The sequence below is a fragment of the Culex pipiens genome, chromosome 1 (assembly GCF_016801865.2).
Source record: "Culex pipiens pallens isolate TS chromosome 1, TS_CPP_V2, whole genome shotgun sequence".
In the NCBI taxonomy this organism is placed as follows: domain Eukaryota; kingdom Metazoa; phylum Arthropoda; class Insecta; order Diptera; family Culicidae; genus Culex; species Culex pipiens.
Window position 1 is genome coordinate 135,708,084 of NC_068937.1, and position 211,488 is coordinate 135,919,571.

Sequence of the window (211,488 nt, forward strand, 5' to 3'; positions counted from 1 at the left end):
CAATTTGACCAAAATCACCAAAATGTTCAAAGTTACCGAAATTACCAAAATGACAAAAATGATCAAAATGACCTTAATTATCAAAATTACCAAAAAAAAAAATACCCGTATCAAAAATAATCATTTGTTAATTTTTGATCATTTTTTTTAATGTAATGCAAAAAAAATGATTTTAAATTCAATTTTAAACCATTTGTGGTCATGGCAAAGGACCATTGTGCTTAGAAAAATAAGCCTAATCGGTGTGAACAATAATATCACAAATTTAAGCAAAATTTTAGGACCCAATTTAAGCTTAAATATGAGAAACAATTGAAATGATTGAAATTGACCCAAACCGACCCAAACATATCGTACTTATTCCTGTTCGGTTTTCATGAAATTGACTGCAGTTTGAATGTGCTTAGAGAAAAGGATAATTGGGTACTAAAGCCCTATGTCAATTTTTATGTACAACGGTAAAAAACACGATAAAAAACCATTTCTGATCACTTTTTTATTTCATTTTAATGCAAAAAAAAAATTTGCAAGACAACATTTTTTCGATGGATCAACTATGGTCCCCTTGGAACGAGCTGTCAAGTAGGAGCTTTTCTGTCAAGAAGAACCGCGAGGTTAATTTTTCAAAATTGATTTAAAAATCCATTTTAAACTCTTTGTGGTCGTACAAAGGGTCATTGTACTCAGAAAAATAAGCTTTATCGCTGTAAACAATAATATCAGCAATCTAAGCTTCATTTTAGGACCCAATTATAGCTCAATTTCACTAATTTTTATTGAGCGTGTTCAATTCGACTTGCTGAGCTGATGCTGCCCACTGTCGGTAAAGCAGAACGCCATATCTCAAGCCTCACGCTGTGTCCTGTCCCCCGTCCAACTCCGACAGCTTCGTTAGACACTTCGCTTTCAGAGAGTCGCACAAGAACAAAACATTCAACCGCGGTGGAACGATTTTCGGCGTCTTTTCCAAGCTTTCAATTAAATTCCGTTCAAAGTCGGAAAAATCAGTGTTTTAAAGCTTGCTTTCTGGTGAAAATAAAGAAAAGTCTTCTTTAAATTTCATACACTCCAATTAAACTCATCAATCGTCAAAAATGTAAGTATTTTCACGACTTTCAATCGTACCATTCCTAACCCCACTTTCTCCCACCGCGCAAAACAAAAGGGCCCTCGCGAAACCAAAATCGGAACTGACCCCGGAGGAGCTGGCCCGCCAGGAGGAGGAGGAGTTCAACACGGGCCCGCTGTCCGTGCTGACGCAATCGGTGAAGAACAACACCCAGGTGCTGATCAACTGCCGCAACAACAAGAAGCTGCTGGGCCGCGTCAAGGCCTTCGACCGGCACTGCAACATGGTCCTGGAGAACGTGAAGGAGATGTGGACGGAGGTTCCGCGAGCCGGCAAGGGCAAGAAGAAGGTGAAGCCGGTCAACAAGGATCGGTTCATCTCGAAGATGTTCCTGCGGGGCGATTCGGTCATTTTGGTTCTGCGAAATCCGCAGGCCACAGCCGCCGGCAAGTGAAAAAGGTCGCGCTTTTGACGATGTGTGTGTGTAGCTTGTAAGATTTATTTTATAAATGATTTTTCCCAACTCACGAGACAAAGAAGAATTAAATAAACTTGAATTCACGAAACAAGTCCTCTTTTTTAATCCTTTTCGGCGATCGCAGTCAGATGGACCTCAATTTCTTCCTCCGTCAGCGTCCGGAACTCGGGCTTCTCCTTCGTGACCACACCGATTTCGATCTCCGACGGTCTAAAGTCCACGGCCAGCACCGTCGAGAGACAGGTGATGGCCAGCTGGATGGCTTCCTCCTCGTTGTAGTCGGCCTTCTTCTTGAGCTTCTTCTCCAGATAGCTGTTCGCTTCGGTTTGCTTGACGCCGACGGAGATGGCCCGGTAGCCGCAGTAGTAACCGGCCGGGTCGGTCTTGTACACGCACGGTCCGTTTTCGTCGTCGTACGCGATCAACATCATGCCTAACGCGCGGGAAGAGATGGTTAATTAACCGTTTTTTGGAATCAATCAAATGTCCCGCAAAACACTCACTACATCCGAGCGGCCGCATCTCGGCGTTCTGCGTGTAAACCTGGGAAATGTCCGCCATCCGTCGGCACAGCACGTCCACCGGCATTTCGTAGCCGTACTTGTAGCGCCAGTTGGCCGCCTCGTAACGGGCTCGCTGCACCTGCGACTTGGAATCGGCAATCCGGCCCGTCATCACGCAGCCGATGTTCCGGGTTAGCCGGTACAGGTGCGTCACCGTCGACGGGTCAATCAGCTTGTCCGGAATCTTCTTCTGGGTGGCCACCACGGCCACATCCTTGCCCTTCATCGCAATCGAGGTCAGGCCCTCCTGGTTGATGGCTTTGAAGGCATACTCTGGAAAGCGGACCGCAAAACCCAATTAAATTCCTCCACCAAATTAGACAAAAAAGAAGGAAAAACTCACCAACTTGGTAGAGGCGACCTTCCGGCGAGAAAATCGTAATGTGGCGATCGAATCCGGCGCTGCTTCCACGGGACATCGTTGCGGCAGTGTTGCTTCACGGGGTGGGACACAAATGCGAACGGATTTCGGAAGATTTTCCCCTAAAAATCACAAAAACTCTTGCTGGCAAATTTCTTCGAGGCAAGATGACTATCCAGAAAACAAAACTTGAACGAGTGAGGTTAGAAATCGCGTCAATGATTTGTTGATTTTTGGGACTCTGCCGGAGTTGTCGGAGTTCGCGATGACAGACGAGTCGGTAAGGCAGATTGCAAGATTACGGGAGCAAAGAGCTGGTATGGTGAAGGTGAGCCAGTTTTTGTTACAGCAAAAACATAAATTTTTATTTTTTTAATTTGTAATTTGCTGTTTTATTGGTTACGATAGCCTGTGCATTTGACTTCAAATTTGAACTTTAGACTTTTAATCAAAGACACTATTAAAAAAGAACTATTAAAAAATCATCAATCACAGCTTGATTTACATTTACAAAAAATGTTTATAATAACTAAAACATAAGTTGTTTATTTGTATGAATCCAAAAATAGTCAAAATTTAGCTATTTCTCTAATCGATGTGACAAATGGATAGTCTGGAGCAACATTTGAAAAGGGCGCAAATTACGAGACAACAAGTAAACATTTTTCGTATCCGGAAGTGTTAAAAGGTAGCTGGGTAGGCCAGGTTTATTTTCGCACTTTCGAACACTAGCTTGTTACTAAATACAAATTGAAAAATATGATTAAAAAATATTTTTTGAAACTTTATGCTTTCCAAAGGTAGAATAAATGTAAAACATTTTGAAACACGACATGTAATAAGACTTATTAAGAAATTATTAAAATTTACTTGAGCCACCATGCGCCTCCTCCCATGGTATTTTATATGGGAAAACACCGAGGGGCGTGACAAAGGCCTTAATATATTAATTTTTGCTATTTAATACATTAAGGAATTAAATTCCTCATGTCATTTGACATTTGACAGCGCCACACCTGCTTTGAAAACATTGGTTTGCTTCGTGTCTCTTTCGCGCGCTCGGCTGTCAAGTTTGTTTTGGTTTCGCGCTTGGTCGCGGTGGATAAAAAAAGAAGCGGAGGAAATTCTGGAGCAGGACGATGCAAAAGTGCCATAGGCGGAGAAGTTGCAGCCGGCGGATTTTGATTACATTGGCCAGTAGCAAATCAAAAAGCTGGGAAAGTGCGGTTTCATCGATGACGAGATCCTGGGACGCGCCTTGCGTCGGACACTAGCAAGATTTCTTTGCAGCTGGTGGTGGCTTGTGACAGCGATGCCTTCAACAAGTCGACACCGGATGAAATGAAATTCTGTTGTCCACTCACGCTCGGATGCTGGAGTGATTAATCCGGCAAATGGTTCGACTAGCTGGCCACTTTAACGCTCGCTGGTTCAGGATCAGGGGTCAAGGAAGAGCAACCAGGAGGGAGTGGACCATTATAATTATGAGACCATCAGGGTTGGTTACTCGAAATGGCCTTCAGTTCCGTTAGGTGGTGACTTTTTTGTAGATTTTATTGAATATAGACAAATAAAATAACTCAACTCTGTTGTTTCATTTATTTGAAAAAGAATCGCATCAATTGTGGAACCGACGACGGTCGTGTTCCCGGGAAGTGTAGGGTTTTCGTCCTTCAAAATAATGTAAACAATATAAATATATTGACCGGGTAATAATAACCCGAAACAGACTATCCCTTACTGAAGCGTGTACTTGGTTTTTGACAGCGCATGAAAAGAGGCGCGTGTTTATGTTTACGCTGTGGACAGTGGAGAGTGAACGATTGGCGCGGAAGTGGGAGTGTTATTGAATTGTGCTGGAACCGGTTGGCGGAATCCGGAGCAGGACACGACGGAAGCGGACATGAGGTCAGTGGGTGGTTGGGAGGTTAATGATCGGCAGCGATGGTGCTGCGTCCGGAACGTCGTGTCTCAAGGAGTCCCGGTTGCGACTCTACATCTGGCGACGAGGAGAAAAGGACCGTTTTTTTATCAGAGGGAGAAGAAGGGGACAACGGACCAGGTTCCGGGTGTCGTCAAATTATAAACGAGCGATTGTGTGGTAATTGTAAAATTGATAATTTGATTCTGGTAGTGAAGTGGTGAAGCGAGTGTGGTTTCTCGCAAGATTGTTTATGAGAAGAAAATAGTAGAAATTATTGAAAGTGGAAGCGAAAGCGAAAGTCAAAGTAAAATGGTTGATTGTTTTCCCGGAGGGCTTGTCGTTGTTTATGATTTGATTCTTGACAGTTTGGCTAGAGGGCCTTACTGCAGTAGAAGATGTGCTGAGCTGGAAGGGTCATGGATCGAATATTTGGCTAGGGACCAAATGTTCTAAAATGATCGGGCTCTGGAGATGAATAGCAAAAGCTAGGGGGCTCAAAATTGAATTTGACTAGGGAGCCAAATGATAAAATGTTTGCAAGAGCTAGGGGGCTCTGGAGTTGAATGATTTGGCTAGGGGGCCAAATGATTTAAAGTTTGCAAGAGCTAGGGGGCTCTGGAGTTGAATGATTTGGCTAGGGGGCCAAATGATTTAAAGTTTGCAAGAGCTAGGGGGCTCTGGAGTTGAATGATTTGGCTAGGGGGCCAAATGATTTAAAGTTTGCAAGAGCTAGGGGGCTCTGGAGTTCAATGATTCGGCTAGGGGGCCAAATGATTTAAAGTTTGCAAGAGCTAGGGGGCTCTGGAGTCGAATGATATGGCTAGAGGGGCCAAATGATCAATAGTTTGCAAGAGCTAGGGGGCTCTGGATTTGAGTGATTTGGTTAGGGGCCAAATTATATAAAGTTTGCTAGAGCTAGGGGACTCTGGAGTAGAATGATGTGCTAGGGGGGCAAATGATCATAAGTTTGCAAGAGCTAGGGGGCTCTGGATTTGAGTGATTTGGCTAGGGCCAAACGATTGAAAGTTTGCATGAGCTAGAGGGCTCTGGAGTTCAATGATGTGACTCTTAAATTACTCAATTTTGGCTAGCGGTTTCAATCTTTAAAGATTTGCTAGATCCTGGGAGATCTAAATATCAGTGATTTGGCTTGGGGGCTAAATTTTGATATCGTGGAGAAACTAGAAGCCCTACAGTAATATAACTATTGCAGAGATGTCATATGTCTTTTGATTGTCCGAGTTAAGAGGCACCTTAATTTATTTAAAAGAGCTAAATGTTTGACAAGAATCAAAGGAATTGAATTTGTACGAATTGATTCCGAGTACGTTGTTGTATTTAAAAGATGTTTCCTAGTCAAATCTGAAGTATTCAAAAGTAAAAGTGATTTCTCGATAGGTGTATAATCGAGGCAAAATCTTGACGGAGTTTGAGGACAAAATGTAACTGAAAGATTTCCGAGTCAAATTCATTGACAGTGTTCCATATATTTGGCAGAAAAGGTTTGTTTTTGGTTTGAGAGCCAAACGATGATCAAATTTTAATGTGCAAAGACTTGAAGACTAAACATTTGAGACTAGTGGTCGAATGTGGTTGGAAATGTGACAAGAACAAAACGCATGCTGCAGTTTAAATCACTTTACTGCAATATTGATTAGACAATATTTGTTAAAAGGAGTTTGAATTTGAAAAAGGCTTTAATGAAAATGATTCAACTCTTCCATGTTTGGATATGTAAAATATTTTGACAAAGATCATTATGGTTAAAATTCCCACCAGGAAATATTTGTGAACCATTCAAAACATAATTGTTTCAAGTTTTCAAAGTGCCTTTTGTTTTGTTTGGTGTTTAAAACAATAGTAAGGTCTTTCTTCTTATCATTGTGGCGCAGCATATGAAAGCAAGCCAGATGAAAGAAAAGGAAAGAGATGAGAGGTTGGCAAGTGTTGGACGAACAGTCCAAAGGTAAACCGAAGGTGATCCACAGGTTGATGGGTTCGAAGTGCATAACAGATTTGAGTTAGAGGTTTGCAGCAGAGACCACCGAAGGTTGTAATGCAGATGATTTGCAGATGAATGTTTTGTGCCTACTGATCTAAATGTTTTATTAATGATGACTTAATATAGCTAGGAATCAAAGTATCAAAATGTATTCCAGAAACAGAATTGCTAAAATGGTAGGTAACGATGGATCACGCGATGGATTGTAATTTTTCAATTGAAGTTGTTAAATGTTTGTCTGAACGAGTCGATGAAAAATAAATGTTCGGTGTAAAAAAAGAGAACTTTGAATGAATGATGTTTTCAATATTTAATTATTCAAGTGGTTTGTGTTACTTGTTGGTTTTATATTATTTCTGTGATATGTGAAAGCATAGTGTATTAGTACACTAAATTATGTTTTGAGAAACGTAGAATTATGACAGTTGAAAATTGTATGGATCTAAGAGTTTTCATTTTTTAAACATTTTTTAAGTTGATGGCCAAATCCCTTTAAAGAGTAAATATGCTCACTGGGGATACTGACCGGTAGGGGATGGGTTTCGACTAGCGGCGTGCTGGGTTTCCAATCCAGAGGTCGTGAGTTCGATTCTCGTACCGAGATGATGAACTTTAAATGTAAACGTAATTGGAAAAAAGTATTGTGTTGTTTTATTGATACTTATTAAACATTATAAAAATGATAATGTTTATAGACATGACTAGTATACAGAAAGGCTGCATAAGGTTCGAAAACATTGATTGTGTTCTTGAATAAGTAAAATACTACATGTAAAATATACAAGATTGAGAACAGTTGAAATACGAGAGTACTGATGCATTTATTTTGAATGGCTAAAGTAACGTGTTTATAAAGATCGAACTTATTCAGGTTCAGATCGAAAGTCGAGATGAGAGGTCTTGTATAGTAGTAAATAAATTAAAGTGTTATTTATTCTTTGATGTAATTGAAGGATTGGTGAACTTCAATAACCGTTCAAAAGTTAGTTATCATCTCAGTTTTATAAAATAATTGTTAAAGGGCTAATCACTCCTGATATTATGATGATTATGAAATCTCTTTCGATATGCAGCAAATATTTTAGCGAATATGATATAACCAAAGTAATAACCCCTTCTATTGCCTTTTAGCTCGGAACAGTAAAGTTCTCTTCTTCGGTACGGAATAAGTTTTCGACTAAATTTTCAATCCAATGGTCGTAAGTTTATGAGTGATAACAAAAGTGATCTAGCTAGTTATTGAACTGAAAATAATCAAACTGTATGAATATGTACAATTTTGAAATTTATTCAGATAATAAATGTTGAGATTCATAACAAAGTGATTGACCAGAATTTCAAAATAGAGAAAAGATGAAAACATGGCCCAAATGAGATATACATAAATATGAGTTGTTGAATTCAATGTAGTTATGAAATGATAAAGAATAAAAGAATAGTCTAACTACTAATGCAATTTTTGGTAAATGCACTAGTAAAATTTTAAAAATGGTTTTCAGGGTTTGTTGTGTTGATAATAAATTAATGATTTATTATTTTTTTTTGTAAAATTTTTGGATTAACTCCGGGATCGATAAAAAAATAGATATTTTATTTTAAAGCAATTCAAATAAAGTAGGATGTTTAGCACATTCCATTGGTATGTTATATATGTAATATCATGACTTAAATCCATTGCAGCTTAAATAGATAAATCTGTGTGTCTTGTGTGACATCTTATATTGGGTTCAAAATTCTCAGAATTATTCTCATGAAGAAATTGGAGCATTGACTTAAAAAAAAAAATAAAAAAATTATAATCGGGATAGAACGTGATTTAATGTTTTGATAGCTTGAAGTGTAGAGAAATCGTGAGAATGTATTTATTAATATTGCATATTGGTCATACAAATGTTTTGAAGTTCATTGAAGTATACTAACTGTTTTCAAAATTATTCAAAAGGTGAAGTGGGAGAGCGGATGAAGAACATAGCTGGTGAACTAATGAACATCACTGTTTCAAATGTGTTGAAGGAGATTGAGTGTTACTTAAAAAAATATGTTAATTTTCACTTGTGTAGGAAATAACTGAAGACGATTTGAATTCTAATTTGTTTTGAAAATAAATAGTTGCATTTCGGCAAGTAATTGTGGCAGTTGATAAGGACGTTGATTTGTTTTGCTTTGAATGTTGAATTATCAAACTTGTTTACTAAGCAGTAAATAAGCTTGGGATCGCTAGATAACTGGTTGAAACTGATGTGTATTTTGCTGTGGTTTGTTCAGTTTAACTAAGGATAAATTATTGAAGCAAGTGATGAAGAGATTGAATATTTGAAATTGTCAATGAGAGTGAATTCAAATCCAACAAATGTTTTATTTAAAGGAAGATGGGGATGTAGGGTTTTCGTCCTTCAAAATAATGTAAACAATATAAATATATTGACCGGGTAATAATAACCCAAAACAGACTATCCCTTACTGAAGCGTGTATACTTGGTTTTTGACAGCGCATGAAAAGAGGCGCGTGTTTATGTTTACGCTGTGGACAGTGGAGAGTGAACGATTGGCGCGGAAGTGGGAGTGTTATTGAATTGTGCTGGAACCGGTTGGCGGAATCCGGAGCAGGACACGACGGAAGCGGACATGAGGTCAGTGGGTGGTTGGGAGGTTAATGATCGGCAGCGATGGTGCTGCGTCCGGAACGTCGTGTCTCAAGGAGTCCCGGTTGCGACTCTACAGGAAGAGTCCTCATCACCGTCAACCGGCGATTGAATTTCCACCGGGCTCATGGTAGTACCGGTGATAGAGGTCGTCACGGTACTAACGGAGGTCAAAGACTCATCGGTGATGATGGTGGCAACGGTAGGGACAACATCGGGGGAAACCACTTCTGATGGGTCTCGTTGAACATGTCCAGCTGTTTGGCGGGAGTGGCGACGAAGAAACCAGACCAAATAAATAGGCAAAATAGGACCATTTTTGCCGAAATATGTGGCCCGTGGGAAGAATTGGAGTCGAGGATACGTTTCAGCAAACGCAGCATCCAGGTGTGTCTCAATGCGCCGCTTCCGGCTGGGCCAGCTTCGATATCGTCCCTAGTACGTCCTGGTCACTGCCCTGGATGGCGCTGCGCAACTTTTCCGGTTTGCCCGTGCCGCGCTGGCACTTATCTGCTCGACCTGCTTTTCGAGGACGCAAATTTTTGCGCCAAACACAACAACAAACACGCGCGGTGTCAAACTGTCAAATCAATGTAGTGTAAGGAGAGGTGGCGTTGTTTTGACCGTAAACAATCGTTAATGTATTTAATTCCTGCCGTTAATTAATTAAATAAATTAATTTCTTACTATTGTCGCGCCCCTCGGAAAACACATTATGTCTGAAAACACACAATTTTCTCCGATAGAGTATTTTGAATCGAACATTTTCTTAATCAGGAAGGTGAAACAAAACTTTCGATTTATAATATTTTGTTTCCTCCATTCCGTGAAGTGTGACTTTAATTTAGTAATGCACTGTCACTTTTTGTAAAAAATCAAATTTCTCATAAGACTTTCTAGGCCCAGTGTAAAAAATATAATTAGACTCAAAAATAACGAACTTCTTCGTCACAGTGTCCTTTTGCAAAGAATGATCGAGCTCGAGCTGTCACAGTCCCTGCGAAATATGTTGGCTAACACAACGGGAGGTCAGTAAAAAAACAGCTAGAAGTCGCATGACAAAAAAAAACTTTACCTAGAAAGAGATAGCAGATCTGATGCAAACAAACCCACAGCTGCCATGTAAACATACTTTAAATCTGTTGGTGAATTTCTGACTAGAAAGCCTCGTAGAAAGCCCTATTCGAAGTTTTGTTTACATTGAGGATTCTTGTTTTTATTTATTTAAGGTCAAACATTAAAACAAGTTTTTCGTTTTTTTTATTCTTGTCCCCTATCTTAACCTATCCAGATCTTTAAGCAAAGATGGCGTTACGAATGGTGAACGCCCGAAATGTCAAAATCGCGCAGTTATACCAACATTAGAAAAAAAAGTGTGGCTGTCATGCCATGGGAAACTTTTTTTGTAATGTTGGTACCACTGCGTGATTTTGACATTTCGGGCGTTCACCATTCGTAACGCCATCTTCGCTTAAAAACCTGGATACCCTAACTGGCTCAATCGGCCTTGCCATCACGGAGCCGTGCGTCTATTTATAGATCCGAGATCTATTGTTCTTCGTCTTGATGGATGTTGATGATCAGGGCTGCGGAGTCGGGTCATATTTCAAACGACTCCGACTCCGACTCCGGCTTTCTCAGACTAGCCGACTCCGCTCCGACTCCGGCTCCGGCTTTCAACAAATGGTTGGCTCCGACTCCGACTCCGACTCCGGCCTACCAACTCTAGCCGACTCCGACTCCGACTCCGACTCCAGCTTTCAACAAATGGTTGGCTCCGACTCCGACTCCGACTCCACATATTTTTAAATGTTTCAAAAGTTAGTCAACTATTATTAGTTAATTATTTTTAAAATATTGATAAATAAGATTATTTAAATACTCTCTAAGCGTCATGTTTTTCTCAAGAAAAATAAGTTCGAATCACAAAACGAAAAAAAAGTTTCTAGGTTACAAGTTTTATACGTTATGGAAACAGAAATCGAAAAATATCTTCAGTTTTAGAGGCATTTTGAGAAGAACAGTTTTGTAAATAAATTTGGAATTATTTGCTTAACCTCAAATTTGCAAATAATGTATTCAAAGCTAATAAATTAAAATATTAAATTTTTATTTTTGAATGAATAATTAAAAGAAACCTGGCCTCAATGATCTATTGAACATTAAAATTCAATTTGCTCTTTTTCAGGCTGACATTTATAAGAAGCACAGTGACAGGCACCTTGTTTTTTAGATAACAATTTTAAACGAAACATTTTTTTTTGTTTTTTTTAAAGACGTACATGGACATCACGCCATGGCGGAAGGAGATTTTTATTGCAAATCAATGCAATGTATCTGAACAATTTCTTCGTGGAAAGGACGCTTAAGAGGTCCTTTTCAAATATCAGTGACATAGAAAATATTTTTTTTTTAATTTATTTTAATTTTAAAAATTAATATACATTAAAAAGGAGGCGCACGATGCTTCGTGAATGATCTTGCGCCTCCATCAAAATATATGAAAAAACTTAAAATATAATAAAAACCTAAGGGTTAAGCACTTCGAGTATACCGCATACTGTGTATGGCAGCGTACCATACGCGCGTACCATACGCGCATAATACTGGCATGGTATGGTCAACTTTTTGATACGATTTATATCAGTGTAGTTGTCAAAATCGGTCAAAATAATAAACAGAATAGATTGCATACACAACACATGTTTATTCGGCAACATAAGACAAATAAATTTCGATATTTTGAGTTCTAGACCAGGTTCTGGAAAAGAATGTGTTAGATCTGTTAGAAATTCATCCATGTTACAGCCGGACGAGAATTTGGAAATGCTGCCTGTGTTTTTCTGTGGCATGATGGCAACGGTTGTTTTGGGGTGGTACTGTTTTAATACCTTTCGGACAAGACCTTCTTTTGCTACTCGTTGATTCTGTTGGATTTATTAGTTCCGAGTGCGTGTCAGGGAGTTCTCCAGCCCCCCTCCCCCCCCACGCACACAGGCGCGCGCGCGCACACACACACAACGCGCGGGTAACGTGTCCGGGGTGTCTCCGAGCCGGATGCCGAAGCGTGCCACCTCCCTCCGGTGGGCGACCCTTATGTCCACCGGCTTCGTTGAGGTTTCTTCGCCCTATTCCGGCAGGGGTCACCCAGCGTGTGGCCCGGCCTCTACTACCATCCTCCAGGGGCACGGAAGTTCAGAAAACAGCCCAGGGCTAACGGCTCCCGTTCCCTGGCTTCGCCCAGGATCCACCGAAGTAACATCCCCCCTGCCATCTCGTTCAGAAATCTTCACCAACTGTTGCTTGTACCGCGTCGTTCCGACAATGTCCTACAGGTACTCCAACAACCCGCAATCGGTCTCCGCGAGCGCCTTTGGTTTTGTTATCAAAATCGACTCAATCTCGCCCTGCAGAATCAGGAACCGATTGTGGTCCAAATCATTCCGTGCTGTTTAAGAAACACCTCCTCGAAATTGACCTTCCGGTTGTTGGGAACCCACTCAGAACCGAGGGGGATGTCACTTCCGCGCTAACCGAGCGATAAAGCTTCCTTTTCAATCCTTTGCAGCGTTCACTTTCATCTTTCCGCTTTATATTGCTTTAACTCGCGTTAACCGCGATAACTCGCCTTTTGGCTTACCTTTTGTTGCGTTCGCGCATCAGACTGCTCGATTTTTTTGACAGCGAGAACTGTCAAAAGCAAATGACAGTTCTCGTTGTCAAATGATTCGAGCAGTTTGTTTGCTTTTTTTTAAAGAAAGGTCTCAGGGGGAGATCATCCGTCGGAACCGTTCTGTGCGTTCCTGTGCCTGCTTGGGTCTCGTTCCACTAGTTTGAGACGGTTCCACCACTGGTTCTTGAGCCATTCGTCAGTCTCCCGGTGGAGAAAGCCTTCTCAGGTTGAGAAAATTGCATGAAATGAAGGCGCGAACCGGCCCCGAAGGGCACGATTGAAACCGATTTTCCAAAGCGCCGATTTCCTGACCTGAAGCCATCGGAACGACGGATGTAAGTTAAACAAATCTTTGTTACTTGTAACTTGTCTTTAACAATCATTCATTTTCCAGCAGAGGAAACTTTCGAAACATACTTCGACGAATCTGGTGGGTTTGGAGCTGGGCTAAGCAACACTACACAGAGGTTGCCGAGCAGGACGATTCTGTGAAAAGGTATGAAAATACCGCCGGCATGAAGGAGCTGCTACCAGTACCTCAAGGAGGTTCCAGTGAATCCAGATAATATTCCGACTGCGACTGAACAACTATGCTAGCCAGTACGGTGCAAGTGCTAGCAGCGACTACCAGAACCGCTTCCCGGACTGCCAGCGCAAGGCGTAGTGATGCATGAAGCAGTGCCCCTCCTATCTCGTGAAGGTGAATGCAACCCAAGTCTGTGCCAGGGCTGGGGAATCTTCATATAGGGCCGCCCCGTCAAGGTGATCATTCATTGAGCAGCTCAAGGTTGTCGGCAAAAAGTTGAGGTTCTCTTATTCTCAAACAAACAAATCTGTAATCATGTATTCAATAAATTTTGATAAATTGTAGTGTGATGCGTTTGCTTTTAGAAATAAATCTTCCGTTGACGAAAACCAAACCGTTTAAAAAAATCATTTTCATTATTTTATTGAATTTTTGTCCATCTGAGAACACAGCGGGCCAGGTTGTGACCGAGGTGGTTCAGACGCAGCGGGACCGGGAGACCGTTCTCGATGCGCTTCGGCTGGTGCACACTGGGCTTCTTGTCTAGCAGGAAACCCTCGTCCAGGAACGATTCCTTCAAGCAACCGCCGGCATCGACGACCAGCTTCCTTGGCAAAGTACTCCTTATGCTGGGACAGAATCTTCGAGCTGAGCGTCGTCCGGGCAATGTTCATCAAATCCTCCCGGAACTTTTCCGCATCCTTCAAGTTGTCCTGAGCCGCGGCAATCAGCACCGAACGTGCCGCCTGCGTGGCCGCTCTTCACCCGGCGATGATAGTCTGCGGGTGAAACTTTTGCTCGATCAGCTTTTCCACCACGCGCAGCAACTCCGACGCCAGAAGTCACGGAAGTCGTTTCATCGCCAACCTCATCGTCCTGCACTCGACTCATGTCCAAGAGGATCTTCGCCGTCGGATTTTCTACGCCGATCGCCTTCAAAATCGTCGCCTCGTCGTTGGTCTCCTCAACCTGGCCAGCGCTGCGGCCTTGCGCCACCAGAATCTTGTCCATTCTCTTCGGGCCGAGTGTGCTCTTGACCAGGACGCCGATCGCGATGGCCCCACAAACGAAGACAGCCGGGCGATTTTGCCCTTCTCCTCCTCGGCAAACATTTCGGCGATTCGCTGGGGGAAGTTCACAATCAGGGCAAAAGCTGGTGATAAATTGCCCTTGATATAAGCAGCGTGGTGGAGCGCCGACACTGGAATGGCCCAAGTCTAGGCTTATCTACACCCAAGCGCGTCGATTATCTGCCTACAAAATTAATAAAAATCAAAACCAAAATCTCTTAATCGCACTACTAAAAAAAACATTACCCAAAAACTTTGCTCCTCCTTGAGTTTGCGCTAGGATTTCCGCCAAAGTCCGTTTTAAGCACTTGATGTTAGAGCCGCCGATCACACCAACACACCGGGAGTAAAGTTAACTTTTCCGGTCGTCAAAACGTGCGCCGAGGACGGTAGAGCCGGCGAACACACCGGAGCAAACTTTTCCGGCCGTTGAGAAAAATCGCAATTTTTGCTTTGTTTTTTTCTTTCTGTCAAAACTGCTTGAAAAAACCAAAACAAATACCGAGTTGCCAAACATGACCAAAAACTGCTCGACGGCAAGGTTGCAAGATAGATTTCTCTGGTTCAAAAGTCGAGCAGACGCTGGTCGCTTTAACTCGCTTTAACGCGCGTTAACATGCGATAACTTGCTTTAAGGTGGCGTTATGTGAAAACTCGGCACGATGAGTAGCGTTGATGCTTTTCGAGCTCGTTTTTGTGCGTTTTAATGTGTTATCGCGGAGTGACGTTCCCCTCGCTCAGAACCGCTTCCCCGATCAAGAATCTGCCCCAACTGTACAGCTCTATGCGTGTGGAAGCTCCGACGAATTTTGCAACAACATCTTACAGCTCGCTAATGAATTCCCTCAGCCAACAAGTGGGGGCAAGCCGCGGGGTAAGCTCTTTCTCGTCAAAGATCGAGGAAAAATTCCTTCCTCTAGCTTCATTTCCACATCCAGCCAACTGAATCCAGCTAACAGCAAAAGCAGCACAAAAGTTTGACGTTGAGAAATGTCAAAAGTTTCAACACTGAAATAAATCTTCATTGATAATGGTCAATACTGGGTCGCGTATCATACGAACGATATCTAGTATGATACTCGCTACATACACACTCCATACACACCTCAGTATCAGAAGTGATCTGCCCTTAGATAAAAACAAATATCCACAAGTAAAATATTTTCTAGGTCACAAGTTATTCATTTTTTTTTTTTTTTTTTTTTTTTTTTTTTTTTTTTTTTTTTTTTTTTTTTTTTTTTTTTTTTTTTTTTTTTTTTTTTTTTTTTTAAGGTGGCAAATGGGCAGTATTCATGATTGCTGAGAGTCGCAGGACTCTCGCCCTTTGCTATTAGTAAGTATCCAGCAAAGCAAAGTGTATAGCATGCATTTGATACTGTCAACTCCCATTCGGCTGTGTTCTCGTCGCTGTCATGTTGTAAACTGGAGCCGAGGGGGGTCCTGTTGTGAATTCTAGTTGGAGGTGGTCCGAAGATCATTGAAGAAGGTAGAATTCGCCATCACCCAAGACACGAAGGCACGAAGGATAGACCATGTCTTGGGGGGTGAAAGGATGATAGGATTTAGTGATAATACCACAATTTAATATTTGTCTTTCTCTCTTATTTCAGACAAAATGTCTGGTCCGAATCCAAGGTGTTGCAGAAATCTTCCACTATACAGAAGGGGTCTTCCTTCTATCATTTCCTGTATTTTGAAAAAGGGTGGTGCCCCGAATGTGGACATATAGCTTATCACATTTACTCCATACGGTGTGAACGTGACATGCTGTATGTTTGCAATTGGTGCATTGGCTATTTTCAAAACAAGATAGATGTTTACTATTCTTTTAGGATACAATTTAGTAAAATCTAAAATCTATCCATCTATTTATTTTGCTATTGCTATAACTTGTCCCTTACCTCACAAACTTTAACTACTCTATTCTTCAAACTTGGAATCGCAATACATTATTGTAGAAATGTAACTGCTGAAAAAAATTGGTAAGAGATTTGGGCATAACTGTTATTAATAGGATTAAAGGTACGTTCAATCTGTTTTATTATATATATTAACTATTCTAGTTTGCTTGTCTTGTCCCATATTTCACAACTTCAGTTGTTTTCTTGTAAACTTCTCGTTACAAGTTGGTATTTCTGTCTAGTTGCAAAATAAGGTTTCTTTATTCTTTCTTTATGTGTTAGTCTGTTCCAATGTTCGATTTTATTTTACATTGTACTTATCCCATTTTTTCTCTTTTTCTCTTTCATGTACCTTGCGAGCATACGATGACCGAAAAAGTCATTGTATCAGCCAACACACGTGTATTTTTCACAAAGCCGCGAAACAGAACAAGTATTTTTATAAGTGCGTGAATAACAATCGGTCGTTGAAGCTCAAAAAATGTGAGAACAATATCGCGCCGTGGTTCAGTGATAATAAGGCGAAGAAATTAGACGAAGATTCCGCATGAAGAATATAGCGGAAATTATGTGTTAATTGCACAATGAGTGAAGGTTTGAAGTTGACACTATCAAAAGGGAATGGTAAGATGCAATAGTAATATTGCTAGGTTTGATAGTGTCAAAAGGTAAGATTAAGGAATAAGGATTATATGAAACTATATTGTCATAATTATTGTATTCACTGAAATATCTATCCGCTTTCTACCCCCAATGTGTCCTGCACTGGGGGTGCCTGGGGTAACTTCGAGTTGACCTGGGCCGCCCGAGGAATTATGTCGTAGGTGGTTCGTGTACTTCTCACTCACCTCTCCTCGCGGCAAGGTTTTCCGTAGGTCTACACTCGAACATGCAACATGGGACAGCATGAATCTTCAGCTGAAGCCGGACGAATGTATTCCGAAATTACAGAATTACAGAATTACAAGTTATTCATTTTTTTAAGGTACATTGATTTCCAATGATAATCACCTTCCGTCATATTGGCGTGGGACATACAGTATGAGAAAATTCTTACGGGTTGATAATATTTTGATTTCGTGTTTTTAATAATATTTGAAAAATAATTTAAAATCCTACATTTTCTTCTATACATTTTTTTATTAGTTCATTTTTGTACTGAAGTCTTGAGATTTGTTCAACGATAATTTGCAACGATATCAAAATAGTTTACCTAAAATCAACATCAACATCAACATTCAATGATTATTTCAAAATTAGTTACAACTTCTTTTGATATTTTTTGTTAGTTTCAATTATTTTAAATGCAACACTTTGATTTTCTTGTACTCAGTTATAAACAAAATGCGCATGTTGAGTTCTAAGTAAGAGATTGTTATTATCGTTGATTATTTGTTACAAAAGTTAAACTGTCAGTGACTCTTTTTCGATTTCCAAAAACAGTAATTACTATTTGTAATCTTTTTATGTACCTCGTAATTTTTTTCCTAAAAAATGATTTAACTTAAAACCTCCAAGACATTCGCTATCGGGGTAAAAGATGACTGTGTGTGTTCTTTTTTCAGAAAGAACTGGATGAAATTTGGTCAAATTTGAATTGGAAGGGCACATAAATATAGGCAAAAGGAAGCAGTCAAGAATCAATTAGATATGTCTGACTACATAACCAATATTTTTTTATATATTTTTTAAATTATGATACTACATATTTGGGTAAGAGGTTATCATTTAGTGATTATAGTGAAATAACACAATTAGAGCTTTCCAATAACAATAAAAAGCTTCAAAAACATAATGGCATCTGATAAATCTCTTAAAAAAATGAAAAAATGGCGACGCATTGCATGCGACGTAAAAAATAATTAAAAACATAAGAAGTTTTGTAAATCAAGCTGTTGTATAGTAAATACTGAACAATAAAAAAAACATATTTTTTGACTCCACAGCCCTGTTGATGATTTCCTGGGGGTCTTGTTGGAAAAGTCTTCCCGAGTCTTCCTTCCTTCCTTCAAGGGGTGCGGTGTGGTTGGTTGGTCATCTTCCCGTCCATTCCTCACTCACCCACCGTTAGTTGTTGCAGTGGAGCGGCATGTGTGTGTGTGTGTGTGTGTGTGTGTGTGTGTGTGTGTGTGTGTGTGTGTGGTAATTAATTACCATGTATCTGATGCTCCCAGAGGAAGCAGGGGGTTCAAGTTGCCACCGAAAAATCGATGGCGAGGTGACCAGGTGGGATTCGATCCCTGACCGTCTGCTTGAAAGGCAGATCGCTTAGCCATTCGGCTAAGTACCCGACAAGTTTTATCTTGGAACGTCAAAAAGCACAGACGTAAGCAAGACAGAGTTTTTGCTTTAACTTCGGCTTTGGCCCAATCACATTATTTTGCTTGATTGAGAAATGAACTGAATTCCGTTTGGGTAAAAACTACTCGATTTCAACTCCCCCTCAGCACCTTGTAAATTTTGTGTAATTCTGGCAACACTGTCTTGACCTGACATTTCTGCACGGAATGACACTTGGCTGCAAATGAAAACAAACGTGCGCACATTTTTCTGATAAAACTTTAAAATTTATTTGAATAATTTATTTCTCTATCTTTGAAACAAAGTTGACGAAGTGATTAATGAAAGTGATCGCGTGTGAAACAGTCTGTGTTAATTTATTTGTATAATAAAATTTCGCGGTTCCGCGAGAACTAAATTTAAGGATAGCTTTAAAAACAAGTGAAAGTGAAAAAAGTGAACGAAAAATGTATCGAATGAAACTGAACGATTCTGGGCTCGAGCTGATCCGGGACCTGGTGAGTACTCCCACGTTAGCTCTTTCTCTGGAACCTATCCCAAAATTGAGAGTGGCCTCAGTTGCCGAAACGCTGCTGGAATCCCCTCTTGTAGAACGGCAGCTCGTCCAGCTGCTTGATCTTGGTCTTGCTTGGAACCAGGTGGCAATTTGACCGCCTGTAAGAAAACGGGAGATTTGAGGGAAAGTTTTCAAAATGTTAGACTGTTCAATGACAATACTTATGAATGGGTTTAGCAGTTTCACTCCACGGCCAGGACCGTTCCAGCTTGCTGACCCGCTCCATCTTCTCCAGCCGGAGCCGTTCCTCTTCGCCGATTTCCGGTTCCTCGTCACTGCCAAATCCGTCGTCAGTTGGTTCCTCCTCGTAGCGATCGCCCGCCTCGTCAAACAGGCGTTCAAAGAATCCGGCCAAATTTTCCTCATCTTCCGGATCGTCCTCTTCCCCTTCGCCTTCCGGTTGTTCCGCCCGCTCCTCACCATCCGCATCCCCATCGGAATCCTCCAGGTCCTCGCACTCCTCAATTATGGTTTCGTCCCGGACGCAACTTCCGCCGCGCATTGAAGCCGGCATTTCGCGTTGCATTTCCGGCGGAACAAACTTCGAGATGGTCTTCGTGAGGTAGCTCAGCGTGGCTTGGATTTGCATCGGAATTAGCTGGATGTCGTTGAGTTGCTTTTGCATCTGGCGCAGTTGCTCCTCGACGACGGCGGCATTAGCGAAGGAATCACACGACTCGCACGAGTGGGAGCGCGTGCAACGGTCCGGACTGCGCGGGGTCATCGAGCGGGACAGGGACGATGACGGCGGTCTCGGGGTCACTGGAATCATGGATTTTGGGGTAAAGACTTTGTTTTTTTTTTTTTTTTGTTTTTGCTGTGATCTGTTCATGTAAATTCAAAATACTACGGATATTTCACTTTTAGAGAATATGATAGAATTCTAGAAACAAAAAATCTAAATTCTAAAATTTCTATACTTCAAAAATCCTACGATTTTTTTTAATTCTTCAATTCTTTAATTCAATAACTCAAAAAATCATAAAATTTAAAAATTCTGAAACTCTATAATTTTTATATTTAAAAATTCAAAAATTAGGGAAAATTTTAAAATTATATAATTCTTAAATGCTAAAATTGTAAAATTTTAAAGTTCCGAAATTCTGAAATTCTAAAATATTTAAATTTTAAAATTATAATATTCTACAGTTTCTTTTAAAAAGTCCTTCCTAAAAATTCCTAAAATTTTATATTTTTTAAGTTCTAAAATTTCATATTTTTAGAACATTTGTAATGTTTGATATTCTAAAACTCTTTTATTCTTATATAACTCTTATAGCTTAAGCTATAAAATTTTGAAATTCTAAGATTCCAAAAATAAAAATTCAAAAATTCTTAATTCCTTTAAAATAATTATATTCTATAATTAAAAAAATTCTATATTTTAACATTCTATAATTCTTAAATTTGAAAATTAAAATTCTAAAAATTAAAATCTTAAAATCTAATATTCTGGAATTCTAATATCCTAAAATTGTATATTTATTCAAACCTATTGAATCTTAAACTTTAAAATTCCAAAATTCATCAAACATTAAATCCTACAATTATTTTTGCATTCTGAACAACATTAAATCTCTTAAAATTTTACATTTTAAAGCTGTTAACATTTTTTTAGAACAATTCAAATTTCCAAATTTTTTTTATTTGAATTCTAAAATTTTAAAATTCTGGAATTTCAAAATTCAGCAATTTCAAAAAAACTATTCACTTTTAAAGCTATTCAAAAAATCTGGTATCTAAAGTTATAAAATTCTTAAATTCTATCATTCTAAAAAGTCAACATTCTAAAATTCGTAAAATTGAATTTGTGAAATTCTTTTATTTCTTACATCAAAAAATTGTTAACTCCTCAAATTCTTACATTAAATAACTTTAAAATTTATAAATTTCACATTCTAAAATTCTAAAATCCTTGAGTTTTATATTTATAAAATCCTTAATATTAAAAGTCTTCAATTCCTAAATTATAAAATTTTCAAATTCTGAAATTCCAAACATTTCAAAATTCAAAAAATTCGTCAATTCTGAAATTCATAAATTCAAAGTTTTTTTTAATTTCATAGTTATGAAATTCCGAAACTCTTAAAATCTTTTAAAAAATATTTTAAATTTCAAGTATTATGAAACTTTAAGATTCAAAATTTCAAATATTGTTCGTACTCGATTATCCTAAGTCCATGTTAAGAATCGGATGATCAATTCACGAAATTTTTTGTTTTTTAAATCAAAATTTTGGTCTCTGATCTAAAATTTTACTCCAAAAATACACCAAGGTGATCTGTTTTTGTACTGTGTAAGATTTTGGAATTTCTTTAATTATTTATTTTTGAAGTCATTTTATTTTTTTAACGGTTGTGCAAAACGGGCCACACACACGCTTAAACAGAACTATCATCTTTTTTTAGGGGAGTCACGAATCAGAACTTTTTTTTTTAATAATTATTTTATTTTAATCAGGTCACCTAACAAAATATATAAGTAAAGGATATTTCAATTAACACAAACACGTTTTTGTTTGTCTTTTTGTTAAACAACCACATTTTATTACTCAATAATAGGGATTCTGGTAGAAGTTAAGTACATTTCGCTAAACAATTGTTATGCTGCGAAGCAACGATACAGTTTTATATTTGGTAACAATAGCTTGATAAACCCTGTTCACAGCAAAATAGAAATAATAACAACAGAGATGTGAGTCGGCATTTCTAGGACCTGTATTTCTTCCTTTTTTTTCTCCCATCCGGTTAAATAAAACAATAGAACACTTTAATCAAGAAGGGTTCCACAGTTAGCTTCTCTCTCATCAAACCTGTTCCGTGCTGAATAAATAAAGTGATTAAATAATAAAATATTTGTTTACATGTTTTTTTTGGTTTGTTTGTTTTTTCGAACTTTCTTCCCTATCGAGAAATTAAAAGTGCAACATGGAGTTAAACTATTTGTCAAGCTGCTGTGAAGTTTTCCATGACAGCTGCAAAAGTTTCACTCCATGTTACCGGCTCACATCTCTCTTTTTAATTTCTCGATTGTTCTCTCCTTCCGTGTCGTGCCTTTTGTATAAGTAATATGTACGTGTTGGTGTCAGTGCGCGTTTTGTGTTAGTGTGATGTTTTGTTTCTTTGTGAGTGTTTGTGTGTGCGTTTAATTATTTTAACATAACCTAGCTAATGATTTCGCGTCAATGTATTTGGGTTAGTGTTGATGTATGTTTTTTTTGGGTGATGTTTCCGGGTGGGCCACAGATCTCCTCCCTCTAGGGTTCCTCGAGAATCGTTTTGGATCTGGTGGCCGACACGGAGATTTTGTGGGAGATTGAATCGTCCGAAGTTTCACTTTCGGTGCGCTTTCGGCCCTTGCCGTTCTTCTTGGAGCGCTTCTTCTTCTTCGGCTTCGGAACCGGTTTCGGCTCTTCCTCTTCGTCGTCGTCGCTCTTTGGCCGCGGTCCCGACGGCAGGGACAGCATCATGTGCTCGATGTGCTTCTGGCGCTCTTCCGGCTTGGCCTTGGTTTCGACCAGCAGTCGGCGGATGTTCTTGATCAGCCGCTGGTGGGGCGCGTCCTTGCCGTACACATCCGGTGGAATCGGTGGCGGCGGCTGCTGCCACACGATCGGATGCCACACCTTGCGCTCCGGCGGCTGAATCCAGTGCTCTGGGGTTGGTTCGGGGACGGAACAGGCCAGAGCGAAGCGGACCAGGAGTAAGAGTGAGAGAGAGAGAGAAAAACAGAAGGAAACAGTGTTAGTGTACAGAGGATTAGCCATTGCGAAAGTCGCAGACAAATGTAGTTCTAAAATGCACCACCAGATGGGGTTGATTCGACTCGATTTGTCAATTTGTCTGTGACTTTGCGGGTATTATTTTACGTACCACGTTCGGCGTCGTCGGAGGGCTTGTGCTTGGGGGCGTGGGGATTGTTAGTGACATCGGAGCCGTCGTTCGGGTCGTTACCTGCGAACGTGATCTCGCGGGTCTCCTTCGGCTTCTGCTCGGCGTCGGCCGCCGGTGAGTGGGGGTCCTTGGTTTCCTCTTCGTCCCTGGGTTAAATAAATGAATGAAATTGGGTTATCATTCTGTTTACTTTTTTCCGATCATTTTATTTTTTTTCGGATCATAAAAATATTAAATACACTTTTAAAACTCAATCACATGTTACATCAGAGTGTTATAAAAAAATTTTTTTTTCCAACACAGCAATTTTTCGGTTCCTTTGGGATCCTAAACAATTCCCAAAAATTGGGAATGATTGGTTTAGCGATTTGTATGGGAAAACATTTTTATATATTTAAAAATTCCACTGCCTCTATTTATACCGGATTCATATTTGGTTGCTGTAAAGTGCTCTATAACATTCCTGAAGGGAGTATCTAAACAACCAGAAGCCCTATCAACAATGTCACAAAAGGAAAAATGTAGGAAATTTTTCCCAGCCTTTCGACGATTTTTTTTTGCGGGAATGCTTTTTCTTCGAGAAGTTTTTTTATTAAATGAACTTTTTTGACAAAAAAAAACTTTTATTTCAAAAAGATTTATCAAAATATATTGTAATGTCATTTTCAATTGGGTATTTAATTTTGTATCTAAAAATGATTCTGAAAGTGTTGTTTGACAATATTTTACTTTTTTTTTTCACGAATCGATTTAAAAAAATGTATTTTCGGTACCAGAAGCCTTTTTTAGTCACCTGAAATATATTCCAAAATATTTATAAAAAAATACCGTTTTTTTTTCGTGTACCTAGTTTTATTTCTGAAAAGTTTTAAAATCGATCATGAAGTCCCTTCTCAAGATACAGTAACTGTACACGCAGAAAAATGTTTTGTAGAATCAGCCTGTACGAGGTTTGAATCAACAAAATTTTTGTTGAAAATAATCAACAACAAAATTGCGTTGAAACAAACCTTGATTTTCTCAATTCTAAAAAAATCTATTGTTGTTTTGAAAAAGCTGCTTTGACGTTTAGCGTTGATTCAACAAAAATCAAGATTTTCAAATCAACAAAACGTTTTGTTGATTCAAATATGCCTTATTTTTCTGCGTGTAGGGACAAAATCATTACTTGGAAAAATGCGAATTTTTAGAGTTTCGCTAAGGCCTTTGCAAATATTTCTCGAATTTTGTATAATTTTATATATAGCCCAAATTATTTAGAATTTTATAATCCAAGATAGTGGCCAAAATGGCGGGAATAACACATTGAAAAATGCTTTTTTTTTGTTTTGTAAAATTTTTAAACTTATAAAACCTGTAAGTTTAAAAATTTTACTGGTTCTGAGAACCTAAATACGACCTAATTAGGTTTTTATGGCCTACTTGATACCTAAAATGTTACGAGGGATACAAACCTTCGAATAATCGAACTTCGGATAATCGAGGCTTCGGATAATCGAGTCTAGACTGTACTGCCCATGTTCGCATAAATGTCCCATATGCAAAAACAGCAAGCTGAGAAAAACGCATTTGAAGTTTGTCCCATACATAAGGCTACGTGTTAAGTTTCCGCGAAAAAACTGGATTTCCTCCTGATTTCTAGAACAAATTACTGGATGTTATAGGCTCTTTTAAAAGAGCACACAATTTTGAACCAAACTGCATCAGTAACTCAAAAACGATGAAAATGCATATGGGACATTTATGCGATCATGGGCAGTGTACCAATTTAAAGTTTAATCCATTTAAGGTGAAGCCGTTGATCATTTTCGAAGAAAATTGATCATCACTATAAAATATTCTGTATTAAATTCAATTTAACGAATTTCAGCACCAAAAAGAATCAGCATGTGCCGGTTGTTGCCTTCTTGAAGCCACTGAAAGAATTTTTGATCTAAATCAAATGTGCTTCAAAATCTATATAATTTTGTGGCACAGTCATTGACGTCCTAGTTGGCAATCATTGATTAATGACGATTTCCATAACTTTACAAGGAATGGGATAATCGTTACCAAAAGGAATCAGCATGTGTAGGGCACTATTCTTAACAACTTGTTGAAGGAATTTTGTCAAAATATTGAAAGCGACGCAAAATTTATATCTTTGGACGAAAAATCATGACAATGATGGAAGTCTTCACGTTAAAGGCAAAAAAATTCTGCAAATCGGAATTTTCAATCTGATTTTGAATGCCCCAATTTTTTTCGTAACTCTAAAAAAACTTAATTCACCAATACATTTAGCAATGGGTGGACTACTAGTCACAACTTCTACAAACGAAGACTTGATATTGAAAATATCAGAAATTTTACGAGCGTATCATGTCCCACATCAAAAATCAGACCAATGACTGCTGAAGTAAAATTTAATTCAAAATAAAACGCAATTGTGGTCACAGTCAAAATACCTCAATTCCAGCTCAAATCAGGAATTTTTCTGGTACTTTTGTACCCGACCCTCTCCGATTTCAATGAAACTTTTTTGACATGTTATCCTAGGCCACGGCGTGTTTTCTAGAACAACCTTATCAGGAAAAAATAGTCATCGCTACTCTCAAATGTGTCTTATAGGAAATTTTCTCAGCTTTCCAATGCTTCTAAGAGCGAAATGTTTCATCGGGAAATTCCTGAGATATCTCTATTTTATTGTTTTTGGTTTTAAATTCCTTTATTATTTATTGGAAACTTTTAAATAACAGTCCAGGAAACTTGTCAAATGATGTGTTTCATGCGTCTTTCACTCATCAAAATGTGCAGAATAAGACAAAAAAAAACTTTGGAGAAGGTTGCAAACCGCTAAACATTTTGCAAATCATGTTTTGTATAAGTTTTTGAATATATGGGATTTATTCAGAAATTAAAATCATAAAACAGTGTAAAAATATATTTTGTACAATAATTATTTGATAATTACATATTTTTTGTGTACAAATAACACGTGTCTACTCTGATTTTGCTTGTTCAACCGAAACTATGGCAGGTTTGTGATTGTTAATGGTATTATTGAATTTTAATGAATAAATTTGATATTTTCTTAAGCAAACATTAACCTGGAACATAAATACAAATATGATTTGAAATCGAAAATATACTACATATTACTGTAGCAAGCTTCAAAAGTCATATTTTCATCAGTATAAAATAAAAATTAAATTTTATAAAATGTTTTCTGTTGAAAAGGCACTTAAAAGTAGCACTTAAACTCGAGTCTTCCAATTCAGAATGTTGAAAACACCGTCACTAACATTTTTTTTTGTTTGAACAAAAATTAAATAATATTTTAACAAAAAAAAAAAAAAAAACAAACAAAAACTTTCTTATCAAACTATTTGAAAAAAAATCAAGAAATATATATATATTTTTCATAGATGAGATTGAAGATGAGAGTCTTATAAACTTCTAAAATATTGCTAATCGTTGAATACAAAAAAACTAAAACAAATATTTCATACTAATGAAAAGTATTTCTCCTAAAGCTCGCAACAGTAATTTGCAGTTTAATTTCTAGTATTAAACATGTTTTGTATCCATGCAACTGTTTAGTGTTTGATTAAGGAAATATTATATTTATTCATAAAAATCTTGTAATACCCTATCAATCTCAAACCTGTAGAAATTTCGGTTGTATCAGCTAATTCCAAGCTGGATCAGAGCAGACCGGTGTTATTTGTACACATCAATTATGTAATAATCTATTTGTTCTTTTAAAAATAATATTTCAATACGATTTTATTATTTTAATATTTGAATAAATCCCACATATCCAAAAATTCGGTTAAAACTTAATTTTCAAAATGTTTAGCGGTTTGCAACCTTCTACAAAGTTGTTTCTTGTCTTATTCTGCACATTTTGATGAGTAAAAGACACATGAAACACATAATTTGACAAGTTTCCAGGACTGTTATTTAAAAGTGTTTAATTAATAATCAAGGATTTTTAAAGAAAAAACTTAAAATAGAGATATCTCAGAAATTTCCCGATGAAACATTTCGCTCTTAGAAGCATTGGAAAGCTGAGAAAATTTCCTATAAGACACATTTGAAAGTAGTGATGACTATTTTTTCTCCTTAAGGTTGCCCAGAAAACACGCCGTGAGGCCTATATAAGCCATTTTTGTGTATATGGAGCCAATTGTACTCAAAAATTTCATTTGAGAAGGTACGCCCTTTTTTAAATATTTTTTGTATTTTATATAATTTTTTTTTCAAAAAGTGGTCAAACACAAACTTGTAGGAAACTGGATAGGGCTTTCGGAAAAATATACACTGAAAAAAATACACGCCACTTTTATGAGATTTTTCAATTTTAAGTTTAAAAGTTAAATTATAAGGTGATGTCACGATTTTTTTTCGTTCAAAATGTTTGTGTAAATAGCCTAAAATGTGACAAAAAGACCCACGAAAAATGCAGGATGGTATGTCTCTCCTAAAAAAATACAAAAATCATTTTCCAAAACTGTTTTTTTTTTTATAGTGGGCTGAACGTCAAAATTTTCAAAAACCAATAGTGGGAATCGATTCCCCAGACAATGTTACATAAGAGTCTCCATATTAACCATTGTCCTATGTCCAATCCTTGTGAAGATACAGCGGTTTTAAAAATAAAAATGTTCAAAAAATAGATTTTTAGTGGTTTTTGGCAGTTTCTATATGACAGACTTGATTTTTCAGTCTCGTAAATATATTTACCAGAAAGCTCGTCCAATTTCCCATAAGTTTGTCTTTGGAATTAAACTACGAAATATTGTGTTTCTCAGTTAATTTTAACGACTACAACTTTGTCGAAGACACTAAATCAATGAGGAAATCTATAACCTTAATTATGTTTTACAAGCAAATTGCTTCCAGAATTTACAAAACTATGCTTCAGACTCTAGATGACAATAATTTACGCCACTTTAATTGTTTTTGCGGAAATGCTCTTTACCAAATTTGAGCTAAATCTGAGAATTTTGATGATACATGTTTACAACAAAACACAGTCCAAGGTCAACAACAAAAAATGCAATGTTAATTATCTAGAACCAAATCTTTCAGCTGTTCACAGGTGCCCATTTTTTTTTTTTTTTTCATAAAATTATTTTTATTAGGTCCTTTTCGGTACTGGGACCTGGTTAGGACCGAGTCGGCTTTTGTAATTACATTTGACTTAATAATTACAGAGGATCTTGTGTGTAAATGTTAGTGGGAGGGGAGCCGAACACACGTGCCCATCTGTCCACCAAAAATGGGTGAAAATTTTCCCGAAACGCAATAAGTCCACCTCAGAGTCGATTCGGTTGGTAATAAAATAAACCACCCACCATCGAAAATCCTGTATAAATATTTACATCTGGTCGGTCACAAACAAGACAAACAGATACAGACAGACACAGCACGTTGACTCTAGTTGTTCTCTGTGAACCTGTGAACTCTTCTTCTTTATTTTTTTTACGAACTTGCATTTATTTTTTGTTCGCCGGCCGTTTCGTATTTCTTCTAGAGAGGACGACGACCAACCAACCAAAATGAATTGCGAAACGATCGTCGGCGGTTTGAAAATAGCAATCCCATTTGTGCTTCCCGTGGACGATCGTTTTTCCACTGTGTTTTTCTTTTTTCGAGATGCTTTTCGAGTCGGTTGTCGCTCGTCAAAAATGTGATAAATTTGACTTTTTTGATATTTTTCATCGAAGCACGTAATATAATCTTTAAAGATTGTATTGATATATTTTGACAAACTTTTAGAAAATATGAATGGGTTCCCCGAACAGCTGATCCAGTTTTTGAAGACAACCGTCTAAATTGTCACCATGTCACGTAATTTAACGGACAGGTGTGCTTGTCTACTTCATTTTCTAAGCGCCAAGCTGTCTGGCTTTGCTTTTCCTGTTCACCTGTTGCACGTGACGCCAAGATGTGCTCTACAGGTGGGGGATTCCACGCAGATCTATCTTCTTTCCTCTCCCTCCTTTTCACCTGTTTATCGGCATTTTTCTAAACAACATATACACCTGTTTGTGGAAAGTGCCTACCAGGCGCACAGAAACATTCGGAAAACTTATTTTACCCTCCTCTCGCTTTCTTTCCAGGTCAACGATATTCTCATGCTGGAAGGGGTAAGTGCTGCGATTGAAGTTGTTGTTAGGGGGATGGCGTTAAAGCTGCTTCCACCCTCGAAAGTGGAACTTTTGGGTGATGGGAAGAAACGGTGGAGTCTGTCTTTGACAAAATAAAATCAGAATCGGAATTTCGAGTGTAATTTTTATATTTCCCAAGAGTTCAAAAATTCACAAGGCTAATACAAATTTAGTTTAAAGTTTTTGTCTCTGGGGTCAAAGCCGAAACACATATGTTCGTCAAAGATTATGTTCTCATACACGAATGTAAAACTTTTCAAAACAAATATACAAGTAGATTCTTACTTAGCAGGTTAATTCTATAGAAACCATTTTTTCAAAATCTTGTCAGAATGTGAAATTTATCAGTTTTAGTATTTTTAAAAGAGTTTTTGCAAATAGGAAGGGTCAAGCAAAACAATGTAATGTGCCAATGTGGAAATGTAAACAAAGGGCGTATCCTGCTCACGTCAGTAGATGTTTACATTTGGAGCAGGATAGACTTTTTGTTTACACATCGACAATGACCCTATTTCAGCTAGAACTTCCCAACTTTGTGAAATTTGTTTTCTTTTCTAGAAAGTTTTCCTTAAAAACAGTTTTTAACGTAGCAATTCACGGGTCTAGTAATCTCCTTAGCACTTTTAAGGAGTTATTATACTATGACAAACAAACTCGCACTTTTTCGTGTTTGAGAGTTTGCCAAATTCGCAAACTTGTTTGCGGCAAAATCGTGAACAAACAAATTTTTTGCAAGTGAACTGTCAAATAGTGCGAATTAGCTTGTTTGTTTGTCATAGTCTGATACCTCCTTTAGTGCTCGGAAAAACAACCAACATCGTTCTTGAATAATTTACTTTGCACTCATTGTTCAAATGTTGAAGCCATCTTGAAGTAAAAAAGATGCAATTTTAAAATCTCGAAAAAGTGCAACTCAAATTGAATGCACCAGGTTGTGTTCGAAAGGAGAGTTCTAGCACTACAGACGCTGAAAAATCGCAGGGATATTTTTCTTTTACCTCAAGGTACTCTTCTTTTAAAGAAATCTCATTTTTAAGGGCAAAATGTATGGGATCACCCTATCGCAATTCTGAAATTGTGCAATATTTCATGTAACTTTGCAAATAGAGATATCCACGCGCGAGAGTGTGTTAGTTTGGAGTTTAGTTACACGCAGACATAGGCAAATCGAGTAGAATGATTCGTCTGTCAAAATCAGCTGTGTCCTTTGTTATACCACGACCACGAGCACGTGGTAAACAGCTGGTTTTTACAGGCGATCGATCTACTAGATTTGCCTATGTATGTGTAAAAATAGTATAAACAAAATCAGCTGCTTGGAATTCAACCAATCACAATCGATCAAAACCAAAACAATACTTTGAATACGAATACTAACATAGAATCATGATGTGCGTGAGAGAAAACGTGGAGATCTCTATTGAATCTAAATCTGCTCTCAGAATTGACAGGGTGAACTCGTGAAAAAGAGAGAACTCGACTGGCAAACCGGCAAAATTTTATTTAAGTTGATTCATAAATTCATTTTTATTTTTCTAAGCAAAAGTGATATTCTAGCTAAATAATTTTGAAAAAATTAGCTTAGCCTACAAAAACATGCCTGGACTCAAGCTTTTTGACTAAATTGGATTGACTTTTCAATGATTTTTGAGTAAACAATGTCCAATTTATTTAATTTTTTTTCGATTTGAGTATTTTTTTAAACATAAAACGGTCTGACATATTTGGTTTTGACGATATTTATAAAATAGTTTTCTGCGGTTTGATACATTTAAAAACGTGTAATGATTTGAAATATAAAAAAAAAATATTTTATTCACTTTCACATCCAATTTTCACCATAACTTCTGACATATTTTAAAAAATGAACGTAAAAAGGAATAAAACAAAACAAAATGGTTCAAAAAATATTTCAGGATGCTGCAAATATTAAAAAATATGGCTAACTATGGCGACAAAAACTTTTAAAAATATTTGCAACGGCCTTACATTGATGGGGTCAATAAAACAATTCTAGAGAATTGTTTTAATTATATCAACCGAGATAAAATTGCATGACTCTTACCTAAACAATTGTTAATTAATAAACTGAATAAATAAATTTGACTTTTTTAATTTATTTTAAAATCTGTCAGCCATTTGTATTTCCACTAATTATTTACATTTTTCTCTGATTAAAACAGCGATTATCAACCTTTTCCTAGGCTGGTACCCCCTGCCATGTAAATCAAGTAGGCCCGGTACCCCCGTTGAGAATCGCTGGATTAAAACAAAACAAAGTTAATTGATTTGGAATAAATTAAGGACGTAGCTAAAGCTTTTTAGAAGTTGGGGTTCCGGATCCTAAACCATTCAAAATCGTTTTTTTTTACAACTGGTTTCATACATAATATCAAAATGTGATTGAAAAGTTTTTTTTTAAACATTTACTCGCTATTTTCTAAAAGTACTTACTACTTTATCTTCAACGTGCAATACGTCAAATTATGATAAACAATTTCTAAACTTTCAACATCAATCGGTATGTACCCTCTTGTGTTCTTCTTTTATCACGCCCAGGGTCACAGCAAAGTTGTTCCTCAATCATCCGTCGTAATCAGGCCAACGGGCACCAAATTGCGAAACATCCACCCATACATTCACGTTCACTTTTTTTCTGTTCGTGCTTGCAATTGTCGCTCTGTCCTATCACAATCAGAGCGCTTCAGAGGAAAATAAGTTGATATAAAAATTTCGCTTTTTAAAAATAACCTCTTGAACCACATTTTTCTTCATTTTCACGCTCACAATAAATTCACACAAACACACACACTTACACATTTGATTCAAGTGTTCTAAACTGTTTTAAGGTTTAAATTGCGGTCGGTACTCCAGGAAACAATGCTTACTTGGTCACCACGAGTTGCAGCTGGTCGGCGGCCTGCTTGATGACGGATTCGGCCGTGGCCAGGCGCATCGCCGACGCGTCCGCCCCGTTGATCGTGACGATCTGATCGCCCAGCTTGAGGCCCGCCTTGGCCGCCGCGCTGCCCTCCTTGACCTGGTCCGGAATGAGAAAGCGTTCACGGATGACCCGCACGGACAGATCTTCGGTGCCGAACGGAATGATGTTCCGCTTGAACTTGGGCCGCTTGTAGTAGTCGGGAGCATCGTCGCGCTTTCCGTGGACTCCGGTTTCGGTCGTCGTTACGTCATCCCCGGGTGTTCCCTCCTGCGGCTCTCCATCGGCCAACTTCGGTTCCTCGAGGGCCATCTCAAGTTTAGCGCTCAGCCAAACAGTAGGCTATCAAATTCTGTCACCCGCTAGTATTACTTCTCGAAAAGGACTAAAATCCGGAACGATCTCGGATTCGGCGGAACGAGGATCAAGATGTGTTCAGCTGAACAATAGACGCGAGACTGACCCGAGATCCCGGGACCCATCGTCGTCGTCGTCGTCACCCCACCACCAAGAGTTTGCTTCAAGAGCGGCGCGGATGGATGGGTTTTCATATTTAAAAAAAAAAGATCGTCTCTCGAAATTTGTTCAAGTAAAATTACCAACACACACTGCCAACCAGCGTGGTCTGTTTAAGTCTGAGAAATATTTTATATCGCCGTGACGTCAGAGGGGAGATTGAAGATCAGTACCGGCTAAATCACTTCAAGTCGGCGTCAAAATTAGTTTTGCATTTCTTTGCGTAACGCTTAATTTCCCGAATATTTTAAAAGCAAATATTATGACACAACTCCTCGGAAGAACAGCTGGTCTGCTACTTTGGGTGTCTAAATTTAAATATCATAAACATCATCAGTGTCACGTTCGATCAGTGTGTTCAGACCGGCGTGTGCTCCCGCGTTGTCCGGCTGGTTGGTCAGTGCGTTGGTTATACGGCGCTAGTGTCGGCGGCCGGAGTGGTTGACATAATGGTGACGGAACGTCGCGAGACAGTTTCCGCACACTTATTGTCGTTATTGCTTTCTTTTATTTTAAAAATGCAAAGCAATACTTCAAAATTGAAAAAAAACATATTTTTTAAATTATTTTTGGCAACGTGAATTGTGTAGTACTCTTTCGACTTTGCTGATTGGCAACATTTGTCTAGTTTGAGCAATAAAGGGTTTGAGGTTTGAGATGCCAGGCATTAAAAGTTGGCCTTTCGTCTATTTTTTCGAAAAATAAAATATTTGTCATTCTGGTCATGCCAATGACATAACCTCCTGCACCTTTTTAAATTGAAAAGCTGTTTTCCTGAAAAATATACTAAAGGAGGTATTAGACTATGCCAAACAAACTCGCACTTTTTGACAGTTTGTCTGCTTTATTTGTTTGCCTGCATTTGTTGTCAGAAACGTCAGCCTACAAACACGAAAAAGTGCCATTTCTCAGCAACCAATGATTAGATCAATAAAGTCTTAAAAAGAATATAAAAAAATATCTCAGCTTTTTAAATGTTTAACATATTTTTCAGAGATGAATAAAAATGAACAATATTTTCAAAAAACAAAAAAAAACTGAAAATTATGATTATTTTTGGAAGCTTTTTCCCGTAAAAGTCCAATACTTTCAAAAATCTTTTTTCAACCAATTGGTGAATAACCTAATGTCGGTCATATCATATTGCTCTAAAGATGTAATTTTTTGTCTAAAAAAAGACATAAAAAAACGAAGAAGTTGTTTAAAATCTCAATTTCTCCAAAATTGGCTGTACAGTAAAAAAAATCATGGTAATATTACATCTGGGAAGTGGTAAATCTTTTATGTCCGAAAAATGTGTAATGTTACCACTGAAAATGTGTAATTTTACCACTTTTCTGGTGTAATGCCACTTTTTCAGTCTAAATTGATGTAAATTTACAACATTAAAGAGGTAATGTTAAACCTTTCAAAATTAAACCATGCAAATTTAATTTTTTTTTTATGTGTGAAGACACCAAATCGATCACAAATTCTCTTCTCAAGATACGCTTTTTTATATATTTACATAAACTTTTCTCTGAACAGCCCTCTAATTTTTATGGAGAAACCAATGATGTTTCATCCAAATTAAAAAAAAAAAAACAAAAAAAAAACAAACAATAGTGCTATATGTTGAGCTGCGATGGATTTTTTTCTATTTTCGATCAAGCTATAAATTTTTGTTTGAAAGTAATTTTTGGGAAAATTTTGAAACTTTTGCATTTGGAAAATACCTCTGTGAAATTTAGATTTTTTTTTTTGGTTAAATATTTTTAAAACGTTTCTTTTTAAATTTTTCTTAAAAAGTGTCCATTCTTGTCCACCCTTCAAAAATTTAATTAAAATGGCTGAGAAATTTCTTTGATTTCCTTTTTTTAATCGTTGGTTCGACCTTTGGTTAACGATTCTTGGTTTACCGTAACGCAACAATGTTCTTAAGCAATAAAAAAACTTTAATGATTTTTTTTAACTACAGTACTGTTCTGTGTACTAACAACTGATGTATTATGCATTTTAAACCCTTTTTGCTTCTTTGATGATGGAGAAAATACTTAAAAATTTACAACAAAATCAAGCAAATTAATGTATTTGAGCCAATGTATTTTTGTAAACAAGCGGTCTATCCTTAAAGAGTCTTCAAACTTGAAAATATAAACAAATGTTCCAATTTACCAAAACCAATCAGCACACTACCAACCACCTTGCATTGATCTCGTAAACATCAAACCTACGCTCTTACGGTAGGTCAGGAACTTCCGCAATCACAGATCCCCGTTCCAATCACCCTCTTTCCCATCTTCTCGTACGAACGAACGAAGCGCCGCTGACTCTGCGCCAACTTGCACGCAATCTTGCATGCAAAGCCGTACCCTACACCACTGTACATTGTTGCATCCTAGGTTATGTCACTGCCCACTGTGCGTGCGTGCGTGCGTTCAAACGCACCGGTGACGTCGACGTTCTATTTTAAAACACTCCACGATTCCTCTGGGATTAAAGCCGGGATCGACGACGACGACGACGACCGAAAACAGATGTTTGCGCGACGATGCTCCCCGCTACTCGCGATCTCGCGATCTTCTCACCTGAAACACCGTTATGGGCATTTCAAAGTCGGCCCCGCCGGTGATCCGAAAGCCGAGCGAATTTTCGCCCGTCGATCCTCCCGATGGGCCATCGTTGGACGCGATCGTCAGCACTGGAATATTGCGCTTTTCAATGACAAACTCCGGCATGGTTGGGGGTTTTCGAGATGATTCGGTGATCTCGATGAACTCGGTTACGTATTCGTCCCACTTGTCGATCGAAAAGATTGAGCGAATTGATGATGGTTTAACGGTTCACGCACTTTTGTTTGATTATGATCGATGATCGATGCTCGATCGAGATTTCACACAAAGTTCACTGACCTCTGCGAGGTGTGCACACCTTCTTGAAAGGTGGAATCGTACGATCGCGCGCGCTCGCGTTCTAACTATGCAGGTCCTAACGGTTCCGAGTGCAAAACCCGTCTGAGTTGCAGTTTGCGATGTCTGGTGGTTGGAAAGTGCAGTGCTCGGTCGTGATCGTGATTCTCGGTTGTCGTCTTCGATCGATTTTGATAAATTTAGACTTGCTCTGTTCTACTGCGTCTGTCTCTCACGAATGGATCTTTGGTAGATAAGATGGAGGAAGGAGTCATGGGAAGGGATCGGATATAATCAGGACAAGACGTATTGGGTATACAAATTGCTTTATTGCTTGGTAAATAAATTATGGATAAATACTTACAAATGTAGATCACTTAGCCTAGACGCAAACCGTTTACAAAATTTTACTCTGCATCCGGATCTCCGGCTTCTTCCGTGTCTCCGGCCTCTTCCGGAAGATCGGTACTGACCTCAGCCTCCACCTGCAGATCATCCTGCTGCTGCATCAACTCCTCGATGTACTCATCGGCTTCCTGCTCGACCTTGGCCGCTCGCTGTTCCTCCTGAAGTCGCTCCTCGATCTTGGCGAAGAACGCTTCCTCCTCGATCCGTCGCTGTTCCTCGGCGATCCGGGCCTCCTCCTGGCGCTGTTCCTCGGCCAACCGTTCCGCTTCAGCTTTCTCCGCAGCCAAATGCTTCTGGTACTCGGCCTCCGTAACTCGCAGTGCCAACTCGCGATCGCGCTTCTCCTCGGCCGTGCTCGGAACCATGTAGCAGTTGGATTCCCTGGAAGCAGAGAGATCGATTAGTATCGGTGCCTACAAGTATGCAGCCGTGCTTTGTCGAGTCAACATTGTAGCGATCACGTTACTAATATTAGTTGTTTGGGTTATGCAGGCAGCGATCGCTGCCAACTTGTTCAAGTTCCGCATCGTTCAGCTATTCCTGGCCGTCTGCCCGGCGTCAACAGGACGCGTCACTCAATACTCACTTGTAGACCACTTTGCGGCGATCGTTCCATGGCCACAGTCCGTTCCACTTGCCCGGCTGGAAAGAAAAGATCCCCCATCAGTACCTAAACTCGATTGACGTAGATAACCGAACTTACGTTGCGATTAGCCCGCATCCGAGCTTCCCAGTCCAGCATGGCACGATCGGCGTCAGCCACTGTAGTAAAGAAACCATCTACCGGTCAACGGGAGTGTGTAAAGGTCTGTTCCAGGACGTGGACAAACACATAGGGATGGGATAGGACGTAGACGGGATGAGGCGATTGTCGCTCGAAGGGTCGGATGAGAGAGAGAGAGAGATACAGACAGATAGAACAGATATTGCGTCGAACAGGTCATGATCGCACTGCGGTCCCAATGAAGAAGCGTCGATGATCTTTACGACACGGTAAACCGAGCGATCGCTGGATGATCCAGGGTACTTACATGGTTTGAACCAGAAATCTACCGTCATTTCATCTTCGCTGTCCTCCTCAACCTCGCCCCTCACGAAGATCTTCACCGTCCGGCCGGACTCGGCGATCAGCTCCTGGGCTTCGGCCAGGGTCAGCTTGTCCGCGTACGTTTCGTTGATCTTGGTGATCACATCGTTCACCCGGATTCCCGCTCTTCTGGCCAGTCCCTCTCGCTTCACCTGGATCACTGTCAACGGCTCGTACTGATCAACTCCGCCGGTGACCTCGAAACCCCACAGGTTGTCCACAAACGACATGACGCGCTTGTCCAGCGCCGTCGTTCCGCTGATCCGCACATGGTAGTCGCAGTTCTTGAACGACTCGATCGGTGGAAGTGCCGCTTCCTGGGCATCCACTTTAACATCCATCACGATCGACATACTGACCCACTCAAAATCTCAAATGATCACGATTGATCGCACCCAGTTCTAGCTTGGCACGCGCTGCTGTACACCTCCACCGGTTGCCTGTTGATCGTGGATTAAATTTTAGCAAACAAATAAAATTCGCTTTAAAATACCTATTACTCAATGTCACACGATCGCGGCGAAGCAGACGAGCCATCTTCGGTACATCCGGCCGGATGCCGATCAGGACACGAGATCACACTCGATCGCGAGAAAAGTAAAACGCCGTCATGATCATTATCTAATCGCGATCGGGGCGAATTGGCGTGCAAAAGTGATTGATTTCCGTCGTTGGACGTCGGTCACTGACGCGACAGGGCTCGGAACCGTCAATTTGTGACTCTCTTTTCTATAGTGAATTTTTGAAACGAAACTAAAAACATAAGCTAATGCGGTACGGTATGTCCACGCATCCTTTCTCTCCTGTTGATTCTGAGAAATGTGATCCGTTTCCGGTTCCTCTCTGCAGTAAACGCAACGCAGTTGGGCTGGCCGCTGTGATTTTTGTATTACATTTTCGGGTGCACTTAAAGACATTCTAGCATGCTTTCATCGGACTAGCTGCGGCAGTGTTAGATATGATTAGATTAGACTAAACTAAGGAAGTAAGCTTAACTAAAGAAGAAGTAATCAATAACAAAGAAAATATAAAATATCGCATACAGAAATCCTTCCTATATCATTGACGCTAGGCAGGCACATCGGTATAAAAACATCGGTTTGTTCAGTAGTAACTACAGGCAGTGATAAAAAAAGACCGATTTTTTTCAAATCTTGAAAAGTTTTTGAACTGTCAATACTAAAATATGTTCAGTAAAAGTAAAGTAACCGTTTTTGGTCGATGTGCCTTCCGATCGGCAATGATATAGAAAGGACTTTGGTAAGCATAGCTCTATTTCTTCTTGCAAACTCTTGGATTTTCCAATCGGCTCAACACTCTAATACTTTCTACTAAGTTGATTACTTCCTTTCTTCCTTCCTTCCTTATGACATGATTGATTTCACTACTACAAGTGTTGACCAAATGCTGTCGCTGTATTGGTTGCCCATTGCTCATGGTGTTAAAAATAAACAAAACATGATTTATACAATTGTCACTCTCAAACGATCATTCCGCGGCTAATTTTAACCCCCGTATCAATCGTTCGATCATTCTCGTCTACGCCAGGTAACGGAGAGACGGCAGCAGTAGTTTGGATGTCCTTCTTCCGGTCATCAACCAAACCAACTTGTTTCACAGTCGTATCTTTGGTGTGTCCAAACGCCTAACGGTATGCAACCGGGTCGGAAAAGTCCTCAATTTTGTTTGACACGACGACGACGCGACAGGGCAAACGAAAGTTCGAGGCTAGCCTTAGCGCCGCTGAGATGACTCTTTCTCTTGTGTTGGGATTAAAAATAGCGCCATTTTCATAAAAAGGCAGATTTTTGTTCCGTCCTGCTATGTCTCGATGAGAGCAAAGGTTGGTTTTCTTAGCTAGCGTTGAATGTCTTTTTTGGCGATGGCGGAAGGTTGCTTCAGCCCTCTGAGAAATGTAACGCCCCGATCAGTCTGATGGTTGTATTAAACAGGGCTGACGTAAGGCCGATCAGGGCGTTAAATTTCTCAGTGGGAGGGAAAGCACATGTGTTAAGCAGTGACATGGGCTTTGATTTGTCTGGCAGGACAATTTATCACTGCCTCACTAAATTAGGATTCAATTCAATTTCAATCAATTAAAGCCCTTCGTACAATGGTAAGACACACGGAAAACAGATCTATCACCAAATCAGTAGATGGCATTTTAATGCTTTCTTCTAGTGCCTATTTTTACTAATTTGAACCCTCAAAAACTTATAATTTAACTGGTTAAATTTCGCTATTGATAAAAATTGTCTAAAAACGACGAAAAACTTACATTTTTTTATCGTTCGAGGTTAAAATATAAACACAGTCCAGACTGGATTATCCAAAGGTTTGAAAGAAATTTCGGATGATCGAACCATGGAAAAAATATGTTTGCAATTCCGTTGTGAAACTACATACTTTTCGTTTTCCAAGTGACGACACGGCCTACTTCTATCACTGAAATTAACAGTACTAAAAATTACTTTTTGTCATTTCGCAGTGGGACGAAACTGGCCACTTTTCTCTATAAAAAAACAGGATCGAATATTTGTCGATACAAGGGCTGAAATGTTCTACTCTTCAGTACTGAAAAGTTGAACATTTCAGTACTTGTAACAAAATGTTTTACTTTTCAATATAGTTTACAGTTATAGTTTTTTTTGTACGACTCGCGCTTACAAAATCTTCTTTGTGTACAGTAACAAACTTGAATACTTTCAAATTTTGAAGAATAAATAATTGAAAATTGCTAAAAACATGATGACAAATACATTTTTAACGAGTAAATCTACATTTTCAACAAGCCTTAAGGTGTTCTTTTTCATGAAAAAATAGGTTAAAAATTAATTAAATTAATATAAAATACTAGAATACCAAGCAATGATTTTTTTTTAAAATAAATTTGAAGGAGTGAAATATGCCTAAGAGCCTGATAAATTCAGTTAACCTGTCATTATTTGTGTACAAGAGACTATTTTCAAAACAAAAAAAATAATAGCCTGTGATTCAATGATTTATTGCCTTTGTCAAACATAAATCAAAACTGGAGTTTTTTTTTAAAGAACAAATAAATAAAATTAGGGAGCCGTGGCCTTGGCTGACTGGTTACGGTGTTCGCTTTGTAAGCGAATGGTTCTGGGTTCGATTCTCATCTGCTCCCAACGAGAAAGTATAGGAAATATAAATCTTGAAACTCTGAACATGAATGAAAAATCAAAGTCGCTCGAGTCGGGGTTCGATCCCCCGTCCTATGGATTGGTAAGCAAAAATGCTAACCACTAGGCCATCGCGACTTGGTGGGCTATGACTGGAATTAGGAATACTGTTAATATTAACTATATACGCCTTGTCCATAGGGGGATGGCGTCGCTATTTTTAGACCACGTTTTCCACTTTTTCTCCATCGAAACTGACTATTTTATCGACTTCATTTTGCTGGGCGAGATCTATTTTTAGACGATGACTCAGCACTTTTCCACTCTTGCTCTTAAAAAAAACCCAGATGGCAGCACGATGTAACGCCACGTCCCTATTTGGCAAGGGTTCGGAAGATCTAAATAACTTTTGAATCCGATTGATGCATACGTTCTTCAGGGCGGGGCTTGTCGATAAAAGCTGAGGTACCTCGCGCTCGGCTAGCCAGCATAGAAATGAGTCACTGAAGCTAGCCAGAGCTAACACCTTCCAAATGCCTATGCGAGTTATTTGCATGTATAGAATGTAGATCTCAAAAATACATGGAAACAACTCAATTTGTAAGAAGCGGCCGCGTGGTTCCGTTTGGTTGGTTATATAAAAAAAATAAAGTTATTATTATTTTTTAAACCGTCAGAGGTATTCAAAAACACCAAAAGAAAAATAAACAAAAAAGTGTTTATTGGACATTAAAAAAAAAACACCACAAAATCTCTTGATAAATAAAGTGGCCCAAAGTTGGCCATAACCAGAACATATTTTTTTTCGGTTTTCAAAAAAAAAAGTTTATTTCGAAGAATTATAACACATCGTCGTTTGAACCGATTTGAACTGAACTGAACTGAATAGGACTAAAAAAACAAATAATATGACCGTTTGCAAACTAACCTCAGATATTAACATGATATTATAAAGAATTGAAAGTTATAAAGCTTTCACAAGATTGTTTTTAAGTTGCTGTTGTTTGTTTTCAGACAAAATTTAAACTATAAATAATATCATAATTATAGGTTGTTTTTGAAGCATGATGTATTCAGCATATTTTGCTGGAAATGTCTCCATCACAACTCTCAAAGAAATTCTAAATCCTGCGAAAGACGTTTCAGATAATTTTTTTGTTTTTGCTTTGAATCGCCTTCAGACTTGATGGAAAAACTTTAAAATAAAAATAAATAATTGCGTTATGTTATTTGAGGGATTTTTTCGGATAAATGAAGCCACATTGTAGATTTGTTTTTTAAACATGTTTTTATTTTATTTACCATCTAAACTTGTCGTAAGTGTACGGGTATAATGCGTCATTCAACACCAGTATGAGAAAAACAAACTACACGCGCGGTTAACTATTAACTTTGTATCTAAATTCTAAAGTATTACAGCGAGTCTTTGTTCACTCTTTTTTTACCTGCTGTCGTTTGCTTTTATTGAACTAAATCTAGGTATGATGCGGGATCTAAATTCGACTCAAATGACGTGAACTTGTTTTCTTCAGAGGTTGCATATGACTTTCCACAAAATTAGAACAAAGTACTCGACCTAAAGTGCTAGAATGAAAGTATGTGAAGAAGCTTAGAAACTATTTGAATCCTTACAAATCTAAAGAAACACCTGACTCAATCTCGTCTCTCAACAGGAGAGAAGACGACTCTATTAATAGGACCTTTTTTTATCGTTGATTGTTTTCATTTTGGCAAAGTTTATCAAAACATCTGGGGAAAAGGAAGAGGAGGTGTGGACGTACAATATGTACAAACTAGAAGGCTAACCCTTTCAACACGGCGATGCACACTGTTTTGTTGACCGTTGGTGGTGTTATTTCCGGACATCGGACGATTCAGCGGGCACGTGCATCAGGAGAGGGAAAGTATGCCAATCACGAGGAAGTTGGTCGGGACGTCGACGATCGATGAGTAAGATGAAACGAGTGAAATGAGGCATTTTTGTTGAGTAAATGGGGTTTGAGGGATGTTTTTTTTAAGGAAGGGAAAAGGACTTCAATTTTGGTACAAAAAGGCCTTGTCCTTGCGGGGTTGGAAAATGGTTTCGTCGTGCATTACCTTTCGGACGTCCTCCTCGGCGATCACCAGCTCAGGACGCAGCTCGATGCCACATTTGGGTGCGTCCTGGTCGTGGATCAATTTGTACACGTCGCTGTTCTTGATGAAGCTGAGGTCCTTTTCCGGCTTTTGGTACTTGAGGAAGTTGACCCTGGAGGGAGGGGAAATTTAGAGCGTTAGAGATTTGTACTAAATCTTGTACTAAAAACAATAAAATAAACGCAGATTCTGAAGAGTGTTTTGAGGTGGATTGATTGACGACAGGACATTCACAGCCACGAATCCTACCTTATTTGAAGAGCACTTGTTCGAACTTTTCCTTGAGCACGTCGCAGTTGGAGAAGTTTGTTGAGGTTGTTCTTTTTCGGGAAAATAATAATGAATTAACATGACAATATGTGGCGTTTACACAGAAGACATACCGGTAGACCGCGGGTTTGTTCTCCCTGTCCTCGGAAAAGCGGTAGTTCCAGAATTTCACCTAAAACACAAAACCGACTGGTTAGAAGACTGATGATCGATGAGCGTTTTTAGTACGGTGGTGCAAAGAAGCGATTGTGTCATGATGTCTACTTTCTATCATGACAAATTTATTAATTTTTTAGAATTTACTTATTCAGCTAAAAAAAGGTATCATTTCCATTATTATTTTTCTAACCTTATTCAAATGAAATGAAAAATATTCAAAATATACAGAAACAATATTTCTCAACAAATCAAGAATTACAATACTGCTCTTTTGATTGTTTCCAATTTAAAAAAATAGAAATTTGAACTTGTGTTTGATAGTTAGTTTACTGTTTTTGAGAACTGTACAAAAGTCTAATAATTTTGTCTTTTATCAAAAACCAATGTTTAAGAAAAAATAGTTTGTAAAAAACTACAATTTAAATTTACCCGATTATTAGTGTTGATGAAATAGTTGAAAGAGAGGCTAATCCTACTAGTATTTTTTTGACATTCGGAAATTACATTTGAAAGTTAAATTTTAAAATTTAGGAATTTAAATTTTTTTGAATCTTAGAATTTTACAATTTTAGAATTTTAGAATTTTAGAATTTTAGAATTTTAGAATTTTAGAATTTTAGAATTTTAGAATTTTAGAATTTTAGAATTTTAGAATTTTAGAATTTTAGAATTTTAGAATTTTAGAATTTTAGAATTTTAGAATTTTAGAATTTTAGAATTTTAGAATTTTAGAATTTTAGAATTTTAGAATTTTAGAATTTTAGAATTTTAGAATTTTAGAATTTTAGAATTTTTTGAATTTCAGAATTCTCGATTAAATTTTCAAAAGGCCCTATCTGCATAGGAAACCCATGAGGGATAGGTTGTTTTGAAAATTGAATCTAGAATTTTAGAATTTTAGAATTTTAGAATTTTAGAATTATAGAATTTTAGAATTTTAGAATTTTAGAATTTTAGAATTTTAGAATTTTAGAATTTTAGAATTTTAGAATTTTAGAATTTTAGAATTTTAGAATTTTAGAATTTTAGAATTTTAGAATTTTAGAATTTTAGAATTTTAGAATTTTAGAATTTTAGAATTTTAGAATTTTAGAATTTTAGAATTTTAGAATTTTAGAATTTTAGAATTTTAGAATTTTAGAATTTTAGAATTTTAGAATTTTAGAATTTTAGAATTTTAGAATTTTAGAATTTTAGAATTTTAGAATTTTAGAATTTTAGAATTTTAGAATTTTAGAATTTTAGAATTTTAGAATTTTAGAATTTTAGAATTTTAGAATTTTAGAATTTTAGAATTTTAGAATTTTAGAATTTTAGAATTTTAGAATTTTAGAATTTTAGAATTTTAGAATTTTAGAATTTTAGAATTTTAGAATTTTAGAATTTTAGAATTTTAGAATTTTAGAATTTTAGAATTTTAGAATTTTAGAATTTTAGAATTTTAGAATTTTAGAATTTTAGAATTGTAGAATTTTAGAATTTTAGAATTTTAGAATTTTAAAGTTTTAGAATTTTTGAATTTTAGAATTTTAGGGTTTTAGAATTTTTGAATTTTCAAGATAAATTTTCCTATTCTAAATAAAAGTAGACACCACGACTTACGATATGTTCAGCATAAAAGAGTGCGTGTTTCAGTGATGTGGAGTGGAGTGCGTCAAAGTCAGTCACAAAATATGAAAGGGTTAGTACAAAGACACAAGAAAAAAGGGCTCAAAATAGATTCAAACAAAGAATTTCGAATTTGGATCAACAACACACAATTACGAAAGATGGACTATGCGCGAAATCGATCAACAACTTTACCTCTCGTCATAGCCCAGATGCGGACTTTCGTAGTAGTTCCTGTGCAACGGGAAGAAATGATCACATGAGTGGTGGTGGTGGTTGTGGCGATGACCTTGATGACCTGAAAGCAAATCTACCAAAAACAAAAGCGAAAACACTTCTCTTACCCCAGCGTGGTGCCCTGAATCAGTTCCGCCTGCGAGCTGATCACCTCGGCGATAAACTGCTCGTTGAAGGCGTCCTTGGCGTTGCGCCACTTGCGACCCCCGGGCAGGTAGATGGGCCGCTCGGCCGGCACCAGCGGCCCAAACGCGCTGACCGCCTTCTTCTTCTTCTTGACGACCTGCAGCTTGAGCTCGTTCTGGACCGCCGTCCGGGTGTCGCCCGACTGTTGGACACTGCAGGTTCCACCAGCTTGGGACGACTCTTCCGAAGTCTGCGTTGCGCAACGCGGGGTTAGTTGGAGGAAAGGATCATTAGAAGATTGCGGAGGGATCGCCGAATACGGGGTTAGTCGCGACTACAAGCCACCCTTTAGAGACAACGAGGATCGCGCCGGTTTGCAAGAAGAGGGGTGTTGACAGGAAAGTTAAACTCCGGTTTATTTTTTTGTTGGTGATCCCAAGTGTTTCTGTATTGTGGATTTAATTGGTATTGATACATAGTTGGGTCATCTCTACACGGGGAAGAAGCCCGGCGGAGCCGGAACTTGTGGTAGTTGTGACTGTTGTTGTAGCTGTTGTTGCTCTTGTTCTGTTGGTGCTGGTTCAGGGACGATCTCCTCGGAGATCTTCAGTGGCAGTGTAATGTATTCGATCTGTTCCAGGTCGTTGACCACCAGGTAGAAGCGTCGTGCCGTGATCGCCCAATCAACGGTTTGGTATCTAGGCTTCTTGTTTTGCGTGTCATGTTGTAGTTGTCGTTGTTGCGTGTGTGTTGAGTTGGTTGTTGCAGAACATGAAATCGTACATTGAATTATTCCCGCAGGACTTGATCACCCACCACAACAAGGTCACTCCACAAGACGCTTTACTAACCTTATCGTTACGATCGGTCCACTCGATGTCGTGCTCCTTCATTCTTTGTTGTAGCTTCTCGAGCTGTTCCTCGGTGTACTCAATGTGTTCTCCTTCGTCGGAGCTGCCGGTCGACTGTTCGCCCGCTCCCTGCTCGTCTTCCGTTTTTGTAAACGCACTGACCTCGAACGTTTCCGCCACTTCCGGCACGATCTCGGTCACTTCGGCTGCGGAAACTTCTGCGTGAAGAAATGTCGTGTCAATCGTAACGATCGCGATCACTCTCTCTCACACACTCGGTCATCAACTGTTCAAACCCAAGACACGAAGTGCGTCTTGTTCGGAACTTCCTGAATACACTCACTCATTCATACACACACGTTTTGGGGGATGTGATCATGGCTCTTACGGATGAAACAAAAGGCGCATTAAAATGAGATCGGTTATTCGAATACCTGCAGGTCGTGGGGTAACACTCTTGGACTTTCGTTTGGGCTGAGCCAGCGCGGCCAGCTGTTCGGTGAGGGCCGCGATCGTCAGCTGGATCGTGTTCGGCAGGCTGGACAGCGCCTCCAGCTGCTTCTGGACGTTCTGCAGCTGCTCGCGGAACTCCTCGGACGTTTCATCCTCGGAGGACTCCGCCGCCGGACTACCTGCGATCGTGGTGGCGGGACTTGAGTAAGCCATCGAACTCACGGCGGGACTGGCGGAATCGGGATTGCTGGAGGGATCTTGGAAGGGATCATCGGGGTCGTTACCTTCATTACCTGTGGCAGCAGCTGCTGGATCTACCATGACCGGTTCCGCCTCCAGCGTCTTGATCGTCTCAACCTCGGCCTCCGTCCTTTCGTTCAAGTACTCGTCGTAGAACGGCACTGGCTCCGGCTCCGGTTCCGGCTCCTAAGATCAAACACGATCAACGATCACTTCGCGACTACACCGACCAACCAACCAACGGGTTGACCTTCACCGCAAGACTGACAAACGGACACGAACCAACGAACGAACGAACGATCGAGACACTTACCGGTGACTTGGGTGGCTTGTAGTCGGGCGCGACCTTCGGTTTCGGCTGTTTTACGATCCGTACCTGGTAGCGTTCCGACGCCGGACACGTCTCGCGTTCCTTCTCCTCGCGCGTCTTCGGCGGTGGTCGCGACGGCTTCTGCATGAACGTCGTCCACTTCTTGTCCCCCTCCTCGTCCTCCGTTTGCACGAGCTCGCTGTTCAGCGTCTTGAACACCTCGCTCTGCTTGAACACCCCGGCCGTCGGGATCATCTTGTTGAAGTTGACGCTGTCAGCGGATCAAATCCACGTATTAGCGCTGATTCATCCCCCACAAAACGTGAACTACTCACCCAATGATGTTGTGCTGCTTGAGGACTTCGGCTTCGCCGGACATGATCTCGGCGATCTGCTCGTCCGTGATCGGAACGTCCGGGATCTTTTCCTCGATTTCGCGCTCTTCGGTGGTGGTGGTGGTGGTCGGTTGATCCGACAAATAGTTGGTGTTGGCGGAGGAGGACGGAGTCCAGAAGGGTTTTGGCGTGCGGTTGATGTACTCGACTTCGCCGACGGTGCCCGGGGTGCGTTCCTTGACGACGGCACGCTGCTGCGGAGGGATCTCGCGGGCTCTGTGGAAATGTTTATATTTTTAGTTGTTTTTTCTTCATTGACGTGAAGAAAGCTGATTCGAGTTCAATTTAAATCAAATTCTCAATTTTCGAACTGCCAATAACAAAATCTTCAAAAAATACCTATTTATACAAAGATTTTTAAAATTTCCATTACTTTTTTGAAACACAATATGAGTGCGATTTTTTTTATTTTCAAAAAAATATGGTATTTTGTTAATATATTAGATTTGAACACAAAAAACCCATATATTGCAAAAATCCATTCAAAAATTTGCGTCGTCTGATACACATATTTCAAATTGTAACAAAAAGGGTACTTCGTGAATATTTTAGTATTCTACGTACCCCGTTTTATACTAATCATACAGATTAAGGAACAATGAGTATTAAAAAAAATTTGTACCGTAATCTGGGGTGAATCCAGACTGTAGTCCGAATAGGGACAGCAGTTTTTAGACCACTTAAAGCTTTTAAATTTGGAAATGGATGTACACATTTTGTTGGTCTGAGTCTGTTCTAACCGAAACCAACCAGAAAAATCACAATATTGTGCTCCAACATGGTTAATACTGCTGTCCCAATTCGCCCCATGTGTCCCGATTGACCCCAGTTTACGGTACCGTGATTTTTAGTTTACACCGAAAACTTAATATTGCGTAATTTTTTTCTAAATGCTTTTATGTTGCGAATGTACCTTTACAAAATGTTGGGTCTGCGAAAATTTGAGCATTCCCAGAAAGGTTTTTTGCGAATTACTCAGAATCATTTCAAAATTTGTTAAGTACATTTATTTTTTTCCAATGTTCATGTTAAAATGTGAATTAAAAAAAATGATTATTTTATTTAGAGCATACCTATTTTTATCCAAATTTCCACCTAATTATTCAGAAACTTCCGTTTTCAAGATTCATATGTAGAAACTTTTTTTTTTGGATTGACAATAGGGTGGTCCAAATTCGGGTACCCCCCGGTGCGATCAAAGATCAAAAATTCACTAGTCTAAATTACAAATTTGAGTTCATTCTGACCACGGGAACCCATCCCTGTAGGCCCTTGAAGTTTGGATGGGAAAATTGGCAAAATGTATGGAGTAAAGAAACTGTTTTTATTTTTATTTTTTCATCAGAGGGCGCAATAGTTGACCGATCCTAACCCTTCTAGGAAGTATGATATTCATTAAATTTGGAACAACTTTTTCATATTTGCAATTTAGGCTAGTGACGGGTCAATCTTTGACTTCAGAGGGTAGCACCGGAGGGTAGCTGGATTTGGACCACCCTAAAGGCCAGCTGTCAAATTTTATGGAAACTTGTATGGAGGGACCAATGAAGAAACATGGTTTCTTTGGTCATGTAGAAGGCCTTTGAGAATATAAATTGAGAATATATCTTTTATACATTTGTGTTGAATTTTACCTATTTCATCGTCGTTTTTGACTTTGGAAATGTAAAAAAAAAATGGAAAAAATAAATCTCATCAGCTTTTGCGATTTTTGATATTTCAATAACTTTACAAAGGTTTGTGAACGTTTTTACAATTGAAAATTGTTAGTAATTTTTTGAGACAAATTGAAAGAAAGAGACACAAACTCATTTGTCAAATATGAATCGATCTCAAAAGTTTTTATTTTAATTTATTGCAAAATTTATGTTTTGAGAACAAGTTATACTTGTGCTTTTTTGTTTTTGGAGGAAAAAAATTAAGGCGAAAAGAAATATTTTATGAAGGCCTTACAAAGAAGACATTTTTAATACATTTAATGTATAAAATGAAGAATCTACCGTACTAGACATGATTTAAAAAGTTAACGGTCGTTTCGAAACATTTAAGAAATACAGCACTTGATCGGTAACTAGGTTGTTAAAGTAACCCAATTAACGAATACTGCTCCCTAACTGGGCTGATCGAAAAATTACGAGGGGAACATCGATGCATTATATTTTCTCAACAAATAATTGAAATACAGAGAAACCTCTTTTTACGCGGTGGCGTTACGCTTTTTATTTCGTCGATTTCTCTAAAACCATACAATTATAACCAACCAATTAGAAAAACGTAACGCATCGCGTAAAAAGAGGTTTCTCTGTAATAGTAACTCAAAAATATTTCCAGACAAGGGAATCGATGAAACACCTTATAATGTTCATTCATTCATTCATTCATTTTTATTAGGTTGCTTAAACAATAAAATTGGTGCAGTTGTTATCCTGAGCTGATATATGGACTACCTTTCAACAGCTGATTTGTTCGAAATGGGGAGAGAGTTTACTGGTACTAAGTAGAACGAATTGGACAGAGAAGGAAAAAAATTGCAAAAATAACCTTCGAAATAGCTAACACCTTATAATGTGGCTCTCTTAAACCTTGCAGTTTCATCAACGGATCCACAGGTGTGTATCGTTCGACAAGACTCTGCCTCTCGGGTCTCCTAAGTGGGAAGGAATGGAATGGAAGCTAGAATTTTTGTAAGCCAGTGCTTCTCCATATTTTTTTTTTCGCAAAAAATAATACATTTAAAATATCGACAATTCACGAAACCAAAAAACTAACCTCAAAATTCCGAGCACGAACCGGTTCCCGGCGCAGGCCAACAGCTGGTGGGCATCGTAGTACGACAGGTTGCTCGTGGGGATGTCATTGATGCGAACCACGACGTCACCGATCGACATGCCAACCTCCTCGGCGATACTTCCGGGTAGAATCTGCGAGCGAGAAGACAAAAGAAAGTGTGTGCGTGCGTTTTAATTGAGATTGTGGGGTTATTTTTAAAACACTTGTTCGATCTCGACTACGTGACACGATCGCGAATCAATATGTCAATCACTTTGCACACTTTGAGGTTAGGTTGGGATTCTTTGACAGTAGCAGCAGCAGCTGATCGCGAAAAATTCAAGATGGCGACCCGTTTTCGGTTTGCAAAATTTCAATAAGAAATCCTTAGATTGATAGATTGTTGCATCGCATCGAAGGCCAAACTATTTCCGAGGTGTGTCCTCGAAGTTCGGTGGCGTCCTAGCGTCATGGGAAACACCTTGATGATGGCATCAATGGCGTGAAAGCGAAGGCATGGCCTTTTTCCTTCGGTTGAAGATCGCGATCGCGTTATGTAACCTTGGCAAATTTTCCTCTCGTTGAACCTTTTCGAGCTTTAAGTTTTTGTTTTTTAGGATTTCTACACGATCTTCAGCATTTCAAGACTTTTAAACATTACATAATCACCAAGTTTTCACCGATTTCTTAGAAACTCACTCTCACGACCTGCAACGGAACGTCAAAATCCGCTCCACCGACCATTTTGAACCCAAACGGGGTCGTATTGTCGTATCGGGCTAGTGCGATATCCAGAACCATGTTGACGGCTTAGTGGTCCACCTTTTCAACAGCACTTTTCCAAACTTTTCTCAAATTAAAACGACTTTCGAAAAGATTTCCAACCAACTGTCCAACTTTGAACCACCTTTCTCGATCAACGGGCTGCGACTTAATGACGACTAGCCGAATGGCCAACTTTTAGGCCGTTTCGAGATCGGTCGAGGGTCAGCTCAGGATCAACCAACCGAATGACGATCAACGAGTCGATTGATCTTCGTTGGGTGGGAAATTCATCCGATGAACCTCCCCTCGAATCACGTGGCTTTTGTTTAGTAAACACTTTGAGTTTTAGCGTGGTTTGAGGGGGTTCTTGTTGTAGATCATCGCGTCAACAGGTAGCTTTGGCTGAGTCACAGTCGAGATCGAGCGACGCGATCGACGGATTTAGTTGTGGCTTTCACTTTCTAGACGGGCCGTTTAAATTTAGGATCTTGTTGATTAGAAATGGTTTGTGAGTACAGCAGAAGGGCATTTGTGTTCTGTGGGTGATTTATTTTGATCAAATTTGATGCGCAATATAAGACATTGTAGCAATTAGTTCTAAGCTTTTATTGGTGAACATTAATAGAACATTTCAATTTCAATTTCAATTTCAAAAAAAAAAAAAAAAACAAAAAAAAAAACAAAAAAAAAACAAACTATTTTATTTCAAACTAATTAATAATGTTAGATTTGGGCTCCCTTAACACGCTCCAATCGACAGAACTAAATTTAGGTGAATTCCCTGCCAATAAATAAAATTATAAATTTCGGGTAAAGATGCTATAATCTCATCTGAAGTAACCATCCTTTAAAAAGCCGACTCGGTCCTAACCAGGTCCCAGTACCGAAAAGGACATAATAAAAATAATTTTATGAAAAAAAAAACCATCCTTAAAGCATTAACTTCAAACACTTAAAATACCTTAACTACTTCAAACATTAAAAATACCTAAACTACCTCAAACACTTATAATAACTAAAATACAAAAAAAAGCTAAAAATACTTGTAATGTGTGAAATACTTTAAATGATTTAATAACTTGGAATACATGGAATTGTTGAATTCCTTTAATTACTTGAATACTATTTCTGAAACATCATATAATTAAGTCATCAAAATACTTAAAACACTTTGAATATAAAAAAATCCTACAGATTTCAAGAACAAAGTACTAGATATTTTTGTCTTTTTTTCTGAAAGAGCACACGAGTTCAACCAAATTGTGTCATTAATTACTTTAAATACTTGAAAAATACAATTAATAAATTACAATAATGTCATACAGTTCTTGAAAATATTTTAAATGCATAAAATACTTAAAATATCAAAATGCTTTGAAGCACATACTCATTGCCTTAAAAAATTATAATAATAATTCTAAAGTAAAAATAATAATAAAAACATTTTGAACATAAAAATAAAAACCTTTAAAAAACATTTGCTTTGCTGTGTTCTTTTTTAAATGTTTTCAAAATTATTTTCTTTCCAGTTTTAGTTTTTTCAGCTGTTTGATTACGTTAAAATTGGCATTAAAACAAACAATTACTTTAGCATTTCTAACATTCCTTGTCACTCCTGCGAGATCTTCAGTCTGACATGGTGGGCGTCTCTGATGACTAGGTTTACCGAGTTGAGAACATCTTTAGATTCTTTAACCGCCGACAGAGTAACTGCAAATGGGTTGAAAATTGAACTTTTAGAGTGATATTTATTTAGTATCCACATTTTTATGCGAAGATGGCGTTCGAATTGTGAACGCCCGAAACGTCAATGTCACGCGGTGGTACCAACATTAAGAAAAAAGTGTGCCATGGCATGACAGCCCCATTTTTTTCTAATGTTGGTGCTACTGAGCGATTTTGACATTTGGGACGTTCACAATTCAAACGCCATCTTCGCTTAAAAACCTGGATACATTCTAATTTGCTTATATAAAATGGCGTAGGACTACGCATACATGTTGCAGAGTATTTTTTCAGAGATTTTGATTAAGATTTGTTTTTTTTTTTGTAAAAGAGAATCCTCTATTTTTAATCTAAAATTAACTTTAAATTATTAAACGGTGTTGCTTCATGTAAGGGGCCAGACACTAATTGAATTACTGTACCAAAGGTTCAAACCGCTTAATCTGAGTTCAATCTTGTTAAATATATCACCCGAAAATCTAGCCCATTGCGCAAAATTTCCATCCCCTTTCATCATTTGCGTTGAACCAGTAGCTTCCGGATCACCCTGTGCTTCGACAAAAACTTCAATTTTGTTTGAAAGACTGTACCCGGTCCAGCACCAGTACTACCATGCCCGGTTCCGCACACACAGTCGCAAACCATGTGGCTATACATGAAAACTCATAATCAAAATAAAGAACCCCGGTTTTGTATACAAACAAATGCGAACTCTTTTTTTTTTTTTTTTTGTTTCTGTCATACGACTGCTGAGACCATAGTTGGTCCATCTCGCAAATGCGAACTCTTGGAGAGTGTCTGGATGTCGTCGTCGGTGACTGTACTCTCTCATTCACTTGGGCGCACTCGGAGCACGTTCAGTGTCGTTTTCCCTCGCAAAATCCGGTTTCTTACGTGTCGATTCCCGTTGCACACCCTGTGCAATCCGATATAGTGCCGATTTGGGGCCGTTTTCGTTAGTGCTGTGCTTTTGAATGTGTATTTCGTGTCGATTTTGGTCCAGATTGCGCCCAAAATCTGAACGGCGGCCGCCATTTTGAAACGTCGACTTTCATTGTCCCGGCAAAATTAATGTCAAAGAACTTTGACAGCGCGCACGTCAAATCCGCGAGGGGTGTCACACGGTGCGATTTTGGGCGGTAATCAGTTTTGGTGAGGTGTTGCGTAAGTGGATCTTATTGGGGATTAATTTGGTGGATCCCAGTTGGAAACCGGAGCAAGAATTGACCGCAGATTGGCGCTGACCAGTTGGAAATTTTCCGGTCAGCTCGAGAACGAACAGGAAACCCAACTTGTGTACGGTGAATGAGTGCTCGAGGGGGAAGACACTCACACGCACACAGCTACAAACTGGTTCGCGCGGGAACCAATCAGCGACGAGGAAGGCATTGAAGTTCGTTACGCGGCACACCAATACAGCCAGATCGCAGTAGGCGCGTGTGTGAGTGCGTACGGGGCAACGTTCTAGTAGGGACTGCCGGGATGTTGGTGTTTCCCTCCGTTCCTAAACTTTAGTCGAGTACGAGAGCCGGTTCGTATGAAGTGTGTGCAGAGCGCGCGCGAACGACCACGACCAGAACCCCAGAAACGACGACGACGGTGGCGACGAACTGCGGCAGAGAGGCGAAACTAGGCCCCTCAGACAAGGATAATCCCGCGTGATCTAGTAGGCCTCCCCTTCACGTTTGTTGTGTGTTGTGTGTGTTTGTACGTCTCTGCAAGAAGAAGAGTGCATGTAACTAGGCAACCATCACCATAACTACCTCGTCTCGGTACCTTCATCCCCTGTTCATCAACGTTCTGGAAGATCGTTCTTTCCGGGAAGTGCGCGCCTATGTGAATTGGTTTTTGTTTTGTTCCCCATCGTGCCCATTGGAAATAAATAACAAAAAATAAAATTAAAGAGCGAAGAAGATAAGCCGAAACCCGAAGTGAGCGCGCTAATGAGCAAAAGGAGGGGAAAACGTGAAAAAAATCCTGCTGGCGGAAATATAATCCCAAAAGTCAATTAATTCTTACGGGAATACAACAACCTTTTCTACGACAACAAAGTGTATGTGATCTGTGTTTTTTAAGGCGCCCAAAATGTTTGAACTAGAGGAGATGAGTAGTGGATTCCACGACGTGTTACTCAACAAATACAATGTAAGTATTGAAAACCCTGATTTTTTGTGGTGTTAAAGATTTGATAAGTATTACTTAAGTCAACTTTTGTAAGAGTTTTGAATGTGTTCTACAAGATTCCACCAACATATAAAATATATAAAGTAGTTGGATAAAGTTTCAAACTATTATAACTTTAAAGGAGCGTAAAGCTCCCAAAAAGAAGACCATTAACCTCCCGCTCGTCCTATTTACCTCGTGGGAACAATTCCGGCACAATCCCGCCGACCAAACTCCATCAAACGTCCAAATGAAGTTCAAGGCCAGAAAGCCGGTCGTTCGTATTTTTATGTCTAGTTTTGCCTACTCCACGAATCCCGAATCGCGCTCTGTTGCTCTTTCTCGCTTGCGCTCGCGAGGTCGTCGTGAGCAGCACAACCCCAACAAATCATCAAAGTAGTCGTCGTGCCGGCTCTTCTAATGTTGCGAAAAAGCACGTGCTTTTTCGTCTACTTGCCTCCTGTTCGCTGGTTGTCAACCAAACAAAGTTATTACGTCAAAGTTGAGTTTGGACAACCAGAATATAGGTATAAAAAATTCTCAAATATCATTTCTTTACTTTAAAAATGATTAGAATCGCCTCCAATTTAGAAAATAATCAAATATCTGATTTTTTCAGATTTTCACCTGTTAACGTAGGACTACGTTTTTCTATGAAAACAATCTTTTTTCTTAAATGCATAAAATCGTAGAAAAAAAAACTAAATCTGATAGAAATTTGAGGAGGAATATATATATTTTAAATTTTGAATTAAAATTTCATGAATAAATAATGTTGGTAAATGGATGGTCCCTTAGCAATTTTCTACATTTTTGCAAATCTTTAATTCAAACAAATTTGGAGGCTGTCCGTACAAAAATGCTGTGATATGTAATATAAAAATTTTAAACAGAAAACGAATTTCGCGAGATTTTGTTAAAATGCACCGTTTTTGATAATATTCTTTGTTATGCTAAAATAAACAAATATTTAAAAATAGTGTTCATCAACGATCACATCGATGATACTTAAAGTCTAAAAATAGGTCAAGGTCTGGTTCTTGACCTCGGAATTTGGCATGCATCAAAAAGTCATTCTTTGTTGACGTAGGACTACATTTTACGATCCTATTTTTTAAAATATTCAACAATATACTTTTTTTGAATATTTTTAACTTGATTTTAACAAAACAGACCTGATTTCACAATTCCCTACTAAATAAGTCTAACGGACCGGCATCGTCGTCACTCAAAATATTGACACAAATATTCGTCACCTCGGCTCTTTTTCTACATAAAAAGCCGCTCTTATTTACCAAACACGTGTTCACAATATGTGCGACTCGGACTACGTAGAAAGCATAATAAACAACAACAAAAAGAGGTTTCGCACATATTCAGGCTAAATCCTCTGAATCTGGACCGCTCTCGCCATCAGTTCAATACCCCCCACCGACAAAGGCGAACCAACTTTTGGCGCCAAAAGTGACTTGAGCGCAAATTGAGTGTAAATCACTTAACGCCTTTCAGGTAGGACAACTTTTACAGGCCCCCATAATGTGTCGCTTTCGAGGGGGGCGTTTCACCAAACCTTGGAGCTTAGAAAGTGCCATTTAATGGCTTTATTGAACACTCTACAAATCTTTTCGAACTGTTTATTAGCTGCAGGATGTCCCCGAGTGGTTCGCACCCCTGGAGGTATGCAACCCGGGACAAATTGCAGACGACATTCCTAAGCTCGGGTATTCCACGTGGAGAGAGAGATTTGTTCGCGCAGAAAAGGGATCCTCCTCGAGAAATTTATTACCCTCAACCCTGTGAGCTGTGACGAGAATTAAAAGGCCTTGCCACATAAAGCTGGCACGAAGGTTCAGGGGTAAAAGTTTAAATTGCCACAGCACCAGGAGGAAATGTTGTAAAACTGTTTTTCTGCTAAACTGGGTTTTTCAACTCCTCTTCCTGGCCCTTTTTTAGATTTTGCTACCCCAGATTGTCAAACATTTAAATGCAAGAAGACAAGAAAGAAAAGGGACCACAATCGGGCAGGCAGGCAGGCAGTTGCTGGGAAAACTGACCTAAACCAACAAGCAAACGATCGGGGATCGTAAAATAGCTCGCATCGTACAAAGCGCTCGTCGGGAATTCACGCACCGTGAAGTGATCTATTAGCCGAAATGGCTCTTTGGGTTTCCTCCTTTTTGTGTTGTTGTTGTTGAACCCGCAAAAAAGGTTACCTGGGTTCAGCGTTTCAACTTTTGATGAGATTTGATGAGAATTGTGATTCTTATGTTTTTATTTTTCAACACCATGTTTAAAAAAAGTTTCCCGAAGTGGAATACCACCTTAACAAGCCTCAAAAAGGTGGAATGACTTTTTGTAATTACACATTATATTTCAAACAAAAATTAGAATCATGCAATCGTTTGTTATCAAACGGTAATCCAGTAGTACTTCTATAGCAAATCTAAGCAAATTCAAGAAATAATATATGAAAATAATCTAAAATCCATGTTTTGCCTTTTTTAAGCAGTTGATGGTAGTCCTACGTCAAATATGTTCATAGTTTTTCAAGCAAAGCAATGTCAAAGGGAGATAGAGGAATTGTTAACAAACAGTTATCCTTCCCATGTTAGTGAATGATGACACTGTTTATTTACAATAACATTACGGCCCTTTTACATTGTTTTGCTTGAAAGAATATAAACAGAGTTGACGAAGGACTACAACTGCAACTAAAAGATGTAAAACTTTGCTTTTAAATGTTGTGTAAAAATTGTTCCTTATTTTACTTTATTTAACGGAGAAGTTTCACACAAATGACCTAGGACTACAACATGTTTTGGAAATTTTAATTTAAATTCCTTCAAAAAAATCAAATTTGATTTTTTTGTTTTTTTTAACAAAACTTAAATTATGAAGCGAAAACCTATTTTTTTTCTGCAGTCTTTAATTTCTTAATTTAGCAATATTGCAATTAATTCAAATGACAATCGGAAACATCAATTCAGATTGCTTTCCAGCAATTTACGATCACAAAATTAAACACAATTTTTCGTTACCTGCCTATATCTTCCCCAAATTAAGCTTTCCACCCGAAATCCCAACTCCCTTAAATTCTGCTGCCCTGGTGCTCCAAAAAGCTCACCAGACAACCCTTCCAAAAAGCGCTACCCAAAATGTCTACGCTGGAGCAACTCCCACGCAGGCTGGGAGTTCCCCCCTCCATCACACAAATAAAACACGCAAACTCGTCGAAAGCTCGGCTCGTCCTGGCGAAACCCAGCAACGAAAAAAAAGGACCTTGACGAAAATTGCATGCGTGGTACCAGTTTCGTCCCCTTTGGGGCCAAATTTATCGTGAGGAGCAATCACGACTTTTCATGGAAATGGCACAGTTGAAAATTTTGGCAAATTTTAAATATTCATATAAAAAAAACTAAAAACTTCTGATCAAAACTTTTTAACCGTGTATCAAAGTTGGCCACGACGCCGGTTGGCGGCCCGAACAGAAAATCATGGGCACCTAGATCGTCGCACGGGTTGCGCTCAGTGGAATGGGGCAGATGGACCATCATCATCAGCATTATCGACATATCTCTCTCTTGGCCAGCGAAACGGGTTGTTGTGTGATGAGAAAAATTGAGATCAAGGTTGGCCCAGCCGGAGAACCTTCGGAAAAAAGAGGCGGGAGATTTTTTAATTGGGTGGCAAAGATGGCCATGGATTTTTAAAAACTAAAATTTGTTTTTAATTTCAGACAATAAACAATTTTTTGGTTTTTTTTTTTGTTGAATGTAATCGTCAATTTTTTTAATTGATAGAACCTTTGTTTACAAATTGGCAAAGTTTTGACAGTTTCTGTGACTGTGTTTGGTGTTTGGAATAGATCCTCTGCGGCAAACTATCCCAAAGTTTCCCGCAGTGTATTACCACATTAAGATTGACAAAATATATCTATTTTCAACTTGAACTTGACTTGAAGTCTGAATGGATCATTGGAAATGGGTATTATGAAATTGCACGCTTGCCTTTTTAATTATTTTTTCATGATGACGTAGGACTACGCATATATGTTATAATTTTAAGTTTCAATTTTCTCTGTTTTTTTTCGAGTCTATCTCAAGAAATAGACATGCCATAAATAAAATCGTCTGTTCTAATTTTACGCCTCAAATTTCCCCCTTTATTTCAACCTTTTTTTTCTCCAACCTAAAACAATCACTTTTACTGCGCTTTTCCGAAAGCAATAAATTTTCCCTTCCGATACACATTCACACACACACTCGTAGAATGAAACTCCACTAAATCACTTCATTCATGGTTGGGCTGCCATGGTCGGCTGGTAATAGAGAGAAAAAAAGAAACAAGACAACTTGTAACACTTCGTTTTTTACTCTGATTCTTGTTCTACAGAGAGGGGACCCCGGTCGTCATTAAGAATCTCGTGATCGTAAACTCCACCACCGACTTAGTGCGAGCACTGGAGCGATCATGTGCATCGACCAGGCTTAAGCTCACGATTTTCGAGGTGGAAGCAGACGTTTAAGTGATTCCGGGCTCATTTTCGATGTGGGAACCGATTTGGAGGTGTGATTGTTTCCCACGGAGTTTCGTAATTTATCAATTTATGGCGTGCTTTCAGAAAATTTCCAAAATTAGGTCGAAATATCAACATAAGTAATGCTAACGCTTCATGAATGCTATGCCGTGCTATGATTATCATCGAATGCCCTGTAAGACTTTTTTTTATCGAAGTAGTCCCAAACGTCACCTCACAACAAAAAAACGCAAACCGACAACTTCTTCGTTCCATGGCCTGCTATTCAGAGTTTCAGACACAAGAACCACACCGCACAATGGTCTTCTTCTGCCTTGATAGACACCACTCTGATCAACGCTAGTAGATTACCAGACCAGACGAAACTCATTATCGTGGTACTCCCATCAGATTTAACTCTTGTTACTTCTCCACTTGTTCTGAGTAGTTGGTACCGGCAGGTTCATGGCCCTCTGTTGGTCGGTCTGTTTTTCCTCACCAGAGAGATACCCCGAGTCCTTTGTCCGACACTTTCAAGTGTTGCCGCGCTCTGGTTGTTCTCCAAACTATGTTTTATTTTTTTTTTCGCCCAGTTCAACCGGGATTCGGTTCAACTCCCGCGTGAAATATGCGGGCTGCGAGCGCGAAATTTGCATCACATTACCGATTCGCAACTTCTGTGCCCGATTCATCCCATCCGGTCTCGGCACCGTTCATGAATATTCCAATTGGAGCAACAGCGCGGATGAACGAAATTCGCCTGCCCGAATCCTTGGCCTACTTGGATGTCTGCAGGGTTTTATGTTTTTTCACGTTGCAAAACTTTCACGAGCGGAAGCTGTCAATTGCAGACGTCCTCGTCGCAGTAGTCGTTGCCTTGTGCGCTCACCCGACGATCTCCATGGAGAAAAGACGCAGATAATGACAACTATGGTGAGCTTACGTAACTCCGGGACCGGTGCTTCTGTTGCAGTGTTCTCCTTCGGATCAGCCGCCACTGGCAACTGGAAAAACGTGTGTTGACAACACGTGACCGGATGTTGTGGATTGGTTGGATCTGCGGCGGATGATAAAAAAAAATCAAAAATGCAATTTAATTATGTAAGCAGTAGTCCTACGTCAAATTATTTGCAGGACAAATGCTGAAATCTGAACTATTTTAACTCAAAAGAATACACTAAATTGTCAAACTGTCATTCAAAAAAATAGTTTTTTCAAAATTATATTTTTTTTTGAATTCTAAACTTTTTAACTACAAAAGTTGTATATTTGAATACAGAAAAATTGTAGTTCAAAAAAAAATCGAAATAATATTAAAATTTTCAGAATCTAAATTTCTAAAATTCTTAGGCTATAAAATTCCAGATTTGTAAAATTTTAGAATTCTGAAATACTAAAACCTTAAACATTCTAAAATTCAAGAATTCTTCAATTGTAAAGTTCTTAAATTCTAAAATTTTAAAATTTGAAGATTCTCAAATTTCCAAATTCTGGAATTATTAAGTTTTTAAATTAAAATAAAATCAAATTCGGAAATTTTATAATTCTCAGGCTTTTGAATTGTTCAATTGTTAAATTCTCATATTTTCAAATTCCAAGATTCTCTAATTATAAAATTCTGAAATGTTAAAATCCTAAAAAAGAAAATTGTGAAGTTCTTAAATTCATAAATAAATAATTCGAAGATTTTCTTATTTTTAAATTCTGAAATACTCGAATTGAACATTTCTGAACTCCAAAATCTTTAAAAATTTTAAAGTCACTAAATTTCTAAAATTCTTAGATTCTTAAAATAACTAAAATTCTGAAACTCAAAAACTCTCTCTCTTCTTCTTCTTCTCAGTTCAGATCAGTTTAGCTATGGCTTTTTTTAAATTTTATTTGACATTTGTCGCGCAGAACGTGACTAAAATCACGGTAAGAAAATACTGGCTCGCGACATTATTGGCGTAGAACTACGCCACCTTTAAGCAATTTTGCGGTGACATATCAAAACAAACGATAACAATCGACTTTTTTCGACTCAGATTAGCAAAGTCATCCCCATTCAGAACCAAAGTTAATCTTTCATCGTATTTACGATATGCATTCCAAAATTTTGCAAATTCTGACAAGTCACGCGGAGCTACTCTCCAGAAAGAATTAACCTTTCTTTTGTGAGCTTTTCTTTATTTTCGTGCTAATCCTATTTTCTTAGGCGTTTCCAAAAAGTGCAGCATTCTCTGCAAGAAAGGGGTTCTTTGACTAAAGCCGGCAATTAACGTCGGAAAGAAGGTCGATAGAATAATAGGGGTTTTGGAGGAAGATGTGTCATAAATCAATAAACAGCCAGGCAGGCAAAATTGGGTTTTCTTTCCTCGTCAAGGGGATTGTGCTAATGGGTTGTGGAATTCACACTTGAATTGTGGTGCTGTGGGTGGTGAGCTTTGAAATTTAGTGTTGTACAGAAAATTTGAAAATGTATAGGTAAGTTGTAATAAATCGCTTCGCTTGAAGATGGTGATTTACACGGATTGCAGACTGGACTTCGTCATGTTGATTTGTTGTTTTTTTTTATTGTGTAGGACCTATTTCCTTGCTCTGGTTGACTACAAATTGATAATTGAGAATAATATCGATTCCACCAGATTTACAACACTATGACAGCCGTCAATTAGGTTATGAAAAGTATTTGGAAAATGAGAATTATGGATACTTCTCTTTTAAAAGGGGATAAGGGAAATTTTCCACGGGTTTTCTAAACAAGCTTCGGTTTAATTTTGGCAGTTTTTGACGAAGTGAAATGTTTTGTGATACGCCTTTATTTTATTTTAATATTTTAATTATAATCTTGAAGAAATCATATTTTGCGTGAAAAAAGTTTCAACTAATTTGAGAAAAATCATTTAAAATTCTTTCACCCATAACTCGCTAAGAAATCTAATTTGGACAGCTTTCCGCCCCCCAAAAACGAAAAGCTCAAATCCAAAAGTCAAAACCCCAATTTTCCCACCCAATCGGAGCAGAACGAAACCTTCTCACCAGTCCAAGATTTTCGAACCACACATCTTTTCTTCGGCAGACAACAATTCAGAGAGCTAAAAAATGGAGGGAAAAGAACTCGCAAGAGGTGTGTGTTCACAACATTGAGCAGAAACCGGTTTTTGGGCTCGCTCGCAGTTCTTGAATCCCATTCCGTCCAAGTTCCTTTTATGTTTGCGGGTATAAAAATAAAAATTCTGTTCTTGTTCCTCTCCGCTCAGTGGAAGGGAAGGGAATAGAGGAAGATTGCAGAGGGGGAATCGAAAATGGGAGAAAAAGTTTCTCAGCTTGAGAAGGTTTCGAAAAACAGCCTACTATTTCATTGTTCTCCATGGTAGATGTTTCTTGACCCTACTCTTGGGCTAGCTGTCAAGAATCAAGATGATGTAAACTAGGTGATAACATTGATAAGATCGTGAAAACAATTTTACAGTGTAGAAATTTTTTTAACACGCTTAAAAGAAATAACACAAAATTCGACTTCTAATTGTTCACCTTAATGTTCAATCATCTTGTTCTGTTCTGGACAATGGTCCCAACAAGAAAGAACGCAGAGACCTTCAGCGAATTCCACAAAAGAGCCTCCGGGCGGGCCCCATTCGGACCAGAGTCGCAGAACTCCGCAGTCAGGCCAGATTCTTGCTAGAGCCTTTCTAAGTTCAGTTCGCATGGAATCCGCGTTTACGTGGTTATGTTTTCGTGGCTTATCGCGCGCGCTCGTCAAGGAAAGGGAAGGAGATTTCTTTTTTGTAAGAATTTTGCCCCTTCAGAAACGTGCTTTCCGGGAAGGATGAAGTTTAAATCTGGTTTTTATTTTTATTTTATTTTTTCGCTTCTGTTTTCATTTGTTTTCACAACAGTAGGAAAAAAACGCACAACTACATTTGAAGGATGTTTTTGTTTTCATCATTCGCTAATTTGGGGTTGTTTTCCTCCGTTTCTTATTGGTGGAGAGAGGTGAAGCTATTATTAGACCTATGAGCCCCTGGGATTCTTTGGGGTCGTTTCAAATGCAACAGGACACTTCACTCAAAATTGCTGGATTGTTTTGGTCTAGAAAAATCTGTTTTTAATCTCCACTCTAAAAACTGGATTTTTCCGGCTCGTCCCAATGAAAACTCCATAATCGTTTATTGGAAAATAACTGCCTTCCACTAGAAAACGCATTAGCAAAAACCTTAAACGATCGTAGTAGGCACACGGCGGCGTATATTAATTCCTCACGGGGAGGCCAAAACACTTTCTAAATATATCAAGGCTTACTTTGACGTAGACTTTATTTCGTAGGCCAAGTGGATGGGTGGGTATTTAAAAACCGATTTCAAATCGGAACCAGATTAAGGGGAGAGGTGGTCAGGTGTAGCAGAAGGGGGAAATCCTCATGGAAACCTGCCTTCTTTTTCCTCACGCTGATTAATCTGATTTTCCACATTTTCATTTCCCCTTCCCGAGTGAAGAGAGTATATTTTCATGATTTATTTTCTTGTTGGAGGGCACGTTGATGGTTTCGAGAAGGAAATATTATTATTATGCACTGAAAAAACGAATTTGGTTGGTTTAGTTAATTTTTTTCTTGATTTTTTTTGTTGAATATAATTTAAATACCTTAAATAATTAAGGAATATGGTTCAATTTGACCCACCAATTCTAGAAAACCAAAACTCCAAAAGCCATGAATTCTAAATTCTGTAATATTCTAAAATCTTAAATCTTAATATTCTATAATTACATAAATATTATAATTCTAAAAGTTCTTAAATATATTTTTTTAAATCCTTAAAATTCTTAAAATTTTGAGTTTGTTTTAAATTCTTAACATTCTTAAAATTCTTAAATTCTTAAAATTGTTAAAATTCTTAAGATTCTAAAAATTCTTGAAATTCTTAAGATTCTAAAAATTCTAAAAATTCTTAAAATTCTTAAAATTCTTAAAATTCTTAAAATTCTTAAAATTCTTAAGATTCTTAAAATTCTTAAAATTCTTAAAATTCTTAAAATTTTTAAAATACTTAAAATTCTTTAAATTATAAAAATTCTTTAAATTCTTAAAATTCTTTAAATTCTTTAAATTCTTAAAATTCTTAAAATTCTTAAAATTCTTTAAATTCTTAAAATTCTTTAAATTCTTTAAATTCTTTAAATTCTTTAAATTCTTTAAATTCTTTAAATTCTTTAAATTCTTTAAATTCTTTAAATTCTTTAAATTCTTTAAATTCTTTAAATTCTTTAAATTCTTTAAATTCTATAAATTCTTTAAATTCTTTAAATTCTTTAAATTCTCTAAATTCTTTAAATTTTTAATTTTTTTAATTTTTTTAAATTATTTAAATTCTTTAAATTTTTTAATTTTTTAAATTCTTCAAATTCTTTAAATTCTTTAATTTTTTTAAATTTTTTAAATTTTTTAAATTCTTTATATTCTTCAATTCTTTATATTCTTCAAATTCCTTAAATTTTTTAAATTCTTTAAATTCTTTAAATTCTTAAAATTCTTTAAATTCTTTAAATTCTTTAAATTCTTTAAATTCTTTAAATTCTTTAAATTCTTTAAATTCTTTAAATTCTTTAAATTCTTTAAATTCTTTAAATTCTTTAAATTCTTTCAATTCTTTCCATTCTTTGAATTCTTTCAATTCTTTCAATTCTGTAAATTCTTTAAATTCTTTAAATTCTTTAAATTCTTAAAATTCTTTAATTTTTTTAAATTATTTAAATTCTTTATTTTTTTTAAATTCTTTAAGTTCTTTAATTTTTTTAAATTCTTTATTTTTTTAAATTCTTTAAATTTTTTATATCCTTCAATTCTTTATATTCTTCAATTCTTTATATTCTTCAAATTCTTTATTTTTTTTTTAATTCTTTAAATTCTTTTAATTCTTTAAATTCATTAATTCTTCAAATTCTTTAAATTCTTTAAATTCTTTAAATTCTTTAAATTCTTTAAATTCTTTAAATTCTTTAAATTCTTTAAATTCTTTAAATTCTTTAAATTCTTTAAATTCTTTAAATTCTTTAAATTCTTTAAATTCTTTAAATTCTTTAAATTCTTTAAATTCTTTAAATTCTTTAAATTCTTTAAATTCTTTAAATTATTTAAATTCTTGAAATTCTTTAAATTCTTTAAATTCTTCAAATTCTTAAAATTCTTTAAATTCTTTAAATTCTTTAAATTCTTTAAATTCTTTAAATTCTTTAAATTCTTTAAATTCTTTAAATTCTTTAAATTCTTTAAATTCTTTAAATTCATTAAATTCTTTAAATTCTTTAAATTCTTTAAATTCTTTAAATTCTTTAAGTTCTTTAAATTCTTTAAGTTCTTTAAATTCTTTAAATTCTTTAAATTCTTTAAATTCTTTAAATTCTTTAAATTCTTTAAATTCTTTAAATTCTTTAATTTTTTAAATTCTTTAAATTCTTTAAATTCTTAAAGTTCTTAAAATTCTTAAAATTTTTTAAACTTTTAAAATTCTTTAAATTCTTTAAATTCTTTAAATTCTTTAAATTCTTAAAATTCTTAAAATTCTTAAAATTTTTGAAATTTCTAGAATTCTTTAAATTCTTAATTTTTTAAGAATTTTCAAAACTCTTAAAATTTTTTAACATTAAACAAATTTCTTTACTCTCAAAACTCTTAGATTTTAAAAAATCTTAAAATTCTTAAAAATCTTTTTAAAAATTCTCTGGATTTGGTTTTGTACTGCACATTTTATTGTTTATTTTGCTGTCACAGCTCAAGTGTGTGGTATCATTTTTCCCTCTTTTTTAAATGCCTTCTGTTCTGTTGCTCACTTTCAAATTGGAAATCAAAATGCTCAAAATTTCCAACAAGAAAATTTCGCTCGCTCCTTTTTTGCAACTCCACAAAATAACAATCGCCCCCAAAGGTCACATCCGCCACTCAAGGAGAGGGCATTGACGTCGTCGTCGTCGTTTTTTTTTTTCTACCAAAAAAAAAGTAAAAGTTCTTGCCAATGTCTACAAAATCGGCACCCTCTTCCTCGGTCAAAGACTCTTGTGCCGCGAATTTGTGACCCTCGCCAGTGCGCATGTCCGATTTTTTTACTAAATCCTCAGAGTCCTGGATTTTCACTTTCACACAAAGAGAGAGGGGTGACTGCTTTCGGTGTATTAGTGCGAGTCGGGAAAAATTTCCACCTCCGACGAATGGAAACGGAAAAGCACATTTTTCTTTTTGGCGCGCCGGCATTCCATTCCGGTCCCAGGCGCGCTCCTTTTGCTGGAGGAGGACTAGACAGACTTAGAGGGACTGCAGGGCGCAAGCGCGCGCCCGCAAGGTAGGCAACCCCACCGACACGCGAGCTCTGTGGCGGAATTGACGGCAGTTTGGGGGGCCACTGAACTGTCTGGCGAATGAATCAGAGTGTTTTCCCGGGTTTTGGGGTGGCGACTTTAGAGGATTTGTTTAAATTCTCACTTTATTTTGTTTTATGTAATTGTTTCGTTAATTTTTATCACTTACTTCGCCGAAATCGATTTTTTTTTTCTCAATTATTTCCAGGCAAGACAGTGAGCAAGAGAGCTACTCTCGTTTCTCTCTTTTCTCTCATGACAGTGAGCAAGAGCGCAACGCTCTAGAATTTTGAGAGTTGCTCTCTTGCTCACTGTCACGATCCACGAGAGACACGAGAGTTACTATCTTGCTCACTGTCTTGCCAGGAAATAATTGAGAAAAAAATGTCATTTTCAATTTAAAATCAAAGAAAACAATCAAAAAAATTATAATTTGAGTCGACACCCTCTCCCTTGATCCCAGTCAATCGTCTAGTGTGAGGTGAAAGTCCTTTTTATCGCAACTGTACTTCAGAGCGAGAGACATCACGTGGTCGGTCGTCGTCTAGGCATCGTTCTAAACGCTTGAAAATCTCCGTTTTGGGGCGCAAAATTTTAAACTTCCTGCCGCGTGGCCCTACCAGGGGAACCAACCTGGCACTGGCCCGGGTGAGAGTGAAAGTTAGTTTTAGGGTGGAAAATGGGAAAAATCGATTTTTTTCGGAAGGTGCAATTTTTTCGCAATTCCCGGAAGAACTTTGCACATTTTGGCCGGAAGAAGAACTTTCAAGCGGAAGTTTCGTGACTTTTGTCTGGGGGTCCCTCGGAAAGGTCGAACCGGCAAGACCCGTTTTCCGTACTTCCGGATTGGGCCAGGCTCGCAGACTTCCGGGGATGCTTTGTTGGCTGGTTTTTTCGCTATTTATTGTGGTTCTTCCGCGTTGTGCGTGTGACGACCGTACGAAACCATTTGACAGCAGGGCAGCAGCGGGCTCGAGAGGATGAGTTTTTGCCTCGGTTGGATGAATTTTTCCGTTCCCGGTTCTAATCGTTGATCGTTGATGTGGCACGTGTTTGCTAAGCGAGAACGTATTTTGGTGGTTGGCCAGGTGCTAAAAGAGGGAAATTAGTCATGACTCATGAGGTGTTACATCGATACGAAACCAAATTAAAAAATAATTGACGTGTAATTTGTCACAAACCCAAATTCTAGACAAAAAAAACGTTGAAACCCCATTTTGGTAAAAGTAATTAGACTCGAACCCAAACATCTGCGTTGTTTCCGTTAAAGGTGTATAACGTCAGCTGTCAATCTTGTACACGCTCGTTGAATGTTAAGCAAATTGTCAAAAAACGCGACAAAGCCATCTTAATACAATTATACAAGAAAACACATATCGAGGTATTAGAAATGGGAAGTGAGCAATTTTCCTAAGAATGAGCACTAAAAACAAAACACACTAAAAAAATACTCATTTCAATAATTTTACTTTTTACACAAAAAGGAATTGCGCAAATTAACCATTTTTGAAATTCTCGTTTTGGATTTGTTTAGTCTAGTTTGCAAACTAAGATTCCCGTAATGAGCAATTCCAGCCCAAAACAGTAATATTTTTGGTACTTTTTTCTCGACCCTCTCCGATTTCAATGAAACTTTGTAGTCATGTTATCCTAGGCATATATAAGCCATTTTTGTGTAAATGGAGCCAGTTACACTCTATAATGACATTTGAGAAGGGCATAAGTGTTTTCAATATTTTTGTAATTCGTAATTTAAATATTGCTATATATCGAAGCCGTTGCATCGTATCAAAAAGTGGTCAAAGACTTACTTGTAGGAAATTTGACGGGCTTTCTGAAAAAAATACACAGAAAGAAAAAAACACTCCTCTTTTATGAGATTTTTTGATTTTAAAGTTTAAAAGTTAAATTTGAAGGTGAGCTCACGTTTTTTTTTCGTTCAAAATTTTTGTGAAAATAGCCTAAGATGTTACAAAAAGACTCACGAAAAATGCAGGATGGAGCAACTCCCCTAAAAAAATACAAAAATCATTTACTAAAACTGTTTTTTTGAAAAGTGCTCTAAACGTCAAAATTTTCAAAATCCGAGTACTCTTTCCTCTTTCACTATCCACCTTGAAGAGATGAATGCACAATGGTGTAAAGTCTCTATAATAATAAAAAAAATTAAAAAAAATCCGAGTACAGGAATCGATTCTCCAGACAATTTTACATAAAAGTCTCCATATTGACCATTGTCCTTAGTCCAATCCTTGTGAAGTTACAACGGTTTTAAAAATAAAAATGTTGAAAAAATAGGTTTTTTGATGGTTTTTGGAAATTTCTATATGACAGAGTTGATTTTTCAGTCTCGAAAATATTTTTCCCGGAAAGCTCGTTCAATTTCCCATAAGTTTGTCTTTGACCACATTTCAATTGGATGTATGGGCTTACAGATATAAGCTAATTTACTATCCAGGTTACTATACTACACTGAAAAAATATTATGTTTTCAGTTATGAGCAATGTTATAAGCTTATATCTGTAAGCCCATACATCCAATTGAAATGTGGTCAAAGACAAACATACGGAAAATTGGACGAGCTTTCCGGTAAAAATATTTACAAGACTGAAAAATCAAGTCTGTCATATAGAAATTGCCAAAAACCATCAAAAAAACTATTTTTTCAACATTTTTATTTTTAAAACCGCTGTAACTTCACAAGGATTGGACTAAGGACAATGGTCAATATGGAGACTTTTATGTAAAATTGTCTGGAGAATCGATTCCTGTACTCGGATTTTGAAAATTTTGACGTTTAGAGCACTTTTCAAAAAAACAGTTTCAGTAAATGATTTTTGTATTTTTTTAGGGGAGTTGCTCCATCCTGCATTTTTCGTGAGTCTTTTTGTAACATCTTAGACTATTTTCACAAAAATTTTGAACAAAAAAAATCGTGGGCTCACCTTCAAATTTGACTTTTAAACTTTAAAATCAAAAAATCTCATAAAAGTGGAGTGTTTTTTTCTTTCAGTGTATTTTTTTCAGAAAGCCCGTCAAATTTCCTACAAGTAAGTCTTTGATCACTTTTTGATACGATGCAACGGCTTCGATATATAGCAATATTTAAATTACGAAATACAAAAATATTGAAAACACTTATGCCCATCTCAAATGTCATTATCGAGTGTAACTGGCTCCATTTACACAAAAATGGCTTATATATGCCTAGGATAACATGTCTACAAAGTTTCATTGAAATCGGAGAGGGTCGGGTACAACCGATTCCCTATTTGACATGGAATTGCTCTAATGGAATACCATCTTATGTGTTTCTCGGAAATTGTAACAAAATTTCCATACAAATTACAAAAAAATAACGAAGCGTAATATAGCCCACGGTCCTCTTCCACTAAGAGCGTAACGTTATAAAAGAACGCTTAAGAAGATTCAAAGGTTAATCTCAGTTTTCGTTACAATCGAACCTACCCAAAAATGAATAAATGGGGCTTAGGTCAGAGCTGTGTAAAATTCACTCAATTTTTGAAGAATTCCGAGTGAAATTCACTCAAATCTCAAATTTCTTTAAAATCGAACCTACTCAAAAATGAGTAAATGAGGCTTAGGTCAGAACTGAGTAAATTTCACTAAATTTTTGTAGAAACCTGAGTGAAATTCACTAAAATCTCAGTGAACCTACTCAAAAATTAGAAAATGGGGCCTAGGTCAGAGCTGAGTGAATATTACTCAATTTTCGTAAAGTTTGAGTGAATTTCATTCAAATCTCAGTTTTTATTGAAATTTTTCCTGCTCAAAAATGAGAAATCAAAGTTAAGTGAATTTGACTAAGTTTTCATTGAAGTCTGAGTGAAATTCACTCAAATCTCAGTTTTAGTCAAAATCAAACCCACTCAAAAAGGAGTAAATGGGGCTTAGGTGAGAGCTGAGTAAATTTCACTCAATTATTGTTGAAGTCTGAGTGAAATTCAATAAAATCTAAGTTTTCTTTAAAATCAAACCTAGGTACTTAAAAAATTAGTAAATCAGGCTTAGGTCAGAACTGAGTAAAATTCACTGAATTTTTGCAGAAACCTGAGTGAAATTCACTAAAATCTCAGTGAACTTACTAAAAAAAATAGAAAATGAGGCCTAGGTCAGAGCTGAGTAATTTCTACTTAATGTTCGTAAAGTTTTAGTGAATTTCGCTCAAATCTCAGTTTTTATTAAAATTTTGCCAACTCAAAAATGAGTAAATAGGGCTGTGAATTTTACCAAGTTTTCGTTGAAGTTTGAGTGAAATTCACTCCACAGCTTAAGTCACAATCAAACCCACTCAAAAATGAATATATTGGGTTTTGGTCAGAGCTATAGCGAATTTCACTCAATTTTTGTCGAAGTCTGTCAATCAACTCTCAATTTTCGTCGTAATCGAACCTACTCAAAAATGAGTAAACTGGGTGAATTTCACTCAATTTCACTCAACAAGCGTGAACAAGACGTAGAAGATTGACAGCTGACGTTGTACACTCTTAACGGAAGCTACGTAATGTTTGTTACTAATTGGAGTTTTTTTGTTTTTGTTATTTTCTATTTCTTTTTTCACCACAATGTCACTCAAATCTTTTCTCCAAACCTAACCTTCATCAACCTCCTCGACCCGAGTTGTGGTCGGCAACCCATCACTCACAAAATAATAAAGTTCCAATCTTCTCCCCGAGTCCCGTATCAATAAACCGCCAAGTCACGTCCCCAACTCAACTGCGATCAGGACGTTAATTTGGGTTCGAAATTTTGGCGAGCTCCGCTGTTTTTGTGTTCCAACATTTGGCCCCAAAGTGGAACGAGTTTTTTTGGCGCGAAATTTTCCGTTTTTTTTTTCCTTTGACTCTCTACTTTCTTCTTACGCCGAAACACACACGCTCAGACTCCGTTTTAGCATCTCAGTTCGGAGAGAGTGGAAGAAAGGAGTACTTCAAGCTGATAAGGTTGTATATTTCGCGGAATTTGTTTTGTCGGCCTACATCCGTCGAATTTCGCATTATTTCTCAATCATCAAAAAATTGTTTCAATTTGCACAAAAAAAGTCTTGTCTCTCGGAAGTTATAAAGTCTGCTAAAAAAAAACCTAATTGATTAAACACAAATGAGCGTGTAGATATCCATTTGACGTTTACAACGTAAACAAAACAAATTAGTTAAGTGTACACGGATATTCTGGGATACTCAAAACTTTTTATGTTTTAGATTCAATTGCTGTTGTTTCAAATTTATCTAATTACGCGATTTGGAATAAAGTCCCTTTCCCGCCAATTTCGATTCCTCCTCCTCGCGACAGTCGATTCAAGTTCGCGCCTAAATTCAGACACGGCTGCGCCAAGTCGAGACAACGGACGTCATCATTTGTTTATTTACCCGGGTCGACCCACACCGAGAGAGAGAGCGTGGAGATGGGTTGCACTTTTTATTTTCTGCAACTCGTTGCACGACATCTGGAAATCATTTGTAATTATTTGATTGGTAGGACGAAATTTTGTGAAATTGTTTGACATTCAACGTTCGAACTATCAACGCTACACGCTTAGTAAAATTAGCCTTAATTTTAAGTTTATTTTTCGCTTTTTGCTGCATGGGTAATCTCAAACTATTTCAATCCGATTCTATCAAAACCAGGGCCCCGGCGATGGCCTGGTATGAGCTACCGAACAACATTGGCAAAATGGCGTCGTTTGTTTACAAACATGAGATTGTTTGTGGACGAACCGAAAAATTTACTTTTTTGTAAAAAATTCTATATCCATTGTGCAATAACATTAAGTCTTACAAAACAGACAAAGTTTCGTTAAATTCTAGACCAAAATTTATTTTATTATTATTTTTCAATTTAAACCTATTTTTTCGCGATTCTGATCAAGATTGCACATCAAATCATCGTGGCTTTAGTGTATCTTTGGTTTTCTCAACAATTCACTGTAGATTCGTGTTTAAATTTTGAAATTTAGCATACATTTAAATAAGTTGCAAAATTCCCAACTTCAGCCATGTGCAACAATTTCCACATCACCCATGCGGAAAACCGATAATGGGGTAATTCATGCGTTCCAAACTGTCAAAATTCCAAAACGTCATTGCCAATCTTCGGTTCGCTGCTTTTGTTCGTGTTTGAAGTTTCGGGCCGAGACTCTGATCAAAACATTCTCGATTGGAGGCAAAAACCTCATAAACAGTCGAGAGACCACATCAGCGACTCGGGTCCAAACCGGCTTCTGGACGAATCAACCAGAAGGCCATGCGAATACTCGCTGTGCTATGTGCTACTCAACATCGAAGGAGGCGCTGCATAGTCCTTGGCGAGTAACAAAATAGTAGTCGACGGGGTTCGCGCCTTTTTCTCCATCAAAAAATTGCTCACACAGCCTACTCGGATCGGCGAGCATTCCGCCCAGGACGACCCGGTGTTGGGTTGGCCAGAAGAAGACGCTAAAAAGAGTCCACCAGTGTTCAGCGCATGCAGACCAACTTTTGGCGGGACTGTACCACTTCGTTGTTCCCTCCGTTTTTCACGTTCATTTTTTTCCTTTCCTTTCCTTTCCTCCTCTCTTTATTCCTTTTGGATATTATGTTTACCTAACCTAACATATTCCCCCTTGCTAGCTGTCAGTTCGCTCGCCCTCTCTCTCACTCGTATGCTTCCACGTGCTTGCCACGTGAGAGAGTGTGCGTGCGTGCGTCTCGCTGTCTCGCTTTCTCCAGCGAGCGAGGGTGACGGCACAGGCGGTGACTGTACTTTTCTCCTTATGCTGCCTGGAGCACCCTCGTGGTTTCGTTTACCAACAAACCCCTTCCCGATACACACATGCGTCACTGTTATTTGTTGATGTTGCGTTGTGTTGGTAACCGGCAAAAGGGGCAGTGTCAGTGTGCGTTGGGTTGGGTTCTCACCGAGTCACCCGTTCCTTTTTCTTTGTTTGCGCACCAACACACGCGAAACGTCAACGTTACAGGGTGGTTCGGCACTCTCCCTCTCAGTCTGTCTTGTTTTTACCGGCAGTGGAGAAAAGGGGGATGAGAAAATCGATAAAAGTGAGCGACCTGAGTGCGGTTTGAGAGAAATTTTTAGGTTAGGGTGCCTTATGTTGTCATTTCTCTGTTCGCTGACGGACTACTAGATGTTAAAATTATGACCAAAATATTAAAAAATTTGTTTTGGATGCAAAATAGAATTCTTATTCACCCTTCCCTAAATAAGTCAAAAACAGGTCCCTTCACCCTTACCCTTTTTTCGTTCTTCCAGCCGGCTTTTCAAGTGGGACTTTAAAACAACTACCCTCAACTCTGCTCTGCTCTGCTCTTATCAGCTTCGGTGTAACGTAGTTACCCCTGTCTGGGTAATATACTTTCGCTAGCTAGTCAAAACTCATTTGGTCGAAATGAGAGGGTTTTACGCAAAACAAAAGAGACAGCTGCGTAACCCTGATAGAGGTCGTTAAAGAGCAGCACCTGCCATGCTGGGACCGGATCGCCTGCAACTCTGGTATTGTTTCGGTTCTTTTGGCGCGAAGTCAGTAATCAAAGAAAACATTACTCAATTTTTAATTTATTTTTTAACATTGAGAAAATTTTTAACGTGTATCTGTCAAATTAAGTTTTTAAGCATTTTCATTTTAAATGTTTTAAGCGTGTACCTGTCAAATTAAAATTTTAAGCAAAAGATTGAAGAAATTTCAAAAAAAATCTCAAAAATTGTAAATAAAACCAAATAACTAAACACACCACCGAGGAGGTTTGCGAAAATGCAGCTGAAGGAACGACCTGCCTACACTTTTTGTTGTTTACCCTCGTTTGCCAGCTGCTACTTTTTTCAATTCGATCAACAACAACCATCGACATCGACTTGAATGTTTCAGCCTGAAGCGAGTTTGTTTTGAACGAGCATATGCAAAAATAAACAATGTTGCGTAGTCGGGTTTTGAGTGTCATTCAAGCAGTGTGTAAAATTGACACTTGATTACACGCTTATTTATGTTTAGTCATCTACTGTTAGGGTTTGAGAATGATTTTTTTTTTCTTTTTATAATTACTGGTCACAGCAAAACTATTAAACAATTCGGTCCACTGAATTCAATAAACCACGAAGCAAATGGATTATAACAACACCATAAATACTGATGGATGACCCCCTCGGTCCTATTTCGGCCTTGCCCGGTTCTGTTCTGTTCCGAAAGAGGGGTGAAGTGCACATCAGTGTCAATAGAGCGCGACTCGAGTGCAGCGAGTGCAAGGGGGAGGACAAATTGAGCAATAAAACGCAGATAAAATGTGACTTTAATGGGCTTTTATAGGCTTGTCCAGTGTGCAGTTTATGGTGACACTTTTATTGCCCAACTCATAACGAAATGATGGCAATTTCGCTTCAGAGTGTAGTTTGACGTTGTTGGTGCGTTGCAACTTGCAGCGACTGCGCTCGGCAGTGTTGTCAGTTTGATTAAATTCGAGTTTCTTTTCTCATTTTTTTGCAGGACACAACCCCCATCATGGACCTGTACGTGTCAGACTCGATGCAGGACATGCTGGACATCGACATCAAGTCGGAGGTGGCGACCGTGGTCGGTGGCGTGAACGAGTTCAGCTCGCTGATGAACTTTGACCTGCCCTCGCTGGAGCTGGACTCGAACTCGACGGACGCCGAAGCGAACGGGTGGTGCGGCGGTGGCCCGACCAAGTGGTCCTCGGGGGACATTTACGCGGACGTCGGTGCCTGCGTGAACCCGAACTCGGTCATGCCGGTGATGGTTTCGGCGCAGTCTTCGCTGCTGAAGAGTCCCAAGCAGAACGTGAACCTGAACGCGACCGTTGCGCCGATCAACGACCCGACGCTGCCCAGTCCGAAGGAGCGCAAGAGTCATCTGACGTTCTCGCCGAACACGATCAAGGTGCCGATGGTGATTCAGCACCAGAAGCCAACGATCGTGACCGGGTTGACGCAGATTCAGCGGATAAATGGGTTGGACACGGTGAAGAAGGATCTGTCCACCCACATGCTCAAGGAGGACGGCGGTAACAAGATCATCGTACGGAATCATCAGGTTCCGGTCAACGGGGGTGGTTCCAGCCCGGGATCCGGGCTAGGAGTTGGTCTTGGCAAAGGCAACACCATCAAGCTGGCCGCCGGAATCGGTGGACTCACGTTCGCCAACGGAATGCAGTTCAAGAATCTGAAGAACGTCCAGAAGATCACCGCGATCAACGGGATCAGCGGTGGCATCAAGCGGGACTCCAGCCCGGCCCGGACCACCCTCCAAGGTCAAACGCAACTGATCAGCGTCAACGGCGGTTCCCCGAAGGTGCTCAACCGAAGTCTCATCCAACTGTCCAACGGACAAAACGGCAAACCGTCCATGGTGCAACTGGCCAACGGAAATCTGGTCGCGGTTCCGAAAAACGCCAAACCCAAACCCATCGACAGTGGCTTCCCGAAGCCGGCCTACTCGTACTCCTGCCTGATCGCGATGGCCCTCAAAAACTCCCGCTCCGGATCGCTCCCCGTTTCGGAAATCTACAGCTTCATGTGCGAGCACTTTCCGTACTTCAAAACCGCCCCCAACGGCTGGAAGAACTCGGTCCGGCACAATCTCTCACTCAACAAGTGCTTCGAAAAGATCGAAAAACCCGTCACGAACGGTGGCCAGCGGAAGGGTTGCCTGTGGGCGATGAATCCGTCCAAGATTACCAAGATGGACGACGAGGTGCAAAAGTGGTCCCGCAAGGATCCGATGGCGATCCGGAAGGCGATGGTCCACCCGGAACATCTGGACGCGCTCGAGCGGGGTGAGATGAAGCACGGCAGCAGCGGGGACAGCGACGAGGGCGAACCGGACGACGAGATTTCCGACTCGGATGAGGTCGAGGAGGGGGAAGAGGTTGAGGACGCCGAGGAGGAGATCGAGATCGAACAGGAGGCGGACAGTTTTATCATCAACACGCCCGAGTCGATGGAGGATCCCGAGGGCGAGGAGGTCAGCGTGGATTTTGATATGGAGGTAGGTTCTGAACTTGATGAAAAACGATTAGTACTGGTGGTTAACTTTGGGCGGTAGGTCTGGCCAGTGAAAAGTTTTGATGTTTGCATTTATCGATCCACCATGCTCCAAGGTTGGTTCTAATGATTTTCTGCGCTAGGGTTTTAATTTTTAATGTTGGGTCGGTCATTCTAAATCCTCTTTCTTTCAATACAGAAAATAAATTGAAAATTTGGCAACCCTGCATTATATGATAAGGACTTGCGTAAAATTTGCTTAAGTATAAAAAAACTGGAAACTTTAAAATTTAAAAAAAAATCAAATTCTAAAAAAAATCGATAATTTTAAAAATTTACAGTTTTAAGGTATAATTTTTTTAAAATTTTATGTTCTTAATTTTAGATTTCTAGAATTTTTTAAAATCTTAAATCCTCTAATTCCAAAAAATCCAAAACTTCAGAAATTTTAAATAATTCTAGAATAATTTTAATTCATTCCTTACATTCTAAAATTTCTGATTTTTTTTCAAATTCTCACCATTCCTGAAATTTAAAAATGTAAAAAAATATCAAAAAATACAAAAATTCCAAGAACTTAAAAAGTTTTAAACTTTTGAAATCTCTAAAATTTTAAAAATCCAAAAAAAAAGTCCAAAAATTTCAAAAATACAAAATTTACAAAATTTACAAAATTTACAATAATTACAACATTTACAAAAATTACAAAATTTACAAAATTTACAAAATTTACCAAATTTACAAAATTTACAAAATTTACAAAATTTACAAAAATACACCACAAACCAACCCAAAAACCCAAACCCAAAACCCCACAACCCCACAACACCCACAAACCACCCAAACCCCCCAAACCCCAAACACCCAAAACAAACCCCCCAAAACCCCAAACCCCACTAACCCCAAATCACCCAAACCACCAACCCCAAACCACCCAAACCCCCCAAACCCCCAAACCCCCAAACCCACAACCCCACAAACCCCACCAACCCCACAACACCCACCAAACCCCCCATACCCACACAAACCCCAATCCCCAAAAACCCCCATAACCACCAAACCCACCAAACCCCCAAACCCCACAAACCACCCATACCAACCAAAATACCAAACCCACCCAAACCACCCAACCCCAAAACACCACCCAAACCCCCCAAACCCCACAACCCCCAAATACCCCAAACAAACAAAAACCCAACATACCACCAATACCCCAAATACCCACACAAACCACCCAAACACACAAACCCCACAAACCACCAAAATCCCCCAAACCCCACAAACAATTAAAAAATTTACAAAATTTACAAAATTTACAAAAATTACAAAATTTACAAAATTTACAAAATTTACAAAATTTACAAAATTTACAAAATTTACAAAATTTACAAAATTTACAAAATTTACAAAATTTACAAAATTTACAAAATTTACAAAATTTACAAAATTTACAAAATTTACAAAATGATACAAAATTTACAAAATTTACAAAATTTACAAAATTTACAAATTCGCAATTCGCAATTTACTAAATTTACTAAATTTACTAAATTTACTAAATTTACTAAATTTACTAAATTTACTAAATTTACTAAATTTACTAAATTTACTAAATTTACAAAATTTACAAAATTTACAAAATTTACAAAATTTACAAAATTTACAAAATTTACAAAATTTACAAAATTTACAAAATTTACAAAATTTACAAAATTCACAAAATTTACAAAAATTACGAAATTTAAAAAATTTACAATATTTACAAAATTTACAAAATTTGCAAAATTTACAAAATTTACAAAATTTACAAAATTTACAAAATTTACAAAATTTACAAAATTTACAAAATTTACAAAATTTACAAAATGATACAAAATTTACAAAGTTTACAAAATTTACAAAATTTGCAAAATTTACAAAATTTACAAAATTTACAAAATTTACAAAATTTACAAAATTTACAAAATTTACAAAATTTACAAAATTTACAAAATTTACAAAATTTACAAAATTTACAAAATTTACAAAATTTACAAAATTTACAAAATTTACAAAATTTACAAAATTTACAAAATTTACAAAATTTACAAAATTTACAATAATTACAAAATTTACAAATGTTACAAAATTTACAAATTTTACAAAATTTACAAAGTTTACAAAATTTACAAATGTTACAAATTTTACAAAATTTACAAAATTTACAAAATTTACAAAATTTACAAAATTTACAAAATTTACAAAATTTACAAAATTTACAAAATTTACAAAATTTACAAAATTTACAAAATTTACAAAATTTACAAAATTTACAAAATTTACAAAATTTACAGCATTTACAAAATTTACAAAATTTACAAAATTTACAAAATTTACAAAATTTACAAAATTTACAAAATTTACAAAATTTACAAAATTATACAAAATGATACAAAATTTACAAAATTTAAAAAATTTAAAAAATTTACAAAGTTTACAAAATTTACAAAATTTACAAAATTTACAAAATTTACAAAATTTACAAAATTCACAAAAATTACGAAATTTAAAAAATTTACAAAATTTACAAAATTACAATAAGTACAATAATTACTACAAAAAGATAAAAAATTACAAAAATTCCAAGAATTAAAAAAATCCCAAAAGTTAAAAAAAATAAGTTTCAAACAAATTTTAAATTTGAAAATTTCTAAAATTTCTAAATTCTTGAAGTCAAAAATACCAAATTCAAGAATTCAGGTATGTAAACAATGAAAAAATCTAAAATATCAAATATTTTAAAAATAAACAATCTATATTGCAAAATTTAAAATTCGCTTCATTAAAAATGTTAAAGGTTTATAAAAATGTCATTATGTTTTAAATGTGAATTTAAAGGTTATTTTAGATTTATGATTTTTTAGTTTCAGATTTTCAAGGTTTTTGAAATTTTTACTTTCCAGATTGCTGAATTCTTGATTTTTAAAGCTATACAAAACTTTGAAAAATATTTTTAAAAAAGTTTCAAAGCACCAACCGATTTTTTTTGGAATATCAATTTATTTTGAAATGTATTGATTCAATGATAATTATTTCTAAAAATGATAGAAAATTTTAATAAAGCTATAAATTAAAAAATATATATATATTAAGAAATCTCAAACTTTTGAACTCAAAAACACAAATTTTATATTTCGAAAATCTGAAAAATTGGATAGATATTTGAATTTAACAAATTATCCTCCTTTTCCAGGTCCCCGACTTTTACGACGACATCAACGTCGACTCGAAGGAGGGCTTCACGCTCGAGTTTGTCCAAAAGGCCGACCTGCTCACGTCCACCACGACCACCCTCGAGGACGAGGACGAATCGGTGTACATCACTTCGTCCGGAACGACGACGACGACGACGACGAACCACCCCATCCAGACCGTCATCCCCGCCGCCCAGCATCAAATCACCTACCACCAGCAGCAGCAACAGCAGCATCACGTGCAACCGATGGCCAAACGGGCCCGGCTCGACGTCAACTACGCGATCGCTCCGGCGGCCGTCAACGGCGGAATCGCCGCGACGACCACGACTTCGTCCCCGACGACCTTCAGCCACCAGATCAGTCTGGGCGGTGGTCAGCAGTACGCGTTCACGACGACCGCGACTTCGAACGGGCAGCAGCAACAGTTTCAGCAGATTCACCAGCAGCAGCAGCAGCAGCAACATCACAACCGACGGAAGACTCCGCTCGTCACGAGGATAGCCTAAGAAGAAGGGTTGTGCGGTCCACTTTGATCTATTTTTTTTCTTTTTTGCTGTTTTTCTCGTTGTTTTTCATTTTTCATCCCCCTCCACCCCCGTTTCTATTTAGTTACAATAATTTAGAACAATCCACAGAACGATCTCTCCCCTTATTTTTTCCTTTTTTTTATTGTTTGTTGGTGGAATGCAACAAAACACTTAACACATTTTGCAAAATCTTTAGAAGTTTAAAAAAAATCGCGAGAGAGAATGTTTTTTGTATTATCTTTCGAAACAGCAATGTGATACAACACACACACACTCACACTCACAAACCTGATTGTGGTAGAGTTTTAGGACGCTCTATAACTATTAATTATTATTAGTTTTTAGGAATCACCTTATTTGTACAATTTCTAGTTGATTAGGTTACAGTCTCTCTCTTCCATCAAAATAAAAAAAAAATAAAAAGGCAAGAATCTGAAGCAACAGGCGGGAAAAAAACAGAACAACTGAAACAATTTGAGTTTCGTGAAAAAAAATTGCACCCCGGCAAAGTTTAGCTGCACAAATCAACACTGCCAGAAGGTGAGAGAAGATCCTGCGATGCACTACAGGAGAGGGTCTTGAAGGAGGTTCCGGAAAGGTGAACTTTGTCCGGGTTCAATTTTGTGATAAATTCAAGACAAACATTTGTTATTTTTCCTTACTTTTCTTGGCGCGCGAATTTGGTTTGTTTCACTTAACTGGGTAATTTTTTTCACTCTCTTCAAAATAAATTTAAAAAAAAAATACCAAACTGTTTGTTACGATTGACAATCATTTAGAAACTTTTTTTTTAATTTTATGGATTTTTTTAAGTTCTAGAATTTTAACTGGTTTATTAAAAAAAAACTCTGGAACTATGAACTCTAAAATACCTATTTTTAGCTTATAATTTTTGAAATTTTGGTTTTAAATTTTTTTGAAATTTTAGGTTTTTTTTTAATTTCGGATTTTTTTGCTTTTGATGAAAAAAAGCTGCAATTTTCAATATTGTGGAAGTTACATTTTTGTAATAAAAAAAATGATTGTTTTTTGTGACTTTGATTTTTTATTTTGAATCATAATTGTGCAACATTTTTGAACTTTTTTTTAAATCAACATTGTTTTTCGTAAAAATTGAAACATTCAATGTAGAATTTATATATTCTAAATATATAAATAATATGTTAATATTTCACTTTTAAAGATGCTCTTTTGTATTTTTTAAATTTGAAATATTTACAAAATTTTGAAGTTAAAAAAAATATTTTAAAAAAATCCAGAAGAATTTTTAAAAATTTTGTTTTGCTAAATTTTCAAATTAAATATTTTAGAAATTTTATAATTCCTGAACTTAGAATTTAAGAAATGTGGTGGTGGATTAATTGATGTTAAAATTTCAGATTTCTGTAATTTTAGGATTTGATTTTTTTTTTAAATTTTAGAATTTCACAGTGTTTCGAGTTTTAGAATTAAAAAAATGAATTTCAGAATTCAGAAAATTGAAGAATTTTAGAATTTCAGAATCTTAGAACTTCAGAATTTTAGTATTTTTTAAATTGTAGAATTTTTGGAATTTTAGAATTTTAAAATTATAGAATTTTAGAATCTTAGAATTTTAGAATGTTAAAATTTTAGAATGTTAAAATTTTAGAATTTTAGAATTTTAGAATTTTAGAATTTTAGAATTTCAGAATTTTAGAATTTTAGAATTTTAAAATTTTAGAATTTTAGAATTTTAGAATTTTAGAATTTTAGAATTTTAGAATTTTAGAATTTTAGAATTTTAGAATTTGAGAATTTTAGAATTTTAGAATTTTAGAATTTTAGAATTTTAGAATTTTAGAATTTTAGAATTTTAGAATTTTAGAATTTTAGAATTTTAAAATTTTAGAATTTTAGAATTTTAGAATTATAGAATTTTAGAATTTTAGAATTTTAGATTTTTAGAATTTTAGAATTTTAGAATTTTAGAATTTTAGAATTTTTAGAATTTTAGAATTTTAGAATTTTAGAATTTGAGAATTTTAGAATTTTAGAATTTTAGAATTTTAGAATTTTAGAATTTTAGAATTTTAGAATTTTAGAATTTTAGAATTTTAGAATTTTAGAATTTTAGAATTTTAGAATTTTAGAATTTTAGAATTTTAGAATTTTAGAATTTTAGAATTTTAGAATTTTAGAATTTTAGAATTTTAGAATTTTAGAATTTTAGAATTTTAGAATTTTAGAATTTCAGAATTTTAGAATTTTAGAATTTTAGAATTTTAGAATTTTAGAATTTTAGAATTTTAGAATTTTAGAATTTTAGAATTTTAGAATTTTAGAATTTTAGAATTTTAGAATTTTAGAATTTTAGAATTTTAGAATTTTAGAATTTTAGAATTTTAGAATTTTAGAATTTTAGAATTTTAGAATTTTAGAATTTTAGAATTTTAGAATTTTAGAATTTTAGAATTTTAGAATTTTAAAATTTTAGAATTTTAGAATTATAGAATTTTAGAATTTTAGAATTTTAGATTTTTAGAATTTTAGAATTTTAGAATTTTAGAATTTTAGAATTTTAGAATTTTAGAATTTTAAAATTTTAGAATTTTAGAATTTTAGAATTTTAGAATTTTAGAATTTTAGAATTTTAGAATTTTAGAATTTTAGAATTTTAGAATTTTAGAATTTTAGAATTTTAGAATTTTAGAATTTTAGAATTTTAGAATTTTAGAATTTTAAAATTTTAGAATTTTAGAATTATAGAATTTTAGAATTTTAGAATTTTAGATTTTTAGAATTTTAGAATTTTAGAATTTTAGAATTTTAGAATTTTAGAATTTTAAAATTTTAGAATTTTAGAATTTTAGAATTTTAGAATTTTAGAATTTTAGAATTTTAGAATTTTAGAATTTTAGAATTTTAGAATTTTAAATTTTAGAATTTTAGAATTTTAGAATTTTAGAATTTTAGAATTTTAAAATTTTAAAATTTTAGAATTTTAGAATTATAGAATTTTAGAATTTTAGAATTTTAGAATTTTAGAATTTTAGAATTTTAGAATTTTAGAATTTTAGAATTTAAGAATTTTTGAATTTTTGAATTTTTGAATTTTTGAATTTTTGAATTTTAGAATTTTAGAATTTTAGAATTTTAGAATTTTAGAATTTTATAAAACTTTAAAATTTTAGATTTTGAGAATGTTTGAATTTTAGAATTTTATAAAACTTTAAAATTTTAGATTTTGCTAACATCTCTTTTTAGAATTTTAGAATTTTAGAATTTTAGAATTTTAGAATTTTAGAATTTTAGAATTTTAGAATTTTAGAATTTTAGAATTTTAAAATTTTTGAATTTTTGAATTTTAGAATTTTAGAATTTTAAAATTTTAGAATTTTACTTTACAAATTTAAATGAATGGAATTTCAGAATTTTAGAATTTAAAATTCAAAAATTTGTATTGCTATAAAAGTTTAAAATGATTTAAAATGTCACAAAAAATCAGGACGGAATCCCGAATTTAATTTGAGATTGAATGTTGATTAATTTCAGCTTTCAATTTTTTTTCAGGTCGAAGTGCTTTATAATGATATCAACTTTTCGCAATTTTAAGCAGAAATAACAGACAATTTCTGTTTAAAATTGAGAAGCAAGAACTCAAGACTAGAGTCAAGTTGTAGCAGTTATTCTCGAAGAATACATTTTGTCTTTTATCTCGGAAATTAATCATCTTTCAACAATTCTGTTTGATCTGCATCGGAAGTAGAATTCCTTATCTGCTTCCAATGCAAATTTAACGATTTTTTTTCAGGAAATATTTTCAGTTAGATTGAATTAGATTCAAAATTTCAAACAACTTTTACAAACTCATTTCAAACTGATGAGTTTGTGAAACTTTTTTGAAAATCCCCCTCAAATTTACCCACTTGGTGAAATGAACCAATCGCGCCGCTCCGACTCGAGAAATTGTTATTTTATCACATAATTGTACCGTTTTCGTTGTAAATAATCATAAACAAAACATCATCCAACATAATCATCCCACTTTTTTTGTACAAAGTGCATTTTCTGTACCTAAACAATTAGCTGCGCTCAACAGAGCGCTGCTTTCGTTTTTAGTTAGTTATTGCGTAATAATCTCTTTGTAATTTTAGTGTAGTTATATCTCTCTGTATAGTTTGACTAAGTGAAACCCCCCTCCCCTATTTTTGGATTAAGCTAGGAGTCTACTAAAAGAAAAAAATAGAACAACAACAAAAAGTTGACAATTGAAAACGCGAATATCAACCAGTGCAGTATTTTAGAGAAAAAGAAAGTGCACGCGCGCGCCCAAAAGTGTCGCCGCACTGTCCTAGTTTTTTTTTTTTTTTGTCTTTTGTAAGTTTAATTTGTGTAAATTTTTGGGAAAGCAGCAGTACAAAGCAGCGGTTTACGTGTCTGTTTCAAGTAACACTAACTTGTATACTTCCAAACCCCAAACGCTCCGCGAGTTGGCAGAAATTACTTATTTTAGTTGAAAGGTTCTGTTGAACGCAAATTTTAAGCAAAGAAACACATAAACAGCTCCCCTTCCCATTTCTGTAAAATTTTAAGCAAGACGAGCACATAAATATTGCTACACAACCGTAAATCGAAACAGAAAGGAACATTTTTTGTATCAAAAATATGTATTAATATTAAAAGAAGAAAAAACACAAAAAAAAACAAATAAAATGAAATGAAAAGTGAATATCGTGTGTGTTTATTCATTATGTCTCTCTGTAAATAAATGATTCGTAAACATTTATCCTCTCAACAATCCCATAACCACACACGACCGGATTGCGCAGGGCGTAAATCGATCGCTTTTCCCCCTTTGGCGTCTCGCCCAGCAGCAGCTTCTGTCCTTCGACGGCTTCTTCCGGCGTAAGCGAAACGAACGAGTGACATTGTAGCCACTGTTCCGGCTGAAAGGTTGGCACGTACCCCGCCAGTTCCTGCCCGGCCTGTCGTGGCTCCACCCGCATCGGACGATCCATCGTAACGGACACAAAGGCGGACCGTTTGCCGAGCGCGACGCCGTCGCCGTTAAGGGTCAGTTCCGTGAGGCGCGGTTCCACGCGTCCCTTGAGCTCGCTGGTACACGCGACCCACGCCAGGATGTCCGCTTCCAGATCTTCGGCGGAGTAGTTGGCCGGGATGATTTCGTCGGCGTTCGTAAGCAGATGGTTGTCCCAGATGGCGCCCGGGATGGGACAGTTGAGCTCGAAATATTCTCGATGCCGGAGGGGCGTTTCCGGGTCGGCCAGGGCTTCGACGGTTCTTCTGAGGTTCGAGACTAGCAGGTTTTGGGGTTCCGGAATGAGTTTGCCGTTTTCGTCCAGGCGTTCGCTGGCCACCGACATGACGAAGGTTGTTTGGCCGATCGTGACGTTCCCGACGGCGCTGATAATTCGATTAATCGGCTCCGGAACAAAGATTACGATGGTAGACGTAAGGTTCGGGTTGGTACGGACGAAGCTCGATCGATAGGCTTCGCTGGGCTTGATTCTGGTGCATAACCAGTTGGGCTTCAACTTGATTTCAAACAGCCCAAGAAATGCTCGATATGTGGCGTAGAGGTTCGGTTCCCCCAGCTGGAACTTTCCTCCGTTAAACCGGAAGAACCTGCTTAAATGAAACCCAATCCCGCGAGTCGTAACGGACAGAGTGAGGCAAACAGATTCGCAGCAACGGCTTTTATCGACGAATCTGGACAAGTTGTAAGCACTAACACATCTATCCCGTATTGCGTGCAGTGCTGACTTGTGATCATCGTTGTTGGGTACCTCTCCAAACATCAAATCCAACCCTTTTTTTGTCTGGTCATCGGTCAGCTTCGCGAAACTGGTAAAATCACTAATGAAATAGTCCACCATATTGCCAACGTGGTAATCTAGAAGGCTTTGTTCGGCTTTCCTAGGTGACAACTTGATGTCCCTCATATTGTTGATGTTGACTAAAGCGGAAATGTTTCCCCTGGTATCATCGTTCAACTTTCCTTGCAACGATACCGCTAAACGCCAAAAGGCACCTAGATATTCATGCTCAATGCTGTGATTGTCTGGGATGATTTCGTCGGCGTTCGTAAGCAGATGGTTGTCCCAAATGGCACCTGGAATCGGACAGTTCGCCTCGAAGTCGATCCGGTACTGTTCCGGCGTTTCCGGGTCAGCCAACGCCACGACTGCCCTTCTCAAGTTGGAGTACACCAAACTCTGCGGCAACGGAACCAGTCTCCTGTTGGCGTCGAAAACTTCTTCAGTGACCACCGGAACAAATGTGAGGTCCCCGTACTGGACAATTCCCAACGCGTTCACAAGTTCCGTAATGTGCTTCGGATAATCACATCTATTCATAGCGCCGTAATCGACACACCGGACATCATAACCGCGGAATCGTAACCCACTGGAAAACTGGAACCGTGCTAGCTTCGTCTCGAAGACGGCCAAAAACAGTCGATAAACCTGGTACAAGTTGGGCGTAACTGCTTCGATGATGTAACTATCCGGAAGTTCATCGTCATCTGAGGATGATCCATTGTGGTACATAGCAAATCTAAAATCCCTCATGAACTGGCCAACTGCCCGGCCAACGGCGCGAGTTGAAATGGGCAGGGGGAGCGCGTAGTTATGCAGATGTTTTTGCTGCTGTTGCTGTAGCTCCGCTACCGGTTCCTGGTTCTTGTTGCGTTGGGACAAACCACCGCCACGTCGCCTGTTTCGTCCCCGGGTTGCTGGTGCTTCTCGCTGCATGTTAAAGCTGGTAGAATCCCTAAAGTTTGACACAAATGAAGATTAATCTTCATAAATAAGGATCATCAGTAATTAATTCTGGAACTCTTTGACGTGCACTACATGACACCAACTATATACCCAATGACAAAATTAGTAAAGAGAGGGTGACTTAAACTTACAAAAACTCGAATCGCCGCTCAATATCACCAAACGCTTGTTTATACGGCTTTGTTTGACCAGTAGAACTGCAACGTCCTGTAGAACCTGTAGAACGCACAACGTCAGATTGCAGAAGAGATTGGAGAAAATACACATCAGTCAGTGGGGGGCGAGTGGAGCACAACGGAAATGTAGTGTGCACACAAACAGCGCGCCACGCTCCCTTTCGCACATGAGAAGGAAAGAGCAGGATGGATACGATACGACGTCGCGAAATCGGAAGCTCGAAATGCCTAACTAAAGGCGCTTTCTACTTGCCAAGTTTGTTTTGACGTAGGACTACGTTCTACTCGAAGGTACCGCCCAGTCAACTCAATCGGTGGTTCCGTGCACGTACCGGCTTCAGGATTTCGTTTGTGTTTAATGGGTTTGGGTTTTTTTGAAAGATCCTATAAAATTTAATTTGTTTTTGGGATGCTTTTGAATACTCCTTGCTCTAGGTGGTTTCAAAAACACATAAAAAGTAAAAATGAAATGTTTGTTTTTAGGACCTCTTAAAAAAAAACTTTGGATTTGTAACATTTCAAACGCTTATATTCGCTTATACCTATCTTCTCTCAAACAAATCGAAATGGAACGATTTTTGATGCGAAATTAATTCATCAATGTTGGCAAAATAGTTTTACAAAATGTTTTGAAAATGCTGAGAATTTGCCAGCAAAATGAGCGCATCCTAAAGGCTAGTATGGAGATCGGAAGGAAAGGGATCAAGAAACAGCTTTACGAACAGCAGAACAATGGAGAGGGAGCGTTTTCTTGGGGCTTTTCTTCACCATCTCTGGCTTGCTTTCGCTGCCGTTGCTGCCCATTTGAAATTTTTCTTGACCGATTCCTTCCGAAGTGCATACACCGCTTAAACAAGGACGGGAATGTCAAGTGCCAAATTTGAGGGGAAAATCACTCAAGCATCGTGACCGATGTCAGTCGCAAATCGCATTACTCGGGAAATTTCACATAACAAATGAAAAAAAAACTAAAACCTGAAAAAAAATTGAGATTTTCAAAGCGTCACGCACGAAAACCGATAAATCGTCGCCATCGTACTAACTTGTCGTACGTGCATTTTGGGCCAAATTGAGTTAAGAACGCCATTTTTTGCAACTCACAATGCCACATCTTTTGACCTTCACAGATCCCCAAAATTCGATTTCAATCCTAAGATATTCAATGAAAATCAAAAAAGCTCCGACAATTTTTGTCACTTTTCATATGAAAGTAGTTTCAATCTTGTCGTGCTATCTTGTCACTCCCAGAAAATTGATGTAAGTGCGACAAATGGCCAAAGGGATTTCAGGTCAGGATGCGTTTGACGCACGTAAAAGCTAAACTACCGTAAATATTTCTAATTATAACTCAGAATGGTCAGCCAAACAAAACGTGTTTGTTATTGTTTACATTGCATGCTTTCGTTTTTTGTTTATTCAAGGTCAACCATTAAAACACGTTTTTCTCGGAACGTCAAAATGGCGGGTGCGACAAGATAGCACGACGACGTCGAAATAACGAAATCGAGAAAATACAACTTTTTCAATGAAACTTTAATATTTAATCGATGACCTATACTATTTTTATGATGCCAGAAAATGCGAAAATTTTCAAATTCTCAAATGTTACGAATAATTTTTGAGACTCAAAACTATTTTTTCTTGAAAGGCCAACTTATCACCTTCCATAAGCGTCCAAGACAGCTAAAATCTCGGCTAAAATCGGTTAAAATGGATTGGCGTGGCGATGAAATTCCGGGTCTGTGTTCCGTGTTCGAACCGGTTGTTGCGTTTGAAATGGAATCTAATTAGAATCTAACTAAAATGTCATGACTAATGTCAAATATTTAGTTCAGATAATTTATCAAGGAGTTTCTTTCAATGTACAACAACAATCCTGCCAAAACTGCCTTAGAACATGAAAATCATTGTTTTATTTTTCCACATTCACTGTACAAAAGACACTTTCCAAACAGAACAACAATTTCTCAACTTCAACTCACGACTTGACCACCTGGCAGGCCACGTAGCTGAAGGGCGCCGCCGTCGGCTCCTCCGGCGGATGCACCACAACCCGGGCAAACGTGCCCTCCCCGCTGTCGTAGTCCGTCAGGTGGCCCGGATTTACGCACACGCACCCGTTGACGTCCCGCACGTACGGTTTTAGGTCGCCGGGGCAGATCATCACGTTGGGAACGCGCGGCAGCGTGCCAAAGTGGTGCAGCAGGTCCACGTCCAGGGGGACACTCTCCGGCGGCGGGTTGAGCGGGTAGAACGAGCGGTGGTGGAACATGTAGTTGAAGGCACGCTTGATTTTGTCCCCGGACGGGGCGACGCTCAGCTCCGCTTCGGAGAGGTCCCGGACGACGTCGACGGTGGTGATGGCGACGTGCATTCCGTTGATGGAGACGACGCACGGGTCCGGGAGGAAGTGCAGGTTCTTGTAGAATTTGGAGATTTTGTACGGGAAGGAAGGGTAGACGAAGGAGGATTGCAGGTCGTCGTGGTTGGAGACGATCAGGATTTCGGTGGTTGGGGGAACGGAGGTTACGATGTTGGCCATGATCTTTTCAAAGTATTCTTCGAAGGACTCGGCGATCGTGAGGAAGAGGGTGTCGTTGCTGGTACTGCCGAAGGGTCCGGTTAGGATGAGGACATCCGGGTTGTTCTCGGCGCAATAGGCGAGCAGGTCGGACAGTTTGTCGTACTGAAGGTTGTCCTTGTCGGTGAAGGGCGCCGCTCCGATGACCATGTGCAGTGGCTTGCCGAGTGTGGTGGGAGCTGGTGGTGGGGCAAGTGGCACTTCGTAGTGAACCTTGCGCACCTCGAACAGGTTTCCCCTAGGGTTGACCCCTTCCAGTACAACCGTTTCTCCGGGGAACACGGACCAGGACTTGAGCTTGCTGAAATCCAGCTTCGTGTAGCGCAGCGTCATCTCGTCGTAGTCCACGATGGCCAACCGACCACCTTCCTGCCGTTCCGGATGCACGGCGATCCGTCCCAGCACCGTAATCACGTCCGTGCTCGGGTAGTCCACGTGATGAATCGCAACCTGTTCCAGCAGCGTCGCCTCCCGATCATCCTCCGGAATGACCTCCTCTTCTGCTGAAGCCCCACTCTCTCTCTCCCGCTGCTGCTTTCTCGCTTCGGCCAACCGCTGGCAGATCTCGCGACCTCCCTCGTAGATCCGATCGCCCAAGATGAGCACCCGGTCGTAGTTCGAGTCGTACATGTACTTGCACGCATCGCCCATGCACTTGGGCAGGTCGTCGGACGCTACGGCGGCCTTTGCCGATCGCTGATGCATCTGGGCCAGAATCGATAGCGCGGGACGGGCGCCTGCGGTCGCCGACGAGCTCCAGCTGGTCTGCTTGAGCAGGAACGCGTTGCCGAAGGTGTACACGACATTGCCGGAATTGCTGGGTTGTTCCTCGTCGGCGGACTTCTTCGAGGGGGCACTGTTAAGAGGGAGTTGAGGTTAGTTCTTGGCGTGGCGCGGGATCTTACGGGACACTTACATCGGAGAGTAACTGGCCGGAGCGAATTGAGCCTTGTTGGGTTTGTCCGGGGTTTGGGCCAGCAGTCGGGACACGGGCCGTTTCTTGGTCTGTGGATGAAACAAATTGAAAGTTGTAAAAACTTCCACTTCTCAAGTTTAATCGACATATAAGAAAATACTTCGATTTTTGAAATATTAAAAAGCATCATGTCTACGGTAAACACAGCATAGTAGGCCTGGCCAAGTATTCATATTGGGTTGCCTGAGTTGAAGGCCTGTGAAGTAAACAAACCTGAAAAGCCACGTGAACTGTCAAATCTGAGGGTTCCTTCCTATTTTGGCCAGGCCTACCACGATTGCGATTAACACAGACAAAAATAACTGAAATGAACTCAAATCAGCATCAGCAGAAAATTATTAAGTTTTAGACAATTTAGAATTTATTTCGAATAATTGCAGCAACTTGACCCCCGTCTCTTTTTCTCCCTTCAGCAAATCTGACCTGCGACCCGATCGCTTCGTCACGTTTCTTGGCGCGCTGATTGATTTTTCAGAGAAACGACAACGTAACGAAACGTCGTCGTCAGCTCGATGCACCGTCATCCCACCAACAACCAGCAGCGTCGATTTCCTGACTCTGTACGTTCCCAGACGCGACCAATTATTTCCCAACTATGCAATTACTATCTCCTGGCCCCATCCCTTCCCCTTCTCTCTTCTAGTCCACAGAGCCGCAGTTCAGCAAAACTCATCATCATCACCATAATTTTTCCCCTCTCGCAAGACCTGGATAGAATCGCAAAATTGGCGCAATTTTCCCAAGCCCCAAAGTGGCCAATTTCGCACTGTCTTTGCGTGTCAAAAGGCGACCCCCCTTCTGCTCATTCTAGTACTACACCACACTTTGCACTTCTTCATACCTTTATACCTTTCGACGTTGATTTTTCTGCAAACACTTTTTTTTCTTCTTCTCCTCATTTTGGCTGGTTGGTTCGGTCCCAACTTCATAGACGAGCATGTAATCTAGTCACGAAGCTATATTGCAACTGAAAACCGTGCACCAGATACATGCACGCCGACGAAAATTGAGTTCAATTGCCGTTGCCGCTGCCGCCGCCGGGTACTGTGTGGATGCTGGACGTTTCAATGGTTCTTTGTGTAATGTGTTTTTTTCTTCTTCGTTTCTTCGCCATCTTCACGACTTTTAACTTGGACGCTTTTGCCGGAGGGCACCTAAATGCACTTATTTTTCATTTTCCTTGGTTTTGAGCGGGGTGCGCTGTATTTGAACTTTGCTTCCTTTTTTTTTAGTTTTTGTTTTAAATAGCTCCAATAGATTAAGAAGAGAGAAGTCCTCCACACTCTTCGAAGATCTTTTTTGAGATTTACAAATAATGGATGAATGGAAACTTGCTCTGTTTACAAAACTAGTTTACAAAAAATCATTCAAGCATTACGATTTTAAAGTTGGATTCAGAAAATATTTCAAACTCTCAGAGATGTTCTAGTACTGCACTTATCTTCTATTTTGGTTGTCATAATTGTCACTTTTCGAAATCATTCACGATTTGAACATTTCTAAAGTTTTATATATTTTTTTTGTAACATCTAAAAACATTAGCATCAGCATTAGCATTTGGAGGACGCCCCACCACCGGAAGGCTCCACAACGCTTATCCCACTGTTTTGTGTGGTTGTGTTAGACCCTCATCCGGAATAATAATCCAACACGGGAGATACCATGTCTTCATCTTTTGATGAGTGTGTAATACATCCCAGGGCATAAGGGGGTCCACGCCGGGTCCAAGCTATCCTCGGGGAAATTAAGGAATGTTAGTAAACACCTATCTAAAGTGCGCAGGGACCCCTACGTCACCTTAGTGGTATAGATTTGTAACATCTAAAAACATCTTAAAAATTTATCTAAACTTACCACAGCAAAAAAAATCGTGGGAATTTTTGTCTTTTCTGCTAAAATGTATGAAAAATGCAAGGGCAAATCTAGTACTGCAACAATCATATTATTTTTTTGGTGCTACAGTGGACTTTCTCGTTATCGATATTGAAGGGACCGTCGAGAGAGGGAGTTATCAAATTATAGAACGGAAAATCAAAGCAATCTTCTTGAAGGGACTGACAATTTTATTGACAGCTGGAGCAATATTGATATCGAGAAGATCGACAGCCAGAGAGTCCACTGTATTTAAATAAATAATGTTTTCATCTAAATATTTTAATCGTACTCTGATAACGTCAGTCAAAAGTCTTTAGGAGTTATTCGTTGTTCTCACAGCATAAAAAAAAAACAATCATTTCATACCTGGGAATATCGGCAGACTTTACATGAAAAAATGTGATAGTTTACATCAAAACTGGTGAAATTTTCAGCAGTTTTTGTTGAATTTAACTTTTTTTACAAATTAATATAGGTAAAATTATACAAAAATTGAGCCATAAAATTTTCAACCTTCCAAAATTCAATTTTTTTTAATGAGTATGATGCTGTTTGAGTCAGATTTACTCACACTCACAGTTTACTAAATAACAACTCAAGTTAGTTGTTATTGAGTAATATTTTCAGAAATTCGATCTAAATTAATTCAATATAATAAAACAAAAGAGAAAGAGAAACTCCTTTCAAAACATTTCTATTTAATCCTATTTAAAGAAATATTTAGAGAAAATGTTAATTGTTCTATCAAAACACCAAAATTTGGTAAGGATGCACAGCAACCAAGGAAGTTGTTGTCTTCTTATTCCAAAAATAGCAAACTTACGGACCCAATCCTGCACAAATCTGATTGTAAAAATAAGCAAATTTTGTTGTGTATCGCTTAGTGGACAGTACTTTAGGGGATGAATAAAAAAATATATCGATTGTTTCCGTAGTTTCGAAAATACTAAAATATCTGTAATTAAAATCGTGGTGCAAAAGCTCTGGTTGATGTGCACCGTTAAAACAAACACTTATGTGGTATTGTATGTATTGTGATGTATTGTAATACCTTCTCCACTCAAGGGGGAATGTAACCAAACCTTTTAAGTTATTATTTATTAGCAAAAATGTTGTCTTGTATATGTATTAGGATGTAACAAAAATGACTTTTTGGCGGGCATTCAAGGGTTTGTTCCGGTGGGCATACTAAGCCCAAATCCAAAATATGAGCTTGATTGGACGTAACAGGAGCTGGCGCTTTGCATTTGAATTTTAAATGGGATTTAACCCGTAAAAAAAGATTTTTTCAAAAATGTCACTTGTTGAGGCATTTTGGCCACTGAAGCGATTATTTTCAACATCATTGGCATATATAACATTGAAATTTTGAGCACCTTGGAGCTCGGTGCAGACCTTCAAAGTTTGTAATTTTTTCGAAAAATTGACCCCAGCAAAATCAAATGGCGTCTAGGGCGTCGCGACGCATATCTTTTTTGCCGGGTCAATTTTTCGAAAAAATGACAAACTTTGAAGGTCTGCACCGATCTCCAAGGTGCTCCAAATTTCAATGTTATATATGCCAATGATGTTGAAAATAAACGCTTCAGTGGCCAAAATGCCTCAACAAGCGACATTTTTGAAAAAATCTTTTTTTACGGGATAAGTCCCATTTAAAATTCAAATGCAAAGCGCCAGCTCCTGTTACGTCCAATCAAGCTCATATTTTGGATTTGAACTTAGTATGCCCATCGGAACAAACCCTTGAATGCCCGCCAAAAAGTCATTTTTGTTACACTCTAATACGTATACTTTAAGAAGTACTTGAGCTAAATTTCAGTAGAAAAATGTTTTTTTTTTTGTGACAATAAAAACTATTAAAAGAGTTATTCTAATAATATTGCATTGATTAAGATCGAATTTCTGAAAATGTAACTCAATAACAACTAACTTAAATCTGACTAAAACAGCATCATACTCAGTAAAAAAAAAGTTCAATTTTAGAAGGTTGAAAATTGTATGCCTAAATATTACCTCAATTTATGTATAATTTTACTTAAATTAATTTGTAAAAAAAAAGGTTAAATTCAACTAAAACTGATGAAAATTTCACCATTTTTGATGTAAAATAATGTCTGTCAATATTCCGGAATATAAAATTACTGTTTTTTTTTTTGCTGTGAGAACAACGAAAAACTCCTAAAACGTTTATTTTTGACTGAATTACAAATAAAGTAACTGTAAATATGAAGTGTAGTACTACACAGAAAAAAAGTTTAATTTTGGAATGTTGAAAATTTGGTAGGTTGAATATTACCTCTTTCTTTGAGTAATATTACACAAAAAATGGGTAAAAATGTGAACCTGATGAATATTCATCAAAAACTGATGAAAATTCATCATTTTCTGGGGTAAAATTAATCATTTTTTTGCCACAAAATCTGTCACCATTTCCTGATGAATATTACCATCTTTTTTTTCTGTGTAGAATAGTACCGCAAAACTGTAGAAAAATGGTTTATTATTTATAATTTGTTCATTTCTGAAAAAATCGACTAGAAATGAAGTACTAGATTACGCTCACCACACGAAATCGAACAATCCTCCCAACTTTTACAAAAGCCAATAAAGAGGTCAACGCTCTCCCCCTCACGATTCACCACATAATTTAAAGATATTTCGAAACAATCACACACAATCGACCATTTATCGACCGCCAGCGCTGTGTACAAATCCTCCAAACAAACGACCGTTTGTTGTTGTTGGTTGAATTCTTATCTGTACCGCTTTATCCAACGATTGAGCGTGTTCACGGAAGCGGGTTTCTTCGTTAGCTTTCCTTCCTCTCTCGATGAACGGAAGCAAAACTGGTCCACTTCACAATCCAATTCCGTCGTCAGCGACGACTTTTGCCATTCAATTCAAATTCAAGATGGAGAAAAGATACACACACACAGGCCTACAGGCGCGTGTTGCATTCTTGCAACATTTTCTTCACTCGCCACTCGAGTCACTATTAGAAACTGAGGAAACTCGTGCTCTTTCAACGAAGGATGATTGTTTTGACATCGACCTTAATTGATGATGTATCGAATGAGGAGCGTGGCGGCCCCTATGGCGGAGCCAGAAATTGCCTACAACTTTTTTTTTTTTAAATTACCGAGTTTCGAGATTCTAAAACTGTGATAATCGTTTTCCGTCAACGAATGTTATTAGCACCTCACCCTAATACTACTTTTTGAAGTTGATCTCACTCTGGATAGATGGGCTGTTGTTTATGAATCATATTATCGAATTTGTGATGGGATTTATGGCGGTAGATGACGTTGTCTTGATTAGAAAAGAGTGGAAACTCTTAGTCTTAGATAGTTTGAGTAGGTGCTGTACTAGATTATTATTATTTTTTTATTTTAAAGCTTCAAACTACTCTAGTAGTGCTAAACCTTAAAAGGCAAAATGCAGTACTAGAACAGTATGAGCTTTTTGACATTCTTTTTTGATATCTGATGTAAGAAGTACTAGAACGGAATTGAACTGGCATAATGTCAAACATCTGTCTAGCGTGAAATACAGTGAGTGGAAATCAACTCTCCATAAGCAAGTACTTTATTTTCGGAATATTTCACACAAACCGGCACTCGACATTTGTAGCCTCTTCCGCAACAATAACATACCGGAGAAAAGAAAACAGTAACAACATTTCAATAGAAACCAGCAACAAGTGGAAATATTTAAATTCCCCCCATATACGAATGCTGATAAATCCAAAACCCCCTCCACTTCATTCAAGTCAAGTGCACCACCAACCACGAAGAGAGAATGCAAATGAGGGCGTCTTAAGATTGTGAACCGAAGCAGAACAGCTGCCAACCGATCTTTTTCCCCCTGTTTTCCTTTCCTTTCCGTTGCAACGATGATGGTGATACTTCCGAGCACTCTTGTTAATGAGTGTGGATCTAGTCACAGTTTGGCAAAGCTCATGTGAACCACTAGATTCACACCCATCGACAATAGTGGGAAGCGCGGCAGGGGACTGGAACAACACTGGGTACAGTGTGGTACTAGAATAGCTATAAAAGGGGAGATTTCACTTAGAACACTACACGGGTTTGCACTTGATCACTACGGCATCATAATTAACACTTATTTACTCAAGATTACCAATTAAACCAAAACCACTGTAGTACTAGAATATAACAATTTGAAGAACAAGAGTTTAATTATTTTCTTCCTTTTCTAACGTTATCAGTATTTGATTCATTACATATTATCATTGCCCCCTTTGGTCGAAGCCATAGGAGCAGTTCTCTCAGATTTCGGTAATACGATTTTTTTTTTGTATTTTTTAATCCGACTGAAACTTTTTTGGTACCTTCGCTATGCCCAAACATGCCATTTTGCATCATTAGATTCTCCATATAATTTTCCATACAAATTTGGCAGATGTCCATACAAAAATGATATGTGAAAATTCAAAAATCTGTATCTTTTGAAGGAATTTTTTGATCGATTTGGTGTCTTCGGCAAAGTTGTAGGTCTGGATATGGACTACACTGAAAAAAAATGATTCACGGTAAATTTTTTGATATGTTTTAGAAAAATTTCACTAAAGTACTTTTTAATTGCAAATTTGATTTTACATCGAAAAATGAAGTTGAAAAATTTTTACGACCAATATTTCGATTTTTTGAAAAAATCAGTATTGATTAAAAAATTCATAACTCGGTCAAAGATTTTTTGCACAACCTGGAAATTTCTGAAAAGTTGGCATTTGATGTCCTCTAAAACATATATAAAAAAAAATAAAAATAGTGTTTTTTTGCAAATCAAGTTTTAGTGACAAAAAGTTAAATAAAAAATCACCAAATTTTTTTTACCGTTTATAATTTTTTCAGTGTAGTCCTTATCCATACCTACAACTTTGCCGAAGACACCAAATCGATCAAAAAATTCCTTTAAAAGATACAGATTTTTGAATTTTCAAACATCATTTTTGTATGGACAGCTGCCAAATTTGTATGGAAAATAATATAGACAAACTAATGATGCAAAATGGCTTCTTTGGGCATATTGAAGGCACCAAAAAAGTTTCAGTCGGATTAAAAAATACAAAAATTAAAATTCTAAAAAAAAGACCGATTTCGTGGAGAATTGCTCATAGTGAAAGTGTAGTACTAGAATGAATTTATTTTCATTAGTTTTTTTTTCTTTTCTTTTTGTCAAGGCAATGTTTTTTTTTTCAAATTTTGCCTGCATTTTTTATTGCATGATGAGTCTATTACACGGCCTAGCGCATAAAACATATTTATTTTCACCCGGATTTTGTTTTCTAATTTCTTAACCCTCTACAACCCAACCCCGCCTTTAGACGGGCTTCGATTTAAAAAATCGTTAAAAAAACAATTTTTCAAGCGATTTTTGATCTTTAAAAAGCATTTGAAAAAAGAACTCTTAAAATTTTAGAAAATTTATGGGTTGGAAGTTTTACTTGTTTTATGTGACTTTGGCAATGTTTTTCAAAATGTTTTTTTTTGGAGGTCAACTTTGGCAGTGTTTTGTTCTAACATATATTTTCTTATATTTTAAGTAAAAAGAAGTATGCAGTAATTTTTCTAGTGCCCCAGACTATGCCTCTGCGCATTTATCTAAAATTTAAATGATAATGGTGCCATTTTATTGCAGAATATGTGAAAAACATGCAAAAAATTGAAAAAGTTACTGTAAAATCATGAAAAAATTAGATAGGCAAAATGTTATGAAAGGAGGTAGTAGAGTAGGCCAAATACTACCACAAACAAACATAAACTAAACAAGATAAATGCAAATAAAAATAATAAAAATGAAACAACAAAAACGTAAAACAAGAGAAGTAAAGTTTTTCGTAGAACAAAAGTTGCTCAAAATGACCTTCTGAACACGAGAAAAATAAAAAAATCGAAAAAAAATTGGGCTGTAGAGAGTTAAAGAAATACTTCTAGAAGTGTTCTTTTTACTTCTCTTTGAACCCATTTTAATCAAAACTGGGGTGATTTTGACTACAATAAAAAAAAAATCTCTAAATTGAGTTCTTTTCATGACCACAATTTGAATGGTTTAGATTACACTGAAACAAATATATTCATCAAATTGATATATTTCCAGGGATGGAATAATCGCAAAAAAATCAATTTCGCTTGCGAACTTTTTTCACCCGCGAAAGAGAGAGGAGGCAAATCACGCAAAAGAAAATCGCTCCCGAAATTCTCCAGGAAAATCAATCTGCTGATGATTTTTGTGAATTTCCTTGTCAGCACCACTTAATAACATTTATTTTACTTTGTTTACACACATTGCCCATCCACAAAATGTGACAGGTCATTTTTCGACGCGTGACGTTACACTTGCAAGTGTAGAGATGAAAAAGATGTTCCAGCGAATAATCAAGATGATGATTTTTTTAGATTCTTTCTACCGATCTTTCGTGCGCGAGAGAGGAGAGCCATGCTCCCTTCGGATTTTTTCTCGTGATGAACGTCCAGAGATTTTCTTTTGATGATGATTATTCCATCGCTGTATATTTCTGTTGCAATTATTTTAGAGCAGCAAAAGATGAGAGATAAAAATAGACTGTAGTACTAGAATAAACCATTTCAACTAACAATTTCAACAGTGTTAATCGTGCACTGAAACAAATTCATTCGACAAAATGGCCAACTTCTGCTTCAATAAAACATTCCAACAAAAACACGACTGTGTGGAACTTTACCTTTTGAATCCGAAATTTGCTCTAAATGGTCACAATAAGGTGTAATGGAGGCAAGTTTATTTTTTTGAACAAACGCCATATTCTTTCCAAAAATGACGAATTATATAAGTTTTGTTTAAGGTTTCAACGGGAGACAATGGATTTTGCCAATTAAAATTTTTCACCTGCAAAAGTTGCATAAAATTGGGCTTTAGCAAAAATCATTTTCACAAAGGTGAGAAAATTGTGAACAGGGCTGTATTTTTGGATTTTTATTTTTTAATCCTTTGCTCTGAAGCGACTGGCTTACAAACAAACCAGTGAGAAAAAAAGAGACAAATTGATCTCAAATACAAGACAATTTGGCTAAAACAGGAAAAATGCACTGAGAAATATTCCAAAGCAAACCTAACAAATATGGGTCATGTTTTTGAACAGCTAAATTTTAAGTTTAGGTGATCTAGAAGGTGTTTACAAGAAAAATTAGCAAGATTGGATAAGTTTTTAGTTCAATCAGCTTGTCTTTTATTTAGCTAATTGATCCAAATTATTAGACATTTATAAAAAAAAGTCGATTGTTGTATAAAGTGATTAAGGCTCTGGAAGGCATCATTCCCGATCGGCCATTCGGCGGCCATGTTTGTTTTAGAAAAACATTCAAATCTTGATTCAGAATGTTTCAATCAAAAAAATGGTTTTCTTTGTGTTGTTTGTAGAAGCATTTTACATGAAGTGATTATATTTTCATTTCAATTTACTATTTCTGGACCCCTCTAAAGTGAAAGACACCATCCTTAAGGCCAGTCCAAAAGTGTATTATTTTTTCTGGAAGGGCGTATTTAAAAAAAAGTGAAATTTTGAGTAAATCTGAACTAAAATTCATCGGGAAAAATTTAACCGAAATGTTAAATTAATATTCAACAAAAGATAACAGTCAAAAATACTGCAGTACTAGAAGAATCAAACTCAGACAGATTACCATTTCACCTAACCCACTTTTGTTTAGTCCGCGCCCAACTCAAAGTAGGGTTCAACAGCCGCACGAAAAGCCACAATAATAAGCCAATCTTGCGCAAATCAGCAGAGAAGCCCGGGTCGTCAACCTTTTGCGCTCTCTGAAGATCCCCAACAACCACCAACTGTTTGGAAAAAGTGGTTGCTGATGGTGGTGTTGTTGTTGTTGCCGGTTGTTGGCTCCTGATGGATCAGCCTCGGCGGTTTTATTAGTTCACTTGGTTCTTTTATTCCATATTTGCTTGCTTTTTTTCTTCTTCTTCCCCTCTACGATTATATTGCGATCACGATGACGACGACGATGATGATGATGGTCGCTGGTTAAGATGCGGGATTTGATTTCTCGTTTCTCCCCTCCTATGTACACGGTGAACATGTTCTTAAAACTTGCTCCTAGGCTCGAGACTTGGACTATACATGGTACTCTTCTTCGAGAAGGTTTTTGCTGAAAGCGAGGGCTATGCCCTTTTGCGCTATTCAAACTAGAGCTGCTACCTCTAGGAAGACAACTCACACAAGAAGAAGACAATAACCCTCTTCTTTTCATTCCGCGCAGATCGCGGTTCCGGCGAAGGGGTCCGGATTTCTAGGAAGAGCAAGAAACCAACCACGCGCGCTCTCAACCGATTTATGCTAAGATAGCGCAAAATTGCCCACAAATAGGGTCTCTTCCACGACGCTTCGTCCTATATGCAAAATGGTCTCTGAAAACCAGTTCGAAACCAAGCAGGCTGTGCGCAAAGGATTTAAATTACCTCGTGAGTTGGCGACGACTTAAGGGTAGACACAACTTCGGGGACGCTTTCTCACGCTACTGGCCGGGGTTCCGAGGGCCAAGTAATCCTCTTTTGCCATCGCTTGCGCCAGTGTATTGTGTGTCACGCTTGCGCGATTTGTTTGAGTTGGGTTTTTTTTCGCCTCTTCCGCGAAGGGTTCTCCTTTATAAATTGTTTGTGTGTATTTTTTTCAGTGTGGGACACGGCGAAGGGTCTTTTCGTGGCTTGGCGATGAGAAATCCAAGAACGAGGAAAGTAATGGCGCCCTCTGTTGTTATTACTTCTGGTGGAATTGTTGATGAGTGTGAGCGTTCTGGTTGTGGTTATGATTGGTTGACGATGATGGTACGAATGACGTAAATTGCTGGTGACGAATTGCTCCAGTGGCGTCTTAGTGACAGGTTTCAATTAGGGTTGCTTGGATGACCATGCTGAGCAAGTTGAACTTAATTTAGCTTATGTTGAAGTAAAATGAAAAAAGGTCTTCAAGTTCCATTACGTATATCAAATAACAGAACATAAATATTAAATATTTGTTTGCATTCTAGTACTACAGAATACTTAAAATGACAAGACTCACACCTAAGAAAATTTTGATAGTTTCCGACATTCTCAGACAAGTTTGCAAGAAAACAAACGAAGGTTACACAGTTAATTCGATCCATTCACCAGGTTTTTGTTTTGTCAAACAAGTAGATATTAATCGAATTTTCTAAAAAACTTGAACTGTCAAAGTGATAAATGTGAGTTTTGTCTAGTATGCAAACAAAGTTTCTGGTAATGGGGCCTTTAGTGCAGCAACACAGCTTATATTTTAAGGTGGAATACATTTTCGTAAACTTGTAGGATTCTAATGAGGAAGATTCAACTTTTGAATGATTTTTATTCTAGTACTACAGTTTTATAAACACGTCAAAACAATTAATTCCGGGTTTAAAAGTCATTCTTCGAAAATAAAAAACTCTCTGGGAACCAAACCGGACCGCAATTCATCAATCTGTTCCACGAACCCACCAAATAAAAAAATCTCAGGTCATTTAAAAACATTCCGAAAAAGCCTCAAAGGGTTTTTCGGAGGAATTTGGGGTAATTAAAAAAAACTCAGACCCCACACCGGAAGCCACCGGCGGTGAGACCCCGTGGGACCATCATCGACACCATGCCTAATTAAGGGATTCACCACGCTTTTGAGAGGGGGCACTCCCGAGGGAAAATGAAGCAATTAAAAGATTGAAGGAGAAGAAAAGAGTCAAGTCAGTTCGAGGAAGTAATAAAAGAGCGAACGACGTCACCTCACGTCGTGAGGTGAGACCACTTACGATATCCCAGAAATGGATTAAATCCGTGGATCAAAATTACGCCCCGAACACAGCTCACGCAGAGGAGCGTAAAATCCATCATCATCTGATCGCCGCCATCATCGGCTCGGATTTCGGACGCAAATGGGGAAGAACATCACGAAGATGATGCTGTTTTCACATTATCAGAACGCTGTATGTGAGAGGGGCGATCCAGATGTGCGGGCTTAGCTACAAACACCAACTAAGTTGTGTCCGTGAAAGAACGAAGATTTGAGAAGGGAATGATTCGCCGAAGGTCGATGACGTCCCAGCGGCGTCGTCGAAACTGGCACAGAAATGTCGGAAATCTGACGATTTTATGATTTATGAGAGATTTTTCCGATTAATCGTTAAAGCGACAAACTCGGGATGGTGGGGCTGGCCAAATACAAATTCATGTAACACTGATAAAATAGATCTGCAGAATCCAGTGTCACGTTTACATGTCTGCAGAAAAATAAGAGCTTCAAATGATATGAACAATTGCAGTGTGAATTTACCGTAGGAATGATTCGTTTGACGTTTAGAGAAAATCTGTTTGGCGCTATCTCTCAAAATCACCCAGCCAACTTGGACGACCAAAAAACGCGCGCGCGCGCACATAAAGTTACCTCCATTCCATCACGATAGTTGTAAAACGCGCGCGTCACCATCATTATCATCGTCATTTTTGTTAACAGATATACATACAGAGAGAGAGAGAGGAGTCATGTGTGTACTTGTACCTTTTTGATTCGCCCCCTTTTGTTGTGTCGCTTCCTTTATCTTCCACTTGGCTGCGCTCCGATAGTTTTTCTCCGCTGTTGGTCAAGAGTCAGGTATTTTACCCTCCCTCTCTCCAGGTGTTCCGCACAGCCTACTTTGTCTTCTTCCCAGGGATTTGCAGACCGGCCGACCGACCGACCGACAGAGACGGCATGATTAATGACGTCTGCGATGACTGATGACTGACTGACGATGACCGCGCACACACACACACAAACACAACGACACGAACGCACACAAAGAGTTGTCGGTCTTTACAGTCTGTGGTGTTCCTTGGCGCGTCGTCGTCGTCGGTTTCTTTTTCTTCCAAGGCGAATTCTTGTTTCTTTTTTTTCTGAGCGCTTTTGTTCCAAAAAAACTTTGTTCTTGTTGTTTTTTTTTCGGCATTTGAAAAGTTCGTTACTCAAACTGCTTCTTTTTATTTGTGCGGAGCATAGTAGGCCGAGACACACACATGTTCAACGCACACGCGCGCGAGCGCCCGCTTGCTTCGATTGCTCGAGTCTTTTCCGACGAAGCGAAACGGAATTATCACCGCTTGCTAGCGTTTTTTTCATATGCCTCCACTGGAACGATCAACAAGTGTCAAATCAAATATAAACATGCAGCGTAGACGACACTCGAAGGAGTGTAGAATGGCGGCGGCGTCGTCGTCGTTGACGACGACTGCTGCGATCAGCACGTTTCTCCACAATTGACACTATCCGATTGGTATTGTTCGTTCTGGTTGAAAGTTTGGCGCGCATGCGCCAAGCGATACCAACACATGACTTGCTCCGGATGAGTAATTAGATCTCGATGTGTTCCAGGGGGGAGGCGACACAATTGGGATCATCCCCTACCGGCGAGGTCATCGACGTCTTGTGCCGATGCCAGCTTAATTAAAGCAAATAAGCTTCGTCAACTGCTGGCTAGTGACCGAACACGCTTAGCCACTTGGCAATTCAAATGAAACACTGAGGCGCTTCATATTACGCTTATCATGTCAGTTTTTTCTTCCCTCTTTTTCTTCTTCTTCCCATCACTCTTCTTCCACTGTGTAGCTGTAGTCTTGGAGGAATCGCCGACACTTTAGCACCACTGAGCACTTCCGGTTCTCGTGCAAACGGCGTGATCAATCCCAGGGGATCGTCCCCAGATGACGTCGTCGCCATTTCTCCTCTTCCACCTACCCTAGTGCAGGGAGGATTCCGGAAGCTCTGGAGATTCACACCGCATGGACGGGATGGTGGACGCCGAGAGACGCGGACCGCCAAAATACGCTCACGAACTGAACCGGGGACGACGCTAAACTGAAAGCGGGTCCGGATCGGCGCGACTCGGCCGCGCACTCGGCTCTCGTAAGCTCACTTACACCACTATGTGCGTTGTACAACTTGTGTCTGTGTAGCGTTGCGCCAACACAACACAACAAGACGAAGTAGGCTGGAAAAGAACATTCTCAGCTTCTGCTAGGGGAACCCAAACTGAGAAAATCAACAGCGCAGTGTGAAAAGATTGGGACAAGCGATCGTCCTTGCGGTCAACTTTGCACAGTAGGTCTGGCCGGTTTGACAGGAGACGCCAATTCGCCTTAAACTCATTTCAAATTGATTTTTTGACATTTCCACCTATCGCAACCAATCCAACCGGCACTGCCTCCCGAGACACCGGTATCTCGTTGCTCGTCTCTTGGTCTCCGCAATCTTCGGAACAACTCGGATGAAACCTAACCGAAGCAATTCGTTCGTTTCAAAATGGCCACACAAAGCCGTTCACATGTTCGCGTACGTATTGGTGTGGAAGTCGTATTTTTTTCCAGAGTTCGCGCAACTCTCGACGATTCCTTGTCTTCCTTTTCTCTACGCTGAGCTTGTCCTTGAGTAGCTTGTTTCTGTTCCCTTTTCTTCCCGAAGGGAAGAAGGGACGCCCGACGCCGCTTACTTGGATCGACCCTTTTGAGCATAACATTTCGAAGGGGATTACACTCCGAGTTTCATTCCAGCTGTTGGAAGAATCTGTTAGTCCGTTTCGAAAGTCCCAACACCAGCTATACTAATCGCACTGCGTTATGGCCTCGTCAGCAGGCCGCGTTCTACCGGAGCGCGATTCCGAAATGTAAATATTTTCAATCCGCGTACCATGCGTATCAGTATTGTGCAACATGCGGATTTTGAACTTGATCAGCGCAGCAGCAAACGGGAAAGTTTCCGCTTGCTATGATTTGTGCGGCTGCGAGAACCTGATAATGAGAGCAATCCGAGAAGGCTATGGCGACGACCAGCATCTTTTCGGCGGGCATCGGTTTGGTTGGGTTGCTTTATGGTTTACTGCAGCCAATTTGCCACGGCGCTGTCGGCGGAACAATGGTCGCATTGTGTTGGCCCCCCTCTTGACTGGGTGGTGGAATATTGGACTATTGTTGGATTGGAAGAGTTTTAGGCGTCGTATAGATTGCATGGGATGAAGACGTTCGTAAACTTTCTACTTTTTTTAGGGGTTTAAATGTCATGAAATCATTCTGTTGTTTTTGAAAATTTAAGTCTAAGAGTGACATTTCAGGATTCATAAAATCGGATATACAGTCGACTCTCTGGTTGTCAATATCCAAGGGACGGTCGAGGAAGAGATCCTAGGGGAAATATACCCTTTCTAATCAAAAACCTATCTTCGTCATATCGTCGCTTGTGTGCTATCTTGTGACACGTCCTATCTTTTTACAGCAGACGTCAAGTTTAATGCACTTTTGATCATAATTTCTATTTTGCGAGACCATTTCTCATCATTTTGGTGGCACACACATCCACACGCAAGATGAGAGGTTAACTGCTTAACGAAAGTCGCCATCAATAACTTTTCACTTGCGCTAACGATTTCAAAGCGCTTAAGATATAAAATTGCTCCCAACTACCGGCAACATGTTTTTTTGCACGTTAGTTAGTCACTCACTTGAAAAATAATCCCGAAACATGTAAATAATTAGCAAGCGCCATCAAAAAAACAAACGCGCCAAGTCTTTTGACGTTTCAATTTTGACCACCCATTCCAATCGAAGGCTATGGGACTTCGGATAATCGAATCACGAACATTTTTATCGGATTTTTTATATTGTTTTTGCTTTACAATCACAATAGAGCTCTGTGACCTCATTTTAATGATATGTAAGTTGTGGATTGTCTGTTATCATACCCAAATGCATTATCTCAATATTGCATTACCGCCATTTTGACCACCATCTTGGAATTCAAAATTGCAAAGGGACCATCCACAAACCACGTGGACACTTTTTTGAAATCTCAGATCGTGGACAATTTCCATAAAAAACTAAACTTTTTTGTATGGAGAGTGGACAATCGATCCCAAAGCAAAACAACGTAAATAATTTTCTTTTTTTCTTGATTCGATCATGTCGTTTTTCCGAGATCAACGAATAATCGAGATTGGACTCTTTGGTTAAATTTTGAATGTTCATATATGAAACTTTCCAATATTTAAAAAAAAAATGATAAACCCCTATTTTTACCCTTTTAAAACGTTAAACTTTGCTTAGAAATTTATTTTTACACTCAACCCCCGGTGGTTGGTCACTTATTCGTTTGTCACTTTTTTAGTTTTGTACCCCGTTGGATGGTCAAAGTCAAACTAAAAATTGACGAACTGTCACTTTTTACACGGCGCTCACGCACACGATCAAAACAAACGTTTGAAAGTGTGTGTGAACTCCGTGTAAAAGGGGTGTCAAACTAAAAAATGACCCCGTTCGTTTGACAACAGTTGGTGTCAAACCATCGGGGTTTGAGTGAATTCGAAAGATTGGAAAATTTCACAAATTTTATTTTTTAGGCAAGCCAGAGAGGGTGAAGAAAAGCCCCAAGAAATCGTTCACTCTCCTATGTTCTGCTGTTCTTGACCCCTTTTCTTGGGAGGTGCGTATTGGCCCTTACTCTGAAAATCCTAGCCTATCTATCGTAGGTTGAAAAATGAAGGGATTTGGAAAAAGGTTCCCAAGAGAGTTTCGCTTGGAGTTGGACGGTTTTTGGGAAGTTTTATACAGAAAAAAAAGTGAAAATAGTCAAACTGAAGTGGAAGAAATTTTATAAGAATTTCGGTTATCCGAAGTTTCGGATAAGCGGGTATGGACTGTCTACAATTGATTGAATGTTGTCAGGACAAATAATTTTAAAAATGTATTTGTTACAGTAACGAATCCACAAAACAGCGTAGATTTGCTAAGCCCACAAATATCTAATCGTAGGCCAGGCCTACTACGTAAAGTTTATCGCAGAAATAATTCTTTGTAATTGGTTGAAGTTGAAAGCCGCAGTTTCAAAAACAAATCAGTTTTGAGATCTTGAGTACTTTTTCGTTACCACCTATTGCTATCAGTATCAGTGAAAAAGTACAAAATCAAAAATGGAATGTTTTAAAAAAAACATCATGTAGACAACAAAGCTCGAGTTTTGGGCCAGAACAATAGAACTAACATTTAGGGATTTCGCAATTTAAACCAGGGTGGCCACCAGATTTGGATTTTCAATTTCCCGGTTTTTTCCCGGTTTTCTCCTGAGGCCAGAAGGAATTTTTCCATATAGTTTTAAATCAAATTGCAATGTTTTTTTTTATAGACTGACGTTAGTTTTAAAATACTTTTTGAACGCACACACAACGTATACATTTGGTTCAATATTTTTATTTCTCAAGAAATCTTTCAAATTGAGTACAAAAAGTATGAAGCCGTTTTTAACAGTTTTTAGTCCAAATCCTTAATTTCCATAATGCTTGTAATTTTGTGACGCGGCGGGCGCTCTAAAATTCTTTGTGTAAATATGGGTATTCGGCGCCGTCGCTCCGTGCCATACTTTCATACACTTAGGAGCCCAGGGCGGCGAAGTCATTGTAGATAAAAAGGAAGACACTAGTGATTGGTACTAGCAATGGTGGCCGACAGCTATAAAGTCAACTTCGTTTTTTTTTGTAATTTTGCATCTCCATGCTCCACAATTTTTCTTAACTTAAAATCTATAAAAATCGTTTTGTATTAAATTTAAGAATTACATAAATTATTACTGGAAAGCAGGAAATAGCATTTACAATGTTGGGTATGAGTATGGGTAGAAAAGATTTGCAAAAGAAAACAACATTTATGCAAATACTTTTCAGTTTTCTTTGAAAAAGCTTTTGTAAATTCAAGAAGAACGATTCTTCCAGAGAAAAAGTGCCATATATTTAAACAATCGGTACCTTAAAAAAATATTTGCTGATCGATTTAGTATCTTCGGCAAGTATTTAGGTATTGATGAGATGATTTCTAGAAAAAATGTAACTGTCAAAAAAAAACCCTCTGAGTTGGCCTGTATTTCAACCCTCATCGCGTTTGGATGTTTTTTAAATTTTTGAGTACCACAGAATGGTAAAAAAATCAATTGACCGTGCTGCGATTTTTTGAACAACACAGCCGAAACAGTCAAAATTCAGTTAATCTTTTTTTACGGAATTTTCAGATGAGAATTAAATAAAACCCAACAAAAACTCAATTTTTGTGTTTGAATAAAAAAAAATTACTGTTTGTATTGAAATGAATATTATGCAGTTGAACTCTGAAAATATTGTAATTTTAAAATATCTGAAAATTTTATTTAAAATTTAAATTGCAATTTTAAAATAAATTTTAAAAGAAAGATATTTTTTCAAATGTTCTGAATTTGAACATAATTTAACTGTTGAAAGATTCTCAAATAACTATATAAAAATATCTTAAATACCAAATATTTCCGACATTTTAAAATTATACAAAAGTACTCAAATCTGATTTAAAAACACAAACACAAAGTTTCATAGCAATTTGTCCTTAATAATTTGTTTGACTGAGAAAGCCAAAAATCATCTTGTAAAATACTACTGAAAACAGGTTTTGGAAATTAAGCATAAGCATAAGCATAGGTGCCCACCCGCAGTTGCTACTCCGTTATTGACCAGGACCTCCAGAAGTTACATCCACGAGCCGTGGAAGATGAGTGGGAGCTATCTTTCCTCGCTTCGCAACTTCTCAAAGGCCCCTATCATGCTGATCAATACCGGCGCCGGCCACGACCAGTGGTAGGGTCACGGGGAAGTGGATGGGAATGTTAGTCCGATACTTGAGTGATAGAGACCGCCCAATCGACTGCTTCTCCGACAAAGTATCACATGAGTTTTGAGGGGGTTAGTAGATGGGTATGAGGTCAGGATTCACGAGTGGCAGTGATGTGACCATGAGCATTTTGTTTATTGGTTGAAAATTTTAAATCTTAGGCAGGCTGCGGAAAGATAGATAAATGATTTTTTAAATGGTTTTTTTTTATCGAACGCGTGCCAGCCGAGCAGTAGTGCTATGGGCTGGACTGGTCAGTATATTTTTACTGTTTTTACAATTTAGATAACGCGAGCAAATTTCAAAAATAGTAAATAAATGATGTTTACTCTTCATAAAATCGATAGTTTAATGAGTCAATACTAAAACTGCCAGTTGGAATAAATTTTAACGATCATTTACGACGAAAATTATCGCGAAAAAACAGGACTGTGCGTCCCCAGAAGCACTGCACTTATGATGGCATTATTCAATTATTACGACCAATCACCCCATGCACACAAACAGCGACACAAAAGAGACAAAAATTATTAAACAGCGACACACAAGAGACGAAAATAATCGCGAAAAAAAAAACAGGACTGCGCGTCCCCAGAAGCACTGCACTTATGATGGCATTATTCAATTATTACGACCAATCACCCCATGCACACAAACAGCGACACAAAAGAGACAAAATTATTAAACAGCGACACAAAAGAGACGAAAATAAACGCGAAAAAAAACAGGACTGCGCGTCCCCAGAAGCACTGCACTTATGATGGCATTATTCAATTATTACGACCAATCACCAACTGAAAACAGGTTTTTGAAATTCCATCAAATGTTTTACAGTAAAAATTGTAAACAGTCCGTTTCGATTATCCGAAGGTGACCAATAAAAAATAATTCGTATTTTTTATTTTCGTTTAAAATTCGAGTTCAGCGACTTAATTTTAGTCACTGTTGAGTGGTTGATTGTCTATTAAATAAAAAAAAATGCATTTTTTCAAAATTTCATTTCAGCCATTTTGGCCGCCATCTTGGATTCCATAATTCTTAATCATTTTAAAGTAGTTAAGGCTGGTACAAATTTTATTTAAAATTTTTGTAATGAAAATTTAAGTGGAATCAACTAAAATCAATTCAAGATCCATTCACCTGCGTTAAGCATCATTTTTAGCGTGTTTGGGTTAATTTAAAAATCATTTGAATTCTTGAAGATTTTCGATGTTAATTATTTTTTTTCGCTAAAATTTTTGTTTTCGTCAAATCTTACATTTTTTGAAAACTAATGATTGCAAAACAACTGAACTAGTGTAAAATGCATTTTAAAACACTTTCCATGCAAATGTTGAAATTGTGGCTTTTTATTTCAATATTTATATTTTTAATTTTTTTCCGAGGCCTTCGGGTAATCTAGTCTGAACTGTATTCTTATTTTTAACGGTGCACATCAAGCTAAGCTTTTTGCACCACGATTTTCGGTACGCAAATTTTAGTATCTTCGAAATTATGGGAACTATCGGTTATTTATTCCCTAAAGTTACAGTCTTAAAAAAAAAATAAAGCAGATTTTGACTCTTTTTACAATCATATTGTTGAAAGGTTAAATCCGTAAGTTTGACAATTTTGGAATAAATAGACAATAATTTCCTTGGTTGCTGTGCACCCTCAAGTTGATATTGAAATACATAATAAAATAAAAATAAATTGTTTATTGTGCTTATGAAATTCTATACTTATTGAAATAAGACTTCAAAAATCATAGCGCTGAGTAAATTTTCTATTGACACGCGAACTTCGAAAAAATTGCAGCTTATCAAACATTTGTTTTTTAAACCGGGTCCGGTGGTAATCGTAGTTGCTTCTCCCCCCTCGCCAAAGAAATATATCATGGAATACTCAACAAAAAAAAAACAACCAAAGCCTAGTAGCTTGAGTCTATTACATAAATTTAAACATTATTTTCCCGAATTCTTCATTTAGAATAACTAGAATAATATTCTGATAGAGAAAAGTATACGTTGAAGTCATTTAAGAGGAATTAGTCAAATTTTAACTAAACTTAAATTATTTTCCCGGTTTGTCAGTCGAATTCCCGAGTTTTTCCCGGTTTTCTCCCGGTGGAATAAATTCCCGGGTTTTTCCCGGTTTTTTCCCGAGGTGGCCACCCTGAATTTAAACTAACATCCAAGAAAAATAAAAGAAACCCACAAAAAAATCGTCAGCTGAAGAGGCCGTTGGGCAGCAACAACATCAGCCTCGACACCAAGTTCTTCGGATTCGAGATTTTGCGCGCCAAACTGCCGCGCTGCCACCAAAAACCAGTTTCAGAGAGCCTCGCAGAAACAGGACAAGGACCGGGGCTCGGCGCGTCCCCATCATTATATTGGCAGCATCGCGCGCTGGCATAAAAAAAGCGGTGTATTTTCGCAGGCTCCCCTTTCCTTTGCTGACGACGAGAAGTTGCTGGGAAGTCACAAGAGATCTGCGGTGTGTGTGTCTTTGTCTGTGCGGCTTGGCCGTTGCTCTTCGGTTGGTGCCCTTTTTTAATGGCCTCTGCGAAAAGAAGGCTGGAAAAAAGAGCACACTGGGAAGTCGTGTGTGTGTGTGTGTGTGTGGAGAGGAAGGAAAGGAGAAAAAAGTTGCAAATTCACACAGGTATTTATCTGTCGTTGCTCGGGAACCGGATCGTCGACGACGGGCCCCGCCAGAGGCCACATGGAACTGGCGCAACCTCGAAGAACCAGGTAGAAAACACAAGCAACAGAAGAAGTCGTGATGTTTCACGAGCGCAAAGGGGTCCAAGTAGGCATTTGTACGAAAGTGCTGTGCGCGCAGGAAAATAATAAGAAAGACCAACACTAACGTAGCAATTATAGCAAGCCTTGAGCAAGTCGAGGCCAGCCAGCGAACAACTCTCTGGATGAGATGGTCACTTTTTGTACCCATGGCCTGCTGCTGATGCTACTCAAAACTTCTTCTTCAGCGAGCCTCCGAGCCCGGCTAAGAAGTTTGAACAATCTCGAGTGGCCAACCGACCAACCTTTCCCGACGCGGATGTGAGCAGGCAACAATTTTCGATTTTCCTCCATGACTTGGAGTTTTTTTTCTCTCTTTCAAGAACTAATCAGCTTGAAAATTAGGCTTTTTGAAGATTTTTAACCTGCTGGTTCTTTCTGGTTTAGTTCCGCGCGCTGGCGTAACACCTTCGGCAGACTAATGGGCCCGCAAATCGTCACCACTCAAAAGTTCGTTATTTCAAATTTTGGCCAATTCCGAGAGCGAAGATCGAACGCGAACGAACGAGAGGCGACTTGAAATTACCATCCATCCGAGATGGCCATGGAATTGGGATGTGTGTGGAGAGGTCGAGAATAATTACGGGGAAGAATGAAATTGCCTCTACTTTTTTTTTCTTCCTTCCCCAATAATAACAATTGCGGTGGGTTGAGAAAAGGGGGGCTTGGAAAGGAGCGAGAAAATGGAGCCTCTTGCGAAGGCCAAAGGCATGGAAAAGTTAAACTGTTGCTCTGCTGTGATGTTGGAGGATGTTTTGAACTAAAGCATTTCAAGGAAGAGTTGGACTCAATGATAGATTTGAACATTTATGATCACTAAAAATTAGTTTCTTGGTCGCACAATATCCACTCAATATAACGTTTACACTCTTGTTCCAATGAGTTTCCAGTTATTTCAATGATTCATATGAACAGTTAACTAGACACGGTAAGCCTGGCATTTTTTGACAGTTCAACGCTAACTTTTCAAATTTCGCCATGTTTGGAAGCTGTGCTACAAATCATTCAGGTTTTGTCGAACGCGAACCACAAAAAAATGTGTTTTTGGGCAAATGTCAAAATTGAGTGAATTCAACTCGGAATTCAATCAAAATGTAGTGAAACTAAAATCTGACATTTTTTGAAATTTGACGAGAACTAATATGTTTTGGTTGCGGAGTAGCACACCCTAACCTATCATTCAAAGTGACTGTCAAACTCGGCCAGGCCTACTTGCTTACGGTTGACTGTGAATATGAATCGTTGAAATAAGTTTAAGTTTTGATTCAGTTTTATTTTTGATCCAAATTTGACTATACATTGATCAAACGTGTTTTTTTACAGTTACTTTTTCGTTAAAGATGAAAACTAGATTCCAAAATTTTAACTTTGTTTTAAACTGACTTACAAAATACGACGGATCTGGGACCAATGGCCGAACCGTACCACAATTCGAAGCCAACGGACGCCGAAGAGCTCTAAAGTGCTTTGCTTATAATGAGTGAGAGATAATGTAGAATTTCAGCATGAAATAAGACGAGATTCAGTCCATATAATTTCCGTTGTATACCTAACCTAACACACATATGTGTTTGCTTCTGCTTGCCTCTATTTTTTGTCTTATGTGGCAAAAAAAACCCCAACGCAAAGAAGCAGAATCTCATGCAAAGGTGAGCGACGATCTTCGTCATCACTACGAAAGAGACTCTTTTCTTCGGCGTGTCCGATCGCCACCAATACCAAATAACATTTCACCGCGCCAACACCGGCACAAAACCCCGCTCGTTCATAACAAGTGGTTGTGCGATGATCGATGATGATCGATGATGACGATCAGCGATGATGATTACAGGTAATTTTACCTGTTCCCTTCTCTCTGTGCCGCTGTGGCGTGATCCAATGCCCACCAATACCAAATAACAAAAAGTTGTGTGTGCTCGTGTGCTCACGATCATCGAACCTCTTGGATCTAGAAGAAGCAGAAGAAGGAGCTCAAGCTTGAGGCAGGTGGGCAACGAAACACGCGGGGTTCGTTCAATCGCGCAAACCTCCTCACCTGCGGGAGATTCTTGGGTTTTTGTAACAACTCTACAGCTCTTAAGGTTGGTTGAGTTGTTCAGCTGAGCTGGTGCGATCGCGTTTGAAGGGGGTTTTGATGAGGGTAAGATTTGATCGTACGAGAAACTAAGGGAATTAATCAAATCCTGAAAAGTTGCAGATGACTAACTTCGTAGAAACGATCAACGAACCATCGCTGCGGTTAACTGGACCCAGTAGGCTTGGTCATTTTGACAGGACGCGTAGAAGGGAGTTGTTGCAGACTTTTCAAGTTGTCTGCAAGGCCTGCTTGGATCAGCGCCATGTTCCGTTGGTTTTGCGCGCAAAGCACTCAACCCGAATAATCGCGTTGAAAGAAAGACACAAGCCTCTTCGTCGTGGTACCTGGCCTGGCAATAATGGTTCCCCACCGCCCCGCAACCGCCGCGGGAGAAAAATGCCAAGAGATCATTATAAAATGTGGTACATAAAGCTGGGGTACCTACTTTTTTTTATTATTATTTCATGAACGCAAGAAGGCTTGTAAGATCTCAACTCTTTCAAGTTTCTTTCTTTTCACCATACAGAAATTAAATTCTGTTCATTTTTCCTGGAAGAAGAAGCCAAGCCAGAGCAACAACACCGGTGAACCTGTAATTCGCCGAGGCTCCTCTTACCCAGTATGTGCTCGCCCCCCCGCAACCCGGCGCTGTTCGTTCCGCCGCCGTGGCCACCAACACACGGCTCTCCTCTTGCGCGGAGAATGTGTTTCTCATGAAAAGAGGGGGGATTTTTATATAAGAAGCAGCAATCATCATCACGATCATCATCCTGGCCGCCATGACTTCAACTCGCCATCCCGTGGCCAAGCGAGGAACCTTCTTCTGCTTCAAACCCAGCAGCGGTAGACCGGGCAGGAGTCCGGCCGGGGGTAATTCGTGACGGTGACCTCTCTCTTTCCGAAGAAGAAATAACATCGCAGCAGCAGAGCTTTTCAAATCGAGAGCCGTTCCGAGGTCAACTCCGGTTATTCCACCGAGGAGCCAAGCCACAAGACGCTTTTCAAAACGAAAGCAGCAATTCTTGTTGGCGGCGGCGGCTGTGCCACGAAATGGGGTCACCCCTTCGCGAAACGAAACGGTTCTGCGCGACTTTCCAAAAACCCCCGTTTTGCCTTCGCGCGAGAGAGTTGAGGTGTTGGAATTAGGAGTTTGACCCCCTCGGGCGGACGGATTTTACAAATGGGTTCCGCTTATTTTGCGCCATCGCAGCACTAAAATCGCGCCCGTTTTGTGGTGCACCACTTTTAAGAGGGAGATTAGCGGGAGAATTATGATGAGTGGGGTAAATGGTGAGTTGGCGAGCTGAAGAGGGTATTAATTTTTCAAGAAAGTTCTGCACGAAGCGAAGGCGCTCAGTTGAAAAGATTTTATCACACGTCACTTAATAAGACGATTAACGTTCAGATTGATATGTTTTATACGTATTAAATGGATGATAAATAGGTAATTTTCTTTTTTGTTTAATTGCTTTAGAAGAACCTAACACCAAGCGGTAAATTAAAAGAAGTACTAGATTGATTGTATCCAATAAATTTTAAGGAAGTATTAGACTACGACAAACAAACTTTTTGACAGTTAGGAATTTTGCCTACTCTGTTTGTTTGCAGAAACGTCATCCTGCATACATTTGGCTTTGTTTGTGAGTTTGCCGCAAACAAGTTTGGTAAACTGTCAAACACAAAAAAGGGCGAGTTTGTTTGTTTGTTTGCCATAGTCGAATAGCTCCTTTACTGAATATAGTGTTAGTTTTTTGAAAATTAAGAAGGAAGATAAGATTAAAACATCCAAATAGCCGTCTTTTAAAAATTCCTTCAAGCAGCAATTTAACGGACAATTTTTATTTATATGTTAATTAAATTTTTTTTATTTATATCTTGTGTTGCCTGTTTCATAGAAGTTTGGTATTCCTTCCATGTTTTTCTTGAATAGCACAACTCGACATTTTTGAAGTTTATGTCAGCAGTCGTTTTCAATTTCGTGATAGATTTAGGCTTTCCGATAGAATGAATTCCCTGATAATAAATGAAATTGTAAATTTCGGGTATAAATGGTATGGAATAATCATGTTTGCGAATATTTGGTGAAAGTTTGAAGTAATTTGGACGAATTAGCATAGCATAGCATTGGTGTCTACCCGTAGTTGCAACTCTGTTATTGACCAGGACCTCCAAGAATTGCTCCGTGGACCACAGATGAAGAGTAGGAACCAATCATCACCACTTCGCAACTCTCAAATGTCCCTATCATGCTAGCCAATCACAGCGCCGGCCACGACCAGTGGTAAGACACGGGGGAAGTGGATAGGAATTTTAGTCCGATACTTGAGTGATGAAGACCGCTAAATCAGCTGCGTCTTCGACAAAGTATCACGTGAGGTTTGAGGGTGTTAGTAAGATGGGTGTGAAGCCAGGATTCACCGTGGTAAGTGATGCGGCCGGTCAAATCTATTTATAGTCCTTAATTCTTCGTATGTTCTTGGATTCATTTTTGGAAGCTTTCCAATTCGGTTCACCAAGCTTTTTTGTGGTGAATTCTGTCGTGTTGAAAGTTCAATATTCGCCTAACAATTATGCAACCAATGTCGTCCTTGAATTCAACTTGCATTCAATATTGCATTTTCCTGTTCTTAGGTTCACACAGATTCCAATCAAGTTTCTTGGATTCTTATAGCATTCTTAATCCTTCTAGACAATTAATCCTCGATGGTCTGGTGGTTAGCATTTTGTCTGCTGACCCAAAGGACGGGGGATCGAACCCCGCCGCGAGCTAATGAATTTTTCGTTCGTATTCAAGTGTTCATAATTCCTTCTTTCCATAATTTCTCGATAGGAGCAGATGGGAATCGAACCCAGAACCTTCCGCTTACAAAGCGAACAGCGTAACCATTCAGCCACGCCTACCCCCTAGTTTGAAGTAATTTGGACGAATTTTAGGAAAACTGGGTGGTCCATAAACCAAGTAAATTAAATTATTTTTTTTTAAAACGAGTATTTTGCGAGTAGACAAATTTATGATTAATCAGAAAAAAACCCAAAACAGGTATTCGGGATTGCCTCTAGTCAACCCGAAAAACTTACTATGTGGTCAATATTTTATGAAAAAAAAAAACTGCAAGACAAAATTGAAATAATATAACTTTCAAAATCATTCTCATTCAGGCTGGTTTTGTTCAAAGTCGGGTGAACAATCACGGGGCAAATCAGAAATGTTTCAAAAAAGTTCAAAATTTTGAATGGAAATTTACGTGCAACCAACTGAAACTAATTTAAAATGCATTTCTTTGCGTGTTGAATCATTTTTCGCATGTTTGAATTAATTCTAAAATCTTTTGAATTTTGATGAATCCTCGATGTAGAAAACCGCAAAAAGGTTTTATCGTCAAATCTTTTTAACTAATGATTGCATATCAACTGTAAGAGTTAAGGAGCAATTAAACTATGGCAAACAACCTCGAAAACAAACATACTTTTGACAGTTTGGCAGTTTGCCTTCTTTGTTCATTTGCCTTTATTTGTTTTCAGCCTGTTTACATTTGACTTTGTTTGCGTGTTTGGCAAACTGTCAAACACAAAAATGTGCGAGCCTGTTTGCCATAGTCTAGTAGCTCTTTTACAATGCATTTTCTAATAATTGTTTAATTGACACATTCTCCAGCGACAAAACGACACGTTTTGGCTGGAAGGTTGAACATTTCAAATATTTATTCGTATTTTTACTGGTCCAATCATCAATCATAGTTTGATTAACAATGGTAAATATTTATAAAAAAAAAACGTTACTTCATCCACCGTTAGGTGGTTGGTGCCTTCCTCGGATTCATACACCACACAGCCTCAAAAAACTGTATAACTAACAATTATTTTATCAAAATATCTGAGATCCGGCCTCAAAAAAAGTGAATTAAAAACACTAAAGTACTACTTTTGATAGGGTTGTCAGATCTTCAATCTTTTAAGTTTGTTGGAAAGGTCTTTTTATTATCTATCCAACGATGGGTCGCATGATAGATCCGGACAACTTTTTCATCAAAATATTTGAGATCCGTCCTAAAAAAGTGTATAATTAACACTTAAGTGCACACAACTTTTGATAGGGTTGTCAGATCTTCAATCTTTTGAACGCGTTGGAAAGGTCTTTCAAATACCTTTCTAACCCTTACCCTTTTTTACAATATTTCAAAGTCTAGCCAAATCGTTTTTTTTTTTAGCATAACTTTTGAAGTACTTTTCTTCATAATATTAACTAGGGTCTTGTGGGACCCCAAGACGGGCTTTTTGGGGTTTTATTTTTTTTGTTTGAGGTGAATTGCCGAAACATTTCATTTAATTTAAAATCCCATTCAAAGGGTTTTTTCTTGGAATTGCAAAAAATGTTGTTTGCAACTAATTGCAAAACTTTTTTTTGCATGCTGAAAAAATCATCTTTTTACAACTTTTTTCATAAACTCCTATCTTGTTGAAATCGTGGTTGAAACATTGATTTTTAACGATTTTTTTGATGGACTATCATAAAAGTGATTCTCATTCCCACCTACCTTTGGCGTGTGACATCCGTACGAACCGAGCACCTCGTTCTCGACCTCATTCTCCTCGGCATTACTGTAAATCACCAATCCTCCCGAACCACCACCTCCGCCACCACCACTGCGTCCGGACAAATCACCCGCCTCCAGCCCGGAGGTGGATGCCCGGGAACCACCACTCCCGCTAGAACTGGCCACAACGGCGACCTCACCGTGTCGTACCCGAGCCAGCGACGGATTGGCCGCCGTTTTGCGTGACCGATTCGCGTACTCGTGCGACTCCATGTCCCGCAGGTTATCGAGCGTCGGTTCCGCCCCGCCCAACTTGGAGCAGCTGTACGCGAACCATTGCTCGACAAACTCGACCGGATCGACGACACCGTGCCGGTTGCAGATTTGAATGCCTGTAAGCAGTCCGAGCCGGATTTCTCCCCTCTCAAAGCTTGATTGAAAAATACTCACATTTCTCAACAATCTCGTCGGACGGTTCCAGCCCGAACTCGTCAAACTGCTCCTTGATGCTTTGGATGGTAACCATTGTGACCACCGCGCAGAAAGTGGCCCACTTGCACTGGGACACGCGTCGCGCCGGGAAAATCGGAACAAACTTGCGGAACACGAAAACAGTTGCTGCCGCCCGCTTGCGAACTTCTCATGTAAACACACACAACACGATTTGGCGGGAAAACACGCGCACTGTCAAACTGCCAGCATATGTTGGCTGCGCGCAGGGCTGGGCGGTATTGGTGTTCGAGCAGATGCTGTCAGTTTTGGTTTGGAGGATGTATCACAGTTCACAGATAAAACGATGACTAATTTTATAATATAGTTTTTTTTGTATTAAAATTTTTGATTTAATTTTTTTTATGATTTTTTTAACAAAATAAATTTGAATGAATTGAATCAAATCAAAATTGAATAAAGCAACAAGAAGATTATTATCATAAATCGTATTCGGGAATGTGATATTAAATGAATAAGGGCTTTTCACTTGATAAATTGATTTCTTCAATAATCCCCAATAAACTGAATGGAATAAATTATTGTGATTTTTGTCGGCGTTACACAACATTTCAAGTTTCACTATTGCTTGCAAACTGGCAGAGGGTGATTGTTACTATTTTTCTAGAGGAACTTGTTCTTCTAAAATGCTTTGATTAATGAATATTTCAATATTTTAATATGTTGACCTTTTTAAAGTCTCTAAAAATCTACTGAAATGGCAGCAAAGCTTCGCAAACTTGATTTGCAGATTATTCTAAAGCTAGCTCGAAGCATTTTTAAGGTGTGTAAAACCGTGCTGACTCCAGAACCAATCCAATCTTGAAAAGTATTCTTCGCAAAGAATAGGCGGAGTCGAGGCTCTAGTTGGCCAGGTTCAGTGATGATTTTTAAGTGTTTGTGATTAAATCAGGGGTTCCCTTCTAAATTGATTGGTTGAGATGTGATTACTACAAGGCTTCTTTCGTTAACATCATAAAGAATGCCAGTAAGATTTGATTTTGGTATGATTGCTTAAGTTATGGGTTTCATTAAATTTTTATATGTTGTTTAGTAAATTTAATTTCTGTTCGTCATTTGCTTGCTCTAAATTTCGGCTTAAAAGTTGTTAATATTAAGAGATCTGGATTTTTGGTTTGTTTCACTGGCAGTTGTTAAAATTTCACATTTTTTGTGAAAAAGTTTCGAAAATTTCATAATTTGAGGCAGTGCACATTTCAAACTTTTGTGAACTTCTTTGGTATTAAGTTTGGTTTTAGGTTTAACGGTACGTTGGGCTCAGACTCCGATCGTAATCCCGACTCGTTGTTGGCGGCAAACTCAGCGACACGGCGCTGTCCAATCTAACAGTTAAAAAAGACAGACAAAACACAGTTACACATGAACACAAATCCACCACCACATTGTACAACCTACCTTCTGGCTTCGTTTTGCAGCAGCGACGAGTCAATCGGATCCTGGGCCACGTGACGCAGCGAATCTCCCAAGGTCTGACGAAGTTGCTGCATTTCGCGACCCGCACGTGAGCTCTTCAGTATGTACATCTGTCTGCGTTTGGCCTCTTGAGCCAACTGTTCCCGCAGCATTGAGATCTGATTCTCCAGACGCACCACCTGCTGACGATGCGACTGCTCTCGTGCGTCCAACAGTCGTTCCGCCTGGACCTGTGCGCTTCGATAGCGCTCGACGTCTGGTGGTGAAACAAGCAAATGAGGTGAAACAAGCCAATGAGGTGAAACAAGCAAATGAGGTGAAACAAGCAAATGAGGTGAAACAAGCCAATGAGGTGAAACAAGCAAATGAGGTGAAACAAGCAAATGAGGTGAAACAAGCAAATGAGGTGAAACAAGCAAATGAGGTGAAACAAGCCAATGAGGTGAAACAAGCAAATGAGGTGAAACAAGCCAATGAGGTGAAACAAGCCAATGAGGTGAAACAAGCCAATGAGGTGAAACAAGCAAATGAGGTGAAACAAGCCAATGAGGTTAAAGGTGGCTAAAAATTCTTGGTGAAACAGTACACTAAGAAAAAAGTACTGGCAAAATCCATAAGAACGTCTTATGACCTTTCTTATGGCTGGGAGGGGAAATATGGCCAGAATTGCCACGAACCAGCGGTTGATTTGAGCGGACACTCCAGCATTTTGGCCTTGGCCCGGGCAAGTTCCGCTTCCTTCTCGGCGAGTAGCGTCTCCATGCGACGGACCTTCATTCGCAGTTCGCGACTTTCCTGCTCGATCTGGGCGTGGTCGAGACCACAGTTGAACTTGGAACCGGACGATTCTAGCCGGTTCGAGTCCAGCTCTCCCAAGTCAGTTTTCTCCGACCGGTCAAACTGAACGTGACCGGAGAACTTGCTGCTCTTTTCAATGCCACGTTTTTCGTTCTCCAAGTGGCGCACCTTTTCGTTCATGGCTTCAAGCTTATTCCTCAGCTCGGTACGATCTCGCTGCGAGTTGACCAACTGCCGGGCCAGATCCTGATCGCCGCCGGCTCCTCCACCAAATTGTTCCGCATTCTCCTGGTTCCATTTGGCCAATCGCAGCTGTGATTCCAGTGCCGACTTCTGAACTTCGCATTCGGCTAGATGTTCCTGCAGTCGCTGCGTTTGGTCTTGAGATGATTGGTGATTTCTGCGCAGCTCGTTGATGCTGTGTTGAGCCGCGTCCAGGCGTTCCGACAGGACACGGCGCTCGTTTTCGCTGTTCGTGAGATTCTTCTGCAGCTGCTTGAGCTTGTCCTGACCCAGGGCGAACGTGTGCCCTTGGTCGGAGTTGTGCCGATGAAGACCGGCGATTTCTCCGCGAAGTTCCGTTTCGGTGATTGCCGCCGCCTGGAGGCGTTCCTTAAGCTGGTCGACCGTACTCTTGAGTGCTGCACAGCGATCCTCAAGTTGAGTGCTGGATCTTTGCAGGTTCTCCAGTCTCTCTTGGACGTTTCTGATGGTGCAATCCTTCTCTTGCAGAGCCATCTGCAAGCGTTGAATGTCCCCTTCCAGAGCGACTCGCTGTAGATCCAACTTGGACGCTCGTCCCTCGATTCTTGCCAGTTCATCCTGCAAGTGACGCTTGTCGGACTCCAGGCGGCACACATTCTGTCGACACTTTTCAAGCCGTTCCTCCAGTTGAGCCTTCTCCTCGGTCGTGTTACCGAGAGATTGCTCCAAATGGTTGGCCTTCTCACGGGTTATGTTCAACTCGTCACTCTTTTGCTTCAACGTCTCTTCGGTAGATTGTAATGCGCTGGTCCGCTGCGCCAACTTGGCCTCCAGGTTGGTTTTATCCTCGTGGATCGCCCTGTTGTGCTGCTGCAACTTGCAGATCTTCGTCTCCAGCCTCATCGCGTTATCGCCACCTTCGTGCAGTTGTTTTTTCGCGGTACAAAGCTGCATCTTGAAGTCATCGCGCTCGCGCTCTATTTGGGCCACCTGTTGCATCAACGTACGAACGCCCTTGCGAACCATTTCCGGGTCGACGTCGATGATGGCGTTGTCCCCGGAAAGGCTGCGCGTGTCGTGCTGCTGCTGTTGCTGCTGGTGGTGATGATGATGGTGGTGGAAGTCCTCCCGCTCCCTGCCACGTGCCGGACTATATCTGCAAGAAATTGGAATCATTACTCGACCGTCTTCTTTCAATTATAAACAATCTTACCTCCTCGAAGGACTCAACAGCCGGTACGGCAAGCTAACCGAACCATCCATCTGAATTCCGGCAATTCGCCGCAAAGTGTGCCCGATCGAGCTTAGCTTGTTCTCGACCTCCTTCTTGATGCCATCCAGATGCACCAGTTGCTCGTCCAACGCCCTCACTCGACCCTCGGAACCACCCAGCCGGGCCTTCAGCTCCTGAATCTGCTGCGTAGCGTCCGCCAGGCACACTTCCAAGTTGTGCTTCTGATCTTCGAGACGTTTCTCGCGGCCGCGACCTTCCTCAATGCGAGTGCACAGTTCCTGCTCGCGCTGGTGGAACCGATGCTCGTCCTGATTCGCCTTGCAGCGAGCTCTTCCCAAATCCTGCCTCGTGGAACACAACGTTCCTTCCAGATCGGACATTTGCTTCTTGATTTGATGCAATTCCTGAAGAATGCGTTCCTTTTCTTCAGTTTCGTTTGTCAATCGCGCCTGCAGCTCCTTCTCAGCGGCATCATTTTGAGTCGTTTGTGACTGGAACTTTGTAATGTCCGCTTGAGCCGTTGAAAGGTCCTGTGTCATCTTGGTCACGTTATTCTCGGTTTCCTTCAATATGGTCTGCAGGCGGACCTTTTCCTGTTCAAGCAGATTTCTCGACTCTTCAAGACCTGCGATTTTCTGCAACGCATCATCCATGGCCCTGGCCTGTTCTCGGCGTTGACCCTCAACGCGCTTCACATGGTCACGTAATTCCTTATTGCTGGTGGAATACTTGTCACGTTCAATGTTGCTATCGGCCAAAGTGCGTCGAGTGTCTGTAAGCTCCTTTCTTGTTCCGTCGATGCAGTTGTCCGCTAAAAATAATTCATTAAGTCATTTTACAAATTCCTAAACGACGCTCAACCTACCCTCCTTCAACTTTCTCAAATGGTCCTGCACCTGCTGGTTGAGCCCGTCGCATCGATCCTCGCTCAGCCGTAGCTGAACCTTCAACTCTTCAATCTCCCGCAGCGCCAGGTCCTTCTCGTCCCGTAGAGCCCCCTGCAGCACCTCCAGCCGGTTCAACTCTTCCTCGGCTCTAATGCGGGCCTCCTCCATCTTCGTCCGCATCTTGCCCACCTCGTCCCGAAGGCACCCGATCGTGGTGCGGTCCTTCTCCTGCCGGGCGGCCATTTCACGCTTTAACCGATCGCTGTTATCGAGTTCGTTTTTGAGTTCCCGCGTCACGTGGTCCAACTTTTCCATGACGGCCTGTTTGTCCCGGTGGGCAATTAGCAGCGATTGTTGTTTTTCATTTTCCGCCCTGAGGACGACCTCCTCGTGCTGTTGGTTTAGCGCTTCCAGGTGCATCTGGAGGGCTTCAAATTGTTCCTTCAACGAGGCGATTTCCGTATCCTTTGCATTCTCGAGGGCTTGCAGCGCCTGATGCATGCGCTTCTCCAGCGAACTTCGGATTGCCTCCTTTTCTTCATTAAGCTTTTTAATATTCTCTTCCCCGAACGTACGGATGCTGGACAATTTCTGAAGGAACTCGGCCTCCTGGTTGGCCGCGGCGTTCGTCAGTTGGATCTTAATGTCCTGGGCGCGACGTTCAGAATTCTCTAAATCCTTGTTCAATCTACAGATAAGCGCCTTGTGCGATTCTTGTTTAATGAGCAGATCCTGGTTTTCACGTTCCAACGCATCTTTGCGTGCTTCAGCTTCCTCGAGGGATGTATTCGTATCGAATAGCACAGCTTCCAGAGATTCCTTTTCACTTCGTAGTGAAGCTTGTTGTTCCTGTGAGAATTTGAAAAGAACTTTTATTTCAGTGTGCAACGAGGATGCACTTGTGTAAAGCCAGTAATGCTTTTGGCGACCCACCGAACATGGCGTCGGTGGTGTAATGGTCAGCATAGTTGCCTTCCAAGCAGTTGATCCGGGTTCGATTCCCGGCCGACGCAGGATCTTTTTTGGCTTTTTTTCTTCAACCAAACATTTTTCAACGATCATACCATGTCAAAAACCCCAAAATTCTCGTCCAATCACCCAAGTTAACCAACACTCACCTGCAGCCGTTGCAGTTCCTTCTCGTGTCCCTCGATGACTACGGCCTTTTCCTCGCTTTCCTTGACCAGCTCCTCCAAGTTCCGATTCAGCCGGGCGTTCATCTCGTTTGCCTGTTCGAGTCGTTGCCGCAGCCGCATCACCTCTTCGCCAATGGTTTCCTTTTTGCGCGAAATGACCGCCGTTTGGTTGCTCAGGTCATTCCGCTCGCGGGCCACGCAACTCAGCTCTTGCTCGATTTTGTCCTTTTCCATCTCCAGACACTTGAGCCGCTCGCTGATGGCAAGCTTTTCCGAGTCCAAATCGAGCCGAGCCTGTTCCGTTGCGATGAGTTCCTTCTTCAGCGCGGCCAGATCCGTGCCCTGGTCCGACACCTGCGTCTTGAGCCGAGACCGTTCCTCCTCCAGCGTGGCCACCGAAGCTTTCAGCTGTTTAATCTCGACCTCCAGGTGGTCATTTGAGGAACTCTTCTTCTCCAGCGTCATCTGGAGGCCTTCCCTCTCGTTCACAATCCGGTCCAGCTCGAATTCGAGCTCAATCTTCTGCTTTTCAATCATGTTCAACAGTCCGTCCGACTCGATTCTTTGCTGTTCGAGCAAGTCACGCGCAAGGTACAACTTATTCAGTTCCTCTCTGAGAGTTATGGTTTCCTCTCGCAGCCGACTGGAGCGCTCCTCTTCGGCTCTGTGGAGTTGGGAGGGGAGAAGAAAAAGAGAAACGTTGTGATGTGATGTGCTTCCGTCATCGAGCTTGACATGTCTCAACAGCCGTGATCGTCTAGTGGTTAGGACCCTACGTTGTGGCCGTAGTAACCCAGGTTCGAATCCTGGTCACGGCAGTGTGCAAACACTGTCACGGTGAGACGGTTTTTTTGCTGCTTCTCTTTTTCATCGTTTAATTGAAGTTAAAATTTAATACCATTAAAAAATTGTTTCGGAAAAATTAAACAAGAAATTAAAATTGTATTTTTTTTTTGTTTTAAATATTTTTCATATGGAGATAGGTTTTATTCGACAAAAGTCAAATATATGATAAACAAAAACTATCAAAAAGCAATTTTCTGAAAAATCGAGCACTTTAGCCTAACCTCACCCACCAGTCGGTCCCATCCCCTCTCCACGACCCGAAACCCTCTCGCTCAAAACCGTCCCTAACCAGCCCCTCTCCAACTGACCGTGTGGCCTAATGGAGAAGGCGTCGGACTTCGGATCCGAAGATTGCAGGTTCGAGTCCTGTCACGGTCGCACATGATTCTTTTTTGCATTGCCCCACCACTCCCTTCTTACCTGAGGTTCATCTCCTGGATGTCCTTGTCCTTTTGGACGCGCTGCAGCTCTCCCTCGAGCATCTTTTTCTCCTCCTCCAGCGAGTCGTACATTTTCTGCAGCTTACAGTTGACGTTCTGCAGCTTCTCGTAGTCGGTGTTCAAGCTGTCGACCTGTGGAGAGGGAAATGCTGATAAGCTATCTTGAAGTTGCGGGATTTCGGGACAAACTTACAATCGAGTTCAGCTCGGCCTTTCCCCGCTCAACAGAGTGTTTATCCGTACGTAGCGAGTCCAGCGTCTTTTGCAGGCTGTCCCGTTCTTTGAACAGCTCCGACAGCTGATGATTGGCGGTGTCCAGCTTCTCGGTCAGTTCCGTCACCTTACCGGTGAGGACGTCCCGGGTGTGTTCGCAGTTGTCGTATTGTTTTCTAGTTGCGGCCAGGGCATCCGAGTTGGTCTGCAGCTTGACCTGCAGGTCGTGGATTGCCAGCTGGTACTTGTGAAGTGCGGCCTGGACGGCGGAAATGGTTCCCTCGGCGAAGGCCTGCGACGTCCGGATGGCGCCACGTTTCGGCGAACGTGGAGGCGCCGGTAGACCACTCGATTGGGACAGGTGGAGGTGATGGGCCGAGGAAGGTTCCGCTTCCGAAGTGGCCGCCGTCTCCGAGTCCTGCACGACGGCGTGGGCAATGTCCCGCAGGGCACCCTGAAGACGCTCCAGTTCATCGTTGAGACGCTGAGTCTGTCCGGCCTGGCTGTCGGCGCGTTCCTCCATCTGTTTCAACTCCTGAAGCATCTGCTGCAGCCGCTGGTCACGCTGAGCAATCTCAAGCTTAGCGTTTTCGTACTGCATCCTCAGATCGCCCATCTGCGACTTGAGGTCGATGTTTTCTCTTTCGATGTGCATTTGCTGAGCTTCCTGCAAGCAGAAGAATCTTGCTACAATCAGAACCACGACAACACTCAAACCCCCCAAGAAAACACACCTCAATCTTGGTCGATTGTCTCAGATTGACGGACACGCCACTACACGCTCCGGTCACCTCGCGGCCCGTCCCGCTCAGCTCCAGATGCATCCGGCCCAGCTCCATCTTGGTAGTGGAGGCCATCTCTTTGAACATGCGTTTTACGTTGACCACTTCGCGCCACATTTTCAGCAGCCGCGTGTGCTCGTTGTTGTAATATTCGTTGAAGGCCTGTCGAGACAAAACACGACGCATGGTTTCAGAACATAACCTGGAAAAGTGCTTGGACATCCCACGTGGAGGAGTTTTCATTGCGAATTTTGTGAGGTTAGGAATCAGGATCAGACCAATTCTGCCGGCTGTTATTCGTAACAAGGTAAATTGGAGGTAACCAGCGTCAGCGATTGACTCGCTGAAGAACCTGCTCATCACGCCCTGATATTGAACCTAAAGAGAGAGTGTTTTATACTAAGTCTATCAGCAGCGATGGCTATGGTTACGCAGCGATACCGAAGCCATCGACGACGATGACAAACGAACCTGCTTGATGCAAGCAAGATGTCGATAAAGTAGATATCTATTATTATGCATACGGCATCGAACTTCTTCAGTTTTCGTATTAGACTGGTGCGTTTAGCGAAGCACATCGAGCAATCGTTTTCGGTTAAAAAAATTCGAGCAGTTTCACCCCAAATACCTAACACACTTAAGTAGACGAACCCCTAATCACATAGCTTACTGATGGAAAGTGACTAGAGGGTATTCTTCGCTAATCAAACTTAACGAAAGGAGATTACTAGGACTTAGGACTTCCGTAAAACCTAGCAGTGTAAACCAGAGAAAATCTAGCAAAAACTTGACCCCAAAAACAAAGATGTAAATCATTTAAGGAAGTATGCAGAGAATGTACGCCGTACAAGCAGACATCAAATCCCGCGACCTCACCTGCTCCTCCTCCTTCCACTCGTCCTCCTTGCTCAGTAGTTCATCCCGCAGTGCTTCCCAATCGCAGGTAAGCTTCTGGAGATCATTCGTCAGCGCGTCGTTGGTTCGTTGGGACTCCTCAAGCTGCTGGCGCAGACAGGAGTTCTCGACCATTAACTTTTCGCAGCTGTAATAATAAATGCTTGAAAACTTCTTCAAAGTTGACACATCAATTCTCAACCTACCGTCGTCGTTCCTCATCGAGCTGATGTCGGACTTCGTCGTGGCCACAGTCGGCGTACTTCCGGCAGGGCGACTGGGACCGCGAGCGCGATCTCGACCGCTCGCGGGCTACCGGACACGGTGGCAGACTCAGTGGTCCACCACTGGTTCCGGAACACGGTGCCGGAGTGCCGGCATGGTGATGTCCGGGGGACACATCTCTGGCTGGGCCACCTCCAGCATTGTAGCACGTGCTCGAGGGAGGCGTTTCCTGAAGTTCGGTGCAGCGTTGCTTGTACTGGAGAACCTTGGCCTGGAGGCGACTTATGAGAGCCGCCTGATTTCCTTCGGCTTGCTTGTACGTCTCCAGCCGGCGACGGTACGTGCTGGCTTCCTGTTGCAGACGGTGCCGAAGTTCGTTGTTCTGTCGGATAAGGACACCGGTGTCCGTCGTGGTGGGACTCGTGGACGGACTGGACATTCTGTGGGAGGCACTTGCGGTGGTCACTATTCCTGAAGGGCCTGAATCTACGAGGCGAGACTTGTTGAACGGGCGCGAAAACGGCTTCTTGCGATCTATAGAACTTCCGGCGAGGCTACCTCCGCCTCCTCCGCCACCTTCAGTCAGATGGCGCGAACCGATGCTAGGCGCGCAATCCTTGCCACTCAACTGGAAGTTTAAGAAAAACGAATAGTTAAAAGACTTCATTCAAGATTTAATTTTAATTTTCTACCCTAAACGACACAACTTTCTTCATTGCAAACAACCCGATGACAAGCCAAACAACCAACCAAACCACATCCTCGGTGGTCACTTCCATGCAAACAACTGCGGCGAACGCCGAAAAAGGACGCTATCGCGCCAGTCTGTACATTACGGTTTCCCCGGAACGCACCCGACCACAACAAATCCATGATGCGAGATTTCATTCATAAATCCTGCAACACAAAAAAAAATCGATATCACTCCCTCCGGTGAAAGTGACCACCACCACTAATTAGTGACCACTGCACGACCCAGGACCACGTGTTCCCCGTAATGGTGTCTGGTCTGGTGGTGTCGAGGGATCATTATGACGTCACCCCTCGCTGTTTTGGTTTGTCCCTTTAAATTTGAACAGGGGCGTAAGGTAAACACGGCGCATATTTTTTCTCATAAAATTATTTTTATTAGGTCCTTTTCGGTACTGGGACCTGGTTAGGACCGAGTCGGCTTTTGTAATTACATTTGGCTTAATAATTACAGAGGATCTTGTGTGTAAATGTTAGTGGGAGGGGAGCCGATTACCCGCGGCCTACTCGGGGTTAGTAGGGAAGGGATTGATGTTAAAGACAAGGCGTGGGAAGGGAAGGGGGATTGTGTAGGGGTCTTGGTTGGCTCTGCTGGCCTTTGCTTTTGTCCTCAGCCGCAACTCGGTGTCCAGCTGCTGGGGCGTTCTTGCTTTGCTTCCGGTGCAACCAGAAACGACGGCTTTGTACGAAGGCGAGTTATACTAACTAGAGGAAAACTAACTGAAGGAAAACTAACTGAAGAAAAACTAAATGGATATTTTGGAATCTAAGAGGAACTGATAGGTCGGATAGAGAACATCAAGGTCTAGTTGAGATAACGCGTCTCGCATCGGGATTTCTGGTGGTCTTCCTCGGGCCCTGAGGGTATCTTTCAGCTTAATTCTGTGAACATGGTGATCTGGACACGCCCATACGAGATGGTCGATGTCCTGATAACCCTGCCCACAGTCGCAAAGGTTCGTATCACTCATGTTGATACGGTAAAGATGAGCCTTGGACGAGTAATGGTTCGACATAAGGCGGGACATCGTTCTGATGAATCCACGCGTCAAGTCCATTCCCTTGAACCAGGCTTTTCTTTGCACCTTAGGTCGTATGGAATACATCCAACGTCCCTTGGTGTCGCCGTCCCATTGTGTTTGCCAATCCAGAAGCGCACGCTGCCTCGGAAAACCGTAGCATTCTTGTAGGCTAATTGGCCTTTCAAAAATGTCTCCACTCTCAGCACCCTTCTTGGCGAGCAAGTCCGCTTTCTCATTACCCGGAATCGAGCAATGAGCGCGGACCCACACCACCGTGATGTTGAAGGACTGAGCCGCCAGGTTGTTTAAAGTTTTACGTATTTCCGTGAGGAAAAACGTAGACTCCCTGGTCGGCTTCAGAGACCGGATAGCCTCAACAGAGCTAAAGCTATCGGTGAAGATGAAGTAGTGGTCAGGTGGCATGGTCTCGATGATTCGCAGTGCGCAGTAAACCGCGGCTAACTCTGCGACGTAAACCGAACTCGGGTCCTTCAGCTTAAAGAACAGCTGATAAGATTCATGATAAACACCGAAGCCCGTACAGCCGTCAAGCTTGGAGCCATCGGTGAAGAATCTGTTGTTTGGAGGAACATGGTTGTACTTTGATGCGAAGATCGACGGTACAACCCCCCGCAGAAGATGGTTTGGGATACCGCGAGTATCGGCTTTCATGGACGTGTCGAAGCCAATCAGGGTGCTGCTGGTTAACGGCGGCGTGCGCTGTACCGTTGTGCTCGGGCTCCACTCCCACGATGACATAAAGTCATAATATAGAAGCATGCGCCGAGACTCAACGTGAAGGTTCAGCAACGTTTCAAAGTTGTCAATTACCAGTTTATTCCTGTAATCACACCGGATCAGGAACCGGTAAGACAGTTCGTAGTAACGAGTTCGCAGAGGCAACACTCCCGCCAAGACCTCGAGGGTCATGTTGTGAGTTGAGTGCATGCATCCCAAGACAATGCGAAGACTTCGGTACTGTATCCGCTGGAGAACCAACAAGCGTGATTTCGCAGCTGTTTGGAAGCAGAAATTGCCATATTCCAGCACCGAGAGTATCGTTGTCTTGTACAGTCGAAGCAGGTCAGAAGGATGAGCACCCCACCGGTTGCCAGAGACGCTGCGCAGAAAATTAGTTCTTTGCAGGCACTTTTGCTTCAGGTAGTTAATGTGCTTCCCCCATGTTCCCTTTTGATCAAAGATGGTACCCATGTACATGAAGTGGTCCGACTGCTCGATAGTCTTTCCCGAAAGAGAAAGATTGAGCTGCGGCGGTTCATGCTTCCCCGTAAAAACGACCAGTTCCGTCTTCTCCGGAGAGAATTCAATACCCTTTCCAACTGCCCAATGGGCCAAGTTGTTCAGGGTATCTTGCAAGGGTTCTAGCAGATCGACTTCCTTCTTGGCAGCGATTGAAACCACTGCGTCATCTGCGTACTGTATAAGGGAGCAGTCTCCGGTCAAGCAATCATCGATATCGCTGACGTAGAAGTTATACATGGATGGACTTAGGCGTGAGCCTTGTGCCAAACCCATGTAACTTATCCGGGTGATTGCCAGATCACCTTGCACAAAGTGCATGTGTTTTTCTGACAACAGGTTGATGAGGAAGTTGCACATCGTCGGATTGAGACCGCTCCGCCGCAGCTTTACTCCCAACACATCGATGGAGACTGAATCGAATGCACCCTTGATGTCTAGGAAGACAGAAGCCATTTGCTGTTTTTTACCACGGGCTATGTCGATTCCTGTGGCCAGCAAGGCTAGACAGTCGCTTGTTCCCTTGCCTCTCCGGAAGCCATACTGCGTGTCTGACAGCAAGTGCTCTCGTTCCATCCATGGTTCGAGGCGGTCGAGGATCATCTTCTCCAGCAACTTGCGTAGACACGACAGCAAGCTGATTGGACGATACGAGTTGTGGTCGGACGCCGGCTTACCGGGCTTTTGAATGGCAACCACCCGGACCTGTCGCCATTCGTGTGGAATTATGTTCTGCTCCACCAACGTGTTGAACAGATTCAACAGACGCTGCTTGGCGACGTCCGGAAGATTCTTCAGCAAGCTGAACTTGATCTTGTCCGGACCAGGAGCAGTGTTGTTGCCCGTCAATAGTGCTATGGAGAGCTCTACCATCGAGAAGGGAGGATTAGAATCGCTCCCATCAACAACGTCGAATGATGGTTGTGTCGGCACCGAGTCCGGGCACACCTTCTTGGCGAAATCCAATATCCACTTGTCCGATTTTTCCACACTCTCGTTCGGAACGGAACCTCTACGCATGGCCCTCGCAACGCGCCACAGAGTGCTCATGGACGTATCTGCTGGTAGTCCTTCAACGAACTCCCGCCAGTACATTCGCTTCTTCCGCTTCAGAGTATTACTGTACCTGCGATCAAGAGCTCTGTACTTTTGGAAGTTCGCTCGGATTCCACACTTGCAGAAGTCCACATAAGCTTCTGACCTGGCCGCCGAGAGATCCGTACACTCCTTGTCCCACCAGGGAAGTGGAGGGCGCGTTCGGATGTACGGTCCCGGGACGGGTTTCGTCTGAGCTTGTAACGCACTGTCATAGATCAAATTAGCCAGAAACGCATATTCTTCAAGCGGCACCAACCCTGCTTGCAACTCAACTCCAATGGAGACTGCCTCCGCGTACTGTTTCCAGTCGATATTTCGCGTCAGATCGTAAGGCATCTCCACCGTTGTCGATTGCTGTGGGCCATGGCTAACCAGAATAGCGATCGGCAAATGATCACTGCCACGAGGATCTTGGAGCACGTTCCAGTCACAAAGAATTGCCAGACTGTTGGAACAGAGTGACAAGTCGATGGCACTCGCCTTCGTACCGGACGTGGTTAACGTTGGTGGTGTTGCAATCCGCGTAACTTGCTTGTCCCTGTTTAGGAGGGTCATCTGGAAGTCGTCGCACAGTTCATGAATCAGATATGCTTGAGGGTCTGTCTTGTGACTTCCCCACTCGGTGCTGTGAAGATTAAAGTCACCCAGAACCAGTCGCGGTGCCTGCAACAGCTCAAGCATACCCCACAACTTTTGTCGAGTTAACGACACCTGTGGGGGAACGTAGACGGACACAATGCAAATGTCCAGTCCTCTGATCCTGGCCTGTACTGCGACTGCTTCGATTCCTCCTAGCTTCGGGAGCGTGACCTTTCTAAAAGTGTGGCATTTCCTGACCCCAATCAGTACGCCTCCACCTCTATTTGGCCCTGCCCTGCTCTCTGTGATGATGTTGTACCCCCGGAAAGCTGGCGTCTCATCTCCGATAAGAAACGTTTCGCTCAGCGCAAACCCATCACAGTCCCGTTCGAATGCGAATTGTTGAAAATCGTTTAACTTGGGGGTTAAACTTCTACAATTCCATTGTAGAAAGGAGATGCCGTTTTTCGTTTTTGGTGTATTACCCATCAAAGGAAATGAACGACAAGAGGGGCATCGTGCTAGCAAGCTGTTTCCCGATGTGTCTAGCGAGAGGCTCAAACCGCTTTATGATTAAACGCGTCGGTTCACTCACAAAAGAGCACAGCCATTCCACGATTGTGGAAAAAGGAAGGACTCCTTTGAAGGCATCGGTGATCGGATTTGGTTGAGGAACCGGTTTCAGGGGGATCTTTGGCAGCTTGGGAACGGGCTTCAGCGGCTTGGGAACTGGCTTCGGTACCGGCTTCGGAGCGGGCTTACCCGACGGACCGAAAGGAAAATCCTCCTCGAAGTTCAACGAGTCACTTTCCTTACCCTTGCCGCCAGCGGCTTTTTTGGACTTGGAAGCCTTGTTGCGCTTCGGGTTTGGCCCGGAAGAGTCACTTTCCTCGTCTCTCTGGAAGAGAACCTCCACATCGGATTCCTCGTCCTCCGAATCTTCATCGGCCAAAGGAGCGAAGCGATTGGGGTGGGTCACCTGACTAAGGATTTCCGCGAAGGACTTCTTGGAGCGTTCCCTCAAGGATCGCTTCATCTTGTCCTCGCGCTCCTTGTACTTTGGGCACTGCCGAGTTTTGTGCGGTTCCCCGCCACAAAGCAGGCATTTTTCAGCCTGCTTTTGGCAATCCACGTCCTTGTGGGGGCCGGCGCACTTTGAGCACTTGCTCTTGTTGCTGCAGTAGGTCTTGGTGTGTCCCAACTGCTGGCAGTTTTCGCAGCTCATCACTCGCGGAACGTACAATCGAACTGGAAGCCGAAGCTTGTACAGCTCAATGTAGTCCGGCAGAGCTGACCCTGCAAAAGTCACCCGGAACGAGGCAGAAGGAATGAACTTCTTCTGGCCACCCTCGGTGGTGACGTTGCCCAGTTGCCGGCACTCGAGTACCTCCACAGCTGGAAGTTTAGGGTTCTTGAAGCGTCCCACCGCCCTTGAGAGGTCGACAAGCGACAGACTGTCATCGGTCACCACGCCATCGATTTCGACTTTGTGGGCCGGAATCCAAACACGGTACTCAATGCTGAACCGCAGATCAGTTACGATCTGATTCGCTTGCACCGCGGAGTTCACGATCACGCGGAGCTTGCTCTTGTTCAGCTTGGTACATTCGACCACCCCAGGATAGTGCTTCTGCAAATCCTTGGTGATCTGTACAAAGTTTAACGGCTTCTGTTTGGGCCGGAAGAAGACCACCCATTCCGTTTGCGATCCCTCTTGATACTGACGAGGACGTGGAATCGGTTTTTGAGAATGAGGATTCAGGGGCGGGGGGGGATTTGGATCCGGATTCGGCACCGGTGTTTTAGGAGGAATTGGATCTGGATTGGGAGGAATTGGATCTGGATTGGGAGGAATCGGGTCTGGAGTCAAGGGAGGAATCGGTGGTTGAGGGGGAACCGGATTCGGATCTGATTTAGAACGCTTTCGCTTCGTCCTCTTAGACCCGTCCGAGGATCCCCCTTTACCGCCAGGATCCTTATCCTTCAGGAAGAGGTCCCTGTTGGTGGTGTTTGAAGGAACTCCCAAAACAGAGTCCTCCATTTCCACGTCCTCGTCACCCTCAAGGGTTGAATCGGAGTCGAATTCCTCATGGTCCGACTCGGTCGGATCCATGTTTGCGAAGAAACGCGATAAACTAAACGAAAATGAAAGTGATGAAACTAATCGCAAAAGTAAAAAGGAGAAAGAAAAAAAAAAAAAAACTAACCGAAAAAAAAACTATGAGAAAAAAAAAAAAAAAAAAAAAACTAAACGCTAACAAAAAACTCGCCTTTCGCACTCACCGCCGAACTGGCCGCACTGGCTGCCGCCCGCAGCGGGATGCGCGGGAAGCTCGTTTTCGCGCGCTTGTTGTTGTTGTTTTTTTTTTTTTTTTTTTTTTTTTTTCATAAAATTATTTTTATTAGGTCCTTTTCGGTACTGGGACCTGGTTAGGACCGAGTCGGCTTTTGTAATTACAAAAAACTTAATAATTACAGAGGATCTTGTGTGTAAATGTTAGTGGGAGGGGAGCCGATTACCCGCGGCCTACTCGGGGTTAGTAGGGAAGGGATTGATGTTAAAGACAAGGCGTGGGAAGGGAAGGGGGATTGTGTAGGGGTCTTGGTTGGCTCTGCTGGCCTTTGCGTTTTGTCCTCAGCCGCAACTCGGTGTCCAGCTGCTGGGGCGATCTTGCTTTGCTTCCGGTGCAACCAGAAACGACGGCTTTGTGGGAAGGCGAGTTATACTAACTGAAGGAAAACTAGCTGAAGGAAAACTAACTGGAAGAAAAACTAAATAGATATATTGGAATCTAAGAGGAACTGATAGATCGGATAGAGAACATCAAGGTCTAGTTGAGATAACGCGTCTCGCATCGGAATTTCTGGTGGTCTTCCTCGGGCCCTGAGGGTAACTTTCAACTTAATTCTGTGAGCCTGATGATCTGGACACGCCCATACGAGATGGTCGATGTCCTGATAACCCTGCCCACAGTCGCATAAGTTCGTATCACTCATGTTGATACGGTACAGATGAGCCTTGGACGAGTAATGGTTCGACATAAGGCGGGACATCGTTCTGATGAATCCACGCGTCAAGTCCATTCCCTTGAACCAGGCTTTTCTTTGCACCTTAGGTCGTATGGAATACATCCAACGTCCCTTGGTGTCGTCGTCCCATTGTTTTTGCCAATCCAGAAGCGTACGCTGCCTCGGAAAACCGTAGCATTCTTGTAGGCTAATTGGCCTTTCAAAAATGTCTCCACTCTCAGCACCCTTCTTGGCGAGCAAGTCCGCTTTCTCATTACCCGGAATCGAGCAATGAGCGCTGACCCACACCACCGTGATGCTGAAGGACTGAGCCGCCAGGTTGTTTAAAGTCTTGCGTATTTCCGTGAGGAAAAACGCAGACTCCCTGGTCGGCTTCAGAGACCGGATAGCCTCAACAGAGCTAAAGCTATCGGTGAAGATGAAGTAGTGGTCAGGTGGCATGGTCTCGATGATTCGCAGTGCGCAGTAAACCGCGGCTAACTCTGCGACGTAAACCGAACTCGGGTCCTTCAGCTTAAAGAACAGCTGATAAGATTCATGATAAACACCGAAGCCCGTACAGCCGTCGAGCTTGGAACCATCGGTGAAGAATCTGTTGTTTGGAGGAACATGGTTGTACTTTGATGCGAAGATCGACGGTACAACTCCCCGCAGAAGATGGTTTGGGATACCGCGAGTATCGGCTTTCATGGACGTGTCGAAGCCAATCAGGGTGCTGCTGGTTAACGGAGGCGTGCGCTGTACCGTTGTGCTCGGGCTCCACTCCCACGATGACATAAAGTCATAATATAGAAGCATGCGCCGAGACTCAACGTGAAGGTTCAGCAACGTTTCAAAGTTGTCAATTACCAGTTTATTCCTGTAATCACACCGGATCAGGAACCGGTAAGACAGTTCGTAGTAACGAGTTCGCAGAGGCAACACTCCCGCCAAGACCTCGAGGGTCATGTTGTGAGTTGAGTGCATGCATCCCAAGACAATGCGAAGACTTCGGTACTGTATCCGCTGGAGAACCAACAAGCGTGATTTCGCAGCTGTTTGGAAGCAGAAACTGCCATATTCCAGCACCGAGAGTATCGTTGTCTTGTACAGTCGCAGCAGGTCAGAAGGATGAGCACCCCACCGGTTGCCAGAGACGCTGCGCAGAAAATTAGTTCTTTGCAGGCACTTTTGCTTCAGGTAGTTGATGTGCTTCCCCCATGTTCCCTTTTGATCGAAGATGGTACCCATGTACATGAAGTGGTCCGACTGCTCGATAGTCTTTCCCGAGAGAGAAAGATTGAGCTGCGGCGGTTCATGCTTCCCCGTAAAAACGACCAGTTCCGTCTTCTCCGGAGAGAATTCAATACCCTTTCCAACTGCCCAATGGGCCAAGTTGTTCAGGGTATCTTGCAAGGGTTCTAGCAGATCGACTTCCTTCTTGGCAGCGATTGAAACCACTGCGTCATCTGCGTACTGTATAAGGGTGCAGTCTCCGGTCAAGCAATCATCGATGTCGCTGACGTAGAAGTTATACATGGATGGACTAAGGCGTGAGCCTTGTGCCAAACCCATGTAACTTATCCGGGTGATTGCCAGATCACCTTGCACAAAGTGCATGTGTTTTTCTGACAACAGGTTGATGAGAAAATTGCACATCGTCGGATTGAGACCGCTCCGCCGCAGCTTTACTCCCAACACATCGATGGAGACTGAATCGAATGCACCCTTGATGTCTAGGAAGACAGAAGCCATTTGCTGTTTTTTACCACGGGCTATGTCGATTCCTGTGGCCAGCAAAGCTAGACAGTCGCTTGTTCCCTTGCCTCTCCGGAAGCCATACTGCGTGTCTGACAGCAAGTGCTCTCGTTCCATCCATGGTTCGAGGCGGTCGAGGATCATCTTCTCCAGCAACTTGCGTAGACACGACAGCAAGCTGATTGGACGATACGAGTTGTGGTCGGATGCCGGCTTACCGGGCTTTTGAATGGCAACCACCCGGACCTGTCGCCATTCGTGTGGAATTACGTTCTGCTCCACCAACGTGTTGAACAGTTTCAACAGACGCTGCTTGGCGACGTCCGGAAGATTTTTCAGCAAGCTGAACTTGATCTTGTCCGGACCAGGAGCAGTGTTGTTGCCCGTCAATAGTGCTATGGAGAGCTCTACCATCGAGAAGGGAGGATTAGCATCGCTCCCATCAACAACGTTGAATGATGGTTGTGTCGGCACCGAGTCCGGGCACACCTTCTTGGCGAAATCCAATATCCACTTGTCCGATTTTTCCACACTCTCGTTCGGAACGGAACCTCTACGCATGGCCCTCGCAACGCGCCACAGAGTGCTCATGGACGTATCTGCTGGTAGTCCTTCAACGAACTCCCGCCAGTACATTCGCTTCTTCCGCTTCAGAGTATTACTGTACCTGCGATCAAGAGCTCTGTACTTTTGGAAGTTCGCTCGGATTCCACACTTGCAGAAGTCCACATAAGCTTTAGACCTGGCCGCCGAGAGATCCGTACACTCCTTGTCCCACCAGGGAAGTGGAGGGCGCGTTCGGATGTACGGTCCCGGGACGGGTTTCGTCTGAGCTTGTATCGCACTGTCATAGATCAAATTAGCCAGAAACGCATATTCTTCAAGCGGTGCCAACCCTGCTCGCAACTCAACTCCAATGGAGACTGCCTCCGCGTACTGTTTCCAGTCGATATTTCGCGTCAGATCGTAAGGCATCTCCACCGTTGTCGATTGCTGTGGGCCATGGCTAACCAGAATAGCGATCGGCAAATGATCACTGCCACGAGGATCTTGAAGCACGTTCCAGTCACAGAGAACTGCCAGACTGTTGGAACAGAGCGACAAGTCGATGGCACTCGCCTTCGTACCGGACGTAGTTGGCGTTGGTGGTGTTGCAATCCGCGTAACTTGCTTGTCCCTGTTTAGGAGGGTCATCTGGAAGTCGTCGCACAGTTCATGAATCAGATATGCTTGAGGGTCTGTCTTGTGACTTCCCCACTCGGTGCTGTGAAGATTAAAGTCACCCAGAACCAGTCTCGGTGCCTGCAACAACTCAAGCATACCCCACAACTTTTGTCGAGTTAACGACACCTGTGGGGGAACGTAGACGGACACAATGCAAATGTTCAGTCCTCTGATCCTGGCTTGTACTGCGACTGCTTCGATTCCTCCTAGCTTCGGGAGCGTGACCTTTCTAAAAGTGTGGCATTTCCTGACCCCAATCAGTACGCCTCCACCTCTATTTGGTCCTGCCCTGCTCTCTGTGATGATGTTGTACCCCCGGAAAGCTGGCGTCTCATCTCCGATAAGAAACGTTTCGCTCAGCGCAAACACATCACAGTCCCGTTCGAATGCGAATTGTTGAAAATCGTTTAACTTGGGGGTTAAACTTCTACAATTCCATTGTAGAATGGAGATGCCGTTTTTCGTTTTTGGTGTATTACCCATCAAAGGAAATGAACGACAAGAGGGGCATCGTGCTAGCAAGCTGTTTCCCGATGTGTCTAGCGAGAGGCTCAAACCGCTTTATGATTAAACGCGTCGGTTCACTCACGAAAGAGCACAGCCATTCCACGATTGTGGAAAAAGGAAGGACTCCTTTGAAGGCATCGGTGATCGGATTCGGTTGAGGAACCGGTTTCAGGGGGATCTTTGGCAGCTTGGGAACGGGCTTCAGCGGCTTGGGAACTGGCTTCGGTGCCGGCTTCGGAGCGGGCTTACCCGACGGACCGAAAGGAAAATCCTCCTCGAAGTTCAACGAGTCACTGTCCTTACCCTTACCGCCAGCGGCTTTTTTGGACTTGGAAGCCTTGTTGCGCTTCGGGTTTGGCCCGGAAGAGTCACTTTCCTCGTCTCTCTGGAAGAGAACCTCCACATCGGATTCCTCGTCCTCCGAATCTTCATCCGCCAAAGGAGCGAAGCGATTGGAGTGGGTCACCTTACTAAGGATTTCCGCAAAGGACTTCTTGGAGCGTTCCCTCAAGGAACGCTTCATCTTGTCCTCGCGCTCCTTGTACTTTGGGCACTGACGAGTTTTGTGTGGTTCCCCGCCACAAAGCAGGCATTTTTCAGCCTGCTTTTGGCAATCCGCGTCCTTGTGGGGGCCGGCGCACTTTGAGCACTTGCTCTTGTTGCTGCAGTAGGTCTTGGTGTGTCCCAACTGCTGGCAGTTTTCGCAGCTCATCACTCGCGGAACGTACAATCGAACTGGAAGCCGAAGCTTGTACAGCTCAATGTAGTCCGGCAGAGCTGACCCTGCAAAAGTCACCCGGAACGAGGCAGAAGGAATGAACTTCTTCTGGCCACCCTCGGTGGTGACGTTGCCCAGTTGCCGGCACTCGAGTACCTCCACAGCTGGAAGTTTAGGGTTCTTGAAGCGTCCCACCGCCCTTGAGAGGTCGACAAGCGACAGACTGTCATCGGTCACCACGCCATCGATTTCGACTTTGTGGGCCGGAATCCAAACACGGTACTCAATGCTGAACCGCAGATCAGTTACGATCTGATTCGCTTGCACCGCGGAGTTCACGATCACGCGGAGCTTGCTCTTGTTCAGCTTGGTACATTCGACCACCCCAGGATAGTGCTTCTGCAAATCCTTGGTGATCTGTACAAAGTTTAACGGCTTCTGTTTGGGCCGGAAGAAGACCACCCATTCCGTTTGCGATCCCTCTTGATACTGACGAGGACGAGGAATCGGTTTTTGAGAATGAGGATTCAGGGGCGGAGGGGGATTTGGATCCGGATTCGGCACCGGTGTTTTAGGAGGAATTGGATCTGGATTGGGAGGAATTGGATCTGGATTGGGAGGAATCGGGTCTGGAGTCAAGGGAGGAATCGGTGGTTGAGGGGGAACCGGATTCGGATCTGATTTAGGACGCTTTCGCTTCGTCCTCTTAGACCCGTCCGAGGATCCCCCTTTACCGCCAGCATCCTTATCCTTCAGGAAGAGGTCCCTGTTGGTGGTGTTTGAAGGAACTCCCAAAACGGAGTCCGCCATGTCCACGTCCTCGTCACCCTCAAGGGTTGAATCGAAGTCGCATTCCTCATGGTCCGACTCGGTCGGATCCATGTTTGCGAATAAACGCGATAAACTAAACGAAAATGAAAGTGATGAAACTAATCGCAAAAGTAGAAAAGGAGAAAGAAAAAAAAAAAACTAACCAAAAAAAAAAACTATGAGAAAAAAAAAAAAAAAAAAAAAAAAAAAAAAAATAAACGCTAACAAAAAACTCGCCTTTCGCACTCACCGCCGAACTGGCCGCACTGGCTGCCGCCCGCAGCGGGATGCGCGGGAAGCTCGTTTTCGCGCGCTTGTTGTTGTTGTTGTTGTGCTGCCTGCTGCCAGCCACGTAAACAACGGGGGTTGTCTCCGACCTGGCCTGGCCGAAAACTGGTCCGCCGACCGCAGTCGACTCTCCGGGGCCGATTCCTCCTGCCAACGACCGTCTCTCGCCTCAGCTGCCTCCGCGGCCGCTGCTGCTGACTCCTCCTGCTGCTGCTGCTCGGATGCAGGAACTCGTTCCTCTTCCACTGCTGCACCGCCGCCGTGTCCACGACGACCAGATTGTGGCTCCTCTGACCACCGGAACGGGCCTGTCCGCTCGCACACGCCTCGATTTCGCCGTGAAAAACGCGCCAAACACACCGCGAAAAAACACGACTAGCCGCTGAGACTTCTGCCGTAGCAATGGTTGTTGTTGTTGTTGTGCTGCCTGCTGCCAGCCACGTAAACAACGGTGTTGTCTCCGACCTGGCCTGGCCGAAAACTGGTCCGCCGACCGCAGTCGACTCTCCGGGGCCGATTCCACCGGCCAACGACTGTCTCTCGCCTCAGCTGCCTCCGCAGCCGCTGCTGCTGACTCCTCCTGCTGCTGCTGCTCGGATGCAGGAACTCGTTCCTCTTCCACTGCTGCACCGCCGCCGTGTCCACGACGACCAGATTGTGGCCTCTCTGACCACCGGAACGGGCTTGTCCGCTCGCACACGCCTCGGAATCGCCGTGAAAAACGCGCCAAACACACCGCGAAAAAAACACGACTACGCGCTGAGACTTCTGCCGGAGCAATGAAACACGGCGCATAAAAGAGAACTAAAAGTGGAGGGTGCTGACCGCAACACGTTATAAATCAGATGGTGCAGGACACTTGAGTTGAACGTGCGATGGGGTGGAAAACCTGCAATCGGACGATCAAAATGGTTCCTTTGAATTTCAATCCTGCAAAATGCTATTATAAATAAATACTAAGTTTTAAAAGTAAACTTTACTTCCTAATCAAGTCCGTAGTAACTTTTCAAAAGGGTAAAACAGTCTATCCCTTTTGCTCTAATGACAGTTCACGTTAAGTGTGAGTGGGATAGGCTGCTTGTTTATATCCAAGGTTTCCCCTATTGAAAAATTACTACGGAAGTAGATAGTAGTCGTCCTTTTCACCTAACCCAACCTGAATCCGACAAAAAAATGTGGAACGCTTCACGATTTTGCGTGTCATCCTTGCGCAGGGGCCATGCTAATCTTCTCTGTATCGTTCCAATTTTAGTATATGTCTAGCCGAAGCTAAGACAAGTTTGTAGGGCCGGGAAAGTGCTTATATAGTTAGCGAATGCGAACGCGGTTCTAGCGATGTATAAAGTTATGGGTATAGCTATCCGGGTAGCGTCACGTTGAGTTCGAGCAGTTTGAATTCTTATTGGAATCGTTCGCGCGACATCCAATGAATGCAGACATTTTAGCATAGGAGTACAAAGTTTGGGTTCGAGCTCGCTTTTTTTTGACGAAGTATTTTGTCTTTGGGCTCTAAACGAGGTAGCAATCCAAAATTTCGTGAAGCGAAAAGGATCGCCAGGAAATGAAACACACTTTCCGATCTCGGGACGTGCTATTCAAGAACCTTAAAGTTTTTCGTTATGATGGTTATCCTTGTAGAAACACTGCACATTTTTTCTTTAAGCTTGTTTTTAACAGGTTGTTTCTAATTTTTAAAGAGATTTGATTTTTTATCAATTTCGGGAAATCCCCGGATAAAATATAAAAATTCTCTGGATGGACGCACTAATTTTACACAGCTCAAATTAAATTAGAATATTTCTGAAATGTAATAGTAGACCTTATTATTTTCGAAGATTTTGAAAATTAAAGTGTAGTTTCTTGAAACATTACCTCAAAAATGAAAAAAAAAAAACCTGACGTCATATTATTGAACCCTTTGTAATGAAAACCCAGTGAGACAGTTAACGACAGCGAAGTTAATCGATTCTCCATGGTAATCAATTTTACCCCCTCAGGTTAACTGAATGCTACAAAGAGAAAGCTCAAGTTTTTCTTTTAGTTGTATGTATGAATTTGTTGTTAACTTGTGTTACTTTATTAAATAAAACACTAAAGTAAACATAAATCCATCCGTCTACTAAGTTTGATAAGACCTACTGTTTCCTGTTCGTCCTCGTGTCAGCCTTGATCAATGTTCAATCCGACTGCCAACTGCGATTACGTGACCAATCGGTTGTAGGCGCCGCCGCCTGCTAATCATGTTTTTTTTTTTTTTTTTTTTTTCATAAAATTATTTTTATTAGGTCCTTTTCGGTACTGGGACCTGGTTAGGACCGAGTCGGCTTTTGTAATTACATTTGACTTAATAATTACAGAGGATCTTGTGTGTAAATGTTAGAGGGAGGGAAGCCGATTACCCGCGGCCTACTCGGGGTTAGTAGGGAAGGGATTGATGTTAAAGACAAGGCGTGGGAAGGGAAGGGGGATTGTGTAGGGGTCTTGGTTGGCTCTGCTGGCCTTTGCGTTTTGTCCTCAGCCGCAACTCGGTGTCCAGCTGCTGGGGCGATCTTGCTTTGCTTCCGGTGCAACCAGAAACGACGGCTTTGTGTGAAGGCGAATTATACTAACTAGAGGAAAACTAACTGAAGGGAAACTAACTGGAAGAAAACTAAATAGATATTTTGGAATCTAAGAGGAACTGATAGATAGGATAGAGAACATCAAGGTCTAGTTGAGAAAGCGCGTCTCGCATCGGGATTTCTGGTGGTCTTCCTCGGGCCCTGAGGGTATCTTTCAACTTAATTCTGTGAACATGGTGATCTGGACACGCCCATACAAGATGGTCGATGTCCTGATAACCCTGCCCACAGTCACAAAGGTTCGTATCACTCATGTTGATACGGTACAGATGAGCCTTGGACGAGTAATGGTTCGACATAAGGCGGGACATCGTTCTGATGAATCCACGCGTCAAGTCCATTCCCTTGAACCAGGCTTTTCTTTGCACCTTAGGTCGTATGGAATACATCCAACGTCCTTTGGTGTCGTCGTCCCATTGATTTTGCCAATCCAGAAGCGCACGCTGCCTCGGAAAACCGTAGCATTCTTGTAGGCTAATTGGCCTTTCATAAATGTCTCCACTCTCAGCACCCTTCTTGGCGAGCAAGTCCGCTTTCTCATTACCCGGAATCGAGCAATGAGCGCGGACCCATACCACCGTGATGCTGAAGGACTGAGCCGCCAGGTTGTTTAAAGTCTTGCGTATTTCCGTGAGGAAAAACGTAGACTCCCTGGTCGGCTTCAGAGTCCGGATAGCCTCAACAGAGCTAAAGCTATCGGTGAAGATGAAGTAGTGGTCAGGTGGCATGGTCTCGATGATTCGCAGTGCGCAGTAAACCGCGGCTAACTCTGCGACGTAAACCGAACTCGGGTCCTTCAGCTTAAAGAACAGCTGATAAGATTCATGATAAACACCGAAGCCCGTACAGCCGTCGAGCTTGGAGCCATCGGTGAAGAATCTGTTGTTTGGAGGAACATGGTTGTACTTTGATGCGAAGATCGACGGTACAACTCCCCGCAGAAGATGGTTTGGGATACCGCGAGTATCGGCTTTCATGGACGTGTCGAAGCCAATCAGGGTGCTGCTGGTTAACGGAGGCGTGCGCTGTACCGTTGTGCTCGGGCTCCACTCCCACGATGACATAAAGTCATAATATAGAAGCATGCGCCGAGACTCAACGTGAAGGTTCAGCAACGTTTCAAAGTTGTCAATTACCAGTTTATTCCTGTAATCACACCGGATCAGGAACCGGTAAGACAGTTCGTAGTAACGAGTTCGCAGAGGCAATACTCCCGCCAAGACCTCGAGGGTCATGTTGTGAGTTGAGTGCATGCATCCCAAGACAATGCGAAGACTTCGGTACTGTATCCGCTGGAGAACCAACAAGCGTGATTTCGCAGCTGATTGGAAGCAGAAACTGCCATATTCCAGCACCGAGAGTATCGTTGTCTTGTACAGTCGAAGCAGGTCAGAAGGATGAGCACCCCACCGGTTGCCAGAGACGCTGCGCAGAAAATTAGTTCTTTGCAGGCACTTTTGCTTCAGGTAGTTGATGTGCTTCCCCCATGTTCCCTTTTGATCGAAGATGGTACCCATGTACATGAAGTGGTCCGACTGCTCGATAGTCTTTCCCGAGAGAGAAAGATTGAGCTGCGGCGGTTCATGCTTCCCCGTAAAAACGACCAGTTCCGTCTTCTCCGGAGAGAATTCAATACCCTTTTCAACTGCCCAATGGGCCAAGTTGTTCAGGGTATCTTGCAAGGGTTCTAGCAGATCGGCTTCCTTCTTGGCAGCGATTGAAACCACTGCGTCATCTGCGTACTGTATAAGGGTGCAGTCTCCGGTCAAGCAATCATCGATATCGCTGACGTAGAAGTTATACATGGATGGGCTAAGGCGTGAGCCTTGTGCCAAACCCATGTAACTTATCCGGGTGATTGCCAGATCACCTTGCACAAAGTGCATGTGTTTTTCTGACAACAGGTTGATGAGGAAGTTGCACATCGTCGGATTGAGACCGCTCCGCCGAAGCTTTACTCCCAACACCTCGATGGAGACTGAATCAAATGCACCCTTGATGTCTAGGAAAACAGAAGCCATTTGCTGTTTTTTACCACGGGCTATGTCGATTCCTGTGGCCAGCAAGGCTAGACAGTCGCTTGTTCCCTTGCCTCTCCGGAAGCCATACTGCGTGTCTGACAGCAAGTGCTCTCGTTCCATCCATGGTTCGAGGCGGTCGAGGATCATCTTCTCCAGCAACTTGCGTAGACACGACAGCAAGCTGATTGGACGATACGAGTTGTGGTCGGACGCCGGCTTACCGGGCTTTTGAATGGCAACCACCCGGACCTGTCGCCATTCGTGTGGAATTACGTTCTGCTCCACCAACGTGTTGAACAGTTTCAACAGACGCTGCTTGGCGACGTCCGGAAGATTCTTCAGCAAGCTGAACTTGATCTTGTCCGGACCAGGAGCAGTGTTGTTGCCCGTCAATAGTGCTATGGAGAGCTCTACCATCGAGAAGGGAGGATTAGAATCGCTCCCATCAACAACGTCGAATGATGGTTGTGTCGGCACCGAGTCCGGGCACACCTTCTTGGCGAAATCCAATATCCACTTGTCCGATTTTTCCACACTCTCGTTCGGAACGGAACCTCTACGCATGGCCCTCGCAACGCGCCACAGAGTGCTCATGGACGTATCTGCTGGTAGTCCTTCAACGAACTCCCGCCAGTACAATCGCTTCTTCCGCTTCAGAGTATTACTGTACCTGCGATCAAGAGCTCTGTACTTTTGGAAGTTCGCTCGGATTCCACACTTGCAGAAGTCCACATAAGCTTCTGACCTGGCCGCCGAGAGATCCGTACACTCCTTGTCCCACCAGGGAAGTGGAGGGCGCGTACGGATGTACGGTCCCGGGACGGGTTTCGTCTGAGCTTGTAACGCACTGTCATAGATCAAATTAGCCAGATACGCATATTCTTCAAGCGGTGCCAACCCTGCTCGCAACTCAACTCCAATGGAGACTGCCTCCGCGTACTGTTTCCAGTCGATATTTCGCGTCAGATCGTAAGGCATCTCCACCGTTGTCGATTGCTGTGGGCCATGGCTAACCAGAATAGCGATCGGCAAATGATCACTGCCACGAGGATCTTGGAGCACGTTCCAGTCACAGAGAACTGCCAGACTGTTGGAACAGAGCGACAAGTCGATGGCACTCGCCTTCGTACCGGACGTGGTTGGCGTTGGTGGTGTTGCAATGCGCGTAACTTGCTTGTCCCTGTTTAGGAGGGTCATCTGGAAGTCGTCGCACAGTTCATGAATCAGATATGCTTGAGGGTCTGTCTTGTGACTTCCCCACTCGGTGCTGTGAAGATTAAAGTCACCCAGAACTAGTCGCGGTGCCTGCAACAGCTCAAGCATACCCCACAACTTTTGTCGAGTTAACGACACCTGTGGGGGAACATAGACGGACACAATGCAAATGTCCAGTCCTCTGATCCTGGCCTGTACTGCGACTGCTTCGATTCCTCCTAGCTTCGGGAGCGTGACCTTTCTAAAAGTGTGGCATTTCCTGACCCCAATCAGTACGCCTCCACCTCTATTTGGTCCTGCCCTGCTCTCTGTGATGATGTTGTACCCCCGGAAAGCTGGCGTCTCATCTCCGATAAGAAACGTTTCGCTCAGCGCAAACACATCACAGTCCCGTTCGAATGCGAATTGTTGAAAATCGTTTAACTTGGGGGTTAAACTTCTACAATTCCATTGTAGAAAGGAGATGCCGTTTTTCGTTTTTGGTGTATTACCCATCAAAGGAAATGAACGACAAGAGGGGCATCGTGCTAGCAAGCTGTTTCCCGATGTGTCTAGCGAGAGGCTCAAACCGCTTTATGATTAAACGCGTCGGTTCACTCACAAAAGAGCACAGCCATTCCACGATAGTGGAAAAAGGAAGGACTCCTTTGAAAACATCGGTGATCGGATTCGGTTGAGGAACCGGTTTCAGGGGGATCTTTGGCAGCTTGGGAACGGGCTTCAGCGGCTTGAGAACGGGCTTCGGTGCCGGCTTCGCAGCGGGCTTACCCGACGGACCGAAAGGAAAATCCTCCTCGAAGTTCAACGAGTCACTTTCCTTACCCTTGCCGCCAGCGGCTTTTTTGGACTTGGAAGCCTTGTTGCGCTTCGGGTTTGGCCCGGAAGAGTCACTTTCCTCGTCTCTCTGGAAGAGGACCTCCACATCGGAATCTTCGTCCCCCGAATCTTCGTCCGCCAAAGGAGCGAAGCGATTGGGGTGGGTCACCTGACTAAGGATTTCCGCGAAGGACTTCTTGGAGCGTTCCCTCAAGGATCGCTTCATCTTGTCCTCGCGCTCCTTGTACTTTGGGCACTGTCGAGTTTTGTGCGGTTCCCCGCCACAAAGCAGGCATTTTTCAGCCTGCTTTTGGCAATCCACGTCCTTGTGGTGGCCGGCGCACTTTGAGCACTTGCTCTTGTTGCTGCAGTAGGTCTTGGTGTGTCCCAACTGCTGGCAGTTTTCGCAGCACATCACTCGCGGAACGTACAATCGAACTGGAAGCCGAAGCTTGTACAGCTCAATGTAGTCCGGCAGAGCTGACCCTGCAAAAGTCACCCGGAACGAGGCAGAAGGAATGAACTTCTTCTGGCCAGCCTCGGTGGTGACGTTGCCCAGTTGCCGGCACTCGAGTACCTCCACAGCTGGAAGTTTAGGGTTCTTGAAGCGTCCCACCGCCCTTGAGAGGTCGACAAGCGACAGACTGTCATCGGTCACCACGCCGTCGATCTCGACTTTGTGGGCCGGAATCCAAACACGGTACTCAATGCTGAACCGCAGATCAGTTACGATCTGATTAGCTTGCACCGCGGAGTTCACGATCACGCGGAGCTTGCTCTTGTTCAGCTTGGTACATTCGACCACCCCAGGATAGTGCTTCTGCAAATCCTTGGTGATCTGTACAAAGTTTAACGGCTTCTGTTTGGGCCGGAAGAAGACCACCCATTCCGTTTGCGATCCCTCTTGATACTGACGAGGACGAGGAATCGGTTTTTGGGAATGAGGATTCAGGGGCGGGGGGGGATTTGGATCCGGATTCGGCACCGGTGTTTTAGGAGGAATTGGATCTGGATTGGGAGGAATTGGATCTGGATTGGGAGGAATCGGGTCTGGATTAAGGGGAGGAATCGGTGGTTGAGGGGGAACCGGATTCGGATCTGATTTAGAACGCTTTCGCTTCGTCCTCTTAGACCCGTCCGAGGATCCCCCTTTACCGCCAGGATCCTTATCCTTCAGGAAGAGGTCCCTGTTGGTGGTGTTTGAAGGAACTCCCAAAACAGAGTCCTCCATTTCCACGTCCTCGTCACCCTCAAGGGTTGAATCGGAGTCGAATTCCTCATGGTCCGACTCGGTCGGATCCATGTTTGCGAAGAAACGCGATAAACTAAACGAAAATGAAAGTGATGAAACTAATCGCAAAAGTAAAAAAGGAGAAAGAAAAAAAAAAACTAACCGAAAAAAAAACTATGAGAAAAAAAAAAAAAAAAAAAAAAAAAAAAAAAAAAAAAAAAAACGCTAACAAAAAACTTGCCTTTCGCACTCACCGCCGAACTGGCCGCACTGGCTGCCGCCCGCAGCGGGATGCGCGGGAAGCTCGTTTTCGCGCGCTTGTTGTTGTTGTTGTTGTTGTGCTGCCTGCTGCCAGCCACGTAAACAACGGGGTTGTCTCCGACCTGGCCTGGCCGAAAACTGGTCCGCCGACCGCAGTCGACTCTCCGGGGCCGATTCCACCGACCAACGACCGTCTCTCGCCTCAGCTGCCTCCGCGGCCGCTGCTGCTCACTCCTCCTGCTGCTGCTGCTCGGATGCAGGAACTCGTTCCTCTTCCGCTGCTGCACCGCCGCCGTGTCCACGACGACCAGATTGTGGCCTCTCTGACCACCGGAACGGGCTTGTCCGCTCGCACACGCCTCGGAATCGCCGTGAAAAACGCGCCAAACACACCGCGAAAAAACACGACTAACCGCTGAGACTTCTGCCGGAGCAATGCGCAAACGAGCTTCCCGCGCATCCCGCTGCGGGCGGCAGCCAGTGCGGCCAGTTCGGCGGTGAGTGCGAAAGGCGAGTTTTTTGTTTGCATTTAGTTTTTTTTTTTTTTTCTCATAGTTTTTTTATTTGGTTAGTTTTTTTTTTTTCTTTTCTCCTTTACTTTTGCGATTAGTTTCATCACTTTCATTTTCGTTTAGTTTATCGCGTTTCTTCGCAAACATGGATCCGACCGAGTCGGACCATGAGGAATTCGACTCCGATTCAACCCTTGAGGGTGACGAGGACGTGGAAATGGAGGACTCTGTTTTGGGAGTTCCTTCAAACACCACCAACAGGGACCTCTTCCTGAAGGATAAGGATCCTGGCGGTAAAGGGGGATCCTCGGACGGGTCTAAGAGGACGAAGCGAAAGCGTTCTAAATCAGATCCGAATCCGGTTCCCCCTCAACCACCGATTCCTCCCTTGACTCCAGACCCGATTCCTCCCTTGACTCCAGAACCGATTCCTCCCAATCCAGATCCAGTTCCTCCAAAAACACCGGTGCCGAATCCGGATCCAAATCCCCCCCCGCCCCTGAATCCTCATTCTCACAAACCGATTCCTCGTCCTCGTCAGTATCAAGAGGGATCGCAAACGGAATGGGTGGTCTTCTTCCGGCCCAAACAGAAGCCGCTAAACTTTGTACAGATCACCAAGGATTTGCAGAAGCACTATCCTGGGGTGGTCGAATGTACCAAGCTGAACAAGAGCAAGCTCCGCGTGATCGTGAACTCCGCGGTGCAAGCTAATCAGATCGTAACTGATCTGCGGTTCTGCATTGAGTACCGTGTTTGGATTCCGGCCCACAAAGTCGAAATCGACGGCGTGGTGACCGATGACAGTCTGTCGCTTGTCGACCTCTCAAGGGCGGTGGGACGCTTCAAGAACCCTAAACTTCCAGCTGTGGAGGTACTCGAGTGCCGGCAACTGGGCAACGTCACCACCGAGGGTGGCCAGAAGAAGTTCATTCCTTCTGCCTCGTTCCGGGTGACTTTTGCCGGGTCAGCTCTTCCGGACTACATTGAGTTGTACAAGCTTCGGCTTCCAGTTCGATTGTACGTTCCGCGAGTGATGAGCTGCGAAAACTGCCAGCAGTTGGGACACACCAAGACCTACTGCAGCAACAAGAGCAAGTGCTCAAAGTGCGCCGGCCCCCACAAGGACGTGGAATGCCAAAAGCAGGCTGAAAAATGCCTGCTTTGTGGCGGGGAACCGCACAAAACTCGGCAGTGCCCAAAGTACAAGGAGCGCGAGGACAAGATGAAGCGATCCTTGAGGGAACGCTCTAAGAAGTCCTTCGCGGAAATCCTTAGTCAGGTGACCCACCCCAATCGCTTCGCTCCTTTGGCGGACGAAGATTCGGGGGACGAAGATTCCGATGTGGAGGTCCTCTTCCAGAGAGACGAGGAAAGTGACTCTTCCGGGCCAAACCCGAAGCGCAACAAGGCTTCCAAGTCCAGAAAAGCCGCTGGCGGCAAGGGTAAGGAAAGTGACTCGTTGAACTTCGAGGAGGATTTTCCTTTCGGTCCGTCGGGTAAGCCCAAGCCCGCTCCGAAGCCGACACCAAAGCCGGCACCGATTCCTCTCAAGCCGCTGAAGCCCGTTCCCAAGCTGCCAAAGATCCCCCTAAATCCGGTTCCTCAACCGAATCCGATTACCGATGCCTTCAAAGGAGTCCTTCCTTTTTCCACAATCGTGGAATGGCTGTGCTCTTTTGTGAGTGAACCGACTCGTTTAATCATAAAGCGGTTTGAGCCTCTCGCTAGACACATCGGGAAACAGCTTGCTACCACGATGCCCCTCTTGTCGTTCATTTCCTTTGATGGGTAATACACCAAAAACGAAAAACGGCATCTCCTTTCTACAATGGAATTGTAGAAGTTTAACCCCCAAGTTAAACGATTTTCAACAATTCGCATTCGAACGGGACTGTGATGTGTTTGCGTTGAGCGAAACGTTTCTTATCGGAGATGAGACGCCAGCTTTCCGGGGGTACAACATCATCACAGAGAGCAGGGCAGGACCAAATAGAGGTGGAGGCGTACTGATTGGGGTCAGGAAATGCCACACTTTTAGAAAGGTCACGCTCCCGAAGCTAGGAGGAATCGAAGCAGTCGCAGTACAGGCCAGGATCAGAGGACTGGACATTTGCATTGTGTCCGTCTACGTTCCCCCACAGGTGTCGTTAACTCGACAAAAGTTGTGGGGTATGCTTGAGCTGTTGCAGGCACCGCGACTGGTTCTGGGTGACTTTAATCTTCACAGCACCGAGTGGGGAAGTCACAAGACAGACCCTCAAGCATATCTGATTCATGAACTGTGCGACGACTTCCAGATGACCCTCCTAAACAGGGACAAGCAAGTTACGCGGATTGCAACTCCACCAACGCCAACCACGTCCGGTACGAAGGCGAGTGCCATCGACTTGTCGCTCTGTTCTAACAGTCTGGCAGTTCTTTGTGACTGGAACGTGCTTCAAGATCCTCGTGGCAGTGATCATTTGCCGATCGCTATTCTGGTTAGCCATGGCCCACAGCAATCGACAACGGTGGAGATGCCTTACGATCTGACGCGAAATATCGACTGGAAACAGTACGCGGAGGCAGTATCCATTGGAGTTGAGTTGCGAGATGGGTTGGCACCGCTTGAAGAATATGCGTATCTGGCTAATTTGATCTATGACAGTGCGTTACAAGCTCAGACAAAACCCGTCCCGGGACCGTACATACGAACGCGCCCTCCACTTCCCTGGTGGGACAAGGAGTGTACGGATCTCTCGGCGGCCAGGTCTGAAGCTTATGTGGACTTCTGCAAGTGTGGAATCCGAGCGAACTTCCAAAAGTATAGAGCTCTTGATCGCAGGTACAGTAATACTCTGAAGCGGAAGAAGCGAATGTACTGGCGGGAGTTCGTTGAAGGACTACCAGCAGATACGTCCATGAGCACTCTGTGGCGCGTTGCGAGGGCCATGCGTAGAGGTTCCGTTCCGAACGAGAGTGTGGAAAAATCGGACAAGTGGATATTGGATTTCGCCAAGAAGGTGTGCCCGGACTCGGTGCCGACACAACCATCATTCGACGTTGTTGATGGGAGCGATGCTAATCCTCCCTTCTCGATGGTAGAGCTCTCCATAGCACTATTGACGGGCAACAATACTGCTCCTGGTTCGGATAAGATCAAGTTCAGCTTGCTGAAGAATCTTCCGGACGTCGCCAAGCAGCGTCTGTTGAAACTGTTCAACACGTTGGTGGAGCAGAACATAATTCCACACGAATGGCGACAGGTCCGGGTGGTTGCCATTCAAAAGCCCGGTAAGCCGGCGTCCGACCACAACTCGTATCGTCCAATCAGCTTGCTGTCGTGTCTACGCAAGTTGCTGGAGAAGATGATCCTCGACCGCCTCGAACCATGGATGGAACGAGAGCACTTGCTGTCTGACACGCAGTATGGCTTCCGGAGAGGCAAGGGAACAAGCGACTGTCTAGCCTTGCTGGCCACAGGGATCGACATAGCCCGTGGTAAGAAACAGCAAATGGCTTCTGTCTTCTTAGACATCAAGGGTGCATTCGATTCAGTCTCCATCGAGGTGTTGGGAGTAAAGCTGCGGCGGAGCGGTCTCAATCCGACGATGTGCAACTTCCTCATCAACCTGTTGTCAGAAAAACACATGCACTTTGTGCAAGGTGATCTGGCAATCACCCGGATAAGTTACATGGGTTTGGCACAAGGCTCACGCCTTAGTCCATCCATGTATAACTTCTACGTCAGCGACATCGATGATTGCTTGACCGGAGACTGCACCCTTATACAGTACGCAGATGACGCAGTGGTTTCAATCGCTGCCAAGAAGGAAGTCGATCTGCTAGAACCCTTGCAAGATACCCTGAACAACTTGGCCCATTGGGCAGTTGGAAAGGGTATTGAATTCTCTCCGGAGAAGACGGAGCTGGTCGTTTTTACGGGGAAGCATGAACCGCCGCAGCTCAATCTTTCTCTGTCGGGAAAGACTATCGAGCAGTCGGACCACTTCATGTACATGGGTACCATCTTTGATCAGAAGGGAACATGGGGGAAGCACATTAACTACCTGAAGCAAAAGTGCCTGCAAAGAACTAATTTTCTGCGCAGCGTCTCTGGCAACCGGTGGGGTGCTCATCCTTCTGACCTGCTTCGACTGTACAAGACAACGATACTCTCGGTGCTGGAATATGGCAGTTTCTGCTTCCAAACAGCTGCGAAATCACGCTTGTTGGTTCTCCAGCGGATACAGTACCGAAGTCTTCGCATTGTCTTGGGATGCATGCACTCAACTCACAACATGACCCTCGAGGTCTTGGCGGGAGTGTTGCCTCTGCGAACTCGTTACTACGAACTGTCTTACCGGTTCCTGATCCGGTGTGATTACAGGAATAAACTGGTAATTGACAATTTTGAAACGTTGCTGAACCTTCACGTTGAGTCTCGGCGCATGCTTTTATATTATGACTTTATGTCATCGTGGGAATGGAGCCCGAGCACAACGGTACAGCGCACGCCTCCGTTAACCAGCAGCACCCTGATTGGCTTCGACACGTCCATGAAAGCCGATACTCGCGGTATCCCAAACCATCTTCTGCGGGGAGTTGTACCGTCGATCTTCGCATCAAAGTACAGCCATGTTCCTCCAAACAACAGATTCTTCACCGATGGCTCCAAGCTCGACGGCTGTACGGGCTTCGGTGTTCATCATGAATCTCATCAGCTGTTCTTTAAGCTGAAGGACCCGAGTTCGGTTTACGTCGCAGAGTTAGCCGCGGTTTACTGCGCACTGCGAATCATCGAGACCATGCCACCTGACCACTACTTCATCTTCACCGATAGCTTTAGCTCTGTTGAGGCTATCCGGTCTCTGAAGCCGACCAGGGAGTCTGCGTTTTTCCTCACGGAAATACGCAAGACTTTAAACAACCTGGCGGCTCAGTCCTTCAGCATCACGGTGGTATGGGTCCGCGCTCATTGCTCGATTCCGGGTAATGAGAAAGCGGACTTGCTCGCCAAGAAGGGTGCTGAGAGTGGAGACATTTTTGAAAGGCCAATCAGCCTACAAGAATGCTACGGTTTTCCGAGGCAGCGTGCGCTTCTGGATTGGCAAAATCAATGGGACGACGACACCAAAGGACGTTGGATGTATTCCATACAACCTAAGGTGCAAAGAAAAGCCTGGTTCAAGGGAATGGACTTGACGCGTGGATTCATCAGAACGATGTCCCGCCTTATGTCGAACCATTACTCGTCCAAGGCTCATCTGTACCGTATCAACATGAGTGATACGAACTTATGCGACTGTGGGCAGGGTTATCAGGACATCGACCATCTCGTATGGGCGTGTCCAGATCACCAGGCTCACAGAATTAAGTTGAAAGTTACCCTCAGGGCCCGAGGAAGACCACCAGAAATTCCGATGCGAGACGCGTTATCTCAACTAGACCTTGATGTTCTCTATCCAATCTATCAGTTCCTCCTAGATTCCAATATATCTATTTAGTTTTTCTTCCAGTTAGTTTTCCTTCAGTTAGTTTTCCTTCAGTTAGTATAACTCGCCTTCACACAAAGCCGTCGTTTCTGGTTGCACCGGAAGCAAAGCAAGAACGCCCCAGCAGCTGGACACCGAGTTGCGGCTGAGGACAAAACGCAAAGGCCAGCAGAGCCAACCAAGACCCCTACACAATCCCCCTTCCCTTCCCACGCCTTGTCTTTAACATCAATCCCTTCCCTACTAACCCCGAGTAGGCCGCGGGTAATCGGCTCCCCTCCCACTAACATTTACACACAAGATCCTCTGTAATTATTAAGCCAAATGTAATTACAAAAGCCGACTCGGTCCTAACCAGGTCCCAGTACCGAAAAGGACCTAATAAAAATAATTTTATGAGAAAAAAAAAAAAAATAATTTATAAATGTTGAACTTTGCACCTTCAATCGACCAGCAGTCTGATAGCATACTGCTATGCACTTTCCAGCCCCAACAGCAACTTGTTGCGTTCGTCCTGTCGAAAATGGAAACATTTTTGACAGCCATAATTTCCCGACTAGTTTGGTTTCCCTCGTGTTTTAAAGTTAAAAACTTGGGCTCCCCTTTTCCAACAAACCGCGAATCACGCGAATCCTTTCAATTCCCATTAGCGATAGCATATTTTAAAACGGCTCCCCACCTAAAAAAAAACCGCGCGGTTAACCGCAAACGATAAGCCAATTTAATCGCCCCTCGGCAACCCATCATCGCCGGTGGAGCAGGCCTACTGCGATGATGTCAGAGAGGGGCGATCCCGCCCTCGCCGATTGGTCCAAGTGTTTACACGTTGGCAACTTTTGCAAACCACGTGGAGCAAATAATAAAGCAATTTTCCACATGCAAGCGAGACCCCCCACCTAAGGTAATCGATTGGGGTTGAGACCGACCCCCCACCAAAACGTCATTTTCACCGAGGGGTGTGAAAATTTTAAAACTCAGTGGAGTGGGGGATTGCATGTTTGCGGAAAAGACAACAACATGTAACGCTTTGGCCGCGGCTAGATATCGGTGTTTAGCGGAATTTGAAAAGCGAAAACTTTTCAGACAAACAACAATCGGCGTCCGCCCCCCTTCCTTCCGGTGCAGATTGGTATCTTCCGGTTCTTGCACTTGCTATCATCGCTTTGACGTTTCGTAGGGCGGGGAAAGGACCGCTGTGGTCTCTTTAGTGTTTGGTGCGCATTGGCTTTTGAAGTTTGGCTTGAATTTGATCGCTTTTATTGAATAATTTTGAGAAGCGTTCTCGTACAACAGCCCCAACATAGTTCTAAAAGGGTCCTGATAACACAGCTTGCTGTGTGGACTTTGACGGACAGTCAGAGCCTGCTGTGATCACGCGCTGTCTAACGTGTGCGCGCACTGCCGTATTGAACTTTGACTATACCGCGAGCGAATAAAATCTACGTGCCGAAGTAGGCGTCGGTTCTACCGGCTTCAAGGATTCTGTCGGGTATCAAAGTTCACCGAATCCGGTTGAAACTGACCGAAAGGGGCTGGGTGATGAGTCTGACTTGTGGACTGTTTCAAATATGCGATTAAGAGCGATTCTATATTGCCACAGCACTTTTCAAAAGCTGATCACGTGAAATGGTTTTAAACGTGATCCAAAGGCTATTTTACAAACATTACTTTTATTGAATAAAGCGCGAAGGCCAATGATTTATAAAGAAGCTATAGGTGCCTAACAATTAAATCTAAAAGTTGACAAACAAAACAGTTTCATCTAAGTAGTTCGAGTACTTTCAGTTGCTAACAAACTTGAATGACCAAAACCAAATGAAGGCCACACGTGGTTTAAGCACCATCCCTACATCAACGTTAAATCTGACTGGTAAAATTAAAAATATGCTGGAAGTGAAAACCCAGAACAAAAAAAAAAGATCAGAAATTAAACTGTAAAAAATCCAACAATCACCCAGATCGATTAAATATTGCCCTCGTTCCCACCCCAAAAAGAAAACAACACAAAAAAGTCCAATAACTCGCACCGAATCCATTTGCGAAAAAGCTTCCGTTTCCAGCGTTGCTGGCTCCATAAATCATTTCCAGGCCCCCCCAGAAATTGTTGTAAACAGTCACATTCGCATGCACCAGCAGCGTCACAAAAGCGCGAGTTCCTAATTTTGGACGTCGTGACACGGAGCAGGGAACTCCGTTGACAACTGATGGTCTCTCTACCATACCTCCCCTTAAACGATCTGTTTTGGTTGATAGTTTCTGTCCCTTCATTGGAGGGCGCACATAAAAACACACACACCCCCTTAAACCTGAAAAAAAGGGACGAGCCCCGGAAATTTAGTAGCTTTCTTCCTTCCGGATTATTAAATTTGTTACGCAAATTATGATCTTTTGGCGGTGGAAAGGGGAGAAAACATTTACACAAAACTTTTATTACATGGAATAGAGACAGTAGGCCACTGAAGTCACTCTGGTATGGGATTAATGACTTTTGCTAAAGTTTTTGACCGTGACTCTGATTTTGTGAAACATTTGCTTCATTACAAAAAAGAAAGCAGTTTTGGACAACCCTGGCAATCCAAATCTTCAAGAAAGACATTTTTGTGTGCTTATTTCGGGGCCTATCATCGAAGTAGGCCCGATCCCATGACATGTGCCCTACGGTCACGCGAGCTCTTTAGTACACATTCACAGAGTAGGCGCATCATACCTACAGGAGGGGGAAAACGTGGGCAAGTTTTATTATTTTTTAGCAACCGCGCTGTAACTAGGGCGCCCGCGAATAGTGATTTATTCAGTCAATGTTTTTGCACCCGCATATTTTGCAGTCAGTGAGTCAGTAAACAGTAATATTTGCCCACACGAGGTCGTAAACATTCGTCCTCGATTCGATTCACGCGTGTGTTTGTTCGATCACGCACCTGCCAAACTATTTATGGCGAACGGGCGTCCATTATGGCAGAATGACAGATCCCGCGAGCGGGCGCAAGCTTCCTTTTTCTAATCACTCCTCCGCCGCATGCTATGATAACGGAACTGCAACGCCGTCTCGACTCAGAGTCCCGTCACGGGTTGTTTGCCTTCCAAAGTCATAATAAATTATTGTGAGCATTTTTTTTGTGTTGCACTTGCCATAATGTTTACAGTTTGCGATTGAATTCAACCAATCCGGCCAGACTGCGGCGAGAGATGACCCACGAAGTGGTCCGGGTTACACATGGAGATTTTTGCACAGCCATCTTTGATTAAAGTTCTGAGACTAAGAAGGAAAATATACTCTGATGGAATAAAATGGCCTACTCTACCTTAAAATCTTAAATGTTTTAAAAATTTCATAACACAAAATAAGGAAGGTCATAAAGGCATCCGTCTGCGCTCAATTCAGAATCACTTTTGTAAACGTGATCGCATAGATTAGAATGCATGTGATCTCTGGATGAACCAGGAAGCATTCGTTGAGAAGATTACAAATCTTAGCTTCAACGTTTACTTTCACTTAAATTCTATTTTAAAACACGTTTCTGTAAATTGAAAGTATTAAATTTAAGTGCTTTGCGAACCTAAAGTTTGGACTTTGGTCAACCTACCGGGCCCGACAAGCAGTCCTAGTCGTTTAAAAAAAAAAAGAATCCGGAAACTTGCAGTTCCACCATTTAATCTGTGTGATTTGCCCAGCTAAGGATGATGAAATACTTTACACTTAGTACCTATAAATGAATAAAATTATGAATACCATTCCACGGTTGATAAAGAATTGAAAGTAAAATTTGTTAAAATTTCATCAGAATTGAAAGAAGGTCACACGAAATTTATACCGCCATCATGATCAAAATACTTGGTAAATTTCTGGAGTTTTTTTTTAAAAGGACCAATAAACCAAATTTTCAGTTTTTGCTTTTTGGGTGTTTTTCAATACCCCTGACTCAAGGCGGTTCTAAAAACACCCAAAAAGCAAAAACTGGAAATTTGGTTTATTGAACCTTTTAAAAAAAACTCCAGATTTGTTCTATAACTTGATAACTCCCGGTCTCGACGGTCCATTCAATATCGGCAACGAGAGAGTCCGCTGTATTACTTCGTGTTGTTTGCTAATCAATTTTAATGCTTTGATAACTCTTTAGGGGAAATATACCCATTTTAAGCCAAATAAGCGGTCGTGTTTGAATGATGCTGGATAATCTGGAGTGTTCCTTGAAATTTACTAAAACCAAGTACACCAACGAGTAGAGCCAGTTTTTGTAAACATTTCTGTTTATTTTCACTTTTACTAATTCCTTTTACAACCATTTAAAAAAAAATATTTCCAAAATGTATTCTAATCAGTCGAGTGCATTGGACAACGCCCATTTTCCTATTTTCAGTTTAGTTCTATTTTCTTCCAGCACCCTTTTGGGTCTGCTTAGTGCTGCCCAAATTGATGATTTTTTTTTCTCGCTCGGTTTTCTTCAGCCTTCGATCGGAATGGGTCGTCAAAATGAAAACGTCAAAAGACTTGGCGCGTTTGTTTTTTTGATGGCGCTTGCTAATTGTTTACATGTTTCTGGATTATTTTTCAAGTGAGTGACTAACTAATGTTCAAAAGAGCGTGTTGCCGGTAGTTGGAAGCAATTTTATATCTTGAGCGATTTGAAAACGATAACGCAAGTGAAAAGATATTGATGGCGACTTACGTTAGGCAGTTAAGCTCTCATCTTGCGTGTGGATGTGTGTGCCACCAAAATGATGAGAAATGGCCTCGCAAAATAGAAATTATGATCAAAAGTGCATAAAATTTGAACTTTTTGGACAGTAAATGGCTTAAATTTGCGTGATTACTCGAGGCGGTACTGTTGTTGGTATGTTTATAACCTAAATAGTATTTTTGGAGCTTTAATCGAGCATCAAACTCTCCTTATGGCACAGATAGGTGTTTGATTAGAAAGGGTATATTTCCCCTATCTTGGAGAAATATGTATATTCCATTCAGATTTAAATGTTCGTCCTATCAGTACTTTAGCCTTGAGTTATAGCTTTATTTAAGGGATTTTGACTGTTTAAAGATATTGTTATGCAAATTGAATAAAACACGAATAAAATATGGACAATATGGAATCATACAAGCTGACTCGTTGGATAGGTCTTTCGATTACGCATCCAACGATAGGTCGCATGATCCTGACATCGTTTCCATCGAGATCCGGCTGAAAAAAGTGTATAAATCAGATCTTCAATTTTTTATGCTAATTTGAAAGGTCTTTCAATTAGGTATCTAACTAACGAGTCACACGATAAACCCGGACATCATTTGTATCTATTTTATTCTATTATCTATTTTTACTTTTGATAGGGTTGTCAGATCTTTTATGTTTTAGGCTCATTTGAAAGGTCTTTCAAATACCTTTCAAAAGATATATGATATATATTTCTTACAAAAAACACCTTTTCTACAACCTTCCGAACCTCAGCCAAACTCGTTTTTTAGCAAAAAAATTAAAGTACTTTACTAAACTTCATTATATTAACTCGGGTCTTATTGGACCCCAAGACGGACCGAATGACGGTCCAAATTGGATCAGCCAGTTCGGAGATAATCGAGTGCATTTTTTTCGGTGCACAGACTCACATCCACATACGCACAGACATTTGTTCAGTATTTGATTCTGAGTCGATAGATGTACGTGAAGGAGGGTCTACGAGCTCGAATTAAGTTTATTTTTCGAGTGATGTTATATCCTTTCCTCAGTAAGGTGAAGAAGGCAAAAAGGAATCTACCATGCGACCTTTCAGCAATAAACCACAAAAATATAGTACTCTGTTCTATTCTGGTATGAAAAAAAAGGGTTACTTCACTCCAAAATTGCAAATATTTGTGAACCAGTTTTGGTAAAGTATCACGAAATATTCCACGATCTAAGAATTTTCAATTCAGGACTCTTCCACCCTACTTACACGTGACATGACGCTGAAGTTGTTGCGAAACTTTTGAAAATTCTCCAACAAATAGATCCGGCACTTGACACAAAACTGCTCAAAATAGTCACTGCCGGCCGAAGCTCGTTTGTAAGTTTCCCGAAGTAATCCTTTTCCCTTGGTTCCACCACCACCACGACTCGATCCGTCCCTTCCCAGCACTAGCCGCACCGTCTCACTGTCACTTCCGGCCCGCCCGTTTCCACTCCAGACGGCCCCCGAACGCGACCCAGCACCAATGGCCGGAAGATCCGCTAGACGACCACCACCGCTAATGGCTTCCGGATCGGAACCGTGATCAGCATCAATCAGCAGGTAATCCAGCAGATGGCTACTATCGACCGCGACCGCTGCCACTATCCGAAGACTGCCCCCAGAGCCAGAACCAGAACCGACGTCCGCACCGGTTGACAAACGACGAGGAACTGCCTGGGTTTGGCCACCGTCGTCGACCCGTTGGAAGTTGTTGCAGAAGATAATTTGTTTATCGTTCACCTTGGTAGCGCAGCAAAGCTCACTTATTTCGATGAACACCACCTTCACTTCGTCACCTTCCGTGCCCCCCGGAAGCCTTCGGGTGGCCGACATGCGCCGTTCCTGGGCGACAAAGTGCCTCAGCAGATCCAGCGACCGGGCGGCCATCGTCAACCGAGGGCACCTCGCGCGAGCATTCGAGCTGGCAACACTGCCGCCGTCGAGGTTTTCGGTGTAATGAACGGCACGGCGGGAACGGGGCCCGAATCCGGCGACCACGTGCTCCCACGAAGGTTCCGCCATTGCGAAGGGGGGTCTTCTTGAAAGTAATTTAAAACTTTCTTCGGGAGCGAAAACAATTTTGAAACTTTTCCCACGGAGGTTTTTTTTTTTTTTTGAGGACACGATCCGGGTCAAAAAGTGTGTCACGTGCCCGGCGGTCGGTCACCAGCCTTAAGGATTCTTGAAAACTTTTGCTGCACCACGATGGAATGTTTGAACTATATTTTTTACGGAACGTAATTTTAAGCGACCGCCTCGAAGGACAACTCGGAACTGCGAGCAGTTCCGGTGAAAGTCCAAGGATTTTGTCCCTCCGACGAGGTGTGAAAAGTTATATTTAGCATAATGCACTATTGTTAGATAGTCGAGCGTGGGCGCCGTAATGATTAATTGAAATAAGATTAGAAATGTTACGGTGGCCGAGGGGTCCATCGAAGGAATTTTGAAAGTTGTGGAAATTTTAAGCTATCCATTTATTTGTCAAGAAATGCCTAAAATTAACAAGTTTGAAAGTTACAAAAAAAGTTAAAATTGTTGCTATTACCATTGCAAGACCCCTCAAACCGAGCGTCCAGGAATTCTGCACTGAAGGTGTAACCTTGGTTTCGATGATGATTCAGCAGATAACATTGACATGTTACATCGTTGCACATGTTTGAAAACAGCCTTCACTAACTAAAATCGATATTTCCAGCGTGTAAAGCAATTTTCGGTAAATTTGCAGAATCCACCTCCACCGCTGAATCCCGGAATGAGCAGAGTCCCCGCTTATCAAGATGCACTGCGAATTTCAACCCAGCTATAGCTGCTTAGTCACTTGCGACGTCATACTTGATACAGTACAGCATAATCATGCTTGTTCCAGTTAAGCCGGTGCGCGACTAAGCGGGTCAGCAACCGCGGCCTGCCGTCGTCATACGGTTAGTGTTGGCCAGCCGGTGGTGGACATTGCCCCCTTCTCGCCGGTTGATCCTTTCCAAGCAGAGAGTCTGGTGTTTATTAGTGGTGTGGAACTCACGTTGCCAATCATAAGTCGAGCAGTCAGCAATGCTGTACCATCATAGGAGGAGGGGAGCGCTTATCAGCGGTTGATTCCGTAAACATGCCGGCATCAGCTATTGTGTTTTTTTAATGGAAGGAACAACAAAATTATGAAAACAAAATGGGATCGTCCGCGAATAATTTATGTTGTTTACACGCTGTCGTTTGTGTTCCGTAAATATAGATTGCAGGTGAAGTTTTTTTTTTAAGAACAAATCTATTTTTGATTGTTATTCGGACCAGATTTGCCCTCTGCGAACTCCTTGGACCAGATATCAATACACTCAACTCCCGGTGGTTGGTCACTTTTTCGTTTGACACTTAGTTTGGACCCCGTTGGTTGGGCAAACTAAAAAGTGACGAACTGTCACTATTTACACGGCGCTCACACACACTATCAAAACAAACGTTCGGTAGTGTGCGTGTATAAGGGGTGTCAAACTAAAAAGTGACCCCGTTCGTTTGACAAAAGTTGATGTAAAACCATCGAGGTTTAAGTGTATTGCTATAAAAGCTTTGAAAACTCTGCTATGTGATAGTTTGACAGATTGACAAATTGACAGATTGACAGGTTGACAGCACCAAACGGAATTGACTCACTTGTCACTTCACTGTTTACACCGCGAAAGCATAATTTGAACAGCGCAGGTACCTTGATGTGGGCGTCCGTAATAGGGAAACGCTCGAACTTTTATAAACTTTTATAAAAACAATTCCGTCACTGATCGATTAATCTTTTTCTAAACAATACTTTTCAAAGTACAACGCGTAAACAATTTTCTGACAGACTTTGGACCATCTTCTACGCTAAATTAGATTAGAAAAAAAAATCATCAAAAGCATGTGTGTTGTTTACTCCATCTTCTCCAAAGCCTACTACCAAACAAAAAGTTCGTTGAAATTTTCTTTTTTTTTGCCAGCAATAATATCGATAGGAGTTCAATATACCCAACGAAAGTTGATGCACGCAATTTGGCAATAAAAGTACCCTCTCTCCAAAGAATATAACAAACGGAAGAAATCATGTGAAACTGCGCATGATTTATTTGTGTAATGCTTTTTCAATTAGGGAATTTTGTGTCGTGATGGAAAAATAAAGATATTTTCGTTCATCCATGTTTTAAAAAAATCATAAAAAGAAAAGAAAAAAAACACTACTTGAAAGAGGGGGGAAATAGCCATAAAATAAACAAACCTGTTCGAAGCTCATAAATAACAAAGTGAATTTGTGTGGGGTGTCCCATATCCATAATGTTCCTGCTCAGTGCACGGTTAGCACACATTTCGATCCCAATCGAGGTCGCGCGGCAGACATCCAAGGAAAGATAGGTCGACGAAAGAATGTTGTTGTTGGCTTTATGCGAACTGAGCACATTTTATGCTGAGGTGTAGTAGTGTAGTACCTTCAGTTTTGGAGGGTAATTTATAGCTTGCGGAAATGGCAGGCACGAACAATTTCTTTGAATGGAAAATGTAATTTGGCAAAAAACTTAAAAAATCAATCCAATGAAAACAATTTATAATGATTTATGTACACTGTACAGTCAAGTCTCTTTAATCCAAAGGAATTTCGGATTGCAGAATTATGCAAAAAAGAAAACAATTTTATTCTTAATTCTAACATCAAATTTTGCTCTATCAATCCCAACATAATTAATTGAAATGATTGCTTGTCACAATACCAAAGCCATCCTAGATTAAATATTCTTGAACACTTTGGGGTCATTTTAGAATTCAACCCCTCCAAAATAAGCCAAGAAACTAATTTTCTTTTTAATTTGATTATCTTGAGTATTTTTTTTAACTTTAAATAAGGTTCATGAATACTGTTCAAAGGATTTTCAAGTGGATTCCACAAGTTTCACCCAGATCATCAAAGAAATACTGAAACATTTTCAATAAAACCAGTTTAGGGAAACAAACTAGACCGCTACTAGTTCCGTGAGCGGATTGATTGCATGGCTTATAATGCTTTACTCGGTATCGATTGCAGTTCTTTCGATTCCGCTGGGTTATTACTATCTGGAGCACCCCCAGGAGGACGCTTCCCGGCAGGCTTGCCACAAATACAGATTTTTCAGCACAGGCCCGAAACACAAACGGTTTTTTTAAAGTTAACATAAATGTGAGCAGTGTTTGTTAAATTGGCCAAAAAGATAAACATTGTTAGCATCTTTTGGCATGTTCAGTTTTTGGTAAGACTATTATTCTTCAAAGTTATACTCGATTGAGTGTTTGGTATGTGCCAAAAAAATCTGTATTTGTGGCAAGCCTGCTTCCCGGACCATAAAACTGAACCGCACAAAAATAGTTTTAGCACGCGGGATGCCACTGCCGCATCGGTGCGCAAATAAAACCACAAATAAATCAATAAACAAGCGAACATTTCGTCAAAATATTTGATAATCCGGCCCGCTCAGTCACGCCACTCGTCAAACATTTCTGTCTGCTCGTCGATGTATTTCGACAGGCCGCTGCATCGCCGGTCACTCCCTGATCCGCGAAGGTACCGTATACACCTTCTTATCAGCGCCAGCGAGTGACCCCTTCCCACACGAATTCAAAATATACAACGGAGCTCCACAGATTTCAAGTTCAAGAGCACCCACCAAATCACGCCGGGTGATCGTGATCTGCCGGGTATGACCTTTCCGGAATCTACCCGCGCACCGGTGAGTCATGCGGAGGAGGAGGAGGAGGTGTGGATCCTATCGACAGTGACACAGTTTCTACCTGGAAGGGACGGGATCCTGGGGCCATTTTCCGACGAGCTGCAGCAGCACCAGATAGCGATAAGCCGTCAAGAGTCCAAAGTTCGCGCCGTCGTCGTCGATCTCGGCCCTTATCGCCGTGCGGAGCCAAGATTTTAAATAGGCAGCCACCGGCCGGCAGCTCACTTAGTCCAGCTTGGTCGATCGTCCGGACAGCAAGGTTCGAGTTTGAGATCCCGCGCGAGCGTGTCGTGATCATCCGTGTGTGATGTGCTAAAGGCAAACCACAACAAGAAGAACAAGATGCCTTCCGCCAACAAGGACAAGATGTTCGGTCCGTGGAGTCGGAGCGACAGCAGTGGAAGTATGTACCTGTCGAACAACAACAACGCGGATAACCTGGTCAAGCTGTACGCGCGAACGGCGCCGACGAGCCCACGCTGGACACCGGTCGCATCGCGGCACAACTCGCCTCCGATGCCGAGTTCGCCGCTGTCCTCTTCACCGCCGTCAACGCTGCGTCGAAACTACTCCAGCACGTTCATGTTGATTCCGGAGGATCGTGCCGTCGATCAGGTGTCCGTTGAACCCGCTGTTCCCGTGCAGCCGTCGAGAGCTTCGGCGACCAAGTACCGCATCTCCAACTGTCGGATTATTCTTCGTTTGATCCTGTGGTGGCCACTGCTGCTGATCGCGATCGCCCAGCGGTGCCTGGCCTTCCTCATGCATCTGTCGTGGCGTCCGTTCCTGATCGCAGCTCCAGCATTTTGGCTGTCGGCTTGTCTGTGGATGTTTTGGAAGATTGTGGCCCTACCGTTGGCTTGTTTGAAGTGGGTTTTGGTCGCGCTGCATACTCCGGCCCATGAGCGAAACCGGAAGAAGAGGACGGTCCTGATCAGCTGTGGAAGTACCATTCAGGCGCTTCATCTGGCGAGAAACTTTTACAAGTCCGGAGCTCGTGTTGTGGTGTTTGAGTTTGAAGGACTCTTCGGGTTGGCCAGATTTTCGACGGCCGTTAGCAAGTTCTACACGATCCAGCGTCCAACTCCGGAAACGGCCAACGAGTACATTGCCGCGCTATGCGAGATCGTAGAGAAGGAACAACCAACGCATTATATCCCGGTCTGTGCGACCAGTGCCGCCTACTATGACTCCTTGGCCAAGCCACATCTAGAGCTACGTGGCTGCTCCAGCTTCATCCCCGGAACACAAGAGACTTCCGTTCTTGACGACATTCTAATGGTGATGAAAAAGTGTGAACTGAACCAGATTGCACTTCCCCCACATCAAGTGATAGCGTCGAAGGAAGAGCTTCATCGGCTGTACGACAACGGTTGGTTGTCCGGATACCGCAACGTAATGCTCTCGTCTGGACTGCTGGGCATCTTGGAGCGAGCCAAATACGTTCTACCATCGAACCGCCGCGACCTGAAGCTCAACTACGAAATAAGCGAATCCCACAAATGGGTCGTCATTCGGGATGTTATTGGAACACATTTCGTAACTTGCACCACCGTCAAGGACTCCCAAGTGGTGGCCAATGTGACGTGTGTCATCCAGAACGACACCCGCAGTCTGATCCCGGAGGATAACGCCGAGATCGAGGCCTGGCTGAAAGAGTTCTTTCGCAAGATTCGCCTCCAGCGTCCACTCAACGGTCACATCAGCTTCCGGTTGGCCCGGTGCAAATCTTCCGGCGAGATCCTTCCCCTCGGAATCCGCGTCGGTGTGTCCCTGCCCTACATCTGCTACACCGGCGTCCACTCGCGGGTCATCTGCAAGCCGTGTCCGCACTTTAACCGTCAAAACTCGGGTCCGCTGGTGCAGGACGGTGGCCGCTACTGGATGCACGAAACCGTCATGAACACCATCCGGCGACCCAGCGTCGAAGCGGTCCAGCAGCTGATCGGAACGGTCATCGACAAGCGGGAGGCATTGTTCGTGTACTGGGACCCACTTCCCTACTGTGCCTACTACCACTTTCAGCTGCCGTTCAATTCCGTTAAAAGTTTCCTCCACAAACGCCAACGGAGAACCGCACGGACCATGCCACGTGCAGCGGCACCGGTCCACTGATAAGGACGAATCGTTGAGTTGTTTTAGGTTTCCACATTTTCTACATGTAATCTTATATGGAGAGAGAAGTCATAGACTTGCCGAATGGTGTGAGTGAATGCGAGTGTGTGTATACCTTAGGATTAGGATCCGGATTCTTATTTTTTTCCTCTGTGCATCGAATAATAGCCGTTAAGTGAATAATTTTATAAGAAGAAAATATATTTGCACTACTTATCAACTAGGGGAGCTCCTGTAGAAATGATAGTACCTTGTTGCTGGGCAACAAAGCAACTCTGAAGAAAAACATGTGTAAATACAGTAAAACAACATTTGTTAACAATTTAAAACGGTGACAAAGTGTATAAACCTTCGATACAGCCATTGTGTCCACCCGATAAGTACAAATTAAATAAATAAAGCAATAAATAAAACTCAAAACCTTGTTTTCAATCAACTCATACCTCGAGGTTTAATTATCGGAAGTGCCCTGATAGAGGGTCATCAACGTCAATACCGTGGACCCAATATCACACGCGCCACAGCCGGCGAAGCGTGCAGAGAACAACAGCCTCGCCATCGAAGTCGAGGCGGGAAACAACGGCAGAGTAGATCGCCTATAGAGTGAAAGGTTATCGGAGAAGGTGGACTGCCTTCAATCATCATTGATTGCTGCGGAGCTTTCTTCGACAAGTGCTGCAGATTCGATGCCACATGGAGATGGGATCGCTTTATGAATTGTTTTAAATTTTTTAAATATATGTGAAGAATCCACGATCTTTAGAAAACATTACAATTATTGTCAAAAATATACCTAATTTTACATTTGTAGCTGCTTTTTTGAGTTTTGCTGATTAAATGGTGTCCATTGATCAGTTCGAATCGCATTATAATATCAATATCCCCTCATTGAGAATTTCAAACACGTATTCGTTCTAACTTCCTTTTCATTCATGCATCTAACACGTTGACGATTTGCCATCCGTTCCGTTCCGATGAAAACCGAGCCCGCGTGCACTTACAGTCGAGAAAGAAATGACCACTGTGACTATTTTCTCCCCTCACATCAACCGGTTCTATGGTGTAATGGTTAGCACTTTGGACTCTGAATCCAACGATCCGAGTTCAAATCTCGGTAGAACCTGAGGATAAGCTTTTTTTTATTTCTTTTTTTCGTCTCTAGTTTTTTAGACATTTGTCACGTTCCACCGGGTAGTGCTTTCTTTTGTCCCCGAAGAAATATGTTCTTCAATAACTTATTTTTATTAGGTCTTTTTCGGTACTGGGACCTGGTTAGGACCGAGTCGGGTTTTGTAATTACAGTTTTCTTAAAGCTAAGAGTAATTACAGAGGATCTTGTGATTGCCTTGTTAGGATCGAGTTGATGTCGTATTTTGATGAATTTCATAGATTTTATAAAACACATTGTAGAAAAACTACTACTCGAATTTAATAAATAATCAACATACAGCAATATATCGGCAATGTAGATCGAAAACCCATACAAAGAAACAAACTAGCGTACAAAAATATGCACGAAACAAACAACTTTGACGTTTCGGCCACTCTGACAGATTGCGCTACACCACAGCACATCAGAGGGAGAGAAGGAAAGAAAAATGAAGTTGAGCATCCCCGCCCCCATTTTGGTTGTCAGTCAGTAATGTAAACAAACCGTTGCCAGAAGAGAAAATTTGAGCTATCCCGGAACGTAAAACGGCCATTTCCGCGTTAAAAGTGGCCCCCGGTGGACCAAATCCGGCGTAATCTTGTTCGCCCCGATGGACCTGACAATCTACAGCGATGTGTGAGTTTCGAACGTGGCTTTGCACGTGGAAAGTCGGGCGTATTGTCGACGGTGTGATATTTTTCCATTTTCTTTTTTTTTTCCTCCGACCAGACCAAATGAGACCCCCGGATCGTACTGTCGGTTTTGCTTCCGGGAGACGGAGCTGGTGCCGATATTTCACCCGACAACGGTGGAACCAGTGAATCGGCAACTGCTGGACATAATCGTCGAGTGCACCGACATCCAGCTGACGGCGGAGCGGGACTTTCCGTCGTCGGCGTGCCAGAACTGTCTGCAAGTGCTGCAGGAATTCTACCACTTCCGCCAGCGGACCAAAGAGTATGACCGGCTTATCCGGGCAAAAGCGATGGCACTTCGGATTGAGCCGGAAGTGCTGATTGTGAAGCAGGAACCGCTGGAAGATGACACGCTCGAGAGTGTCCGGCGGCAGTACCTGGCGGATCAGCAAGCGGAGCACGAGCGACAACAGAAGGAGGAGGAAACCCAAACCGAAGACGAGGTCGAGGACGAGGAACACGAAATCGGCAGCAGCAGCAGCACGCTGACGGCGGACGAATCCCGCGAGGAAGACTTCTTCCAGCTGCAGCTGCAGCAGCAGCAGCAACAACTGCAGTTTCCCAGCCTTAGTGCCATTTTCAAGATGCGCACCACGTCAGGCTCGAGTGGTTCCAAGTCGACGACAACGGCGGCGGCAGGAACGCTGGCCAGTTCGCTGGAGGAAAACCGATGCATGGTTTGCGGTGAAAAGTTCTCGTCGCGAGAAGCCTGGATCAACCATCTTACGGTTTGTAACGGATTGTTTTTCCCCCCTTGACAGTCTTCTACAATTTCGATTTCAACAGGTTCATGCGGCCGAGCGGCCCTTCCAGTGTCACATTTGCCTTTCGCAATTCAAAACAAAGTACGTACAACAGAATCACATCAAAACGGTTCACCAAAACATCCGGAGCTATCAGTGCCAGGTGTGCACCGATCCGGTTCGCCAGTTCAAGAGCAAACGCACCCTGGAGGATCACCTGCGTTACCATACCGGGGAGCGTCCCTTTCTCTGCACGATTTGCAACGTTTCCTTCTCGTCCGGAAGCGTCCATCGGAACCACATGTACCGGGTCCACCGGGAGATGCGCAAAAAGGAAAAACGGTGCAATTACTGCGGGAAGGAGTTTGACCGGATTCTGGACCTTAAGAGGTTGGTGGTTGGTAAAATTAAGTTCAACACAATAATCTTCAAAACGATTTCCCTTTCAAAAGGCACCAGACGAGCTACTGCGAGAAGATCGTTGGCCGTGCCATGGCGGAACGGCTCTAGATGGGTCTAGAGAACCAGCTGGAAGTGACACGAGCACACAACCACACCCACAAACACCCACACCATTAAATGCTATATATTACTACAGATTTATATATTGTAGAACTAAACTAACCCCCACACGTATGATGAACAGAGTATAACTATAATTATAATTTTAACGAATAAAGCATTAGTCTTTGGTGTACCGAAACAGTTGAGTGGTCTTGAAGGATGGACTGTCTTGTATGAGCGTGTCCAGTTCACCATGATCACAGAATTAAGTTGAAGGGCTCGTAGAAGACCACCCGAAATTCCAATGTGGACTCGTTATCCAAAGTAGACATAGTCCAAAATAACCATTTAGTTAAAATAGCGTAACTCGCATTCTCACAAAACCGTCGCCCGTGGTAGCAGCTGGACAACGAGTTTCGGCAGAGTTACCACAACAAAGATGAGCAAAGCCCTAGGCAATGCCCAAATTAGCCATTGTTTTCTTGGCTTCCTCCTGCATCTGCTGTGGTTTGTGTGGATTAATAATTTCCATCCATCGGCTTTTACGGGACCTGACCCAACAGCGGAGTGAGTACCAGAGCAGTTGGCGCACCGTTTGGCTGGTGATTCTTCGGCTTCACAACTTGCCGATGGCGTGGTAACCTTGCACCTGCCCTTGCGTTGACAGTTCTGGCTCCATGTCCCTGATTCAGACAATTCTTACACTGGGTCACTTTGGGTTGTTTGTTCCGGTAGGCCTCCCACCGGATGATAGTGCTTGCTACAACGTTCATTACAGAAAGCTTCTTCAGATTGGTGAATCCCTTGGGGAAGACGACAGTGTACGGAGTTTCGTCCACGGTGACCTTTTCCTTCCGTTTGATGACAGGCACATGCAGTTTCGGCGGAATCAACGATTTTCCCCTGAAAGGCATTGCATTTTTCCTAGCATGCTATGATGATATCTTGACGAATTTTTTGAACTTTAAATTTGTCATTTTTTTAGAATAATTCCAAATCTTCACTCTGAAAATTATAGTTGTGAGCTTATGTCAAAAAAAAATAAAAAAAAATACTTATGTGCTTTTTATACAAAAATGGAAAGCACGAAAATATGTAATATAAAATAGGGCTTGAAATTAAGTTAAAATTTGTGATCAAGCTTATTTTTCGGAGTACAATGACCCTTGGTACGACCGCAAAAGAATTAAAAATTGATTTTTTAATCAATTGAGTCCTAAAATGAAGCTTAGATTGCTGATATTATTGTTTACAGCGAGATTAAGTTTATTTTTCTGAGTACAATGACCCTTTGTACGACCACAAAGAGTTTAAAATGGATTTTTAAATCAATTTTGAAAAATTAGCCTCGCGATCCTTCTTGACAGAAAAGCTCCTACTTGACAGCTTGTTCCAAGGGGACTATAGTTGATCCATCGAAAAAATGTTGTCTTGTCAAAAAAAATTGTTGCATTAAAATGAAAAAAAGTGATCACAAATGGTTTTTAATCGTGTTTTATACCGTTGTACATAAAAATTGACATAGGGCTTTAGTACCCAATTAAAAAAAAAATATATAACTTCGCGGCCCATAATGACAAAAAAAGGTCCTACTTGACAGCTCGTTCCAAGAAGACCATAGTTAATCCATCGAAAAAATGTTGTCTTGTCGTTTACCGTTGTACCTAAAAATTCAAATAGGGCTTTTGTACCCTATTTTACTTACCGAAGCATCTGCAATCTTCAATAGAGTTATTTACGTGCGTATGTATTGCGTGTACGTACACGAAAAAAAGTGAGGTTAAATTTTGTCCGGCCAGCAAAATCAAATGGTGCGCTAGTGTGCGTACGCTAAACGTCATAAAGCTCTATTGTTCGGGATCTCACGTGGAAGAGGGGTTGTTTTTGGAAAAGGAAAACTCACCCCCTCATTCTCCCTCCATCTCTTTCGCGCACACCATACGCGTCCTGGTCGAGCACTTTTGGCGCCGTTTGGTAGGCAACCGTTTTCAAAACAAAAACACCGATCCGCACTGGATTACCGTGATCATGAATGAAAATAGTGATTGTTTCTCACTGCATTGTTGAAAATCTATCGAAATCATTGAAAATATGTTGAATAACAATAAACTGGTAGGTTTTCTTTGATTAAACTAGATTAAAATGCTTCAACTTGTTAATTTTACGTGTTTAGTAGTTCCAACGGATTTAACCTAATTTTCCTTAAATTTGAGGGTTTCTTTTATACAATTTTACTTAAATACACTCTGTACACTATTTTTAACCTATCTGAGTTACTATTCAACGTTAATACTTAGCTAAACTTGTTAAATTTACACATTTTTTGGAGCTAAGTTTTGCACAATGTTTACACGACCACCGAAACGAATAACTGCTCGACTTTTCTCGCAACCCGAATGTTGTCAGGGGTGGATTCAGGAAGTGTCCGCAAGCAAAACAAAAAGGCTGTCAAAAAACTGCTCGAATTTATAGCAAAACAGAACCGTGCGCTGCACAGGTCTTTTTCTTCACAAAAATCGTGGAAAATAAGAAAGTTTTAACTGAAAAATGTCGTGGAACGTGTTATTTAGGAGAAATCTTTTCATATTCAACGTTCGCCATCGAAGTTTCGCCACCAAAAAGGCTGCAAATCCTGTCGCGCGGTAAGTCTCTGAACTTGCAAAAAAAAGTAAACAAACCGTTTGAAAACCCTTCCACTTCCGGCCTATCGTCCCAGTCCCAACCGGTGGCGCAGCGTGATCGGTCTGGAAGTGCACGCCCAAATCCAGTCCGAGTCGAAGCTATTTTCCGGGGCGGAAGTTTCCTTCGGTGCTCCCATCAATGCGTGCGTCGCGCTCGTGGACGCCTCGATCCCTGGCACACTTCCGGTGCTGAACCGGCGGTGCGTCGAGCTGGGCGTTAGGACGGCTCTGGCGCTGGGCTGCGAAGTCGCTCCGGTGTCCGCGTTTGACCGGAAGCACTACTTCTACGCTGATTTGCCGGCCGGCTACCAGATTACACAACAGCGCGCCCCGCTGGCCCGGGGAGGCCTGCTGACGTTTCCGGTGTTTGTGCCGGGCGTCACGAAGAAGCCGTACTACAAGTCGGCCCGGTTGCACCAGCTGCAGCTGGAGCAGGACAGTGGCAAGTCGCTGCACGATCCGGTGGAGAGAAAGTAAGTCAGGTTGGGGAGGAATTTCCGTACAGAGATTTATGATTACTTTTGTTTGTGTTGTTAGGAGTTTGGTCGACCTCAATCGAGCAGGCGTTCCGTTGATGGAACTGGTGTTTGAGCCGGATTTGGAAACCGGTGAGGAAGCTGCTGCCCTGGTTAAAGAGCTGATCCTGATCCTGACCCGACTTGGGAGCTGTTCCTGCCGGATGGAAGGTAACGGATTAACGGACCCCGACCGCTGATGGGAAGCTTCCAGGCAGATGGTGTGTATGGCGTCGGTGGTGTAATGGTCAGCATAGTTGCCTTCCAAGCAGTTGATCCGGGTTCGATTCCCGGCCGACGCAGGATTCTTTTTTGCTGCTGCATCAGACCACGGAGAGCGGGATTCTCTTTTGCTCATTTAAAAGTTCACGGATTGAGGCGGGATTCTCTTTTGCTCATTTAATAATACTCTCACGGAGGTGAGATTTTCAGTATTTGACATGCGCAAAGGAAATCGGTGCTGCTGTTTTCGGGAGCTGAAAAGCCCTGGAGAAGCACACGACCTTTTTGACGCTCTTAATCGTAGGCGTCGGTGGTGTAATGGTCAGCATAGTTGCCTTCCAAGCAGTTGATCCGGGTTCGATTCCCGGCCGACGCAAGATCTTTTTTGATGACTTTATCTCTGTGAGAAAAATAAACATTTTTGGGCTCTTTTTGAAAGATGTTCATGTTTTGTTGATGGCATGTTCAACTTAATGTTTTTCAACAAGTTTAAATGACTAACAAAAACTGCTCGATTATGATGCAATCAACTCTAGTCTGAAGCTTCGGTTTTTGAAGTGCTTTGAAATTGCATTCTTACATGTCTCAGTAGCCGTGATCGTCTAGTGGTTAGGACCCTACGTTGTGGCCGTAGTAACCCAGGTTCGAATCCTGGTCACGGCAGTGTGCAATATCACTGTCACGGTGAGACTAACTTTTTTGTCGTCTCTCATCTTCCTTTTTTCGCATTACCCCCTGAAGAGGGCGCACTCCGCGTTGACGCCAACATTTCCGTGCACCAGGAAAACACCCCGCTGGGGACGCGGACCGAGGTGAAGAACATCGGTTCGGTGCGGGCCGTGGCGCAGGCCATCGAGTACGAGATTGCGCGACAAATCGACGTGCTGGACGGGGGTGGACGGATATTCAACGAAACGCGTAACTGGGACGCCGTCGAGCGGAAAACCATCGCCATGCGAGACAAGGAGGTCGTGCAGGACTATCGGTTCATGCCGGAGCCGAATCTACCGCCGTTGCACGTGCACGTGGAGGGGGACTGCTGCGAGGGTGACGATGTCGTAAGTGCTGTGAAGATTAGGACAGACCTGCCGGAACTACCGGAAGAAACGAGGAAGAGCATTGTGGAGACGCACCACCTGACACCGGAAATGGCCATCATTCTTGTGGTAAGTTCTGGTCAAACTTAGAAGAAAAAAAACCGATTCAAAACCAACATCCTTGCAGAATGACATCACCCTGCACAGTCACTTCCGGTCCATTCTGGACGAACCGGGGAAAACCCGTTCCCCAAAGGTGGTGGCCAACTTCCTTATCAACGAGCTGTTGACGATTCTCAACAAGAATAAGCTGGACTTGGAGGAGTGTCACATTCCGTCCAGCCATCTGGCAGAGATTGTCGACATGCTCGAGACGAACCGTATCAATCAATATCTGGCCCGGCTGATCCTGCAGGAGGCGTTGGAGCAGGGAGCCTCCGGACAGAGCCCGGCCCAGATTGCTGCCGACCGGGACTGGCTGATGATTACGGACGAGGCCAAAATCGAACAACTCTGTCGAGACGTGATCCAGCGGAACCCAAAAGTGGTGGAGAAGTATCGCAGCGGAAAGGACAAGATGCTGTACGCACTGGCTGGGGACATTGCCAAGCTGACCGAGCAGAAGGCGGACATGGCCAGGACGGTGGAATTGTTGAAACGATTGTTGAAAAAATAGCAGAATAAATAAACGTAATTTTTCATTAGTTCAAAAAGGGTAGTTCAGGTAAATTTTTGTCAAAAGTCCATCAAGTTGTACGACCAAATACTCCCAAATTCTTCAACTCACCCCGTAGCCGTGATCGTCTAGTGGTTAGGACCCTACGTTGTGGCCGTAGTAACCCAGGTTCGAATCCTGGTCACGGCAGTGTACAAAACACTGTCACGGATGGGGTGAAACGTTTTTTGCTACGAGGCAGCAACCTTGTATCTATTTTTAGAAGAAAAGGGGCGTGTTTATAAAATTCGAGCAGTTGTTGCCAGATCTTCTTAAGCGATGACGATTAGTCTGCAAACAGCTAAGGACATCTGTAAACATAAACTGCCGTTCTACGCATAATTGTCCCATGTCAGTTTTGGACGATTTTATTTTATGACATTTTTAAGTTTAGTTGGATGTGTAATTTAAGAAAAACCAATAAAATCTAGTACTTTGTTCGGAAACTCATCAAAAACAACACCAAGTCTGTTTGTCCCTACGCTAAACTTCTACGCATAATTGTCCCACATGCTCTATTCTCTCGTCAACCGGCGGTCCCACCTGGATATCAACTCTAAGCTGCTGCTCTACAAGACGGTGTTCAAGCCGGCGATGACGTACGGTTACCCGGCGTGGTACGACTGTGCCGCTTCCCACCGGAAGAAACTTCAAGTCAAGCAGAACCGGCTGTTGAAGATGATGCTAAACCTGGATCCTTTCCACCCGACTGACGACGTCCACAGGATGGCTAAGATGGAGTTGATCGACGATTGGCTCCAGCGAGTGCTACCGAAGTTCTGGATGGGGTGCGCCACCTCAGTCAATCCCCTGCTGCAGCGGTTGTCCCCTTGAGCTGTGATATTAGAATAAGTAACGCCTCCTTTCCTCTAACTATCCCACATCTATTAGCTATTTCGAAGGTTATTTTTGCAATTTTTTTCCTTCTCTGTCCAATTCGTTCTCCTTAGTAAGAGTAAACTCTCTCCCCATTAAGAACAAATCAGCTGTTGAAAGGTAGTCCATATCTCAGCTCAGGATGACAACTGCACCAATGTATTTGTTAAAGCAACCAAATAAATGAAATGAAATGAAATGAAAATAATTGTCCCACCAAGTATTTTCTTACACGGAATCATTAGTTTTACTAAGCATTATGTCTTGTTTACATACTGTATAGCAAGAGAATCACAAATAAGGGAGATAAACTGCTAACTGGGGCGATTAGGGACACATAGGGCGAATAGGAACCAACGGGACAATTATGCGTAGAAACACAGAAATCGGTCGAAAAATTTCAATCGCGTTTTTCTCAGTTGCACTTTTTTGAACATGGGACAATTATGCGTAGAACGGCAGTAAAGCAAATAGAAAAAAGAAAAATAAATTGCACTGAAAAATCAACTTTATTTTCCGCATCACAATTTTATTTTCCATTAAGAGGCAGGCTTCTGCTTGGCGTAGGCCAGATCGCTTCCATCCGGAACGTTTGCCGACTTTGAGGCAGAAGCGGCAGCGGCAGCCGCAGCAATCTGCCTGGCAATTTGGGGCGAAACCATTCCGATCGTACAGTTGACGGGCTCCGGCGGTATATCGGAAGGAACTGCCCCACCGGCGTTGGGGATGGGTCGCACTGGGAACCTTTAAATGACACAAAAATGCATTACTTTGAAAAAAAAAAAAAAAATTGTGCATACGACTTACATGTTTTCGACGTGAAGTATTCGGATGAACTAAATTTTCTTCCGAAGCCATCCAAATATTCGGTTTTTATGTAGTTCAAACAAACAAAGAACGAGTTTCATAGCTAACGAAAAACAATCTCCAGCTGAACAAACAGAAGAGCGGTGACGACTGGGAATATCCATCGTTTAGTTATTGATTTAGGCTGAATCAGTCTACTACATGCATATGATCGGATTAACCATTCATGATGATCTTACCGCTCTGGAACATTCTTTCAACGATTTGAGAAATTATTGTCAATTTGAAACACAGTTTATTTGGCTTGTGAGTCAATGAGTTGAAAATGGTTGAAAATTATTTACAAGAACCTAAAACAGCTCGTTCTTGAGTATTTTCGGGTTGGACGGAATTATTGTGATTTGGAAGAATGCCGAGAAGAATACCAATATTTTTACACGGTTGCGATTAACACGAGTTATTTGAATTTTTCATAAACAGTAGCTTTTTGTAAAATATAAAGGCAAATATTTTAATATCGGTAATATTGACTATGCTGTCAAAAAATAATTAAAGCAAATACATACTATTAAATACTCTTATAATTTTAAATCATAGGAGTTGAAAACTTTGGAATTTGAAATTTATGAAATTTTAAATTTCTAAATTTTGAAGCTTTAAATTTTAAACTTTGAATTTTAGATTTTTGTCTAGAATTTTTTTTTTGTTTCAACAACCTTAAAACAAAACAGCTTATGATTTTGAAAATCATGATAAATTGGGTACTAAAGCCCTATGTCAATTTTTATGTACAACGGTAAAAAACACGATTAAAAACCATTTCTGATCACTTTTTTTCATTTAAATGCAAAACATTTTTTTGACAAGACAACATTTTTTCGATGGATCAACTATTGTCCCCTTGGAACGAGCTGTCAAGTAGGAGCTTTTCTGTCAAAAAGGACCGCGAGGTTAATTTTTCAAAATTGATTTAAAAATCCATTTTAAACTGTTTGTGGTCGTACAAAGGGTCATTGTACTCAGAAAAATAAGCTTTATCGCTGTAAACAATAATATCAGCAATCTTAGCTTCATTTTAGGACCCAATTTAAGTTTTGTGTTTTCTTTATATTTTTAATGGTTAAAATTTTAAAGTTTCGAAATTTTTGTTGGGAATTTGAAATTTTTTAACTTAATAATTTTAAATTCGTTAAAAAAAAAATTAATTTACAATTTCATTTTAGGCTGGTACAAATATTTTTAAAAGTTTTTGTCACCCCCCCCCCCCTTCAAAATTGGCCCGAAAAATCAGGGGGCAAAAAAAAAATTTTTACAATAAACTTCAAAATTTCAATGAAAATTTAAGTGCAACCAGCTGAAATCGAATTAAAATACATTCTTCTGCGTTTAAAATCATTTTTAGCATGTTTGGGTTTCTTAAAAAATCTTAAGATTTTTTGAAAATTTTCGATGCAAAATCTTTTTTTTCGATACAATTTTTGTTTTTGTCAGATCTTAGATTTTTTGAAAACTAATGATTGCAAAACAACTGAACTAGTGTAAAATGCATTTTAAAACACTTTTTTCATTTAAATGTGAAGACTATGGCTTGTTATTTAAATTTTTATATTTTTAATATTTTTTTGCCCCCCCCCCCTCCCCTTGACCTCGGCCAGGGCCGAGGGACAAAAACTTTTTTAAATATTTGCATCGGCCTTATTAAATTTAAAAAAATTTAACTATTGAACTTTTGAGTTCATAAATTCTGGATTTCTCAAGAAATTTAAGTTTTTTTTTGTTTGTTAAGGCCGTTGCAAATATTTTTTGAAGTTTATGTCCCTCGACTCTGACCAAAGTCGAGAAGGGGGGAGGGGGGAGGGACAAAAAAATAAAAAAAAGTATAAAAATTTAAATTACGAGCCATGGTTTCAACGGTTTCAACATTTTGATAAAAAAAAGTGTTTTAAAATGGATTATACTGCCCCTGATCGCATAAATGTCCCATATGCATTTTCATCGATTTCGAGTTATTGATGCAGTTTGATTCAAAATTGTGTGCTCTTTAAAAAGAGCCTATAACATCCAGTACTTTGTTTTAGAAATCAGGAGGAAATCTAGTTTTTTCGTGAAAACATAACACGTAGCCTTAAGGTACGTATGTATGGGACAAACTTCAAATGCGTTTTTCTCAGCTTGCTGTTTTTGCATATGGGACATTTATGCGAACATGGGCAGTATACACCAGTTGTTTTGTCATCATTTTCCAAAATATCTAAGTATTGACGAAAATTTTATTTTTTGCGAAAAATAAAATTTTTGCCGTGCTGTACATTGAAATTTCATAAAAATTCAAAACATTTTTAAACAAGCCCAAATATGCTAAATATGATTATCAATGCAGAAAAATGCATTTTGAGATTGTTTTTAGTTGATTACACTTCTTTTTTAATGAAAGTTTTGAAGTTATTTGGAAAAGTATTTTTTTTGTCCTCTGATTTTTTAGACCATTATTGAAGGGGGGGGGGAGGGGGGGGCGACATAATCTTTGAAAAATATTTGCAACGCCCTAAATAAATAAAAAGAATCAAACAAATAAGTGACAAGCCACCATTGCTACATTCAATGAAAAGAATAGAACCAAGAGTTACTCACCTAACACGCCGTTCTAACAGGATTTTAGCAGAGTTCTAACATAGGTGGATAATCTAACAGCATTCTAGCAGAAATGTTAACAATCCCCCCATTTTAGCTTGTTTCTGACAGAACTAGCTCTGTACGGATATTTCGTGACTGGGGTACGCGCATAACATGCGTTCGTAGATGTCTGCAAACCATTTGCAACCAAGTTTGCAACACTTTTGCGGAAAACTGCAAAAAAACTTGTCTCGATTGGCAACAATGCTCCTTGTAAACAACAACATCAAAACGATTCGGCATCAGCTGCGCCGTAAACAACGCAAAAAGTGATTTTTTTTTCTGAAAGTATTCAGAAATCGTAATAAAGTGATATTTTCGTACAAATGCCGAGCTAGAAATGAGGAGTTTGGAGTGTTTTCTGGTGGTGTTCCTCGCTCTTAAATCCGTAATTGCCCACGATCGCCCATTTGACGATGAATTTTCCCAGTCGCTAGTGGAAAAGGGGAAGAAACAGCTGAGTGTAAGATCAAACTGGATTTTTTTAAATTATTTATTAGTAATAAAAATTATTTCCGTTTTAGGAGCTCGAGCAGAAGAGCCACCTCCCGCGGTACGGCGACTGTTGGCTGCAGGCGCTGGATCATTTGCGCGACGGTTGCCGCACCCTCACCGATTCGATCCAGGTCGATTTGGCGCTTCACCTTACCAACTGCTTCATGGAAATGTCCGGCCAGGACCGGTTGGACTGCGTGTCGGAGCGGACGGAAGCGCTGAAGCGACTCTGCATGAGCGAAATGAGCAGACTTACCTTTTGACGGGTGCGACAACGGTTTGCTATGATACCGGTTTTTCTATGCGCACCATTTCTCGTCACGACCCAAAACCCGACACAACTCGGTAGCTTGATCGGTGCACCAAACCGAAGTTTGGTGTGACGGCGGTGTGGATCGGGTACACAAAACTGACATGGTTTCTGCGCCTACCACACGGGAGAAGTTTGGAACTCTTGATGCCTTGCAAGCCAATTGAACTCAACAGTTCTTAATGGTGTGGTGGTCAAAGGCAGTGCATTTGTATTTTAAAGGTTCTTGGTTCGAATCTCGACAGTTATTATTTTATTTTTTGAATGTTTTTTATTTGTTTAGAATAGTTCGTTAGGAATAGAATTTCGTAGTGTCATGAAATATAAACTTTAACTTCTCGTGCATATAACCCTGAAATAGGCATTTTCACTTAAACCTGCCTGCATAATATGGAATGTTTTCTCTATTCCACTACAAAAATCCATTCAATTTTCTAACTCTTTGACTAAAGCGTCGCAGATTCGAAGAAGTTACTTAACAAATGTATATAATCAGTAATTTTGACAGCAAATATTGAAAAAAAAATCCTCAAAAATATTTGTACCCAGGATTGAACCAGGAACCTCGTGGTAAAAAGACGGAGACAACAACCGCCACGCCATCCCGAAGTTGTGAATGATGGCTGGCAAACCTCAATCAAAACAATGTCGCCTCCGGTTTACTTGGATCAACCATATGTTGAGTTGCATCCTTGGTATACAGTTTGGGTGCACCGGTGGTGTACCAAGGTGCTTTCGGTACAGTTGCTATGGTGTGACAACAAACAGCTCGGTTTGGTTTCTAGAGTGACACGAAAACCGCACCACGGCGCACCAGATCTTGGTGTTCAGTGAAGCCTGGAAATGAGCGACCGGGCGTTTGCCGTGTACACGGAGTTCTTCACGCAAACCCAGAACATGTGTTTCTTCCTGCAGGCCCAACGGTGGCAGTCGGAAACCGACCGGACCATTGACCGGCTTAGCGTGAGCTCGCGGGAGGTTAGCGAGCGGATGCAGGTGGCGGGCGAGGTTCAGCGGGCTGTGCTGGAACATCAGAAGGAGGGGTTGCGTTTGCAGGGAGAAATGTTGGCGATGGGAACCGGGTTGTCCGCCACACTGAATGGTTCCCAAGGAATGCTGGATAAGTTGACTGAAGATTTGCGGAACTCTACTGCGGAACATCAAACCGTGCTGGCTGAGTTGTTTAGGGAGTTTTACCTGTTGCACGGCTGGATCGTCGGACGTTACGCGTTCGTAGATCGGACCATCTTCTATCTTAGCTACTTGTTGGCCATTATGGTCGCGACATCGACGAAACGGACCCAGCATTGTCGTACGATACTCCTGCTTAATTTGCTCGCAAGTCTTCTTGTCGAGTTGACCCTGCTGAAGTTGTCTCCCTCGCTAGACGCCATTCAGCGAGATCAGCTACTGTGGACCTTCCGAAAGCTCTTCCTAGCTACCGGCGTCCTTCTCTTCTTCTATCAGTCCTATCGCTACCAGGACGCCAACACCAAGCTGCTCAACGAAATCAAGGAGCAAAACCGCCAAATCATGGACAGCATCCTGCGCCTCAAACTGGCCGCCGCAGCGCAGAATGACCGATCCAGCTTCTTCACCACGGCCACCAAAACGACGACGGCAGATTCCGAGGTCGGTTCGGAACGCACCCTGCGGAAGATTCCGCTCGCCCCCGACAGGACGCACGTGGTCGTGGTTGAGGAGGACGAACCGGACTACGACAAGGAGAACAGCTCGAACGAGCGACGCTCGGTGAGCCGTTCCGTGCGGTCCGAGTCGAGCGTTTCGCGGACCTCGCGGTACAACTTGCGCCGCAAGACGATTGGTGGACAGCGGCAGCAGCAACCGTAGTGAGAACCGGTTTAGTTTTTAAGATTATTTATTTTACGCGCGCTAGTGCTTACGAACATCACACAAACATTCCTGTTTGACTAATCCAAAGAAGCTGTAACCAAATAAGAGAAATTTCAAAATCTGCGATTTATTTTTTAAGTTCCTTGACATTCGAATTAAATGACCTGAATAAACATTGTTAAGTAAAAGGCAATACAAGCTTTGTTTTCTAAAAAGAAAAAAAAAACATTCATGAATTTTCATAAGTGAAGAAAAATAATAGAAATAAATTTATTTGATGTCAGTTGGGATAAATTAAATACACTTTTTGCTGATCAAAAATACTCAAAAGTAAAAAAAAAAGATCAAACGATCTACGCCTCAGTCCCCTCGGTCGCACTCTTCTTGGCCGGCGATTCGCCCGTCGTTGTCCCTCCGTGGACGTTGCGACGATGCGCGAGAAACGCCGACGAACCAACGATGACTTCGTTGCAGATTCCACACCGGAAGCAGCTGCCCGTGCTGTTGGTCGGACGATGTGTCCCTCGTGGTGCGCTTCCAAACAACTGCTTGCGCAGCTCCTTCGGCGATATCGACACGATCGAATCGCTCGTCTGCGTCATCTGGACCTTACAGGCTGTCCTCATGTGCACGTCGAGTGTCCGCATGCAGAGGAACATTTTCGGACAGTTGTGGCACTTGAGCGTCTTCTTTGGCTTCGCTTTCTTGGGCGGTGGCGTTGGCGTCTTGCTCGACGGCGCCACCTGCGTCTCAACATCCCCGGTGATCATTTCGGCCACCGGTTCCTCCCCGGTAGTCTTGTGAGCCTGAGCCAAATGGGTCAGAGCTGCACCGTAACCGTAGAATACGGCGCTGCACTGCCCGCACGAATAGTGCCGGGTTTTGCCCTTCTTCCTCCGAGGGCTGGGCGGAGTTTCCTCATCGCCGTGGATTTCCCGCTGATGTCTTGCCAATGCTTGGCTGCAGCTGAACGTGTTTTCACACTCCATACAAACGTACCGGGCCGACCGTCTCGGTTTGGCATTCTCCACCGGAACCCAAACCGGCTCCGGCAGCACAGTCGGCTGAGTCTCCACCTCGGAATCCTCCTCATTCGCCGGTTCCGGCTCGTCAATCACAAGTGCACCTTCCTCCGCGTCACTCCCGCCCTCATCGTCCAAAATCTCCACCTTGATCGATTCCACCGGAGCAAGAACATCTGCCACCTTCCGAAGTTGTTTGAGCGCCTGGTCGCATTCGCCCGTCCGCTCCCGAAACGCCTGAAATGTGTCGAGCGCCGAGGCACATAAACGGCACACGGCACAGGGAAAATCTTGTTCCGGGACGAGCCACAGGCCGAGACAGTTTTGCATCTGAGTCAGCAGCAGTTTGCTGGGATCGAACTTTTCCAGCACATTTTGCAGCGAGTGTTGGGAAAAACAAAGCCGGCAGTATTCCGTCGGGTTGCTGCTGGGACTGTGGGGAAGGAGTGGCGTAATTTAGTACGGAGAATGCAGATTGGGACGATTTCCTACTTACACCTGCATTTTCAGAGCCAGCAGATTTGCTTTTTGCTTCGAAAAGTCACGTAGAACTTTCCCCCTGACGGCCGCTGTTTGGATGCATTCAAAACAAACAAAACTGACTCGCGAGTTGAGTTTGACGTTTGAAAGCAGGCTGCGGTTGCCAAATCTAGCATTTCTTACAGCTTCGAAATATCTGCATGAAATAGTCTGTCCACACCCTCATTCACGCAGAAAAATAAGGCATATTTGAATCAAGATCTTTGATCGATTTTTGTTGAATCAACGCTAAACGTCAAAGCAACTTTTTCAAAACAACAAAAGATTTTTGTGAAATTGAGAAAATCAAGGTTTGTTTCAACGCAAAATCTGCGTTGATTATATTCAACAATTTTTTTTGTTGAAACAAACCTCGTACAGGCGGATTCTACATAACATTTTTCAAATTTGAAATCATTCAGTCAATTCAGTTTTCGTTAAAACCACATTTACTCACGCAAGACTAAAGTACGGTATTCAAATCGGAAGGAACGCGGTCAAGAAATGTTGCGTGTTCTTTTCGTGACACCCCCCCCCCCCCCCCCTCCCCACAGTTCGGTACACTGAGAGAAAAGCTCCTAATAATACCATAAGTTACGTCTTATGAACGAGGTCCCAGCTGTGTCCATTGAGGCACTCACGAAACTTATAATTAAGCTTATGAAAGTTTTATCAAAGCTTATGAGAACAGATCGAATCAGCTCATGCTTTACATAAGATTTTCCAATGCTGTTCGACCAATGCCATGTTGTTGTTTTGACATAGGACTATGTCTCTACTTACTATATTGGGGGGCCAGTTCAGAAATTCGATCCAAACCGTCACAAGCGTGCGAAAAAAATTGACATATTTCAAACGCTTATATCTTTTCCCCCAATCGATTAATCCAGAAGATTCAATCACCAGTCGAAAGGGGAAGACTTAAGCTATCGTTTTATTACATAATAACTTTGACTAAACATAGTTTAAGCGCTTAAAACATGCAATCAAAATGAGTCATTTTTCAGTTCAAATCGGGCAGATGACCAATCAGAGCGAGCGTATGCATTCGAGGCCGCGCCCCTTTTGTGCCGTTCTCCGGCTGTGCCGCTATATAAGCAGAAAATTTCGCAAAAGCAAGTCACTTTAGAACGAGCACTCGAACTGTGCACGTCAGGCCGGCGCGGAGCAGCAGCAGCACAGCAGCCGGAAAAAGGAGGAAGCAGCAGTCAACATGAGGATAAAGAAGCTGTGGACGTTCGAACAGGCCTAATCGGGCTCGCGCGGGAGCAACAATCGAGCAGCAGCAAAAGGTGGAAGAGCGTCGTGGAGGAGAACGGGGATGACCTCGCGAACCGGGTTCAGTCGTAATCAAACGGCCCTTTTCAGGGCCAATAAATCAATCACGAAAGAATTTGTCTCTATAGTTTCATGCACGCTCATTTCTGAATTATCAATTTTTCTGAAACTCAAATACATTTTGAAGGTACCGTAATCGGGGGTGACATTGGGTTTGGGGGTGAGATGAGGTCATACAAATTTCTGCATTTTTGTATGACACAATCTCACCCCCAAACCTAATGTCACCCCCGATGACAGTACTTTGAAAAACACTTCAAAGCGGTTCACCAAAATATGACTGAAAATGACAGCCGAGTTTCTAAACTATTTGCGCCGAAAAATGAGATTGAGTTGCTATCGATTAATTAAAAAAGTCAGAAAAGGATAGAATATTTGCTTAGAATTGAAGGATAACTCTTTCGTGATAAATTAGTGGCCCTTAAAAGGGCCGTTTATGTTTGGACGATTCACCACACTGCGGCGATAATCGTCGTTTTGCCGGTCATTTTACTCGTTCCTATCCGCAACTGATGCGGCCTTGTTTGCTTCTGCGACTGCAGCTGGCCCTCCGCCGACCCGAGGAAAGATTCTGGTTGGATGGCTGGATGGTTCTGCTGCTTCTGCTGTTGGTCTTCTTCTTCTCCTTCTGCTGCTTCCTCCGCGATGGACTGATGCGGTCTTCTCGAGTGCTCGATCCAAAATGACTCGCGGGTGCGAGGTTTGGCTGCTTTTATGTCGGCAGAATAGGAGAACGGGACAAAAGGGGCGCGGTCTCAAATGCATACGCGCAAAAAAAGTTTATGCGTTGGAGACCGCGCCCCTTTTGAGCCGCTTGCCATATCCAAATCGATTTAAGCAACCAAACATCGCCCGCACGTGTCATTTTGGAACGAGCACTCGAGAGGTCCACATCGGACCGGCGTGGAAGGTGCAGCAGCAGCAGCAAAAGGAGAAAGAAGCAGACCATCCGCCGGCCACCGAAAAACGGATCGTCGCGGGTTATTAAGAAGAACATCGCGGCCTGGCCAAGCAGTTAAATTTCATCCGGAAGGCGTTCACCCGACGCAAAGGAACCGGTGCAACGAGTTTGCTGAAGCTGGCAAAAACCCGGAAGGCCGCTGGTGCCGTGTAGAGGACAAAGGCCACGGCGTCTCCAATGTAATAGAAGGCTATCAAAACTGCGGCCAAGAAGCTCGAAGACCCCGAAGCCGAAGAAGACCGCCCCGGCTCAGAATGCTGCTGCCGCCAAGAAAAGTCAAACTAAACAGTCCTTTTCAGGACTACCAAATCATTCACGAAAGAGTTACATCTTCAATCATGAAAGAGGGACTTATTAAACATTGGCTTAATAGTTTTACTATAGAAACAATTGAATCTTTTAATACGTTTTCAAAATGTAGTGATTTTGCTTGCAAAATGAGTCAAGTACCTAATTTGAGGGGAAAATCATCCAAGCAACGCGACTGGTGTCGGTCGCGAAAAGGAGGGGAAGTAGAGGGCCAAAATCATATATAACAAAGCGCGCCAGAGCTCAGACCATCATTCTGACTGTAACATTCGACGGAGTAACATCGCATCGGAGGCTGATTAAGGACCATTGCTTGCACGAAGCAAATAGCTCGCAAGTCCACCGGGGGAAAATCACCGCGGAAGCAGTTGGCCATGAAGGCGCCGGCCACCGGAGGAGACGGATCTGCGGTTCCAGAGTTCGGCCGTGATGGCGCTGTAGGAGACATGCGAGGCGTATCTGGTGGGGCTGTTCGAGGACACGAATCTGTGCGCGATCCACGCCAAACGTGTCACGATCATGCCCAAGGACATCCAACTAGCTCGTCGCATTCGTGACGAGCGCTTCTGAAAGGATTACATCTCATCAAATTCTAGTCGGTTGAAAGAGTTGCCCTCATCCCCGTCCCTCGTCCGAGGCCCGGGACGAGGCAGCGAACTGCAATAATTTGAATTTAAATTTCAGGAACAAATTTTGGTCTTCGGGGGGCGACGGAATGCACAGCTTTCTGAGGCTGCTCTCGCCCCCAACCCCTCTGCCCTCCCCCCCCCCCCCTCCATTCTGCTCTTAACATTCTTACTAAAATCGTTCTTCTCTTTCCTTCCTCTCTTTTGAATGGGTGTTCAGTCCAATTAGGGTTCGGCACGGGTCTTGGTCGGTCCTAAGGGTTTGAAAGTTCTGTTGGGTTGGGGAGTTAGGCTCTAAGAGCAAGAGACCAGACCAGATTTAAAACTAACTAAGCAAGCAAGCTAGGCAAAAGTAACAAATCTGGGAAGATCTCTTGTTCTTAGGCTTAGCTCCCTCAGCGTTCGCCAGTCTGTCGTGTTCGGGGGTTCAGCTCCCTCAGCGTTTGAAATTCGGTTGTGCGTCTTGAAGGGTCGTCCAAAAGCGCAAATTCAAAAGCAAGTTGGTAGAGTAGTCGTCCATAAACGTTTGGGTGGGTTGAAAGTGGTCTAAGGATGTTGTCAACTTGGGATTGCAAGTTGTCTATAAATGGTTTCCTCCCGGGTTGCAAGTTGTCTAAGGATTTTGTCGCCTTGGGTTTGTAAGTTGTCTATAAATGCTTTCTTCCAGTGTTGTAAGTCGTCCAAGGCGTTTGTTTTCTTGGGATGCCAGGGCGTAGAACTTTATAACGATTCATAACTTAATCTTCTTTTCAGAAATTCAATAATCTTCAACTTTTCTTTCAGAGATTTGGTCCTTTTTAGGACCACCCAAAACAATCACGAAAGAGTTATTCTTGATCAATTCTAAACCTTTAATCCTAAAACCATTCTTTTCAGATAACCAAACAATATGGTCCTTTTCAGGACCACCAAAATCAATCACGAAAGAGTTAGTCTTGTTCAATCTAAACCTAATAGCCTCTATACAGGGTAGCAATCCAAAATTTCGCAAAGCGAAATGATACGCCGTGATTCACCTTCCTCTCTCGACAAATTTCTCCTCTTTTTGGGACACGCTGGTTGGTTGAACAAACGTTTCCCAATCAGTCAATCGAGGGACGTGAGATTGATGTATCTAAAATCACCCCCACTCCACCTCATAATTTTCGTATCGTCGACGGGGCAAAAAGCGAATAAGGAAGTATAGGAGAACGGGTGCAAAGAGGCGGGGCATACGTCCCCGACCTAAATCAACAAAAAGCGGCTCGGTCAGTCAACATCGTACAGACGGAGCAACTTCTTCACTGGACTGGACGCGGCAAAGGAAGCGACAAGCAGAAGGGAGAAAAGAAGCGACAATGGAAGCCGGGCCAGTCGAAGCAAATCAGGCGGAAATCCAACACAGCTCTGTGCGCTGTTTAGAGGAAGCCTTTTTGACATCAATTCCGTCGGTTACCGTTTGGTGGTTCTTAAGACGTTATCAATACTGGCCGTTTCTGACCCGCAGACGGCAGATTGAGCGCAGCTGTGGTTGCAAGTAGGAGGAAGGCAGCAAATTGAAATAAACGGCCCTTTTCAGGGCCACCAAATTCATCACGAAAGAGTTATCTCATTCATTTCTTAAAATGCAAACGCTAATTGCACGCATGTGTAAGTCATTTACTATTTTGTGAGAGTTTTCTCACATTTGATTCTTAGAAAAAACTGACCTTTCAAGGCCTACCTGAGACGCTCATTAATCAGATCGAAATTTGTTGTGGAGCAAAGAAAACCTTTACAGAAAGTTTAGAATGAATGAGGCTAATGTATCACAAATACATTGGCCGTAGGAACGGCAAAACAAGAAGAGTCTTGCGTGCTTCTCGCCAGCCAATTTGGAAACATGCAGTCTGGGTTAAAATTCGTGATTTGATGAAAACAATCACCTTTGGGCCAATGATCCAAATTGTATAGAAAATTGTGTGTACACATGCTAAGTAGATTGAGGTTAAATTTTGTACCGTTTAAACAACGCTAGTGTGCGTGAAATAGTTAAAGTAAGTTTTCCGCAAAATTTTAAATTTAAAATAGGTTGCTAGTTCTGGATGAGGGCCTTGAAAAGGGTCGTCAATTTTGTAGAATCGGTTAAAATTCAGGCCAACTCATTTCTGAGTTGGTTGGTTTGGTTGAGATTGAGACTCTTTCGTGATTGATTTATTGGCCCTGAAAAGGGCCGTTTAATTTGGTCTGATCTGGGCACCCTCTTCGGCCAAGGGTTTCAATCCACTTATGACGTCATCCCGTCTTCCTGCGACTGTCCGGACCGAGAGCGGAATTTGAATTTCCTCCTGCTGCTAGCCTTCCACCAACCAAAGAACAGATTTCCTGTGCTACTGGTTCTTTCCGCTGGTTGTCCTCTTCTTCTCCTTCTGCTGTGGCTTTTGCTGCTTCCTCCGCGATGGCTGCTTCCTCCTCCGATGAGGCCTCCTCGAGTGCTCGATCCAAAATGACTCGCGAGTGCGAGGTTTGGCTGCTTATATGTCGGCAGAATAGGAGAACGGAACAAAAGGGGCGCGGTCTCAAACGCATACGCGCAAAAAAAGTTTATGCGTTGGAGACCACTCCCCTTTTGCGCCGCTTGCCATACCCAAATCTATTTAACCACCAAAACCTCGCACACGCGAGTCATTACGGCACGAGCACTCGAGAAGGCCACTTCGGGACGGCACGGAGGAAACCGCAGCAGCCACAGCAGAGGGGAGCAGAAACCAGCAGAGGAACGGCCAGCAGCAGGAGAGGAATCCGTTCTCGGACCGGCAAAAAGCCAGCAACGGGAGGAAATTCAAATTTCGATCTCGGTCCCGCGTAGGAAGGCCAGCAGCAATAGCCGAAAGAAGAATCATCAGCAGAAGGAGGAAATCAAAATCCGTGCTCTGGCCGGGGGAAGGCATGCCGGCTGATGCTGCAGTTGAGGAGCAAGCATGATGAAGACGGTGGAAGTCGCCAGTCGCCGACTCGTCGGTTTTAAAATTAAACGGCCCTTTTCAGGGCCACAAAATTATCACGAAAGAGTAATCTTCATTCTGGGTATACAATTCTGTGTGTGTGTGTGTGTGTGTGTGTGTGTGTGTGTGTGTGTGTGTGTTTATCCAATCATGAATTTTCAAATATCCATCTCCAATTATCCAACCATTTTGGACCACATTTTGCTGACCAACAAACTGAATTGCTAAAGGCGAATAATTTTGGAGCCTCAAGATCAAATTCATTGCGTCAGCGAGAAACATTCTGCTAGAAGCCTTAAAATTAAGTTTAAATCTTGTTAAACCTATTTTGCAAATCCGATCATGATTTTTTGCTACTTCACGCTGATCGATTGAAATGAGCTTCCCATCTTGGGATGTAGCATTCAAGTACCTAGTAGCACCATTTTTGGCGCTTCATAACCCTACTGAACTGCGGCTAGACAAGATGTCCAAGCATTTGCAGAAGGTGTACACGGCGTCCTATCGGAAGCGGAAGAGAGAGGAGAGAGAGGAGGAGAGGCAGTTGGCGGGTGAGCCTACCGCGGCGCCAGTGGACAACGCTGAACGCATGAGGCGGTACAGGCGACGGAAGCGAGCTGCTGAAGGAGGTGGAGAGCACGGGGATGAGTTCCCGGAAGGTTCTGGGGCTGGACCGTCGGTGTCCAATCCAGGAAATCGGAGGCGGCAGGAGCGAGTGGGAGATGCAACGGAAGGGTCGAATGCGTCTGGCAGCACTTCTGCTGAACGTATGAGACGGTTGCGGGAGAGGAGGAGGACTGGACAGACAACGTTCGGTCGGAGCGAGCAAGGAGGTGCTACCGCGGATGTTACTTTCGTTGCTGGAGGTGTGCGACGGGGCGGTAGACGAGGAACCGCGGACATTTCGGTTCCAAATTCGGCATCGGAGAATCCCGAACAGGGTAAGTGCGATCGTAGAAAATTTATGCGTGTGCGTGCGCGTGTGTGTGTGTGTGTGTGCGTGCTAAATTTCTACAGCTTTTATTCACTTTCTAGTGATAAATTGAAATAAATTGGAAAGTGATAAATTGAAATAAAAGTTATAATTAGATGAAAAATTAGCATTTCCGTAAAGAATCAAAATTTAATACATTAGCGTAATCTCTTTAGCCTATTGTTTTACAGATTTTAAGCACTATGTTCAAAAGAACGTAAAAATTTGGAATAAATTTCCAACATAATACTTGTCATGCCAAAGATACGATTTTATATGAAATGAACATTAATTCAGGTTGAAAATATTCGGCCTTGTGTTATCACTGTATTTCCAATTACTCTTATAAACATTATCATCTCAAAACAAAGGGAGAAAATTTGTTATGCTAATATATAATTTTCGATATTATTAGATCCATCTCAACGCACTTTTCAAATATTTTTCATACGCAACTTTTTAGGGATTTATCCGCCCATGGAGGCAGACGCAATAAGCCTCCATGATCCGGTGGTGCAGATTGATGAAGAAGGTGAGACGTTAAACACATTGTGTTATTGTGAAAAATTTACTAAACACGCAAAATAACTTTTTAGAAATGCCATCAAATTCTGCACCAAGTCAGTCGGATAGCATTTCAGATGGGGCAAGCCAGGGTAGGTCTTTGAATTTATGCGAAGTTTTCGAGGTTTGGGTCAACTCTATCGTGTTTCACAGAGCCAGGTCCTCGCAATGCAAGCAAACCGAACTACGACAGGGCCACTCTTGAGTTCCGTAAGCTTTTCGTTGAGAACTCGTTTGGTGCTGTGTGCAGCGTTTGCGACAGACTTTGGTTCAAGAACGACTTGAAGCCCATCACTGAAGCTGGAGGAAATGTACTGGTACAAGCCGGCGACTTTGATTCAACCGAAGGTTTCATGGTGTGCCAAACCTGCAACAGCAGCTTGAATCGTGGAAAGGTCCCAACCCTGTCCAAAAGCAACGGATTTGTTTACCCGCCGATACCACCGGGTCTTCCCAAACTGGATATGATCAGCAAGCGGCTGATTTCTCCCCGTTTCATCTTTCTGGTGATTCGTCGTCTGTGTCATGCTTTGGGCAACTATGGTATCATTGGGCAGGTGATCAATGTGCCGGTAGACGTTGAGGAGATGGTTCGGGTTCTTCCTCGCGATCTTGATAATGACTGTGCGATTAATGTGAGCTTCAAGAAGCACACTGCACACAAATCGAGCCATTACTCGGGGTGGGTTTGCAAGGGGACTGTTTATGCTTGGCTCAAGTATCTCGTAACTACTCCGTTGTATAAACGTGAGGGCATTACTTTTGACGAAGAACGATTGAATGCGTTCGGAGCAGATCCACAGGAGGGTCCCTCGCGGGCGGAAGAAGCAATGCCACTGGATATCATCGAAGATGAAGCCGAGCTGTTGGCTAGCATGCAACAAACTGCGATGTGGAATGAAGACATGTACCTGGAGCTTTGCCCTACCATGAACCGAATGCCCTCGAGTATTGACGTAGACTTACGTCTTTGTCGAAGGTACTGGGGTGTCATTCCAAAAAACCCGGGCCGAAGGCCCTGGATTACTGCGTCATCCGTCAAACGCTTATATCTTCCTTCCCTCTAATCGAATCGACACGATTTATGTGCCATTCGATTCGAAAATTATTCAGCAATTTGCTATAAAACTTTCATTGTTGGCAAAATAGTTTAACTATTGAAACAATTGAATGTTTTAAAATGTTTTCAAAATGCAGAGATTTTGCAAGCAAAATGAGCGCTTCCCACTCACGGACGGGAATGTCAAGTACCTATTTTGAGGGGAAAATCATCCGAGCAACGCGACCGAGTGTCGGTCGCGAAAAAGGAGGGGAAGTAGCGGACCGAAAGGCTATATAAGAACGCGCGCCAGAGCCCATTCTATCATTCACGTCTCAGACGTCGGACCGGCAGCAGCAGCAGGAGCAGCAGCAGCAGGAAAGCTCAGCCCAGAGCAGCAGCAGCAGGAGAGACCAGAGCAGCGGCAGCAGGAGAGAGCAGCCGCAGCAGGAGAGAGGGACCAGAACTGGAAAAGAAGCGCGCATCGCCTTCTCGACGTCACCGTCAGCCAGTTGCCTCTCGATGGCCGGACCGTTTGGATCTTTCGTGGTTGCCGTGGTTCGGAGTTGCCTCACTCCCCGTCCCTCGTCCCACCCGGGACGAGGCATCAACGAGATGAGGCGCGCGCCTGCTGCCTTCCGCTGAAGAGCCTCTCGTGGGTCAAGCCGTGGTTGTGAAACAACAACTAGCTCGTCGCATTCGCGGCGAGCGTTTCTGAAAGAATTGCGTCGTGTCCAATTCCAAACTGTTGAAAGAGTTGCCCTCATCCCTCGTTCCACCCGGGACGAGGCAGCGAGCTAATTTGAATTTAAATTTCAGGAACAAATTTTGGTCTGGGGGGGCGACGGAATGCACAGCTTTCTGAGGCTGCTCTCGCCCCCAACCCCTCTCCCTCCCCCTCATTCTGCTACCAAACATTCATTCGGTTCACGAAAAAATCGTTTTTCGTTCTTCTCTTTCCTTCTTTCATTCGATGTTGTCTAGTCAAAGATTTATCAACACATTCAAAGTATGTTTACATGGTAGCTGCGGTTTTGTTCGCATTAGATTTGCCATCTCTTTCTAGTAAAAATCAACTCGGATCAACAATATCGGAATTCAATTCGAATCGTATATAAATTCCGTTTCAACAACCGGTACGTACACGGTCCGATTGAATTTACTAGGTGTCGGGGGGTCCATCTCGCGTTCACGATCTTATTCCGTTAGTGTATTTCAAGTATCTAGCTAATTCATCAAAATTAAGAAATGGAAAACTCTGTGTCAACATATCAAAACTTTACGTAGTCTACGCCATTCCGGTTATGTCTGTGACATAACTACTTTGACTTTTGTTATTAGATTTATGCAAAACCATGTAAATGGGCCAATTTCGATGCTGCTCGTTTCTAATGTGAACAGAGAAATCTACGAAATTAGTCATAATCTTGAAACTTCCGCGTAAAAATGGCCCCCGGTTTCCCTCTGAGAAATTCCGCATTAACTTTTCAGTAGGGCGAATACATAGATGTAAACAAGCAGCCTATCCCTTTCTTACTCAACGTGAACTGTCACTAGAGCAAGTGGGATCGCCTGTTTGTTTACATCTACGGATTCGCCATATTGAAAAGTTAATACGGAATTCCATAATAACAGTTCAATAGGGCGAATCTGCGTTTGTAAACAAGCAATCTATCCCCTCTTAAGGTGTATTTACATTATACCGCATCCGTATAAAATTTGACAGCGCGGACGCGATTTCTCCAATGGGAGCGTTTTTTTATTACGTAACGCAGATGGGGGAGGGGGGGGGTCAGAGGCCGTGTTACGCTCCATACAAATTTTTGAAATTTGTATGGAAATCTTGTTACGAGGGGGGGGGGGGAGTTGTCTAAAAATCCGATTTTTTGCGTTACATAATAAAAGAACGCTCTCAATGCATTTCATATGCAGCCATTCGCACTGTTCCGCATCCGTATCCGCAGTACGGATGCGGAACAGTGTGAATGGCTGCATATGAAATGCGTTGGAGAAATCGTCTCCCTACTGTCAAATTTTATACGGTTGCGGCTGCGGTATAACGTGAATACACCTTTACTTTACGTTAACTGTCACTTGAGCAAAAGGGATAGACTGCTTGTTTACAAACGCAGATTCGCCCCATTGAACTGTTACTACGGAATTAATGTAAAGCCCCGATCAGTCTGACGTAAAATCGGGATGACAAAGGTGTACAAAATGTCTCAGCGTGATTAAAGAACCCTTAATTACTGCTTGCAAAATAATCATTGCTTTAGATTCACCAGCGCGTAAGAATACAATTCAGTGTTCTGTTTGACGAAAAAATGGAGAATATGACCGCCCTAACGTTATCTTTTGACTCGGCCAAAACGTAACGCCCCAGCTGTCAACTTGACAAGCGTGTTAACCGTCATCATCAGTGTACACGCTTACCAAAAAAAACCAAAAAAATGGTAATTATCATGATTTTTCGAGTTCAACTCGGATAACACTTTTTTTGGTAAAGTGGGTCGAACTGGCAAAATCATGATTTTCATGATTTGCCGAGTTCGAGCGTGGGGAAATATTTCACTGGATCAAATCTGTTCGGATGTTGCCTATTTTCGGGCGCTTTCTGGTGTTTCTTGAGGGATTGGAATTGAAATATTGACGTAGACTTACGTCTTTGTCGAAGGTACTGGGGTGTCATTCCAAAAAACCCGGGCCGAAGGCCCTGGATTACTGCGTCATCCGTCAAACGCTTATATCTTCCTTCCCTCTAATCGAATCGACACGATTTATGTGCCATTCGATTCGAAAATTATTCAGCAATTTGCTATAAAACTTTCATTGTTGGCAAAATAGTTTAACTATTGAAACAATTGAATGTTTTAAAATGTTTTCAAAATGCAGAGATTTTGCAAGCAAAATGAGCGCTTCCCACTCACGGACGGGAATGTCAAGTACCTATTTTGAGGGGAAAATCATCCGAGCAACGCGACCGAGTGTCGGTCGCGAAAAAGGAGGGGAAGTAGCGGGCCGAAATCATACATAAGAACGTGCGCCAGAGCCCATTCCATCATTCACGTCTCAGACGTCGGACTGGCAGCAGCAGCAGCAGCAGCAGGAAAGCTCAGCCCAGAGCAGCAGCAGCAGGAGAGAGACCAGAGCAGCAGCAGGAAAGCTCAGCCCAGAGCAGGAGGAGAGAGACCAGAGCAGCAGCAGCAGGAGAGAGGGACCAGAACTGGAAAAGAAGTGCGCATCGCCTTCTCGTCGTCACCGTCAGCCAGTTGCCTCTCGATGGCCGGACCGTTAGGATCTTTCGTGGTTGCTGTGGTTCGGAGGTGCTTCAATCCCCATCCCTCGTCCCACCCGGGACGAGGCATCAACAAGATGAGGCGCGCGCCTGCTGCCTTCCGCCGAAAAGCCTCTCGTGGGTCAAGCCTTGGTTGTTAAACAATCGGGACATCCAACTAGCTCGTCGCATTCGCGGCGAGCGCTTCTGAAAGATTTACGTCTCATCAAATTCTAGTGTTGAAAGAGTTGCCCTCGTCCCACCCGGGACGAGGCAGCGAGCTAATTTAAATTTCAGGAACAAATTTTGGTCTTCGGGGGCGACGGATTGCACAGCTTTCTGAGGCTGCTCTCGCCCCCAACCCCTATGCCCCCTCTCCCCCTCCCCCCATTCGGCTCGCTAAAATTCCTTCGTCTCTTTCTTTCCTCTCTTTGCCGTTCGAATGGGTGTTCCTTCCAATATATATAGCTAATTCTTCAAATTAATATATGGAAAACCCACATGTCCACATATCTAAATTTTACGTAAGTCTACGCCATTCCGGTTATGTCTGTGACATAACTACTTTGACTTTTTTGTACGATGAGAATGCCGAGGAGTTGAGTAATCCCGACATATACTATGGGTTCCCGACAACGATCAAGCAAGGCGTACAAGCTACAGTGTTCAACAAGGCGAGCAGTGAAGCTAGGCGAGCTGACAGACGGGGTGCTCGTCCAGATCACATTCTGGCCATGGCCATGAAGGTGTTATACTGCCGTATGATTGAAGGGCTCAAATGCCACTTCAAATCTGTGGGAACAGATAACGTCACACGTGCCCAGCTCAGCGATCCAGAGTTCCAGAGGAATATGATGGAGATTGGCTTGGCTTTCTTCAAATGTATGCCGAACTCTGTGTAGTACTGGCAAGGACGCAAACAGGACCTCTTCGCCATGATTCGACAGTTGGGTAAACCAACAATGTTTCTCACCTTGAGCGCCAGTGAAACTCAATGGGAAGAACTGTTGAAGGTGCTGCACAAATTGTCCAGTGACTACGATGACCTTGAATTGGCCGACCCGCTGTCGGAGTTAAGCGCGTTTCAAAAGGCAAAGTTGGTCGTTGAAGATCCTGTGACGTGTGTTGCATACATCGACAAGCTTGTTGACGTCATAATGCGCATCTTGAAGTCCAAACGGTTCAGTCCATTTGGTAAATACTACGTTGTGGATTACTTCAAGCGGATCGAGTTTCAACAACGTGGTAGCGCGCATGCCCACATCATGCTCTGGTGTGCAAACGATCCTCGTGAGGACGTTTCCGAGGACATGCCCGCCACCATTGAAATGATCAACACTCTCTGCTCCATCGATGCCTTCCGTTGGTTGGGACCACTGCTTGGCAAGAAGCAAGAGCACGCTCACACACGTACGTGTTACAAACACAACGATAAACGTTGTCGTTTCAACATTCCGTACTGGCCGATGAACGAGGATCGGGTATTGGTGCCCCTTCCGGCTGATGACAGTCGTCGTTCTGCACTGAAGAAACGTGCTCTCGAGTTTCGTGAGATTCTGGAAACGAAGACTTTCGAAACTCTCGAAGACTTTCTGGCCGATTGTGAGTGTACCGAGGAATACTACCTCGAAGTGATTCGTGCATGGCTACAGCGACCAGCGTTCTTCTTCAAGCGTCCGATGAATCAGCTCTACATGAATCCATTCAACGTTTGGATTGGCGGTGTACTTCGCTCCAACAGTGATCTGCAGTTCATCATGGACGAGTACTCGTGCGCCTCTTATTTGGTTGATTACGTCAACAAGACAAATCGAGGCATCAGCGCGTTTCACCGAGAGCTTCTCGAGCTGCAGGAGCAGTATCCCGACTACGACTATCAAGGCTTGCTGAAGAAGTTGGGCGTGAGAGTACTCAACAGTGTTGAGATGTGCTCACAGGAAGCAGCGTGGATCTTGCTCCGGTTACCAATGTCCGAAGCAAGCCGGAAAATCGAATTTGTGCCGACAATGTGGCCAAATGAGAGAACCCGATGCCGGAAGCGACACCAGCAGATGGACAACGAGGGACTCGACGACGACTCAACGGACGTGTGGACCAGAAACATCGTCCAGAAGTATGAGGACCGCGATGGATTGGAGGATGTGTGCCTGGCTGATTTCGTCGCATGGTATGCACCGATGAAAAGCACCAAAAACAGCTACAAGCTGCGAGGCACTGCCAAAATCCTGCGATGGCGAGGATACCCGATGAGCGAAATGGTCGAGTACAAGCGAGAGGCAGTGCTGCTGTTTTTGCCGTTCCGGAATGAACGAGTCGACCTGCTGGACCAGAACAAATTCCTCCAATTGTACGATTCGCATGAGACAGAGCTCATCGCGAAACGTAAGGAATACGATTGTGAGTTGAATTTGGAGCAGACCGTTGAGGAATACCTCCGAATAATCGCACAGGAAGGCGATGGCGAGCAAGAGAGAGCCGCCACGGAGAAGCACAACGAGTACGTGAGGAGCATCGACATGCAGCCAAACAACGATGACATCGAAAACCTGCCGACTTCTGCACTGCGAGCGATTGTGAAACAACGTTCGAATGTCATGCCAAAAGCTGACTACTGTGCCTGGATGCGGCAGGCTAACGAGAAGCAGCGCATGTTGATCCTCCACATCATCCATCGACTGACGAGCTTTGATCCTGAAATTCCAGCGATGCAGATCTTCCTGACTGGACCAGCGGGTAGTGGTAAAACGTTCACACTGCGTCTGATGATGGAAACCTATAACCGGTACAGCCAAGGTCACAACTCTCGCAACAACGCGTATATTGCATGTGCGTCGACAGGCAAAGCCGCCGTTAACATTGACGGTGTTACGGTCCATCGTGCCTACCGCATTGCAATATCGCGCCAGAGTGACTCAAAGCTTAGCCCTGAATGGCTGCAGACGTACCGAAATGAATTCCGGAACGTGAAGCTCCACATTGTAGATGAAGTTAGTATGCTTAGCGCAGGTAACTTCAGAACAATGCACATACGTTTGCAGGATATTCATTTGGATTACCTTCACCCATTCGCTGACCAGGACGTTACGTTTACCGGAGATTTACATCAGCTGAATCCAGTCAATGCTTTACCAATCTATAAGGCTCCGAGAAATTCGATTGGTGGATCTTGGCTGTGGGATTACATCCGACTGTACGAGTTGGATCAGGTCATGCGTCAGACCGATGTGGTGTTCTCCACCATCCTCACCGCGATTGGCGAAGGCAAGAAACTGACGGATGAACAGAAGACGCTGATCGAGAGTCGGTTCAAGTCAGTGGAGGACTGCCAACGGGAAGCTCCCAACGCCGTTTGGCTGTTCCATCAAAACGTTGATGTCGATCGATTCAACAGAGAAGCGTTGAGTGGGCTCGAGGGTCTGGACTGTCTTGCCGACGATATGATCACAGGTCACAGCACATCCGCTCAGGCAACCAGTGCACGAACGAAATTACATAAAATGAGCACAGCCCAAACGAGTGGGCTGCCATATATGGTTCGTTTTTGCATTGGAAAGCCCTACATGATCACTGATTCTATGACAATTTCCGGAATTCCATTTCCCGGAATGGACGTTTTCCGGAATGGACATTATCCGGAATGGACGTTTTCCGGAATGGACGTTTCCCGGAATGGACAATTCTCGGAAAAAATGAGTTTTTCATATTACCTGATTTGACAATGAATGTAATCTTGCCTACTCGATTACTTGTGGTTAAGAATTATTTAGTTTGTACCCCGTTGGTTTGACCTAGTCACATTGAAGGAACCCGATATTTTGACAACAATATGAATGATAAATACATGAATAATAAGAAAGAAAGTAAAATGTTCGGACACGAACAATAGAAACAAGCAAGTTGACTATTGAACCAATACTTTATTAACCACCACGAGATGTAACAATGTTGATCGATAGATATTAGACAAACAATAGATGTTTTTAACATTCTTTCAACGTGTTGTTATATAATAATTTTCCCTTCTTTTGTTAATCAGTTGACTTTTGTGACTAAATTCTACCAAATTTTACCATAAAGCAGAACGATTATTTTCAAAGAAGGGAACACCTATAGAAAATAAAAGCTTTCATAAGATCAAAGTATAATGTGTATTTTCTTGAGGTTTTCCCTTCTTTCAAAAAATACAGATCTTTCATCAAAGTAAGGGAACTATACCATTTTTCATCCTATTTCTATTATTGGCCTATCAGTACTTTGATCATTAATTACAGCTTACATAAAGTGTTTAAGTAGTAATAAATAGCTCAAATAAAAGTGAGCAAGCAACTCTCCATTGTTGATACATCTGAACATTTTGATTTATTAGCGGAAAACGGCAAAAGTGATGAGAATTGGTCGAACGGCTTAGAGTGATTAAAATGGGTATATTTCCCATTTCTTTTTTTGTTAATTCTACTAAATTTTACCTAGCTTTTCGTTACAGAACTCTGCACTATAAAGAAGGATGTTTATTTTCAAAGAAGGGAAAACCTCTAGAAAATAAAAAGCTTTCAGAAAATCAAAGTATAATGTGTATTTCCCTAAGGTTTTCCCTTCTTTAAAAATTAACAGTCTTTCATCATTGTGATGGGATTTCGTGTAAGAGATTTCCCTTCTTGTGTATATCAGTTGACTTTTGTGACTAAATTCTACCAAATTTTATTATAAAGCAGAATGTTTATTTTTAATGAAGGGAAAACTTCAAGAAAGTACACGAAAAAAGAAAGTACACGTTATACCTTGATTGTCTGAAAAGCTTTCTATTATCTTGAGGTTTTCCCTTCTTCAAACATTCTGCTTTATTTGGCAGTCAACCGATTAACACAAGAAGGAAAATCTCTTACGTGGAATCCAATCACATTGATGAAAGATCGTGTATTTTTATAGAAGGGAAAACCCCAAGAAAATGTGTATACAATGATTTTTTGAAAAGCTTTTTATTTTTTAGAGGTTTTCCCTTCTTTGAAAATAAACATGCTGCTTTATAATGCAGGGTTCTGTAACAAAAAACTAGGTAAAATTTAGTAGAATTCACAGAAAAAGAAAATTCTTATGTAAAATTCCATTACTTTGATGAAAAATCGTGTATTTTTAAAGAAGGGAAAACCTCTACAAAAAACAAATTATACTTTGATCTTATGAAAGCTTTTTATTTTATAGAGGTTTTCCCTTCTTTGAAAAAAATCATTCTGCATTATGGTAAAATTTGATAGAATTTAGTCACAAAAGTCAACTGATTAACAAAAGAAGGGAAAATTCTTATAAAACATTACATTGATAGAATGTTAAAAACATCTAGTGTTTGTCTAATATCTATCGTTCTACATTGTTACATCTCGTGGTGGTTAATAAAGCATTACGGTTCCACAGAACAGACTATGCTAAGCACGGTCCTATCAACAGAATGATGGAAACATATAACAAATACAGTGACACAATCGATTTTACTATGACTAAATCCGCTATGAAAAAACAGTTTTATAACCAAAGAAGATAGTTTATAACTTAAATAATGTTCACCTGTAATTAGTAATTAAATAAATCTTTTCCAGTTCCTGAGGGGAACACCCATGAAGAGTACCGGGGCCGGCATTTACAAAGCGTATTCAGTGGCAGTTTTTCACTCAACTAATGCTAACATGTTTAGGTTAATGTTAACATTTCATAGGTCGCCTCCCTAAGGTGTCGTGATAAGGTCCAGTTTGTGACGATACACTACCTTCCCTTTACTAATCAATCGAATCCAGAAGGGAAAAGATCACCAGTTGTGTTGGTCCGAGCCGGGATTTGAACCCCGATGTAAAGCTTACGAGGCGGAAGCGTTACCACCAGGCTACGTGGCTCGGTCGGTCAATGTAGTCTACGTTTGTTTGACGAATAAATAAATAAATACACCCAAAATTCAGAGTCGTGAGAATCGTTCCCTCAAAATTTATTGAGGGATCAGTGCCAAAATCGAAAGAAGTGTTCATTCGTTAATAGGGACGTGGCGTTACATCGTGCTGCCACCTGGTTTTTTTAAGCGCAAGAGTGTAAAAGTGCTGAGTCATCGTCTAAAAATAGACGGCGTCCTATCTCGCCCAGCAAAATTAGGTCGATAAAGTAGTCGGTTTCGATGAGCAAAAGTGGAAAACATGGTCTAAAAATAGCGACGCCATCTCCCTATTGAAATAATAAATCTCCAACAAGTGTCATACATCGACATCTGACCACACCTTAGTCACCAAGCTGTGGTGGCCGAGGCAGTTAAGTCGTTGGGTCAAAGGTCTCTGGTTCGATTCCCGTAGTCGACACTTTTGGTTTTTTGTTTGACGGGTGAACTTTTTTTGCAAAATGAACCTCGAGAGAATAATTCTATCGCCCATCTCAAGCTGTGTTCTCTGTGTCCGTGAATGGAACCACTATTCTCTCGACTCGAGGCCATTGTTTTCTCGGACATTGCTGCCCAGTTTTGGGTGTAAAAAGTATTGGTTCAATGGTCAACGCTTGCTTATATTGTTCGTGTCCGAACATTTTACTTTCTTTCTTATTATTCATGTATTTATCATTCATATTGTTGTCAAACTATCGAGTTCCTTCAATGTGACTAGGTCAAACCAACGGGGTACAAACTAAATAATTCTTAACCACAAGTAATCGAGTAGGCAAGATTACATTCATTGTCAAATCAGGTAATATGAAAAACTCATTTTTTCCGAGAATTGTCCATTCCGGGAAACGTCCATTCCGGGAAATTTCATTCCGGATAACGTCCATTCCGGATAATGTCCATTCCGGATATCGTCCATTCCGGAAAACGTCCATTCCGGATAATGTCCATTCCGGAAAACGTCCATTCCGGGAAATGGAATTCCGGAAATTGTCATAGAATCATGATCACTACCAACATCGATGGCGATGATAATCTGGTAAACGGAGCAATCGGCGAGCTGAAGTATGTGGAGATGCGGGAAAACGACGCCGGCGAAGAAGTGATCTACAGACTCTGGTTGCAATTCGATACGGAGAAAATCGGAACCATTGCAAGATCTAAGGCGCAGGCAGTCGTTAACGCCCGACCCCATCTCCTGCAGCAGGATTGGACCCCCATCACGAAGCAGCACGTGAACATCGCTCTTGGAGGTACGATCAAATGCAAGCGGATTCAATTTCCGATTGCGAGTGCCTGTTCCATGACAATCCACAAGTCACAAGGTGGAACTTTCTCCAAGGTCGTTTACCAGTACAGTCGCTCGCAGGAGCAAAGGCTGGTGTACGTTGCTTTGTCACGGGTTACTTCGCTGGAAGGACTCTACTTAACCTACGCGGACAATCCCTCCCTAGATCCGTCTAAGGAAAAGCCTGTGTTCCACCACGCCAAGGCAAACAACTCTCCAGCGATGCGTGAGTTGCGCGACGAATACAAGCGCTTGAGGAATAACCGTTATCGAACGATCGGAGACGATTTTTCTGAGGTGTTGGCGAGTAGTGGACCAGCATGCACCCTGATGACAATCAACGTCCAAAGCTTGAGCGCTCATCACCAGGATATATCGATCGATTCCATACTGACCAGTGTAGACTACTTGGCCCTAAGCGAGACGTGGTTGGATGATAACTCCTCGGTCGAGATTGAAGGCTACACTTGTGTTGTCCAGTCCAAAAGGGATGACGCAAGATCTGGCGGTGTGGCAATTTATCGAAAGACGACGACCAAAACCAGCATGGCAGTCCCGTATACTCCCGAATTGGTGAGTCAAGATCGAGACGAACTTTTCGGTGTGGCAGATAAATACGGTGACGTTTGCGCTGCTACAGTGGATGTGATGGGCACTGAGGTACTGCTGTTCTCGGTGTACATCATCCCAGGAACCACACTGAAGCAGAAAGGTTGGTTTTTGGCACGGAAGTTGCTCCAGACTGCCCGCACTGGTTTGCCAATGGTAGTAACCGGTGATTTTAATGTCGACGTTTCCAAACGAGAAAATGTCGAATTCATTAAGTTTATGGGCGAGCACTTCCAACTATCCTTAGCTAACGACGTGAGACAGACGACCACAAATCGTGGAACGGTCCTTGATCTCACATTTACCAGAGGCATACATGTGGCGAGCAATTCGCGGTATGTATGCTATTTTTCCTACCACAGACCCATGCTGTCTGTACTACGAACTGAAGAACCCGAGCCATCTCAGTTGCATTGATCCATAAACGTTCAAAGCCGGACACGACGATATTATCATCGGATTTTACAAGAAGAAATTGAAATGTAAATTACCAGTTACACCTACACTAACACAAACTCACAAATGAACTGTAAACTCATTAATTTAAGTATACCAGAAAACTTTTGTAAACACTAACTAAACACACTGACCCCTCCCCTCCCCCCAAACATTAACATCACTACATCAGGAACCAAATGAAATGTAAATATTACTTTAAGAAGCAGAACAATATTGTACTACACACTAAAACCTACCCAATGTGATATCCTCAAGCTTATAATAAAACACAATAATGCGGTTTTCAATGCACCGCTTTATTCGTCCATCTTCGTACACTGACTGACTCTCTCGACCGCTCACACGCTTAATCGTGTTTACCTAAACTAAACAATCATTTAGCCATTACACGGCTAATCTAGAATGCCACATCCTCCCCTTCGATAAATTATGAATGAATGATAACTTAACTATCACTTGTATTTCAACTCTTAAATCTAAGTCCTCGCTGAATTGTATCGTAGAAGTGATGTACACAGCGTTCGGTCCCGCCGGTAGTTATCTTTGAATTCCACACGGTTGCTCCTTTTGTTCTTCACTCTTCCTCTGCTACCGCTGAAAAGAAAAAAAAAAGAAAACAAACGAGAAAAAAAAACCAAACAAAAACCACCCACAAACAAATACATAAAATTAACCGAACCAAATCAAATTCAGCAACTTATACCATAAAGTACAAAACATATTTCATAATTTTCCTGCAATTTTCGGAACACGCTAATAACTGCAAATCCCTTATCCTAGTTTGCCTGTTCTGCCTTATTCCTTTTGATAACTTTGATCAGTCTTACCCACAAACATTTTATTTTATATTTCTTCAAATTATACATTTTAATAACTTTTTCTAGTGCTATCTTCAACATCCCTTACAAATAATAACTAAACGAAAACGAAGTTGACTTTATAGCTGTCGGCCACCATTGCTAGTACCAACCACTAGTGTCTTCCTTTTATCTACAAGGACTTCGCCGCCCTGGGCTCCTAAGTGTATGAAAGTATGGCACGGAGCGACGGCACCGAATACCCATATTTACACAAAGAATTTTAGAGCGCCCGCCGCGGGATTCGAACCGTCGACCTCTGGATTGTGAGTCCAGTGCGCGGTCCGATTGATCCACACGGGCGGGCTATCTTTTGTATAATTCTAATCATCATCTGAAGTCGACTGTAAGGTAGCGCATCATCACGACCTAAACCTTATCACGGCGCCTTTGGGAAGGCGACTTATAGTATGTTAACATTAGTTGAGTAAAAATTGAATTGAATCCACGTTGCAAATGCCAGCACCCGTACTCTTCAAGGATGTTTTCCTTGTGAGAACTAGAAAATCAGTTACATTTTAAACTAACAAAGAACTATAGTTGGTTTTTTTTTTAAATTGACATATCCATCCAGGTACAAGTAAAATAATGTCCAAATTCCTACATTATACACATTTCTATAAAAAAAAACAGGTTGTTCGCTCAACAGCATTAACTTGGCGTTCTCTATTGCGAGATTCCTACTCAAAACCAGATTTCCGACGGTTTGATTGTTGATGCAATTGAAATCCTCTTTTTACACCTATTCTCCCATCCACCCCGGGATTCCAACTGACGACCTTTGGATTGTTAGTCCAACTGCTTAAACAGCGACTCTACCGAGACAGGACAAATTGCTATTTATCTTCCACTATCTCCTGCTTCTACCCGACCAATAATAAAACTCTTTTTTTTATCGCCATTATTAATCCACAACCAATTCACAATAGAGCTAAACTCGGGTACCACGTCTCGCCTTTTTCCGAAAATGTTGATCATGTGAGCCATTTATTTTGCCTTACGTTTCAATGGACTGTCAATAGGTTCCTAAAGCCTAATGTAAATGTTGATGTACAGCGGTAAAAACCATTTATAAACACTTTTTTACTTTTACTACACTTTTTACTTTAACGCAAACAAAAAAATTGACAATAGATCAACTATTTAACTATTTTATCTAAGATTTAACTTATTTTTTTCCGTGTACGTACAGAATACAGAATACAATACGTATAGAATACATGCGCATGTAAATAACTCTATCAAAGCTTAATTTTAGGACCCAATTGTGAATACGTCACAATCCATTTGGAATACTTATTCTGTTGTGTACAATCTATACTTCTCTGTAATATCAAACCATTTTATCCGCTAATTTTTTTTTTAAATAACTCATGTGCATGTTACTTCTAATCCTCAAGTTTTTTTAAATATATATGTTTTTTTCCAATTCAATTGGTTTTTTTTTCATACAGGTACCTTAGGGTGATTTTATTTGTTTATCTTGATTTCAACCAAATCCGCGTCTTGATTTATTATTAACTTAAACTATAAAGACTGAATTGAAGAATCACTTCAGATTAAGATATTTGGTCATAAGTTTAACCAGTCTCATTTTTCCATAACACTTTCTACATCCGTTAACCTTTGACTAAATCCATCTCAATACTTCTGGCTTCCGCTGGCCATGGGCTTAACCAACCATCTTTTCCAAAACACATGCTAGTTTAAGTTGGTCTTGGGCTGAACCCGGCTCAACTGTCAGCAATTCTTCATTTTTTAAGAAGGTTATGGGCTAAACCCGACTCCACTTTTCAGGCACACTTTAGTTTGAAGTTGGTCTTGGGCTAAACCCGACTCAACACTTTTGGCTTTCGCTGGCCATGGGCTAAACCCACCATCTTTTTACAAACACGTTAGTTGGTCTTGGGCTGAACCCGGCTCAACTGTCAGCAACTCTTCTTTTTTTTAAGAATGTCATGGGCTAAACCCGACTCCTCTTTCCAAACATACTTTAGTTTGAAGTTGGTCTTGGGCTAAACCCGACTCAACACTTTTGGATTTCGCTGGCCATGGGCTAAACCCACTTTTTCCAAACACATGATAGTTTAAGTTGGTCTTGGGCTGAACCCGACTCAACTGTCAGCAACCCTCTTTTTCCAAGCAGGTTATGGGCTGAATTCACTTTCTTTTTCAACTCTTTGTTTGCTGGTCATGGGCCTAACCCGACTCAACTTTTTGAAACCAATTGCACTTTTTTTTACCAAGACTTACATTCTTAACTCTTAAAAACACTTTGGTTATAGTTGGAAACTTGACCCAACTACCTGAAATTCATATAGGCGAAACTTGACGCAAACTTAAACGAATGATCGTGTATTCAATCTAACGCCATAAAACTCGAAAAACATTGTTTTTTTTTTTTTAACTATATCTCTCGGTTTTTCCCATGCTTTGTCTGTGCTTTCTTGTGAAACTTCCTTAAACAATATAACCGAACTGTACTTTCAGCTCATTTATTGTTCTTATAGTTCTCCCATCGAATCTAATCAAATTTCATCGTAAAAATCTAAATCGGTAATTAATGCATTACTTGACCAGAACAGTTGGAATACTTTTATCCTTTATTCGAAGATAGAAAAATTACAAACACACTATTTTTAGATAAACCTGTAATCAAACAACTTGGCACAATTGTTTATGTAACCCTTTCATATTTATTAATCATATTTATTAGTTAAAATTGGCAGTAAAATAAAACTTCTCTTTTTAGGTTCCTTTTATCCAATATTACTGACTTTTCCCCTTCATACAAAATTTCAATGAATCGTACCTATCAGCTGCTTGCCGTTGCTGTTAAAAACAACAGGAGCCATTCATTTTTCCCATTTCTGAGATTGATTACATAAAAAAATCGAAGCATATCTATTTCTAACTTAAAATCATGATCTATATCTTTTTCCAAAACACGTCAGCACAACTCGCTAAATGTTTTCTTAATAACTCATACACTCCCTCCATTTCTCATTTTTAAAATGTATAGAAATTGAATAGAGTCACAACTTTAACCTTAAATAATGCTTCGTCACCAATTAATTGATTTAATTGACTTCTGCCGAGAATGCTAAATATCCTTGATATCATAAATTTATTATTAATTTACTATTGTATCATTTACCATCAAAACTGGCGTCAAAAGTTCATAGATACTAACGTTTAACTAGATAGGGTAATTCTCGTATGATTGGCAGGTTAAGCACTTGCTCCCAACTCCACCCAATTTGCTGATTTTCACTATTTAAACAACTAATTTTGCAAAACTTTAAATAGAAAATTGCTTGCTCACTTCTTGTTGAGCTATTTATCACTCGATTTCAGTTGAAAACGCTTTTAATGAGCTGTAACTGAATACCAAAATGCTGATATGGCAAAATTAGAGGCACGTTGAAATTAGATGCTGTTCCCCTAGTTCAAATTCCATTTTTTCGTATAACTTTCGTTTAGTCTCTCCCTTGACTCAGTTCTTCCTTGATCTGAAGTGCACACTAACAGGTTGCCGTATCTGATACAATTATAAATGACATATTACGTTTACACGACATTCTTTAGATTTTTTTTATCTTTACCGGTAAATAATGTTAGAAATACAAAACACTCATTTTTCATTATTGCTAATAATATTGTGGATTTAGCTGATAGCTGGATATTTTGCATTTTCTCACGGTCATTGGAAACGGCGGTGGATAAGTGTAAATGTTCAATTCACAGAAAATTTATGGATTAAAACTTTTGTCCCAAATCACTTCTCCAACATCAGTAGTAATTGTTCAATTGTTCTTACCTTTGATTCAGCTTAAAATTTATCATTTTTTTTTAAATAGTTTCTTTTTCTCTAACAATATGAACACCCCTAGGGCCTGCTCGATGTCACCATCATGCGACCACGCGCGGGGGAGAGTTTTGACACTTTCCTTGCCCGTGTCTGGCCCGCAGCCTATTTCGACGGTCGCTGAGCCGACGGCCGCCTCCAACGACCAAGTCCAGTAAGAAACTGACCGCGAAACACTAAACCACAATAAATGAAACTCCCAGCTCAATTCCAGAAAAATCCCCTTTCCCTCCTTAGTCTTAGTCACCCTACTCACAGTTGTCTCTTTTACCCGTTCAACTCCTCAAGCGCCGACTCCTCAAACCTCCTTTACTGCTACCAAACACAGCTCGACACGGCTCGCCTTCCTCCTCCGCAACCACTCATCCTTCCTCGCTGAATGGAATTCGACCGACGATGTCTCGTCAACGTCGAGCTCCTGCCGGACTCCAATCACGCACTGGGCTAACCCAAGAGCTCCACCAATCAAGCGAAAACAAAACAAACCTTACGCGTGCAAATCAACAAATTCACTCCTTTTTCACAAAAACACAACACTGCAGATTCAATCACTACTCTTCTTCACAAAACAAGGGAAAAATCATCATGGCAGGATCGCCAATGTGATATCCTCAAGCTTATAATAAAACACAATAATGCGGTTTTCAATGCACCGCTTTATTCGTCCATCTTCGTACACTGACTGACTCTCTCGACCGCTCACACGCTTAATCGTGTTTACCTAAACTAAACAATCATTTAGCCATTACACGGCTAATCTAGAATGCCACACCCAACAACCGCCCCTTCCCCTCTTCCACCCACTCCTTCTCTTTCTCGCTTTATTCATATATTGAACTTATTTAATGATTCATTCAACCATCATCAATTGTTTATTAACAGGAAACCATCCCCCCGCCCTCTTGGAACACCGCTGATGGACCCAGCCAGGATCAAGCCTAATCTCATTTCTTCATTCCAGGGCAAAAATTAAACGGTCCTTTTCAGGGCCACCAAAATATTCACGAAAGAGTTACTCTGCAACAATTCTATCAAGCAAAATAAAATAATCTGGTTTTACATTTCACTATCTATCCGAAAACATACTGTACTACACACTAAAACCTACCAAACAACCGCCCCCCCCCCTCCCTTCTTTCCCTCCCCCTTCCAGCCACGCCGTCTCCTTCCCACTTTATTCATATATTTAACGTATTTAATTATTCAGTCAACCATCATCAATTGTTTATTAACAGGAAACCATCCCCCCGCCCTCTTGGAACACCGCTGATGGACCCAGCCAGGATCAAGCCTAATCTCATTTCTTTATTCCAGGGCAAAAATTAAACGGTCCTTTTCAGGACCACCAAAACATTCACGAAAGAGTTATTCTGCAATCTTCCAATCAAGCAAAATAAAATAATCTGGTTTTACATTTCACTATCAATCCGAAAACATCAGCAATCTTAATAAAAATTTAAGGCCCTATACTGTCCTATGTCTTTCGGTTATGTCTCTGACATACCATCTTGAACTTTTTTTATAAGAACTGGCAACAAAGTTCATAAGATTTTCCTATGGATTTTATAGTTTGGACATTTCGCTATTTACAAATGGCAGCAGTGTGAAAATTGCATAAGACAATTTTATTTCACCCAAATTTAAAAATGGCGTCAGAAGAGCAAGTCGTGTTAGACGAGACCGTTTTATTAGAAGATCTTCAACAGGAAGCGTTGGACGTGTTTAAGCAAGCGAATTTCGATTGCATTGAGCTAATTACATTTCAACGATCACAGTTTGAAGCAAAGCTTGCCTTATTCCCTGAATTCGTCGTAAACAACTTGTGGGAAGTTGTTTCCGAGTGGAGGACCCGTAACGTAAGTTCTTGCTTTTTTAATTTTGATGATTTATTTTGATGAGTTATTTTACAGGATCTTGACTTCAACTTCACAATCGAAGACG

General features: G+C 41.6%; 16 protein-coding genes, 2 long non-coding RNA genes, 9 other non-coding genes and 2 pseudogenes across 39 annotated transcripts; 17 read left to right on the plus strand and 12 right to left on the minus strand.

Annotated features, from left to right (window-relative positions):
* The first annotated feature begins 933 nt into the window (after positions 1–933).
* LOC120425749 (probable small nuclear ribonucleoprotein Sm D2) lies at positions 934–1,620 on the plus strand. Its single transcript, XM_039590355.2, has 2 exons — positions 934–1,096; positions 1,166–1,620. Coding segments are annotated over exons 1-2 (360 nt in total). The 5' UTR covers positions 934–1,094; the 3' UTR covers positions 1,524–1,620.
* Positions 1,536–2,674, minus strand: LOC120425748 (proteasome subunit alpha type-6-like). The gene is made up of 3 exons (XM_039590353.2): positions 2,454–2,674; positions 2,051–2,383; positions 1,536–1,980 (listed from the first exon to the last, which is right to left on the minus strand). The coding sequence occupies exons 1-3, from the start codon at positions 2,527–2,529 to the stop codon at positions 1,649–1,651; spliced, it is 741 nt and encodes a 246-aa protein (XP_039446287.1). The 5' UTR covers positions 2,530–2,674; the 3' UTR covers positions 1,536–1,648.
* Positions 2,675–12,548: 9,874 nt separating this feature from the next.
* On the plus strand, positions 12,549–13,582 carry LOC128093416 (uncharacterized). Its single transcript, XR_008212442.1, has 2 exons — positions 12,549–13,047; positions 13,107–13,582. It is a non-coding gene; the product is annotated as an uncharacterized LOC128093416 (long non-coding RNA).
* Positions 13,155–15,034, minus strand: LOC120425731 (T-complex protein 1 subunit beta-like; annotated as a pseudogene).
* Positions 15,035–18,725: 3,691 nt separating this feature from the next.
* LOC120425752 (forkhead box protein A2-A) lies at positions 18,726–80,128 on the plus strand. Of its 4 annotated transcripts, none has more exons than XM_039590358.2 (4): positions 18,726–19,007; positions 29,070–29,096; positions 74,651–76,171; positions 79,400–80,128. In XM_039590358.2, exons 1-4 carry the CDS (start codon positions 18,957–18,959, stop codon positions 79,907–79,909), a joined length of 2,109 nt encoding a protein of 702 aa, XP_039446292.2. In that variant the 5' UTR covers positions 18,726–18,956; the 3' UTR covers positions 79,910–80,128. The 4 variants fall into 4 exon arrangements, with proteins under 4 accessions (XP_039446292.2, XP_052566354.1, XP_039446294.1 ...); XM_039590360.2 differs by lacking the exons at positions 18,726–19,007; positions 29,070–29,096 and adding exons at positions 52,966–53,308; positions 54,049–54,289; XM_052710394.1 differs by lacking the exon at positions 29,070–29,096 and having other exon boundaries at positions 18,942–19,007.
* Positions 19,015–19,823, minus strand: LOC120425756 (uncharacterized). The gene is made up of 2 exons (XM_039590371.2): positions 19,228–19,823; positions 19,015–19,164 (listed from the first exon to the last, which is right to left on the minus strand). Exons 1-2 carry the CDS (start codon positions 19,788–19,790, stop codon positions 19,065–19,067), a joined length of 663 nt encoding a protein of 220 aa, XP_039446305.1. The 5' UTR covers positions 19,791–19,823; the 3' UTR covers positions 19,015–19,064.
* Positions 21,760–35,577, minus strand: LOC120425754 (PDZ and LIM domain protein 7-like). Of its 2 annotated transcripts, XM_039590368.2 has the most exons (4): positions 35,142–35,577; positions 32,006–32,157; positions 22,939–23,105; positions 21,760–22,720 (listed from the first exon to the last, which is right to left on the minus strand). In XM_039590368.2, exons 1-4 carry the CDS (start codon positions 35,289–35,291, stop codon positions 22,323–22,325), a joined length of 867 nt encoding a protein of 288 aa, XP_039446302.1. In that variant the 5' UTR covers positions 35,292–35,577; the 3' UTR covers positions 21,760–22,322. The 2 variants fall into 2 exon arrangements, with proteins under 2 accessions (XP_039446302.1, XP_039446301.1); XM_039590367.2 differs by lacking the exon at positions 35,142–35,577 and having other exon boundaries at positions 32,006–32,529.
* Positions 35,772–37,431, minus strand: LOC120425755 (caldesmon-like). Of its 2 annotated transcripts, none has more exons than XM_039590370.2 (4): positions 36,902–37,431; positions 36,574–36,632; positions 36,457–36,512; positions 35,772–36,251 (listed from the first exon to the last, which is right to left on the minus strand). In XM_039590370.2, exons 1-4 carry the CDS (start codon positions 37,308–37,310, stop codon positions 35,870–35,872), a joined length of 906 nt encoding a protein of 301 aa, XP_039446304.1. In that variant the 5' UTR covers positions 37,311–37,431; the 3' UTR covers positions 35,772–35,869. The 2 variants fall into 2 exon arrangements, with proteins under 2 accessions (XP_039446304.1, XP_039446303.1); XM_039590369.1 differs by having other exon boundaries at positions 36,574–36,650.
* Positions 41,387–50,600, minus strand: LOC120425753 (proteoglycan 4-like). Of its 5 annotated transcripts, XM_039590364.2 has the most exons (10): positions 50,354–50,600; positions 49,655–49,806; positions 46,826–47,101; positions 46,494–46,761; positions 46,225–46,366; positions 45,922–46,119; positions 45,488–45,705; positions 44,618–44,886; positions 42,198–42,348; positions 41,387–41,928 (listed from the first exon to the last, which is right to left on the minus strand). In XM_039590364.2, exons 1-10 carry the CDS (start codon positions 50,453–50,455, stop codon positions 41,911–41,913), a joined length of 1,794 nt encoding a protein of 597 aa, XP_039446298.1. In that variant the 5' UTR covers positions 50,456–50,600; the 3' UTR covers positions 41,387–41,910. The 5 variants fall into 5 exon arrangements, with proteins under 5 accessions (XP_039446298.1, XP_039446296.1, XP_039446295.1 ...); XM_039590362.2 differs by having other exon boundaries at positions 41,387–42,348; positions 46,234–46,366; XM_039590361.2 differs by having other exon boundaries at positions 41,387–42,348.
* Positions 42,495–44,462, minus strand: LOC128093510 (uncharacterized). Its single transcript, XR_008212547.1, has 3 exons — positions 44,268–44,462; positions 42,620–42,678; positions 42,495–42,556 (listed from the first exon to the last, which is right to left on the minus strand). It is a non-coding gene; the product is annotated as an uncharacterized LOC128093510 (long non-coding RNA).
* Positions 80,129–84,604: 4,476 nt separating the features above from the next.
* LOC120425735 (uncharacterized) lies at positions 84,605–86,983 on the minus strand. The gene is made up of 2 exons (XM_039590339.2): positions 86,826–86,983; positions 84,605–86,683 (listed from the first exon to the last, which is right to left on the minus strand). The coding sequence occupies exon 2, from the start codon at positions 86,662–86,664 to the stop codon at positions 84,640–84,642; it is 2,025 nt and encodes a 674-aa protein (XP_039446273.1). The 5' UTR covers positions 86,665–86,683; positions 86,826–86,983; the 3' UTR covers positions 84,605–84,639.
* Positions 86,984–88,756: 1,773 nt separating this feature from the next.
* On the minus strand, positions 88,757–119,042 carry LOC120425738 (DNA polymerase alpha subunit B). Of its 3 annotated transcripts, none has more exons than XM_039590343.2 (4): positions 118,855–119,042; positions 118,405–118,796; positions 90,368–90,456; positions 88,757–90,307 (listed from the first exon to the last, which is right to left on the minus strand). In XM_039590343.2, exons 1-4 carry the CDS (start codon positions 118,928–118,930, stop codon positions 88,849–88,851), a joined length of 2,016 nt encoding a protein of 671 aa, XP_039446277.1. In that variant the 5' UTR covers positions 118,931–119,042; the 3' UTR covers positions 88,757–88,848. The 3 variants fall into 3 exon arrangements, 1 of the variants encoding a protein (XP_039446277.1); XR_005606583.2 differs by lacking the exons at positions 118,405–118,796; positions 118,855–119,042 and adding exons at positions 102,861–103,466; positions 104,073–104,089 and having other exon boundaries at positions 90,258–90,307; XR_005606582.2 differs by lacking the exons at positions 118,405–118,796; positions 118,855–119,042 and adding an exon at positions 102,861–104,200 and having other exon boundaries at positions 90,258–90,307.
* Positions 119,043–119,386: 344 nt separating this feature from the next.
* On the minus strand, positions 119,387–161,941 carry LOC120425736 (rootletin). Of its 2 annotated transcripts, XM_039590340.2 has the most exons (12): positions 161,089–161,935; positions 127,968–128,614; positions 127,744–127,909; positions 126,820–127,029; positions 126,066–126,752; positions 125,853–126,004; positions 124,569–125,250; positions 123,429–124,299; positions 122,543–123,374; positions 121,005–122,485; positions 120,310–120,583; positions 119,387–120,236 (listed from the first exon to the last, which is right to left on the minus strand). In XM_039590340.2, exons 1-12 carry the CDS (start codon positions 161,884–161,886, stop codon positions 120,155–120,157), a joined length of 6,882 nt encoding a protein of 2,293 aa, XP_039446274.1. In that variant the 5' UTR covers positions 161,887–161,935; the 3' UTR covers positions 119,387–120,154. The 2 variants fall into 2 exon arrangements, with proteins under 2 accessions (XP_039446274.1, XP_039446275.1); XM_039590341.2 differs by lacking the exon at positions 119,387–120,236 and having other exon boundaries at positions 120,446–120,583; positions 120,959–122,485; positions 161,089–161,941.
* Trnag-ucc (transfer RNA glycine (anticodon UCC)) lies at positions 124,392–124,463 on the plus strand. The gene has a single exon. It is a non-coding gene; the product is annotated as a tRNA-Gly (tRNA).
* Positions 125,333–125,404, plus strand: Trnah-gug (transfer RNA histidin (anticodon GUG)). The gene has a single exon. It is a non-coding gene; the product is annotated as a tRNA-His (tRNA).
* Trnar-ucg (transfer RNA arginine (anticodon UCG)) lies at positions 125,738–125,810 on the plus strand. Its single transcript has one exon. It is a non-coding gene; the product is annotated as a tRNA-Arg (tRNA).
* On the minus strand, positions 142,179–142,285 carry LOC120425757 (U6 spliceosomal RNA). The gene has a single exon (XR_005606587.1). It is a non-coding gene; the product is annotated as a U6 spliceosomal RNA (small nuclear RNA).
* A 3,356-nt stretch (positions 161,942–165,297) lies between the features above and the next one.
* LOC120425739 (uncharacterized) lies at positions 165,298–168,113 on the plus strand. The gene has a single exon (XM_039590344.2). The coding sequence runs from the start codon at positions 165,921–165,923 to the stop codon at positions 167,691–167,693; it is 1,773 nt and encodes a 590-aa protein (XP_039446278.1). The 5' UTR covers positions 165,298–165,920; the 3' UTR covers positions 167,694–168,113.
* Positions 168,114–168,744: 631 nt separating this feature from the next.
* Positions 168,745–168,816, plus strand: Trnaq-cug (transfer RNA glutamine (anticodon CUG)). Its single transcript has one exon. It is a non-coding gene; the product is annotated as a tRNA-Gln (tRNA).
* Positions 168,817–169,136: 320 nt separating this feature from the next.
* LOC120425743 (zinc finger protein 616-like) lies at positions 169,137–170,984 on the plus strand. Its single transcript, XM_039590350.2, has 4 exons — positions 169,137–169,479; positions 169,573–170,266; positions 170,325–170,671; positions 170,734–170,984. The coding sequence occupies exons 1-4, from the start codon at positions 169,454–169,456 to the stop codon at positions 170,789–170,791; spliced, it is 1,125 nt and encodes a 374-aa protein (XP_039446284.1). The 5' UTR covers positions 169,137–169,453; the 3' UTR covers positions 170,792–170,984.
* Positions 170,985–173,231: 2,247 nt separating this feature from the next.
* LOC120425741 (glutamyl-tRNA(Gln) amidotransferase subunit B, mitochondrial) lies at positions 173,232–176,053 on the plus strand. The gene is made up of 5 exons (XM_039590347.2): positions 173,232–173,427; positions 173,502–173,939; positions 174,004–174,152; positions 174,945–175,369; positions 175,428–176,053. Exons 1-5 carry the CDS (start codon positions 173,333–173,335, stop codon positions 175,914–175,916), a joined length of 1,596 nt encoding a protein of 531 aa, XP_039446281.1. The 5' UTR covers positions 173,232–173,332; the 3' UTR covers positions 175,917–176,053.
* Trnag-ucc (transfer RNA glycine (anticodon UCC)) lies at positions 174,212–174,283 on the plus strand. The gene has a single exon. It is a non-coding gene; the product is annotated as a tRNA-Gly (tRNA).
* Trnag-ucc (transfer RNA glycine (anticodon UCC)) lies at positions 174,508–174,579 on the plus strand. Its single transcript has one exon. It is a non-coding gene; the product is annotated as a tRNA-Gly (tRNA).
* On the plus strand, positions 174,795–174,866 carry Trnah-gug (transfer RNA histidin (anticodon GUG)). The gene has a single exon. It is a non-coding gene; the product is annotated as a tRNA-His (tRNA).
* Positions 176,034–176,105, plus strand: Trnah-gug (transfer RNA histidin (anticodon GUG)). The gene has a single exon. It is a non-coding gene; the product is annotated as a tRNA-His (tRNA).
* A 4,049-nt stretch (positions 176,106–180,154) lies between these two features.
* LOC120425742 (uncharacterized) lies at positions 180,155–183,165 on the plus strand. Its single transcript, XM_052711594.1, has 3 exons — positions 180,155–180,774; positions 180,836–181,045; positions 181,957–183,165. Exons 1-3 carry the CDS (start codon positions 180,652–180,654, stop codon positions 182,965–182,967), a joined length of 1,344 nt encoding a protein of 447 aa, XP_052567554.1. The 5' UTR covers positions 180,155–180,651; the 3' UTR covers positions 182,968–183,165.
* A 47-nt stretch (positions 183,166–183,212) lies between these two features.
* LOC120425744 (zinc finger protein 79-like) lies at positions 183,213–184,666 on the minus strand. Its single transcript, XM_039590351.2, has 2 exons — positions 184,489–184,666; positions 183,213–184,425 (listed from the first exon to the last, which is right to left on the minus strand). Exons 1-2 carry the CDS (start codon positions 184,494–184,496, stop codon positions 183,324–183,326), a joined length of 1,110 nt encoding a protein of 369 aa, XP_039446285.1. The 5' UTR covers positions 184,497–184,666; the 3' UTR covers positions 183,213–183,323.
* Positions 184,667–187,247: 2,581 nt separating this feature from the next.
* On the plus strand, positions 187,248–187,870 carry LOC120425730 (uncharacterized; annotated as a pseudogene).
* A 9,577-nt stretch (positions 187,871–197,447) lies between these two features.
* On the plus strand, positions 197,448–200,124 carry LOC120425728 (uncharacterized; the record flags this gene model as incomplete). The annotated part of the gene is made up of 1 exon (XM_039590332.2): positions 197,448–200,124. A coding segment is annotated over exon 1 (2,631 nt), but the record flags the coding sequence as incomplete, so codon positions are not given.
* Positions 200,125–211,488: the final 11,364 nt, after the last annotated feature.

What these genes read in the sequence shown, in the direction of transcription:
- LOC120425748 (XM_039590353.2), bottom strand. Translation starts at nt 2,529, where the DNA reads ATGTCCCGTGGAAGCAGCGCCGGATTCGATCGCCACATTACGATTTTC. An exon ending in AGGTCGCCTCTACCAAGTTG is followed by an intron (nt 2,384 to 2,453) that starts GTGAGTTTTTCC and finishes TCCGCTTTCCAG; the next exon opens with AGTATGCCTTCAAAGCCATC. An exon ending in GATGCGGCCGCTCGGATGTA is followed by an intron (nt 1,981 to 2,050) that starts GTGAGTGTTTTG and finishes CCCGCGCGTTAG; the next exon opens with GCATGATGTTGATCGCGTAC.
- LOC120425752 (XM_039590358.2), top strand. Translation starts at nt 18,957, where the DNA reads ATGTATCGAATGAAACTGAACGATTCTGGGCTCGAGCTGATCCGGGAC. An exon ending in ATATTCTCATGCTGGAAGGG is followed by an intron (nt 29,097 to 74,650) that starts GTAAGTGCTGCG and finishes ATTTTTTTGCAG; the next exon opens with GACACAACCCCCATCATGGA. An exon ending in GCGTGGATTTTGATATGGAG is followed by an intron (nt 76,172 to 79,399) that starts GTAGGTTCTGAA and finishes CTCCTTTTCCAG; the next exon opens with GTCCCCGACTTTTACGACGA.
- LOC120425756 (XM_039590371.2), bottom strand. Translation starts at nt 19,790, where the DNA reads ATGACCCCGCGCAGTCCGGACCGTTGCACGCGCTCCCACTCGTGCGAG. An exon ending in ACTGCTAAACCCATTCATAA is followed by an intron (nt 19,165 to 19,227) that starts GTATTGTCATTG and finishes GTTTTCTTACAG; the next exon opens with GCGGTCAAATTGCCACCTGG.
- LOC120425754 (XM_039590367.2), bottom strand. Translation starts at nt 32,370, where the DNA reads ATGGCCCTCGAGGAACCGAAGTTGGCCGATGGAGAGCCGCAGGAGGGA. An exon ending in CTGCAACTCGTGGTGACCAA is followed by an intron (nt 23,106 to 32,005) that starts GTAAGCATTGTT and finishes TATTTAACCCAG; the next exon opens with GGACGAAGAGGAAACCAAGG. An exon ending in CTCCGACGACGCCGAACGTG is followed by an intron (nt 22,721 to 22,938) that starts GTACGTAAAATA and finishes AACCAACCCCAG; the next exon opens with AGCACTGGATTCAGCCGCCG.
- LOC120425755 (XM_039590369.1), bottom strand. Translation starts at nt 37,310, where the DNA reads ATGTCGATCGTGATGGATGTTAAAGTGGATGCCCAGGAAGCGGCACTT. An exon ending in AGATTTCTGGTTCAAACCAT is followed by an intron (nt 36,651 to 36,901) that starts GTAAGTACCCTG and finishes GTTGACCGGTAG; the next exon opens with ATGGTTTCTTTACTACAGTG. An exon ending in CGCCGCAAAGTGGTCTACAA is followed by an intron (nt 36,252 to 36,456) that starts GTGAGTATTGAG and finishes CTCTGCTTCCAG; the next exon opens with GGAATCCAACTGCTACATGG.
- LOC120425753 (XM_039590361.2), bottom strand. Translation starts at nt 50,455, where the DNA reads ATGGTTCTGGATATCGCACTAGCCCGATACGACAATACGACCCCGTTT. An exon ending in TTCGTGCTCGGAATTTTGAG is followed by an intron (nt 47,102 to 49,654) that starts GTTAGTTTTTTG and finishes ACATTTCCACAG; the next exon opens with AGCCCGCGAGATCCCTCCGC. An exon ending in GGACCGATCGTAACGATAAG is followed by an intron (nt 44,887 to 45,487) that starts GTTAGTAAAGCG and finishes TGCGCAACGCAG; the next exon opens with ACTTCGGAAGAGTCGTCCCA.
- LOC120425735 (XM_039590339.2), bottom strand. Translation starts at nt 86,664, where the DNA reads ATGCAGCGAGAAGCACCAGCAACCCGGGGACGAAACAGGCGACGTGGC.
- LOC120425738 (XM_039590343.2), bottom strand. Translation starts at nt 118,930, where the DNA reads ATGGTTACCATCCAAAGCATCAAGGAGCAGTTTGACGAGTTCGGGCTG. An exon ending in CGACGAGATTGTTGAGAAAT is followed by an intron (nt 118,797 to 118,854) that starts GTGAGTATTTTT and finishes GACTGCTTACAG; the next exon opens with GCATTCAAATCTGCAACCGG. An exon ending in ACGGATGTCACACGCCAAAG is followed by an intron (nt 90,457 to 118,404) that starts GTAGGTGGGAAT and finishes TTTCATCCACAG; the next exon opens with ACCAAGAAACGGCCCGTGTC.
- LOC120425736 (XM_039590340.2), bottom strand. Translation starts at nt 161,886, where the DNA reads ATGGCGGAACCTTCGTGGGAGCACGTGGTCGCCGGATTCGGGCCCCGT. An exon ending in CTCGATGAGGAACGACGACG is followed by an intron (nt 127,910 to 127,967) that starts GTAGGTTGAGAA and finishes TTATTATTACAG; the next exon opens with CTGCGAAAAGTTAATGGTCG. An exon ending in CTGTTGAGTCCTTCGAGGAG is followed by an intron (nt 122,486 to 122,542) that starts GTAAGATTGTTT and finishes AATTTCTTGCAG; the next exon opens with ATATAGTCCGGCACGTGGCA.
- LOC120425739 (XM_039590344.2), top strand. Translation starts at nt 165,921, where the DNA reads ATGCCTTCCGCCAACAAGGACAAGATGTTCGGTCCGTGGAGTCGGAGC.
- LOC120425743 (XM_039590350.2), top strand. Translation starts at nt 169,454, where the DNA reads ATGGACCTGACAATCTACAGCGATGT. An exon ending in CTGACAATCTACAGCGATGT is followed by an intron (nt 169,480 to 169,572) that starts GTGAGTTTCGAA and finishes TCCTCCGACCAG; the next exon opens with ACCAAATGAGACCCCCGGAT. An exon ending in CCTGGATCAACCATCTTACG is followed by an intron (nt 170,267 to 170,324) that starts GTTTGTAACGGA and finishes CGATTTCAACAG; the next exon opens with GTTCATGCGGCCGAGCGGCC.
- LOC120425741 (XM_039590347.2), top strand. Translation starts at nt 173,333, where the DNA reads ATGTCGTGGAACGTGTTATTTAGGAGAAATCTTTTCATATTCAACGTT. An exon ending in GCTGCAAATCCTGTCGCGCG is followed by an intron (nt 173,428 to 173,501) that starts GTAAGTCTCTGA and finishes CTATCGTCCCAG; the next exon opens with TCCCAACCGGTGGCGCAGCG. An exon ending in CACGATCCGGTGGAGAGAAA is followed by an intron (nt 173,940 to 174,003) that starts GTAAGTCAGGTT and finishes TTGTGTTGTTAG; the next exon opens with GAGTTTGGTCGACCTCAATC.
- LOC120425742 (XM_052711594.1), top strand. Translation starts at nt 180,652, where the DNA reads ATGAGGAGTTTGGAGTGTTTTCTGGTGGTGTTCCTCGCTCTTAAATCC. An exon ending in AGGGGAAGAAACAGCTGAGT is followed by an intron (nt 180,775 to 180,835) that starts GTAAGATCAAAC and finishes TTTCCGTTTTAG; the next exon opens with GAGCTCGAGCAGAAGAGCCA. An exon ending in TGAAGCGACTCTGCATGAGC is followed by an intron (nt 181,046 to 181,956) that starts GAAATGAGCAGA and finishes CAGTGAAGCCTG; the next exon opens with GAAATGAGCGACCGGGCGTT.